Source organism: Nerophis ophidion, linkage group LG10 (genome assembly GCF_033978795.1).
Source record: "Nerophis ophidion isolate RoL-2023_Sa linkage group LG10, RoL_Noph_v1.0, whole genome shotgun sequence".
NCBI lineage: Eukaryota > Metazoa > Chordata > Actinopteri > Syngnathiformes > Syngnathidae > Nerophis > Nerophis ophidion.
The window spans coordinates 38,343,605-38,631,962 of record NC_084620.1 but is presented as its reverse complement, the minus strand read 5'-3'; the positions used below and the strand labels follow the sequence as shown (position 1 = coordinate 38,631,962).

The 288,358-nt window shown below is 40.7% G+C and overlaps 4 protein-coding genes across 14 annotated transcripts in view; 1 reads left to right on the top strand and 3 right to left on the bottom strand.

Moving 5' to 3' along the window:
• Window positions 1-7,582, top strand: part of LOC133560778 (uncharacterized) — a 38,020-nt gene extending 30,438 nt beyond the window's left edge. For 4 of the 6 annotated variants that reach the window (XM_061913699.1, XM_061913694.1, XM_061913695.1 and 1 more), the window contains exons 2-4: window positions 4,103-4,267; window positions 6,578-6,817; window positions 6,884-7,582. In XM_061913699.1, coding sequence (XP_061769683.1) covers window positions 4,104-4,267; window positions 6,578-6,817; window positions 6,884-7,412 — 933 coding nt within the window. In that variant the 5' untranslated portion in view covers window position 4,103 and the 3' untranslated portion in view covers window positions 7,413-7,582. Of the gene's footprint in view, window positions 1-232; window positions 875-3,056; window positions 4,000-4,102; window positions 4,268-6,577; window positions 6,818-6,883 lie in introns of those variants that run through there. The other 2 variants (XM_061913697.1, XM_061913693.1) reach the window with 2 other exon arrangements.
• Window positions 7,583-7,885: 303 nt separating this feature from the next.
• plaa (phospholipase A2-activating protein) lies at window positions 7,886-26,001 on the bottom strand. Its single transcript, XM_061913691.1, has 14 exons — window positions 25,763-26,001; window positions 25,296-25,489; window positions 25,115-25,215; window positions 23,807-23,927; window positions 13,820-13,987; window positions 13,604-13,739; window positions 13,369-13,538; window positions 13,148-13,299; window positions 12,863-13,082; window positions 12,667-12,732; window positions 12,513-12,584; window positions 8,875-8,982; window positions 8,634-8,804; window positions 7,886-8,570 (listed from the first exon to the last, which is right to left on the bottom strand). Exons 1-14 carry the CDS (start codon window positions 25,912-25,914, stop codon window positions 8,002-8,004), a joined length of 2,400 nt encoding a protein of 799 aa, XP_061769675.1. The 5' UTR covers window positions 25,915-26,001; the 3' UTR covers window positions 7,886-8,001.
• Window positions 26,002-26,455: 454 nt separating this feature from the next.
• Window positions 26,456-42,848, bottom strand: rcor2 (REST corepressor 2). The gene is made up of 13 exons (XM_061913690.1): window positions 42,639-42,848; window positions 40,929-41,077; window positions 34,592-34,648; window positions 34,369-34,449; window positions 34,234-34,286; window positions 33,698-33,859; window positions 33,510-33,634; window positions 33,370-33,436; window positions 31,561-31,800; window positions 31,413-31,490; window positions 31,270-31,327; window positions 27,838-28,055; window positions 26,456-27,768 (listed from the first exon to the last, which is right to left on the bottom strand). The coding sequence occupies exons 2-13, from the start codon at window positions 41,050-41,052 to the stop codon at window positions 27,430-27,432; spliced, it is 1,602 nt and encodes a 533-aa protein (XP_061769674.1). The 5' UTR covers window positions 41,053-41,077; window positions 42,639-42,848; the 3' UTR covers window positions 26,456-27,429.
• Window positions 42,849-46,630: 3,782 nt separating this feature from the next.
• On the bottom strand, window positions 46,631-264,343 carry LOC133560773 (protein phosphatase 3 catalytic subunit alpha). Of its 6 annotated transcripts, none has more exons than XM_061913684.1 (15): window positions 263,998-264,342; window positions 153,689-153,889; window positions 120,049-120,173; window positions 117,443-117,554; window positions 115,952-116,097; window positions 112,730-112,869; window positions 103,862-103,939; window positions 95,330-95,424; window positions 75,295-75,420; window positions 75,154-75,225; window positions 67,030-67,056; window positions 65,880-65,964; window positions 62,896-62,993; window positions 59,186-59,215; window positions 46,631-48,337 (listed from the first exon to the last, which is right to left on the bottom strand). In XM_061913684.1, exons 1-15 carry the CDS (start codon window positions 264,056-264,058, stop codon window positions 48,108-48,110), a joined length of 1,626 nt encoding a protein of 541 aa, XP_061769668.1. In that variant the 5' UTR covers window positions 264,059-264,342; the 3' UTR covers window positions 46,631-48,107. The 6 variants fall into 6 exon arrangements, with proteins under 6 accessions (XP_061769668.1, XP_061769670.1, XP_061769669.1 ...); XM_061913688.1 differs by lacking the exon at window positions 59,186-59,215 and adding an exon at window positions 59,492-59,608 and having other exon boundaries at window positions 48,199-48,337; window positions 263,998-264,343; XM_061913686.1 differs by lacking the exon at window positions 59,186-59,215 and having other exon boundaries at window positions 263,998-264,340.
• Between the last annotated feature and the right edge of the window lie 24,015 nt (window positions 264,344-288,358).

The window sequence follows — 288,358 nt, the reverse complement described above, 5'->3', positions numbered from 1 at the left end:
GAAATATTTCTTCAAACTTATTATGATCAAAATTCAAATAAAATATTCTGCCAAATCTAGAAAATCTGTAAAATCAAATTTAAATATTATTTCAAAGTATTTTAAATTTCTTTAAAAATGTTTGTTCTGGAAAATCTAGAAGAAATAAATGATTTGTCTTTGTTAGAAATATGGCTTGGTCCAATGTGTTATATATTCTAAGAAAGTGCAGATTGGATTTTATCATATTTAAAAATGTCATCAAAAATATATATTTGTTGTGAGGAATCATTAAATGATCAGTGTTTCCACAGAGATAAATATAATTAATAATAACATAGAGTTAGATTGGTCAGATCTAGTCTTAGACTTAGATTGGTCAGATCTAGGGCTTCACGGTGGGAGAGGGGTTAGTGCGTCTGCCTCACAATACGAAGTTCCTGCAGTCCTGGGTTCAAATCCAGGCTCGGGATCTTTCTGTGTGGAGTTTGCATGTTCTCCCCGTGAATGCGTGGGTTCCCTCCGGGCACTCCGGCTTCCTCCCACTTCCAAAGACATGCACCTGGGGATAGGTTGATTGGCAACACTAAATTGGCCCTGGTGTGTGAATGTGAGTGTGAATGTTGTCTGTCTATCTGTGTTGGCCCTGCGATGAGGTGGCGACTTGTCCAGGGTGTACCCTGCCTTCCGCCCGATTGTAGCTGAGATAGGCGCCAGCGCCCCCCCGCGACCCCGAAAGGGAATAAGCGGTAGAAAATGGATGGATGGATGGATGGATAGAGTTAAAGTTAAATTGAGCAAATTAGCTATTTCTGGCCAAATATTTAAGTGTGTATCAATCTGGTGGCCCTTCGCATTAATCAGTACCCAAGAAGTACCTCTTGGTTTCAAAAAGGTTGGTGACCCATGTTTATTATTATTATTTATTAATATTTAAAACCCTCTGTATTTGCTTTTGTTTTCTTTCCTTGGTGTTGAAAGTGCCTTGACTGTTGTGTGAATTATAAACGTATGTTTGTTGTTCAGTATATATAAAGAGTTTACTGCGCATATTTAAATCACACGTATGCTGAACGATTCAACACCAATTTTAGTTGGTTGAACTTAACTGAATCGTCGAATGTGCCAGACGTGCTTTGTATTACCGTATTGCTTGTTTTCCGACACGTGACTTCTACACGGAAGTAATATATATGTGTATATATATTTTTTTTATTTATTTATTTTTTTTAATTTATTTCATAAACTTTTATTTATAAACTGCAACATTTACAAACAATTGGGAAATAATAATAATCAAAATAAGTACAAAAACAGAACAAAAATAATTCAAAAACAGTACAAAACAGCGCCAGGGGGTTGTAAATGCAATAAAGTTACTAAAATAGAAGGCAAAATATATATGTATATATAAAAGGACAGGTGCTAGAAAATGGATGGATAGATGGATATAACAAAGTGCAAAGCCAAAGGCTCAGACAAGTTCAGTAAATAATTTAAATTTGAAACACTGTTTGTTGCTATTGCACACGTGTGTTCATCAAAATATAACTAAAGATTATTCATTTCCTCTCAAGGAACTCAGAATAAACGTTTATCCTTTTCAAGATTTGAATGGTTCGTGCAGCCGAAAACAACACAAGCAAAAATTATTATTTTTTTCTTTGAGAAAGGCTAAATGGCGCTTGACAACACCGCGTTTGTTTAATGAGCCGGACGTGACGTCAGTAAAATCCAAATCAATAGGAGTCAGTTACGTATTTTGCCCATATTTGCGTATGTAGTGTCTCCCGTAGCGATTCACAAACGTAGGAACCGCCCTTTTTTCTGGTTCAAACCAGAGAAAATCGGAGTGATTTATTGTCTCGCTCACCTGTTTTTGACAATTGCTCGGCGGCCATTGCTTCCGTTTTTTTTTTTAATCAGACACGATCGAGTTATGTTATTATTACCTTTTATTATTATAATAAACCTGCACTTTTTTACACCAGAAAACACAGGATTTAACGCAGGGGTGTCAAACTAATTTTAGATGTGGGGCGGGGGATGGGCACATGGAGAAAAAAATCTACTACCAAGTGGGCCTAACTAGTAAAATCACGGCATAATAACTTAAAAATGAAGACAACTTCTGATTGTTTTCTTTGTTTAAAAAATAATTAAAAAAAGCACATTCTGACAATGTAAAAATCATAATGTTGTTGTTTTTATTTTTTTACACTTACATGTTGCGGTTAACAGTATTCTATCTTTATTTGTCGTTATTTATATTTTATGAATAAATGATGTGATAATGTTCCTTCAGTCAACACATTGGTGTAAATTTTTAATCCATCAAGATAAATATCAAAATTAAATTACAGGATAAAATTACATCATATATATATGTATATATATATATATATATATTTTTTTTACATATATAGCATCATCTACAACAGGGGTCTCAAACACGCGGCCCGCGGGCCAATTGCGGCCCGCACCTTAATATGAACATTTAATGTTGATGCAGCCCGCAAACCTTATATGAATTATCGCTTTACAGTGCCCCTCCAGGGGTAATAATTCTCCCGAATTTCACCCAAACAACAATATTAAGGGGACACCGTGGAGGCACTGCCTTTAGCGTCCTCTACAACCTAGACTGACAGCGTTCCAGTCCAGCTACATGTTATATTTAGCTTCAATAGACGCAGTAAGCGACTGCAAGACATAGTTGATCAACAGCCATACAACTTTAATACTGTTATAAATACTGTTAATACTGTTACAAATATGTGCCACACTGTGAACCCACACCAAACAAGATTGGCAAACACATTTTGGGAGAACATCTGCGCCGTAACACAACAAACTAAATACCCAGAATCCCATGCAGCCCTAACTCTTCCAGGCTACAATATACACCCCCGGGCCCCCAACCACGCCCCCTATTGTAGCCCGGAAGAGTTAGTGCTGAATTTGATGTTGGGTATTTGTTCTGTTGTGTTTATGTTGCGTTACGGTGCAGATGTTCTCCCAAAATGCGTTTGTCAATCTTGTCTGGTGTGGCTTCACAGTGGGGCATATATTTGTAGCAGTGTTAAAGTTGTTTATACGGCCACTCTTCAGTGTGACCTGTATGGCTGTTGACCAAAAAGGTCTTGCAGTCACTTCCGTGGGTCTGCAGAAGCTTCATACAAAATGTGACTGTTTGTATGGCAGAAAAGCGGACGAGACGACAGGTCGATGAGGACGTTAAAGGCAATACCATCACGGCACGCCCTTGATATTGTTGTCCAGGAGAAAACCGGGAGAATGATTGCCCCGGGAGATCGTATGGGAGGGGCACTGATATTCGGGTGTTTCCCAATAAGGTCGCGAGAGATGACAAGTATGTTGCTAGGGCGGGAAAGCCATTCAAAGAAGATGAATTCATTAAAAATTGCATGTTAGATTTTTGTAAGAAATCTTTTCTAGCGGCCCAGCCTCACCCAGTTTCTAACATCCAGTGGCCCCCAGGTAAATTGAGTTTGAGACTCCTGATCTACAAAGATACAAATAATTGCTGTTGCGACATCTAGTGGACACATCTAGAACGGCGGTTTCTTTCATTCCAAAATTTCGGCTAATTTGTATACTTAGCAAACTCATCCCGCGGGCCGGATAACACCTTTTCGTACGTTCGACACCGCTGGTTTAATAGAACATCCATCCATCCATTTTCTACCGCTTGTCCCTTTTGAGGTCGCGGGGGGTGCTGGAGCCTATCTCAGCTGCATTCGGGCGGCTTAATAGAACAGGCTAACAAATTAGAAGTGAAGCTTTGTAAACAGGCTTTCATGGTTGTCAATGACGGCTGTCTACAGAATACGCCCCACCCCACAGGGCAGACCTTTGCATATCAAACCATTTTTGGCTCATCCATGCAAATATTTCTGCAGTCAACCATCCATGCTTTGGAATGCAATACAAACACATTAAACCGGCCTCAACTTTGGAACTAAAAAAAAAAGCTTTGCCTCTGGACAAACACTTCAGGTCTGTCACTTTGTTGCATGTTTTTGATTATAAGTGATGCATGTTACAGATTATCGATTTTTCAAATAAGTGCATTTACCTGCCATGTACTTTTCCCCAACAGAATGAACGAATCCTTTTCAATCTATGTGTGGAAAGAATGTGATCCCTACAATGGAACCGGAGGACCGTCTGAGGGTCTCGTCATTCTCTTTGCCGCCGACTGCATTGAATTCTTCTTTGGCCTCCCGTCAAACATTTGGCTCTTCTGGATCATTCTCAAGAGGAGGTCATCACACTTTTGAGTTATCGCCTCCACCAGTGTTTTTCAACCTTTTTTTAAGCCAAGGCGCTATGTTTTCCGTTGAAAAAATCCGGAGGTACACCACCAGCAGAAGTCATTAAAAAATGAAACTCAGTAGACTTTAAACCAGGGGTCACCAACCTTTTTGAAACCAAGAGCTACTTCTCGGGTACTGATTAATGCAAAGGGCTACCAGTTTGATACACACTTAAATAAATTGCTAGAAATAGCTAATTTGCTCAATTTACCTTTAATGAATAAATCTATATATATCAAAAAATGGGTATTTCTGTCTGTCATTCCATCATAAATTTTTGTCCTTTTACGGAAGGTTTGTTGTAGAGAATAAATGATGAAAAAAACAACAAAGAATGGTTTGAAAGAGGAGAAAACAGGAAAAAAAAACGATAATTGAATTTTGAAACATAGTTTATCTTCAATTTCGACTCTTTAAAATTCAAAATTCAACCAAAAAAAAGAAGAGAAAAACTAGCTAATTTAAATCTTTTTGAAAAAATTAAAAAAATAATTTATGGAACATCACTAGTAGTTTTTCCTGATTAAGATTAATTTTAGAATTTTGATGACATGTTTTAAATAGGTTAAAATCCAATCTGCACTCTGTTAGAATATACAACAAATTGGACCAAACTATGATTCTAACAAAGACAAATTCAAAAGACTTTGAAATAAGATTTAAATTTGGTTCTAGATTTGTGAAGTGAAGTGAATTATATTTATATAGCGCTTTTCTCTAGTGACTCAGAGCGCTTTACATAGTGAAACCCAATATCTAAGTTACATTTAAACCAGTGTGGGTGGCACTGGGAGCAGGTGGGTAAAGTGTCTTGCCCAAGGACACAATGGCAGTGACTAGGATGGCAGAAGCGGGAATCAAACCTGCAACCCTCAAGTTGCTGGCACGGCCACTCTACCAACCGAGCTATACCGCTGCCAGAATATATTTTTTAAATTTTAATCATAATAAGTTTGAAGAAATATTTCACAAAGATTCTTTGTAGAAAAAACAGAAGCTAAAATGACGAATTAAATTAAAATGTATTCATTATTCTTTACAATAAAAAATAAAAATACTTGAAAATTGATTTAAATTGTCAGAAAAGAAGAAGAAGGAATTTAAAAAGTGAAAAAGGTATATGTGTTTGAAAATTCTAAAATAATTTTTAAGGTTGTATTTTTTGTCTAAAATGGTCTTTCTGAAAGTTACAAGAAGCAAAGTAGAAAAAAAAAAATATTTAAACAAATGAAGACCAAGTCTTTAAAATATTTTCTTGGATTTTTTAAATTCTATTTGAGTTTTGTCTCTCTTAGAATTAAAAATGTCGAGCAAAGCGAGAACAGCTTGCTAGTAAATAAATACAATTGAAAAAAATAGAGGCAGCTCACTGGTAAGTACTGCTATTCGAGCTATTTTTGGAACAGGCGATCGGGCTACTCATCTGGTCCTTACGGGCTTTCTGGTGCCTGCTGGCACCATGTTGGTGACCCCTGCTTTAAACCATAACCAAGCTCGCATCACTATAGCTCTTGTCTCAAAGTAGGTGTACCGTCACCCCCTGTCACATCACGCCGTGACTCATTCTGAGTTTTTTGCCCTGCGTAGTATTTTAATTCTTGTCTTGCACTCGTATTTTGGTGGCTTTTCCTGTTGTGTTGGTATTAATATGTCTTCCTTTGAGCGCTATTCCCCGCACCTGCTTTGTTTTAGCAATTGAAAATATTTCAGTTGTTGCTATCTTTTTTTTTTTTAATGTGTGGACATTGTTGATTGCCGTGTCATGTACGAATATACTTTGTGGATGCCATCTTTGCTCCACAGTAAGTCTTTACCGTCGTCCAGCATTCTGTTTCTGTTTACTTTGTAGCCAGTTCAGTTTTAGTCTGGTTCTACAAAGCCATCCCTAAGCTTCAATGCCTTTTCTTAGGGGCGCTCACTTTTTGTTTATTTTTGGTTTAAGCATTCGACTCCTTTTTAACCTGCATATTGTGCTCTCGACAAACCCTCGTCGTCTCACGCGACGTGTTCCCGACATCTACAAAGCAATTAGCTACCGGCTTCCACCTACTGATATGGTATGGTATACCATGGTTACTCTGCCGAGCTCTAGACAGCACCGACACTCAACAAATGCACATTATTTGCGGATTATAATTGCTGGTTTGCAAAAAATATTTCCAACCCAAACAGGTGAAACTGCATAATCTCCCACGGCACACTGGTTGAAAAACACTGGCCTACAATACAGATTGGTGACATGACTTTTTGTGTTCAAGACGGAAGGTCGGCAGCATCCTCCTGACGGACTTCTTCCCGCTCTCCCTGGTCCTCATCCATTTGAGCTTCTATCTGATGGTGCCCTCGCTCTTGCTCAACCACTTCTTGTGGCACAGTGGCTGGTTGTTTGTCATTACGGCATTGATAACCTCATCAATACTTATTTTAAAGCCACTGCTCTTCTGTTTGATGTGTGTTGAGAGCTACCTCGCTGTGGTGCGACCTGTGCACTTTTTAAGGTAAGACATATTTAGTCCAGTGTCATCATTGATGAAAAGGACCAATGACCTGATGTTGACCCTCAGGTTCAGGGCCCTGAAGTACAGATGGAGAGCGCTGGCTGTCGCAAGTTGTCTTTACGTCATTTTATCCTTGTTCGTGTTCAAGAGAGGCTCCATTCTTTTAGTGTACTTTATCTTCCTTCCTGTTCTGGCTGTGGACACCTTTTGCAGCGTCGCTGTTCTGAGAGTGCTGAAACAAACTCCACCAGGAGACAATCCGAAAGCACACGGAAAGGAGAAGGAGAGTTGGCAGGGAAACGTGGGGGTGAAGACACCAGCAGGTGGGGTGGCGGGAAGAGGGCGCGAACCAAGGAAGAATGGGGAGATGCATTCTATAAAGAAGAAAGCCTTCATCACCATCTTCGCCATCCAGGTGGTCCTCACTATCAACTACCTTCCCTACATCTTTGCCGTCATTCTGCGAAGGCAGTTCCCTGCTGGGGTTGTGAAGTGTCAGTTTAATCCTCTGTCTTTGGCTGCATCAATAAGTGTTAGTTACCTGCAGCCACTAATCTACCTGTACAATTTAGGTCAACGCCACAAGAACAGTTAAGACCAAAACATTTTTTTTGGACAGACATGTGCTTGCTATTAAGGATAGAAGTTCAAATTTGTGACGTTAGAAAATGGCATTTTAGTCGAATGTGTGAAAATGTTGCTTTAGTTTCGCAATGCATCATTTGTCAATGTGTTGTACTATCATTTATTAAAGTCACGATTCAATGTTTGAGTCTTTATTAATAAAATGCCACAATTATATAAAAAAAGTCTGAACAAAGACATACATTAGCTCAGGTCAGGCAAAATAGGTCTTTGCAAATAGAGTACACAGCACAAAGTTGGATCTTTGCACAATGCAAATTGTTGCACTTTTTCCTGCAGGCTATGCAAAGAGCCTTCATGTTGACAAGCTCATGTTGTGCTGCAAGTCTAGCTCGGTCTTCACTGATACAGACTGTGTGTATGCGCGTGTAGTTTGGATCATCTCACATTAATTATGCAAGGATACTTTAAGATAAAGACTGCTTCCTCTTGAAACGTGTCCTTTTTATTGTACAACCTACAAGTTGACTCCACATCATGATGAGCAAACAGTGTGGTTGTAATAAAATGATTTCACCTTAATTTATTGTCATTTGTCATCATTGTAGTTCCTTTAAAATCAGCTGGCAACACTCTGCCACCTTTGAAGGATCGGATACAGATAAGAACTGAGAAATCTGCGTGTTGACCCCCAGCGAGCGAGCGAGGTCCTGGGCCATTTGGTCGAAGACCACTGTGGTCCCCAGAGCGACCAGCAGCCGGAACACAGCTTCCTTGTCTTGCACGGTCTCCAGAGCCCTGCTGGCCACAGACAAGCATTGCGCTTTGGCCTCCAGGTCGGGTCGTTGGTGCAGGCACCCGGCATAGTTGAGCACCAGTGTGGCGAGAGCAATGTGGATGTTCTTATTGCAGACGGTGACCAAGTCGGCGGCCCGTGAGAGGACGGCTTCGCGCTGGGCCATGAGGAGTGCTTGGCCGTGCTTGCCGTTGAAACAGTTGCATAGAATCCGCAGCGCCAGCATCTGATTGGCGGGCCGTCCCTCTGGCCTCATTAGGCTCAGGAGGTGGTTGCACAACTGGACGCCCTCCGCCTCACCGCACAGACTCTCATTTACCTGCGGGTGACGCACAGCCAGCCTCATAATGTCCAGGACAGGAAACACAATATCTACAGATCACGAGAAGAACAAGTCAGTTTCGAAAAGACTGAAAAGTCAAAACATAATTCTACCTTCAGGCCAATGTGAGGCCTTCCAGAGGAGGTTGATTTGCTGAATAGTTGGCGAGCACTCAGTGGCGTTAGACCCACAGACGGACACGAGCAGCCTCTCGAGGCTTTCTAGAATGTCTTCAGAGAGTTTGTGCTCTTGAGGGGCGCCTCCGTTCAGCTCCTTTAGCTTGCCTGGTCAAGACAAGAGTCAGACCTAAAAGGAGCAGCATTTAAAGAAGACTCAACAAGAACTTGGGCTTACCGACGATTTGTGAAACATTAGCCTGCTCGAAGGTGACGCCATCAGTCTTGGGGAAGTAAATGTTGGTTGTTTTCTGTCGTAGGGTTGATGAGGAGTAAGCGCCTCCACCTGACACACAGCATTTATTTGTTAAAGCAACACATGAACAGGTCAAACATTTGGACACAGCTTCTCATTTCAATGCATTTTTCCATATTTTCATGACTATTTACAGTGTAGATTGTCACTGAAGGCATCAAAACTATGACACCTGTGAAGCAAAAACTCTTTCAGGTGACTACCTCTTGAAGCTCATCGAGAAAATGCCAAGGAGCGTGCGAAAAAGTAATCAGAGCTAAGGGTGGCTATTTTGAAAAATATAGAATATAAAACATGTTTTCAGTTATTTCACCTTTTTTTGTTAAGTACATAGTTTGATGCCTTCAGTGACAATCTACAATGTAAACAGTCATGAAAATAAAGAAAACGCACTGAATGAGAAGGTATGTCCAAACTTTTGGCCTGTACTGTATATAAACAGTGAGTACAGTGGAATCTCAATTTACAAACGCCTGTATTATCGACTTTTCGGTCTACTAGTCATATAAATATGACTCTGTGTGGGAACAATGTCTCGGCGTACAAATGTTTCATTCATTCATTTTGTGAGATCTGGAAAACCTAGGAGGGGCTGCCTTTTTGTTGACACCCCTTCCTGTGCACAAGGGCATATCCATCCTGTTTATGTATTTGCAAGGAGTACACAGGAGCGTTTTGCAGGCTATCAATTATTACGGTATATGGCCACTCGATGTCCAAAAGTGACTATGCTGTAACCATCACAGAAAAACAATTTAAGGCGAGCCGAGGGTGGTTGGAATAGTTTCAAAAGAGGAGCTTACATTCACTGTGCGGTGCGGCTGAACCAATTATTCATGCTTACATTGTTTCTTACGGGAAACCCTGCTTCACTATACAAACTTTTCAGTTTTTACACTATGTTCAAAAACTAACTAAGTTGTTAAGTCGAAGTTTACTGTACACACCATACATTTAAACAAGCCATCTCCTGGGACAGTACCATAGATAGAAAGTAAAAGTTGTAAGTAAGTTGTACACTGACTACTCTAGCAGTATACATGTACTACCAACACACAACATTTGTCTAAATCAGGGGTCGGCGCCGGGGCCGCATGCGTCTCTTTGATCACTCCGATGTGGCTCAGCTGCATACTTGTCGAACCCCCGATTTTTCTGGAAGGACTCCGAATTTCGTTGCCTCTCTCAGAAATCTCCTGGGGATAATATTCACATCAACATTGAGGGCGTGCCGTGATGGCAATGCTTCCAACGTCCTCTAGAGCATGTAGTCGCATCAGTTTATACCCCATGCTATCTGCGCGCCGGCCTGTGACTTATAGTGTGCGGCTGCTATCATCACACGTAAGTTACTGCAAGGCATACTTGGACAACAGCCATACAGGTTACACAGAGAGTTATGATATAAACAACTTTAACACTCTTACTAATATGCTTAACACTCTTATTAATATGCGCTACACTGTGAACCCACACCAAACAAGAATGACAAACACCTTTTGGGAGAACATCCGCACAACAGAACAAATACACAGAATCCCGTGCATCTCTAACTCTTCCGGGCTACATTATACACCCCCACTACCACTAACCCCCTCTTCCATGCGTCGGTTGAGGTGGGCAGGGTTGAGGGGGCGGGGGTGTATAATGTAGCCCGGAATAGTTAGGGATGCATGGGATTCTGGGTATTTGTTCTGTTGTGTTTATGTTGTGTTACAGTGCGGATGTTCTCCCGAAATGTGTTTGTAATTTTTGTTTGGTGTGGGTTCACAGTGTGGCGCATATTAGTAAGAGTGTTAAAGTTGTTTATATCACAACTCTCAGTGTAACCTGTTCGGCTGTTGAACAAGTAGGCCTTGCAGTCACTCACATGTGTATGTGGAAGCCACATACAACATGTGACTGGGCTGACAAGTTGTTTGATACGTTTGTAGAAGTCGCTAAACACAGTGCCATCACAGCATGCCCTAATTATTGTTGTTTAGGTGAAAATCAATAGACATTCATGAGAATAGATGCCTTGAAATTTGGGAATTCCCAGAATAATTGGGATGGTTGGCAAATGTGATGTTGTCAAGCGGCATTCATATAAAACTCGCGGGCCCCACTAACATAAAATTTTCATATTAAGGTGCGGGCCGCGTGTCTGAGACCCCTGGTTTATACATAGCACAAAGAAAAAAAACTTTTTACGCAGTGTTACATAATTTTAAATTTCAAAAGAGTTTTGTGGCAACCATTGTTTTCTTTATTTTGTGAAACGGGTCAAAACGGCTCTTTGAGTGGTAAAGATTGCCGACCCCTGTTCTAAATAGATGTCAACACAAGTGAGTAGCCCGATAATTGTGTGGTGGTAGTGTCAAGAGGGAGTTGCAGTTTATTGAGGAGAAATATGAATTCCAATGCATAAAGGGACAGTTTAAGCAGAAAGTGGGCAGGAGGCAGTGCTCCTACAAGATAAGGAGTCCAATCACCCCAAAGACGACAAGCGCCTTGCTGAGGAAGGAGAAGTGGACAAGTATGTTCCTCAAATGTGCTATATTTATAAAGTGGATTGGATTGATGTCTCATCCAGACCTGACCCCAATTACAATACATTACTGACATAATAATGGCAGTGTGGTGAATTATTTTTAGCAGCTAGTTATCTCCACCAGAAGATAAATGTAATCAGCAGGATTAGTCAGTTAGTTAGCAACATAACTCGAAACGTTATGGACGGATTTTAATGACGCTTTCAGGAAATGTCAGAAATGGGAACAAGTGATTAGATTTTGGGTTAATCAGGATTATTTCTACGATGTTGCTTTACGAGGCTGAACTTCTGTGTGTGTATGCCTCCACCCACAAAGACAAAGAGAGTGGCTGACTGGGAACTATAGAACAAATGCCCCCACGTGCTAAAATCGATGTAAAGAGTGAACCCTCCTGCAGCCTGTTTGGAAGCGACAGACTAACAAAACACATACAAGAATATGTAATTTTTATTCATCCTTTGATTTGCTGGGGTTTGTCTTTCTGTGTGTTGTTATTTAGCAACATTGCTCAAAAAGTAAGAGGCAGATTTGATGAAAACCTTTTCAAAATGTCAGTGGGATAAGAAACAAAACACTTTGTGAATGATATAGACAACTGTCTAGAAATAAGTATGTTTACTAATAGGCTATGGGAGGGCTGCTCAGTTAAAGATGCAACAACATTAAACATTTTGACTCACTAACATACATCTTGTTTACGGTTATGTTCCTCATTGTTCCAATTGGGTTGAGTTTTTTCTAGCCCTGATGTGGGATATGAGCTTAGGACTTGTAAAGCCCTTTGAGACGTATGTGATTAAGGGATACATAAGTAAACTTTGATTGATTGATGTTTCAATGAAAGTGTCTTTGCATTGCACGTTTGCTGTTTGTACTCTGGTTAAAGTTATGTTTGGTTCTATCATCGTTGCAGCATTGTATCGTTATTGTAAGCCATGTTTCACACACTGTATTGTATCGAGGGTAACCCTGAGATTCCCAAACCTAGGAGTGTCCCTTGAGAAGATTTAGTCAAATGGTCACCTGTGAAGGGATCTGCCACGCCTACAGGAGCCACTGGGTTTGGTTCTGAGCCTGGGATGTAGCGACCAGAGCCTTGAAGAGGTTCAAAAACACATGGGATTATGTACGTTTAGATACTCTCTAAATCTCGTTTAGAAACCGGCGTACTGCACACCTGTGAATGGATCGCCTCCAAAATTTGGCCTTCCGTCCGTCGAGCCAGGGATGTAACGAGCTCCTCCTGCCAAAGGAAGAAACATTAGAAAACCTAATAATTTGGTGCGCCCTTTGGTCTGAAATATATGGTAGACAGAAAATGTATTTTAATGTGTTGCTCTCTCTGCTGGTTGCTACAATTAAGACTTTCTTACCAGTGAAAGGGTCACCACCTGCTGGCTGTGCGGGTCCGACCTCATGTCCTTTAGTGTTTTCGATGATAAAGTTAGCGACCTGATCGAGGAACATGGGGCTGAGGTCGTTTTTCTGCAAAAAGTTGTGTGCCGTCAGCCAAGGGTCATCTGACACATTGTAGGGCAGCTTCATGGACGGCCCTCCCTCGTTGACGTCGATGGTGAAGACGAAGTCGTACTCCTGAGAGGAGAAATTATATTGTCTACGTTCCTCAGAAGCAAGGTTGACAAAATAAGTCATCTCACCTTGCCTTCATACATGACACTTTTGGAGGTCTGCTGGTTTGAGCCGCCGACCACATCTCCAATTTTCATCCAGCGGCCTTCACTGACACTCCACTGGTATGCCTCCACTTTCTGTCCATCCTTGATCAGCCGTGTCTGCCCATCGCGGTTCCCTGAAAAGGCCAAAAACATTAATGACCCAGATGGAGCAACAGATAACTTCTAAAAAAGAAACTGGATACCAGGCTCGTCAAGGTGTTCCCTTCCAGGTAGCTCCTCCAGTTTGATGTCTCCCAAGTCTCCTGTCTTAGGGTCGATGGTGGCTTTGGAGAGCTCGTCCTCAAATGCCTGAAGTTCCTCAGCGCTGGCCACGCGGTCCTTTGACTCGGTAAAGATTCTGATGATGCCGTCACTGAGGGTTAAAAAGTTAGAAATGTAAAGACAATTACAGTGTGAGCTTAAGTAGCATTGTATTACCTTGCTCCCACAGCAATGTCTCCATTTGGAAGAATGCAGCAACACCACACAGACTGAGCAGGTAGGCGGATGGTCTGAGCACACTCGCCTTTCCTCCATATTCTGAGAGTCCTGTCCTCCCCTGTGCTTACAAAATCTAGCAGAAAGATTCTGCTTGAGTGGGAAAACACTAGGACTCCAGTTTGGTGATTAAAGGCTAATTAAGAGGCAGCAAACCTTCACTGTTGGGGAAGACGGCAATGCTGTAGATGTAGTTGGTGTGGCCGTAGTATACCTGTGCACATTCACCTGTCACCAGCCACCTCCTGATGCTGGTGTCGTTGCTGCAGGAGAAGAACTCAGTGCTGCTGATTACAACCAGTCCTCGGACACAGTCTTCGTGACCTGGAAGGGAAATTAAAAGCTATTTTTTAACCCTTAAGAAATCCAAAGGACATTTTATGACTTTTTTGTTGGTAGGGCGCAATTTCGATACAAAGAGTAGTAACAGTATTGGATTGGTACAAGTGTGATGCTATAGATTATTTTCAGTTCTCTTTTAGATTTATGTTCACAAAAATGTATGTTTTTTTTTGTTGTATTGTCAGTATTGCGACTTTGTTGAAAGTGTTATGTTCATATATTATCAACAAAATCAACTTTGAGGGCAAAAAACCAAAGGGTTTGAATGAGAGCCAATAAAATGTGTGCTTTTGTTTAGTTTTGGACAACTGGCTTTGTTTTGCTTAAACAATTGTTTGTATTAAAAGTGAATGGTTGTATTTTATTGATATTGACACATTGTTGTATTTGTATTAAAGTTAAAATGTTTCCAAATAAGTTTGTTGACTAAATAGTTTGCTTCCCTCAAATCTTTGCCCTGTGTTTGATTCTGATTATAATCATGATCAACATCCAGCCATCCATTCATTTTCTACAGCTTGTCCCTTTCAGGGTTGCGGGGGGTGCTGGAGCCTATCTCAGCTGCATTGGGGAGGAATATTAAGTGCAAACTCCATCCATCCATTTTCTACCGCTTTGTCCCTTTCGGTGTCGCGGGGGATGCTGGAGCCTATCTCAGCTGCATCTGGGCGGAATATTACCGGTAAGTGCAAATTGAATAATAAAAAAAACAAACTTTAGTGGACTGTGTAGACACAAAAGTTTTTGTAACGTCACATAGACATTGAACAGATTATTGGAAACTATTTTGTTGGGACAAAAGTAAGCCATGACAAACTAGGTGACGTTTACAAAATGGGGGTTTGGGGAGATCATCATTATTACAGTTTTGGGAAAGCTTACTGTCTTTGTCAAATGAGACAAATATTTGACTAGATTTGAGTGACCTTTTAAACATTAACTTGGAAGTCCTCATTTATTTCCTGTCATTACAACCCTGGGAGATAGAATTTCCATGCCCCAAGAATTAAATTATAAATGAGAACTTGAGAATATTTATTTATTTCTGTGCAATGCACTATGTGAGATAAATTCTTTATACATTTTGCAGACGACTCCTTTTTTATCATTATTGTTACAAACTTTAACATCTCTTTGCTCTTAACTCTGTATAAGTTTTCTTGTGTACTACTATTACTACTACTACTACTACTACTACTACTACTTAGGAGAACAGGGGGCCTGTTGATTAGGTTCATCACTGCTGCTACCTTGCTGCTGGCTTGTGAAACTTAAAACTAGGGATGTTCCAATCAAAGTTCTATGCTACCGATTCCGACATCCATGAGTGAGATCGGCCGATAACAATCACATGTTTGTATTAACTGTACATTTTTCTAGTTATTTATAGTGAGTGTTATTGACGCGTTAACAATATCAACGCAATATTTAAACTACTTTGTCATTCTTTTTAATTACACACAAATGCATGTTTTATTCAAAGTAAATAACTGAAAAGAAGCAGAAAGTTAAAACTGCTACTTATCTGAACCCTTTGGTTTTTGCCCTCATTGGCCTCCCATGTCCAAGGCATTTTTCTTGTAGTTTGTCAACATCAACAATAACAACAAAAAACGATTTTGAGAAAATTAAAATATCGATTTGATCACCCTGGTATTGATCCTATATTGATACTACCTTATAGACACCACCAGTTTATGGATCGTACCTGTTATGTACTGACCTTGACAATGCTGACATACCAAAGTGTGTCAAGGTGACAAGGGAAGGTGTCTCACCTTCCCTTTATTTCGAAAATCCTCGAAAAAATTGTTCCAGAGCAGCTACATGAACACTTAGCGTTTAACAATCTATGTGAAACCTTTCAATCCAGTTTCAGGGCAAATCCCTCTACTGAGACAGCCCTCGCAAAATTGACTAATGATCTATTCCCAACGATGGATTCTGATGCGTCATCTATGTTGCTGCGCCTCGATCTTAGCGCTGCTTTCGATACAGTCGATCATAATATTTTATTAGAGCGTATCAAAACACGAATTGGTATGTCAGACTCAGCCCTGTCTTGGTTTAACTCTTATCTTACTGAGAGGGTGCAGTGTGTCTCCCATAACAGTATGACCTCGGACTATGTTAAGGTAACGTGTGGAGTTCCCCAGGGTTCGGTTCTTGGCCCTGTACTCTTCAGCATCTACATGCTGCCGCTGGGTGACGTCATACGCAAATACGGTATTAGCTTTCACTGCTATGCTGATGACACCCAACTCTACATGCCCCTAAAGCTGACCAACACGCCGGACTGTAGTCAGTTGGAAGCGTGTCTTAATGAAATTAAACAATGGATGTCCGCTAATTTTTTGCAACTTAACGCCAAAAAAACGGAAATGCTGATTATCGGTCCTGCTAGACACCGACCTCTATTTAATAATACAACTTTAACATTTGACAACCAAATAATAAAACAAGGTGACTCGGTAAAAAATCTGGGTATTATCTTCGACCCGACTCTCTCCTTTGAGTCACACATTAAAAGCGTTAGTAAAACGGCCTTCTTTCATCTCCGTAATATCGCTAAAATTTGCTCCATTTTGTCCACTAAAGACGCCGAGATCATTATCCATGCGTTTGTTACGTCTCGTCTCGATTACTGTAACGTATTATTTTCGGGTCTCCCCATGTCTAGCATTTAAAGATTACAGTTGGTACAAAATGCGGCTGCTAGACTTTTGACAAGAACAAGAAAGTTTGATCATATTACGCCTGTACTGGCTCACCTGCACTGGCTTCCTGTGCACTTAAGATGTGACTTTAAGGTTTTACTACTTACGTATAAAATACTACACGGTCTAGCTCCATCCTATCTTGCCGATTGTATTGTACCATATGTCCCGGCAAAAAATCTGCGTTCAAAAGACTCCGGCTTATTAGTGATTCCTAGAGCCCAAAAAAAGTCTGCGGGCAATAGAACGTTTTCCGTTCGGGCTCCAGTACTCTGGAATGCCCTCCCGGTAACAGTTCGAGATGCTACCTCAGTAGAAGCATTTAAGTCTCACCTTAAAACTCATCTGTATACTCTAGCCTTTAAATAGACCTCCTTTTTAGACCAGTTGATCTGCCGCTTCTTTTCTTTTTTCTCCTATGTCCCCCCCTCCCTTGTGGAGGTGGTCCGGTCCGATGACCATCGATGAAGTACTGGCTGTCCAGAGTCGAGACCGATGATGGACCGCTCGCCTGTATCGGTTGGGGACATCTCTACGCTGCTGATCCGCCTCCGCTTGAGATGGTTTCCTGTGGACGGGACTCTCGTTGCTGTCTTGGATCCGCTTGAACTGAACTCTCGCGGCTGTGTTGGAGCCACTATGGATTGAACTTTCACAGTATCATGTTAGACCCGCTCGACATCCATTGCTTTTGGTCCCCTAGAGGGGGGGGGGGTTGCCCACATTTGAGGTCCTCTCCAAGGTTTCTCATAGTCAGCATTGTCACTGGCGTCCCACTGGATGTGAATTCTCGCTGCCCACTGGGTGTGAGTTTTCCTTGCCCTTTTGTGGGTTCTTCCGAGGATGTTGTAGTCGTAATGATTTGTGCAGTCCTTTGAGACATTTGTGATTTGGGGCTATATAAATAAACATTGATTGATTGATTATCCTTGCTACAGTGCATCAGGAAAGTATTCAGAGCACTTCACGTTTTATACATTACAGCCTTATCCCGAAATTGAATGAATATATTTTTGTCCTCAAAATTTTGTACACAATACAACTTAATTGGTGTCCACCTGTGGTAAATTTTGTGTTTTGGACATGATTTGAAATGGCACACACCTCTCTATATATATGATTCAACACATGACACTGCACGGCAGCACACAAACCAAGCATGAAGTCGAAAGAATTGTCTGTAGAACTCCAAGACAGGATTGTCTTCAGGGACATATCTGGGGAAGCTAACAGAAAAATATCTGCTGCCTGGAAGTACCAATGTCCTTAAGTGGCCAGACCAGAGTTCAGACTTGAAATCAAAAATGGTTGTGCACTGACGCTTCCTATCCAACCTGATGGCGCTAGAGACGTGCTGCAAAGAGGAATTTAGGAAACTGCCCAAAGATAGTTATGCTAAGCTTGTGGTGTCGTATTCAAAAAGACATAAAGATGTAATTGATGCCAAATGTATTGAATCAACAAAGTATTGAGCAAAGGCTGTGAATGCTTATGTACATGTGTTTTATTAGTATTTCTATGTTTAATAAAAATGCAAACATTTTGTAAAAACAAAAAAAATAATCACAATGTTATTATGGGGTGTTGTGTGTGGAATTTCAAAGACAAAAATGCATTTCTTCCGTTATGGAAAAAGGCTTTAACAAAAATGCCAAAATGTGAAGTGAGGACTTTCCGGATGCACTGTAGAGACTTATAAATTTGCTTGTTAATCTCGTATTAATAGCTGCTTACTTTCTGTTGTAAAGCACTTCCATATACACTTGGAATGGAATGGAACTTTATTGTAAATTACCCTTTAATTACAACAATATTTGTTTTCAGTACAACCCGTCGAACATGTACATTTCTTAAGGTTTTTGTTGCTTTTCATTTGTACTGGGAAGTTGGAATTTCTGAGTTCTTAGTCAAAATTTAAACTGGAACGCCCTTCGAGGTCGGATATCCAACTCCGAAAGTCGAAACATTCTAACCATTCCTAAATTTGCTTCATAGATGGCTGTAAAAAATGATGTCCACTTCTACTACATCTGATATTAGCCTTTCTCATTAGTTTTTTGTCGCTGTAAATCAGCCATATACAATGTACTATTGGATGCTTTTATATAGTAGCGTCGCTCAGTACGTGTCTATGCACTAGATTAGTCCCGATTTCTCAAATAGTTTGGCTCTAAATAAGCCTCCGACAGCCCATGGAAACACCTCATTCCGATCTTGTTAGGTTTTTAAAAAGTCGGACTAACACACCTGGATTAGGAGATTGGAAACCAGATCTCTTGAGGTGGTGTGTGCGCTGGAGGGGACCCTTTGTATCGGGCATGCACCAGTCTCAACGCGCCAGATACAACTCGGATGCCGATACCATTGAATAAAAACATAGCAACAATTGGAATAAAGAGGAGAATGTTTATTTGCTTTCCAAATGAATACAATAGAACATTTTGAAGTGCATCGATGATAGAAAAAAAGAAACACATTTATTTAAGAAGGTAGCTAAGAGTATGTAAAATTCCGGTTTAACTCGTAGTCCCAAAGTAAATACGAATGACATTAAATAGAATGAAGCAGGTATATTAAAGGCGAATAGCAAAGCGTACACAAACCTCTTCACGCTGCATTTGTGCACTCCAAACTGATTAACTTTCCGCACAACTGGCAAGATAGTCCAGAAAAATAGCAACCTTCCTTTGGAACAGTATCGGCTGGGGCACTAACGGTCTTTTCCTTTGGATTCAAAACGCCTACAATCAATCCAAAAAGCATTATGAATGAACTCCCGAGACATTCAAAAGTTTTGTTTCCATGATTCTTTGTCAGAAAATTCCTCCGAAAAAACTATTTTGCCGTTCTTTCTTTGCTTCGGAGTTGCATTTGCTAAGACACATTTTTGGTAACTTCATGTTGGTAACACAATCTAAGATTATTTCTTGATGCTCTCTGCTATTTAACATCAGAGCATTTGGAAGCTGTATAGCCATTAGGGACGTAATATTTGTAATCTGTGCCAATATTACATCAGACATCACGTATTACAGAGCGCGGCTGGTAACTTGTAAGGAGCCACAGAGGCTAGTGGGACATCATAGGTCAACCGGAAAAGCAATATATTTATCTGCGCTAAAAGGAAATAAGCTGAGATAGGCTGCAGCGACCCCCCACTACACCAAAAGGAACGAGCGGTAGGAAATGGATGGATGGATAAAAAAGGAAATTAGCACCCCCAGTGTATGGGAGGCACACACGTATGACCAATAGTCGTATTAAAGAGTGAGCATGGACATTGGGACTTCACACAAAGATGTGAAAATACCAAAATCTATTTGAGAAATCAAACTAATTTAGTGCATTGAAATTAGGGCTGGGCATTATATCGATGTACGCGATATATCGTGGGTTTGTATCTGTGCGATATAGAAAATGACTATATCGTGATATTCAAGTATACGTTCTCACGCAGTTGCTTTTAGCTGTGGGCATTACACTACAGGCTCTTCCCACTGCTTGTGTCTCCTTCTCACAGACAGCATGCGCACAAACTTACACACGTCACATACTGTCACGTCATATGTCACATACGTATACGCCCTCATGGAGCAGAGAGGTAACAGACTGGGTAACGTTAGCTGTGATGCTAGCAAAGCCGTGCGAGTGGTAATACGAGAGAAAGAAGGTGCGAATGAAGGAAAAATTAATTCCCAAGAAAAACAGGAGGGGGTCCATTGTCTGCCGGTGGTTTGGCTTCAAGCGGGAAGATGTCGAATAGACAACTTTAATTTGTCAAGTGTGGGGCACAAGCGTTGCTACCAAATGTAGCATTACTGCTAATATGTAGCATCATTTGAAAAGTCAGCTGCTAATAACATTAATAAATGCAGTTTTGGTCAAATGACTTAGTTGTGATTTCTTTCTCTGCATGAAAGTTTAAAATGAGCATATATAAATGCAGTATGAACAAGAATGTTGTAATGTAGACACATAGAATAATCATACTGCTGAGATTATATGTATCAAGTGTTAATTCATGGCTAAGGCAAAATATCGAGATATATATCGTGTATCGCGATATGGCCTAAAAATATCGAGATATTAAAAAAAGGCCATATCGCCCAGCCCTAATTGAAACATAGTGATTGTAGTGTAAACTACATTTACTTCATGTGGTATATAAGTTGTACGTTGCTAGCAATAGCATCTGTTTCCTCTTAATACACAGTTCTTGAAGGTTGTAGAAAGAGTCCTTTACCATGAGTTGTTTATATTCAGACAAGGCAATAGCAAAAATAGCTTTCATGAATGTGGACATCTTGATTTCCGACTTTGTAACTGGACGTCATTCCCAACTCCGACTTTTAACTTTAGAGAAAAATGGAACGCAGCAAAAGCAAGCACTTATTCACTGTTGTTGTCTTAAACTCGGTTAGCTTAGCTATTAGCACATCAGTGTGCAAGATGTTTAGCCTTGTCCTTCAGTGATAATAACTCTTATAATGATATTTATGATATGAAGGAATGCTGTAAGGTGATTATTGTTGGTTTGGGTGAGTGGCGCGACACTGTTTGAAGACACAGTATTAGCTGAAAGCACTTTGCCAGCCAGAGACGATGTTGGTTTGTGATCGGCATTCGGAGGCATTAATCAGCAATGGCCGATCGTGTACTTTTTCACGAAAATCAGCCACTGCCGAATGATGGACACACCCCTAGTTCTAAAATGAATAATAGAGTGCAAACTGTGACAATCCCGGGGGGGTGTGGTGAAAAACACTGCGTTGACTCAAAATGCTCTCGATGTGTATTGGCTGCAATTCATAAAAGTTACTGTTATTCCGATACCAATATTTTGGTACCGGTACCAAAGTGGACCACAAAAAATGGCATTATTTTAACAAAAAATCTTAGGGTACATTAAACATATGTTTCTTATTGGAAGTTTGTCCTTAAATAAAATGGTTAACATACTAGACAACTTGTCTATTAGTAGAAAGTAAAGAAACAAAGATTACTAATTTAGCTGCTGACATATGCAGTAACATTGTGTCATTTTCCATTCTATTAATTTGACAAAATTGTTAAGGACAAGTGGTAAAAAATGAATGACTAATCTACTTGTTCATTTACTGTTAATATCGCCTTATTTTCTGTTTCAACATGTTCTATCAACACTTCTGTTAAAATGTAATAATCACTTATTCTTCTGTTGTTAGATACTTTACATTATTTTTGGATGAGACAACAAATTTGGGCATCAATCTGATACCAAGTAGTTACAGGATCATACATTGGTCATATTCAAAGTCCTCATGTGTCCAGGGACATATTTCCTCAGATTATAAACATAATATAAATTTAAAAAAACAAAGCAAGATTTTATGATGTTAAAAAATATCGATGTAATCATAGTAGTATTGACTAGATACGCTCTTGTACTTGGTATCATCACAGTGGATGTTAGGTGTAGATCCACCAATGGCGTTTGTTTATATTGTAGCGTCCCGGAAGAGTTGGTGCTGCAGAGAATTCTGGGAATTTGTTCTGTAGTGTTTACGTTGTGTTGCGGTGCAAATTTTCTCCCAAAATGTTTGTCATTGTTGTTCTGTATGGTTTCACGATATGGTACATATTTATGACAGGGTTGGCGTTGTTCATACGGCCACCCTAAGTGTGAAATGTATGGGTGTTGAGTAAGTATGCACAATATTCACTTGTGTGTTCAAAGTTAAATTGGTTGTCTTAATGGATGATGATTGGTCATAGAATAATCTTGTCTTGACTTTATCAACTTCAGACTATTATAATATGTGGAAATTCAATCATGATAAGCTATCACTCATCCTACAGGGATGAATCTTGAACTAAATGTACTTGACTAGTCTCCATGGAGACAAGGTTTAATGATTAAGAAGGAGTATAATCATACCCGCTAGTTAGCTAGCCGTGTCTTAGTTAAAGTAAAGTACCAATGATTGTCTCACACACACACTAGGTGTGGTAAAATTTGTCATCTGCAATTGACCCGTGTTCTTGTTCACCCCCTGGGAGGTGAGGGGAGCAGTGAGCAGCAGCGGTGGCCGCGCCCTGGAATCATCTCTGATGATTTTTGGTCATAAAACGTGACGACGCCAATGGGTGGGGGGCCGATACTTTTTAGAGGTGGTATAGTATTATTCATTAGTATCGCGGTACTATACTAATACCGGTATACCGTAAAACTAGGGCTGGGCGATATATTGATATATGATATATATTGCGGGTTTGTCTCTGTGTGATATAGAAAATGACTATATCGTAATATTCAAGCAGACGTTCTCACGCAGCTGCGGGCATTACACTCTCCTCGCTCTTTCCTGTGTCTCCTCACAGACAAGCGGGCGCACATTCATACGTCACTTACTGTAACGTCATACATATACGCCCTCACCCAGCGGAGAGGTAGCGGCGTGGCTAACGTTAGCTGTGATGCTAGCAGGTTGTTGTGGAGAAAGAAGGTGCGAATCTCGCAACAAATGAAGAAATAATTAATTCCTAAGAAAAACAGCACGGGGCCCATCGTCTGGGTAACGTTAGCTGTGATGCTAGCAAAGCCGTGCGAGTGGTAATACGAGAGAAAGAAGGTGCGAATGAAGGAAAAATTAATTCCCAAGAAAAACAGGAGGGGGTCCATTGTCTGCCGGTGGTTCGGCTTCAAGCGGGAATATGTCGAATAGACAACTTCAATTTGTCATGTGTGGGGCACAAGCGTTGCTATCAAAAGTAGCATTACTGCTAATATGTAGCATCATTTGAGAAGTCACCTGCTAATAACTTTAATAAATGCAGTTTGGTCAATTGACTTAGTTGTGATTTCCTTCTCAGCATGAAAGTTTAAAAGTAGCATATATTAGTGCAGTATGAACAAGAATGTTTTAATGTAGACACATAGAATCATCATACTGCTGTGATTATATGCATCAAGTGTTCATTCAAGGCTAAGGCAAAATATCATAATATATATCGTATATCGTAATATGGGTTAAAAATATTGCGGTATTAAAAAAGGCAATATCGCCCAGCCCTACGTACAACCCTAGTACAAGTTGAAACTTACCTGTAAATGTCCTCTCACATCGTCCAGCTTTCCATAGCTTTATGGTTTTGTCTGCCGATCCGGACAGCATGAGTCCTTGTTCAGGCAACATTGCCACGGCCCACACTGCTGCAGAATGGCCCTGGAAGGATTCCCCCGCCGCAAAAAATTGAGTGTAAGAAATCCAACATCAGACAATTCGCACTTATCTTAAAGGCCTACTGAAATGAGATTTTCTTATTTAAACGGGGATAGCAGGTCCATTCTATGTGTCATACTTGATCATTTTGCGATATTGCCATATTTTTGCTGAAAGGATTTAGTAGAGAACATCCACGATAAAGTTTGCAACTGTCGGTGTTAAGAGGAAAGCCCTGCCTCTACCGGAAGTCGCAGACGATGACGTCACAAGTGTGGGGGCTCCTCACATATTCACATTGTTTTTAACGGGAGCCTCCAACAAAAAGTGCTATTCGGATCGAGAAAACGGCAATTTCCCCATTAATTTGAGCGAGGATGGAAGATTTGGGTTTCAGGATATTGACAGCGACGGACTAGAAAAAAATAAATAAAAAAATAAAAACGAGTTAAAAAACAACCACACGATTGCATTGATGTTTTTAAACATATTTACTAGGATAATTCTGGGAAATTCTTTATCTTTCTATTGTGTTGCTAGTGTTTTAGTGAGTTAAATAGTACCTGATAGTCGGAAGGGTGACTCCATGGGTGTCTTGACGCCAGTGTCTCACGGGAGTCGACAGCAGCTATGGACGGTACAAGCTCAGCTTTTGTCCGGTAAGAACTGACTTTTTAACCACAATTTTCTCACTGAAACCTGCTGGTTGACATGTGGTCGGGATCCATGTCTGCTTAACCGCGCTCTGATACATAGTAAAGTTTCAGCTCCGGGAATTTTAAACAAGGAATCACCGTGTGTTTGTGTGGCTAAAGGCTAAAGCTTCCCAACTCCATCTTTCTACTGTGACTTCTCTAATATTAATTGAAAAAATTGCAAAAGATTCAGTAACACAGATGTCCAAAATACTGTGTAATTATACCGTTAAAGCAGACGACTTTTAGCTGTGTGCGTGCATAACGCTCATACTTCCTAAAAACGCGTGACGTCTTGCGTCCATGTCATCATTACGCAACGTTTTCAAGACAAAACTCCCGGGAAATTTAAAATTGTAATTTAGTAAACTAAAAAAGCCGTATTGGCATGTGTTGCAATGTTAATATTTCATCATTGATATATAAACTATCAGACTTCGTGGTGGGTAGTAGTGAGTTTCAGTAGGCCTTTAATGCACTTTTCTATGGCCATACCTGCAACGTCATCATGCACTTTTCACTGAGCCACACTTTGGCTGTTGTGTCCCAGGAGCCACTCAGAAGTGTCCCGAACTTTCCGGAAGATAACGTACAAACTGTGAAGACGAAAAGCAAAACGTTGTTTGTGCCTTTTGACAAAATTGGGGTGGGGGGGGGGGGGGGGGGGTGTACCAACCTGTATTTTTGTGACCTTTAAGTATGTAAAGAGGCAGTGGTCCGTCCAGAGTAAAAACACAAATGTTGTTATCATTGCCTCCAGTGACAATAAGTCCTCGTGGATATGTTTCACTTGGTGCGATGATGCATACACAAGATACAAAATTGGTGTGGCCTGTCACACAATGCATCTCTGCGAAAGAATTGTCTGGGCTGCCAAGAAAAAGAAGCACAACAAATGAAATAGTACATGAGGGAATGACAAGGAGCTGGAGTTCAATGAATGACAAAGCTAAATTGAGCAGCAATGTGTTTAACAGTAAGTCATGTCTCAACGTCTCATGGCTTTTTAAGCAAATAGGACTAAGTTAGTTTGTGTGGTTGATGTTGTTCCTGTTTATAGACATTTAAATAGTCATGTCTTGATGCAGCCACTTTTTTTAACTGATATGGACACCACTAGCATGCTAACGCTAGCTACTGTACCTTGAGTTTGGTACCCAGATCCTTCCGGTCCGGTCTCTGGACACAGAAACAAACGCTCCTTCTGGGAATACGGCGGTCGCAAGACCCCTGACGTCCATTTCGTGTCCAAGAACGGAGCACCTGAGTCTGTAAAAGTTGGACGCCGATGCCATTTTTCCCCGTAATGAGCCAAATACCGTCGCTCGCTGTCAACATAAGAGACACCGGCTGCTAAGCGCTAGCGGAAAAGGAATTACATCACTTCCGCCCAGCAAACTCGACATTTTAAAAACATTAATATTAAAAGTAATGTCATACAAAGAAATAATAAACTAACCATACGTAAAGAGAAATAGCCTGGTCATAAATAAATACAACTAAACTAACTAAAATAGGGTAATTTAAAGATATAATATTTACGTGAGATAAAACCGTGTATTGATCAATTACTACTAAATGAAAATGAATGTAACCACAAAGTATACATCTTACCTCCACATGTCATATATATGTGACCGCAAGTTGGTAGCAGACTACAATCCCTGCATGGGGTGCTGCCAAATAACTTTATTTACAAAGGATTATAGCATAATAGGCGACGTGTGTACGATGACGTCACAACAAAGTTGCCCAATACTTCTGCGTTTTAAAAAAAATAGCCAAAACTGGGCATTATCTCCATTATATCTGGAGAAAAATATGCAAGTATAACAGTATGTGGTAATTTCTTTATTCTAGAAATACAAACAGAAACATCCAAAAAAAAACTCACCTACAGCACATAAGAAAAAATAATCAAAAGACAAAGCATATAAACATAAAAGCCAAAAGGTGAAAAAGAAGTGACTGTTGATTCCAGTAGCATTGGACAGCTAAATCCTAAAACAGGAGCTTCGCCGTAATTTTGGGGAAAAAAACATTTTAAATATATTTTCTGTATCAAAACAATTAGCAGCTGCCATGAGTTCCGTCAAACACTATATTAACCTTATTTGTGATTTTAAAGCAACATTGACTTTGGCTGAACGATTTAATAAAAAAAAAAAAAATGTCCCATGAGATGAAGGAGGTCAGAACACTCACATTTCACACACAAAAGGCTCTTTAGTGCTCAGGTAATAATAATAATAATAATAATAATAATAATAATAATAATAATAACAACAACGACAATCTACTTTATCTATTCTATAGCTTAAAAATCTAGTGGGGGAAAAAATACTCCAGTTCATAAAAGTGTAACGCATGGCTATCCTCATCTTTTATTATTTTCTTGCTTTTGATGTGTAGCAAAGCCTGCTTGTTTATTTCTAAGTTTTAAAGCAAAACACCAGTTACCTTATTGTTCAAACTCAAAATTTGACAGGTTTTAACCCAATGCTTTTCTACTTTGTATTCCCTGAAGGCTGTTAAACAACAAATGGGAATCAGTGCATCGTCCTGAATGCACTGAATGCAGGATGCGGCGGATGTGGTGCACTATTCCTATGAAGCCTGACAATCCAGTGTCTCTTTGATAGGGGTTGCAGGTGTGATGGGGTTGGACCTTTAAGCGATTAGTGTGTGTTGGATGACTGGAGAGAGGTAGGTCTGACAGTGCAGCAGCTACGATACACACACTTGTTAGACGCTGACATTGAGGGTCAGGACGTGGCGTGTATTGAGGGTCAGGACGTGGCGTGTGTGTCTCAGTGAGAGTTGGTCTGCTCCACTTTGATGCCCACCAGCGACGGCGGCATCTGCACTCCGACCGAGGCGCTGGGGGGAGAACTCCTCAGACCCGAGCTCCCAGAAGATGAAGTGGTGACGGCGGGCCGGATTAGCGGCGGCGGGGGGTGGTTGTGAGGCGCCCGGTTTTGGAGCGGGCGAGTCTGTAGTGGTGGCGGCTGGCGGAGGAGGCTGGGCGGAGCCGAGGGAGGCGCAGGGCGGAGCAATGGAGGAGGCTGGGATAAGGAGGAGGGTGTCTGCGTTGAGGAAGGGGGGGACGAGCTTCCGGCAGCATCCGGAGAAGAGTCCTCCATCTTGACCTTGAGAGACACAGAAGCAGGAGAGTGAGCACAGGTTCTATGAATCTTGCAGTAAATGATGCATCTTACCTCTCCCTCCTCCGCTACTCCATCTGTGGGAGCTGCTATCTCCTCACTGCTCCTCCTGAGGTCTCGTGTGGCCACCTGCTCGGCGGCCCACTCCCTCAGCACCTCGTCTAGGTTGAACCTGCGGCGGTAGCTCACAAAGAACGAGCTCACTTGAGCGGACGTCTTGTTTCCAATCACCTCGGCAATAGCTGTGAAGTCTTTGCCATAGCGACGGATTGCTGTGACAGAGACACAAGAATGTGATTGGCTCATTATTTGGCTTAGTGGACATTTTTTGTGTAATAAATATAAAGGGGTTGTTTGCAATCTTTACACAGATACCTAGAGGGCGCAAATTTTCCAAAGTGTTTCACCCTCTTACAACTTTTAGCACGTAATGCCGTAAACTACGCTTGTACGGAACACACATGCATCAGCTGTTTCCCAATGATAGCAATTTGGATCGCTACATTGGCAATCATTGAATGTATAGCATGACAACATCACTGGTACAAGCGTCCGTAATGAGTTTCCTCCGCCGGGTCGCAGGGCTCTCCCTTAGAGATAGGGTGAGAAGCTCTGCCATCCGGGAGGAACTCAAAGTAAAGCCGCTGCTCCTCCACATCGAGATGAGCCAGATGAGGTGGTTCGGGCATCTGGTCAGGATGCCACCCGAATGTTTTGGGCACGTCCGACCGGTAGGAGGCCACAGGGAAGACCCAGGACACGTTGGGAAGACTATGTCTCCCGGCTGGCCTGGGAACGCCTCGTGATCCCCCGAGAAGAGCTTGACGAAAGGGCTGGGGAGAGGAAAGTCTGGACTTCCCTGCTTAGGCTGCTGCCCCTGCGACCCGACCTCGGATAAGCGGAAGAAGATGGATGGATGGATGAATGTATAGCCTATTGTAACAACAACATGACTGCAAATTGCTCTTGGACTGCTTTTATGTATGTGCACGCACTCCCAGCATGTGAATGTGGAAGAAATAACTGAGTGACAGGCCTGAAAATTCCTCGGGCCAACGTGCAATTACTATTCAATATAATTAGTAATTGCTGTTATATTTATAGCTAGAGAGTTTAAATTGAGAGTTTAAGTATATTAAATCTATTGTATACACACGGCAGCAACCGAACCAATGTTGTAGTAAAGGTGGGGAGCAAACTGATAAGCCAGCATTTTAATTGTAAAAGGTGTTTGCTGCTTTGACAGAAGGGGGAAAGTAAAACAGGAAAGGCTGAATATCAGAAATAATGTACAAACCCCGTTTCCATATGAGTTGGGAAATTGTGTTGGATGTAAATATAAACGGGACACAATGATTTGCAAATCATTTTCAAACCATATTAAGTTGAATATGCTACAAAGACAACATATTTGATGTTCAAACTGATAAACTTTTTTTTTTGCAAATAATAATTAACTTTAGAATTTGATGCCAGCAACACGTGACAAAGAAGTTGGGAAAGGTAGAAAAAAATACTGATGAAGTTGACAAATGCTCATCAAACACTTATTTGGAAGATCCTACAGGTGTGCAGGCTAATTGGGAACAGGTGGGTGCCATGATTGGGTATAAAAGCAGCTTCCATGAAATGCTAAGTAATTCACAAACAAGGATGGGGCGAGGGTCACCAATTTGTAAGGAAATTGTCCAACAGTTTTAGAACATTTCTCAACGAGCTATTGCAAAGAATTTAGGTATTTTACCATCTACGGTCCGTAAAATCATCAAAAAGTTCAAAGAATCTGGAGAAATCACTGCACGTAAGCGATGATATTACAGACCTTTGATCCCACAGGCGTACTGCATCAAAAACCGACATCAGTGTGTAAAGGATATCACCACATGGGCTCAGGAACACTTCATAAAACCACTGTCAGTAACTAAAGTTGGTTGCTCCATCTGTAAGTGCAAGTTAAAACTCTGCTATGCAAAGCAAAACCCATTTGTCAACAACACCAAAAAACGCCGCTGGCTTCGCTGGGCCCAAGCTCATCTAAGATGGACTGATGCAAAGTGGAAAAGTGTTCTGTGGTCTGACAAGTCCACATTTCAAATTATATTTGGAAACTGTGGACGTGGTGTCCTCCGGAACAAAGAGGAAAATAACCATCCGGATTGTTCTAGGCGCAAAGTTCAAAAGCCAGCATCTGTGATGGCATGGGGGTGTATTAGTGCTCAAGGCATGAGTAACTTACACATCTGTGAAGGCACCATTAATGCTGAATGGTCCGTAACGGTTTTGGAGCAACATATGTTGTCATCCAAGCAACGTTATCATGGACGCCCCTGCTGATTTCAGCAAGACAATGCCAAGCCACGTGTTACAACAGCGTGGTTTCGTAGTAAAAGAGTGCGGGTACTTTCCTGGCCAGCCTGCAGTCCAGACCTGTCTCCCATCGAAAATGTGTGATAGGCTCCAGCGAAAATGTGAAGCGTAAACTAAGACAGCGGAGACACTGGACTGTTGAACGACTAAAGCTCTACATAAAACAAGAATGAGAAAGAATTCCACTTTCAAAGCTTCAATAATTAGTTTCCTCATTCCCCAAACATTTATTGAGTGTTGTTAAAAGAAAAGGTGATGTAACACAGTGGTGAACATGCCCTTTCCCAACTACTTTGGCACGTGTTGCAGCCATGAAATTCTAAGTTAATTATTATTTGCAAAAAAAATACATTTTAATAGTTTGAACATCAAATATATTGTCTTTGTAGTGCATTCAACTGAATTTGGGTTGAAAAGGATTTGCAAATCATTGTATTCCATTTATATTTACATCTAACACAATTTCCCAACTCATATGGAAACGGGGTTCGTGTACAAAAAAACAAAACAATCAGAGTTCTGCTATTCTTGTTGCCACTAATGGGAGGTTATCATTTTTGGTAGATTCATGTCAAGCTACGCCACTGTCTTTGGAGAGAGAGGAGCTATCCAGTGTCGCTTACATCGGGCTTTAAAGGCATGACTTTCACACCAACAGCCAAAGAGCAATATTTTAAAAAGCGTATGCAGTGGTAGATAAGGCTCCTCGTTGCTGGCCAGACATCCACCCATCCATTTTTTCTACCGCTCTTTCCCTTCGGGGTCGCGGTGGCCGCTGGAGCCTATCTCAGCTACAATCGGGCGGAAGGCGGGGTACACTCTGGACAAGTTGCCACATCATCACAGGGCCAACACAGATAGACAGACAACATTCACACTCACATTCACACACTAGGGCCAATTTAGTGTTGCCAATCAACCTATCCCCAGGTGCATGTTTTTGGCGGTGGGAGAGGATGATATTTTAAATGCAGCAACTGCCATTTTATGGAGTTCAGGAGGTTGCCAACCACTGTTACTGTTTTTGGACCCAGCATTGATTAGAGACTTTTGCAGTTAATTTGAGCATTTACTGTAATATAAAACTGAAAAGGAGACATTGGGGCCCCTTTTCCTCACCCTGCACAGCCAGCAGCTGCTCCTCTGTGGTCCAGCGAGAGTTTATCTTGGGGGTGAGCTTTAAACAAACAGAGAGGTTACTGACCACTCACAGAAGGTGACATAACATCCGAGTCTGGAAATGAGGGATGGGAGACGCGTACCTCAGTAGGTTTTAAAGAGTCCACACCTTCATTCAGACTGTGTTTCAAACTACTGTTGTTCTGTTTAATATTTTGGACCTGAAAGAAGAAGACAAACGCGTGTTTACTTGGCACTAATGATGCTGTTTTAATAGGGACACCTCTGTACCTGTCGTTTGAGGGACACCAGCTGCGTGTCCAGCTGCCTTATTGTCACGACACCAGAGTCTTGTGAGACAGACAGAGATGTGATGTCGGCCTGATCCAAGTGCATGCCCTTAGGGGGCCGACGGCGGGCTCGTAGCGGGTGGTGGCGGTACTGCGCCCCAATATTCTCCTTCTTGATGGGGCCCGAGCGACCGGGAATTACCTTGTCCGAGGTGGCGATGTTGGGGTTTTGTTTGGCGGCCTGAGTAAAGAGAAACAAAAATCAATCAATCAAACTTTGTCTATATAGCACATGTCATGAACAGGCAAGTTGCAACACAAAGTACTTTATACCAGTAAAAAATGAAAAAAAAGACAGGGCGAATAAAACACACACGCACACGCACACGCGCAGGCAGGCAGGCACGTGTTTCATGTGCAAGCACGTGGGTGGATGTGTAACTGTATGCTAACTTTACTGAATTTGTAAAATTAATGCAAGATGTCACTGGTAAATAGTTAGGCAACACCCGCACGCACGCACACACAGCACTATTGACAGGAGCCTGAAAGCCAGGACTACGAGACTGACAAACAGTTTCTACCCTCAGGCCATCAGGATTGTGAATGTTAACTTGTGAATGTTAGCTCCCCCAGCTACATCTTTCCCCACCCATTTTACTTTTATCCTTTGAACAAAAGAAAGCTACCATGACCACCCCCCAACTGTGAACTATCACTGTAGACACTTTTCACCTTTGATCACTAAACACACTTTAACCTGCTGCTGTGACCCAATGTCCCCTCCATATTTATACTCTTGACTGTGAATCAGAATGTGCAATAATGTTATGTTACTCACTGTGCCTTGTATATAGCTTATATTTTTTACATTTATTATTTTAGCTAAGTACAGTGTGACTCGTTGAGGGGTTGACTAGCAAACTAAGATTTTCAATGTACGGCAAACTGTCCGTTTAACTGTGCATATGACAATAAACAATCTTGAACATTGAATCAAAACATGGCCAGGCACTGAGGATTGAGGAAAATGCCACCTTTGAGGCATCCACACAAGAGAATAACAAAAATTTACACTTTCTAAAAAATTATTTAAAAATACATTTTAAAATGTATGTAAAAATAAAATATAAATAATACATTAATAAAAGATAAATAGCGACAACAATAGCAATAACAGAAATAGAAAATACCATAAAAATCTTAAACATGAGCAACGTAGCAGCAACAGTAAAAGGACGATAAACAATCCAACAGTTAAAATGTAATACAATAAAATAGACTGAAGACACCAACATATTTAACGTAAGGCAGCTGATAATACAGAATATATTATTTGTGGATTACCTTTAAATATTGTATTGTTTTTCATACTATATTTATTTTCTAAAAGTTAGTTTTTCTTTTTAATAGACATGTTACATGTTAAACCTGTGCTGTTGTGGGGATCAAACTGATTCAAATTAATTTCAATGGGCGGCGTCGTTATGAGATACGAGTGTTTTGAATTACAAGCTTGATTGTGGAACCAATAGAACTTGTAATCGGATGGGTCGCTGTACAATAGAAAGTAAACTTGGATATACGTTAGAGTAGTGTGCAGCTTTTATAATATGAGGGAAACATGAAGTGTGAAGCAAAGCCCGACCCTCTCCCTTAGCAAACAGCATGTCAGTGGATAGTAAATCAATACTATACAAGCTGTACATTGACTACCCTGAACACCTTTCATTTTATTAGTACTGTCCCTTGAGAACATAAACTTTTCTGAAATCCCTTTTGTATACATACAAATTTTTTTAATGCTCACCTCTTTCTTGGCTTCAACATCAAAGTCACTCTCGCTACCAGGCTCTCCCTCCTCCAGCTCGTCATTGCTACATTTCACAAAATAAAAGCGCTCAAGAACTCAACTAAACACATCCCTCGTCCTTAAGCTGAGATTCTCACCTGTCATCTTTCTCCCTCTTGCTGACCAGCCTCCTGGCTTGGCGGTCCATGACCGAAGTCCTCGTTCTGGTCTTCTTCCAGCCGTAGTAGTACTTGACCAGGCCGGAGATCTGCTTTTCTGGAAGCTAAGGCGTAAAAGCCCATGAAGTCAACATTTTACACAGATGAAACGCGACAAGTTCTCTCACCATCTGCTGAATGCGGTGGAAGCTCTTGCCATGGAAACTGAAGGCCTGTTCGAACAGCACTTTGTCCTCCACTGTCCATTCGTCCGGGAAGGGAGTGAAGTTGGCCAAGTCGGCCAGCGAGCGTTCCACGTCATGCTTATGCCACAGCAGCATGCCCAGAGCCTGCCGGTTGCATTTACACCATGAAGTCAGGGTGCTTAAAAAGTATGTGACTTGTTAAAAAATTTGATAATCTTATCATCTCATGAGAAACATAAAGTACTTAACTATTTATTCATGAGAAACGTGCTTATTATAAATCTATTTTTTACCTACTTATTCATTTATTTATCCACTTTTTTGTGTTACAAATGAGTAGCTACAAATGTGTTAGAAAAATATATGAAACAAATAGAGGTAGGATTAAAAAAAGAATCTGCTTTTTCCTCTATAGTTTCAGACATGCTAAATGAGAAACTGGAAACGTGATGTATCAAATTCTAACTGTATGCATGTTCGAAATAAATTAATATCACAACCATGATCATGATCTCTACCTGCTCCATATTGTAGCCATGTTTCTCTTTAGCCATCAGTATGTACTCGTCCACTGAATGAAATGAGAGCAAATGAGAGGAATTAAAAACAGAGGAAATACGGTTCAAACAAAGTGATGAAGTTTGTGTGCATACACATTGCTTCTGACAGCTGACTGTTGGGACACCAGACCAACATGCTCCTCTGGTCCTTTTCGTTGTAACGGACTTGGTTGTCTACAATCGACATTAAGCATGTGAAACACTGTCAAATTACACAGCTCCAGTGACTAACACTTGTGTAATAACGACGGTATCACATCGTTATTATTGGGAAATTTCACCCTGAGGTTGTCCCTCAATATGCCTTCCTGCTTACCTGGTTTGAACTCCGGGATCTGGGCCTGGTAGTCTCCTCCCACTCGGATCATGCTGTCTGAGGACGAGACAAGAGAGGTAGGAGGGACAACTTCAGAGAAGGATGTGGGTGTGGTGGACCAGGCTCAGAGGACAACAGAACCCATAAAGAAATCCATTCTAAAGTTTAAAAATGTCTAATTATTCAAATTTGACTTCGAAATAATGTTCTAGCCGTAATGTGTATTCCAGGAGCCTATTTACTAGCACCAAATGGTAAAAGGATTATACTTTTATAGCACTGTTTGACCTTCAAAGTACTCAGAGCGCTTTGACACTATTTCCACATTTGCCCATTCACACACTAATGGCGGTAGCTGCCATGCATGGATCTAATCACGACCCATCAGGAGCAAGGGTAAATGGTCTTGCTCAAGGACACAATAGACGTTGGGAATCAAACCAGGAACCCTCAAGTTGCTAGCACGGCTGCTCTACCACACCGTCCCCCAAATGTGATTTAAAAAAAAAAAAAATCTCCCTCACTTGTTTGCTCCACTCTTGAGAGATGAGCCACTCAAACTTGAGGTTGCAGGTTTTCATGGCATCAGGAATTAAAGGCATACTGCCTTTGACCATCACTGAACAAGAAGAGCCCACCTCAAGTATATGTACACCATTTTGTAAGAACAATTTGTTTTTTGTGTAACAATAAATAGATTTTACAAAGCTTAAAATGTAGTCTGTTGCTCTGCAAACTATCCATTAGTGAGAGCTACAGTAGTAGGAGCTGTTGAATTAAACTTGATTTAATTGAAAATACAGGCAAAACTAAGCTGAAGTACATAAGAAATTGACCATACATTGGAACATTTAGTTTTCAGCGAAGTGGTTAATTGAAAATGATGTTGTTGTTAAAATGGGACCGTAATATTAACACTGTAGCTCACATATCTATGCCAATGTTGCTAATGTTTGTGTCCTCCAGTCTATTCCTTAATGTTACACTGTTGTATGTGACATGTTGTATGGCATCTATTACTTTAGACAAGTGAAGAGTTACAGTTCATATGTAAAAAGTGGGTAAACAACAGCACTTCTTAAAGCCACACACTTGTCGGACAAAGCTTCTTAGCATTAAAGCCACATACACAGTAGGGCAGGGGTGCCCATTAGGTCGATCGTAGAGGGTGTGTCAGTAAATCGCAGTGCATTAAAAAAAAAAAAAAAAGACCTCAAAATGACCATTGTCTGGAGTGTTGTCTCGGGTTTTCCCCTATGTGATTATTAAAGTATTTTTTTATTCTGATTTTCAGCATGTCTGCAATGTGGACATAATTTTAATATATTATTGATAAAGACGCGGACATCCATCAACAAAATGTGCTTTTAACCAGAAAAAGTCCAACAGGAGCGACAGCGCGAAGCAAGTGTGACGTCAAGCTCGCTTCAGCCTCTTTCGTCAGGGACATTGTGGGACAGAAGTAGAGTCTCTAAGAACGAGCACCTTCTATACTAACACCAGAAGAAATGCTGGATTTGTTGCTATTTGTTGTTATTTTTAAAAAGTAATTCAAAGTCTACAGTGGGGCAAAAAAGTATTTAGTCAGGCACCGATTGTGCAAGTTCTCCCACTTAAAATGATGACAGAGGTCTGTAATTTTCATCATAGGTACACTTCAACTGTGAGAGACAGAATGTGAAAAAAAATCCAGGAATTCACATTGTAGGAATTTTAAAGAATTTATTTGTAAATTATGGTGGAAAATAAGTATTTGGTCACTTCAAACAAGGAAGATCTCTGGCTCTCACAGACCTGTAACTTCTTCTTTAAGAAGCTCTTCTGTCCTCCACTCGTTACCTTACCTGTATTAATAGAACCTGTTTGAACTCGTCATCTGTATAAAAGACACCTGTCCACAGCCTAAAACAGTCAGACTCCAAACTCCACTATGGCCAACACCAAAGAGCTGTCGAAGGACACCGGGAAAAGAATTGTGGGCCTGCACCAGACTGGGAATTGTGAATCCACAATAGGCAAGCAGCTTGGTGTGAAAAAATCAACTGTGGGAGCAATTATCAGAAAATGGAAGACATACAGGACCACTGATTATCTCCCTCGATCTGGAGCTCCACGCAAGATCTCATCCCGTGGGGTCAAAATGATCATGAGAACGGTGAGCAAAAATCCCATAACCACACAAGGGACCTGGTGAATGACCTGCACAGAGCTAGGACCAAAGTAACAAATGTTACCATCAGTAACACACTACGCCGACAGGGAATCAAATCCTACTGTGCCAGACGTGTCCCCATGCTTAAGCTAGTGCATGTCCAGGCCCTTCTGAAGTTTGTCAGAGAGCACCTGGATGATACAGCAGAGGATTGGGAGAATGTCATGTGGTCAGAAGAAACCAAAATATAACTTTTTGGTATAAACTCAACTTGTCGTGTTTGGAGGAAGAAGAATACTGAGTTGCATCCCAAGAACACCATACCTACTATGAAGCATGGGGGTGGTAACATCATGCTTTGGGGCTGTTTTTCTGCTAAGGGGAGAGGACAATTGATCCGTGTTAAGGAAAGAATGAGTGGGGCAATGTATCGTGAGATTTTGAGCCAAAACCTCTTTCCATCAGTGAGAGTTTTGAAGATGAAACGTGGTTGGGTCTTCCAGCATGACAATGATTCCAAACACACTGCCTGGGCAACGAAGGAGTGGCTCCGTAAGAAGCATTTGAAAGTCCTGGAGTGGCCTACCCAGTCTCCATACCTCAACCCCACAGAAAATCTGTGGAGGGAGTTGAAAGTCTGTGTTGCTTGGCGACAGCCCCAAAACATCACTGCTCTTGAAAAGATCTGCATAGAGGAATGGGCCAAAATACCAGCTACTGTGTGTGCAAACCTGGTAAAGACCTACAGTAATCATTAGACCTCTGTTATTGCAAACAAAGGTTATAATACAAAGTATTGAGTTGAATTTTTATTATTGACCAAATACTTATTTTCCACCATAATTTAGAAATAAATTCTTTAAAATTCTTACAATGTGAATTCCTGGATTTTTTTCCCATTCTGTTTCTCACAGTTGAAGTGTACCTATGATGAAAATTACAGACTTCGGTCATCATTTGAAGTGGGAGAACTTGCACAATCGGTGGCTGACTAAAAATTGTTTTGCCCAACTGTACATACATATATAAGTATACACATACATACATATATATATATATACACATATGTATATATACATATACATAATATATATATACACATATGTACATATGTCTATATATATGTATATATACACATATATATGTATATACAAACATATATATATACAGTACATATATATGTATATATATATATACATATACATCTATATGTATGTATATATAGGGATGATGTTTGATAAGAAATTATCGAGTTCGAGCCTATTATCGAATCCTCTTATCAAACTGATTCCTTATCGAGTCCAGATAGGTTGTTGTACATGGGGAAAAAAACTATATTTGGTTTAACAAAAGCTCACTTTTATTATATAAGAAAAAAATTTAATCTAATAAATATTAACTGTTACCCCGATAAAAAAATAAAATTAAATAAATAAATATTGACTGTTGTTACCCACAGTATATTAAGTGGGATTTTTCAGAAAAAGAAATATATACAGTAACACAAAAACAACCTGTCTCTGTGATCACTATAGGTGTATAAATGATAATATAGTGTTAAATAAAATAAGTCCTTTGGGCACAAAACTGAAAATAATACAGCTCTCCAAAAAGTGCACTTCTCCTACTATTTGACATAACTGTTTGTTTAGCGGTAGAAAATGGATGGATGGATGTTTGTTATGATGCTTTGACATTTTTGCACTTTATTTCTTTATTGAAAGAAAATTCTATGAAGAGAAAAGTTGATTGCAAATGTGGTTACAATGCTAAAATATGAAAAGTTAAAACTGAAAAAAGAAATAAACTTTATTGAGTTAACAGTATTTCTTTATGAGCTAGGGAATATAACAACTACACTACCCAGCATGCAACGGGAGTGACGAGCATGCGAAAAGTGTTGTTGCATGTCGTCACCCGGCAGTAAACGTCAAGAACTCAGCCAACACGCCTCGTCCGCATTATTTATAATTAGACTGACAACACATATACAGTGTGATTTTGTTTTGTTTACAGGGAAAGAAAAACAAAAGTTAAAAAAGGGGGATATGTTGTATACATATGTATGTGCTGCGGTTGCTTTAAGAACATTGCGACAGCTGCCGTAATGGAGGTGCGTTGCTAGCCTGGTTGCTATGTTTCCGGTTGGTCGTAAAAGTGTTGGTCATGTGTTTGTACCCTGCTCAAATCTCTCAGTAAAGTTATTCATTGGATTATGTCTTTTGTTTTGAACTTTATTACACTTTGGAGCGCTTTTTCCCGTCCGTTTTGTTCCTGCTTTCACTATCTGCGCCTAATGACTGAGCTACGTGATGTCGTTTCTTGTTATGTCTCACGGAGCATTTCTGGTCGGGACGGATTCGAATAAAGAACCAACTCTTTTTCTTTACTATAGTGGTCTCGATAACCGGTACCGGTTATCAAAAAGGGGTTCGAGTCCGAAGACTCGGTTCTTTTCTTATCGGACAACCAGGAAAACCGGTTTCGAGTATCATCCCTATGTATATATACATACATATGTATATATATACATATATATATATTAGGGCTGCGAATCCTTGGGTGTCCCACGATTCGATTCAATATCGATTCTTGGGGTCGCGATTCGATTATATATCGATTTTTTTGATTCAACTCGATTCTCGATTCAATAACGATATTTTCCGATTCAAAACGATTCTGTATTCATTCAATACATTGGATTTCAGCAGGATCTACCCCAGTCTGCTGACATGCTAGCAGAGAAGTAGATTTAAAAAAAAAAAAAGCTTTTATAATTGTAAAGGAAAATGATTTATCAACTGATTGCAATAATGTAAATTTGTTTTAACTATTAAACAAACCAAAAATATGACTTATTTTATCTTTGTGAAAACATTGGACACAGTGTGTTGTCAAGCTTATGAGATGCGATGCAAGTGCAAGCCACTGTGAAACTATTGTTCTTTTTATTTTTATACATTTCTAATGATAATGTCAATGAGGGATTTTTAATCACTGCTATGCTGAAATTATAACTAATATTGATACTGTTGTTGATAATATTAATTTTTGTTTCATTACTTTTGGTTTGTTCTGTGTCGTATTTGTGTCTCCTCTCAATTGCTCTGTTTATTGCAGTTCTGAGTGTTGCTGGGTCAGGTTTGGTTTTGTAATTGGATTGCATTGTTATGGTATTGCTGTGTATTGTTTTGTTGGATTGATAAAAAACTAAAAAAATAAAAAAATAAAAAATCGATTAAAAAAAAAAGAGAATCGATTCTGAATCACACAACGTGAGAATCGCGTTTCGTTTTCGAATCGATTTTTTCCCACACCCCCTAATATATATATATATATATATATATATGGAATGGGAGGAGGGAGCAAAAAAAAATCTAAATATGCAATGGAATTGAGCCCTATACAATAGGTGTACAAAATTATCAGTTTATTTATGTATACATGTATATATATATATATATATTTTTTTTACACTGCTATAGTATAGGGCTAGATTCCATTTATATTTAGATTTTTTTGCTCCCATTTGCTTTTTGGGACAAGCGGTAGAAAATGGATGGATGGGTACTTTTAGTAGTAAGAGCTAGACCCCTTGGGTACTGAGATAGTTTGCACACTCTTTGCTGCACAGTAGACATATCAATTTGGTTAAACACCACTTCATTCCCTTCCGTGAACAAGTCACGTGATAAGCAATGCACTATTGTGGCACCTTTAAGACATAATCCAAAATTGCTAAAAAACTTTAAATATGAGACCTGTGAAGACATTCATGGTGCCTTTGATCAACTAACATGCACTGTTTCTGTGAAATCATGCAGTGCATTGGAAAGACGGTAGGCTTGGGGATCATGATGTCCTCTGGGACGGAACAGGAAGGGAGGAGGCGGAATGAAAGAAACTGGAGAAGAAAGCACCGTCTCCAGTTCAAATGACTGAGTTTTTTATGATTGGGTCAATTGTAGAATATATCTAGCTAAGGAAGAGACGACTGAGCAGAGGACGTCAAAGGGAAGAGTGTAGGAAGGTGATGGAAGCGCAAACAAAGAATGCAGACTACAATTATCTTGCAGCTTATATTGCATCATTTTCACTCTTGACAGATATTAACAATCCTAACTGTACTTAAAAAAAAAACAGGAGATGCAGGTCATGAAATGGTGTGTTGTGTGTGTGCGCTACCATGAGCATGTTCCTCATCGCTGCTCTCCTCCTCGGAATGCGGTTGGCTGTTGCCGTTGGTTACAGTCTTGGCTCTGCTTCTGGACAAGACCCCGGCCCCGGAGCGCTCCATCACAGAGGGCATGGTTTTACAACACAATCAAAGACACCTAAACACACACAATAATTGACTTGTTAACCCTATTGAAACGTTACATATCCCAACTATTCAACTAAATTGACCTGAGGGGCCACATTTTCCAGAAAAGATAAGACTGGGGGGTGTGGGGGGCGAATACCTTTACTATTATTGTTTTTTTTTGTATGTAAAAGGCTTTGCCATATCTTATCATCCATACTTTGCCTTATTGCAATGTTAATCATAATGCAAGCAATAGCCAATGTTTACAACAAATATATATACTAAAGCTACAAACAAAGAGCTATTGGTTAGACTTAGACAAACTTTCTTGTTGCATCTAAGAAGCCGTGATAAGTGAGGAGTTCAAGGTGAAGCCGTACAAAACCCCCCACACTGATCAAGAAAGAAAAATAGTGTGCAGTGTTTGCAATACCATCCATCCATCCATTTTCTACCGCTTTATTCTTTATTCTGTGTTGCATGAGGACACACTGGCATGCAAACAAACCAACACGCTAAAAATCATTATCAAGAGCAACATGGCTAACAAATCATTAAATTAATTCGTTGCACCATTTTTCAAATAACAACTAAATCTGGCCAGACAATGCACCCTCTCTTAAGGGTAGCGGGCGGTGCCGTGTGGTCTTTGTCTTTTAAAAGTGGGCCCCCCTCCCTACAAAAAAAAAAAAAATACTGCAACAGCTGTCCGGGCAACAAACTCCTGTCATAACATAAAATAAACTAAATTAAATATATACTATACACACACATATATATATATATATATATATATATATATATATATATATATATATATATATATATATATATATATATATATATATATATATATATATATATATATATATATATATATATATATATATAAAATGACACTGGCAAAACAACTCATCAATGTTTACGTCTGAGAGAAAAATGACGAATCTGTTGTGGCGAAATGACAACTTCTATTCACTTCCGGTAGTAGCCTCGGTTTACCTAAATTATAGCCTCGGATACATTTAAATCCATTCATTATTTTTTTTACCGCTTGTCCCTCGGTAAAATAAATTCAAATAAACAGTGACTATAAAAAGCAAGTGTGGCAAATCGTTCAAGTTTAAAGTCACACCCGTCTACTTACAACTTTTTGCCACTTAAACGGGTCAACAATTGAATTAGACAAACCCAGCACTACTTCGCTGAATGAAATTATCAATACATATATTGTTTGATTATATATTTCAACAGATGAGTAAAATTTAAGGCAAACATACTCCATTATAATGTCAACAAAAGTGCCTTTTGTTTTCACCACGCTTACGTTGCCCCCTGACCGCCGTCTGTGAAGTAATAAAAAAACTCGCTTTTTGCCACAATAACTCCACTTTCTAGGGTGCTTATCTCCACTATATGATGCACATGAAATAGACATTTGCTCCAAATGTTTTCTTCGTATTGATGCTTCTAGGTGCAATTCACACATAGTTGGGGCGCTAGCATTAGCCGCCTAGCTCCCAGTAGTTGTACCCTGCTCGTTACATTAGTAACGAATAGTTGCAAGGCGAGAACAGCCCCGCTGTTACCTGTTCTCCCGGCTCTCCCGAACGTATCGCTCTCGGTGGCTCTTACAGTTCCCCTCCGACGTGCCAAAATGACAAGATTCTTTACAAATTTGAGGGCTAATTCCAGCTTTATTTGCGGCCAGGCGGTACAATGAATGGATAAATGCGAGCGGAGTGTGCCGGCGAGGCGCACGACTCACTCGACAGAAGTGAGGTGCCCATCCGCTCCTATGCCCTACACCAGTGTGGCCGTTTGGATCGACAAAAAGTAGAGCGCGTGAAAAGTCGCCAGCGAGTCGACGACAGTCCAACAAGGCTCACTCTAAGTTATAACCGCATATTCGTGGATACATAAAGAGTCGTGGTTCTTGTGAGAGTGATTTATGTGGAAATATTACTAAATGAGGACTACTTGCCAGTGTGTCAGCGGAGGGATGCGTCATGTGCATCTTTCTGTGCTGAGGCTGGCTGTCCAGACCAGTGATGGGCGATACCATAATAAAGTCATAACCTAAATCAGAAGTGATACGTTTATTTTACTCCAAATGTTAGTTTAAATGTTTTATTTTAAAGACACACAGTTCTAGCCAATTCGATCCGTTGTTTGACAGGACTGCTGTGCTGTTTTGAAGCTGTAGTCAAAGATCGTCTATGTAACAGGAGCCCTCTGCTGTCTCTAAAGACATACTGCAGTCAAAGATCCTCTTTTTTTTTTTTTTTTATGACCGGAGCTCTGCTGTTTTGGAGGATTTAGAAAGGGCCAGTCAGAGAATAGTGGGCTATTTTGAAGGACATACTTCTCAAAGTTAGCATGGGGAAACCTTGATGATGATGACTTGTGCAAAAATGCGTGCATAGTGGGGAGGAGTGTGTGTGTGTATTGTGTAATGTATGTGTAATGTGTGTGTTCCTGCATCAGGTGTGACACACACACGTTCTCAGTCTCCTCTCCATCTTCTTTCTTGCAGTGTCACTTCCATGTTAACTGTGTGTGTGTGTGTGTGTGTGTGCGTGTGTGTGAGTGTGTCCTACCTTCCCCTCCCCCCGCCCTAACCCTGTGGCGACACGAACACGCGTGCGTGGACATGGACACGCACACAAACAAACTCCTCCCCCATTTTGCCCATCTTTATGAGGCCATTCCCCTGCATCTTCCCCCACAACTGCTCTTGTTCATCACTCTTAAATATGACTATACTACTCATTAAAAAAGATACGTGTATTGGAGCACTGCTGAGGACGCATGCAAAATAACAGCCCGGTTTGCAATGGCGCCCTCTTGTGGCTGTTATTATAATAGCTCCGCTCCCCTAAAGACAAATAGATAGATAGTATTGATTCCTTCTAGAGAGTTCCCTCAAAATTAAAATTCCAGCAGCAGTGTACAGAATTGAGATCAAATTTAAAAAGTTAGACGTAGATAATAGAGGTTTAAATGGAAATAAAATAGAACATATTACAATAAGAATAAAAATTAGAAGCAACAATAAGAATACAAATATAACAGTAAAAATAAGAATATAACAAGAGACAACTAGGCATTAGTGACCGTGTTATGAAAATGTATTACACTCTTAATTGCACAGTTTTTTTGTGGCAGTTTATTTCAGTATTGTTATTGTTTTGTATGGTGGGTGGTGGGAATTTGTGAGAAGAAAAGAGCAGCAAAGAAGGCATTCATATTAGACTACATTTTTAGGTATGCATAAAAAACTGTGGTGACTTATACTGCAAAAAGAAACACACATTTCAAGTGTAAAGTCATGCACATTTTTTTGCAAAGTTGCCCAGTGTTTAGAGCAGGGGTCACCAACCTTTTTGAAACCAAGAGCTACTTCTTGGGTACTGATTAATGCAAAGGGCTACCAGTTTGATACACACTTAAATAAATTGCCAGAAATAGCCAATTTGCTCAATTTACCTTTAATACATACATTTATATATATATAAAAAATGGGTATTTCTGACTGTCATTTCGTCGTACATTTTATTTCCTTTTGTAGAGAATAAATGATGAAAAAACACTTAATTGAACTGTTTAAAAGAAGAGAAAACACAAAAAAAATTTAAATACAATTTTGAAACAGTTTATCTTCAATTTTGACGCTTTAAAATTCAAAATTCATCTGAAAAAAAATAATAGAAAAATTAGCTAATTCGAATGTTTTTGAAAAAATAAAAAAATAATTTATGGAACATCACTAGTAATTTTTTCTGATTAAGATTAATTTTAGAATTTTGATGACATGTTTTAAATAGGTTAAAATCCAATCTGCACTTTGTTAGAATATATAACAAATTGGACCAAGCTATATATCTAACAAAGACAAATCATTATTTTTTCTAGATTATCCAGAACAAAAATTTTAAAAGAAATTCAAAAGAATTCGAAATAAGATTTAAATTTGATTCTACAGATTTTCTAGATTTGCCAGATTATTTTTTTTGAATCTTAATCATAATAAGTTTGAAGAAATATTTCACAAATATTCTTCGTCGAAAAAAAACAGAAGCTAAAATGTAGAATTAAATGAAAATGTATCTGTTATTCTTTAAAATAAAAGAAAAAAAACTTGAACATTGATTTAAATTGTCAGGAAAGAAGAGGAAGGAATTTAAAAGATAAAAAGGTATGTGTTTAAAAATCCTAAAATCATTTTTGAGGTTGTATTTTTTCTCTAAAATGTTTTTTCTGAAAGTTATAAGAAGAAAAGTAAAAAAAAAAGAGTTTATTTAAACAAGTGAAGACCAAGTCTTAAAAATATTTTCTTGGATTTTCAAATTCTATTTGAGTTTTGTCTCTCTTAGAATTAAAAATGTCGAGCAATGCCTGACCAGCTTGTTAGTAAATAAATAACATTTTTAAAATTAGAGGCAGCTCACTGGTAAGTGCTGCTATTTGAGCTATTTTTAGAACAGGCCAGCGGGCTACTCATCTGGTCCTTACGGGCTACCTGGTGCCCCCTGGGTTAGAGTGTCCTCCCTGAGATCGGTAGGTTGTAAGTTCAAACCCTGGCCGAGTCACAACAAAATTCTATAAAAATGGGAGCCATTATCTCCCTGCTTGGCACCCAGCATCTAGGGTTGGAATTGGGGGCTAAATCACCAAAAATGATTCCCGGGAATAATTTTTGCTGGTACCCACTGCTCCCCTCACCTCCCAGGGGGTGAACAAGGGGATGGGTCGAATGCAGAGGACAAATTTAATCAAACCTTGTGTGTGTGTGACAATCATTGGTACTTTAGCTTTAAATTAATTTAAAATACTAATCTTTCATAGTTGCAAGTGAATGGCTCATCTGCCAAGTTTTGAAGTAAAACTTCAAAAAGTAAGGCTTTGTGTCTTGTAGTGAATTACTTAGGCACTTAAGCAGTTTCTAAAAAAAACAAAAACATTTTGTGTTTAAGTACTGAGCAGGTTGGCAATGGCGTCCTCTTGTGGCGGTTATTATAATAGCTCTGCTCCCCCAAATACAAACGTGGTGGGTGGTGGGAGTTTCTGAGAAGAAAAGTGCAGCAAAGAAGGCATTCATATCAGACTACATTTGTAAATATGCAAAAAACACTGTGGTGATATATACTGCAAAAAGAAAAACACATTTCAAGTGTAAAACCACGCACATTTTTATTGAACGGTTATATAAAATACTAATATTTCATAGTTGCAAGCGCATGGCTCATCTGCCAACAGTTTTGAAGTAAAACTGCCATAAGCAAGGCTTCATGTCTTGTAATGAATTACTTGGGCACTTAAGCAGTTTCTAAAAAATAACAAAAAACAAAAAAACATTTTTGTGTTTAAGTACTGAGCCGTTTGGCAATGGCGCTCTCTTGTGGCGGTTATTATAATAGCTCCGCTCCCCCAAAGACAAATATGGTGGGTGGTGGGAGTTTGTAAAAAGAAAAGAGCAGCAAAAAAGGCATTGCTATCAGGCACAATTTGTAGATATGCATAAAACACTGTGGTGACATATACCGCAGCCCCCCCCCCCCCCCAAAAAAGAAAGGACACATTTCAAGTGTAAAGTCATGCACATTTTTATTGAACAGTTATATAAAATACTAATCTTTCATAGTTGCAAGTGCATGCCTCATCTGCCAACAGTTTTGAAGTAAAATTACAAAAAGCAAGGCTTCATGTCTTGTAGTGAATTACTTGGGCACTTAAGCAGTTTCTAAAAACAAACCAACAAACAAAAAAAACAAAACATTTTGTGTTTAAGTACTGAGCAGTATCAAACTTGTAACTGATATACAAAGAAGAATTCCCCCCCAAAATCTTTATCATCAATAATAGGAGAACCAAATTACACGTTAAGTGGCACATGTACAAAACTGAGCTTTTTTTTTTTGTTTTGTTCTTTTCTGTCTTCTTGTTGATATGAGACAAACAGTTAATCATGCATTTTGGGAGTTCTACATACCACACACCTCACAAACATGCGTCATTGGACTGTGTGCACTCACAAGCGCCGCCAAAAGACAAGGTCATCATCCATCTCGGGTCCGTTAGAAAAGAAGGCATTGAGCATTTGAGGATGTTCATTGAAAAGATGCAAGGTAAATGTTTTCCAGTATATGTTCACTAAAGCGCAAGATATTCCAAAAACAGGCTCCCAAGGTATTCAGATTTTCTCTTTCCTTTGTTGACTTTTATAAAACATGCATAGGCAAACACTTTTGTTTTTTTTACACAATATAAGGTTTCTCATTTTTTTTACTTTGTTCGCAATACTTAAAAAGAGAAAAAATAACACTCATTTCCAGCAAGCCTTAATAAATCTAACTTTCCTTTGAAAACAAAAAAATAAACAAAGTAGCGAATTATAGGTAAATTCCAGTTATGAAACTCAAGAAAATAGGTCATGAGTTATTTAGCCATTATACAGAAAAGAGAAAAAAATCAGGTCAAAGCACACACCAAAAAGAACCTGAGGTAAGCGTAATATGTACAAAACCATAAAACGTTCCATTATTTGGCATTTTGACAACATTGCAACATTCTTTTTTGTTTCCATTTTTTTAAGACTGCCTAATTATTTCAGAGCTATTTTATATATAAGAGTAGCAAAAAAATATCAATAAATAGTTCTTATTAGTTTGTACACCCTTACATTTTTAAAAACGCCATCTCGGGTTCTGTCCTTTTTTTTCCTTTTCTCCATCTGTTTTTTTTTTTTTTATTATCATTTTTTTTTTTAGTGCTGTCTTTTTGTAAACGTACAACAGTCGGTAAGAGGGTACATTTGTAAATGGGTCGTACCGACGAGAAAAAGAAAAGCGACAGACATCTTGCCTCACGCACGGCTGGAGTGGCTGGCATTCAACGATGAAGCGCGCGGGAGGCGTTCCCGCGGCTGAGCAATAACTTAGCAGATTTTTGACTAGCAGGAACTAAGAATTTGAAGGCATATCCAAAGACTAGAAAGTGACAAGACACCCCATCCTTCCAACCTCTTCCACTGCTGGCATCCAGGGACGAGGGGGCGTCTACTGGATACTTCCGCCGCCGCCTCCTCCTCCGCCTCCCCCTCCTCCGCTGGTGCTTCCTTTGCTGTCCGTGCCATTGCTCTCCGAGGACAGCGCCTTGTTGAGAGAGTTGAGGCTGGCGTCCGAGGGCAGGGCATCCCGTCGCGGTGGCATCCTCTCGTTGATGCGGTCCAGACCCTTCGCCTCTGCGAAACTGGTGATCTTGTGTTGGGGCGAAAAGCCTTTAATGGCTGGTGGACAGGTCAAAGACAAACAACAAGGTGGAGATCAGCTGGGATTATGGCCATCTGGAACAATAAGCATCTTTTTTCCTTACACCTGCATTGGTATGAACACAAAAAGTCAGACGGGACGCCCAAAAAAAATAAAGTCAGAACAAATCAACGAGCGACCAATGGAGGAGCTGATAGGTCCTAGTTTCCAGGGATGGGCATTTGACAACACTAACATGATCCAAAAGTGGGGATTTTGTCAATGAATGTTCAGAACTCCACTTGTCACGTGAAACTAGACTGTACCAAACATAATATGCAGCAGTGGTTCTCAAATGGGGGTACGCGTACCCCTGGGGGTACTTGAAGGTATGACAAGGGGTGCATGAGATTTAAAAAATAAAAATCTAAAAACAGCAACAATTCTAAAATCCTTTATAAATATATTTATTGAATAATACTTCAACAAAATATGAATGTAAGTTCATAAACTGTGAAAAGAAATGCAACAATGCAATAATCAGTGTTGACAGCTAGATTTTTTGTGGACATGTTCCATAAATATTGATGTTAAAGATTTATTTTTTTGTGAAGAAATGTTTAGAATTAAGTTCATGAATCCAGCTGGATCTCTATTACTATCCCCAAAGAGGGCACTTTAAGTTGATGATTACTTCTGTGTAGAAATCTTTATTTATAATTGAATCACTTGTGTATTTTTCAACAAGTTTTTAGTTATTTTTATATCTTTTTTTTCCAAATAGTTCAAGAAAGACCACTAGAAATGAGCAATATTTTGCACTGTTATACAATTTAAAAGCCTACTGAAATGAGATTTTCTTATTCAAACAGGGATAGCAGGTCCATTCTGTGTCATTTGATCATTTCGTGATTTTGCCATATTTTTGCTGAAAGGATTTAGTAGAGAACATCCACGATAAAGCTCGCAACTTTTGGTCGCTAATAGAAAAGCCTTGCCTTTACCAGAAGTTGCAGACGATGACGTCACCCATTGATGGCTCCTCACATATTCACATTGTTTTTAATGGGAGCCTCCGACAAAAGGAGCTATTCGGACCGAGAAAACGAAAATTTCCCAATTATTTGAGCGAGGATGAAAGATTCGTGTTGAGGATATTGATAGCGAGGGACTAGAAAAAAAAACGCGATTGCATTGGGACAGATTCAGATGTTTTTAGAGACATTTACTAGGATAATTCTGGGAAATCCCTTATCTTTCTATTGTGTTGCTAGTGTTTTAGTGAGTTTAACAGTACCTGATAGTCAGAGGGGTGTGTCCACGGGTGTGTTGACGCCAGTGTCTCAGGGATGTCGACGGCAGCTTTATGGACAACGCAAGCTCAGCTGATCTCCGGTAAGAAGCGACTTTTTACCACAATTTTCTCACCGAAACCTGCTGGTTGACATTTGGTCGGGAACCATGTTCGCTTGACCGCTGTGATCCATAATAAAGTTTAACCTCCGGGAATTTTAAACAAGGAATCACCGTGTGTTTGTGTGGCTAAAGGCTAAAGCTTCCCAACTCCATCTTTCTACTTTGACTTCTCCAATATTAATTGAACAAATTGCAAAAGATTCAGCAACACAGATGTCCAAAATACTGTGTAATTATGCGGTTAAAGCAGACGACTTTTAGCTGTGTGTGTGCGCAGCGCTCATATTTCCTAACAGTCCGTGACATCACGTGTACACGTCATCATTACTTGACGATTTTAAGAAGAAACTCCCGGGAAATTTAAAATTGCATTTTAGTAAACTAAAAAGGCCGTATTGGCATGTGTTGCAATGTTAATATTTCATCATCAGGTTTCAGTAGGCCTTTAATAAATCAGAAACTGATGACATAGTGTGTATTTTACTTCTTTATCTCTTTTTTTTCAACCAAAAATGCTTTGCTCTGATTAGGGGGTACTTGAATTAAAACATTTTCACAGGGGGTACATCACTGAAAAAAGGTTGAGAACCACTGATATACAGAATACAGCTTCAGAAATATCTTGGACCATGGGACACTGAAAATTGGATTTTAAATCCTTACTGTATATGCTTTGATGAGCGTCGTCAATTTGAGGATGGGGAACTCATTGCAAGCAGATAATTGGAGAGATGACTTATAAATAAATTTTTTTCCTCAATTATCTGAAGTGGATGAGGAAGTGTATGCAGCCTTTTCATGGGAATGCTCAGTCAGCAGTAACAGCGCTGCAGACTTCATTGTAAACAACAGCGAACAGCTCAAATACGCCTATTGCAGATTTAGGCAAATTAAGGCCCGGGAGCCGCAGTATGATTTTTAATCTGGCCCGCTGGACAATTCCCAAACTATTTTTTCTTAGATCTTTAAGATGGAAACTGTAACTGTCGTTATGATGTGCAGGAATGTTTTCAAATAAGTCTTGAACTATACAGAGTATCTTAATTAGAGATGTCCAATAATGGATTTTTTGCCGATATCCGATATTGTCCAACTCTCATTTACCGATTCCGATATCAACCAATACCGATATATACAGTTGTGGAATTAACGCATTATTATGCCTAATTTTGTTGTGATGCCCCGCTGGATGCATTAAACAATGTTGTGGAGAGGCGGAGCCGGCAGTGCGGCCCAGGATGACGGCGAGGAGGCGTGGACTGCGAGCAAGCAGTGAGGCGGGGCGCGCCGGAATCAACCCCGCAAATATTATCAGGTGCGTGGGTCGCCCAGCTGTCTCCTCTCGCACTGTATAAAAGGGCAGCGGACGTAAACGCCGGGAGAAGAGACGGAGAGAGAAGGAGCCAGAAGGAAGCCGATGCTGAGCGCGAGAGGAACAGAGCACATATTTATTATTGAAGTCACAAAGTGCATTTTTTTTTTTAATGCCTCAAAACAGCAGCTTGGAATTTGGGACATGCTCCCCCTGAGAGAGCATGAGGAGGTTGAGGTGGGCGGGGTTGGGAGTAGCGGGGGGTGTATATTAGTGCTGCAAGAGGTTCTGGGTAGTTGTTCTGTTGTGTTTATGTTGTGTTACGGTGTTCTCCCAAAATGTGTTTGTCATTCTTGTTTGGTGTGGGTTCACGGTGTGGCGCATACTGGTAACGGTGTTAAAGTTGTTTATATGGCCACCCTCAGAGTAACCTGTATGGCTGTTGACCAAGTATGCCTTGCATTCACTTGTGTGTGTGAAAAGCCGTAGGTATGATATGATTGGGCCGGCACGTAAAGGCAGTGCCTTTAAGGTATATTGGCGCTCTGTACTTCTCCCTACGTCCGTGTACCACTCCGTACAGCGGAGTTTTAAAAAGTCATGAATTTTAATTTTTGAAACAGATAAACAGGATAATTTCTGATACTACATTTTAAAGCATTTATTGACTGATAATATCGGACATCTCTAATATTAATGGTTGGAATCTGCGCTTTTGCATGATATACTAGTTACTATGGTAATCTAATTAGGTACTATGGTCATCTAATGAGTTACTATGGTAATCTAAGTCACAGCAGCTCAGATGAGGCACCCAGCAGTGTGGGCGGGGAGCGTTTCCACAGAGTGTTTTCAGAGAAGCCAGCCTGAAATGCGGGTGTCAGGGACAGACGCGAAAGGAGGTTTTGACAACTAAGTTCTAAAGTCTAGTGGTATATCAGATGTATCAGACTGTAGGTGGGGTTTTTCTTTTACCCTTCTTCGCGTTCTGATTTCGGTGTGTTTGTTGCATTTCGTTGGATTGAAAATATGTTGATCGAAAGGGGGTGTGACGTTCATATGTTGTCAATATTCAGTGTTTTATCGTTCATATTAATATTGTAAATCCCACATTCTTTAGTTACATGTACATTCTGGGTGTTTCATTCAGTAAAAAAAGCTTTTTGAAAGGTATTCTGTCATAACGTTTTTAGCATTCAATCAGACATTATTGTGAGGTTATGAATTAGTGTTCTTAAAAATAGAGATATACAGGTCCCCAGACACATTTTTTTCTCTAAATTTGGCCGAGTTAGAGTGTACTAATGACGTTGTTTTGCGCACATAATCACAATTGTATGTCATAAAAGGGAATAAGGAACTAATTAAATTGTGTTGATATTGTTAATCTGTTAGTAGCACTCGCCATGAATACATTTAAAACTATAGAGTTTATACATGTGATCACTATCGGAAGCATAAAATCCTGATCGGGACATCCCTAATAATGGTGTTAAACAATACCAAAGTCAAATCGTAAGCTTCACACATTAGTAAGTGTGCTGGCAGGCAGTTTTAGATGACTCCAAGCGCTGCGTTTTGCAATCTTTTTCAAACAGTGGCTACATTGTGAGGTCATAGTGTGGGGGGCACACTTATTTTGGCAAAAATAGTGCATACTTGCCAACCTTGAGACCTCCGATTTCGGGAGGTGGGGTGCATGGTCCGGAGTGGGGAGGGGGGCGTGGTTAAAAGGTGAGGAGTATATTTACCGTTAGATTCATAGATTCAAGTATTTCATATATATATATATATATATATATATATATATATATATATATATATATATATATATATATATATATATATAAGAAATACTTGACTTTCAGTTAATTCACGCTATATATATATATATATATATATATATATATATATATATATATATATAAATAAATTAAAGAAATACTTGAATTTCAGTGTTCATTTATTTACACATTTACACACACATAACACTCATCTACTCATTGTTGAGTTGAGGGTTGAATATTCCATCCTTGTTTTTCTAACCATATGCATGTACACTAGATGGCAGTTATGTCCTGTTTAAGAGTGTCACAACACATTGCTGTTTGGCAGACGAACTGCTTTAGGTAGACGAATTTGGACTGCTGTTGTGTGTTGTTTTACCACGCTGGGAGGACGATAATGAAACTGCCTAACAATAAACCCACATAAGAAACCAAGCACTCTCCCTCGATCATTCTACAGTTATAACGTCATTGGGCAGACACGCTCTTTGTACACGTCACTCAGGTCCGCATTGAGCTGGAGGAGGCGTGGCCTCCAGCTTGGCCTGAATTTCGGGAGATTTTCGGGAGAACATTTGTCCCGGGAGGTTTTCGGTAGAGGCGCTAAATTTCGGGAGTCTCCCGGAAAATCCGGGAGGGTTGGCAAGTAAGTCGGCCAGCCTCTTGCCCTTCTGCTTCAGGCTGTTTAAAAAAAAAAAGGTTTTCATTTCCTCCCCACAATTTTTCTATTCAATTGTAATGTATTTAAATATACAATAGCATTGAGCCAACACACTTTAGTGGAGTTGAGATCTATTGATGTTTAAAATCAAAACATCAATAGGCGATTACATCGTCATATCCATGTTAGCTTTGAGATAGCTAGCGATTAGCGCCAAAAGCTGCCAACTAGCAATCAACGTGCGAGTTGCCCGCTAGCGATTATTGCGCTAGATGCCAGCAAGCTATTAGCAGCGCTATAGTGAACTTTTTCAATATTTTAGTGTTGCACAATAACAAGGTATCTTTAGGAACACAAGTAATGGTTCCCTGTTCCATCTCTTCAACAGTTTGCAGGTCCTTGGCCTGGAAAACATTGACGACCCCTGATCTAGACCAACATAAAGTCTTTTGAGTTACAAACCCCGTTTCCATATGAGTTGGAAAATTGTATTAGATGTACATATAAACGGAATACAATGATTTGCAAATCATTTTCAACTCATATTCAGTTGAATATGCTACAAAGACAACATATTTGATGTTCAAACTGATAAACATTTTTTGTTGTTGCAAATAATCATTAACTTTAGAATTTGATGCCAGCAACACGTGACAGAGAAGTTGGGAAAGGTGGCAATAAATACTGATAAAGTTGAGGAATGCTCATCAAACACTTATTTGGAAAATCCCACAGGTGTGCAGGCTTATTGGGAACAGGTGGGTGCCATGATTGGGTATAAAAGCAGCTTCCCCAAAAATGCTCAGTCTTTCATAAGAATGGATGGGGCGAGGTACACCCCTTTGTCCACAACTGCGTGAGCAAATAGTCAAACAGTTTAAGAACAACGTTTCTCAAAGTGCAATTGCAAGAAATTTAGGGATTTCAACTTCTACGGTCCATAATGTCATCAAAATGTTCAGAGAATCTGGGGAAATCACTCCACGTAAGCCGCATGGCTGGAAACCAACATTGAATGACCGTGACCTTCGATCCCTCAGACGGCACCGTATCAAAAACCGACATCAATTTCTAAAGGATATCACCACATAGGCTCAGGAACACCTCAAAAAACCACTGTCACTAAATACAGTTGGTCGCTACATCTGTAAGTGCAAGTTAAAGCTCTACTATGCAAAGCGAAAGCCATTTATCAACAACATCCAGAAACGCCGCCGACTTCTCTGGGCCCGAGATCATCTAAGATGGACTGATGCAAAGTGGAAAAGTGTTCTGTGATCTGACGAGTCCACATTTCAAATTGTTTTTGGAAATATTTGACATCGTGTCATCCGGAGCAAAGGGGAAGCGAACCATCCAGACCTTTATCGACGCAAAGTCCAAAAGCCAGCATCTGAGATGGTATAGGGGTGCATTAGTGCCCAAGGCATTGGTAACTTACACATCTGTGACGGCACCATTAACGCTGAAAGGTACATACAGGTTTTGGAACAACATATGCTGCCATCTAAGCACCGTCTTTTTTCATGGACGCCCCTGCTTATTTCAGCAAGACGATGCCAAGCCACATTCAGCACGTGTTACAACAGCGTGGCTTCGTAAAAAAGAGTGCGGGTACTTTCCTGGCCCACCTGCAGTACAGACCTGTCTCCCATCGAAAATGTGTGGCGCATTATGAAGCGTAAAATACGACAGCGGAGACCCCGGACTGTTGAACGACTGAAGCTGTACATAAAACAAGAATGGGAAAGAATTCCACTTTCAAAGCTTCAACAATTATTTTCCTCAGTTCCAAAATGTTTATTGAGTGCTGTTAAAAGAAAAGGTGATGTAACACTTTGGCACGTGTTGCAGCCATGAAATTCTAAGTTAATTATTATTTGCCCCAAAAAAATAAAGTTAATGAGTTTGAACATAAAATATATTGTCTTTGTAGTGCATTCAACTGAATATGGGTTGAAAAGGGTTTGCAAATTATTGTATTCCGTTTATATTTACATCTAACACAATTTCCCAACTCATATGGAAACGGGGTTTGTAGATTAGAATAAATCATATGTCCCTTTTAAGAAATGAAATTTCTCAAGGACTCTCTCTAATTATCACCTACATACAATTAAGGCCCCGTCCTCAGTGAAGTTTATCTAATCACCAGCCTATTTCTTCTACTACGATGCCCATCCCTAGTTGTTTGAGGTCACTTTAGTTGTAATCAACATCAACATCAACAATCTGCCCTAGCACATACAATTCAAAGTATTATCATAATAAGTAGACAGACCAGTGGTTTAAAAAAACCCTTATGGCTATTTGGGGTACTTCTGGTATCCGGGTCTACAGGTCACCTTCTGTCAGCAACAATTGTGCTCTCTACTACGATAAAGAGTATTTTCCAACATGATTTAAACTATCAAAGATCTGACTTAATGCTGCTTGTGATTAAAAAGTACCCGAGGACCCTTCGCTTCCAGATGGTACCAGGGTACACGTCACAGATCGAAATAAATGAAACAAGACGAGAGAACAAGAAGGGAAGGAAGGATAGGGGAACAACGTAAAAGAGTTGTGGTTCCTACTGAGACATCGACAAACTAGAACTACATTGAGACTGGAGAGTACAATAGACATTACAGAGGAACTCCATGGTGCTAAACACGTGTTTGGTCTGCTTGGAGCATGCAGCAAATGAGGGATTTTTGAGTCGAATCTGTCCATTTGTCTTTGAAAAGGCGTTTGCATGACGTGTAGTTGCTGCATAGCACAGGTCAGACACAGGTTATTAGCACAGCACACAGAAGGGCCACAGAGGAACTTACAGAGGTGGACTGCCCTATGGCGGGCCAGCCAGGAAGTACTTGTAAATAGCAGCTTGGCAAAACTACTATTTAGCGCGCAGTTGAGGTTGTTCTTGCGCCAAAGGAGGTATGCAGAGGTTTGCCAATTCGGACAGGTTGCAACAACAAGGCACAACTGCTTGGGTTGTTTGAAAGGGGAAGTTGCACATCGTCGCGACGAGCAGTCTTCATAGCAAGACTTCAATGGACGAGCATTGAGGTGCTCTGGCAGATTGATTTGAGTTTGTTCAATCGCTTTAGGAGTGGGGTGTCCAAAGTTTTTTCGAGAGAGGCCACACACTATTTTGATAGTCTTTCAATTCAATAACGTAAAAATAAAACCAATCCAAGTTACGTTAAATAATTAAATATGTTTAAATGAAAAATGGTAAATGGGTTGTACTTGTATAGCGCTTTTCTACCTTCAAGGTACTCAAAGCGCTTTGACACTATTTCCACATTCACCCATTCACACACACATTCACACACTGATGGCAGGAGCTGCCATGCAAGGCCCTAACCACGACCCATCAGGAGCAAGGGTGAAATGTCTTGCTCAAGGACACAACGGACGTGACGAGGTTGGTAGAAGGTGGGGATTGAACCAGTAACCCTCAGGTTGCTGGCACGGCCACTCTCCCAAATCCGCCACGCCGTCCCCCCCAAAAAAGTCAAAGATCCTTTTTGTGACAGAGTGCTCTGCTGTTTTTAAGGAACCACTGCAAGAACATTTGTCAAAGATCCTCTATTCGACAGGAGTGCTCTGCTGTTTTTAAAGAAGAACTTCAAAAATGCTATACAGTGGAACCTCGATTCACAAATTCATCATCTTTTTGCGAACATTTACATGGCACCAAATACTGTAAGCCTTTGTGAACGTTTTTATTCATTAATTGTGAAGTATTTTTGACGGTTTTTGGATGCATTTTTTAAAGTGATTTAAAGTTAAAGTTACCACTGATTTCACCACGCTGTTGAAATTACTCCATTTACTGCTCCCCTCACGCCCTGGAAGGTGAGGGGAGCAGTGAGCATCAGCGCTCGAGAATCATATTGGTGATTTAGCCACCAATTCCAACCCTTGATGCTGGGTGCCAACAGTAATGGGTCTCATTTTTATAGTCTTTGGTATGACTCGGCCGGAGTTTGAACTCACAACATACCGATCTCAGGGCGGACACTCTAACAGGTTACTCAGCACGTTTTATTTAGATTTAGAGGTACAATAGGTGGCTCCAATTAGCTGTGTATTAGGAGTAGGGGTGTAACGGTACACAAAAAATTTGGTTCTATACGTACTTCGGTTTAGAGGTCACGGTTCGGTTAATTTTCGGTACAGTAAGAAAACAACAAAATATACATTTTTTGGTTATTTATTTACCAAATTTGTAAACAATGGCATAACATACAATACAGACAGGGTCCATTGCCAGGGTTAATGTGGTCAACATAAATAAAATAAAAACTAAATAAGATAAAGCTCAGAATGGTTTCTTAACAAAACCTTTCCACATATAAAGTGCTTTTTTTGATTGATTGATTGAGACTTGTATTAGTAGATTGCACAGTACAGTACATATTCCGTCCAATTGACTACTAAATGCAAACACCCAAATAAGTTTTTCAACTTGTTTAAGTCGGAGTTCATGTTCATCAACATTAAACTGGCTCAAGTTGTTGCTCTTACTGCCACGTTAGCCAGGCTAACGTGGCAGTAAGAGGATATATGGGCTTCTTGTTCTTCCACCATAGAAGTGGGTCAAAATCTAGTTTTTAATGCAATACAGCAACCCCGAACGGGACAAGCTGTAGAAAATGGTCTTATATCTGCTGCTATAAAAACATTTGTTATTGCTTCAGCCCTGCCTGACACGCCGAGGAGAGGCTGCTTGAATGCGGTGGGGACGCTTCAAAGGGGTTAGCATGTTTGACGTGCTGGCAGAAGCATACCCTACTGCTGATGAACAATGTCGGCAAACCTCCGTCCTCCATTGTTGTATCGCACCGCGTAGCCAAAGTGTTCCAAAACAGGAGAACTTAACGAGGCCGAAGGGTCTTTCAGCTCTGGCGTTTACATGTTGTCCTAGCCTGGTCGCTGCTAACATGCTGTGTGTTAGGCCTCCTTCTGAATTGGTTACAGAACGTGCGGTGCGCTACCTAATATGTCCGTGAGTAAACCCGTTCGGTACACCTCCGAACCGAACCGAAACCCCCGTACCGAAACGGTTCAATACAAATACACGTACCGTTGCACCCCTAGTTAGGAGGGTTTTAAAAAATATTTAAATAGCAAAAATAAAATAAAAAACCTACTGTGAGTGTGAACAATAAGCAATATTCACCAAAAATTTAAGTTTCCCTTTAAGATCATACTGCTTGAATGCTATTTGGTGTTTCTAGGAATTTGCTGCTGAAAAACTGGACTGGTGAACTGAAAAGCCCTGACCTACAATGTAAGACATCATTTTAGTTTGCAGATGCTATTTATCAGTGGTTTTGGCTTTTTTAAACCTTTTTTCTGTGCGGCCATAATCCCCCGTTTTATTTGCGGGCCAATAAAAATAACAAAAAACTGCGGGCAGCAAATGACCTTAAGCTTGAACTTTGGACACCCCTGATTTTGGATAAAATCTGCTATGAAGTGTTTCCCCTTCCAAACATGCGCAACCACAGGGCTTCCTACAATAAATCTCTCTCACAGCTAAGAACTACATGTGCTTTTAGCACAGACACCCAACACACGCTACTCAAGCAGATGGATGGAAACCCAGCACAGCCCCCTGTCCGTTGCCGCCATGGAGGGGAGTAGGGGACGAGGGGAGGAGGGGGGCAACAGAAGAGGGCCGCCAGACCTGTTTATTTAGTCATTTATTTACCTTCGTCAGCCTCAATAGCTTCAATAGTAGCTGAAGAGAAGAAGAGGGGGGTTGCAAAATGAATGAGAGAGGTGAGCAAAGAGGAGGTCATTTTTGTGTCCCACCAACAACAACAAGTCAAAGAGACAACACTCATCATGTCCTCATCACGGTATAGCGAAAGGAGGAGGAAGACAGACGGACAATGTGTGGGACAAGACGGGTCGGCGTCCTGTCGAAGTAGTCTCTTGAAGCAGGGATGAAAATGAGTGGACGTGGGAGGTGTGTTTTTTTGGATAGGATACATCAAATGGACTTTCAACTTACCGTTTGTCTCCATTGTTAATCAAACAACAATGTCAATTAATGGACAGTCACAGGAAGACACACACGGACTGATGAGGATGATGACGTTACCAATGACAGCGGAGCAGCACGCCGGGCCTGAAGGAGGGAGGTCATGTGATTCTTCCCATGGTGCCACAGGAATCTGGGAACCTTGCTCGTTTCCAACGTTTTCGTCCAGGTTTTTGTGCTAAAGTAATTCAATACTCCAAATTTCGTGATGGTTTGTATTAAACATGATTGTCATTCATTAAATAATCCAATCATGAGGTAGAGAGCTGTACCTCCAAGCAAAACAATCGTGCAAGTTTCAAAAAAGGTCCATTTTCTTTTGCTGTTGTTTAACCCTTAAATAATCATTGGGGCCTTGGGTTTTCTTTAGCTTTATTTGTTTTACATTTGGGCTGCGTTGGATGGATTTAGGTGAAATTTGACAAAAGTCATTTATAAATAAAGTTAAAAACTAGCTACATAAAAAGTTATTTCTAACTAAAAAGGCATTTTTCATCCCACATTAACCTTCTTGTTGACTAATGCACTCAACTTAGTGTCTTGCTACTGAAGTGATAAGTGGGTGTTACTATCAATAATGAATAATGTGAGAATGTGTTACTATTTTAGCTTTCTCTTGTTCCTTTGTATAAATATTGTTAAATATTATGTTTTAGACTGAAGTACAGTAGTTTTAAATACAAACCCCGTTTCCATATGAGTTGGGAAATTGTGTTAGATGTAAATATAAACGGAATACAATGATTTGCAAATCATTTTCAACCCATATTCAGTTGAATATGCTAAAAAGACAACATATTTGATGTTCAAACTAATAAACATTTTTTTTGTGTGCAAATAATCATTAACTTTAGAATTGGATGCCAGCAACACGTGACAAAGTAGTTGGGAAAGGTGGCAATAAATACTGATAAAGTTGAGGAATGCTCATCAAACACTTATTTGGAACATCCCACAGGTGTACAGGCTAATTGGGAACAGTTGGGTGCCATGATTGGGTATAAAAACAGCTACTTTTCTGGTCAGCCTGCAGTCCAGACCTGTCTCCCATCGAAAATGTGTGGCACATTATGAAGCGTAAAATACGACAGCGGAGACCCCGGACTGTTGAACGACTGAAGCTCTACGTTAAACAAGAATGGGAAAGAATTCCACTTTCAAAGCTTCAACAATTTGTTTTCTCAGTTCCCAAACGTTTATTGAGTGTTGTTAAAAGAAAAGGTGATGTAACACAGTGGTGAACATGCCCTTTCCCAACTACTTTAGAACGTGTTGCAGCCATGAAATTCTAAGTTAATTATTATTTGCAAAAATAAAAATGAAGTTTATGAGTTTGAACATCAAATATATTGTCTTTGTAGTGCATTCAATTGAATATGGGTTGAAAAGAATTTGCAAATCATTCTCCATCCATCCATTCCTTTTCTACCGCTTATTCCCTTTGGGGTCACGGGGGGCGCTGGTGCCTATCTCAGCTACAATCGGGCGGAAGGCGGGGTACACCCTGGACAAGTCGCCACCTTATCGCAGGGCCAACACAGATAGACAGACAACATTCACACTTACATTCACACACTAGGGCCAATTTAGTGTTGCCAATCAACCTATCCCCAGGTGCATGTCTTTGGAAGTGGGAGGAAGCCAGAGTACCCAGAGGGAACCCACGCATTCACGGGGAGGACATGCAAACTCCACACAAATACATCCCGAGCCCGGGAATGAACCCCAGATTACTCAAGACCTTCGTATTTTGAGGCAGACGCACTAACCCCTCTGCCACCGTGAAGCCCTGTATTTGTTTATATTTACTAACACAATTTCCCGACTCACATGGAAACAGGGTTTGTAACTGACTAATTTCAAATAGAAAGAACATGAATATATCATCTTTTTACAGCAGCTATTTGGGAAATGCTTCTTGTATGGGAGTTTTTGTTTTTAATTTGACTGTAGAAAAACAATCAATGTTGCTTGTTGACCTTAGGGCCTAATATTTGTAAGAGGAAGAAAAATACCTTTGAAAAGTTAAATAAAAAAAAAAAACTATTACTGTTTTGCTGCAGATGGATTAAATGTGTTACAATTTTAAATCATATTATTATTGATGATGGTTTAATCTGTATTTATGTGTTAAAGTTAATGACGGGACGCGGGGTGGACCGCTCGCCTGTGCATCAGTTGGGGACATCTCTGCGCTGCTGACCTGTCTCCGCTCGTGATTGTCTCCTGCTGGCCCCACTATGGACTGGACCCTCAATTTTATCTTAGATCCACTATGGACTGGACTGTCACTTTTATCTTAGATCCACTATGGACTGGACTTTCACGATATTTTGTTAGACCCACTCCACGCCTATTGCATCCGGTCTCCCCTAAAGGGGAGGGGGTGACCCACATCTGCGGTCATCTCCAAGGTTTCTCATAGTCATTCACATTGACGTCCCACTGGGTTGTGAGTTTTTCCTTGCCTTTATGTGGGCTCTGAACAGAGGATGTCGCTGTGGCTTGTGCAGCCCTTTGAGACACTAGTGATTTAGCGCTATATAAATAAATATTGATTGATTGATTGATTGATAAGATCTCTTTCAAGTACTATTAATATGTGATATTTTAGGCTAAATGAGCTTTCAAAGATTGACTGGTTTAAAGTGGGAAAACATAAAAAGTGTAGTATTTTATCTTATATTCAAGCAGCTGACATTTTTTGTCAGAAGGAGGGAATTAAGGACCTTACGAAGGTTAAGGGAACCCAATTACAATTGCAAAAATTAAAAGTGATTTCCATCTGAACACATTCACTGTTCATTTATTCATTTTTAAAAAATCTTTACGTTGTGGGAGGCGAGCAAAGTTTCACCGATTCCTGTTTTATTAATGAATAAAAAGGCAGTTACTCCCTCTTTCATTCACTAGTGGCTATCTGTGACAATCTACTCACTTACACCAGACATGTTTACTTACTGCTGAACTCCACACTAGTCAGCGTGTTTACTAAACTTGTCCAACTCAAAATCGGTGCATTTCAAAGCCTTTTGAGTTTGCAATATTGAACATGAGAGGGTGAGCGGGACTAAACTAAACTGATCTCACAAAACGGGTGGGGAAGAAAAGCGGGGATACTTGCACAACTGAATATACCTGCGGTTTCTAGGAAGAGAAGAGAAAGAAAGACATAGAAGTAATAATCATATTTGAAAAGCCAACCAGTGGAACAGACAAGAAAATGGGGACATGTTAAAATAATTCTCTCACTAGTATATGACACATATTATCTACTTTCAGAGGGAGATATTCAAGTGCTTTCCGCAAAGGTGTCTCAGCGGGGGGCAGTTAGTTTGCAAAAACGAGTTGTGGTGTCCAACAAGCGGGCTTACCATTTTGAAGCTTCTCTTTGCCACCGGACAGCACGCCGCTCGGTAGCATGCCAGTCGGGGTGAGACCCTTCAGTGTCAGCACGCTCTCACTCTCCTCCCTAGAGACAAATAGCATATACCGGTACAAACAAACAAATATATACATATTTATATATACATGTGTATGAGTAAATAGCAAAACAATAGGTACTAATGGTGGTGTAACATTACTTAATTGTGCCCTATGATGCAAAAGTGACTGGAAAAGTTTTGGGAGTGACTTAACTCGGCTGCCTTAGTATTTCTTAAGAAAACATGTTATGGCTTTGTTATAGTAACCCCCAAATTAATTTTTTTATGGGGATCCCACATAAGAAAAAATAGGCCTCAATATTATTGAAGCACAAAAATAAGTCACATTTTTGGCCAGGACTATACACAGAAAATGATCTTAATTTGGCATTGAGAGATATATTTTATTGTAAAAAATATTTCGAAATGTATGATATTTTAGAGAGAAAAAATAATATAACAAGTAAATAAATAGATGTAAGAAATTAAATTAGGTTTATTGTACCTTTATATTGCCCATATTATGCAAAATTAAGCTTTTACTGGTTTTCCAACAATAATGTGTCCAGACAGTCACCACTTTTTTGAGAGGAGAGGCACTAAAATGCAAAATTTTGAACTTCTGGATGGGCTTCGCTATACATCTTAAAGGAGAACTGTACTTTTTAGGAAATTTCTCTATCCATCACAATCTTTATTTATGTGAGACAAGCACACTTATGTTTTTTTTTTTTTTACACAATATACATTTTTTAATCCAGTATAGTAACACTGTCTGAGGCTGGGCTAATTAGAGGCCACGCTACTGAACAGCGCGCTCGGATTTGTTTGGTCTCCTCCATATTCAATTGAATAGACTGCAAAGACAAGATACCGTATTTTTCGGACTGTAAGTAGCAGTTTTTTTCATAGTTTGGCCAGGGGTGCGACTTATACTCAGGAGCGACTTATGTGTGAAATTATTAACACATTACCGTAAAATATCAAATATAATTATTTAGCTCATTCACGTAAGACACTAGACGTATAAGATTTCATGGGATTTAGCGATTAGGAGTGACAGATTGTTTGGTAAACGTATAGCATGTTCTATATGTTATAGTTATTTGAATGACTCTTATCATAATATGTTACGTTAACATACCAGGCACCTTCTCAGTAGGTTATTTATGCCTCATATAACGTACACTTATTCAGCCTGTTGTTCACTATTCTTTATTTTAAATTGCCTTTAAAATGTCTATTCTTGGTGTTGGGTTTTATCAAATACATCTACCCAAAATATGCGACTTATACTCCAGTGCGACTTATATGTTTTTTTTTCTTTTTTATTATGCATTTTCAGCAGGTACGACCTTTACTCCGGAGCTACTTATACTCCGAGAAATACGGTACTTAACGTTCGAACTAGAAAACTGTGTTATTTTTTGCAAATATTAGCTCATTTGGAATTTGATGCCTGCAACATGTTTAAAAAAAGCAGGCACAAGTGGCAAAAAAGACTGAGAAAGTTGAGGAAGGCTCATCAAAAACTTATTTGGAACATCCCACAGGTGAACAGGCTAATTGGGAACTGGTGGGTGCCATGATTGGGTATAAAAGCAGCTTCCATGAAATGCTCAGTCATTCTAAAAACAAGGATGGGGTGAGGGTCACCACTTTGTGAACAAATGCTTGAGCAAATTGTCGAACAGTTTAAGAATAACATTCCTCAACGAGCTACTGCAATGAATTAAGGGATTTTCATCAACTTCGGTGAAGGGTTCAGAGAATCTGGAGACGTCAATGCACGAAATATTGAATGCCTGTGACCTTGGATCCCTCAGGCGGTACTGCATCAAAAAGCGACATCAGTGTGTAAAGAATATCACCTCATGGGCTCAGGAACACTTCAGAAAACCACTGTCAGAAACTAAAGTTGGTTGCTACATCTGAAAGTGCAAGTTAAAACTCTACCATGCAAAGCCAGAGCCATTTATGGACAACACCCCGAAACGTTCCGCTGGGCCCGAGCTCATCTAAGACGGACTGATGCAAAGTGTAAGTGTTCTGTGGTCTGACGAGTCCACATTTCAAATAGTTTTTGGAAACTGTGGATGTCGTATCCTCCGTAACAAAGAAGAAAAGAACCACTGGGATTGTTTTAGGTGCAAAGTTCTAAAGCCAGCATCTGTGATGGCATGGGGGTGTATTAGTGCCCAGGGCATGGGTAATTTACACATCTGTGTTGGCACCATTAATGCTGAAAGGTACATACAGGTTTTGGAGCAACGTATGTTGCCACTCAAGCAACTTTACCATGGATGCCCCTGCTTATTTCAGCAAGACAATGCCAAACCATGTGTTACAACAGAGTGGCTTCATTGTAAAAGAGTGCGGGTACTAGACTGGCCTGCCTGTTGTCCAGAATTGTCTCTCATTGAAAATGTGTGGCGTATTATGAAGCATAAAATACGACAACGGGCTGTGTTGAAAAACTTAAGCTGTACATCAAGCAAGAATGGGAAATAATTGCACCTGAAAAGCTTCAAATATTGGTTTCCTCAGTTCCCAAACGTTTACTGAGTGTTGTTAAAAGGAAAGGCCATGAAACACATTGGTAAAAATGGCCCTGTGCCAACTTTTCTGCAATGTGTTGCCGCCATTAAATTCTAAATTAACGATTAGTTGCAAAACAAAATTAAGTTCCTCAATTCCAACAATAAATATCTTGTCTTTGCAGTCTATTCAATTGAATATAAGGTAAAAAGGATTTGCAAATTATTGTATTATTTTTATTTACGAATTACACAACGGGCCAACTTCACAGGTTTTGTAAAAAAAAAAAAAAAAAAGCTAGATTTTGAACCAAACACCTTTAACATACTGTTGTGGCACATCTGATGCATATGCATTTAACTTGTTCATTGTTATGTATTAGAAGTGCAGGTTACCTGAGCACAGAGAATACCCGGGCCATCTTCCCGATTGCGCGGATCTTGTTGCGGATCACTTCCTTGCGAGCAGAAGCCGTGGCACCTGCAGGGTCAGAGGTTGCACATGGTTAGCAGCTGCCTAACGCGCAGGAACGATGCGACTGTTGGAGGGCTTGGAAGGTCAGAGGATGCCGAGGTTTGAAATGAGCCACACGTCACAGCAACGTTGCATACATGCTACTCCTACATGATTAACACCCCCTGCTAAATTATACACAAACATTATTTTAGTGTCAATATGTTTTCCCGGGGTTATGGTTGCATTAGAGCAGGGGTCCCCAAACTTTCTATAGGGCTTCACGGTGGCAGAGGGGTTAGTGCGTCTGCCTCACAATACGAAGTTCCTGCAGTCCTGGGTTCAAATCCAGGCTCGGGATCTTTCTGTGTGGAGTTTGCATGTTCTCCCCGTGAATGCGTGGGTTCCCTCCGGGTACTCCGGCTTCCTCCCACCTCCAAAGACATGCACCTGGGGATAGGTTGATTGGCAACACTAAATTGGCCCTAGTGTGTGAATGTGAGTGTGAATGTTGTCTGTCTATCTGTGTTGGCCCTGCGATGAGGTGGCGACTTGTCCAGGGTGTACCCTGCCTTCCGCCCGATTGCAGCTGAGATAGGCACCAGCGCCCCCCGTGACCCCAAAGGGAATAAGCGGTAGAAAATGGATGGATGGATGTATATATATATATATATATATATATATATATATACACACACGTGTACCTATATATATATATATATATATATTGCGCACTTATTGACTGTTATCGATGGGAAAATGCATTTTTCGACAATATGATTTGCCTGAGCGGCTAGGAGACACAACAGGTAACAACAGTAAAATTGATTAGAAAGGACAGTTTAAAAAAATAAAAATGAAAAATCAAATAAAGTAATTATTTAATTTTTTGTAACTTGGGACTTCCTGCGGGCCGGATTTTGGACCCTGGCGGGCAGTAGTTTAGGGACCCCTGCATTAGAGCAAACATCTGACCATAAGACTGTCAAAGCATGTCACTAAACACACTGAGGAGCCTCAATCACGTCCTAACAGGTTAGTTTGCCTGACCAAACCTTCTGCACAAAGCGAGGACTCGGCTCGTGTTTGTACCTTTTTTGAGGGGATATATAAGCTGTCCTTCTCATGAAACACCCCCCAGAAGAGGAAGACAAAGAAAGGGGACAGAGTTGTCAGTGGATGGCTGCAGCATGAATGAGGCAATGGTGTGGGTGGCGGCGGAGAATGAAGACAAGATAGGAAGCAAAAAGAAGCGCAAAGGCGAAAAGCCTTGAACACAAAAACTCTGAAAAAACAGAAAATAAATTAGATGATGAAGTCAAACACAAACATGACAGAAATTATATGATTATGTGAAAGAAACAGCACATGTTAGGGATGTCAGATTAAAACATCACAAAAAGAGGTTGTGATTTAAACAAAGTGGCAACTAAGGCTGTTTTCGAATCGTCGAAGATTCGATTCAGAGGAGTCTGATTCGATTATCCACCTTGCAATACAATCCTCCGATATTAGACCTGTGGTAATAGCTGTCAGGTGTGTTGGGAGGAGAAATCGTTTGCGTTCATCATGTTTTCTTTAACAATTATAAAAGACTCTTGTGTGTACACTGCAAAAACTGAAATCTAAGTAAGATTAAAAACTCTCAAATAAGGGTGATATTTGCTTATTTTCTGTCTGATAAGATAATTCTTCTCACTTAGCAAATTTTTTGATAGAGTGTTTTACTTGTTTTAAGGGTTTTGGTCCTAAATGATCTCAGTAAGATCTTACAGCTTGTTGCTGAGATTGGATGACCTATATTGAGTAAAACATGCTTAAAAACTAGAATATCAACTGTTGCAGAGCTGTGTCATCAACACTCACAAGTAAAAAACTACCTTTTTTAAGTAATAATTTCTTATTTCAAGCATGAAAAAAAATCATGACTTTGACACAATTGTCTCATATTAAAACAGATGGCAGCCTAATGGACTTTGCTGTTTTATTTTCAATGAAACAATAGGAAAAACGTACTCATAGAGTAGTGTACTTGTTATTAGTGAGAATATACTCTTTTGAAGGTATTTTTGGGTTCATTGAGGTTAGCTAATTTTACTTGTTTTGGAAAGTCTCGACAAGCCAAATTTTCTTGTTTTGTTGGCAGATAATTTTGCTTAGTTCAAATAAAATACCCCTAATTTTTGTAATTTTTGTTTTTGAACACTGACTTTTTGCAGTGTAGACAATTGATCTATTTTTAAATCCACATTTGCTAAGAATTTCGGCTGTCACAAGAGAGTGATCACTGCTTCTGGTCCCTGCATCCTGGTGTGATGCCACTTTAACACATTTCTATTCTATTTTTCTGCACTAGGATTGTCTTGATACCAACCCACTGCTCCCCTCACATCTCAGAGGGTGATCAAGGGTGATGGGTCAAATGCAGAGATTAATTTCACCACACCTAGTGTGTGTGTGACAATTATTGGTACAAAGAACAAAACAAAGAAATATTTTGGTACCGGTATTAGTATCAAAATGTATTTCGATTCCTTTTTGGTACTTTTCTAAATAAAGGGGACCACAAAAAATGGCATTTTTGGCTTTATTTTAACAAAAAAAATTACGGAACATTAAACATATGTTTTTTATTGCAATTTTGTCCTTAAATAAAATAGAGAACATACGAGACAACTTTTCTTTTAGTAGTAAGTAAGCTAACAAAGGCTCTTAATTTAGCTGCTGACATATGCAGTAACATATTGTGTCATTTTCCATTCTATTATTTTGTCAAAATTATTTAAAGTACCAATGATTGTCACACACACACTAGGTGTGGTGAAATTTGTCCTCTGCATTTGACCCATCCCCTTGATCACCATCTGGGAAGTCAGGGGAGCAGTGGGCAGCAGCGGTGCCGCGCCCGGGAATCATTTATGGTGATTTAACCCCCAATTCCAACCCTTGATGCTGAGTGCCAAGCAGGGAGGCAATGGGTCACATTTTTTTATAGTCTTTGGTATAACTCGGCCGGGGTTTGAACTCCCAACCTACCGATCTCAGGGCGGACACTCTAACCACCAGGCCACTGAGTAGGTGAGTCGAGTCGCTTTCTGAGCCTCTCTTCCGCATGTCCCGTTTTGTGGGCGATCTTATTAATGTGGCTCACCTTTGGCAACGTCTTCTCCCTGTCATCTTTGTTGTAGCGGTGTAGCGTGCAAGGATGGGAGTGGGAGAAGTGTCAAAAGATGGAGCTAACTCTTTTAATGACATCCAGACTTTACTTAAATCAATAATGAAGCAGAAACTCCTCATCCGCCGGAAATGTGTCCCGTGAAAAAACGTTTGACCGGAACTTCCTTGGGTGAATAATGTAAACTCACTACAACGGTATGTTTTAGCGCTTTCATGGCGAATTTACTGACAGACATAAGTAAGAACTTTACACTACTTTATATTAAAAATGGCAACAGCGGAGGATGAATATCCCATAAGAAGATATCGACTACGTTGTCGGCATCGACTACAAAGGCGGACTCGCACAATTTTTCAGGACTTATGCAGATCCAAAATACAGATCAGCAGGTACCAGAGGGCAAGAACATAGATTTTGCATATTATTGCGAAACAAAACGCCAAATAATATCTCTTACCTTATACACACACCATAATAATACTTGTATGCACAGTACAATCCATCTAGCAGTGCGGCTTCATAGCTTACCAAAGTCAGACTAAAACATTTTGATACATTTTTGAGCGCCGTGTGTAATGTTCTATATTTTCAATAGAACATAAAAAGTTGAAGTTTACTTGAGTAATATTGTAGTCTACATGTATCTCTTGTTTGTGACTGCCATCTATTGGTCACACTTATCTTTACACCAGGTACCAATAAAGATAGTTTTGAGGTCAGTACATTGAGCGCACCGGGTTATAAGGCACAGTGTTGAGTTTTGAGGGGAAAAAATATTTCAAGTACGCCTTATAGTCCGGAAAATATGGTATACCAATTTGCTTGGGAACCTTTATCTCTCCTCACTAATCTTATCTGTTTATTTTGTTCACTTCTGCTAGACTTGCACAGCAGATAGCGATAGTTCCTCTTTGCTGCTCGCTTGGGTGTGTCAACTGTTGGCTTGAAAGTGCCTCTCCCCATAGCCTGTGCAGACTAACCAACTGCAGTATAGCGGCTGGGTGGCTGGAGAGTAGTTTCACACCTAACAGCCAGCGAGTAGAAGCTCCATCTATACTTTTCTTACCTACTAGTACCGTTTTCTTGCGAATTTCGGACCTCCATGAGTCCCAAAAATGGGAAATCAATCCATGGGGGAGATATTTATAAAACAACTGCACATACTTCCTCCAAACGAGCCATTTAAAATTTTTCTAATTTGTGATTGTTTTCCAATTGGGGACATCAGCAGATTATCCATGTATGGTAGAGATTTACGTGGGTCTGCCATTGTAGTCTGAAGCTGTCTTCAATAAAATCCTTCTTTTTTTCCCTATCCTCTTGTTGAGGGGCAGACTGGCTCATACATGCACATGCACTCCCTGCTATATTATTGAGGTCAAATTATTTGCAAATGTGTGTACTAATTTGTGTCTGTCCCTAATCCAAAAGAACCCTCAATAGGCTGTCTACATACACAATAATTTTGCGACACTTCTGCCGTGTGAAATTTGAGCGAGCGCATCCAGATTTGTGAGCACCTTACTGGATTGATTATTTTGATCAATCAAGTGACTTGAACTACAGAAAGCTATGAAAATATCATTCAATTACCACATTTCCTGGACTATTAGGCGCACTTAAAATCATTTTCCCCCTCTCAAAACTCGACTGCACCTTATAACCCGATGCGCTTTATCTACGGAATAATTCTGGTTTCGCTTACTGACCTCAAAGCAATTCTATTTGGTACATGGTGTAATGATAAGTGTGTCCAGTAAATGGCAGTCACACAAGAGATAGGTGTATACTGCAATATGATGGCAATATGACTCAAGTAAACAACATCAAAATATTGTTGATGTTGTTTACATGTTCCATTGAAAATATAGAACATTACACACAGCGCTCAAAAATCTATCAAAATGTTTTAGTACGACTTTGGTAAGTTATGAAGTCGCACCGCTTGATGACTTATACTGTGCTTTAACATAAGAGTATTATTATGGTGTGTGTATAAGGTAAGACATTATCTGGTGTTTTGTTTAGCAATATTATGCAAAAGCATCTTTTCTAACCCTCTGGTACCTGCTGATCTGTATTTAGGATCTGCATAAATCCTGAAAAATTGCGCTCGTCCGCATTTGTAGTACGTGGAGACACTGTAGTCCATAAACTTCCTAATGGTATTTTTTAATCCTTGTTATGGGAAATTCATCCTCCGCTGTTGCCATTTCTAATTAAAGTAGTGTATCATGTCTTGTGATCATGTTTTGTTTGATATGTGCTGTTACTTCAAGACTCCATTAGTTCCTGTTTTTTCACTCCCTTGTTTTGTCACCATGGCGACCCAATAGTTTCACCTGTCACACGTGTTGGACTTTTATATATGTATATATATATATATAGTTTTTAATCACAGAGACTATTTAAGGCTGTCAGTTTCTGTTGGTTGTTCTGCCGTCATCACTGGATAATGCATATGTTCCTTCTTGACTGCACTTAAATGTAGAATATATGTAGAATATATTTATATTATTCATATATTATATATTGTACGGATAATATATGTCATATATTATTTATTATTATTATTGTGTATTGTGAGCGAACTGTAGTGCTGAATTTCCCCCAGGGATCAATAAAGAACTTTCTATTCTATTCTATTCTATTGTATTCTGTTCTATTCTATTCTATTCTACTCCGTTCATGCTTTATTCATGCTGCTCTTGTCTTGCCACGTAAGTTTTCTTTGTTATTCAAGCCGCAATTTAGTGCGTTGTTTACTTCATGTTTCACGTCCTAAGTTTGCGTCCACCTTGTACGCGCCTTTTGTTTGGTACTTTTTAAGTAATAATATTAAATCATGTATTCACTGTTACGCCATGTACGGTCCAGTCCTTTTGCATCTCGGGAAAACTATCCACGCAGTAAACTTCGTCATAGTCAACGTTCTGACACTAAAACATTTTTGATGGGGAGAAAACGCAGTCGATGTGGAGGCACGATCCGAAATCTGTCTATTCATTTTCTTTATGTTTTTATTTAATTTTTTATAAATGGCTGTGATGATAGTGTAAATGAAGGATTTATAATCAGTTGGAATTCTCATTAATGTTGATACTGTTGATATTATTCATTTTTGTTTGACCTGCTGGAATGTTTTGTGTCATGTTCGTGTGTCCTCTCAATTGCTCTGTTGATTGTTATTCTAACTTATGCTGGGCCGGGTTGGGATTTGGAATTGTATTATTTTGTTGGATTGATTGATTAATAATAAAAAAAGAAAAAAAAGAAAGCAGTTTTAAGATGGTCTATAAACCATAATCGATGCAACATTTTGACCAAAGAACCACTATGTAGACCACAAGGCCTTGTTTTAAATGTCAAAACAAATCATGTGACCCCTTTAATTGAAGGTATTTATTTTATACTGCAAATGTACGGTATTTAATTAACTTTAGGGGATTCACTGCATCCACTTGTCCAGGGTGTAGTGGTAGAAAATGGATGGATGGATGAATGATGAATGAATTGATTTACGTGGACCCCGAATTAAGCAAGTTGAAAAACGTATTCGGGTGTTACCATTTAGTGGTCAATTGTACGGAATATGTACTGTACTGTGCAATCTACTAATAAAAAAGTTTCACTGCGTAAGTGTTGGTGCACATGCAGTAGGTAACTAACACCTCGCGACCAGTCAGTATTTACTACTACATATAATCATTTGTTTATTTCTCTTTAAAAAGAATACCATAGATCCACCAGAAACTAATCTACCGAATCAAATTTGACTATGAAAATCCATAGTCGAAAACAGACCCGGTGGAAACCATGGAAAAAAGGAACAGAAAATGACAGTGTGAGTGAAAGAATTTTAGGAGAGGATGATAAAGTCAAAGTAAAAGAAGGTGAATATGAAAGGGAGAAAGAGAAAAGGGGGCGGAGCTAGCAGAGAAAATCCTTACTTTTAACTTGGGAATACTTTGACGACACACATAAATACAATACTAGGATTAGTCATTTCAGAAATGAATAGTTTTTGCTCTTGTCACATTTTATATAGCAGAAAACAATGAGACCAAGGCCATGTCCTCACAAACACGGATACTTAATAATCGTCCACACGCAAACACATACTCAGCGTATGCGCGGCACAAACAGACACTTGTACTCCATTGATGACGTCACCTTTGTGCGCTGTCATTTCCAAAGCTCAACAACACCCCTTGCTGTCTTTAAACACACTATAAGGGGACTTACTGTATGTTTGAATGTAAACATTAATAAAAACAGACATTAAAATGGGTTCTGCGACACTCCCACCGGCGCTAATGACAGTCAGTTGTTTTTGGATATGATTGCTGATGGGAAAACTTTGACTAGCAATACTTTTTGCTTTGTCTCATAAGAACAACATTATCTCAAGTTTTTAATCCTTGTTTGAAGACAGATCATCATGTGTAGCTTCCATTTGTGTAGATGGAGCCAGGCGTGACCAAGCGACTAAAAACACACAACGTATCCCTCCTCCTTGTGTATGTTTAAGACAATATATGTCACGGCCAGGGCGCTTTGGAATGTGCCCTCATCCTTGTGCTCTGCTTGTCGTGCCTCGGGACGCGCTCATGGCCGCGCACATCCAGGAGCGTGGATTACATGAAGCAGGACGTAGCTTACCGTACTCGAACAGAAGACTGTACTCCGGCCACCGGCAAACAGCACACCTGTCCGTAATGAAGGACCTGCCTTCATAAGCCTGCACAACTTATGAAGGCAGGTATAGTCTTCTGTTCGAGTACAGTAAGCCACGTCCTGCTTCATGTAATCCTGCTCTTGCTGTGTTTGCCCATCTGTGTTTTCAGTGCGTGTTTTCTTGTGTCGTCCCCGCAGTACCCTCCGTCGTCTTTAAAGTGAGCTGTGCGTCTAACTTTTTCCCTGGATCTGCCTCTGAACTCTGACTGCCTCCCTCAATCCTTGACTTCCCCCACTTGGACACGGATCTCTCTCTTCCCTTGGACTTCCTCTTCTCTCGTTCAACACTTGGTAACACACACTTCAGTTAAATTCCACACATAGTCTTACACCATACACACTCTTGCTATTTTGACACACATCATTCTATAGTTTATTTATATTGTTTGATTATTTACATATATATATATATATATATATATATATATAAATATATATATAAATATATATATATATATATATACATATATACATATATATATATATATATATATATATATATATATATATATAATAAATCCATAGAGCTACATAATACTCTAGTGTCTGTTGCCGTCACCTCCCCCCTGCAAACCATTACAATATACACCTCATTGCACATGTATCTCAATATTCAGCATTAAATGCGTTATAACTCTACTAGAGTTTTGCTGCGGCACACGAACGTCCCTGCGCTTTAGGTACTTAAACATGCAAAAGAGTTTCTTAGACTCGTTACTGCGTGCTGATTTTAGATATAATGTACACTTCACTGCACATGTAATATATAACCATGTTGCTAATTAAACATGTTATCATGGTGACTTGTACAGGGTGTACTCAACCTTCCGCCCTAATGCAGCTGAAATAGACTCCAGCGACCCCCTGCAACCCCGAAAGGGACAAGCGGTAGTAAATGGATGGTTGGATAATTTGATAAGTGTAGGGTTGCAGCAGCACAGGTACTTTAAACACGAAAAAAAAAAGGGTTCATAATGTTCCCAGGGCTCTGTGTACGTGCAGGCGGGTTTTAAAGATAATGTACATGTCATTGTACGTTTAGTAGATCAAAATAGGCATTATGATAACAGCGATGTAATGCCACCAAGTCAGCTGTGGCTACTTTTCCATCCTTCTGATTGGACAAAATGTGCGTGACAGCAGGTGTGCGCATTTGTGTGTAGACTGAGATGGTTTTAACTCCAAATATGTATTTTTTAAACTCTCCATGTGTTCGTTTGGACATGGCCCAAGTGAAGAGAAGACTGTAGTTTGTCTCCCTCTTGAGGACAGATGGCGCAACTGCAGCAAGACCTACTTACCGTCCAGCTCCTCGTCGGTTGTCAGCTCGTCGTTGGAACAGATGCTTAAGACATTGACGAGCATTTCAGTCACTGCAAAGAAAAAGAAGAATACGGAAAAATATGACAAAATAGTTAAATCAATTATGAAAGCTTGCTGACCTTTCTCGCCAACGAAGGGCAGCGACCAGGTAAAGACGTCCATGAAGTTGGGTAGCCAATAAGGGTGAGGCGAGCAGTTGAACTGTCGGATGTTCATCACGTTGTTCTCGTATTTCAGTACTGCCGCTGGAGAGGGGAAGACAAAAAGGAACGATGGAGGCTAATTCTTAAATACAAAAACATTGTGACAGTTGACATAAGCGGGCAGAAGTTTATAGTCTTGAATGTCTTTTTAATTTTGGATGCCAACCGCTTCTTTCCCCAGGATTTAATGACTGTGGTCTGTGGTTTAAAACAAAACAAAACAAAACAATAACTCTGCTCACAATCATGTGTTTTTTTAGTGTTTAGTGGATTTTCTCTACCCAAAGTGACAATATACTGTACACATGCAGTCACACACATTTGATATAATAAGTGGTGCTGAAGGCTCCAGAATGTCGTTCAAACTGATATTTCAAAATGACCAAGCCCTGTTACTTTCTTTTGTTAGTGGTCATGATTGACTGCAGTTGGTAGTTACTCATCGGCCACATACACCTCAAATAAACTGGAAGATGGCTGACACCTTTAAATGAAATCTATACCAATCCTGCCAAGAAGACTGGTCCAATATCCGACCAGAACTATGCAAGAAGCACATGTGATGGTCAAGGAAAAACCTTCTCTGGGGCATTTGTGGGGGTGTATGTATGATATATATTTGAACCTGTATGTATAATTATGTATAAATGAGAGCACATTCTTGGTTTTACAAATCATGAAAAAAAGTTGTGTTATCATTACACCCAAACAAAATACTAACCCTGGTTCCATATGAGTTGGGAAATTGTGTTAGATGTAAATATTCTCAGAATACAATAATTTGCGAATCATTTTCAACCCATATTCAGTTGAATATGCAACAAAGAAAACATATTTGATGTTCAAACTGATAAACTTTTTTTTTTTTGCAAATAACCATTAACTTTAGAATTTGATGCCAGCAAGACGTGACAAAGAAGTTGTGAAAGGTGGCAATAAATACTGATAAAGTTGAGGGATGCTCATCAAACAATTATTTGGAACATCCCACAGGTGTGCAGGCTAACTGGGAACTTGTGGGTGCCATGATTGGGTATAAAAGCAGCTTCCCAAAAAATGCTCAGTCTTTCACAAGAAAGGATGGGTGGGGCGAGGTACACCCCTTTGTCCACAACTGCGTGAACAAATAGTCAAACAGTTTGAGAACAACATTCCTCAAAGTGCATCTGTAAGTGCAAGTTACAACTCTATTATGCCAAGCGAAAGCCATTTATCAACAACATCCAGAAACGCCGCTGGCTTCTCTGGGCTCGAGATCATCTAAGATGGACTGATGCAAAGTGGAAAAGTGTTCTGTGGTCTGACAAGTCAATATTTTGAAATTGTTTTTGGAAACTGTGGACATTTGTGTCCTCGGGAACAAAGAAGAAAAGTACCATCTGGATTTTTATAGGCGCAAAGTTCAAAAGCCAGCATCTGTGATGGTATGTGGGTGCATTAGTGCACAAAGTATTGGTAACTTACACATCTGCGAAGGCACCATTAATGCTGAAAGGTACATACAGGTTTTGGAGCAACATATTCTGCCATTCAAGCAACGTTATCATGAACGCCCCTGCTTATTTCAGCAAGACAATGCCACACCACGTGTTACAACAGCGTTGCTTCAAAGTAAAAGAGTGCAGGTACTAGACTGGCCTGCCTGTATTCCAGACTTGTCTCCCATTGAAAATTTCGAAGCCTAAAATACGACAACAGAGACCTCGGACTGTTGAAAAACTTAAGCTGTACATCAAGCAAGAATTGGAAAGAATTCCACCTTAAAAGCTTCAAAAATGTGTCTCCTCAGTTCCCAAACGTTTATTGAGTGCTGTTAAAAAAAAGGTGATGTAACACAGTGGTGAACATGCCCATTACCAACTACTTTGGCACATGTTGCAGCCATGAAATTCCAAGTTAATTATTATTTGCGAAAAAAAAAAAAGTTTATGAGTTTGAACATCAAATATCTTGTGTTTGTAGTGCATTCAATTGAATATGGGTTGAAAATGATTTGCAAATCATTGTATTCCGTTTATATTTACATCTAACACAATTTCCCAACTCATATGGAAAAGGGGTTTGTAAAATATTTCAAATTAAGAAGACATTCATGCCTTTTATGACTGGATGTATATTCCTAAATGCAACAGTAGGTTAAACTTAAATTTCTTTGCATATGGATTCAGGTTTGGGTGAAACATGTCCGCCTTTCACACCACTGGTGCCACATCCTTAATTTTTTAGGCAAGGCAGCAAAGAGCTCTGAGGTAGGCCGGGAGTTAATCAGATTGAACCAAACACCACACTGGTCTCACCACATAATATCTACACTGTACCTGTATACCATGTACCACGGTCGAATTTTGAATTATTCAGGATACTTTATTAATGATGTAGATGCTGCCAGTGGGTGTTATACACAGTCAGGGTCTTGACAGGGTTGCTGGGTTATATCTTGCATATAGAAAAACAAAAAAAGACAGTAAGTGCAACTGACTACATATAGCAACTTTAATTTTCTTCGGTTAATAATTTGCAGTGGATAAAAAAAGTGGAAAAGGAAAAGTAGCTCCTTTTTCCTCAAATCGGTTGTTTATTAACAAGAATATTGCACAACACAGCAGCAACCTAATTAATGATGTAATAACGATGAGAAGAAAAGTGCTCTTTCAGCATTAATAGCGCTAATGAGTTCAATGTAATCAACAAGTGGTTAGAGTGTCCGCCCTGAGATCGGTAGGTTGGGAGTTCAAACACCAGCCGAGTCATACTAAGGACTATAAAAAAATGGGACCCATTGCCTCCCTGCTTGGCACTCAGCATCAAGGGTTGGAATTGGGGGTTAAATCACCATAAATGATTCCCGGGCGCGGCACCGCTGCTGCCCACTGCTCCCCTCACATCCCAAGGGGTGGTCAAGGGGACGGGTCAAATGCAGAGGACACATTTCACCACACCTTGTGTGTGTGTGACAATCATTGGTACTTTAACTTAACTTAACAATACAGCACAGACGAGTTACATAGCAACATTTTAAAGTGCAAGCAGAGATAGATAATACTGCGGGAGGCTGATTACGCATGCTGTGGATCTGGAAAGTGTTCACATGGCTTCACTTTTTCTGCCTTTTGTTATGCTAAAGCCTTATATGTCACGGCGGGGGGTCACAGCTTGTTGCGGGGTCGTTCCTCCCAGATTGCAGACGGAGAACTCCGGACGACAGCGTGAGGTAGGAACATGATTTAATCCATAAATCATACACAGTACACCATGCAAGAAACAAACAAAAAGGATGTGGCAAGCGGAAGCTAAGGCAAAAAAAACATAGCACAGGAATCGTAAGTCAAGAAAAAAATCAATACCCAATGTTAATGTTGCATTCGCAAACAGGGAAGCAAGACTGAGCGTGGCGAGCCAAGTGAATAAAAAGTTCTGATTAGTGGTAGACTGCAGGTGAGTGTGCCGACCACCAACCAGAGGAAGGTGAACCCAATTAATCCCCATAGAAACCAAAACAAACCCAGAGCTGCACAAAACAGAACTTCCAAAAATAACAGAAAATGACAAAACCTGATCCGGGCCACGGATCACGACATTATGCCAAAATGAAAACATGCTGTCCTCAAAATTCTACACACAATACCCCATAATGACAGTGTGAAAACATTATTTTTGAGCTTTCTGCAAATGTATTAAAAATGAAAATCGTATATACATAAGTATTCACAGCCTTTGCTCAATGCTTTTGTTGATGCACCTTTGGTAGCAATTACAGCCTCAAGTCCTTTTGACTACAGTGCCACAAGATTGGCACACCTATCTTTGGCAAGTTTTGCCCATTCCTCTTTGCAGCGCCTCCTAAGCTCCATCAGGTTGGATGGGAAGTGTCGGTGCACAGTCATTTTCAGTTCTCTCCAGAGATGTTCAATCACATTCAAGTCTGGCCTCTGGCTGGACCACTCAAGGACATTTAAAGAGTTGTCCTGCACTGCAAAAAGTCAGTGTTCAAAAACAAGACAAAAAATACAAAAATTTGGCTTGTCAAGACTTTCCAAAACAAGTAAAATTAGCTAACCTCAATGAACCCAAAAATACCTTAAAATAAGTATATTCTCACTAATAACAACTGTACTACTATATGAGTACTTATTTTCTCTTGTTTCATTGCAAATAAAACAGCAAATTCCATTTGGCTGTCATCTGTTTTAATATGAGACACAATTGTGTCAAAGTCATGATTTTTTTACGTGCTTAAAATAAGAAGTTATCACTTTAAAAAAGTAGTTTTTTTACTTGTGAGTGTTGATGACACAGCTTTGCAACAGTTGATATTCTAGTTTGAAGCATGTTTTACTCAGTACAGGTTATAAAATCTCAGCAATAAGCTGTAATATCTTATTGAGATAATTTAGGACCAAAACACTTACAACAAGTAAAACACTAACATAAAGTCTGCTTATTGAGAAAAATTATCTTATCAGACAGAAAATAAGCAAATATCAACCTTAATCTTACTTAGATTTCAGTTTTTGCCGTGTGAAGCTATTCCTTTGATATCTTGGTTGTGTGATTCGGGTCTTTGTCCTGCTGAAAGATGAACCGCCACCCAAGTCTAAGTTCAAGAGTGCTCTGGAGAAAGTTTTCATCCAGGATATCTCTACATTGCTGCATTCGTCTTTCCCTCTATCCTGACTCGTCTCTTATTTCTGAAAAAACACCCCCACAGCATGATGCTGCCACCACCACGCTTCACTGTCGGGCTGGTATTAGCTTGATGATGAGCGGTGCCTGGTTTCCTAAGTTCGAACATAACGCCTAGCATTCAACAGTCCAGAGAATTCTATTTCTCTGAAACACTGTGAATATTTTCTGGATGCACTATAATACATAATCAACTACATCAGCAGTTATTTTTTGATCCGTCATTAATTACAGAACCCAGCAGTTATTTTCTTATGTAGCTCACCTATAGGAGACTACTATTGTATGTCTGTCTGCATGGTTGAATTTAAATTATTCAGGAACTTTTATAAATTATGTAGAAGCTGCTAATGGGAATGGTTAAGAGTCGGTGTCTTGACAAGGTTGATGGGTTATATCTTGCATATTTAAAAAAAAAAAAGGCAGACAATACATCAGTATTACACTCACAACTAAATCTCTTTGTCGGAAATAGCGCCGTTCACTTTCCAGCATGTTGAAGTAGAGACATATGTGACCTCGGCTGTGATTAAGAAGGTGCTGAGGAGCATAGGAGAGATGCCAAGCATAAATATATCCACGCTGCCAGACAAACGGTCCCAGATCGGGGCGTAAACGGACACCACCACTGGGTCACCGTGGGGGACTTTCCTGCCCCGGCACCCGCTCCTCCGCCCTTCCCAGATCGGAAATAGCAACCAACTCCCAAGAACTTCGGCCGTGACACAAAACAAGGGTCAAAACACACATCCAGCTAACTTTGTTTGTGTGTGTAGTCACTGAACTAGGAGTAAGTGGGTCGATCCAGATCGATACCATGGGAAGTATCGGTTTTGGATCGATACGAGTGCAATTGATACGATACTTGGCCTACTTTTTTTTTTTAACAAATATTTGCATGTATTGTGTTATTATTGTTACATTGTTTTTTTTCCCAAGATGGCGCTGCTGTAGTGGCTGCTGTAGGCAGGAGCTCTGTGCTCTTGTATCATCCTTTTGTGTTTCCCTCTTGTTTTCATGTCTTATTATATTTTTTTGCATTTTGGTCCGGGACCCTTTGGGACTGTGTGACAAGGGGTGGCACTTTCGTGACCTCTGTGGTGCTTTTTTTGTGGACTTCTGGATCTGCCTCCCGGGAGCCTTTTGGCCATGGAGACCAGCTGCTGGGTCTCTGCCACACCGGAGTCTGTTTGGAGGGACTGGAGGAGATGCGGATGAGGGGACAGGGCTGCGGAGCTAGCACTGAGCGCTGGGACGGAGAGGCTCCACGGTGTCTTGACTGGGTGAGCAGGTGTCGGACACCTCAGTCACCTTGGACGTATCCTCGCTCATCCATGCGGACTGGACATTGGCCAAGAGTGGAGTCGGCTGTCTTGGTTGCTTTGTTGGATCTGCTTCTGTCTCTGGCCATGCTCCCTCCACCCCAGCGGACAATGGCGTGGAACACCGCAGAGGCCACCACAGTGGATATGTTTCTTTTACTTTTTATTCATAGCTGTATGTAGAAGTGTCTGGTTGTATCTGCTGCTTTAATGTCTTTAATGTCCTCTGTGTTCTTTGATGTTTGATGTTTCCCTCTTCCACACATGTAAGAGGGATGTGTACTATGGCTATGAGTTGTTCTTTTCCCTTGGCCTCAGTCTGCACCCCCACTCCAGGGCCTAGGCTAAGACCGATTTTTTGTTTTATTTTAATCTTCTATTTTTTTCTCCCCCCCCCCCCCCCCACGTCCCCTTGTTTACCTGTATGTCATCTTTTTTTTGTGGTAAGGGGCGCTGGAAGCCGGCAGCCCCGTCAGTGATCCTGTTCTGTCTCCCTGTAATGTTTGTCTGATCTTGAATGGGATTGTGCTGAAAATTGTAATTTTCCTGAAGGAACTCTCCTGACGGAATAAATAAAGTACTATCTAATCTAATCTAATCTAAATGGTCATATTTGTATGTTGCCTACAAACAAAAATAGACACTGGTGGGATTTGGGAAAAACAAACCAAAACAAAAGATTTGAATGACGAAAGCAAATGGCAGTATATACTTTTGTCCATTTATTTAGATTAAACAATTATCGGTAGTTAAAATGGGTAAAGGAACACGGGTAACTCCTTTATTTTGTTCATATTGTTTATAGTCTTATATCAGGGGTCGGGAGAGCAATGAAAGCCAAATATTTTAAAATGTAATTGCTTGAGAGCCATACTATACTTTTTAGCACTAATTACAACTAAATGAATGCATTTTTACCAACATTTTTAGAGTGTAATAAGTCTCTTATTCTTTTTATTTTGAATAATTATTACTATTTATAGATAAACATATAACATAAATATATAAAATATATAAATAACATTAATAATAATAATAACACATATATAAATAGTTATTTATAAGAATATATTTAATATATATAATAAATATATAAAAAACAAATATAAATACTAACACATTATTATTTATTATTATTATTGTTTATTATTATTATATACATTTATTATTTTTATTATTTTATTGTTATTCTGAAGCTAACCCGAGCCCAGGATTGAACTCAGGACTACTCAGGACCTTTGTAATGTGAGGCACATGCACTAACCCCGGTCCCACCGTGCTGCCCGTCATTACTTATCGTGTCAAGCAATGTTAGCTAAGATTTATCTGAGAGCCAGAAGCAGTCATGAAAAGAGCCACATCTGGCTCGAGAGGCATAGGTTCCCTACCCCTGGTCTTATATTGTTGGATTTATATATTGTTAAAATGGTCATAAAGTGCAGAAAAATATTATTAAAACATTTAGAATGGAATATAATAGAATAGAACAGGGGTCGGCAACCCGCGGCTCCGGAGCCGCATGCGGCTCTTTGGCCACTCTGATGTGGCTCAGCTGCACAATCGCCGGCCCCCCCCGATTGTTACGGGGGAATTCCGGTTCTCGGAGCCTCTTCCGGACATTAGCCGGGGTCAACATTCTTCGATTTTCACTCGGACAATAGTATTGAGGGCGTGCCGTGATGGTTTTACATTTAGCGCCCTCTACATTTTGACGCGTTTCACAAAATAAAGAAGACAATTGGAGCCGCAATCACTCTCGAAGATGATGCTGGTGGTCACCCATAAAACAGTAATAAGGGCGTGCCATGGAGCCATTGCCTTTAACGCCTTCTACAACATGTACAGACATCTTGCCAGTCCAGTAACATGTTGTATGTGGCTTCCGCAGATACATGCACACGACTGCAAGGCATACTGGGTGACACAGAGTACTCTGAAGGTTGTGATATAAATAACTTTAACACTCGTATTAGTAAGCACCACACTGTGAACCCACACCAAACAAGAACGACAAACACATTTCGGGAGAACATCCTCACAGTAACACAACATAAACGCAACACAACAAATACCCAGAATCCTTTGCATCCATGACTATACCTGACTATATTATACATCCCCGCCCACCTCAACTGACGCACGAAAGGGGGGGGGAGCGGGTTTTGGTGCTAGCGGGGTGTATAATATAACCTGAAAGAGTCATGGATACATAGCATTCTGGGTAATTGTTATGTTGCGTTTATAATGTGTTACAGTGCGGATGTTCTCCAGAAATGTGTTTGTCATTTTTGTTTGGTGTGGTTTCACAGTGTGGTGCATATTAGTAAGAGTGTTAAAATTGTTTATATCACAACCTTCAGTGTACTCTGTGTCACCCAGTATGCCTTACAGTCGTGTACGTGTATCTGCGGAAGCCACATACAACATGTTACTGTACTGGCAAAGCTGTCTGTACATGTTGTAGACGGCGTCAAAGGCAATGGCTTGATGGCACGGCCTTATTACTGTCATATGGGTGACCACCAGCAGATATTTACGAGAATGATTGCGGCTCCCTTTGTCTTCTGTAATTTGTGAAACAGGTCAAAATGGCTCTTTGAGAGGTAAAGGTTGCCGACCCCTGGAATAGAAAGTACTTTATTGATCCCTGGGGGAAATGTGCCTCTTTTTTCTCATGTTCATAATAATGATGGTCAAATTAAAGGGAAAAAAACACCAAAGTTGCAGTAACGCCCACTCCTCCACTGAAAATGAGCCAAACAATACACTTAAATATCCTGCCTAGGGGGAACTTTCCTAGTTGTGATTGTGACGCAAACACAAGCAAAAGTGCACTGGCTTTTTTCACAAGCATGTTGCACGAGAGCCTGCGAGGGTGCTGTGGGGTATTTACTGCATGTGTGTGCGGCTGCACGCACGGAAGCGATTGCACGCGTGGGCAGCCGTTGCATAAACATTACATACAGCATTAACATCGTCAAGGCACTTGATTGAATGCAGCCAGGAGGGAGGGAGCGTGGGGGAGGTCAGCACTCCTTCGTACCGGATTCGCTTGATAAAAAGGAACAGGAACACCCGACAATCTCCACTGCACTAAACAAATGCTGTTTATCTTGGATGCTGTAAAAACAAATTCTCAGTAGGAGGGCCCGTGGCTGCAAACTAAAGTCAACAGGGCATGACAGCCACGACCACTAAGTGTCTCTGCTGAGCTGACAACAACAGGGACGTAAGGAGCGGGGGTACTGAGGCCAAGACTGCTGCCAAGGCAACACAGAGATGACGCCTACTCATTAATTATTCATAAGGGAGTGCCTTTAGCCTATTTCCCCGGTAACGGCCATAGTCTTTAATACAGCTGCTACGGGGGAGATTCCTGGTATCTTGGCCCAGCTTGCAGGTCGCATGTAGAGAAAAAATCAGATTGTTCTATTTTTTTACACTTAGTAGTATTCTCTCTTCATTTCTCGTTATTTATGCTTTCCAAATAACTGAAGCGATAATGTTCATCGGTCAAATACGTGGAATTGAGTCTGGCAGAATTTTAAATGCTCCCTTTGGTGTTAATTTTTAATCTATCAGACGATGAAATGAATCATAATATAAAAATCAAATCCCTTTCCTCAATTGGTGTACTAGCACAGTGGTTCTACAATGGGGGTACGCGTACCCCTGGGGGTACTTGAAGGTATGCCAAAGGGTACGTGAGATTTTTTATAAATATTCTAAAAAATAGCAACAATTGAAAAACTTTTATAAATATATTTGTTGAATAATAATTCAACAAAATATGAATGTAAGTTCATAAACTGTGAAAAGAAATGCAACAATACAATATTCAGTGTTGACAGCTAGATTTTTTGTGGAGATGTTCCATAAATATTGATGTTAAAGATTTATTTTTATGTGAAGAAATGTTAAGAATTAAGTTAATGAATCCAGATGGATCTCTATTACAATCCCCAAAGAGGGCACTTTAAGTTGATGATTACTTCTATGTGTCGAAATCTTTATTTATAATTGAATCACTTGTTTATTTTTCAACAAGTTTTTAGTTATTTTTATATCTTTTTTTTCCAAATAGTTCAAGAAAGACCCCTACAATGAGCAATATTTTGCACTGTTATGCAACTTAAAAAATCAGAAACTGATGACCAAATGCTGTATTTTACGTATTTTTTTCAACCAAAAAGGCTTTGCTCTGATTAGGGGGTACTTGAATTAAAAAAATATTCACAGGGGATACGTCACTGAAAAAAGGTTGAGAACCACTGTACTAGCACATGGGTCCGCAAACCAAAATGTTGAAAGAGCAATACTGGACCAAAAAAATACAAATAAAAATTTGTCTGGAGCCGCAAAAAATGAAAAGCCTTAAATAAATGGTACACATGATGTAAGTGTCTATATTAGCTATCTTAGCCTACTATTAAAGGCTGACGAAATCTTCGTTGACAGAAATGTATTGGATTTTTTTTTCTACACATTTTTGCAAAATTGGAAATCATCAGTAAAATTGAGGCTTCCCACAGGATGAGATAACTCCTGGAACTTCCTGGCTTATATTGGCCAAAGGTATATAGATGTGTGTGTCTAAGTTAAAGAAAACGGCCGGCTGTCTTCTTCTAATAGATTTATTACAATCTTTGCAATCGGGGTAATGTTTGCTGTGGTCTGGAACAACATGGCACACAAACTATGAGAAATGCAGCCAATATTTCATCCATCCATTCTCTAACCGCTTATTCCCTTTGGGGTCACGGGGGGCGCTGGTGCCTCTCAGCTACAATCGGGCGGAAGGCAGTATACACCCTGGACAAGTCGCCACCTCATCACAGGACCAACACAGATAGACAGACAACATTCACTCACATTCAGACACTAGGGACCATTTAGTGTTGCCAATCAACCTATCCCCAGGTGCTACAGGTAATGTGTCATGAGACATGCAAATATAAATTAAATACACAGAGGACATAAGTAAAGGAAATAAATTACCTCAAATATAGCTACAAACGAGGCATAATGATGCATTATGTACATACAACTAGCCTAAATAGCATTTTAGCATCGATTAGCTTGCTGTCATGCTCTGACCAAATATGCCTGATTAACACTCAAATTGTCAATAACATCAACAAAGCTCACCTTTGTGCATTGACGCACAGTATAACATGTTTGGTGGACAAAATGAGACAGAGAAGGAGTGGTATCAAACACGTCTTTTTGTGGCAGCATCGGAGAAAGTTGTACATGCAAACAAACTACGATGAGTTCAAGGATCGCTGAAATTAGTAGGACAAAACGTTTCTAGCCAAACACTTTTATCAGTGAAGCATGTATAACATAAACAGTAGGATTTCTAACAATTAGGAAAGTTTGTTTCATGTTTGTTCTCTTACAGAAAATACATTAAAACAAAACATATATATTTTTTAAATAACATAACGATCCACATTTTGTACCATTATCTATGCTGACTGGGCTCCTATTTCTGACGCTGAAAACCATCTCTACAGCCTAAAACTGCCACCACCTTGCTTCACTGTCAGGATGGTATCAACATGTTGAGCGGTGCCTGGTCTCCTAAGTTTGAACATAACCCCTGGCATTCATTTGGAACACACAATTAGGGGGCCGACAAACCCTTGTGTAAAATCTGAACATTAGCTAAAACATGGCCACAATCAAGCAAAACATCATAGCAAACGAGAAATTAAATGTCTGATCCTCATTAAACATTTGTTTAATGATTACTGGTGTAAAACTATAAAAATGACATCCATGTTTGCATGTCTTCCAGAGCATTTTGATGACACTCCATAGGGAGGCACCACAAATGCCATTCACGCAACACATTGTTACTCATCCAAACATGGCCGCAGGAAAAGAAAGGGAAGCCCGCTAATGGGCAGAGTGATAACAGATGGGCAGACATCTGTAGCAGGGAACACTCTTTACAGAGGCTGGGATGAATCCCCCTACTGCTCTGGCGTCATCCCCGCACCAGCATCTGTCATTCTCTCCCTTCCAGCTGCCGCCAGCCAATGAAAATGCAGCACTCCCCTTCCTCTGAGCATACCTATCACCCATTGGTAACACGGGGGAAAGTAACCAAACAGGTCTGCTTTCTCGAAAACAAGGGTTAGGTCAGGGGTAGGGAACCTATGGCTCTAGAGCCAGATGTGGCTCTTTTGATGACTGCACCTGGCTCTCAGATAAATCTTAGCTGACATTGCTTAACACGATAAGTAATGAATAATTCAGCTGGTAATCACAGTGCCAAAAATAACGTTAAAAATACAAACCATTTTCATGCATTTTCATCAATCTATCCGGTTTCTACCGCACCTGTTCAAGAAGTCGGATTAATGCTCGGAAAAATTGTATTCATTTTTGGTTAGCCTCAGAATAACAGTGTTATTAAAAATAATAAGAGACGTATTATAGTCTAAAAATTTTGATCTTTCTTAAAATGCACGCATGTAGTTGTATTCAGTGTTAAAAAAAATATATATGGCTCTCACGGAAATACTTTTAGAAATATTTGGCTTGTATGGGTCTCTCAGCCAAAAAGGTTCCCGACCCCTGGGTTAGGTATTACTTGCATGTTGCCCGATACAATATCAAATCCAGGGGTTGGGGAGCGTAGTCAATGACATCATCATGTATATGACTTTGTGATCATTTTGATTGGCAATGATGCATCCACTTTCTTTAAAAAGGCAAAACAAATGTTTTATGTTTATTTAAGAATATTAGTAATACCATATGTTTTTATTATATTGATTTTCTCAATTTTTCCATTGTTGTTGTTTTTTTTTATAAAAGGTATACACTGCCCTCCTTGAATGTTGAAATTTAATTACCGTATTTTTCGGACTATATGTTGCAGTTTTTTTCATAGTTTGGCCGGGAGTGGGACTTATATTCAGCAGCGACTTATGTGTGAAATTATTAACACATTACCGTAAAATATCAAATAATATGATTTAGTTCATTCACATAAGAGACTACACGTATAAGATTTCATCGGATTTAGCAATTTAGAGTGAGAGATTGTTATGTAAACGTATAGCATGTTCTATATGTTATAGTTATTTGAATGACTCTTACCATAATATGTTACGTTAACATACCAGGCACCTTCTCAGTTGGTTATTTATGCGTCATATAACGTACACTTATTCAGCCTGTTGTTCACTATTCTTTATTTATTTTAAGTTGCCTTTCAAATGTCTATTCTTGGTGTTGGGTTTTATCAAATAAATTTCTACAAAAAATGCGACTTATACTCCAGTGCGACTTATATATGTTTTTTTCTTTCTTTATTATGCATTTTCGGCAGGTGCAACTTATACTCCGGAGCGACTTATACTCCGAAAAATACGGTCTTTTGAATTAAGTATGAAGAAAATAACTTATTAATGATATTAGATCTTACAGCTGCCTTTGACACAGTTGACCACACAATTTTTTTAGAGCGCCTGACAGACTGTGTGGGCATTAGGGGACTGCATTAGAGTGGTTCAGATCCACCTGTCAGAAAGGTCCTTCTCCTTCAGGCTGGGGGACGCCACCTCTTCTTCTGCTCCGCTTTACTGTGGTGTCCCCCAGGGATCTATTCTAGGCCCCATCCTGTCCGCTCTATATCTCCTCCCTCTTAGAGAGATATTTAAAAGGCATGGAGTGTCTTATCACTTTTATGCGGACGACTGACAAATCTATATGCCGATTTCAAAAGGCCATGCCCCCGTGACACTCCTTTTCAACTGTCTATGCGACGTCAAGGCTTGGTTAGCCCAGAATTTTTTAATAATGAATGAGGGAAAAACTGAAATTTTTGTTTTTGGTCCGGCCCTCGCCCTGCGATGAGGTGGCGACTTGTCCGGGGTGTACCCCGCCTTCCGCCTGAATGCAGCTGAGATAGGCTCCAGCACACTCCCCCCCAACCCGGAAAGGAACAAGCGGTAGGAAATGGATGGACGGATGGATGGTCCGGCCCTCACTGACTTGGGACCATTGCAAAATTATGTGCATACAAAGGTCACCAGCCTTGACGGCACTGTATATCGCGTTTTTAGACTTGACAAACAAGTCAATGGCGTTTTAAAATCGTGTTTTTATCATCTTTGTCTTTTAGCAAAAGTAAAGTCGTTTTTATGTTTTAACCTTTTTTGAACAAGTCGTGCATGCTTTTATTTCAAGTCGCCTGGACTACTGCAATGCACTTTATGCTGGCATTAGCCAAAAAGCTCTCTCCCGGTTGCAGTTAGTCCAGAACACGGCAGCACGACTTTTAACAGGGGCCAGAAAACACCAGCATAAAACCCATATCCTTGAGAGTTTGCACTGGCTCCCTGTTCGTTTCATAACTGATTCTAAAACCTTGCTCTTTGTGTTTAAAGCTGTACATGGACTGGCACCTCATTATATCTCGGAACTCATCCAAATTTACAATCCTGCGCGCTCTCTGAGGTCCGAGAGCCAGCTCCACCTCGTGGTGCCCAAGACCAGACTTAAAACTAGGGGAGACGGGGCCTTCTCTGTGCTAAGCTCTGGAACACTCTGCCTCTCCATATTCGAACTGCTTCCACAGTGGAGTGTTTTAAGTCTCCTCTTAAGACCCATTTTTATTCTCTGGCCTTTAACAGTACGTGAGTTGTGTGGTCCTCCGTTGCCCTCTATGTTTTAAAATTTTGATTTGTATTTACTGTTTTAATTGGTTTCACCCTTAAAATTATTTTTAATCACATTTATTTTATATTGGTTTTATATGTATTTATTTATTATTACTTATTTTTATTTTTTGTTTTTATTCAGTCATTGGTGGAGCTCAGGATAGTATTTGAATGTTGTTTTTAATATTGTTGTGCAGCACTTTGGAAACATTTTGTTGTTTAAATGTGCTATATAAATAAAGTGGATTGGATTGGATTGGATATTCTCCACAATGAAGTTAATGTAAAACTAAGCAGAGCACACTGGTAAAAGTACATCAATACACACATTGAGTGCACATACATGCAGGAGTCACGTTAAATCAACAACACCGTTTGGAATAAACTGAAAAAAGGAATACAAAACAGGATGAAGGTTGGCTCGACTAATGCCGCTAGCTTGATGCTAACGTACAATGGACTCGCTCATAGACAGGCTAACAAAACTTAGCAGGGCCAATCGCAGGGTACATATAGACAAACATTCACGCTCACATTTATACCCATGGACAATTTAGAGTCTCCATTTAACTTAACGTGCATATTTAACCTAAAATGCAAATTTTTAGAATGTTGGAGGAAGCTGGAGTATCCGAAGAAAACCCCACAGGCACGGGTGACCCTGATTGCAGTACCATCTCTGGCCACATTATTACATATGGCTCCTTTAAATTGGTTTTAATGAAAAAAAAAAAATCATGTTGAAATAATATCGTATTTTTAAGATGTGGCATATATCTTGCTTTGGTTTTGATTGATTGGTTGAAACTATTATTAGTAGATTGCCCAGTTCAGTACATATTCCGTACAATTGACCACTAAATGGTAACACTCGAATACATTTTTCTACTTATTTAAGTCGGGGTCCACGTTAATCAATTCATGGTAAATTCATGGTGGTGCGCCAAAATCCAATAAATAAACCGTAGGGTTAGGGGTATATTTGTCCAGTTCTCTGATTGGTTGCCTTTTTGCCACAAATATAACACTGTATGTTCATGGGGCTTCACGGTGGCAGAGGGGTTAGTGCGTCTGCCTCACAATACGAAGGTCCTGCAGTCCTGGGTTCAAATCCAGGCTCGGGATCTTTCTGTGTGGAGTTTGCATGTTCTCCCCGTGAATGCGTGGGTTCCCTCCGGGCACTCCGGCTTCCTCCCACCTCCAAAGACATGCACCTGGGGATAGGTTGATTGGCAACACTAAATTGGCCCTAGTGTGTGAATATGAGTGTGAATGTTGTCTGTCTATCTGTGTTGGCCCTGCGATGAGGTGGCGACTTGTCCAGGGTGTACCCCGCCTTCTGCCCGATTGTAGCTGAGATAGGCGCCAGCGCCCCCCGTGACCCCGAAAGGGAATAAGCGGTAGAAAATGGATGGATGGATGGATGTTTAAACATAGAGCAGAAATCTGAGCCAGTGTAGAAAAAAAAAAGTTTAATGTGCGGGCAATGCTTACTCCAATCAGCAGATGTCCTGTTATCATGTTACCGATTAAGTAGTTATCTTTAACGTCATCAACCGAAAGGGTTGCCAGGCATGCGGCACTCTGCTTCTACCAAGAGTCCATCGTGTGCCCAACAACAACCATTACGTCAGGACAAGTAAAAACCCCGTTCCCATATGAGTTGGGAAATTGTGTTAAATGTAAATATAAACAGAAACAATGATTTGCAAATAATTTTCAACCCATATTCAGTTGAATATGCTACAAAGACAACACATTTGACGTTCAAACTGATAAAAAAACATTTTTGTGCAAATAATCATTAACTTTAGGATTTGATGCCAGAAACACGTGACAAAGAGGTTGGGAAAGGTGGCAATAAATACTGATAAAATTGAGGAATGCTCATCAAACACTTATTTGGAACATCCCACAGGTGTGCAGGCTAATTGGGAACAGGTGGGTGCCATGATTGGGTATAAAAGCAGCTTCCATGAAATGCTAAGTCATTCACAAACCAGGATGGGGTGAGGGTCACCACTTTGTAAGCAAATTGTCAAACAGTTTTAGAACAACATTTCTCAACCAACTATTGCAAGGAATTTAGGGATTTTACCATCTAAGGTCCTTAAAATCATCAAAAGGTTCAGAGAATCTGGAGAAATCACTGCACGTAAGCGATGATATTACGGACTGTTGATCCCTCAGGCGGTACTGCATCAAAAACCGACATCAGTGTGTAGAGGATATCACCACATGGGCTCAGGAACACTTCATAAAACCACAGTCAGTAACTACAGCTGGTTGCTACATCTGTAAGTGCAAGTTAAAACTCTACTATGCAAAGCCAAACCCATTTATCAAGAATATCCTGAAACGCCGCTGGCTTGGCTGGGCCCGAGCTCACCTAAGATGGACTGATGCAAAGTGGAAAGGTGTTCTGTGGTCTGATGAGTCCACATTTCAAATTATATTTGGAAACAGAGGACGTGGTGTCTTCCAGAACAAAGAGGAAAATAGCCATTCGGATTGTTATAGGCGCAAAGTTCAAAAGCCAGCATCTGTGATGGTATAGGGGTGTATTAGTGCCCAAGGCATGGGTAACTTATACATCTGTGAAGGCACCATTAATGCTGAAAGGTCCACACAGGTTTTGGAGCAACATATGTTGTCATCCATGCAACGTTATCAAGGACGCCCCTTTCTTATTTGAGCAAGACATTGCTAAGCCACTTGTTATAACAGCATGGTTTCGTAGTAAAAGAGTGCGAGTACTTTCCTGGCCCGCCTGCAGTCCAGACCTGTCTCCCATCGAAAATGTGTGGCGCGTTATGAAGCGTAAAATACGACAGCTCGCCCCATCCTTGTTTGTGAAATACTTAGCATTTCATTGAAGCTGCTTTTATACCCAATCATGGCACCCACCTGTTCCCAATTAGCCTGCACACCTGTGGGATGTTCCAAATAAGTGTTTCATGAGAATTTCTCAACTTTATCAGTATTTATTGCCACTTTTCTCAACTTCTTTGTCACGTGTTGCTGGCATCAAATTCTAAAGTTAATGATTATTTGCAAATTATTTTTTTTTCATCATTTTGAACATCAAATATGTTGTCTTTGTAGCATATTCAACTGAATATGGGTTGAAAATGATTTGCAAATTTATTGTATTCCGTTTATTTACATTTAACACAAGTTCCCAACTCATATGGAAACGGGGTTTGTAGGTTCCCCCAAATCCGAGATCTTGTCAGGTTCGTTAAGGAGGCCAGATGATCAATTAAATGATAAATGGGTTGTACTTGTATAGCGCTTTTCTACCTTCAAGGTACTCAAAGCGCTTTGACACTACTTCCACATTTACCCATTCACACACACATTCACACACTGATGGAGGGAGCTGCCATGCAAGGCGCCAACCAGCACCCATCAGGAGCAAGGGTGAAGTGTCTTGCTCAGGACACAACGGACGTGACGAGGTTGGTACTAGGTGGGATTTGAACCAGGGCCTCTCGGGTTGCGCACGGCCACTCTCCCACTGCGCCACGCCGTCCCCTAATTCCATTATTACATTTTGGAGAGTAGTGCAAAAATAGGCCACAAAAAAGTTGAAACAAGACAAAACAAAAGAAGCAAGCAGGAGAGATATGGGAAAGGGAAAGAGGAAGGGAAAGCGTCTGCCTTCAATGAGTGCCATGTAACTTGGTACACCACTGGTTTATTTACATATATTATTCAGCTCCCTCTGAATGTTGAAATTTAGTTTGGCAGATGAACGTATGGCAAGCATTGCATGGAAATGAGGGACAGACTGCTCCTTTTTTTTGGTCTGGGATTTTTGGTACACAGACATACAAAAAACTAGAGAGAAAAAAAACAACTCTTTTTTTTTTTTTTTTCTTATGTAAACTTCCAAGGGTTTAAACCTAAACCCACAGATCACCAGAGGGGAAAAAGAGAGAAATGATCGCCGTCAACACCGGACACTTGCGTGGTTTTCGCTTTTATTATGGCCAAGAAACAAAACCATTAGCTTTCGGGTGCAGTCAATGACCATGCAGCAGAAAAAATTCCGTTAATTTAAAACCTCAAGCAATATTGCCAAGTCCCCCACCCCCACACCGCTCTACTCCACAGCAGTCTTTACTCCAAAGACTAAAAAGTGCAAAATCACTGCTGCTGCTGCTTCCCTGACAGCTCATCTTAGAAGATGTAAGTGAGGGATAGGAGATGCAGGGGTCAGAGCATTGACGGACCGCTAAGTCAGCGCCCAAAATCTCCAGCAAGAATGGGAATTGTGCAAAAAGGCAAAGCAAACGGACTGGGCAGCACCATAAAGCCAAACCACCTTTACTTCAGCGTATAATATTTTTTTCCCCTAAGTTTTCCCCAGTTGCCTCATCCTTATATTAACAGCTGATGTGACCCCATTTAACTCCATGTGGAAAAGTCTCATTGATCTATCAGGCCGACTCCCAGTGCTGGATTGATGGGAGCTAGCGATGCCTTCCCCTCCCCTTGGAGGATTTATGTGCACACCAGATTGCCCATCATTCAGCGGCTGTGCTTACAGGGTTCCGGGCAAGATGCGAAAAGCCGGATGTTTTATTACTGAGGCTTTGATTCAATCAGTGGACTCCACCCACATGACTGATAGGATAGGACTTGATTGGCTAGCTGGTCCCGTCAAAATTAAATAGACGGCGAGCCAATGCAGCTAAGAAAAGCTGAGGAAATCACTTCAAAAAGGTTCAAAATGATTGTATTTTGCAACAGTTTGTGACTCTTTTCACATATACAATGTAACTCTACTAGGGATGCACCGGAAAGCCAAAAATAAGAACACCAAGGCAGAAAACCAAAATACCAAAATAAATTATTGTGCCAATTATTATTATCATTGCATTTATAGCTATGACTGTGCAGTAACCTAACTGAAAATCAATGCATTGCAATAATAATAATAAACAAAATCATGTTTATATTAATATGTATCATTCAAAGAATAAACCACAGCTTGATATGCCTGTACACAGACTTGATATAAGCGGAATATAATGGTGAAAGGTCAAAATGTGTGGACACTGTTAATAGCGAAGTAATCTCTGATCAAATAACCACACCTGCGAAGCCAAAGGACGTGGATCAGGATCAGGATCAGGATCAGGAGGTGGTGTGGGTAGGGAAAGTACTGACTCGGTCGGGTGGCAGTGCCAAATGAGCTTGTTTGCAGAGGCAAAGGATTGATTCAAAACCGTGCGTGTTGGTACTTAAAAAGCTTACCTTTGTTGTTGTAGACGTCAAGGTAGTTGGGTGCGGAGAAAATGGTGATAAGGGACGGGAAGCCAGTGGTCTGACTCTTTCTGTACATGCGATATCTGGCAAGGAAGAAAAAAAAGAGACCAGATGAGTGTCGTTCAATTGGATAGGTTGCGTCATCACTGGGGATATGATTAGCGTGTTTTTTTTGTTAGCACAGTGTTTGTCTAATAAGGTGATGCTTCAGTGTGGGGAGTCATGATGACACCCCCAAGAGAGTAAATCCCCATGTTACCCTCCCAAGTAAATTGGGCAAAGAACTTTTATCAGTGCTGACATTGCGTTTTGCTCTGTATTATTAGCAACTTGCAATTCATGCACTACAAAACATCCGTACAGAAACTTTTTTGGAATCAGTTTTTGTTCAAATGCAACGTTTTTAAAACACAAGATTGCGGCTTTGTGCTGTTCGGGGGCTGCAGTCTCATGTGATCGGGTGTCCCATGTGACCATGCTGTGGGAGTGCAGCGGTAAACAAGCGCATTCACAGAGTGCTGACCCACGCTGAGGAGCAGATGAGCCAGCTGCAGTTTAGAATAAGCCAGAATGTTTATTCCAATGCAAAATGGCCACTTTGCAATTTAAATAGATGCCAAACAATCGGTCAGACTTGCATGAAACGAGACAGAAAACCCAAACTTGGACTTGACAAAGCTATTACATTGCAATTGTATATATTCATATGTATGTGTATATATATGTGTATGTATATATATACATATATATATATATATATATATATATACATACATATATATATGCACACGTATATATATACATATATATACACATATGTATATAAATACACGTATATATATATACACATATATGGTGTAACAGTACACAAAAATTTCGGTTCGGTACATACCTCGGTTTAGAGGTCATGGTTCGGTTCATTTTCGGTACAGTAAGAAAATAACAAAATATAAATTTTTGGTTATTTATTTACCAAATTTGTAAACAATGGCTATATCCTTTTAACATTGGGAACACTATAATAATTCTGCCCACGTTAATCAACATTAAACTGCCTCAACTTGTTACGCTGATTAAATAAAACGACAAAACCTTTCTTCTAAATATAAAAAGTGCAACATTAAACAGTTTATACCTAAATGGATACCTGGATGATACAGCAGAAGATTGGGAGAATGTCATGTGGTCAGATGAAACCAAAATAGAACTTTTTTGTGTAAACTCAACTCGTCGTGTTTGGAGGAAGAAGAATACTGACTTGCATCCCAAGAACACCATACCTACTGTGAAGCATGGGGGTGGAAATATCATGCTTTGAGGCTGTTTTTCTGCTAAGGGGAAAGGACGATTGATCCGTGTTAAGGAAAGAATGAATGATGCCATGTATTGTGAGATTATGAGCCAAAACCTCCTTCCATCAGTGAGAGCTTTGAATGGTTGACCAAATACTTATTTTCCACCATAATTTACAAATAAATTCTTTAAAATTTCAACAATGTGAATTCCTGGATTTTTTTTTTCACATTCTGTCTCTCAGAGTTGAAGTGTACCTATGATGAAAATTACAGACCTCTGTCATCATTTTAAGTGGGAGAACTTGCACAATCGGTGGCTGACTAAATACTTTTTTGCCCCACTGTGTGTGTGTGTATATATATATATATATATATATATATATATATATATATATATATATATATATATATATATATATATATATATACATATATATATATATATATATACATATATATATATATATATATATATATATATATATATATATATATATATATATATATATATATAGACACATATACACATATATATAGACACATGCCTAAACACATACACATATACATACTCATATGGAAACCCCGTTTCCATATGAGTTGGGAAATTGTGTTAAATGTAAATATAAACGAAATACAATGATTTGCAAATCATTTTCAACCCATATTCAGTTGAATATGCTACAAAGACAACATATTTGATGTTCAAACTGATAAACAATTTTTTTTTTTCAAATAATCATTAACTTTAGAATTTAATGCCAGCAACACGTGACAAAGAAGTTGGGAAAGGTGGTAATAAATATTAATTAAGTTGAGGAATGGTCATCAAACACTTATTTGGAACATCCTACAGGTGTGCAGGCTAATTGGGAACAGGTGGGTGCCATGATTGGGTATAAAAGCAGCTTCCATGAAATGCTAAGTCATTCACAAACCAGGATGGGGTGAGGGTCACCAATTTGTAAGCAAATTGTCGAACAGTTTTAGAACAACATTTCTCAACGAGCTATTGCAAGGAATTTAGGGATTTTACCATCTACGGGCCGTAAAATAATCCAAAGTTTCAGAGAATCTGGATAAATCACTGCACGTAAGCGATGATATTACGGACTGTTGATCCCTCAGGCGGTACTACATCAAAAACCGACATCAGTGTGTAAAGGATATCACCACATGGGCTCAGGAACACTTCATAAAACCACTGTCAGTAACTACAGTTGGTCGGTAGATCTGTAAATGCAAGTTAAAACTCTACTATGCAAAGCGAAAGCCATTTATCAACTACACCCAAGAACGCCGCCGGCTTGGCTGGGCCCGATCTCATCTAAGATGGACTGATGCAAAGTGGAAAGGTGTTCTGTGGTCTGACGAGTCCACATTTCACATTATATTTGGAAACTGTGGACGTGGTGTTCTCCGGAACAAAGAGGAAAATAACCATCCGGATTGTTATAGGCGCAAAGTTCAAAAGCCAGCATCTGTGATGGTATGGGGGTGTATCAGTCCCCAAGGCATGGGTAACTTACACATCTGTGAAGGCACCATTAATGCTGAATGGTCCATACAGGTTTTGGAGCAACATATGTTGTCATCCAAACAACGTTATCATGGACGCCCCTGCTTATTTCAGCAAAACAATGCCAAGCCACGTGTTACAACAGCGTGGCTTCGTAGTAATAGAGTGCAGGTACTTTCCTGGCCCGCCTGCAGTCCAGACATGTCTCCCATAGGAAATGTGTGGCGCATTATTAAGCGTAGAATACGACAAAAAGACCCCGGACTGTTGAAAAACTTAAGCTGTACATCAAGCAAGAATGGTAAAGAATTCTACTTTAAAAAGCTTCAACAATTAGTTTCCTCAGTTCCCAAACGTTTATTGAGTGTTTTTAAAAGAAAATGTCATGTAACACAGTGGTGAACATGCCCTTTCCCAACTACTTTGGCACGTGTTGCAGCCATGACATTCTAAGTTAATTATTATTTGCAAAAAAAAAAAATAAAGCTTATGAGTTTGAACATCCAATATTTTGTCTTTGTAATGCATTCAATTGACTATGGGTTGAAACGGATTTGCAAATCATTGTATTCCGTTTATATTTACATCTAACAATTTCCCAACTATATATACATACTGTATATTATCATTAACAAGGTTACTTTGTTTCACAATTTTTTTATTTAAAAAGGTCCCCCATTATAGAAATAATTTTTTACTTTTTTAATGGTGTTATGAAAGTAATTGGCTTGCTTTTTTTTAATCTTAACTGTCCTGGGTTTGGAGCTTACACAAGCTTCACAGGCTGTCTCCGCAATCCTTTTCTACTACTCCATGATGACCCCACGGAGCTGGTAGGTGTTAAAGACTTTGCATTACATTTAAGGATGCCCCACAGATAATCAATAGGTATTACATTCGGAGACATGCTAGGCCAGTTCATCATCTTTACTGCTTGTCTCGGATGTTGTCTCGGAGGCATGTTTGGGATTGCTCATGTTGCAATTCTGCTTTGCAGCCCACCCTGTCCATCAGTATGTCACAGTACAGGATGGCATTCAGTCACTGTAACTCCCAAGCATTCATGCAGCCTCAGACCATCCTTCGTGGAGGACAACCCCTTACTCCTTCAACTTTTGCAGCAAAGCCGGCAGAACTCATACATGTCCAAAAACAACCTCTGGATAAGATGTCCAGCATGAACACTCAACTTCTTTGGTCGATCATGGCAAGGCCTGTTCTGAGTGGACCTGTATGATCTCGGCTGCCGTCCTATTGATCAGTTTTAGGTTGTTGGAAATGGTCTTATAGTCTAAATTCTAGGCTATATTACGAATAGTTGCTCTACGCACTATACAGATTTTATACACACTAAAACAAGGGTCACCAACCTTTTGGAACACAAGTGCTACTTCATAGGTAAACGAGTAACACTGACAAACGACCAATAATTTTGTCACGGCAGTGAGTCGGACCGGTTTCCAGTGAGGGTTGGACTCCGCCAAGGTTGCCCTTTGTCACCCATTCTGTTCATAACTTTTATGGAAATAAATTTGAGGTGCAGTCAAGGCATTGAGGGGATCTGGTTTGGTGGTTGCAGGATTAGGTCCCTGCTTTTTGCAGATGATGTGGTCCTGATGGCTTAATCTGGCCAGGATCTTTAGCTCTCACTGGATCGGTTCGCAGCAGAGTGTGAAACGACTGGGATGAGAATCAGCACCTCCAAGTCGGAGTCCATGGTTCTCGCCCGGTAAAGGGTGGAGTGCCATCTGCGGGTTGGTGAGGAGACCCTGCCCCATGTGGAGGAGTTTAAGTACCTCAGAGTCTTGTTAACGAGTGTGGGAAGAGGGAATTGTGATATCGACAGGCGGATCAATGCGGCGTCTTTAGTAATGCGGACACTGTATCGATCTGTTGTGGTGAAGAAGGAGCTGAGCCAGAGGGAAAAGCACTAAATTTACCGGTCGATCTACGTTTTCATCTTCACCTATGGTCATGAGCTTTGGGCATACTTGCCAACCTTGAGACCTCCGATTTTGGGAGTTGGTGGATGGGTGGTGGGGGGCGTCGTTGGGGGTGGTGCGGAGACGTGGTTGAGGCAGGGGGCGTGGTTAAGAGGGGAGGAGTATATTTACAGCTACAATTCACCAACTCGAGTATTTCATATATATTTCATATACTGTATATATATATATATATATATATATATATATATATATATATATATATATATGAAATATTTGACTTTCAGTGAATTATAGCTATATATATTTATTTTATTATACATATAAATAAAAAAATAAATAGTTGAATTTCCGACGGCACCTATCAAATACAGAGTAATAAAAACACAGTTGTTCTACTAACTGTACTGTGCTGGCTGGTTACTAAAAAAACAACAACAACACTTACCTTTCACTATTTGAGTAACCTTTGTTCTGCCATTTGCGTATTGGCGAGCGATCCCTAAATCCGGGAACATATCCTTCACAGATTTGTTGTAGACATCCGCAAAAGAGAACGGGATGTTGCTTCCAGCTATCAGCATTGCCATCTTTGTCTCAGCATAAGTTACACCATCGGGTCTCCATTTTGCGAGGTGGCCCATAATACTGGGTTGTGAACGATGCTGCGCTGCGGACGCTTTGTGCTTCACTGACCGTTCATGACTGAGTATATCCGTTCGGTCACCGTGTTCAATGGAGAAGTCTGTTCTATAAAATTTACAAGCAACATACCACTTCCCCTTCGAACTCTCCTGGATAAACTGAAATTCTTGTTTCGATTCGTTTTGGAACTTGCTAGCGTATTTCTTAATTTTGCTCGTCGACGGTGTAATATATTAGGTGGGAGTCAATTACCAGGCGAGGTGATGAAGTTACGTTTCTTTACTGTGGGCTTCAGAACAGACTCCCTCACTTGCCGTCAGGTGCGCAACACCACGTAAATCGTTGGCCAATCAAAAATCAACCCCATAACGCTATAGCCAACATTCACCAGGAGATGGCAACAGACAACATAGAATGACTGTATTACAGATGGCGTCGCCATGGCTGTAACTTCTTTGTTCTTCCGCTTCGTCTCCTTGCGTGTGCAGTTTCTTATTAAAATCCGTAGATGTTGTAACGTGATTGGGCAGGCAAGCTGTTTATACAGTGGGAAAGCGGACGTGAAAACAGGCTGTCCCCACTCAGGTCCGCATGGAGCTGGAGGGGTTGAGGCCTCCAGCTCCAGCTGAATTTCGGGATTAAATTTCTTCCGGTAGGTTTTCGGGAAAGGCGCTGAATTTCAGGAGTCTACCGGAAAATCCGGGAGGGTTGGCAAGTATGGCTTTGGGTAATGACCGAAAGGACAAGATCTCGGCTACAAGCGGCCGAAATGAATTTCCTTTCTTCAGGGGGCATGGCTCTACCTTAGAGATAGGGTGAGAAGCTCTGTCATCCGGGAGGAGCTCTGTGGAGAGGCGGAGCCGACGGGCCGACGGTGAGGCAGGACACGATTTGGCCCTGCTCAAGATGGCGGCCAGGAGGCGGAGAATGCAGGGGAACAAAGAGGCGGGGCTTGCTGGGAGCGACGCACCCACAATCTAAATCAGGTGCATGGCACACACACCGGCTCACAATCTGCCTATCTCCTCTCAGTGTACAAAAGGGGAGAAGGAGGAAAGATCAGGAGGAAGAAGTGGACTGTTCGCAGCACAGCAGAAGCATACGAACACGAAAGATCCGAGAATGAGCCCCAGAGGAAGACGACGACACCGGCAGCTGAAAAGCAGCGGAGGAGGAAGAGCTAAAAGGCGACCCGATCGACACTGACGCTTCCTTATTTGAAAAAATAAGAGTCAAACCTGATCGACACGATGTCCTTCCTGGGTGGTCCACGCAATCCACATGACGGCTGGAGTCGTTCACAAGCTCGAAGTAAAGCCGCTGCTCCTAAACATCAAGAGGAGCCAGATGAGGTGGTTTGGGCATCTGCTCAGGATGCCACCCGAACGCCTTCATAGGGAGGTGTTTAGGGCACATCCGACCTGTATGAGGCCACGGGGAAGACCCAGGACACGTTGGGTAGACTATTTTTTCCGGCTGACTTGGGAACGCCTCGGGATCCCCCGGCAGGAGCTGGACGAAATGGCTGGGGAGAGGGAAGTCTGGGTTTCCCTGCTTAGGCTTCTGCCCCCGCAACCCGACCTCGGATAAGCGGAAGAAGTTGGATGGATCGACAATCAGGTTATGCACCCATGAAGCACACAAATTAGCCCTGTCTGGTCAGGAGGAAGCTGGGTGACAGAGAGACCATGGTTTTGACATAAATGGAAGAAAATACAAGATAAAAGTCAATCGCTGTTGCTCTTGAGCTCGATGCAATATTTGCACCTTGTGGGATGAGTATGATTGTGAGAAAGGTGAGGTACCAGTCCAGAATTACAGGGGTAGAGCTGTTTATTAATCTCAAGGAAGTTGGGAGCACAGTCACCAAGAAGTGCATTATTAAAACACTTAGCAGTGTCCATCAGGTCCCTCTGCTCGAGAAGACACATGTTGAAAGTTTGCCAATGACAACATTAATGATTCAGAAAAGGCTTGGGAGAGTCTGATGTGGTCAGATGAGACCAAAATGTAGTTTTTGGCCATTGACTTAAAGTGTTTGGAGTCATGGACAATCTGAACCAAACACCACCCCACTGTGAAACATGAAGGTGGTAACATTCACTTTGTTTCTCTTATGAAGATGTGTGGAACCAAGGTGAACAACTTCAAACCTCTTGCAAACATTTTTTCACCAAGTATAAGTCACATTTTTCCTGGGATAAAAATACATTTTAGTATTTTCTAAATCATATTTAAATTTTCTATCTCTATCAAAATGAATCTCTCATAAAACATCCGCGGGGGCCTCATGTTTTTTCGAGAGTTGCGGGGCTTTCCCACAAAATACAAAGGCAAGATCAAATGCAGAAAATAGCGTACGACCGTAAAAATTCAGTTGTATGAAAGTGTTGGCACGTACAAATACAAAGTTTTCAATCGACTTCGAATCGACTGTAGACGTCTGCGTGGCTTGGCACGCCCAGACCAGGCTCCCTTATAAATATGCAAATCTTTTGGAAAGTGGCCATTCGACTGAGAGCGAGCGGTAAGCGCTGCCCAATGAGGACTCAGGAGTAGGTGCTATTTTCTCCTGCTACAGAAAACAGCACAGAGGCTAAAAAAATGGTTGGGCATCAGGAACAAAGTGCAAAGAAGATAGATTTACATAGCAAAAAAAAAAAAAAGAGAATTTGAAAATATGATCGAGTCTACTGTCCCCTTTCTTTTCCTGCGACTGTGTCCCGGCCAAACATTTCCACATAGTCAGTTTTGACACATCTCACCTTTGCCGTGAAAAAGAGCGTACGGCAGGTTTTTGTGCGTACGCAAGCTTTTGGCATGAGGCCTCTGGACTGTTCATTGCTTTGTATCGGGACAAACTTAAAAGTCAGCATTTTTCCCCACTGTATTTCAAAGTTGTAAAATATACTACAACATGGAAGGAACTTCTGTGTGAAATAACAATAGCAGAAGACATCGTAAGAAAATACATGCATCCATTACTGTAAGCAGGCAAATGAAAAAGCATTTTTTTCAAAAAGAGCTATATAAACCATTCTCACCATATTACACTTCCTTTACACACTCGCTATATTTTGTTTTTGTGCCACACCACGAAGAAAAGACGCTCACAACTCACCCGGCATCCTGCGCTTCATGGGCCCGGATGATAGATAATAAATTATTGTGATGTAGGAAGTCGCAAACGGCAGGGTAGCTGCAGAATGAATAAACAAAACAAAAATACAAAAAAATTAATTCAGTTTATTTCCATATTAAGAAAAAAAGAGACATGACTGGTAAAAATGATCAAGGCTCCACCATGCACCCATTCTGTAAAGTACTGCCAGTGGGTACATTTTCTAACAGTGCAATTTATTTCAAATGCAAGCTTAAATGTCAAGTGTGTCACATGAGTCACCATTTAGTGGAAAGGTAGAGTAAAAAAAAATGCTTGTGAGTTTAGAGTGTTTTATGCTCATGCTAAAAATCAGAGCAAAGGCCTAAAACCCTACTTTAACTCCTTAAAGGGGAACTGCACTTTTTTTTTTGTTGAAATTTTGCCTCTCTTACAATTATTATGAAAGACATGATGACGATGGATTTTTTTTGTGCATTCTGACTAGTAAATAAACATATATAAAAGTCTGCGCACAGCAGAGCCAATGGGAGGTCCTCTATTTAGCCCGTAAATAAACATCAACAATACTCCAATTATATTTTGTGACGTGTATATTAACCAAATATTAGTGATATTGTTAAAATAAGCGTTAATGCAAACAAAGTATTTATAGCGGCACTGTGATCACAAGTCTGTGTACAAATTCGACATGATCGACTGGTGATGTGTTTCGTCTCCTTTCCCACTGGAAGTTTATTCTAGATCCTAAATCATGCGTGTCACCAGGACAAAAGAAGGCTGAGGATGTATTCCAACAAGTTGGTACACTTTGACAGCCATTCAGGACCCAAAAATGGTGAGAAAGACATGAAAAGATGCTTGGGCCACTCATCCCGTTTCTTTGTAATGACTATGAGTCATTCTTCACTTAAATGGAAATATATGAATATCCCACCAGTCGGCATCCTAATCACAGAAGACATTGTACAGTAAGTGATGTTTTATTATGTTTGTTGGCTCTTATTTAGTCTGCAGTGACGGAAAAAAAAAAAAAAATGTTGTAATGCGTTTTTGAAATTAATTAATTTCATTGTATGCCTATAATGAGCAAAAAAAAAAATATATATATATATACATATATATATATATATATATATATATATATATATATAGGCGGCCACGGGGAAGACCCAAGACACATTGGGAAGACTATGTCTCCCTGTTAGCCTGGAAAGGCGACTTGGGATCCCCCAGGAAGAGCTGGACGAAGTGGCTGGGGAGAGGAAGTCTGGGCTTCCCTGCTTAGGCTGCTGTCCCGCTACCCGACCTCGGATAAGCGGAAAAAGATGGATGGATGGATGGATGGATCTAACTACATTACATATATACTTACAAATGTATATAAAACCTCAACGGAGGTGTTGGATGTTTTTTTAAGAGCTGTATAGGCGCCATTGTAAGCGGAGTTTTGAAAAAAAATAACATCCATCATCATGTCTCCCCAAATGATTGTGAACAACAAAGAAAATTCCCAAAAAAGTGTAGTACCCCTTTAAAACTGCTGTATGTCACCAGCTCAAAATTACACTTTTCCTAAAAAAATATAAAAGCACTACCAACAGCTAACATATGTTACCAGTAGTAAATATATTTAACAAATACAAGTCAACATTTGTCCCAATCAAAAGTTAAACTTTGTCAAAATTCCCAACAAGCTGGAGGAAATGTTAGATTTGATTGGTTTTCATGCATGCCCGCAAACCGTGACCACCCACAGAAGAGATATTTGCGAATGAAATTATTTAAAAAACAGATTTAATGGCCGAAGTGCTGCTGTTAAACAAGTAAGTTAGACCACCGGCATGACGGAATCACTCTAAACACCACCTCTTTGTGCATGCATAGGAGGGATGCATCTTAAATGGTTTGAACCAGGAAGAGGGCGAGTCACGATCGCAGCTCTTTGGAACACAAGCCATCTTTAAACATCCACCTAATGATGAGATACAGCAGCTTTAAATGGCAAGTCATTGTGGAATATGCTTAGCACAGCCGTTCAAAAAGTTGATTATTGATTTCAAAACAGGATTTGAAAGGTTATTTGGCGATTTGGAGCATCGAGTGTTATTGTGATTAAAGTCTGTGGTGCTGAGAGGCTCTCTCTTTAAAGTGAGCCCCGACAGTCCCATAAATCCCGACTGCTGATGTGATGCCAATTACCGTCCATCTTCTGAGAGGAAGGGGACACTAATGAAAACAAGATTCCTTAGGAATTCGGCGCACGTGGCAGAAGGTTAAGTTAAATGCTGGTAAAAAGGTTGCAAGGATGTTGAAGTAATGCCAGTACCTACATACTGAAAACTTTGACTGTAACTCCATAGATCGCTACGGTTTACCATCGTTGCCTAAAGTTTATCTGTGTGGCTTAGAGATGTGACGTTGATGAATAAACAGCTCTTTCATCGGCTGTCAAAGCGACTGTCTTATACTATTCTGTAATTTACTACCGTATTTTTCGGACCATAAGTCGCAGTTTTTTTCATAGTTTGGCCAGGGGTGTGACTTATACTCAGGAGCGACTTATGTGTGAAATTATTAACACAAAACCGTAAAATATCAAATAATATTATTTAGCTCATTCACGTAAGAGACTAGACGTATAAAATTTCATGGGATTTAGCGATTAGGAGTGACAGATTGTTTAGTAAATGTATAGCATGTTCTATATGTTATAGTTATTTGAATGACTCTTACCATAATATGTTACGTTAACATACCAGGCACCTTCTCAGTTGGTTATTTATGCCTCATATAACGTACACTTATTCAGCCTGTTGTTCACTATTCTTTATTTATTTTAAATTGCCTTTCAAATGTCAATTCTTGATGTTTTTTTTTTTTTTTTAAATAAATTTCCCCAAAAAATGCGACTTATATATGTTTTTTCCTTCTTAATTATGCATTTTCGGCAGGTGCGACTTGTACTCCGGAGCGACCTATACTCCGAAAAATGCGGTACTCATTGTTCACTTAAAAGGTTGGTTCAAAAGGTTTGTTTTCGCACTTCTAGAATACTCTGGTAGGGCTGCAACGATTCAAAGAAATAAACTAATTTGATGAAAAAAAAACCTTTGATTTGTATTTTGTTGCACTGATGATTAATTTAATAATTTATCAAATACAGACGGCATGGAATACCTGGAACTTAAATTATGCGGACATTGTTTCTGCAAAAGTGCTCCAATAAAAGCGCACGATTAGGTCGTAAGTTCAAACCTCGGCTGAGTCATACCAAAGACTACAAACATGGGACCCATTACCTCCCTGCTTGGCACTCCGCATCAAGGGTTTGAATTTGGGCTTAAATCAACAAAAAGTATTCCGGGTCGAGGTCACCGCTGCTGCTCACTGCTCCCCTCACCTCCCAGGGGGTGATCAAGGGTGATGGGTCGAATGCAGAGAATAATTTCGCAACACCTAGTGTGTGTGTGAAAATCATGGGTACTGTAACTCTAGCTTAAAATATGCGGACATTGTTTCTGCAAAAGTGCGGTGCATCTACGGTGATGTAGGGCACGCTGCGGGTGATGCGGCTTGTGTGTCTGTGTGGCGGAAAAGTGCAGAGAGAGATGGCACTAGAAGAGGGAGAAAGAGAGCAAAGGGCCCAAAGAAGAAGAGAGAAGCGGTCATTTAAAAGTGAAAAAGACAGACTACGTGGTGGCATTTTTGTACGGTGTGACGGAGCTGGCATTTCTTAACAGTGCTACATCAGTGATGCAGCACGTTACGAGAAGCCATCCTTAATGTTTAAAAGCAGAAAAACGCCAAAACCTATTTGGTAGCTTAAACCATCTTAGATGTTTGATTTGCATAACCAATGTTTTATTCAAACACACGTGGGCATGTGAGGATATGTTAGCATCTACAGTTTTTATGTTGATACTAGTGTTGTCCCGGTACCAATATTTTGGTAGCGGTACCAAAATGTATTTCAATACTTTTTGGTACTTTAACACATGCATTAGTGGCTTTATTTTAACAAAAAATCTTACGGTACATTTAACTTATGTGTTTATTGCAAGTTTGTCCTTAAATAAAATACTGAACATACAAGACTACTTGTCTTTTATTAGCAAGTAAGCAAACACAGGCTCCTAATTTGGCTGCTGTAATATGCACTAACATATTGTGTCATTTATCATTCTATTATTTTGTCAAAATTATGAGGGACAAGTGAGAGGAAATGAATTATTAATGTACAACTTAATTTACTGTTAATATCTACTAGGGCTGCGAATCTTTGGGTGTCCCACGATTCTATTCAATATCGATTCTTGGGGTCGCGATTCGATTATATATCGATTTTTTCGATTCAACAAGATTCTAGATTCAAAACGATTCTGTAGTCATTCAATACATAGGATTTCAGCAGGATCTACCCCAGTCTGCTGACATGCTAGCATAGTAGATTTAAAAAAAAAAAAAGCTTTTATAATTGTAAAGGACAATGTTTTATCAACTGATTGCAATAATGTAAATTTGTTTTAACTATTAAATGAACCAAACATATGACTTATTTTATCTTTGTGAAAACATTGGACACAGTGTGTTGTCAAGCTTATGAGATGCGATGCAAGCGTAAGCCACTGTGACACTTTTGTTATTTTAAATTTTTATTTTTATAAATGTCTAATAATAATGTCAATGAGGGATTTTTAATCACTGCTATGCTGAAATTATAAATAATATTCATATTGTTGTTGATAATATTCATTTTTGTTTCACTGCTTTTGGTTTGTTCTGTGTCGTGTTTGTGTCTCCTCTCAATTGCTCTGTTTATTGCAGTTCAGAGTGTTGCTGGGTCAGGTTTGGTTTTGGAATTGGATTGCATTGTTATGGTATTGCTGTGTAGTGCTTTGTTGGATTGATTAAAAAAAAAAATCGATAAAAAAAAAAAAAAAGAGAATCAATTCTGAATCGCACAACGTGAGAATCGCGATTCGTATTCGAATCGATTTTTTCCCCACACCCCTAATATCTACTTATTTTCTCTTTTAACATCTTATATCTACAATTCTGTTAAAATATAATAATAATGCTTTACATTAGTTTTGGATGATACCACAAATTTGGGTACTTATGAGAGGCGGTATAGTACCAAATTTGATTCATTAGTATCGCGGTATGATACCAATACCGGTATACATTACAACCCTAGCAAACCTGAATGGGTTGTTTGTTCAAAAATCAACCACCACTACTCAAATGGCCGTAAATTCCGGACTATAGGCCGTTACTTTTTTCCTACACTCTGAAGACTGTGGTTAATTTATGTTTTTTTCTTAGCTGACGGCAATAATAAAAACAATTATATGTCAAAAACACACTGCAGTGTTACAGGCATCGTTTGGAAACAATTAAGGTATTTAAATTAACATTTACAAAACCTTATTGTGTAAATAATTTATGTCACAACATATATATCAGCGGCTTATAGTCCGGTGCAGCTAATATATGGAAAAATAATTTTTCTCCAAACTATATCCCGGTGAGCTCTATAGTCCGAAAAATACGGTAATACTTTTCAGATATGTATGTGTTAAATTGTCGAGTACATTGTCACTCAATTTATCACACATTATTAATTTTTTTTTTTTAGTTTGGTTCTTTAATTAGTACACTGAACAAAAATATAAACGCAACAATTTAGTTTTTGCCACAATTTTTCATGAGTTGAACTCAAAGATCTACAACTTTTACTATACACACAAAGACCTATTCACAAATCTGTCCAAACCTGTGTTAGTGAGCATTTCTTATTTGCCAAGATAATCCATCCCACCTGACAGGTGTGGCAAAGATGCTGATTGAACAGCATGGTTATTGCACAGGTGTGCCTTAGGCTGCCCAAAATAAAAGGCCACTCTGAAATATGAAGTTTTATCACACAGCACAATGCCACAGATGTTGGAAGTTTTGAAGGAGCGTGCAGTAGGCATGCTGACAGAAGGAATGTCGACGAGAAAGTTGTTTTCCATGAACTGAATGTTTCTTTCTATACCATAAGCTGTCTCCAAAGGCGTTTCAGAGAAACCGGCCTCACAACCGCAGACCACGTCCAACCACACCAGCCCAGGACCTCCACATTTAGCAGGTGTACCTCTATAGTCGTCAGCCACCCGGACAGCTGCTGCAACAATTGGTTTGCACAACCAAAGAATTTCTGCACAAACTGTGAAAAACTCATCTGCATGCCTGTTGTCCTATTCGGGGTCCCGACCTGACTGCAGTTCATCGTCGTAACCGACTCAAGTGGGGAAATGCTCACATTGGATAGCGTCCAAAGAGGTGTTCTCTTTACGAATGAATCCCGGTTTTCACTGTTCAGGGCAGATGGGAGACAGCGTGTGTGGCGTTTGCTGATGTAAACGTTGTGAATCAAGTGACCCCTGGTGGGGATGGGGTTATGGTATGGGCAGGCGTATTTTATGGACAACGAATGCCAGTGCATTTTATTGATGGCATTTTAAATGCACAGAGATACCGTGACTAGATCCTGAGGCCCATTGTTGTTCCGCTCACCCGAGATCATCACCTCATGTTACAGCATGACAATGTTCGCAAGGATCTGTACAAAATTCCTGGAATATACAGCAACTTTGCACAGTCATTGAAGGATGGACCAACATTCCACAGACCACAATCAACAACAGGATCAACTCTATGCGAAGGAAATGTGTTGGGACTGCTTGAGGCAAATGGTCACCCCAGACACTGACAACTTTTCTGACCCACCAGCAAGCAAAACTGCACATTTCAAAGTGGTCTTTTATCTTGGGCAGATTAAGGCCCACCTGTGCAATTATCATGTTGTTTAATCAGCATCTTGATATGCCACACCTGCGAGGTGGGATGGATTATTTTGGCAAAGAAGAAGTGCTCACTAACACAGATTTAGACAGATTTGTGGACAATATTTGACAGGAGATGTATTTTGTGTACCGTATTTTTTGGACTATAAGTCATGTTTTTTTTGTAGTTTGGCCGGGGGTGAGACTTGGCCAAACTATAAAAAAAAAAAAAAAAAAAAAGTCTCACCCCCACCTGGACTGTGGAGAAGACTGCGACCTATAGTCCGAAAAATACGGTATATAGTAAAAGTTGTAAATCCTTGAGTTTAACTCATGAAAAATTGCAACAAAACTAAAAATGTGGCGCTTATATTTTTGGTGAATATATTTGTTACCTGGTTTTAAGATAGACAATTGATTTTTTTAACTCATTTCAAAAACAGTAATATATTGTAACGCTTCCATGGTCAATTTTAATGTTATTTGCATTTATAGGAATAAATAAGTTTATCAGAAAAATCCTAGTTTGTTAAACTAGTTTCCCTAAAAGACACATTGTGGCTATAAAATGTGTTTTATTCGATGACCCGATTAATCGAACAAATTATTCTATAGGTTACTGCAGTGGTTCTCAAATGGGGGTACGCGTACCCCTACTTGAAGGTATGCCAAGGGGTACGTGAGATTTTTTTTAAAATATTCTAAAAATAGCGACAATTCAAAAATCCTTTATACATATATTTATCGAATAATACTTCAACAAAATATGAATGTAAGTTCATAAACTGTGAAAATAAATGCAACAATGCAATATTCAGTGTTGGCAGCTAAATTTTTTGTGGACATTTTCCATAAATATTGATGTCAAAGATTTCCTTTTTTTGTGAAGAAATGTTTAGAATTAAGTTCATGAATCCAGATGGATTTCTATTACAATCCTCAAAGAGGGCACTTTAAGTTGATGATTCCTTCTATGTGTAGAAATCTTTATTTATAATTAATTCACTTGTTTATTTTTTAACAACTTTATAGTTATTTTTATATCATTTTTTCAAAATAGTTCAAGAAAGACCACTACAAATGAGCAATATTTTGCACTGTTATACAATTTAATATCAGAAACTGATGACGTAGTGCTGTATTTTACTTCTGTATCTCTTTTTTTTCAACCAAAAATGCTTTGCTCTGATTAGGGGGTACTTGAATTAAAAAAATGTTCACAGGGGGTACATCAGTGAAAAAAGGTTGAGAACCACTGGGTTACTGGATTTCTAAAATAACTGACAGCTGTAGCCCTACCCTCCTGATGAGTTGTTGGCAAGGCGTGGTGAGGTACTGGTAGCTTGCAAGTCAATTGAGAGGATATAATAAAATGCTTGCTGACATGTGAGATACAGCACTTATCATTGACCATACAAGGGAAGGCTAATTGGATCCTCAAAAGCCATCTGCAGTATCAGGTAGCTGCTGCAGATGAAAACGCATACTTGGAGAGTGGTGGGATTTCTGCCGGCCGGGGAAGCATCACTAAGGAAGCCCCATTCAGGCTGTACTGAACGGAGGGGAGTGCAGAACGCATTAAGAGTGAGGGTTGTGCCTTGTGGCCGTGTGCCAGCTCATTACAATCTATGGCAGCCAGAGTGGCCTGCTTCTTGCAATTCCTCTGTTTGTACAGTTACTCGGCTCAATTTAAGGTAATGTGGGCAACATAAATCCCGTTGACACGCTTGGGAGGGACATTCAGCTCTCTTCTGCCGCAGTGTTTAGAGGATCAAGAGTATGAAGACACTGGAAATGATTATTTGGCAGCACGCAATGATTTATCAGCCACGGGGTGATGGATGATGTTTATTTTTCATTTTGTTTTTATCATATTTGTGTGCGACAACTCTATATTTATGTCAGCTCAAATATGCTGTCTGGGTATGAGGTAATGCTGGAAGTAAACTATTATCATTTTAACTACAAATTCATCACAGACACCAAACACTGTAGCCCAACAGCCATCATGCATCAGTAACCAAAAATGTCTTGCCTATAGAAGTAGGAGCAGCCTCGCACTGTGTTGTGTGTGAAATGCTCCTGGGTCTTCTCATTTCCAAAGTCCTCCAGGGGGTCGGACCACAGCAGATCGCACATAGGCCCATACGCTGGAGGCTCTTTGAATCTGTCTAGCTGTAGAGGGAAGCACTCTCTGTCAGCAGATAGCAGTGATTGTTAGCACTCATGAAAACGGAAAACCAATATTAACATTGAGCTTAAATGTTCACTTCAATTTGGAGAGCTACTAAAGTTTTTTCAGCAGATTCCAAAACATTGCAAAGCGCTCCTTTCTATGTTGGTTTTGTTGTTGGTCCTAAAAAGAGCAGAGCGCCCCCGACTAGTGTTTTTGCACTATAAAAGTCCAGATACATTTAGGCTATGTCTACACTAAACCAGATAACCCCTTAAATAATGGGTGTCAAACTCTGGCCCACGGGCCAAATTTGGCCCGCCGTGTAATTTAATTTGGCCCTTGAGGCAATATCAAATTAACATTAGAGCTGGCCCGCCGCTGTAACACCGCATTCACTGCTAATACTCTTACTTGCCAACCCTCCCGATTTTCCCGGAAGACTCCCAAAGTACAGTGCCCCTCCCAAATTTCATCCCGGACAACAATATTGGGGCTGGGCCTTAAAAGCATTGCCTTTGGCGTTCTCTACAACCTGTCCCACGTCCACTTTTCCTCCATACAAACAGCGTGCTGTCCCTGTCACATAATATATGCGGTTTATAGACTCACTCAAGTGAATGCAAGCCATACAGGTCACACTGAGGGTGGCCGTATAAACAACTTTAACACTGTTACAAATATGCGCCACACTGTGAACCCACACCAAACAAGAATGACAAACACATTTCGGGAGAACATCCGCACCGTTAAACAACATAAACACAACAGAACAAATACCCAGAACTCCTTGCAGCACTGACTCTTCCGGGAAGCTACAATATACAACCCCCGCTATCACCAAACCCCGTCCACCTCAACCCGCTGCCGAAAAGAGGCATTCAATTTTTATAAAAATTTTGATATGCCATTGATATCTTTGATTACTATTATTATTTGAAACTCGATTGTGCATGTCACTATAAAGTTATATAAGCCTTGCTTGTTCAATATTCAATGCAAAACTTGTTTGGGTCCCTATTAAAAGGTTAATTTGTTCAACCTCGGCCCGCGGCTTTGTTCGGTTTTAAATTTTGGCCCACTCTGTATTTGAGTTTGACACCCCTGCCTTAAATGAATAATTATTTAGCCTAAGCCCCGTTTCAGCCACACTAACCCAGCGCTTAAGGTTCCCCTCCTCGGACAAATTTTTACATGGCTAAGTGCGCCGTGTATTTCTTGAATCTCCTTTCTCTTAGCTTTGTATGGACTCATTGATCGTTTGCAAACTGAGTTCGGAGAGGAAGTGACGCCAGAAAGACCGCGCCACAGCCAGCTTCATAATAAAGCGGTTTCGTAACTCGGAGGCAACCACTGATAATATAAAGGCGAATCATTCAGACATGCCCGTGTTTCTCATTCCTCTACATCAGTGGTTCTTAACCTTGTTGGAGGTACTGAACCCCACCAGTTTTATTTATATGCGCCTTCACCGAACCCTATATTGAAAAATGAAATTTTTTTTTTTCAAATTCAAGACAGTTATGTTTTTTTTTACTGGTGCACAAAATGAACATCACCTTGTTCAAAGAACAACACAAAGAGTGCATGAACTCACAACAAATTACACACCTAAAAATCTGATAGAAAATTAGAGGGAAAATTGTTTGGGGGTATCCATAATACGCCGATAGGGAAAAGTTTTTATTTACATGATGAGTTGGGTGTGTCTTGACCTCAGCGGTGGAGGCTCCACCGAACAACCTGAGGCCGACTCACCGAACCCCGAGGGTTTGATCGAACCCAGGTTAAGAACCACTGCTCTACATGTACAGACGCTAGTGGAAATCACACATGAATACCTTACGAGAAAGCAATTGCAGCTATTTGGGATACAACACTTCTCAGACGGCAAAATAACTTTCGAATGATGAGGTCAGCTGTGATTCTACTTACCAAAAAACGTTATCCATTTGTCGAAGGAGAGACAACGAGAATGCGGGCTCCGTGGATGTGATAAAAGAAGGGAGCGTGTGCTTTGTATTACTTGGCCGTCGAGGGCAGACTACAGAAAATGGCGAATGCTTTTGGACTGGCAAAGCAGACTGTATCAGTTATTGTCCGCCTTTTATGTCGCGGACTCAACGTCGAGGTCCAGAATATATAAAGTCACCAAAAACTAATGGACAAAGTGAAGGCAAAAGAGTGAGGAGTGTCCTGACTAGATATCTACATTCCTAGAATGATTGTCAAATGTTCTTTGTCACATTGTTTACTTTCGTGTTCAATAAAGATTTGATTACTTTATGATGGCTTAGGTGTGATTCACTCTATAGGACACCACAGCACACTGGATTCCAGTTAATTGAAATACCACTACACTGGATATTGTTCAGATAAGTTACATTTATGAAACTGCACACAGAGCAACACTGGAGGTGACTATGACCTGTGCATTTTCCGCGCATGCATACTAGGTTGCATTGCGCCATCAGACGGGGGGTGGAGGACGTCTTAAACAACCATTGTGTGTGTGTGGACAAGAATAAGGTTAGGTGGCATTTACCCTGGACAACGTTGGCCGGATAACCTGGGCTTAGTGTAAACGGGGCCTAAGCTTACAACCTCTGTTATCGACTAATAAGGGAGATATGGGGCAACAACTTGTAACCCATTAAAGGTAGAACGGAGGGGTGTATAATGCAGTATGGGCGATGTGCCAAAGTCAGCATTCATCATTCAGAATGAATAAAGCTGACACTCTTAGGAAAGCCCTTATAATAAATGGGTTCTGCTTTGAGCCAAGGTTTGGTCTTTTTCCAGACAAAAGATGGTAGATTAGTGCGTGGCTCACATGATGCACACTTCAATAGAGTCTTTTCTATAATGCAATCTCTCTGTTTAGAGCTCCGGAATCCATTTGGAATAATTGAATTAGAGCTGCATCCAAGTCTTCAAGCTTTTTTAATTAGTGTAGGGATCCATGGTGTGCTGTGCATACCACTACAGAATTTTTTACTAGCACCTCCTGTTCAGTTCAGCCACCTGCTATTAAAACAAACACAGACTATCTTTATGAAATAAACATTGAAATCTTGCACATACTTTCCTGATGTCGTCAAGATTTGTGATTTCTGGAGAAAGTCCTCCGTGTACACACAGGAACTGCTGGTTCATAAGTGCAGCCAGGGGAAGGCAGTCGAAGGCGTCCATACATGCGTCATACACCCTCTCTGAATACTTAATTCTACCTGGAATATGGAGGGAGAAGCCAGAGTTTAAAAGGGTTAAGCATTCCAAGGCAAACAACTCTGTAGAAAACTGACTGAAACATCGCTTGAAGGTAATTCATAAAACCTTTGAATTACCGTATTTTTCGGACTATAAGTCACAGTTTTTTTCATAGTTTGGCCGGGGGTGCGACATATACTCCGGAGCGACTTATGTGTAAAATTATTAACACAGTACCGTAAAATATCAAATAATAATATTTATCTCATTCGCGGAAGAGACAAAGAAAATGTCAGCAATCGTCACATACACGTCAACCAATAAGACTTCGGCGGGGGAGGGTTATGGCAGAAGCGCATTGTGGGTCATGGAATGCTAACTGCTATATGCTACTGTCGTAGCTATTAAAATGGGTCATTTCATCGTTGGCAGTAACATATAAAAACTGAAAAGGGCTAAACAAAAATGGCACCGAAAAGGAAATCATGTACTGCAGATTACACAATATAAAATAATATTATTTATCTCATTTGTGGAAGAGACCAAGAAAATGTCAGCAATCGTCACAAACACACGTCAACCAATAAGAATACGGCGGGGGAAGGTCATGGCAGAAGTCCATTGTGGGTCATGGAATGCTAACTGCTATATGCTACTGCCGTAGCTATTAAAATGGATAATTTCATCGTTGGCGGTAATTTATAAAAACTGAGAAGGGCTGAACAAAAATTGGACCGAAAAGGAAATCATGTACTGCAGATTACAAGCTGGACGTAGTGAAATATGCAGCAGAAAACGACAAGAGGAAGCGGAGCATACCTTTGGAGTTGGCAGAGTTGTTTAGAAGAGACTTCGAGGAAGAAGATTTTATGGGATTTATCGATGAGGAGTGACAGATTGTTTGGTAAATGTATAGCATGTTCTATATGTTATAATTATTTGAATGACTCTTACCATAATATGTTACGTTAACATACCAGGCAACTTCTCAGTTGGTTATTTATGCGTCATATAACATACACTTATTCAGCCCATTGTTTACTATTCTTTGTTTATTTCAAATTGCCTTTCAAATGTCTGTTCTTGGTGTTGGATTGTATCAAATTAATTTCCCCCAAAAATGCGACTTATACTCCAGTGTGACGTATATGTGTTTTTTTCCTTCTTCATTATGCATTTTCGGACGGTGCGACATATACTCCGTAGCTACTTATAATCCGAAAAATACGGTACCCTAATTTAACGGACCTCCCACGTGAAAAAATGGTGATGATGTATGAATATGAACATATTTGATTGAACTGTCTTCAGACTACTTTTACTGCATACACACACTCAGAACAGGATGAAAAGGGGGCTACTTACATTCCTGCTTAAATGTGAAATACTCTGTTAAATGTCTACATTCATGGTTCCCACGCAGCAAGAACAGTGTTTTGGGGTAGAGGATCTTTAAGGCCCACAAGTACAGCACACACTGCCAACCAAGAAGAAAAAGGATGAAACACAATGCATTATGGTTGTCAGCTTCACAGAGTGGCATGAAACATTCATGCAGTACATTTTGCTGCTTGTGGTTGTACGAGCTTAAGAGGACGACAAACTACAGAGGAACCATTAGTGTACTGTGTGTTTTATTAAAGGATAATTTGGCAGATGATTCAATAGCAGAAGACTTATACAGTACTCTCACATTTCAGCAAGCAATTAAATAACATTTCCTCAAAGAACCATAAAATACCTAGGAGTAGTCGGTGTACAGCGCGACTATTAGTACAGATTTACTATTGGTAAGAAATTAGTCAACACATCCATTAATGCAAATAGCTAGTAACACAAGTGAAAATAATTTCTTACAGTCAATAGACTAGGCTGCATGAGTGCTACTGGCACTGGGGAGCTGCGGTTTGCTATGAGCACATTGCTATTTTGTACTGCATTAATCCTCTTGGACATAGAATTCATCCGAGCTACACACGTCACTGGAATATTGAAGCTTTTGGATGTTGTTTTCCTATACCTTCCTTCCTCCTTGGGTTGCGGTCTAGAGGAGACGCTCCAACCCCTTTACCTTCACCTTCCTCAGCAAGGCACTTGGCATCTTGGAAGGTGTTTTGGGGCTCCTTCTGTTGGAAAACTGCCAAGTTTTGGCATCACAATGTCCAAGTACATGTTGGAATTCATGCTTTCCCTCAATGAATCACAATCCTCCATTGCCAGCAGCACTCGTGCAGTGCTAGAACGTGATTCTACCGTGTACCATCCTCGACTGTAGGTTAGATTATTGTGCTACTCCCTTGTGTTTTGGCAGCTATTTAGACAATAATGGCTGCGTGTGTGTCATTTTCAGGAGAAGTAGTAAAACACTTTCTTTAGTGTTGTCAAGGAATGACTGGTATTAATTAAAAACTAAGCTGTGGTAAGACCTCCGATGATTAGTAGTACCAATTCAAATGAAAATGATTGTAAAAGAGTCGTTTATAACCACATGTTAATAAACGTACATACCAGTGACAGTGCTCTTGCCATTTACAAACTTGATACTCCAATCTAAACTTGTACAGACGCATTGATGTTTGGACAACCGAGCTAAACAAATAATAACAATTATTTGTCTTTATTCATAAAATACATTGAAAATACACCAAAATGCTCAACCTATCCAACACTGAATATTGACATCTCTTCCTTGGCTATTCCATGTTAGTATGCATGAAGACAACCTAATGTTTCTCCGGCCAAAGAAAATATATTGTCTATTTTATTTATTTTTTTAAAAGTACAACTTGGGTTAAAAACTTCAGACATTTTGTCCACATTAAACAATTACATGAAATAATGATAATTTTGGTCACAATAACCATAATATGAAATTTTCATATTAATACATACCAAGTGTTGTCCCTTGGGAAGATACAATAGATGTTCTAAAACCATTTCATCTATTCTACTTGCTTTCAATAAGTAAGTAAGTAAGTAAGTAAGTAAATAAATACAAGTTATTTATAAAGCACCTTTCACGGACAAAAACTACCAAGTGCTGCACAGTACAGTTCAAATATTAGAAATTAGTCAGTATAAAAGCCAACGTAAATATATAATACAAAATACAGTATAAAAAATATATAACACACAATATGAAAATAATCTAAAAACACAATATCAAACACAACCGAAAAATCATAGTAGCCTAAGAGTAGCTAGTTAAAAGCCTGAACAAATAAAGGAGTGTCAAGTTTGCTTTTGAAGGTGTCAACACAGTCACTGGAGCACAATGAGGGCGGGAGATCGTTCCAAAGCATAGAAGCAACAGCCTGGAAAGATCGGTCACCTCTGGTCGGAAAACGAGTCCGTGGAACCTTCAGCAGATTTTCCTCCACAGACCCCAAAGCCCGAGGGGTGTAAGGCTGGATCAGATCACTGAGGAAGGAAGAACCCTGACCATGCAAGGCTCTGAAAGCTAGAACCAGAATTTTTTACTTGATTGGTAGCCAATGGGGTTCTTTTAGAATAGGGGATATGTGGTTCGTATTTGTACGGGTCAAAATTCTCACTGAAGACTTTTGCATTTGAGAGAACTTCTTCTTGTTCAGACAAGAAAATAAACTGTTACGATAGTCTCAACGCGAAGACAAAAAAGCATGAATAAGTTCTAAATCATTCTGTGACACCAAGTTTAGAGATGTTCCTTAGTTGAAAGAAGTGGTTCCTCGTCAGCTGCTTACAGTACTGCACTAATTACATGTCCTTGACAAAGATAACTCCCAAGTTTCTAAGGCCTGGCTTAAGGCACTGGCCAGAGTCACCCAAATACTGGAATTAAATCATCAGGTGCAATAACCAGTGTTTATTTTGTTTGCAATACACTGCAGAGAGTTACCGTGTCGCCATTGTTTTATGTCCACTAAACATTGAAGCAAGGAGTTAAGCTTTTGGAACTCAGACAACTCAAAAGAGCGTTTGAAACTTACTTCAATACTGAAATACCCTCTGTCGACATAGTCCCCCAGGAATAGGTAGCGTGTAGATGCGGGTGAGCCTCCCACTTCGAAGAGTTTCATCAGGTCAAAGAACTGTCCATGGATGTCGCCGCACACTGCAGGTAGCACAAAAGAGAAAATATATTAGGGACGGCGTGGCGCGATGAGAGAGTGGCCGTGCGCAACCCGAGGGTCCCTGGTTCAAATCCCACCTAGTACCAACTTCGTCACGTCTGTTGTGTCCTGAGCAAGACACTTCACCCTTGCTCCTGATGGGTGCTGGTTGGCGCCTTGCATGGCAGCTCCCTCCATCAGTGTGTGAATGTGTGTGTGAATGGGTAAATGTGGAAGTAGTGTCAAAGCGCTTTGTGTACCTTGAAGGTAGAAAAGCGCTATACAAGTACAACCCATTTATCATTTATTTATTTATATTGAAATGCATACAAAAGAGAAGAGGAAAAAAAACAAACACATGAGGACGACCGCACAGGAGCTTTCATGAGGCTGCAACAGTATTTCCATATTCCACATCCACAGTGTGACCTAGAAGCATACTGGATGCATTGTTTAGCACTGGTAACTCCCACTAATTTGTGATACATAAACAAAATACAACAAGACAGTGTTGCAAGAATTACCCGGGCCGGCCTAAGTGGACGCTTTTGCAATTTACTTCTCCACCATACAGCATGTCTCTTTCTACCGGGGACCTTGAAGCGATTCACTGTAGTTCATCCGAGCGTGGGCAAAAACACTAAAGGTTCATTGGCTTAAAATGGCTGGAAACATGTCACTACCTTTGCACACAAATACTTGCTAGGAGAAATCCATTCCCATGGCACGGGGAGTCTTTCACCCCTGATTGAACGCCACAAAATACCTCCTCTGTAGCTGGGTTGATCTCGCTTGACGTACGTAGTAATTAAACACGCACATTCAACCCATAAGAGATCCTACAGACATCTTGTGGCATTTTGTTTCTTAATTTCAAGTCCTAAAGTAGCATGTGCCGCACATTATGAAAGGTCCTGGGTTCCATCCCCGGGCTCGGGGTCTTTCTGTGTGGAGTTTGCATGTTCTCCCCGTGACTGCATAGGATCCCTCCGGGTACTCCGGCTTCGTCCAAAGACATGCACCTGAGGATAGGTTGACTGGCAACACTAAATTGGTGAGTGTGAATGTTTTCTATCTGTGTTGCCTCTGTGATGAGGTGGCGACTTGTCCAGGATGGATGGATGGATGAATGAAGTAGCGAGTGCAGCAGCTGGCCTTATTCACACACAGCAGTGTAGGGCACACAAGCGACTCTGTCCTTCCGCAACAGAACTAGTTCTGGAGCAAATATCCAGATACGGCCCATTTATATGTTCACTAGTGTGTTGGATCAATGTTAATGAGTATTTAAAAACATAAACATTTGTGAAACATTTTGGGGGAAGTATTACAAATAAACAAATTACTTAAGAATATTTAATTTTCCCTGTGGAAAACCCTAGTTTAGAGAATTGACCAAATGCCACAAGATGTCAAATCATTCATAGTGAATTAGTTTCCTATGGAATTCAAAACTTTACATATTACTCTTTGGAGGAGGGGTGCGCGTGAAGGGGAGGGTGGTGGGTTGAGAGCCTGTGGTGGTCTGATTAAAGATAGACGGGTCAATTGTGTGCATTCTATAAAGACTAGGCCATAAGGCCACTGACTAACATTTCATCTGAATAAATCAAATGCATAGTGTACATACAACAATTTTTGTCTAAAGATGGGAATTTTCTTGTGTCATTTTTAAAATATGTCCTCCTTTGCTTGCAAACAAAAACATTCATGCGAATCAAGCCGGGTGGGTAAAGTAAAATTTGTTTGCACAACAGACAAGCTTTTATCGGCTTCCTAAAATGTGTATCTAGGATCCGCCAAAGACAAAAAAATAGTATTTTGCAAAGACACCCAATTAAAGTGAGCTGCAAGACAGCGTTGAAGAGCAATTATCTCCAGTTATGAGTCTCAGGAGACAAAGCCCTGAGAATAAGCTCTCCTAGACTTTATCGCAAAGCGTTTGTCTTTTAATAAACCCACACAGTGACACACTTTGAATCGGAGTGAAAAAAAAAAAAATACAATGCAAACAGAAGATATGAGCCTTTGAGGTTATTTGTGTTAAAAATAATTAAATATATATATATATATATATATATATATATATATATATATATATATATATATATATATATATATATATATATATACATGTATATATATATATATATATGTATATATATATATTTCATTTTTTTAAAAATCTAGACTAACTACAAAGGAGTTAAAATGTACTATCTGGATTGGCCAAAAACCTTGATGTTTAATGAGGCTTCAATAACCATGGTGAGCTACTGGAAGCTTGCAAGTCAATTGAGAAGATATAATAAAATGCTTGCTGAAATGTGAGATACAGCACTTACAGTATCATTGACCATAAAAGGAGGCTATTAGGATCCTCAAATGCTATCTGCAGTATCAGGTAGCTGCTGCAGATAAAAATGCATACTTGGAGACTGGGGGCATTTCTGTTGGCCGGGGAAGCATCACCAATAACTACTAGGGTTGCTGTGTGTACGCCATAATAAGTTTGGTATGTGCCTCAATTTTAAGGTCAAGGTTCTATTCATTTTGGTTAAAATAGGGGAACAAAGACTGTGATGTTTTGTGTGCATATAGAATATTGTAGCTTTTTGCCAGGATGTTGAAAGGAAACATGGAGGCGGTCTATCAACAATCACTTAATTAAAAAAACATCGCAAAACATTTACAACCATCCTTTTTAAATTAAACTTAGAAAGCTGGTTAGTGTTTGTGTCAAAAGCTATCATGATTTTTACAATATAACATTAAAAACTCTGAACTCCTAATTGGGGATGCGTACTGAAACTTATACGTGTAATGGCCCCAGTGCCCACATACTAGGGTTGTAACGGTACGTGTATTCGTATTGAACTGTTTCGGGAAGGGGGTTCCGGTCCGGTTTGGAGGTGTATCGAACGAGTTTCCACATGGTCATATCAAAGGGGAACATTATCACCAGACCTATGTAATCGTCAATACATACCTTGATGTTGCAGAAAAAAGACCGTATGTTTTTTTAACCGATTTCCGAACTCTAAAAGGGTGAATTTGGCGATTTAAATGCCTTTCAATTGTTCGCTGTCGGAGCGATGACCTTTCATCCGTGATGTTACAATGGGAAGCAATCCGCCATTTTCTCAAACACATTACACACACCAAGTCAAATCAGCTCTGTTATTTTCCGTTTTTTTGACTGTTTTCCGTACCTTGGAGACATCATGCCTCGTCGGTATGTTGTCGGAGGGTGTAACAACACGATCAGGGACGGATTCAAGTTGACTTACGTGGAGTGTGCATCGATTGGCACGTCATGCTAATCGATGCTAACATGCTACGTAGACTAGCTGTATGTACATATTGCATTGTTATGCCTCATTTGTAGCTATATTTGCATCCAGCTTTTCCCTCCACCCACATTTAATGCCAAACAAACACATACGAATCGACGGATTCAAGTTGCACCAGTGTCAAAAGATGCAAAAGTCCCTCGTTTGTTCTGCACATTTTACCGACGATAGCGATGCTACGACAGAGATGTGTGGATATCCTGCGACACTCAAAGCAGATGCATTTCCAACGATAAAGTCAACGAAATCACAAAGGTGAGTTTTGTTGATGTTATTGACGTATGTGCTAATCAGACATATTTGGTCATGGCATGACTGCCAGCTAATCGATGCTAACATGCTATTTAGGCTAGCTGTATGTACATTTGTAGCTGTATTTGCATCCAGCCTTTACCTCCACCCACATTTAATGCCAAACAAACACTTACCAATCGACGGATTTAAGTTGTTCCAGTGGTCAAAAGATGCAATCGTTGGTTAGAAGGCGATCGCCAAATAGCTTCAATAGCTGTTCGCTCGGTAGCTTCAGTTTCTTCTTCAATTTCGTTTTCGCTATCTGCCTCCACACTCCAACCATCCGTTTCAATACATGCGTAATCTGTTGAATCGCTTAAGCCGCTGAAATCCGAGTCTGAATCCGAGCTGATGTCATTATGTCTTGCTGTTCTATCCGCCATGTTTGTTTGTATTGGCATCACTATGTGACGTCACAGGAAAATGGACGGGTGGATTCACAGATAGCGAAAATCAGGCACTTTAAACCCTTTTTTCGGGATATTCCATGATGGGTAAAATTTTGAAAAAAACTTCGAAAAATAAAATAAGCCACTGGGAACTGATTCTTATTGGTTTTAACCCTATTGAAATTGTGATAATGTTCCCCTTTAAGTAGCGTAACGCACGTTGTGTAAACAATGCACAACGAGACACAACACACGGCATGCTAGCAGCGACCGGGCTACGATAGACTGACCATTCCTCCTCTTTTCAGCGGATATGTCCTCTTTTGCAGGGCTGTCCGGGTGGAGTTTCTTAAATACCTCAAATGTCCGGCATTTTGAGTTAGAGTTGCGTGTATTTTTAATGTACGTTCAGGGTTAAGAAGGGATTGGAAACAAAACAAATTGTGCACGCAGCAGCATTCCTGAGGGAGGGTCAGAGACAGCGAGAGCGAGAGCGTTGTGTTAAACACGCATGCGTCGCCAGGCTCTGCTTTTTACCCATAGATTTATCAGATTTAATTTTTTATTATCTATAGCAGGGGTGCTCACAGCTAATGTTTTAAAGGCCCACGGCACATTCTAAAAATACTATTAAAATAAACAAAAACATAACACAAGTGGAATAAAAAAGCTTAAAGGCTGAATGTAATTTAGAAACATTTGCAATGTTGACTAATAAAACAAAGCTGTTTTTTAAAATCAAAATCAATGTTATTATGAATTATTGACCAATCCAAGGTTCCCATTACTTCACATTAAATATTCCACTAAGAAAAATATTTTTGGTGGAAGATTTTGCAAATTTGGTAAATAAATAACCCAAAAATTTATATTTTGTTGTTTTCTTACTGTACCGAAAATGAACCGAACCGTGACCTAAACCGAAGAAAGTACCGAACCGAAATTTTTGTGTACCGTTACACTCCCACCACATACACAATTGTAACCAGACTGAAAAAACAAATTTATTGGTTTATTATTGTTTATTTAATTTAATAGTTATTAGGCCTCGAGCGGTTTAGATTCATATAGCGGTTTTCTACTAGATACTCAAAGCGCTCACAGAGAAGCGAGAACAGATCATTCATTCACTCCACATTCACACTTGGTGGTGGTAAGCTACATTTATAGCCACAGCTGCCTTGGGGTGGACTGACAGAAGACTGGCAGCATAAGGCAAAGGAGAAGCAAGAGTTGTAAAGGCATTTGCTTTGTAAACATTGAGAGCGTAAAAGATGAGAGATACGTCCGTGGCATTTTATGAGAACACTTCAGCAGATCTGTTAACTCCTCTGGGTTCTCGTGAATACTCCCAGATATTGCCCTTGTCTACTGACATCCCAACTGGAGTTCCGAATCTCCCAGATTGTGATGTTTTTGTGTGCATATAAAATATTGTAGCTTTTTCCTGGATGTTGAAAAGAAACATGGAGGCAATCAATCACTTAATTAAAACAAAAAACACTCCGAAACATAATTTACAACAGTACCGCCAGAACCCACCTCATCATTTACCCCCAAAGAGCCAACTTATAAGGAGTTTAGGAGGTTGTCAAAGCAGTGAGATCCAGCTGAGCACCAGGCCACAGCGGAGGGCCATATGTAGTCTACAAAAGACGCCCCAGACACTTGAAGCAACTGTGGACGATCCTCAAAGTTATCTGGAGAAGGTGGCACAGCAGCGGAGACACGCAGGGGGTGTTTGGATTCCAGAGGAGAGCTCAAGTACCATTGAGCAGTTAGGGATCCTCTCACTCGTCAGTGTCGAGGGCAAGATGTTCTTTACTACTTTTGCCCAGCGCATGACGAAGTTCCCCCTGAGGAACACTAACATCGACACCTCTGTGCAGAAGAGGGCAACACCAAAGATTGTAGAATGTATCTAGCACACAGAACAGCAACATTGGAAAAATATCACCCATTTAAAAAATTATTTTGTTTATCAATACATCTCCTGTACGACGGGCACATATGTGCAAGTGTAATGGAAGCCAGAGAATCCGGGAGACTGCCTGTATTTTAGCTCTATTGTAGTAGTACACTGGTCTCCCATACAGACTATGTGGGTTCAAGCCCAGCTTGGAGCAGTAGACAAGAAAACAACGCAGCCAAGAGAGACACAATTGCTAGACTAAACGGAGTTGCTTATTATTGAGAGCTATGGATACCCATCATTGCATTCTGCCAACAAAATTGAGGGACCTTTATTGGCTGCGGCCCCTGGGCATTAGCCCAGCTAAGCCCATGCATTAATGCTGCCCTGGTCTCAGACTGTAGATGGATCCTGCAATGCCTTGAGCATTTCATCAACTGGGCCCGGATGAACTACAAGCCGGCAAAGTTCAGGTCCCTGGTTGTTCAGAAGGGAAAGGTTACAAACCAGTTTCACTTCGCATTAGGACGCACTCAGATCAAACAACAGAGAAGTCGGGAATCCGTCTGACAGCAGAGGATACGTCAGGTCTACCAGGCAAGTTTAATGCCTGGATCTACCAACATGTCATTTTTCCACGACTCATCTGGCCACTGCTGGTGTACAATATGCCAATGACCACTGTTGAGTGCCTTGAGAGGAAGGTCAGCTGTTTCCCGTGCCTCGACAGCATCGCCTTGTACGGGGCGAAAAGCAAGCTAAAACTGCCCTTTAGTAGTCTGACAGAGTTTATGGTCATCCGAGCAAGAGAGGTGCTGCCGTACAGGGACTACAGTGACACCAAAGTCTCTTTGGCTGGTATAGAAGTGAGAACCGGCAGTAAGTGAAAGACTCACGAGGCAGTTGACCAGTTCTGCTTGCGACGCAGCGAGCTGGTGGGAACAGTAGCACCCGGACGGAAAGGTCTTGGGTTGCCTTGCTACAACAAGGCCCAATGAAAGGAAAGGTGTCAGCTGATCCTAGGGGAGGCCCGCTGCAGTAGTACAGTGGGGATGCGGCAGCAGGGGGCGTGGACCCGATGGTAAGAGGCAGCTGACCGGAAGATATCGTGAACAGAGCTGTTGAGATCTGAGCCACAACCAGATCAAGTTCCTCATGAAGACGGTATACGATGTCCTCCCAAGCCCTTCCAACCTCTTCCACTTGGGCCCGGCCAAAAATCCACTGAGACACCCTCTGCCACAGAGGTGGATTGGTGGAGCACACCCGGAGCTGCTGCCCAAAGCCACTGGGGGATGGGCGCCACCATTGATGTCATGACCAAGTGCTGCAGGATGCAGGCGGACGACAGCAAGGAAGGACTTACAGGTCTGGAACTATACGTTGAACAAGGTTAAACTTCTAAAAAATCTAACTTTCTAATGCTAGATCCTGGTCGTATACATGTGTATATTGACAATAACAGTTTTTTTGAAATTGTATATCATGTAAATAATTCTGGCTGCTTCAAGTTGCAAACAAAGAGACGCTTAAGGCTTTAAGGTACGCTACGTTTTTTTCGATTGATTGAAACTTTTTAGTAGATTGCACAGTACAGTACATATTCTGTACAATTGACCACTAAATGGTAACACCCGAATAAGTTTTACAACTTGTTTAAGTCGGGGTCCAGGTAAATCTATTCATGGTACTACATAAAATGCTACATTGCAGTTGTAATCACGGATTATACAACTTACTCATCCGTTGCCAAACACAGTAGGCACTGGTTCAATTAAAATTAGTTTTTAGGAAAATCATTCTTTATTTTGTGTTAGGACGGTGAGGCTATTGTCATGCTAGTAGGCTAAACTCGCAAAAAAAATAAAAAAAAATAAAAAATCGAGCTAACATCGCTAACGTATCATCCACACATTTCTAACCTACTGTTATTACTTACGGTTTCGGTGTCTCCTCGATCGCCATATTTAGTTGGCACAGAACCGGCCATGTAAAGATAATCCATCTTCTTGTATCGGTTCGGACTCTTATTTGCACACAATTGGAGCAACTTTTTCACAGTTGAAGACACGTTGGCCCTTAACAAAAGTGTTAGCCAGGCACTACTTCTTATATCCTCATTCGTCCAAAAATAGTTGTCCTCGTTGTCTGTTACCAAGTCTGTCATGATTGGAGCACACTCACATTTGTTTTTACGGAAGTAGGAACACGCATTAGTTGCCGGAAGTCGAGAGTGCGCTGAAACAAATGACCAAAATAAGGTAAATATTATACATATGACATATTGTTATGAACGTGTCTGTTAATACATTTATATATATATATTTGCAGTGTGTATATAAAACGGTATAGCTCGGTTTGTAGAGTGGTCGGGCCAGCAACTTGAGGGTTCCAGGTTCGATCTCCACTTCTGCCATCCTAGTCACTGCCGTTGTGTCCTTGGCCAAGACACTTAACCCACCTGCTCCCAGTGCCACCCACACTGGTTTAAAAATGTAACGTAGATATTTATTTTCACAATGTAAAGCACTTTGAGTCACTAGAGAAAAGCGTTATATAAATATATTTCAATTCAAGAATGGTGCATTAGCCGCATCTTCCAAGGGTTTTTAATCATCTTTAAAAAAAAAAAAAGACATGTTCTTGTCTCTCATAATGATTGTGAACGATAGGCAAAAAAGTGCAGTTCCCTTCTAAAACTACTCTGACGAGGGCTGGGCGATATGGCAAAAAAAAAAAAAAAAAAAAATGATCCCGATTAATTTTTTCATATCATCCGATCTCGATTAATATCAACATTTTTTTTCAAACAGACCCCAAAATCAGTGAAGTTGGCGCGTAGTGTAAATCGGGAAAAAAAACAGAATACAATCATTTGCAAATCCTTTTGAACCAATATTCAATTGAACAGACTGCAAAGACAAGATAGTTAACGAACTGGAAAACTTTGTCATTTTTGGAAAATTTTAGCTCATTTGGAATTTGATGCCTGCAACATGTTTAAAAAAAGATTGCAAAAGTGGCAAAAAAAGACATAAATCTTATTTGGAACATCCGGTGAAGAGGCTAATTGGGAACTGGTGGGTATAAAAGCAGCTTCATTTCTCATTTCTCAACTAGCTATTGCAAGGAATTTAGGGATTTCACCATCTACACTCCATCCATCCATCCATCATCTTCCGCTTATCCGAGGACGGGTCGCGGGGGCAGCAGCCTAAGCAGGGAAGCCCAGACTTCCCTATCTCCAGCCACTTCGTCTAGCTCTTCCCGGGGTATCCCGAGGCGTTGCCGGGCCAGCCGGGAGACATAGTCTTCCCAACGTGTCCTGGGTCTTCCCCGTGGCCTCCTACCAGCTGGACGTGCCCTAAACACATCCCTAGGGAGGCGTTCGGGTGGCATCCTGACCAGATGCCCGAACCACCTCATCTGGTTCCCCTCGATGTGGAGGAGCAGCGGCTTTACGTTGAGCTCCTCCCGGATGGCAGAGCTTCTCACCCTATCTCTAAGGGAGAGCCCCGCCACCCGGCGGAGGAAACTCATTTCGGCCGCTTGTACCCGTGATCTTATCCTTTCGGTCATGACCCAAAGCTCATGACCATAGGTGAGGATGGGAACGTAGATCGACCGGTAAATTGAGAGCTTTGCCTTCCGGCTCAGCTCCTTCTTCACCACAACGGATCGATACAACGTCCGCATTACTGAAGACGCCGCACCGATCCGCCTGTCGATCTCACGATCCACTCTTCCCCCACTCGTGAACAAGACTCCTAGGTACTTGAACTCCTCCACTTGGGGCAGGGTCTCCTCCCCAACCCGGAGATGGCACTCCACCCTTTTCCGGGCGAGAACCATGGACTCGGACTTGGAGGTGCTGATTCTCATTCCGGTCGCTTCACACTCGGCTGCGAACCGATCCAGTGAGAGCTGAAGATCCCGGCCAGATGAAGCCATCAGGACTACATCATCTGCAAAAAGCAGAGACCTAATCCCGTGGCCACCAAACCGGAACCCCTCAACGCCTTGGCTGCGCCTAGAAATTGTGTCCATAAAAGTTATGAACAGAATCGGTGACAAAGGACAGCCTTGGCGGAGTCCAACCCTCACTGGAAACGTGTCCGACTTACTGCCAGCAATGCGGACCAAGCTCTGACACTGATCATACAGGGAGCGGACTGCCACAATAAGACAGTCCGGTACCCCATACTCTCTGAGCACTCCCCACAGGACTTCCCGAGGGATACGGTCGAATGCCTTTTCAAAGTCCACAAAGCACATGTAGACTGGTTGGGCAAACTCCCATGCACCCTCAAAAACCCTGCCGAGAGTATAGAGCTGGTCCACAGTTCAACGACCAGGACGAAAACCACACTGTTCCTCCTGAATCCGAGGTTCGACTATCCAGCGAAGCCTCCTCTCCAGTACACCTGAATAAACCTTACCGGGAAGGCTGAGGAGTGTGATCCCACGATAGTTGGAACACACCCTCCGGTCCCCCTTCTTAAAGAGAGGGACCACCACCCCGGTCTGCCAATTCAGAGGTACCGCCCCCGGTGTCCACGCGATGCTGCAGAGTCTTGTCAACCAAGACAGCCCCACAGCATCCAGAGCCTTAAGGAACTCCGGGCGGATCTCATCCACCCCTGGGGCCTTGCCGCCGAGGAGCTTTTTAACTACCTCAGCGACCTCAGCCCCAGAAATAGGAGAGTCCACCACAGATTCCCCAGGCACTGCTTCTTCAAAGGAAGACATGTTGGTGGGATTGAGGAGGTCTTCGAAGTATTCCCTCCACCGATCCACAACATCCGCAATCGAAGTCAGCAGAACACCATCCGCACCATACACGGTGTTGATAGTGCACTGCTTCCCCTTCCTGAGGCGGCGTATGGTGGTCCAGAATCGCTTCGAAGCCGTCCGGAAGTCGTTTTCCATGGCTTCCCCGAACTCTTCCCATGTCCGAGTTTTTGCCTCCGCGACCGCTAAAGCTGCACACCGCTTGGCCCGTCGGTACCCGTCCACTGCCTCCGGAGTCCTATGAGCCAAAAGAACCCGATAGGACTCCTTCTTCAGCTTGACGGCATCCCTCACTGCTGGTGTCCACCAACGGGTTCTGGGATTACCGCCACGACAGGCACCAACAACCTTGCGGCCACAGCTCCAATCACCCGCCTCGACAATAGAGGTTCGGAACATGGTCCAATCGGAGTCAATGTCCCGCACCTCCCTCGTGACATGTTCAAAGTTCTCCCGGAGGTGTGAATTGAAACTCTCTCTGACAGAAGACTCTGCCAGACGTTCCCAGCAGACCCTCACAATGCGTTTGGGCCTGCCAGGTCTGTCCGGCATCCTCCCCCACCATCGCAGCCAACTCACCACTAGGTGGTGATCGGTAGAAAGCTCCGCCCCTCACTTCACCCGAGTGTCCAAAACATCTACACTCTGTAATCTAATTAAAACGTTCAGAGAATCTGGAGAAATCACTGCATATAACATTGAATGCCAGTGACATTGGATCCCTCAGGCGGTACTGCATCAAAAACCGATATCAGTGCGTAAATGATATCAGAACATGGGCTCAGGAACACTTCAGAAAACCACTGTCAGTAACAACAGTTTGTCGCTACATCTGTAAGTGCAAAATAAAACTCTACCATACTGACCATAAGCCATTTATCAACAACACCCAGAAACGCCACTGGCTTCTCTGGGCCCAAGCTCATCCAAGATGGACTGATATAAGGTGTAAGAGTGTTCTGTAGTCCAACGAGTCCACATTTCAAATTGTTTTTGGAAACTGTGGACGTTGTGTTCTCCAGAACAAAGAGGAAAAGAACGATCCGGATTGTTATAGGCGCAAAGTTCAAAAGCCAGAATTTTGATGGTATGGGGGTGTATTAGAGCCCAAGGCATGGTTAACTTACATATTTGTGAGGGCACCATATATGCTGAAAAGGTACTTACAGGTTTTGGAGCAACCTATATTAGCATCCAAGCTATGTTATCATGGACGCCCCTGCTTATTTCAATAGGACAATGCCAAGCCACATGTTGCAACTGAATGGCTTCATAGTAAAACAGTGCGAGTACTAGACTGGCCTGCCTGTAGTCCAGACCTGTCTCCCATTGCAAATGTGTGGCCCAAAAGGCGTTAAATAAAACAACGGAGACCCCGGACATTTGAACAGCTTAAGCTGTACATCAAACAAGAATGGGAAAGAATCAAAAGCAGTAGTGCTGCTAAAGACCCCTTCGGTGCTACATTTTTTACAAGTGAGTGTGCAGACCCCTTTTTTATATGAAGGGGGCTGTGTCACTGTCTGATATCAACGTAAAAGTCCTAGTTACTATTTTATGTGATACAGCAGCCTCAAGGTCCATTATTCTTAGCGGTGTGTTGCCTCTTTCACATGGATTGTAAATAATGTAAATAATTCAATGTATATATTATGATGATTAACTTGTGTGATGACTGTATTATGCTGATAGTATATATTTGTACCATGAATTGATTAACTTAGACCCCGACTTAAACAAGTTGAACAACTTATTCGAGTGTTACCATTTAGTGGTCAATTGTACGGAATATGTACTGTATTGTGCAATCTACTAATAAAAGTTTCAATCAATCAATCAATCAATCCAAACCTCCTTAAATCGTAACGAGCTGGTGCAGAGTTTTGGAATGAAATTGGCTAAATTACCCATGCACTCTCTTCAGCTCCAGACGGACTTGGTGTCCGGTCCTTTTTTGGTTGCTGTGTGCCCCACTTTTCCTATTAAAAAAGGTATTGACGTCGTCTTAGGGAATCATTTAGCTGTATATATATACATGTATATATATACACACATATATTATATATACATATATAATAAACAAAACTGAAACAATACAAAAGGAATTCAAGTTAAAGTCCCAATGATCGTCACACACACTGGGTGTGATTAAATTTGTCCTCTGCATTTGATCCATTCCCATGTTCAGCCCCTGGGAGGTAAGGGGAGCAGTGAGCAGCAGCGTGCGCCAATCTCGGGAATCAATTGTTGGTGATTTAACCCACAAATACAACCCTTGATGCTGAAGGAGGCACTGAGTCCCATTTTTAATATCTTGGGTATGACTCGGCCGGGGTTTGAACTAATGACATTCCAGTCTCAGGGCGGAGACTCTAACCACAAGGCCACTGAACTGGGAATAGTAAGTTAATTATACTAACACAGACACTTGTAAACGTATTAGAAATGCTAACAACGCTACCTTGAATACATTACGATAGAACGTACAACTATGTATGAAAGCACTCCTACAGACATCACACATAGGAACGTTTAGTAAGTATGCATTGTTTTAGTCGACTTGTCCAGGGTGTACCCCGCCTTCCGCCCGATTGTAGCTGAGATAGGCGCCAGCGCCCCCCGCAACCCCTAAAGGGAATAAGCGGTAGAAAATGGATGGATGGCATTGTTTTAGTTATATTGTAAAACGTAAGTGGCTTGGAGTAACGAATAAAGAATCATTTCGAGCAGATACATCATGGACGAATATTTCGGTTCAACGAACGAAACAGGAAGTACAATTTCAACCTGCAGCAACTGCAGTGAGAAAACTTGTCCAAAAGATGGTGTAATACCACAAACAATAACACCTTTTCAGTGTCTCTGTCTGTGTTTTATGAAACTTTTTTTTAATACAAGACATTATGGCCTTTAGCAAAGAAAAAAAAAAAATTAGTCGCACCGTTTAATGTATCGCAGATTCATAGTGTTGGAAAAAAGTAGCAGATTATAATCAGAAAAATATGATTTTTAAAACGACTATGCTGTTGGACTTGCATGTCACTAAATTCCAACTGCTATTGTGTACAGAGTGGGAAACTGATGACTTACTGAAATTCCTGCACCGAAAACCCTACACTCAACCATAATTCTCACTCAAAGCATCCTTACACATTTACAATTTATTTTGATGAAATATTTCAATGAAAACAGAAAGTGGCTCCTTGTTGATGATCCAATATAGCAGGACATTTCATCTGGAAGATAATGCACTACTAGAATGCAGTGAAAAACACAACACAAGCATATCCAGGTCCATCTTGTTTTAATGCAGGATGCTTATTGCTATGGAAACGCTTCAGTAATTGAGAAAAATAACTATTAGAGCGAGGGTAAAATATGTCAATCACTCAGACTCAGTCCTCCTACAGTCCCCTTCCCACGTAAGGAGAACAGGTGGGAGTAAATTATCTCGAGCGAGAACAAATGTGTTCTGACCATCAGACTGCTTGTTGCATTAAAAGAAAGCTCCACAAGTAAGCGGCACATCAGCAGGCTGCAGCGCCAACGCCAGCGAGTGGGTGGTGGGCATTACACAACGTGGCTTCGGAACCTACACAGGCCACTCCAAGGCCAGCCTCTTTGAGATCCACAAGACTGGGCCCGTTTGATGTTTTCATCAGCAACGCCAGGGGGTGGGTGCATTTAAGCGAGGCTTATAGGTAAAGATGGGTACCTTTTATATTTGAACCGATACAATAACGTACCCTGGACCTTAGAATCGATATTGGTATTCAACGTTACCAATTTTCGTTACTTTTGTGGGCGCTTATGTAATATAATTTAACATTTAACATTGAGCTCGAAATGATAACTGTGCCGTCCAATTGTTATTTCTTTATTTCTTAGTCTCATTTGCAAGTGTAATATAGTAGACTTTGCACGCAGTTGGAATTCCGAGACATGAGAAGGCAGTGGTGTGTGATGCATAGTCAGAAAGTCGTCTTTGCCATTATTTTGCCATTGATTGATTGAGTGATATATTTTTATTTCAAATATGCAAAAAAAACAAAAAACAAAGAGCAAGCATGATCCAATACAGTGCTATAGCGTTAACAGCCATTATAACAAAAATGAAACAAATGGAGAATTAAAAAAAACAAACAAAAAAACAAAAACAAATGAGCATTGGACTTTCTCCTTTTTTTTTTTCCTTACATATTTGAAAAGGAGTGAGAAGAAATATACACTTATTTAATCCCACCCCTTTTCTTTCAATCATCAATTATTCTAATCTAGAACTACCTGTTCACTCCATGTACAAACTTAATGAACTTGTATACACATAAATGATAAATATATACATACATATGCACACTACACACATACATAGCCACACCATTACCACACGTGCTCATGGAAATGGTATCATGTCAAAACAGCTGTACCAGTGCCTTAATGGGCAGCCCCAAACTTTTCTGTGACACAAGAAACCCAATATCAAAGCCCCTTCTTCATCTCTGTACCTCTGGAATACCATGTACCTACACTTCTTTTTAAACTGCTTTATGTTTGGACATTCAAACCATTCCATAGTTTCACTCCACAGATTGAAATACTAACACTTTTGATGGTGGTTCTATAACTAAGCATTTTGAAATTAAAGTTCCCCCTTAAATTATAATCCCCCTCTTGTGTGCTGAGCAATTTTTGAATGCTTCCTGGGAGTTTTTTTCTTTTGGCTTTATACATTATTTGTGCACTTTGATACAAAATAATATCATTCAATTTCAATATTCTTGACTGTAAGAATAGTGAATGAGTATGATCCAGATATCCAACCTTATTGATGATGCGTACAGCTCTTTTCTGAAGTATAGTTATTGAGTTTAATGAGCTTTTATAATTATTCCCCCAGACTTCCACACAGTAAAGTATGGTAAAACTAATGAACAGTGCTTATATTTTGACAAACACAGCCATTCTAGTTGATCCCTACAAAGTGTTAATACTGTTAAGATGCTCACAGACACCAGAATACTGTGGCGGCGCGTACTTCACACGAAAAGGTCCAAAGTCATTGGAGCTTTCCACTTTGTAGCTTCCCGTGAAACACTACATTTTCACAATCCCTGCGCAGTGTATACATTTTTCTTTCATGGCGCACTACACTGACGAGGAAGTGGAGCTTTTCTACCCGCTGGTTTTGCGGAGCAGTGAACTAAAGACAGGGTTGGTGGGATGTACGGCCACTAAAGGCATCAGGAGACGAGGAAGATAATTATTCTTAGGGAGTAGCGCTCGCTTCCAGCTGCTCAAAGCAAAATGTGGCAGACAATTTGACCAGGTACATTAACTGTGCTGGAAATGGTCTCAGAAGCGAGTCGTGGAAAACATTTTCACACGGTGCATTCGGAAGGTTTTCACAGCGCATCATTATTTCCACATTTTGTAACGTAACAGCCTTATTCCAAAATGGAATGCATGAATTGTTTTCAATAAAATTCTGCAGACAATACTCCGTAATTCCAAAAAGTTTTGTTTTTAGAAATGTTTGCAAATTTCCCCAAAAAATAACAAAAATTACATGTACGTAAGTATTCACAGCCTTTGCTCAATACCTTGTTGATGCACCTTTAGTAGCAATTACAGCCTCAAGTCATTTTGAATACGTTGGCACACCTATCTTTGGGCAGTTTTGCCCATTCCTCTTTGCAGCACCTCTCAAGCTCAATCAGGTTGGATGGAAAATGTTGGTTTTAATCCAGGATGTCTCTGTACATTGCTGTATTAATTTTCCCTCTATCCTAACTAGTCTCACAGTTCTTGCCACTAAAAAACATCCCCACAGTGTGATGATGCCACAAGCAGGGATGGTGTTGGCCTGGGGATGAGCAGTTCCTGGTTTCCTCCAAACATGACACCTGGCATTCACGTAAAATAGTTCAATCTTAGTTTTGACAGTAGGATTGCTTGTTTGCTTCAAAACAGTTTGTTTCACACAATAGGGTGGAACCATCCTTGACCAGACGCATCCTCCTGGTGTTGGAGTATAAATATTTGGGGTTTTGGCTCGAGCCACAAGACTAGATCAATCTAACTCTATGAGCATGAACTGATCGATTGAATATCCTGAGAATACAATACAATTTCAATAGAGTAAATAAATGAATAATATTTGATAACATTATGACTGTGAAGTTATGACTTACATTTTCTGGTTACCATTTCTAACAGTACTGTTACAATGCAACAGTACTTTACTGCGTGGATGGTTCTCCCAGGATGCAGACGGAAACTCCGGAGGCAAAGTGCAGGTGAGACAATGATTTATTGTCCATAAAACATGCAAAATACAAAAATACAGAAAAGCGTTCTGATAGTATGGGACCTATGGTGAAGCTTAGCACATGAACTATAATCAAGAATCATAGAAATGCTCAACATAATGTGTTTCAGGAGAACGAGTGTGGCAAAAAACATGAATACGTAGCTCTCTGATTAGTGCCCAGGAGCAGGTGAGTGTCCTGAACACTAATCAGAGGCAGGTGAAACTAATCAGCACCCATGGTAACCAAAACACAAACCCATGGGTGCTGAAACAGAACTAAGGTAGTCAAAAACTAATAACAAGTACACTGTAGTAACAGTGAAAAGGACGTATCACTTAAACCTCTGAATAATGTTTTAAACTTTCTATATAATGTTTTAACTTTTAGCAAGAGTTAAACATGAATTTATCCTTTAACTTTGCATTAATCTTTTGTACTTTTAACTTTAAACATTAACGCATAAGCTTTGACTTTAAACCTTTTAGCTTAAATCATTTAACATTTCAACTAAAGCTTAAACCATTTAAAATTTTAACTTCAGCTTTAAACTTTTACGTGTGCTTTAATTTGGTCAAACAGAGTATGAAATCCATGCTCAAATTCTAATGCAGTAATTCAATTTGAACCTGGCAGTTCAAACAAACAATTTAAGATAGTTCAGTAAGCAAATTAACAAGCTTGCAGGTACAAGTTAAGCATATCAAACAAAGCATTTCGAACGTCATCAATGGAAACATATTCACCGACCATTAGTGTGTTTGGAGAAACTTGTCGAGTAGATCTTGCGGTTGTGGCTGCTTGCTGTTCGTCATTTTTTTGGTATTTTTGGTCCTATTCGGCTCTTTTAACTTTTTGGTTTGCCGACCCCTGCACTTACAGCATACGTACTGCTTCCGACGAGATCGTAAGCAAGTAAAGGAAAACGCAAAAAGGCCACTGAAGAAAAAGATTAAAGCTATTGCTAGTTACCAGACTGGTGATTTAACCCCCAATTCCAACCCTTGATGCTGAGTGCCAAGCAGGGAGGTAATGGGTCCCATTTTTATAGTCTTTGGTATGACTCGGCCGGGGTTTGAGCTCACAACCTACCGATCTCGGGGCGGACACTCTTCCAAAAGGATTCCCAGGCACGGCCTGCTGCTCACTGCTCTCCTCACCTCCCAGAGGGTGATCAAGGGTGATGGGTCAAATAAAGAGAATATTTTCGCCACACCTAGTGCGTGTGTGACAATTGGTACTTAGGATTGCAGCTGTGTTTTCAGCTTCCCACTACAAATTATCAGATAGTACAGTGCCTCAACATCAACCCAGTAGAAATGTAGGTCTACAGCTTCCTCTCAGAAAATTTAACTATTTACCTAGCTGTGGCTCATAATCACATAGAATGTCTGCACTTTTCACATGACAATTTCATGCACTGCAACTTTTGCACTACTCACAACAAAACTGACACATTGATAGCAGTTAATAATGTTTTGTTTGAGTTAAAATCAGCACCTCTATTGATATTTTTGGGTAATAATTTTCATCTGAATTCTACTAATTTAATTAGGCGTTACGTATGTTGTTACAAAATGCTATTTCACTAGAATTGTGTATGTCATGCCCTTGTGACAGTTTCGTTTCAGTTCAGATACATTTTCAAAATAAATCAATACAATAAAATCCCCCGAAGAGCAGAGAAACCTGCGAAACAGGCATGTATGGATGAAACAGGCTTGTCAGGATGAAATAGCCTGTGTGTTTTTTCCTGACCCAACATATATCAATACATCTGTCATTATAACCATAACATACCATACCACCAGCAAATTAATTAATTAACATTTTTGGAAAAACAAGAATATATGAACAAGAAATAAATACATATTTTTAAAAGGGCGTAGCTGTTTGCAACTTGCTCTCAGTTACATTTTTCACACAAAAACTATAACAACATTACAAATAGCTAGCTAATATTACCAACATTAGTTACATCATTCCGTGCTAAAACTCATAAGTGGTCAGAATATAGTGCTTAGAATCATTTGGAAAGTTAGCGCCCCTCGGCATCAGCGTAAATGTTGCAAACAGACCCTTTTAGTGGAACCCGTTGAATTTCCCCCGGACTGACTAAAATCCCGACATGTCAGTTATTACAAAGAAAACCTTTCAACATCACTGGTCATTCTAAAAGGTATATAATTAGCACTATAATATGTAATGTGATTTCATGTTAAGTGTTGTCTTACATGTTTTGTGACTGTGTGTGTAGCTTAGTACATGTGTGTACGGCATGACGTAGTACATATATATATATATATATATATATATATATATACAAACCTTGTTTCCACATGAGTTGGGAATTTGTGTTAGATGTAAATATAAACGGAATACAATGATTTGCAAATCATTTTCAACCCATATTCAGTTGAATATGCTACAAAGACAACATATTTGATGTTCAAACTGATAAACATTTTTTTTTTTTGCAAATAACCATTAACTTTAGAATATGATGCCAGCAACGCGTGACAAAGAACTTGGGAAAGGTAGCAATAAATAGTGATAAGGTTGAAGAATGTTCATCAAACAGTTATTTGGAACGTCCCACAGGTGTGCAGGCTAATTGGGAACAGGTGGGTGCCATGATTGGGTATAAAAACAGCTTCCCAAAAAATGCTCAGTCTTTCACAAGAAAGGATGGGGCGAGGTACACCCCTTTGTCCAAAACTACGTGAGCAAATAATCAAACAGTTTAAGAACAACGTTTCTCAAAGTGCAATTGCAAAAAATTTGGGAATTTCAACATCTACAATCCATAATATCATCAAAAGTTTCAGAGAATCTGAAGAAATCACTCTACGTAAGCGGCATGGCCGGAAACCAACGTTGAATGACCATGACCACTGTATCAAAACCAACATCAATCTCTAAAGGATATAACCACATGGGCTCAGCAAAACTTCAGAAAACCACTGTCAGTAAATACAGTTTGTCACTACATCTGTAAGTGCAAGTTAAAGCTCTACTATGCAAAGCCAAAACCATTTATCAACAACATCCAGAAAAGCCGCCGGCTTCTCTGGGTCCGAGATCATCTACGATGGACTGATGCAAAGTGGAAAATTGTTCTGTGATCTGACGGATCCACATTTCGAATTATTTGTTGGAAATATTCGATATCGTGTCATCCGAACCAAAGGGGCAGCGAACCATCCAGACTGTTATTGACGCAAAGTTCAAAAGCCAGCATCTGTGATGGTATGGGGGTGTATTAGTGCCCAAGGCATGGGTAACTTACACATCTGTGAAGGCACCATTAATGCTGAAAGGTATATACAGGTTTTGTAACAACAAATGCTGCCATCTAAGCGCCGTCTTTTTCATGGACGCCCCTGCTTATTTCAGCAAGACAATGCCAAGCCACATTCAGCACGTGTTACAACAGCGTGGCTTCGTAAAAAAAGAGTGCGGGTACTTTCCTGGCCCGCCTGCAGTCCAGACCTGTCTCCCATCGAAAATGTGTGCCGCATTATGAAGCGTAAAATACGACAGCAGAGACCCCGGACTGTTGAACGACTGAAGCTCTACATAAAACAAGAATGGGAAATAATTCCACTTTCAAAGCTTCAACAATTAGTTTCCTCATCCATCCATCCATTTTCTACCGCTTAATCCCTTTTGGGGTCGCGGGGGCGCTGGCGCTCAGTTCACGTTTATTGAGTGTTGTTAAAAGAAAAGGTGATGTAACACAGTGGTGAACATGCCATTTCCCAACTACTTTGGCACGTGTTGCAGCCATGAAATTCTAAGTTAATTATTATTTGCAAAAAAAAATAAAAAATTATGAGTTTGAACATTAAATATCTTGTCTTTGTAGTGCATTCAATTGAATATGGGTTGAAAATGATTTGCAAATAATTGGATTCTGTTTATATTTACATCTAACACAATTTCCCAACTAATATGGAAACAGGCTTTGTATGTATATATATATATATATATATATATATATATATATATATATATATATATGAATGCACATTGTGTTACTGTGTACATTGAATTTTATTAATACAATTGTGACACTTCATGTAGCTCCTTATTTTTTTTCTGTGCTACTACAATTTATTCTGTATCAGCAAAATGTTTCAGTGCTTCAGTGAAAAAGCCAAGCGTACAGCCCTGGAAAGAGAAGTGAAGCAAGTGACCCTGAAGAACAAGTGATATCCAAGGAAATAGGAAAGGAAATGAGAAAATGTTCTACATCTGGATTTTAGTTGAAGACCCCTGCTCTAGGCTATCTCTTATAATCGTGCCAAAAGAGGGAAAATGGGATTGATTTCACTCATACATACCAGTAAACAGGGGTGGACTGGGACAACATTTTCCCCATTACTCTTTGGTCCAGACTGGCTCTCTGCATGCCAAGCAAAAGACCATTTTTTAAATATAATTTTACTCAAACATTAATTTATTTCGACATATGCTTTTGAGTGTACAAATATATGGAGAAACAACATGTTAAATATATTATTTTTAATACAACAAAAATACACACACATATATATATATATATATATATATATATATATATATATATATATATGTATATATATATATATACACACACACGTATATATAAATATGTATACATATAATAAATAAATACATATATATATATATAAAGTACTATCTATATACTGTATACACACACACATATATATATGTATATATATATATATATATATATATATGTGTGTGTATACAGTATATATATTTATATACTAACACATATATATATAAGTAGATATGTGTATAAGTATATACTGTATATGTATATATGTATATATACATATATATGTGTATATGTATATATGTGTATATATATATGTGTGTATGTATATATATGTATATATATGTGTATATATATATATTTATATTTATATATATATATCTTAATTGGATTATCCAGTGAATAGTGCTCGATACCGTGGTAGAGCGCAATATGTATGTGTGGGAAAAATCACAAGACTACTTCATCTCTACAGAACTGTTTCATGAGGGGTTCCCTCAATCGTCAAAATCTCCTGACGATTGAGGGAACCTCTCATGAAACAGTTCTGTAGAGATGAAGTAGTCTTGTGATTTTTCCCACATATATATATATATATATATATATATATATATATATATATATATATATATATATATATATATATATAACATATATATATATATATAGAACATATATATATATATATATATATATATATATATATATATATATATATATATATATATATATATATATACATACATAACATATATGTATATAGATTTTTTTCTTTTTCTTTTTTTTTATTCTTTGACAAAAATACAACATTTACAAATAAAACAACTTGCTATGAGTCCGTGGTTTGTGGCTAGGACACAATACCACATCCTCTTTTTCAAACAGTAGATACACACCAGCATGCCAGTAGATGCTGAAAAAAAAACAAGTGACATTTCATTTTATATTTTGTCATTACTGATAGGAATATATTTGCAGTAAAATTCAATGTAAAGTGCTCTTTCAGTTATTGTCTGACATAGGGCTGCATAAATCTGAGAAAAAACTTCATTGCCTTTTTTTTCTGCAAAATTGCGATTTGATTTGCGATTTTTATGTTTTACAGTACACATATAAATGCATACAACTCCGAAAATAAGTGTAGGAAGACATGTTACTTTTAGACGGTCAATCAACATATTCTTGTCTCAAGTCGCCACACATCAGAACAATATGCAATGATTTACTTAAAAAATGTTTGGCCTTAAGCAGACAGATTCAGAACTTTTGTCTACATCTACATTATAAATTGAACAAATAACCGATAAAATGTATACAGTATTTGTTTGCTTTGATGACATGTTTTTAAACATGATGCTTTTTTACACAGCAAAACAAAAAAGGACATAAACATGCTTGTAATGACAAAAAAACAAACAACACTTAATGTTGCTTTGGACAAAGTTCTGGACCGAAAAGGGAATTTTTCAATGGATTATCATCCTCAATCTTTACAAAAGATTCAAAATGTTATGAATGCATTTGATTTAATTGATATCTGGATATTCAAAAATCTTAGTTTAGTACGGTATACGTGGAGAAGACAAAACCAGGCGAGTCGTATTGACTATTTTTTGATATAATTTCCATTGCTAAACAAAGTGACTGCAATATCAATCGATGATAAATTAGGTTCGGATAATAATTGTATAGGATTAACTATTGCAATTGAAAATAATGCACGTGGGCCCGGATATTGAAAGTTTGATCAAATGCTTCTACAGGATGATAAATTTATTGAAAAAACAAAGCAATTTATTAATGACTTTTTAAAAAATAATGTAGGATCATCAAATCCCCAAATAGTTTGGGAAGCTTTCAAATGTTGTTTTAGGGGATATGCAATTTTGTACTCTTCATGGAAAAAAAACCCAACATAAAATGGCAGAACAGGAATTAAAGAAAGAAATTGAGGATTTACAATAAAAAAAATATAGATTGTAATGATAATCCAACTAGTGAGGAACTAAATTCCTTTACAGCCGAACAAGAAGAGTTAGCAGACTTAGTTGAAAAATAATTATTGAAAAGTTATGACTGCAACAGAGCAATCTGGATGAAAAAAGGTGAAAAGTGTTCAAAATTCTTCTTAAATATCCAAACAAAAAATCGTTCTAAAAAGAACATTTCCAAGCTTATTAACACAAATGGAAAGGTATTGGATACACACACCACATTGTTGAAAGAAATGGAAAATTACTTAATCAATTACGCAATCATGTGTGCTTCAAGGACTGTGTCCCTTGCAGACTGTGGTATCCATGTTGTGGGAACCAGAATTTTGGTAGCAGAAAGAAACAACCCTTTTGTGTGAGTGGGTGCGGATGAGTGTGAATGGGGGAGGGAGGGGTTTTTTTCTGGGGGGGGGATGATGCACTAATTGAAAGTGTATCTTGTGTTTTTTTATGTTGATTTAATAAAAAAAAAAAAAACACTTGCATTTGCCTGTGTGAAGTTGGGTCCCCCACCTTGTCCAAATCAATGTAATTATAATATATAATAATAACTAGGGCTGTCAAACAATTAAAATATTTGATCATGATCAATCGCATTGTTTATAGTAACTCAAAATTAATCGTAATAGTCGCAGGCAAATATCATTTTTCATCAATAAGTGTAACTTAAACAGATACTTTTGAAGTTTTCTATGTAATGAATGAATGTGTCTGATTTGATGTAATTTTTTTAAACATTAAGCTTTTTTTAAACAGCGCATCATAAAAAGGGCATAAACACGCTTTTAATTACAAAAAAATTACATTTGTATTTGCCTGAGTGAAGTTGGCGACCCCAACTTGTCCGAATCTCCCCAAACTAGTCCCTTTTTTTTGGAATTTTGCCAATTGTTCACAGTTATTATGAAAGAAATGTTGAAGGATGTTATTAATATATTTTTTTGCATTCTAAATATTAAATAAATGCGAACAATGAAGCCAATTGCCAGGCAAGTCTGCCTATTAAGCCCTTTAAAAACACTCATACACCTTCATTGATGTTTAATATACATGATGTAAGTATATAGGTAATTTAGTAACGGGTACATTTATCATAACATTTAATATTGCGATTTTGTTATTCTTGAAGCCAGACCTGTGTGTATTTCCGTACTTCCACGTGACAACCTCTGAGGAAGGGCAACAGTTGTGGCCGAAACCGTCAGGTTTGTAAATAAACAAAGGTCTGGCTATAAGAATAGCAAAATCGCATACTTTTTTAAAGACCGAATGAACCTCTTTGGATAACTTTTAATATTTACGTTTTTTGATCATTTTAAGCACGGCTCATTAATTTCAAAAACTCATCACAATGTTTGGTTTATTTCTTCATCACTGATTATTACTCACTGCAGACTTTATGAGCGGCAACGAACATAATAAAACATTGCTTACAGTACAGTGCTGTCATTAGAATGCCGACTCATAGGATGTTCATATATTCCCATTTAGATGAAGAATGTCCAGGTGAGATGCATGATTTATGATCTAGAATAAACTTACCGGCAGCAAGGAAGCGAGGAAGCAGCACAACGCTCGATGTAAACAAAAGCACACACGCTTGTGATCACGGCACCGCTATAATTAGTTTGTCTGCATTTGCGCTTATAATAAAAACATAGAGAAAACAAAACGGAACTGGTAAGATGCCGGGAGAAAAGGACAGCAACTGGATTTCCCAGCAAAAAATGGTAAGTTTTAAAATGTAAGCAGAAGAGACATACTGTGTAAAAGCGACAGTGACTAAAAGGAAACTCTTCTTATGCAGAACAAACATCCACTTCACTAATTGTGTTTTTATATACCAAACACTGATATCATATCTTTATATATTGTATCTGTTGATGTAGTTCAGTTAAAGTTGGGGAAAAAAAGTCTCATACCGGTATAAGTCAAAATGCCAAATATTGGCGCCAATAATCGGCCGATATTCGGTCGATGTCTGATATTTACATAGGTCATGTTAGAATTGCTTTGTGAAAAAGACAACACAGAGGTTAACAACCTTTACTATCAAAAGTGCCATTTTGCCCCCTCTAGCACTAATAAAAAACAGTTATGAGACATGAAACATAACAGCTTATAAACGTTTAAAAGTTCTAAAGGCAAATATATCAATTCATGCAGCATTCATTCAACTCGTATTTTTTTTCTGGATGTGTAGTCATGGTTAGCTTTCATGTGCACTCAAGAAACCGATGTCTCTACGACCTTGTTGTGATCCAAACACTTGAACATAAACTACCTGTTGGCTGAGAATGGGCTCTCTGTCAATCACAGAGAACTTGAGAGAGCCTTGTGAGTGGCATAGCAGTCCCTTGGAGGGACAGGTGAATAAACCGGGACCTCGGGTACTAAATGCTATGCCTTCTCATGTATGCTGGTATGACAACATTCTCTATAGTTCCTTGAAAAAGCTCATCTGCTGACTGAACCACATATTCTGCCTTTATTTATCTGTTCACTACAATGTGTTGGATCAATGTTAATGAGTATTTACATTTCCTCATTAAATTGACATGTTTTTGTCATTTTTGTCATTGTTTACAAATTGAGAGAACAAGTTCCTGGACATGGAAGAGTTCAAGAGTGTAGTTTTTGCTTTTGTTAACTTCTTGTGTACTATTTACTTTGTTTTGCTCAAACATATATATGTAATAAAAAATAATAAGGAAATGGTTTAAATATTGTTTAAATATTGCTACATTAACGCCCTTTGTTTTGTTTTTCCTGATTCTAACTGTGATTAATAATTGAAAAGCTAAATTATTCATTAGTATTAGTAGTATAGGTATCAGTATTTGTATGGTTAAAACTGCTCCTGCAACTATTGCTGTTGGACCAATACCTAAATGTGTAGAATGGCCCACAGTCACTTTTCATAACACAAATTATGCACTATAATAATAATAATAATAATAATAATAATAATAATAATAATAATAATAATAACAATAACAATTAGCTTTATTTTCTCTTAGAGAAATTTGTCCTGGACATTAAGACACAGCGTTTTACATACATACATACTTACATACAGTGGGGCAAAAAAGTATTTAGTCAGCCACCGATTGTGCAAGTTCTCCCACTTAAAATGATGACAGAGGTCTGCAATTTTCTTTATAGGTACACTTTAATTGTGAGAGACAGAATGTGAAAAAAAAAATCCAGGAATTAACATTGTAGGAATTTTAAAGAATTTATTTGTAAATTATGGTGGAAAATAAGTATTTGGCCAACCATTCAAAGCTCTCACTGATGGAAGGAGGTTTTGGCTCAAAATCTCACGATACATGGCCCCATTCATTCTTTCCTTAACACGGATCAATCGTTCTGTCCCCTTAACAGAAAAACAGCCCCAAAGCATGATGTTTCCACCCCCATGCTTCACAGTAGGTATGGTGTTCTTGGGATGCAACTCAGTATTCTGCTTCCTCCAAACACGACGAGTTGAGTTTATACCAAAAAGTTCTATTTCGGTTTTATCTGACCACATGACATTCTTCCAATCCTCTGCTGTATCATCCATGTATCCATTTTGGTATAAACTCAACTTGTCGTGTTTGGAGGAAGAAGAATACTGAGTTGCATCCCAAGAACACCATACCTACTGTTAAGCATAGGGGTGGAAACATCATGCTTTGGGGCTGTTTTTCTGCTAAGGGGACAGGATGATTGATCCGTGTTAAGGAAAGAATGAAAGGGGCCATGTATCGTGAGATTTTGAGCCAAAACCTCCTTCCATCAGTGAGAGGTTTGAATGGTTGACCAAATACTTATTTCCACCATAATTTACAAATAAATTCTTTAAAATTCCTACAATGTGAATTCCTGGATTTTTTTTCACATTCTGTCTCTCCCAGTTGAAGTGTACCTATGATGAAAATTACGGACCTCTGTCATCATTTTAAGTGGGAGAACTTGCACAATCGGTGGCTCAAAAAATACTTTTTTGCCCCACTGTATGTGATTGGTAATGCACTTTTCCACCACAGGAACTTTCTAATTTACCTGGGTAAATAGAGTTGCCCCTGTGTTTCCAACAAAAACCACCCAGGTAGATTTCGTTCTTCAAGAACCTTTCCGAGATCCTGCCTGCCAGGTGGGACTTCTGGAAGGTACCCGCAATCGTTTTAGCGGTGGGCTGTGCTGTCCAACGCTGACTGGATGAACACAGTTGGGAGTGTTCTTAGAACTTATTTTTCAAATGCACGACCGCCATTATAATATGCGCAGCGACTTGTTTATTTCTTACTACTCGTGTATTTATATAACAGCAAACTTGACAACGGAGAGAGAGAAGACAGAAAGTAGAACTAAAGGAGCTTTCAAAATGCAGGGAATTTTGTGGGGCATCTTTGTGTTCAAAAACGCTCATCAGAAATTATTAATTATTAATTATTAAATTATTAATCCAGCCATAGCCTTTAAACCAGACCTGGGCAAATTAAGGCCCGGGGGACACATGCGGCCCGTTGAGTTTTTCAATCTGGCCCGTCAGACATCCCTAAATAATTTTTTTAGATCTTTGAGATAAAAGTGTAGCTGCCATTATGATGTGCAATCATGTTTTCTAATGACCGTAAGTCTTCAACTATACAAAGTATTTCAATGGTTGAAAATCTGTGCTTATGGATGATATACCAGTTACTATGGTAATCTAATTAGTTACTATGGTAATCTAATTAGTTACTATGGTCATCTAAATCACAGCAGCTCAGACGAGGCACCAAGCAGTGTGGGCGGGAAGCGTTTCCACAGACGAGGAAGGAGGTTTTCACAAAAAAGTTCTAAAGCTTAGTGATATATAGACTAGTATAGAATAGAAAGTACTTTATTGATCCCTGGGGGAAATTCAGCAAATATTAGATTGTAGGTGGGTTTATTTGATAGCCTTTGCATTCATTTTTCACTGTTTGTTGCGTTTCATTTGATTGGAAAATATGTCGATCGAAAAGGGGTGTAACGTTCATATTTTGTCAAAATTCAGTGTTTATCGTTCATAGACAAATCTAAAATTCCATTACGTCTTTTCAAGGCAGTATAACTGCTATAACTGCTAATAACATAACATTTTTAGCATTTAGTCAGACATTATTGTGAGGTTTTGTATTAGTGTTCCTAAAAATAGATATACCGGCCCCCAGACACATTTTTTTTTCTAAATGTGGCCCCTGAGTCAAAATAATTGCCTAGGCCTGCTTTAAACTATATGCAGTTTAATGTTTATTATTTTTTATAAACTTCATTTCCTTACACGAAGCTACGAGAATTTAACAGACTCTTTTTAAAAGTAATTACGGAGGAGTATGAAGCCGCTCCTGCTTACTACTCTGACTTCGTTGGACAATGGTGAACTAAAAGGAGGCAGCACACAAGTGGAACGAAGGTAAATAACATCAAATATTAACTACACTCCATTTGTGTAGTTATTAGCCTCAACCCAAGGGAACACAATGCTAATGCTAATAAACTAACGCTAAAAACAAAGTGTTTTTGTTGTCGGCATGAGATAAACGCTGACATTTATATTTATATATTGTTATTTACAGCTGAAACAGACCATAAAGAAACCTGATGTATTCATCATTTACTGAGAGGACGACTGTCTGACTTTTGGACTTTGCGGACAAAAGCCTGACTTTATAGGAACAATTTGGTACACTTTGTTTCATAAATCATATCCTTCTTTACATTATAATTTTGTATTTCATATACTTATAAATGAGCAAAATAATTCTGACGTAATATTGTCTATTTACAAGGTATCAGTGTAGAAATGTAGTAAACTACTCCTCTATTCGTCATCAACTTGATTTGTATGAACTACCCTGAACTGTGAAATACGGTGGAAAAACAAACCACACACTTCTACAGGAACCTTACAGTTACAGGGACTAGAGGTTCCAGGAACTTTTGGTAGAAAAGGGCCTATAGATGATTTGTATCGGAATCGGTAGCTTAAAACCGTGATCGGAAATTCCTAAAACACGACTAAAGTGTTATTATATATCACTATCGGGTTACAAAATGACCTATATTGGGATATATATTTGTTGTCCATATCACATAATTTTGCCATTAGATGTTAAAACATTTTTTTTAATCAGAAGCGAGCCACACTTTCAAAGACATGCACCTGGGGATAGGTTGATTGGCAACACTAAATTGGACCTAGTGTGTGAATGTGAGTGTGAATGTTGTCTATCTGTGTTGGCCCTGCGATGAGGTGGTGTCTTGTGGAGGGTGTACCCCACCTTCCGCCAAATTGTAGCTGAGATAGGTACCAGCGCCCCCCACGACTCCAAAGGGAATATGCGGTAGAAAATGGATGGATGGATGGAGCCACACCAAGTAGACTGAAAAGGTTGGATAGTTCAGTACAATTGATGCAGCTTACATTGGAAAAAAGCAAATTGAGATCAGGGAATTCAAACAGGAAGTCAGGGAATCGTATTTTTTAAATAGTCATTTGTTACTTATCACATTTAGTCCGATCTCTCTGGTCAGCCCTTACATAAGAGGCACTGTCACTTCATTTTTAGCTCTTTCTGCTCCCTGAAAAAAGCCTCAGGGGAACAGTGTGGTTGTTGAGCAGCAGGAAACGGGCTTGTTTTATGGAATATGCATGCAGGGTCTTTATTTTTTTGGAGTGATGAATTGTTGTCATAGAGGCGGTCTCACATTTGCAACACATCAAAGAAGCTTCATCACAAAGTCTAATGTAGGACGGACGGCACTTGACCAGGAAGAAAGGCATGTACATCAGTAGTAATTGTTTGGGCTCCCAGGCTCACCTTGTTGGTGTGAATTAGCATTTATGTATTGGCACTTGAGAGCAGCAACATTAGCAACATGTGCTGACTGGTCCACCTATACTGAAGGTTCTACACAGTTGCTATGGCAAAGACAAAAAATATGCCCGGTTATAGTTTATTATCTAATGTCCTTCATTATTTCTTTCTAAAAAATTCACATGATCAACATTGAAATTGCTTTTTTAACATGTGTATATAAATGTTTGTTGCCACACTAAAGATGTAACGGTATCAAATCTCACGTAACAATATCACCACAGTATTAACTTATATTTGCATATCTCATGACAGATTATGTGTGTAATATTGGCTGCATTTAAAATAGTTGTTTGTGTGGCATATTGTTCCAGACCACAGCAAATGATACCCAGCTTGCAAAGATTGTAATAAATCCATCAGAAGAAGACAGCCTGCCGTTTCCTTAAAGGGGAACATTATCGCCAGACCTATGTAAGCGTCAATGTATACCTTGATGTTGCAGAAAAAATACCATATGTTTTTTTAACCCATTTCCGAACTCTAAATGAGTGTATTTTGGCGAATTAAACGCCTTTCTATTTATCGCTCTCGGACCGATGACGTCAGAACGTGACGTCACCTCGGTAATAAAGCCATTTTCTCAAACACATTACAAACACCGCATCTCAGCTCTGTGGTATTTTCCGTTTTTTCGACTATTTTCTGGAACCTTGGAGACATCATGCCTCGTTGGTGTGTTGTCGGAGGGTGTAACAACACTAACAGGGAGGGATTCAAGTTGCTCCACCGGCCCAAAGATGCGAAAATGGCAAGAAATTGGACGAAATTTGTTCAAAATACGAGGGTGTGGGGAAAGTCGACGAAATGGTCAGTCGTTTGTGCCACACACTTTACCGACGAAAGCTATGCTACTACAGAGATGGCAAGATTGTGTGGATATCCTACGACACTCAAAGCAGATGCATTTCCAACGATAAAGTCAAAGAAATCTGCAGCCAGACCCCCAGTGAATGTGCCGGAGTGTCTGCACATTTTACCGGCGGTACTAAGGCAGACATGGCACAGAGATGTATGGATAACCTGCAGATGCATTTCCAACGATAAAGTCAACCAAATCACAAATGTGAGTTTTGTTGATGTTACTGACTTATGTGCTAATCAGACATATTTGGTCGCGGCATGACTGCCAGCTAATCGATGCTAACATGCTATTTAGGCTAGCTGTACGTACATTTGAAACTATATGTACATCCAGCGTTTCCCTCCACCCACATTTAATGCCAAACAAACACTTACCAATCGATGGATTTAAGTTGATCCAGTGTCACAAGATGCGAAACTTCCGATCGTTGAGCTGCACATTTTACCGGCGATACTAGGGCAGACATGGCCGAATAGCATCAATAGCTATTCGCTCAATAGCTTCAGTTTCTTCTTCAATTTCGATTTCGCTATCTGCCTCCATACTCCAACCATCCGTTTCAATACATGCGTAATCTGTTGAATCGCTTAAGCTGCTGAAATCCGAGTCTGAATCCGAACTAATGTCGCTACATCTTGCTGGATGGCGTCACAGGAAAATGGACGATGGCTTCACAGATAGCGAAAATCAGGCACTTTAAAGGATTTTTTAGGGATATTCCGGGATGGGTAAAATTTTGAAAAAAACTTCAAAAAATAAAATAAGCCACTGGGAACTGATTTTTATAGGTTTTAACCCTTCTGAAATTGTAATAATGTTCCCCTTTAAACTTGTACACACGCATCTATCATACCTTTGGCCATTATCCATCCCTCCATTTCTACCGCTTGTCCCTATTGGGGTCCTTTGGCCATGGGTTCGAGGTGTGGTGGGGGAGAGTATATATTTTCAAGTATTTCTTATATATATATATATATATATATATATATATATATATATATATATATATACATATATATATATACATATATATATATATTAATATATAATTATATATATATATATATATACATATATATATATATATATATATATATATACATATATATATATATATATATATATATATATATACATATATATATATATACATATATATATATATATACATATATATACATATATATATATATACATATATATATATATACATATATATTTATATGTACATATATATATATATATATATATATATATATATATATATACATATATATATATACATATATATATATATATATATATATATATATATATATATATATATATATATATATTACGTTCATGAATGAGTATATCCGTTTATTCAATGGAAAAGTCTGATCTACAAAATTTGCAGGCAGCATACCCCTCCCCCTTTGTGCTGTCCTGGATGAACTGAAATTATTTTTTCCAATCATTTTGGAACTTGCAAGGGTACTTCGTCTTACTCGTCGTCACCATGTCTCTTCTTTGTTCTTCTGCTTCGTCTCTGTTATGTTTTTGGACATTACTACTTGCCGTAGTATTGAAGCAATGCATGATGGGGATCCGGATGTTGTGTGTCAGTGTATTATTTTGCCGGCTGGAATAAACACATGCTGAGAAATTGCTCCGTGCCTGCCTACTTAATGGGTTATAGATAAACATACGGAAACGTATATTATAGTCCCCTTTTCAGGTGAGAGAGGACGCTAAATGCAGCGCCTTTAAGGCAGGCCCCCAATATTGTTGCCCGGGTGGAAATTTGGAGAAATTCAGGAGAATTGATGCCCTGGGAGATTTTTAGGAGGGGCATTGAAATTCGGGAGTCTGCCGGGAAAATCGGGAGGGTTGGCAAGTATGACCACCGCTCTCATATGCGCTCTATTGTAGTGGCCATGCGGAAACTATGTCTGCATAGTTAAAGTTCCGGGTACTTAATGCAGTCTGAATTTTATAATTTTATATTAGTTACACCCATTAAACAAAGAAGCACAATATAAATCAAAGCCTTTTCCAAATCAAATGAATACATTTAATCGATTAATCGTTGCAACTTGTCGTTGTTTGTTAATAAACATTTTTTTATCCAGTTGGTTATTGTCCTCAAAGATCATAGAAGAACAAACTGACCTGTCACTGGAGCCTCAATGTCCAGCAGGTTCTTCTCTGCACGAAGAATGGCTGCTCCCTCCCCAATTAGCCTGAGCGCCACCGTCTCATCCATGCGCCCCTCCTTGGTCAGGTGGGCCTTGAGCACATCCACCTTGGGCTTGCCCTCGCTGTCGAACACCTCCTTAGCTGTCAGGCGGTGACTAGGCGGGAAGGGGACGGCTGGGGTGGGGAAAAAAGACAATGTTTGAAGAAAGTCATTAATATCCGCTGCAACATATTACAAAGAAAGGACAGTGACAACTACCAGGAACAGTACATCAAACATGAAACAAAATTATAAAGATTATTAGAGCACTACTCAGTTTTCAATATAAACTACCGTAAATGCTACAATCATTGTTTAAAATCAACTAAACCCAGAATCTTTGATAGTTGCACTATCGAGTCTGCAAAAGCAAATGACTGCTGATTTGCATGAGGTCAGAATGCATTGACTATAATTGGCTGTAAGCAACCTTTCAAGAAAAACGCTTTTTAGTTTCTTCGAGTCAGACAAGATTTTGGTATAATAAAAGGTATATCTCACCTTGAAAGCCCAGCACAACATACAACACACCCAGGCTACCACATGTTTACACCTCTGGCATCGGGGAAGAGATACCTGTCCAATGAATCTGCTTCCAAGGACCCTTTTAGCCATGGCTCAATTGTTTACACCATAGAAAAGTTGCTAGCTCTCTCCTACACCGGAGTCCACGGGGTGAAACCAGAGACTCCAGCGGCGATACGAAGGAAAAGGCGAGGCTGTAGGGCTGGCGTTAAGCGTCGGGAGACGAATCAAAGGTTTGAACCATGTTTACCATCCGTTGTCATGGGAAATGTTTTTATATTCCTAAAAAGGCGTAACATAACATTTTTTAAAAGTACTGCTCTACAGTGAGGTTTTGGTGACTTTACCGAGGAATTTCTGAAACTGAAACAATACAAAAAGAATGCCATTGTAAATTAATAATACTAACACAGACTTTTGTAAATGTGTTTGCATATTAGCTAATGCTAACAACGCTAGCTTGATTACATCACGATGGCACGTACAAATATGCAGGAAATCACTCCTACAAACATCACAATAAATAGTTGTAGTTATATTGTAAAACTTAAAAACATTGCTTGGAGTGAAGAATCAAGAATCAATTCGTGTAGAAGACGGAATGGCACTAGTACTTCCGGTTCAAAGCCCTAAACGGAAGGACATACTAGAGATGTTCACCCTATTCACCTGCTGTGATTGAACTCATCCATAAGATGGTGCCGTAGCACAAACAATAACACACCTTTTCAGTGTCTCTGCTTGTTTAAGTTAAAGTTAAAGTACCAATGATTGTCACACCCACACTAGGTGTGGGGAAATTTGTCCGCTGCATTTGACCTATCACCCTTAATCACCCCTGGGGGAGCAGTGGGCAGCAGCGGTGCTGCGCCCGGGAATCATTTTTGGTGATTTAACCCCCAATTCCAAGCTTTGATGCTGAGTGCCAAGCAGGGAAAAATGTATCCCATTTTTATAATCTTTGGTATGACTCGGCCGGGGTTTGAACTTACAACCGACTGATCTCAGGGTGGACACTCTCACCACTAGGCCACTGAGTAGGTTTAATGAAAACAACTTGTTCAAAGAACAAGTTAAAAATCCAAAAATAATAAACCCAAGGGTATAAAGCATAAGAAAAGGGTAGTGGCTTACAGTCTGAAATTTACAATACGTACAAGTTTCGGAAATTCCAATTACTGCCTGCTTCCAATTAACACCAAACCTCTTTCTATTTAAGGTAAATAAAGCCCCTGCTCCAAGTATGTATTTATTGCACTTTTATCTCCTTTACATTGACTTGTATATGAACTTATGCAACAGCAGTCTATCCTATTAGTAGTATTCAATCACTGCTGCAGAATATACCGCAAAGACAAAAATGCTTTTTACTTCCAAATGCTCTTTCAAACGTAACATTAACGAAGAGGCCTCACTCTCAGTTTTTGAAGGATAAACGAGTGGGTCGCTTTAAACCGAGACTCGCCAGCTGGTGGTTATGAGTGTGTAACATCTATCCCTTCCCGAAGGTGACATCAGCGGTAATCAGACTCTGGCGACCCTTTGCTCAGCGAAATGATATGCGGCGTTCCCGACTGACCATTTTTTTTTTTTTTTTTTAAACTATGTAACAGGTGTGTGTCAATCCCTGCAAATTTAGCGTTTCAAAGTGCTGAAATGCACCGCTCCGCCTTAGCCTAAGCACTGTTGGGAGCATGTTGATTCCACTCAGGTATCTGGGGCAATGGCAAACCAGCGTCTGATATAGAATTACACCAATCCCTCGGTTGGCCTCCCCACCGCACCTGCTGTGCAACTCAAGCCTCTTCTGACTGCAGCCTACTGGCACACTTCACTTTGACGCAATAATAGCGGTTCAGCTTATTCGTTTTATTTTCGGGCTTCAGGCCTGAAATTATTCAAATGCTTTTCCTGTGGTAGGCACACCCCAGCGCCACAATGCAACCCTTTCAGGGCAGCCGTATGACATAACACTTTGTAAAATTCCAAGCAGCGAAGAATAACACTACAACCTGAGAGAAAGCAGTGCTTGTTGCACCCTCAACACATCCTGCTTTCATTGCCTCCAGTCATGACAATGGAAACACTGAACTTTCCCCTTGTGGAATTTTCAACAGCCCTCCTGATTAACGGGAAGGCTGGCCCTGCCAAACATTGCAAGGCGCATTGTCACGGCGCCTGTCAAAAACACGCTTCTTAGCATAGCGATGAATGACAACGACGGTGTTTATCTGACCGAGCGTTTATCCGTCATTTTCACAGCTGCGAGAGGCAGTCTTCATGCACGACTCTCTAACGCTCCATTAGCAGCTCGCCTTCGTTAATTCAAGCGTCACTCCCTCCTGTTATGTAACTGGCGAGCTGCACTGCAGACTTGAATCTGGCATGACGGAGCACCGGAGGAGAGAGACCGGGGCGCCTGAACTTTCCTTGGAAAATTGCCTCAGATTAGCATTGTAAATTCCATGCATGAAATAAAAAATTTCTAATTACTCAGAGGGCTTTGGAGAATAAATAATATGCTTGTAGAAAAGCAGCTGTGTTTCTGTAAGAGAATAGCTTTTAACCTCCGACGTTTCACACACGCATCAGAAACGTCACAAAAACAGGAGCTCATCACCTGTAACATGTTCAGGCGTGCAACTTGCAAATGAAATAATCGCAGAAGACTCAAGTCAGCTTGAGATGTTTAATTCCTTTGTAGACAGCAGCTAGAGGCGGCCATTGATCCGTTATGTTCTGGTTCTTTGAGAACGTAAACGTCAGGTTGTAAAATATCAACCATGTTTTGTGTTGATTAGGGCTGGGCGATATGGATAAAAAAGTATGTATCAATATTTTTTTACTTAAACTCGATATTCGATATATATCTCGGTGAAAGTATAAATTAAAAGATATTATTTTTTGAGCGATATTCAGTGAAATTTAAGTGAATGACAACTCTACTGTAAACAGTCAGTGGCACTTTTATTAACCCAGTTAGTCAAGATGGGTATTAACAGAACAGAAAATAAACTTTAAGTAGTACAGAATTACATAAATACAATAGAAAAATATTATTTCTACGTAAAATAAATAACATAGCTGTGCAAATAACACAAAATGTAACCAACTCCGATAAAAATATACATTCGCAGGCAGGCACTTTGCCTCTGATTGGCCTGTCCCTAACCAATTGTGACTCATCAAAGTAAACAACCAACCAATCATGGATGTTCTTATATGTGCAAGCACGTCTTGGAAGAAGGAAGGGGAGCGGTTTAGAAGCCCATGGAGGGAGAGCGGGAGAAAACAACGAACACAACAAATAAGCGGCGTTTGGTCATTTTAACGTGAAATAAATTATTATCGATATTACAATATTTTCTTAGATCATATCTTCTTTAAAAATATATCGATATATCTTACAAACTCAATATATCGCCCAGCCCCAGTGTTGATACAGTTTATTTTATTATTTTTTAGCTATTCAAGACAGGCAAGACAAGAGCACCTATGTCCAAACAAGGCTGGATAATTAAACAACCAAAATGTCTTTATTTCATATGTAAATGCTCCAACTAACGACGTCAGTTACAGTCAAGTCACAATTAGGAAGTGCATTGTTGCACAATTTGAGGGGCAACAGTATTCTCCAATAGTGGTCAGTATGCAGCCTTTATGTACCACTGCATGCGCTTTAAAATGTTGCTACTTCGGCCCCTTGTACACTAAGGCTATATCTACATTAAGTCGTTTAACCCATTAGACAAATAATAATTTAGCTAAGTCCACACTAAACCATCGTTTACGGTTCCCCTCCTCAGACAATTTTTTACACGAGTAAGTGCTCCGTGTATTTCTTGAATCTCTGGCTCTAAGCTTTGTATGGACTCATTGATCGTTTACAAACTGACTTCGGAGAGGAAGTGACGCCAGAAAGACTGCGCCCCACACAGGAAGTGACATCAGAAAGAATGCGCCACAGCCAGCTTTATAATAAAGCGGTTTTGTAACTCGGAACTAACCACTGTAAATATGGAGACGAGTCATCCAGACATGCCCGTGTTTCTCCTTCCGTCTGTACAGACGCTTGTGGAAATCACACATAAATACCTTAAAGGGGAACATTATCACAATTTCAGAAGGGCTACAACCAATAAAAATCAGTTCCCAGTGGCTTATTTTATTTTACAAAGTTTTTTTCAAAATTTTACCCATCATGGAATATCCCGAAAAAAGGCTTTAAAGTGCCTGATTTTCGCTATGTGTAAATCCACCCGTCCATTTTCCTGTGACGTCACATAGTGATGCCAATACAAACAAACATGGCGGATAGCACAGCAAGATATAGCGACATTAGCTTGGATTCAGACTCGGATTTCAGCGGCTTAAGCGATTCAACAGATTACGCATGTATTGAAACGGATGGTTGGAGTGTGGAGGCAGATAGCGAAAACGAAATTGAAGAAGAAACTGAAGCTATTGAGCGAATAGCTATTGAAGCTATTCGGCGATCGCCTTCTAACCAACGATTTCATCTTTTGACCACTGGAGCAACTTAAATCTGTCGATTGGTAAGTGTTAGTTTGGCATTAAATGTGGGTGGAGGGAAAGGCTGGATGCAAATACAGCTACAAATGTACATACAGCTAGCCTAAATAGCATGTTAGCATCGATTAACTGGCAGTCATGCCGTGACCAAATATGTCTGATTAGCACATAAGTCAATAACATCAACAAAACTCACCTTTGTGATTTCGTTGACTTTATCGTTGGAAATGCATTTGCTTTGAGTGTCGCAGGATATCCACACGTTCTTGCCATTTCTGCCATGTTAGCATCGATTAGCAACGCAAGGTACGGAAAACAGTCGAAAAAATGGAAATTAACAGAGCTGATTTGACTTGGTGTGTGTAATGTGTTTGAGAAAATGGCGGATTGCTTCCCATTGTAACGTCACGGGTGAAAGGTCATCGCTCCGACGGCGAACAATTGAAAGGCGTTTAAATCACCAAATTGACCCTTTTAGAGTTTGGAAATCGGTTAAAAAAACATATGGTCTTTTTTTCTGAGACATCAAGGTATATATTGATGCTTACATAGGTCTCGTGATAATGTTCCCCATTAAGAGAAAGCGATTGCAGCTATTTTGGATACAACACTTCTTAGACGGCAAGACAACTTTCCAATGTCCAGGTCAGCTGTGATTCTACTTACCGGAAAACTTTGTCCATTTGTCGAAGGAGAGACAAAAAGAATGCGGGCTCTCGTGGATGTGATAAAAAAGGTAGTGTGTGCTTTGTATTACCTGGCCGACGAGGGAAGACTATGGAAAACGGCAAATGCTTTATGGACTGGCAAAGCAGACTGTATCAGTTATTGTCCGCCATGTATGTTGCAGACTCAGGTCCAGAGTATATAAAGTCAACAAAGACGAATGGACAGTGAAGGGGAAGACAAAGGAGTGAGGAGTGTCCTGACAAGATATCTAGATCCCTAGATTAATTGATGTAAAATGTTCTTTATCACATTGTTTATTTTCACATGTCCATTAAAGATTTGATTAATTTATGATGGCTTAGGTGTGATTCAGTAAAGTAGGGGTCTACAGCACACTGGATTCCAGATTTTATTGAAATACCACAACACTGGATATTGTTCAAATAAGTTAAAATTAAGAACCTTCACACAAAGCAACACCGGAGGAGATGATGACGCGCGCATTTTCCGTGCATACGTACTAGGTCGCGTTGCGCCAGGGGACGGAGTGAGTAAGGGTGTCTTAAACGACCAATGTGTGTGTGTGTGTGTGTGTGGACAAGGATAAGGTAAGGTGAAATTTACCCTGGATAACCTTAGTGTAGAAGGGGCCTTAAATAACCAAAATGTCTTAATTTCACATGTAAATGCTCCATCTAACGACGTCAATTACAGTCAATTCTTGTTTGTGCACAATTAGGAAGTGCATTGTTGCAGAATTTGAGGGGCAACAGTATCATCCAATAGTGAGCAGTATCCAGCTTTTATGTACCACAGCATGCCTTTTAAAATGCTGCTTCTTAGCTGTTGGTGTGAAATTCACTTGCTGCACTGTTGTTTACGGTGAAGTCATCAGTGGTATTAATGCTGGCTCAACAGTTTTATCCTCACTTCTTTTTCAACAATAGTTTTGTTGTGTTGTGTAACATACTTCTCAATGAATGACCATGTCGTCAAAGAAAGCTATGTTTTAATTTCCACTTGACCTCAAAAATCAAGTTGTTACATGTTTTAAATCTGTGAAATAACATATGATCTCCATTTCACACCTTGTCCTCTCTGCAGTTTCGGAAAATAACATTCCCTTTTGGATTGCGGCGGTAAAAATCAATACAAAAAGTGCCTTGGATGAAATAACATTGAGCTAAGTGTCATTGTACTGTCGTCAACCATATCAACAACCTCGAAAAAAAGATCACAGAAACACACCAAATTGTTGAGGAAAGATTGCATCTTTAGAAATACAGTTGACGGTGCACAATACACCCCGACATAAGAATTACAAAGGTCTGTTTGGAATATACCTGAAACATTGATAAGTATCGATGTTCTAATGCAGAAAAGCCATTTGACTTGAGGTCTTGCCGTGCACTGTAAAGGAATTGCGGTATATGCTTATGATGGACTAAGCCCCTTACGTTCACTATCAATAAAGGGAAAATTAAAACTTGGTGGTTTTTTAACAATGAAAGCCTCTGTGCATGCAAAAGAGGATGAGCGAAAAGCCTTAAGTAGGCCACCGGGTGCAACTCACTTTCTGGAGATAGCCAACTTTGTTAATTGAATTAAAAAGCAACAGAAAAGGAACATGGAGTATACTGTTCAGCATAAATAAACACTTTGTTTTAACAGAGAATGCTGCTCACTGGTGGTGGAATAATGCTGGCCCACCAGCGTATTTTCCAGACTATAAAACGCACCGGGATATAAACCGTACCCACTAAATTTTAGATTTTTTTTTTCTATTATATAAGCCGCAAATAAATTACATATACATGCATAGGTATGTACACATATATGTATATATATATGTAGGTGTGGGGGAAAAATCACAAGACTACTTCATCTCTACAGAACTGTTTCATGAGGGGTTCCCTCAATCATCAGGAGATTTTAATGGAAGCATTCACATACAATGGTTTATATAGGGCACAGAGTGGGTGGGTACAAGCAGGCGTAGGGTGTGGTGATTGGCTCATGTGTTACCTAGGAGGTGTTTCCGTCTGTGGCGGCAGGTTGAAATGATTTCACTGCGCTTGTTGAGGGATGATAGATCTGGATGATATATAATAAACAGTTTCTCTTTTAAGCATAGGTTGCATCTTTTATTACCACTGTTGTAAGGTGTGCTGGATGCAAGAATTTGCCATGTTATTGAATGTTCAACATTATTGTCTTTGAGGTTCCAAATGTGTTTGCTGAGTTCTGTAGAATTCCGCAAAGTCTTGTTTCTAAAGGAGGCGTTGTGATTATTCCATCTTGTTTTGAACGCTCCTTCGGTTAATCCTACGTACGTGTCGGATGTGTTAATGTCCTTGCGTGTCACCTTTGCTTGGTAAACGACTGATGTCTGTAAGCACCTTCCGTTGAGAGGGCAATCAGGTTTCTTGTGACAGTTACATTCATTATTGGTTTCAGAGTCGTTTAGTCTGGGGGTAGGCAGTCCTTTTGCAATTGCTTTGTTGTGGTTTGAAATGATTTGTTGCATGTTGTTCATACAGCTGTAGCTCAATTTAATGTTGTTCTTGTTGAATATTTTTCTTAGGGTGTTGCCTTTGGGGAAGTGTTTGTCGATCAGAGTGAGGAACTTGCGGCCAATGTTGGTTGAGACGTCTTTGCTGAATGGCGGATTGTACCAGATTATGTTGTTTCGTTTTCTGCTCTTTTTTGGTTGGTTTCCTGGAGTGGGTTCATAGGTGAGGGTGAAGTTGTATCCGCTTTCATCAAGTGCTTTCTGGTACGGGGGGGTTGCTTGGTCGAATTCACGATTGAAGCCAACAAGCAAACCGTCAACTTCCTCGACGTCACTTTCAACCTGAGAAATAACAGCTACCAACCATTCACGAAACCCAACACAACACTCCAATACGTGCACCATGACAGCAACCACCCACCCACCAACCACGAAAAGAATACCTACCGGAATTAATAAAAGGCTATCGATGCTGTCATCTAGCAAAGCTGAATTCGACCAAGCAACCCCCCCGTACCAGAAAGCACTTGATGAAAGCGGATATAACTTCACCCTCACCTATGAACCCACTCCAGGAAACCAACCAAAAAAGAGCAGAAAACGAAACAACATAATCTGGTCCAATCCCCCATTCAGCAAAAACGTCTCAACCAACATCGGCCGCAAGTTCCTCACTCTGATCGACAAACACTTCCCCAAAGGCAACACCCTAAGAAAAATATTCAACAAGAACAACATTAAATTGAGCTACAGCTGTATGAACAACATGCAACAAATCATTTCAAACCACAACAAAGCAATTGCAAAAGGACTGCCTACCCCCAGACTAAACGACTCTGAAACCAATAATGAATGTAACTGTCGCAAGAAACCTGATTGCCCTCTCAACAGAAGGTGCTTACAGACATCAGTCGTTTACCAAGCAAAGGTGACACGCAAGGACATTAACACATCCGACACGTACGTAGGATTAACCGAAGGAGCGTTCAAAACAAGATGGAATCATCACAACGCCTCCTTTAGAAACCAGACTTTGCGGAATTCTACAGAACTCAGCAAACACATTTGGAACCTCAAAGACAATAACATGGCAAATTCTTGCATCCAGCACACCTTACAACAGTGGTAATAAAAGATGCAACCTATGCTTGAAAGAGAAACTGTTTATTATATATCATCCAGATCTATCATCCCTCAACAAGCGCAGTGAAATCATTTCAACATGCCGCCACAGACGGAAACACCTCCTAGGTAACACATGAGCCAATCACCACACCCTACGCCTGCTTGTACCCACCCACTCTGTGCCCTATATAAACCATTGTATGTGAATGCTTCCATTAAAATCTCCTGATGATTGAGGGAACCCCTCATGAAACAGTTCTGTAGAGATGAAGTAGTCTTGTGATTTTTTCCCACACCTACATATTGCGCTCTACCACGGTATCGAGCACTATTCTCTGGATAATCCAATCAAGACATATGTATATATATATATATATATATATATATATATATATATACACTTATATATATACACACACACACACACACACATATATGTATATATATATATATATATATGTATATATATATATATATACATACATATATATATATATACATACATATATACAGATTTACATATATATATACACACATATATATATATATAAATACATACATACTGTATATATATACAGATATACATATATATATATATATATACATATACACACATATACATATACAGATATACATATATATATACACACACATATACATATATATATATATATATATATATATATACTGCAATGAGGTGGCGACTTGTCCAGTGTGTACGCCACCTTCCGCCCGATTGTAGCTGAGATAGGCACCAGCGCCCCCCGCGACCCAAAGGGAATAAGCGGTAGAAAATGGATGGATGGATATACACACACACACACACACACACACACACACACATTTATTGAAACGGAAAAATAACCAGATATTAACAGTAAATGAACAAGTACATTAATAATCAATTTTTACAGCTTGTCCTTTATTTTGACAAAACAATAGAATGAAAAGTGACACAATATGTTACTGCATATGTCAGCAGACAAATTAAGAGCCTTTGTTTGTTTTCTTACTAATAAAAGACACATTTTCTAGTACGTTCACTACTTTATTTAAGGACAAAATTGTTCTTGGACTGCAATAAGAAATATCTATTTAATGAACCGTAAGATTTTTTGTTAAAATAAAGGCTTTAATGCAATTTTTTGCGGTGCCCTTTATTTAGAAAAGTATCGAAGATTATCGAAATACATTTTGGTACCGGTACCAAAATATTGGCAAATGTTTCTGGTTGTGTCCGGCAGAAATACGGATAAAGCGACCGAATTGTCACGAATCGGGGACGTTGTCATTCCGACCCCAACGCGGAGTTTAGCAGACCCATTGTCGGGTAAAGGGAAAGGTGTTACCCATAACAAAAAAATCAGCCCTGCAGAGAACGTCTCCCCTGTGCTCCTCGACTACGGTCGAATATTTTATTGAACGCATTTTATATTGATATCAATTATCACTGTCACAAAACCAATTAAAATCATATGTTAAGGCAACATTGTACTTGCTGTCCCCCACTTAATGCGTAACGTGCGGGAAAAATCTGAATACAAATACATACTTTTACCTAATGTTACACACTATTCCTGATGCAAGCTTTAACCCAGTGGTTCTCAACCTTTTTTCAGTGATGTACCCCCTGTGAAATGTTTTTTAATTCAAGTACCCCCTAATCAGAGCAAAGCATTTTTGGTTGGGAAAAAAAAAGTGATACAGAAGTAAAATACAGCACTATGTCATCAGTTTCTGATTTATTAAATTGTATGACAGTGCAAAATATTGCTGATTTGTAGTGGTCTTTCTTGAACTATTTGGAAAAAAAAGATATAAAAATAACTAAAAACTAATTGAAAAATAAAAAGTGATTCAATTATAAATAAAGATTTCTACACATAGAAGTAATCATCAACTTAAAGTGCCCTCTTTGGGGATTGTAATAGAGATCCATCTGGATTCATGAACTTCATTCTAAACATTTCTTCACAAAAAAATAAATCTTTATGGAACGTGTCCACAAAAGATCTAGCTGTCAACACTGAATATTACATTATTGCATTTCTTTTCACAGTTTATGAACTTACATTCATATTTTGTTGAAGTATTATTCAATAAATACATTCATAAAGGATTTTTGAACTGTTGCCATTTTTAGAATATTTTTGAAAAAATCTCACGTAACCCTTGGCATACCTTCAAGTACCCCCATTTGAGAACCATTGCTTTAACCTAATGAAAGGCTGAGGTTATATAAAGTATGCAGCCAAACTTTAAAGTATTTTAATAATGAATATATTAATAATTGAAATGCTGGTTACATAAACATGATTTGCATAGGTCACCATTTTGTAATTGCTGCTGAATTACTACAGAGCTTACACAATATCTTTAACATACTGCAACAGGGTGTAATAAATAGACCAGGGATTTGCTCTTTTATATTATATATATTATATTTATATATATATATATATATATATATATATATATATATATATAAATGAATAGATATGAATATATAATATAAATATATAGTTTATAAATTTATATTATATATATGAATATCCATCCATCCATCCATCCATCCATCATCTTCCGCTTATCCGAGGTCGGGTCGCGGGGGCAGCAGCCTAAGCAGGGAAGCCCAGACTTCCCTATCTCCAGCCACTTCGTCTAGCTCTTCCCGGGGGATCCCGAGGCGTTCCCAGGCCAGCCGGGAGACATAGTCTTCCCAACGTGTCCTGGGTCTTCCCTGTGGCCTCCTACCAGCTGGACGTGCCCTAAACACATCCCTAGGGAGGCGTTCGGGTGGCATCCTGACCAGATGCCCGAACCACTTCATCTGGCTCCTCTCGATGTGGAGGAGCAGCGGCTTTACGTTGAGCTCCTCCCGGATGGCAGAGCTTCTCACCCTATCTCTGAGGGAGAGCCCCGCCACCCGGCGGAGGAAACTCATTTCGGCCGCTTGTACCCGTGATCTTATCCTTTCGGTCATGACCCAAAGCTCATGACCATAGGTGAGGATGGGAACGTAGATCGACCGGTAAATTGAGAGCTTTGCCTTCCGGCTCAGCTCCTTCTTCACCACAACGGATCGATACAACGTCCGCATTACTGAAGACGCCGCACCGATCCGCCTGTCGATCTCACGATCCACTCTTCCCCCACTCGTGAACAAGACTCCTAGGTACTTGAACTCCTCCACTTGGGGCAGGGTCTCCTCCTCAACCCGGAGATGGCACTCCACCCTTTTCCGGGCGAGAACCATGGACTCGGACTTGGAGGTGCTGATTCTCATTCCGGTCGCTTCACACTCGGCTGCGAACCGATCCAGTGAGAGCTGAAGATCCTGTGGGGAGTGCTCAGAGAGTATGGGGTATCGGACTGTCTTATTGTGGCAGTCCGCTCCCTGTATGATCAGTGTCAGAGCTTGGTCCGCATTGCTGGCAGCAAGTCGGACACGTTTCCAGTGAGGGTTGGACTCCGCCAAGGCTGTCCTTTGTCACCGATTCTGTTCATAACTTTTATGGACAGAATTTCTAGGCGCAGCCAAGGCGTTGAGGGGTTCCGGTTTGGTGGCCACGGGATTAGGTCTCTGCTTTTTGCAGATGATGTAGTCCTGATGGCTTCATCTGGCCGGGATCTATATAACATAAATATATAGTTTAAAATAGCATATATTAATGCAGTATGAAGAAGAATGTTTTAATGTAGACACATAGAATCATCATACTGCTGTGATTATATGTATCAAGTGTTCATTCAAGGTGAAGGCAAATTACCGAGATATATATCTTATATATCGATATGGTCTAAAAATATCGCGATATTAAAAAAAGGCCATATCGCCCAGCCCTAACACACACATATATATATATATATATATATATATATATATATATATATATATATATTAGGCAACGATTAAAAAATTTAATCGAAGTTAATCGCACCATTTCTCCAATTAATCGCGATTAACTGCATTGTATACGCAAAGCCCAATAATGAATTCAAAAGTAGTGTGTAGTGCACCATTATTAGAATATTCTCCCACATGAACAAAAGCGCCAATACATTTGTTGTGCAAACGCAATTTAAATCAGTCCTTGTTAAACAGTAGCAGTTAAATAGCATATTTTATGAAAATCAACTCAAAAAATTTAAATACAAACATTTAAGCTTATTGCCACTGCCAGGGTATTTAAGTTATCCTGTTTGTTATGGAAAATAAATATAATATACATACAAATCTCTGAGCCACAATCATAACACCTGAACAGGCAATTTCTGAGGTAACAGCAGAAACATTTTTTTTTATCAGGGATCTTATGTTTAAAAAACCTATATTATAGGTAGTGGGCTGTTTTAGGGAATTTTTGATCAAATTATCCGTAGTAGCAATATTAATAATGTTGTGTTTATTCTGCGTAGTGCACTTAAAATAATTATGACCATATCTAGGAATTGATATGATGGGATTTTTCCGATTGTTTGCTTGGTGCTTTGATAAAACTGAACGCATATACATGGTACTATATTGTGATGTTATGAGCCAGGGAAAAAAAGAACTACCCTAACCAGCATGCAACAGGAGTGACGAGCATGCGCGGTAGCCCGGTATAGGTTGTGTCGCCATGACGGCATCTTGTATGTTGTGATATGCACGTTCTGAAAGCAAACGTTAAGAACTCAGCCAACACTCCTCATCTGCATTATTGATAAATAGACAGACAACACATATACTCCGCTGCTTCACAGGCCGCTAGATGTAGCCGGCAAAGTATTCCCATGCTAGCTAGCAGGTCTAGCAAGCACGCGTCATTCAGTCCAAAACGGCCCGATCTATCCACATTCAGAATTGTCTGGCGGTCGTTAGTGATCCGGGAGTGACCACGCTGTAAGCCATCCATGAAATTTGCAGAATTGTCCGGTATTTTTGCCAAATGTTCCATCTTTACCAAGAGCCCCTCGACGCCGAAGCCCATCCGGGCGACGCCATCTTGTTAAGAAAAGGCGTTAACAAAATAAAAGCATGTAAACAACATACGCAAATGTGCAATAAAATAATTGTCAGCGTTAATAGATTGATGAGTTAACTCGTAATTAACGCATTAATTTGCCCACCCATAATATATATATATATATACACACACATTAACACACACACACACACACACACACACACACACACACACACACACACACACACACACACACACACACACACACACACACACACACACACACACACACACACACACACACACACTTTCGCTGCTAAGTTATTTTAAGTGACGTAAAAATGCTACCGCAAAGCAGCGTTTACATTAGCCGCAGCCCAGATGTTAAAACTACGATAGAAACAATAGAGTTACATCGTACAATAGACATGTTTATGTCGTACTATGATATACAGTATATTAGTTATATTGCACAGCATTACCTAAAATATAGATACATTAACTCTTAAGTAATTTATAGTGTACACAGAACACCTGAAGGTGGGAAATATATTTTAGAATAATTAAAGGGGAACATTATCACCAGACCTATGTAAGCGTCAATATATACCTTGATGTTGCAGAAAAAAGACCATATGTTTTTTTAACCGATTTCCGAACTCTAAAAAGGTGAATTTGGCGATTTAAACGCCTTTCAATAGTTCGCTGTCGGAGCACTGACCTTTCACCCGTGACGTTACAATGGGAAGCAATCCGCCATTTTCTCAAACACATTACACACACAAAGTCAAATCAGCTCTTGTTATTTTCCGTTTTTTCGACCGTTTTCCGTACCTTGGAGACATCATGCCTCGTCGGTGTGTTGTCGGAGGGTGTAACAACGCGATCAGGGACGGATTCAAGTTGACTCACTTGGTATGTGCATCAATTAGCACAGCTAATAATCGATGCTAACATGCTATTTAAGCTAGCTGTATGTACATATTGCATCGATATGCCTCATTTGTAGCTATATTTGCATCCAGCCTTTCCCTCCACCCACATTTAATGCCAAACAAACACATACCAATCGACGGATTTAAGTTGCACGTTTGTCCCTCGTTTGTTCTGCACATTTTACCGACGATAGCGATGCTACGACAGAGATGTGTGGATATCCTGCGACACTCAAAGCAGATGCATTTCCAACGATAAAGTCAACGAAATCACAAAGGTGAGTTTTGTTGATGTTATTGACTTATGTGCTAATCAGACATATTTGGTCAAGGCATGACTGCCAGCCAATCGATGCTAACATGCTATTTAGGCTAGCTGTATGTACATTTGTAGCTATATTTGCATCCAGCCTTTCCCTCCACCCACATTTAATGCCAAACAAACACATACCAATCGACGGATTTAAGTTGCACGTTTGTCCCTCGTTTGTTCTGCACATTTTACCGACGATAGCGATGCTACGACAGAGATGTGTGGATATCCTGCGACACTCAAAGCAGATGCATTTCCAACGATAAAGTCAACGAAATCACAAAGGTGAGTTTTGTTGATGTTATTGACTTATGTGCTAATCAGACATATTTGGTCAAGGCATGACTGCCAGCCAATCGATGCTAACATGCTATTTAGGCTAGCTGTATGTACATTTGTAGCTATATTTGCATCCAGCCTTTCCCTCCACCCACATTTAATGCCAAACAAACACTTACCAATCGACGGATTTACTTTGCTCCAGTGGTCAAAAGATGCAATCGTTGGTTAGAAGGCGATCGCCGAATTGCTTCAATAGCTATTCGCTCAATAGCTTCAGTTTCTTCTTCAATTTCGTTTTCGCTATCTGCCCCCACACTCCAACCATCCGTTTCAATACATGCGTAACCTGTTAAATCGCTTAAGCTGCTGAAATCCGAGTCTGAATCTGAGCTAATGTCGCTATATCTTGCTGTTCTATCCGCCATGTGTGTTTGTATTGGCGTCACAATGTGACGTCACAGGAAAATGGACGGGTGGATTTACACATAGCGAAAATCAGGCACTTTAAAGCCTTTTTTCGGGATATTCCAAGATGGGTAAAATTTTGAAAAAAACTTTGAAAAATAAAATAAGCCACTTGGAACTGATTTTTATTGGTTTTAACCCTTTTGAAATTGTGATAATGTTCCCCTTTAAAGGAAACAATAATAAAAACGAAACAACTCCTCAAGTGAACCACTTTTCTGAGAAAATTATTTAGATCCAATTTTGTTTCTCTTACCGTCGCGTCACACATTGTATTTATCTCGTAATCCAAAGCCAACCACACTCTTGGGCTTCACAATAAAACTTAACAGATAGAGGTGTACTAAATAATATCATCAATACTCATCAAGACATACTGATACAATAATACAATGCAGTTGTGGCTACCTTTTTTAAATGCTTTATTCGTCTTTCAGGTATTTCTTCCTTTTTAAAATATTGTCGCAGGCTAGTCCTGGAGCATAACCTCCTCTGTTTCTGCCAGATCGTCTAAAGCATGGGTGTCAAACTCTGGCCTGCGGGCCAAATTTGGCCCGCCATGTAATTTCATTTGGCCCTTGAGGCAATATCAAATTAACATTAGAGCTGGCCCGCCGGTATTCTACAGTGACTGTGCCGCTGTAAAACCGCATTCACCGCTAATATTCATACTTGCCAACCCTCCCGATTTTCCCGGGAGACTTCCGAAGTTCAGTGCCCCTCCCGAAAATCTCCCTGGGCAACCATTCTCCCGAATTACTCCCGATTTCCACCCGGACAACAATATTGGGGGCCGTGCCTTAAAGGCACTGCCTTTAACGTTCTCTAAAACCTTTCGTCACGTTCGCTTATCCTCCATACAAACAGCTTCATAATGTAAGCGGCTTATACACACTCATAAGTGAATGCAATGCATTCTTGGTCAAAAGTGGTCAACTTGGTGACACTTGAGGGTGGCCGTATAAACAACTTTAACACTGTTACAAATATGTGCCACACTGTGAACCCACACAAAACAATAATGACAAACACATTTTGGGAGAACATTCGTACCATAACACAACAGAACAAATACCCAGAACCCCTTGCAGCACTAACTTTTTCGGGACATTACAATACACGCTACCACCTAAAAGGTTAATTTGTTCAACCTTGGCCCGCGGCTTTGTTCAGTTTTAAATTTTGGCCCACACTGTATTTGAGTTTGACACCCCTGGTCTAAAGGAACGGGATCAATGACCACTCGAGCATTCACTAACATTAATATTCTTCAATGAGGATCCAAAATAATCGTCAAAACACTGGGAAAAAATGCATGGTTAATATTAATAAAAATCTTTGAGAGGTTTTTATTAATTTTCACTTCCATGGCACACTGCTGCATGGTAAATATAATGGAGTCTGTAAAACTAACTAAAATGTGTTACCGTAATACTCCTCAATGTAGATGTAAAACTGTGTGAGCTGCCACAGAGCAGCGAGCACATTACATACGGACAGCAATGTGGCACACTTAGGCTGTGTCCTGCTGTGCCCACTGCAACTGGATCTGGAAAATAATTATTAGAAATTTCATTTATATATTCACTACATTATATTTGATTAGTATTAAAGTATATTTGAAGTAGTGCTGTTTTTTAATCAGATTAATCACACTTTTGAATATGGATTTAGCGTTATTAATTAAAGGTTATTGCTCGTTTGCATAATTCAAATTAACTTAAAAAAAGAGTCAAATATCTGGACCCAAATACAATTTTAATGTCAGGATGTGAAACAAAAAAATTATAAAAAAAAGATTTTACTTGAATGCATGTAATTTATTTGCTCAAAAAATGGTGACAGGTGTATATTAAGTCTCGCTGAGGTCTATTTTAAAGTGAAATTTGCCACCAGTCGGGTGTCTCCTTACTCATCTCATCTTTGCACTGACGTATGCATTGACCTGATCACTTATCAAATAACATCCCAGGAAATCCACGGTTAGGGTAAAAGAGCCCAAAGTAAATTGCCTGATTAATCTGCGTAAATACATGATTAATGTGATTTGTTTCGTGATTAATCGCATTTATTGGGTAATCCATTATTTTTGACAACCCTAATTTAAAATTATATAAAAATAAGTATTTTTAAAAGTCTAACACATTTTCAGCACCTCCCGTTGAAGAGGTCTGGCATAGAACAGGGCTGCAACAAAGAATCGATTGAATTATAAAGCTGACATTTTTTATTTTTGCTGCGTTAATTATAATAATAACAATAATAATAATGATGTGTTAGATTTATATACCGCTTTTCTAGACACTCAAAGCGCTTCACAGAGAAGTGAAAACCCATCATTCATTCACACCCGGTGGTGGTAAGCTACATTTGTAGCCACAGCTTTGATTAATCCTTTAATATCTGCAAATAATAAAGTAATAAAATCTGTACCACATGGAGTGCCCCAGAAGTTTAAGTATGTGAACATAGTTTTCGCACAGCTGCTGCAATGGAGCGTACACTAAAGTGGTGGTGCCGTAATATGTCTGGTGGCTAACAGCAGACCGTTTTGTTTTGTTTTTATTAATACACACACTAGTTTTGTCCTGTTACCAATATTTTGGTACCGGTACCAAAATTATTTCAATTCTTTTCGGTACTTTTCTAAATAAAGGGGAGCAGAAAAATTGCATTATTGGCTTTATTTACAAAAGAAAAAATGTTTTGGTACGTTAAACATATGTTTTGTTATTGCAAGTTCGTCCTTAAATAAAATAGTGAACATACTAGGAAGCTTGTCTTTTTTAGTAAGTAAGCAAACAAAAGCTCCTAATGAGTTTGCTAACAAATGCAGTAACATATTGTGTCATTTGCAATTCTATAATTTTGTCAAAACTATTAAGGACAAGTGGTAGAAAATGCATTTTTAATCTACTTGTTCATTTACTGTTAATATCTGGTTATTTTCTATTTCAACATGTTCTATCTACACTTCTGTTAAAATGTAATAATCACTTATTCTTCTGTTGTTTAATACCTTACATTAGTTTTGGATGATACCACATATTTAGGTATCAATCCGATACCAAGTCGTTACAGGATCATACCTTGGTCATAATCAAAGTCCACATGTGCCCAAAGACATATTTCCTGAGTTTATAAAAATAAAATAAATTTAAAAACAAACTAAAGATGTTGTGATGCCAAACAATATCGACGTAACCATAGTAGTATCGACTAGATACGCTACTGCACTTGGTATCATTACAATGGATGTTAGGTGTAGATCCACCAATGGCGGACCGGTACTTTTCAGAGGCGGTTTAGTACTGAAAATGAATCATTAGTATTGCAGTACTATACTAATACCAGTATACGGTACAACCCTAACACACATGTTAAAATGTCATGTCAATGTTGATGATGTGCATTTATTTGACAGTAAACTTAAGTTATATGGAAGCTGAAAATGTTTTGCTTATTTGAACTATTTTTCCTAAAATATGCATTGAGGCTATAATGTGTTTTTTTTTTCTTCGATCAAACAAACTAATCGATACTTGATTATTAAAATAATCGATAGCTGCAGCAGCTCCAGTGTAGAACAAACAGCCTTCCCAACCGGCCGTGCATGTATCACAACAGGCCTTTCAGGCTTTAGTGCTGGCAGAAGAGAGGTCAATGAGAAATTGGCACACCACTTTGTGATGCATTAGTCGGGAAGGAGGGCGGCTTAGAAGAAAAAAAAATACTTAGCAGAGTGTAGCTTGTGGAGCTAAGTGTGTTTGAGTGTGCTAACCTATGACAATGTTACTGAACATTGCTATGCTTGATGCAAGGAATACTAATAAAAATACAAACGATAAGTGAGGGAACATGGAAGCAATAGACAAATTCATGCCAAGACTTCTCTCATATTACAATTTATTTGCGATCATTAATTCATGCCCTTGAAATTGTCCACTGGAGGCTTTTATTATAATGTCATGATAATTTCTATTCAACAGCCATGAATATGCTAACTGCAATAATAACATATCGACCTGAGACTTACAACCAGCGCCTTACTTCTCCCTGATGGATCTCTTAATTGAAAGAGGCAACCTATTGAAAGATGAAGAAGCCTCTGTGTATTGTGGAAGATGTCAAGCCAGGGATTAGCATGTTGCGCTTGTCCGATAACCTACAAATTATTGCCGATAAACAACACTATTGCCATTATTTTTATGAGGCCAAATTAACCATTGATGTAATTTTAATACTTAAGAATAATGCATGTACCTGTGTATCCTTTCAAATGCAATAAACCTGTATTCATCGGGTATTTTACCATTGTAATTGGAATGAAAATGTTTTAATATCAAAGTTAAATAAAACAAAGAAATAATAACGATTAAATATACTTTGTCGGTTTTGCACTTGAACAAAAATTACAACCAAAAGCAATAAAAAATCTTAAGCAGGGTTTTTGGTGGGCCTAAAATATACACAATAAACAATAAATAAATATAATACAGTATTGACAAACAAAGTGGCTCTTCAATATTCAACATGTAGGCATAGTTGTGCATTACTTAACTGACAATGAAGTTAGGACCTTCTAAAACAAAAGTGCAAAGGAACAATACAAACACTATAGATTAAACAGATGTATCAACAGGTCATATGCAAAACTTTGTTTTGCATATGACCGCGAAAGGGACAACCGGTAGAAAAATGAGATAGATGGACAGATTCCGAGTGAGGAACACCGACATGACCCACGCAGTCACGGGGAGAACTTGCAAACTCCACACAGAAATATCCCGAGCCCGGGATTGAACCCAGGACTATTCAGGACCTTCGTATTGTGAGGCAGACGCATTAACCCCTGATCCACTGTGCTACCCGAGACGGTTTATGTGCTTTACAAATTTAAAGAACAGAACATTTTGAAGTGCATTGACAGTAGAAAAAAAGAAAGAGATTTATTCAAAAAGTAGCGAAGGAAATATAGAATGCCGGCTTAATTTGTACTCTTCAACGAAATACCAATGAGATGAAAGATAATGAAGCAAGTATATCACAAAGCAAATAGTAAAGCGTACACAAACCTCTTCACGCTTCATTTGTGCACTCCAAACTGATTAACTGATTTATCATGAATTGATTAACGTGGACCCCGACTTAAACAAGTTGAAAAACTTATTGGGGTGTTACCATTTAGTGGTCAATTGTACGGAATATGTACTGTACTGTGCAATCTACTAATAAAAGTTTTAATCAATCAATCGATCAACTTTCCGACTGGCAAGATCGTCCAGAAAAAGAACAACTTCCATCCGGAACAGTATTGGCCAGAGCAAGAACGGTCTTTTCCTTTGGATTTATATCTCCTTCCATCAATCCACAGAACATTATGAATGAACTCTCGAGACATTCGAAAGTTATTTTTTCTGTAATCTCCGTCCGAAAATTCTTTCGAAAAAACGGTCTCTCTTTGCTTCGGACCTGCATCTGCTCCTATGTATTCTTGGCAGTAACATTACGTAATGTCCGTCGGGCAATCAAATATCATTTCTTGATGGTGTCTGCTATTTCAAATCAGCACAGCCATTACAGACATAGTATTTCTAATCTGTGTCAATATTACAGCGGACATCACAACAGAGCTAGGCTGCTAACTCTGTATTCCACACAACTGGCAAAATAGTCCAGAACAATAGCAGACATCCTCTGGAACAGTATCGGCCGGGACACAAACGGTCTTTTTCTTCGGATTTAAAACTCCTTCCATCAATCCACAGAGCCTTTTGAATGAACTCTGAAACACTCAAAAGTCTTTCTTTGCTTCGGACCTGCATCCGCCCAGGTTAATTCTTGGTAGTAGCGTCATGTTCGTAGCGCAATTCAAGATCTTTTCCTGATGCTGTCTGCTATTTAACATCAGCATAGCAATTAGAGACTCAGTATTTGTAATCTGTGCCAAAATGACAGAGGACATCACTTAAAACAAGTTGTAAGGATCCACAGAGGGCCAATGTGACGTCATCGGTCAACCGGAAAAGGATTTCATTTACCCGTGCTAAAATGAAATAAGGGAGTTTGCATGTTCTCCCCGTGACTGCGTGGGTTCCCTCCGGGTACTCTGGCTTCCTCCCACCTCCAGAAAAACATGCAATTGCGGATAAGTTTATTGGCAACACCAAATGGTCCCTAGAGTGTGAATGTTGAGTTGAGTTGAGTTTAAGTTTCTTTCCAACATGCAAGCATACAACATGATACATCACAATTTCCAATTTCTCTTTTCAACATGTTCGAAAAGGAGTAGGAAGAAGCAGAGCTTATTTAATCCTATCCATTTTCTTCTACATAAAAGTTGCAAAATTTTTTGTTCACTTTCTGTTCTCAATGTAATCACAATATACTCCATAATTAATCACAATAAAAATAAATAAATAATTGGTGAAGTAAGTTTTATTCCCTACGATGAGATAAGTAAGATTATTTTGAGAATGAAAGAATGAATGGGTGAGTAAATTCAGAATGTTTATCTTGGTTCTTCTTTTTTGTACTTTGTAAACACTTCCAGTTTGAAGAGTTTCTTGAAGCGGATGGTATTAGTAAATTGTTTGATTGCTTTGCTTAATCCATTCCATAATTTAATTCCACAAACAGATGTACTGAAGGTCTTAAGTGTTATACGTGTGTACAAATGTTTTAAATTGCATTTTTCTCCAAGATTATATTTCTCCTCTTTTGTTGAGAGGAATTACTGTATATTCTTGGGTAGCAGGCTTTAATTTGCTTTGTGTATAATTTTAGCTGTTTGCAATTTCACTATGTTGTGGAATTTCAGTATCTTTGATTCAATAAATAAAGGGTTTGTATGTTCTCTATGTTATGTGTGAATATATACAATGTGAGTGTGAATGTTGTCTGTCTATCTGTGTTGGCCCTGTGATGAGGTAGTGACTTGTCCAGGGTGTACACCGCCTTCCGCCCGAATGCAGCTGAGATAGGTTCCAGCACCCCCAGCGACCCCAAAAGGGACAAGCGGTAGAAAATGAACATATGGATGGGAAAATGAAATAAGCGCACTCCAGTGTACGGGAGGCACACGGTGAATGACCAATAGTCGCATTAAAAGAAGTGCATGGACACTTGGACTTCACACATAAGTGTGAAAAAAAATAATAAAAAAAATAAAAATAAAAACTATTTAAGAAATCAGACTTATTTAGTGCATGGAAACGTAGTGATTGTTGACAGACTCATCTTGTTCCAAAGGTTTAAAGTGAAATATTTGCAGCACATTGAGTGGATCACTCATCTGTGCATCAGTTGGGGACGTCTCTGCGCTGCTGACCTGTCTCCACTGAAGATGATCTCCTGCTGGCCCCACTGTGGACTGGACTCTATAACACTATGGATCAACTATGGACTGGACTCTCACGCTGTAATGTTAGATCCACTATGGACTGGACTCTATAACACTATGGATCAACTATGGACTGGACTCTCACGCTGTAATGTTAGATCCACTATGGACTGGACTCTCACGCTCACGCTATAAAGTTAGATCCACTATGGACTGGACTCTCACGCTATAATGTTAGATCCACTATGGACTGGACTCTCACACTATTATGTGAGATCCACTATGGACTGGACTCTCACGCTATTATGTCAGATCCACTCGATGTCCATTGCACCGGTCGCCCAAGGACCAGGGGGGTACCCACATCTGTCGTCCCCTCCAAGGTTTCTCATTGTCATCCCATTGGGTTGAGTTTTTTCTTGCCCTGATATGGGATCTGAGCCGAGGATGTCGTTGTGGCTTGTGCAGCCCTTTGAGACACTCGTGATTTAGGGCTATATAAATAAACTTTGATTGATGACATTACTGCGGTGGCATTTGGTGTTGTCCATGTTAGCTGCTACACGCTAACTAGTTGCACTGTAAGATGCTAGCGGGCCAGCGGCCTCATGTCGCTGCATAAAGAAACAAAGACACTTAAAGAGGACAAGATAATTCACCCTCTTCTTTTATGGTACAAACGAGCATAGCCGCTAAAAGCGACAAAAAGCGTAAATGCTCTTTAAGCATGCACATGGAGATTTGTCTAAGCTGGAAAATTTTCCGACTTAGTTTTCATTCATCGTCGGTTAAATGACTTATTGAATATCGTCACAAGCCTACTAATTTGTGCTGACAGAGATGCGTGAAAACCAGATGGACGTGATACAGAAGCGAAAAGACAAAATCCTGACGAATAAAATTTACAAATATAGCGCCGGATCAGACATCAAAACATACTGTATGACCTTGCCATATGATATTATAATATATTTATGCATTTTTCAGTGATTTTATGTAATGTTTCATGTTGCACCTTCATAAAATGTACACCAATACTGAGTATTGGCAAGGATCTCACATTATGATACATATCACGATGTGATAACTTATTACGATATTCTACATAGTTCACTGAAAAATGGAAAATGCAGCATAAAATGCAATTTTTATATATGCACACTAAATGACAGTAATAATTAACAGTGAAGTAGCAGTACAACGACACTAACAATAATAATAGGACACACAAAATATATTACCTCGTTAAAAAAAAACTAATCGCCTTATACAGCTTTTTACATTTTTCCTACCCCTAACGCAGACATTAGCAGACTATGTTCTGTCAATACACTTATCTTCCCCCTTATATATATATATATATATATATATATATATAAGTATATATATATATATATACATATGTCTTGATTGGATTATCCAGAGAATAGTGCTCGATACCGTGGTAGAGCGCAATATGTAGGTGTGGGAAAAAATCACAAGACTACTTCATCTCTACAGATCTGTTTCATGAGGGGTTCCCTCAATCCTGATGATTGAGGGAACCCCTCATGAAACAGATCTGTAGAGATGAAGTAGTCTTGTGATTTTTTCCCACACCTACATATATATAATATATACGTACATATATATGTACATATATGCATACAAATATATACATATGCATACATATACAGTATATACATATGTATATATATACATATATATATATATATATATATGCATACATATATATACATACCTATACATATGCATAGACATACATATATATGCATACACATATGTATGCATAAACATACTGTATATATATGCATATTTATGCATATACTGTATATGCATATGCATATATATTTATATATATATCTATATATGTGTGTGTAGATATATGTGTATATATGTATAGGTATATTTATGTATATGAATGCCCCCTGCAACCCTGAGAGGGACAAGTTGTAGAAAATGGATGGATGGATATTTTATCATATAATCTTTATGCTTATGATACACAAATCTATAGCCCACTGAAAAGGAAAAGTGACACGTTTAAAACCACTTGTAAATTTTCTTGAGGACATAAAAGCATCTTTGTTGCAGCGGTGTCAGAAGATGGATCTAACTGTTTTAACGACATTCCGACTATACTTAAGTCAATAACGGAGCAGCATCTTCTCATCCGTAGCTCACGAGTGCAACAACACCGAAAATGTGTCCTGTGAAAAACCGTCTGACCGGAACTGTCTAACAACTAAAGTTCTGTGGGTGAAGTATGTAAACCCACTACACCGGTATGTATTTGCGCTTTCATAGCGAGATATAAGTTACAACTTTACACTACTTTGTATAAGAAATGGCAACAGCAGAGAATGAATGCTCCATAACAAGATAGTGAAAAAGTAAAAGCTTATTGACGAAGGTATTGACACAGACTACAGTGGCGGAAGTGCACAAATTTTCAGGACTTATGCAGATCCCAAATACACATCAGCAGGTACCAGAAGGTAAGAAATGTTGGTGTTGCATAATATTGTCAAACAAAATGCCAGATAATATGTCTGCTAATGGTTGCCATTTTGCGGTCCTTAGATAGATGTAATTGGCCGACAATCCATCAAGCGGTGCGGCTTCAAAGTCATACTAAAACGTTTTAACTGATTTTTGAGTGCCGTGTGTAATGTTCTTTATTTTCAAAGGAACATTTAAAGTTTTAGTGTTGTTTACTGGCGTCATATTGCAGTCTACATGTATCTCTTATGTGTGAGTGCCATCTACTGGTCACCACTTTTAATTACACCATGTACCAAATAAAATTGCTTCGAGGTGGGTAGGCACAACCAAACGTATTCTTTGCATTAGGCGCACAGGGTTATATGGCACACTGTCGAGTTTTGAGAAAAAAAAAATGTTAAGTGCACCTTACAGTCCGGAATATACAGTACTAAGTTCTCTATTTCTCTGTATTCTCTCGTTGTGGGGCAGACCGACTTGTACATGCACATGGATCTTTCGCTGTTGCCCTTTTTAATACAAAGTAGCATGTAGTTATTACTTATATATATGTCAAAAGGCACGATTTAAAAGCTAAAATGTACTACATAGCTCACGGGAGAAGACACAGTTCAAGTGGAGGCACGTTAATAAAATGGAACTACCTGAAGAGATGGTCAAAAAGACATTTGAAGATGGTCTTTAGAACATAAGCTATGCAAAACTTTGACCAAAGAACTACCATTACATGTTATGTAGACAAAAAGGTGAAAAAAAGTCATAGTATGACCCCCTTCAAGCTAAAATTAATCTGTAGTGTAAACGTAACAAGAGCCTCTTCCAGAGGTGACTGTTTAATTCGGTTAATAATTAAGCATAAGTCAAGGCTACAGAAATTTTGAAAAACATTGCAGCTCTACTACTTTCAACACATTTAAAATAAATATTAGGTTTACGTCATTACAAAAAACTGCAATCAATAATCATCAACATCATTAAAATATTTGAAAACTCAAATGATTAGCGACAGTTAGCCTGCTTTTAAAACTTCTTGACTATGCTTCATTGTTTCTTCCGTATCATTAAAAAGCAGGTGAAGAGATATTTAATGAAAGCTAGCAAAAGAGGTTGCCAGGGAAACAGCCCTGTGGAGTCGTAGTCTTAATCTTTCCTCCATCAAAGCTTTAGAAAACTCAGTCACTCCCCATGTTATGTCACAATGTGATCCAAGGCTGGAAAATTGGCACAGTGACATTATGCTGCGTATTTTTTCATGCCAAACAAGCTGGCTGGTCCCATCATTATTAAGACAGCTTTCAGTAAAACAACAACGGGAGTGGACATGGCGGCGTCGCTGAGAGGCCATCCAGCTCTGACAGAAGCCATCAGTGCGTTTGAGACCTGACATGTGAGGGTGACCGGCACGAGCCGGCGCTAATACTTCTGTTTGCTCCACTGGTTTCAGACATTGAGAGCGCGTTGGCGGAATGATGGAAAAATGCACCCGCCGCCTGATGACTAACCCCATCTCCAACTCCACCAATCAATTAGAGAGGAGAGGGCGGGAGCGTGGGAGGCGGGATGAATGTACGTATGCAAAGTAAGCACTGATGGCAAGGAGTAGGCGGTATATACGGTGGCGGGGGAGGTGCGTTGGCCATTGGGTGAGGGATGTCCATGCAATGGATTCCACCGCTGGAGGTTGGGTGCGGTGAGCCATTATCGTGGCAGCAGATCAATGACACAGTTAGAGGCCGTCGGGGACTCGATGGTGTCTGTAGTATGATTTGGAGCTGGAGCACTGAGGGTCAATGAAATGGAATGCAAATACGGGAGCTGATGATTGAACAGCATTATGTGTCCCTTGAGCGGGATTATCAGCACAAAATGCAAAAAAACCAACAACTATAAAAAGCTTACTTTTGAAGTCCACCCATCCATCCATTTCTACCGCTTGTCCCTTTGGGGTCGCTGGAGCCTATTTCAGCTGCATCCGGGCGGTAGGCGGGGTACACCCTGGACAAGTCGCCACCTCATCGCAGGGCCAACACAGATAGACGGACGACATTCACACTCACACTCACACACTAGGGCCAATTTAGTGTTGCCAATCAACCTATCCCCAGGTGCATGTCTTTGGAGGTGGGAGGAAGCCGGAGTACCCGGAGGGAACCCACGCAGTCACGGGGAGAACATGCAAACTCCAGACAGAAAGATCCCGAGCCCAGGATTGAACTCAGGACGACTCAGGACCTTCGTATTGTGAGGCAGATGCACTAACCCCTCTACCACCGTGCTGCCGCTTTTGAAGTCAATGTACTATAAGGTTTGCTACATATTTAAAAATAAATGCGAGAGCTCCGCCAACTATTTGTCAGTCAGCTACAGACATGGGAGCTGTAGTTTTGATCGTTTTGTTTTCCTTCAGCAAATAGGCTAACCAAGCATAATGTTAAAAGGTTAATGTAATTTTAGCACTGTAGCTCACATCTAGTGTTGTTAACGCTTGTTTTCTCAGGTCCCACCGCTTAAAGCTAGTACCGTATTTTCCGGACCATAGGACGCACTGCCGATTAATGGTCAATTTTTTAAATTTTTTCATATATAAAGCGCACCGGATTATAAGGCGCATTAAAGGAGTCATATTTTTTTTTTTTTTCTAAATGTAAAACACTTCTTTGTGGTCTACATAGCATGTAATGGTGGTTCTTTGGTCAAAATGTTGCATGGATTATGTTTTACAGATCATCTTCAAACCGCTTTCTGACAGTCGCTTCTGCATGCGCCGTTTTATGGGCGCATGCAGAAGCATGTGGCAGCGTCTTCTCCCCGTCGTATTTTTTGAAGCGGTGCAGCGTGCAAGGTGGGGAGTGGAAGAAGTGTCAAAAGATGGAGCTAACTGTTTTAATGACATTCAGACTTTTACTTAAATCAGTAACAGAGCAGCATCTCCTCATCCGGAAACAACAATAAGGCCGGAAATGTGTCCCGTGAAAAATCGTCCGACCGGAACTCTCTAATAAATAAAGTTCATTGGGTGAATAATGTAAACTCACTACACCTGTAGGTTTTAGCTCTTTCATGGCAGATATAAGTAAGAACTTTACACTACTTTATATTAGAAATGGCAACAGGGGAGGATGAATGTCCCATAACAAGAAGAAGATTATCGACTACGTTGTCGGCACGGACTACAAAGGCAGACTTGCGCAATTTTTCAGGATTTATGCAGATCCCAAATACAGATCAGCAGGTATCAGAAAGTAAGAAAAGGTTGCTTTTGCATAATATTGTGAGACAAAACGCCAGATAATCTGTCTTACCTTATACACACACACCATCATAATACCCGCATGTTTAATGCGCCGACAATCCATCCAGCAGTGCGGCTTCATAGCTTACCAAAGTTGCACTAAAATATTTTGATAGATTTTTGAGCGCCATGTGTAATCTTCTATATTTTCAATGGAACATATGAAATGTTGGTGTTGTTTACTTGAGTCATATTGCCATCATAGTTCAGTCTACACGTATCTCTTCTGTTTGACTGCCATCTACTGGTCACACTTTTCATAAGACCATGTACCAAATAAAATTAATTCGAGGTCGGTAAGTAAAACCAAAATTATTCCGTACAATCACATTCTTTGTAAACCAAAAAAGAAAAGGAGAAGACCAGCAGCTATCAAATACCCATTTATAAGAACATACTGAAATAATGAAAATGGCTGGGAATTTCAGGGAAGCTTACGATGCGATACAATATCAGGGTAGTTGATCATGGTGCACCGCCAATAAAAAAACGCCACGCCAAAAAAATAAGGGTGTTTTATGTGAAAAATTAAAGTAATATATTATATGAATGAATATGTATAGCCTAGGGCAGCACGGTGGCAGAGGGGTTAGTGCGTCTGCCTCACAATATGAAGGTCCTGAGTAGTGCTGGGTTCAATCCCGGGCTAGGGGTCTTTCTCTGTGGAGTTTGCATGTCCTTCCCGTGACTGCGTGGGTTCCCTCCGGGTACTCCGGCTTCCTCCCACCTCCAAAGACATGCACCTGGGGATAGGTTGATTGGCAACACTAAAAATTGGCCCTAGTGTGTGAATGTGAGTGTGAATGTTGTCTGTCTATCTAAGTTGGCCGTGCGATGAGGTGGCGACTTGTGAAGGGCGTACCCCGCCTTCCGCCCGATTGTAACTGAGATAGGCACCAGCGCCCCCCGCGATCCCAAAGGGAATAAGCGGTAGAAAATGGAAGGATAGATGGATGGATGGATGAATGGAAGTATGGCCTGTTATTTACGCACCCCAGCCCAACCGACTCAGCCCTCACTTGTCCGCCGAAGTTACAGATCTTACTTGCAGACTTTCCGTTCCCTGCTCTGATCTAACATGCCAGAGGCTGTTCACCTTGGAGAACTCCTACAATTTTTTTTTTTTTTTCATAAAGAAATACAATCATGTGTGCTTACGGACTGTATCCCTGCAGACTGTATTGATCTATATTGATATATAATGTATATATTGTGTTTGTATTGATTTAATAATTTAAAAAATTTTTTTTTTTTTTTTGTTGAAAGTTCTTGTGCGGCCCGCTATTGATCGGCCTGGCGGTTGGGGACCACTGATTTGGACCACAATAAGTGTGTTGCATGTAGATCAAAATCATCATATGTTCCCATTAAAATTGGTTGAAAAATACGATAATATTGGACAATTAAATAAAAATATGATCACACTGAGGAACATTACTGCATTATGCAGCATTGATTGATTACAGGATGTGAAAGCACCTCTTTATATTTCACAAACTAAAACGGACACAGTCAATATAATATGACAACAAACAAATGGATGGCAGTATGATTTTAGTGTTTGGGCGTGTCATCCTGGCTTTGCTGCAGCTTCAGTGCTGAATGCAAACAAAGTAGGCTCAAAAGCTTTGGAAGCAGATGTTGGCTCCGCCTCCTCCGCCGTCATCCCACAATCCTGCTCCCAGCTTCGGCTAGGCCAGCACAGGCCGGAGTGATGCTTAAATCTTCACATTACAGCCTCTCAATAGTGATCTTCGGACTAACTGATCCCTCAACAAATGTCTTTGATCGGTAAGGAAAATCAAAAAGGTTCCAATTGGGTTACTGCAAGTTGGAAAACATCCAATAAGAAGGTTAGTGTCAAATGTAAAACACCTCACAAATGTGCAGGTTTGCAGCAAGGATAACACTGGCATTTTCTGCAAAAATCTGCTTTGACAGGTCCTGATGAAGACGTTTCCCCCGCTGGCTTCACCTCGCTAAGGTCTGCGATCGTCCTCCCTCCCACCACAATGGCGTGACACAGGATTAGCTTTCATTAGAGACGTAGCTGTAATCAGCTTTGGAGCATAGCGGCGGTTGAACAATGGAGGAGGGTTGAAAGGATCTGGAAGCTGAATGCAGGCAAGAGTCTTCCTGCACCTATGGTAACCTATGATGTTTTCAAGTCAAGCACAGCAGAAACGCCACACTAACGGCAACATATCCTTTTTGAAAACCTGGAACTGGAAATGACAGTTGATTAGAGAGCATTTGGCCCAGTTTGTTTCATTTAATTGCGTGAAAGCTCCAAAGCATTCACGCACCAAAATTCATCTATGTATTATTCAACAACTTCTTCTTCTACTCCAGATTTTGGCACGCTCTACCTTGTATTTTTCATCCGATTCAAACCGTTCCAACTTCAAACTGTTCAGCCTATTCGGGAATCGTGGGCTTTCCCTGAACACATTCCAAAAATTCCCAGATATCCGAGAATTCCAGGTTTTACGGGACATATTTCTCATTCAAAATGAATTGGCCATTTTTCAAACTTCCACTATTTTCACATTTTTCAACCAATTCAAACCATTCCACCTTCAACACATTCCGTCATTCTGGAAATTCAAACTACTCTTTGTCCAAGTTCAAAACAATTTCAGGATTTCCCAGAATTCCTGGTTTTCCAAAGCCCTATTTCCAACCTTTTTTATGGCGAATACTCCTTCAACCCACTTCAACCATTCCATCGTCAAAACATTTCTCTAAATCAGGACAAAAACAAAGTTTTTTTTTAACTGGAAAAATTCCCTGTTTTCTCGAAATTCCGTGATACCATTTCTCAATTGAACATGTTACTACTTTATTCAAGTTTTTTTTTTACAATATTCCCAAAGATTCCTGCTTTTCCCAAAATTCCCAAATTTTTGGAAAATTTTCATTTAAATCAATGGGACATTCCACAATTCCCACATTTTTCATCTGACTCCAACTATTCCAACATATTCAGTCTGTTCAGGAATTGTGTGCTCTACTTCCATAAATCTTAAAACATTTCCAGGATTTCAGTTCAACTTCAGCATTCACACCCAATTCCTTCAGAAATTGTCTCATCTAGTTTATTTTACTTTTATAACTTTTTATACTCCAACTGTGGAAATACATGGTTGTATGCAAGTACTAAATTGGTATACAGAAGAAACAGTATATTAAATTGAGCATTTTTCATCAAACCCCTTTCAGAGGTGCCAAAATAGTGTATTGGAAGTGTGTAGTCAAAATTGTAGACTGGGATTTAGACAGTTTAAAAGTGCTTTTAGTAAGCCCTACTCGAGAACATGCCATTTTGTATGTCTGTAACTTTACCGCTACTTTGCTGGGTTCATCTAACTACAGGTGGTATCATGTCTATAGGGAGGGAGGGTTTTCATTCATGGCGTCATAAAAAGCTACAGTTCAAGCATGTTTCCCAAGAGGGGAGCAAACATGGTAGGGAGATTATAGATTTTTTCCACGTTCGGTGCTCATAAAAACGCTTGATGGACGCATATTACAGTTAGATCATCAAAAAGTCATTTTTGCATACTAATGGTCAAGTGCAAGGCTGCTCTCGTGGCTTAAAATAGGCAGCAAACAGGTCAGGCAGCCATTTGCAGCCTTGTTTGGATTCCCGTCAGGAGGAGAAAAAAACTGTTTTGCAAATACACAGACCACCTTTGTGAGTGGGCCACCGCTCTCCATCAAGCTGTCAACTGGTGCTTGGAACGGGAGGGACTGACAGCACTGTTCTATGGAGAACATATGTCCGCACTAACCCTGAAGAGGCAGACCAGAGCCCCCCTGTTCAGAGGCTCCTTGTTGGTACATGCTGATGGGGAGCCAACCCAGTTTGTCTATAATTTAACCTTTTGAAAAGAACATACACATCTGTAGGCTTGACTTTTATATAGTTTGCTATGGACATTAGTGAAAAGAAGGTTTTGCTCTTCTCTGACTCTCTGACACCTCCCAATGAGGGCTCATTGGCCATGGAGATGTGGACATTTCTAGGATGATGGGAAAAGAGATGTGGCAGGTCAAAATTCGCACCTGCACTTAGTAAACAGAGCATACCAGACTCGAGGATGACCCAAACAAAACTGCTTGAACTCCGCAAAGCACCAACCACTCCTCGGACCAGAGAGGTCGTCCTGAAATGAAATACCATGCCGCAAATATCACGTTGGTCTGCTGATTGGGGCAAGCCCTTCTACGGAAGCAGGAATAGAAACATCAGCTATGTGGGAAAGCATTCCATGGCCTGTATTTCATTACTTACTCATTTAGAATGTTTTTTTCAGTTTGATTTATTACACTCATTTCTCACTGTACAAGGTTTTCAGGTTTTACTTCTGTATTTATTTTTTACTTCTGTATATTATGTGTTTGTGGTTAGGTCTGGGCTGAAAACACATTTTGCTGGGCGATATATTGATCCAAAAATTATTGCCGATAAATAATATTATTGCCATTATTTTTATGAAACCAAATTAACCACTGATGTAATAATACATAATAACAATGCATGTACATCCTTATATTTACAATAAATGTGTATTTCTCATATAGCTTAACTTTGTAATTGGAAAGGTTTAAATCTCCAATTTGAAGAAAAAAAATAATAGAAATAAAATATACATGGTCTGTAGGCAAAATTTTGCACCAGAATTAAAATCTCAACATAAAGCAATACAATATCTTAAGAAAGGGGTGGGGGCTGTCAAAGCAAAACAATAAATAAAATGGCTAACTAAAGTATTGAAAAACAACAAAATTGCAATTCAATATTGAACATGTAGGCAGAGGTAGAGTTGTACATTACTTAACTGACAATCTAGTTAGGACCACACCCCCAGGGCCAAAATACCTGTGGATCTGGGGGCGTGGTCACAATGACGTCATCGAGGAATTACCGTAATATGTTATGATATATTTGTTTTTTTAAAAGCTCAAAGAATTTATGCATACGTTTAAAACAAATTTGTTATTATGAATTAGTGTAAACATATATACATTTTTTTGGTTGTTTTGTCATATTTTTGATTGTTACAGCTTTTTTTACAATTCATTTTGTTGAGATTGTTTTTAAGTGTTTTCAGAATTTTAATGACTTTTTAAAAAAAATAAAAACAACAAGCAACAACTAGCATCTTCTTCTAGTGTTATTATAAAATGTGCTCGTGTGTAGAGACTTTGAACTTCTGTCACTCTATGTTGCAGACTATAAAAGCTCTCTGCAGCGAGCATGACGTCACACTTGCTTGGCACTGTTGCTCCTGTTGGACTTTCTCTTCTTAAAAGCCGCCACTGTCTTAATATTTGCACATTTTGTAGATGCCTTTCCACGGGTATATCTGCACAATATATACAAATTGCGTCCACATCACATACATGCTGACAATGTTCCAGACAATGGCATGTGTTTTGTTTGCATTCAGTTTTGGTAGCGTCGGTGGAAAATGGATGGATGGATGGGTTTTCGGTTATTAAAGGCTTTTTTCGGTGGTCAACATTTTGTTACATTACTTGTCAATCGTGCGGAAACAATAGGCTATATGTATGTATATATATATATACACACACATATATATAGATACATATATATACATATATATACACATACATATATGTATATATATACATATATATATACACATACATACATACATATATATACATATATACATAAATACACACATATATATATTTTTATATATGTAGAGATGAAGTAGTCTTGTGATTTTTCCCACACCTACATATACATATATATATATATATATATATATATATATATATATATATATATATATATATATATATATATATATATATACATACATACATACATACATACATATAGCCTACAAATTCATACTATAACGACCAGTTTATGTTAATGGTTTATGTTCGTGTGGTGTGGATCTGATGTTAGTTCATCCCATGTTTGATATCACAGCGTCCTGAAAGGTGATTGGCAGAAAATGAGGAAGCGTTGTTGTGTGTCCAGAGAAGCGCAGTATTTACACGGGAGGTAAAACATGTTGGAATTGTGCCGTTTGTTATAATAACATTGGTAATAAAATAGCATCAGACTTTGTGCTTTCGTCTGGGGCTACAATTTACTCTATTCATTTAATTTGTTTTCAAGTAAAAAAACAACAACTTATTTTTAAGGTACCGATAATAAAAATGCTGTGGCGGCGCGCCACTTTCAATTACATTAAGGGGAAACCCTAGACCTTCTTAAACTAAAGTGCAGAGGAACAATATAATAACATAAACACTAAATTATCATCAGATGTATTAACAGGTCAAATGCAAAAAAACCTTCAGTCTGGCAGATTCCGAGTGACGAACCCCGACATGACATGACAACATGACAAATGTCTGTTAAACATTTGCAGTACTTTGAGAATTGCGAGTTTTTTAACAGTATTAAATGGCAGCATGTCTTTGGCCATGTATTTAACCACACTTTTTATGAGCACACACTATTTTCTACTGTTATGTTTGCATGGACCTGGCTTGTTCAACAAACACAAAGTGAGTGTGGACTGTCGGGTGATTGTGTTTCAAGTGGGCGTGAAGATTGGTTGTATTCGCTCACATTTGGCAAACTGATTCCTCTGTATAATATTCCACCATTGGTGCGGTGGATTTGGTTTTGTGGTCTTTTGTCCATTTTAGCTGCTACATGCTCACTACTTGCACTGTGTGATGCTAGCTAGCCAGCCTCACCACACATAGTGTGGAGCCCATCAACATTCAGGTCAGTGAGGTGGAAGTACAAGTACCCGGGAGTCCACTTGGATAGCAGACTGGACTGGAAGGACAACAGCAACGCTGCATACAAGGAGGGCACGAGCAGACTCTTTTTTACCTGAGGAAGCTTAGGTCCTTTAATGTGTGCAGCAAGCTGTTGGAGATCTTTTTTCAGTCTTTAGTGGCTAGTGCCCTGTACTTTGCAGATGTTTGTTGGGGGAGCAGCACCAGCAAAAGGGACTTAAACCGGATTTGACAAACGGATCCGTAAAGCCGGCCAAACAATTGGCTCGCAGTAGGAGTTGTTTGTGTCAGTGAGGGACAGGAGGACACTGGACAAACTGCTCGCCATCATGAACAATCCTGCCCACCCACTCCACCAGAAAATTGAGGGAGAGTGGAGCTCATACTCCAACAGGCTCCTCCAGTCCTTCATTCCGCACTCCTTCCAGCTGCATAATAATTCGCCATACAACAATAGATGATATCCGTGTATTACCTGACCGCTTCTACGTTAACTACCTCTCTTTGTTTATAATGTATATTTTCTTCTGGATCAACTCTACTTTTTTTTGCTGCAGCTGTTACATATACTGTAATATTGTACATGGTAATTGGGATGTGTTATATATTGCATATATTATATAGAAATATAATATATCAATATATTATATACTGTACATATAATATGTAAATATTACATTTTATATTGGTACTATGGTACATTTTTGTCTACTTTATACCTGCATTTCCATCTTTACCCTTTCCATCCTTTGTAACAGAGCTACTGTGTGAAACAATTTCCCTTGTGGATCAATAAAGTTTGTCTTAGTCTAAGTCGAATAAGTGTAAGAGACTTAATGAGGACACTATAATTTACCACCTTCTTTACATTTTGCTATGGTACAAACATGCGTAGCCGCTAAAAGCGGTGCAAAGCATGAATGCTATTGAATTAAGCATGCACATGTCGATTTATCGACGCTGGAAAATTACCGACTTAATTTTAATTTTGTCGTCGGTTAATTGACTTATCGGGTATCAGCCCATGCCTGTTTGTGGTCCGAACAAAAATATGTCCACGGTAAGACCAATAAGCTAAAATGCTTTGTTATTGGTTGTATTAACTCGCACAGGTCACCACACAAACCTCCAGCCTCATGTACAGAAATAAAAAGTGCCTAGTGCCTACTTAACTTTTTGTTTCATGACATAGTACCTACTCCAACGCAGGGCCCTGTGACACAGACATGAAACACAAAGCCTGGCTAAGGCCCCTTCTACATTAAACCGGCTAAGGTTATCCAGGGCAATTCCCACCTGCCCTTATCCTTGTCCACACACACACACAATGATGTTTTTTTTTTTAAATCACATCCACGGGAGCCCGCATTCTCGTTGTCTCTCCTTCGACAAATGGATGAAACTTATCGGTAAGTACAATCATAGCTGACCTGGACATTCAAAAGTTCGTTGCCATCTGAGATGTATTGTATCCAAAATAGCTGCAATCTTGCGTTTTCTTCTCTTAGAGGTAGTCATGTGTGATTTCCACAAGTGTTTCTACAGACAGAAGCAGAAACAAGGACATGTCTGGATGACTCGCCTCCATATTTCCAATGGTTAGCTCTGAGTTACAAAACCGCTTTATTATGAAGCTGGCAGTGGCGCGTGCTTTCTGACGTCACTTCCTTTGTGGGGCGCGGTCTTTCTGGCGTCACTTCCTCTCTAAACTTAGTTTTTAAACGATCAACGAGTCTATACAAAGCTAAGAGCTGGCAATTCAAGAAAAAGATGGTGCACTTACCAGTGTACAAAATTATCTAAGTCGGGGAACCTTAAACAATGAATTAGTGTGGCCGAAACGGGGCTAAGGCTAAATAATTATCCGTTTAAGGGGTTATCCGGCTTAGTGTAGACATAGCCTAAGAGCCCCGTCTTGGTCTGAGCACAATGTACAGAACAATTTATCCAAACGACCAGTTCGGACAATTAAATTAGTAAATTAGTAAAATTAGTAATTAGACAATTAGTGGTAAATCCAGTAACCGTAGCTTGACAAATATAATGATGCGTTGTTTTTAAAAGCGTGAGAAAGACATTATAATAACACATATCGCATTCACGGGGAGAACATGCAAACTCCACACAGAAAGATCCTGAGCCTGGATTTGAACCCAGGACTGCAGGAACTTCGTATTGTGAGGCAGACGCACTAACCCCTCTGCCACCGTGAAGCCCTTCTAAGGTAATGATTTGCAAAAAAAAAGAAAAAAAGTTGTTTTTAATTGTAAAAAAAATTGTAAAAAATAGCTCGGTTGGTAGAGTGGCCCTGCCAGCAACTTGAGGGTTGCAGGTTCGATTCCCGCTTGTGCCATCCTAGTCACTGCCGTTGTGTCCTTGGGCAAGACACTTTACCCACCTGCCCCCAGTGCCACCCACACTGGTTTAAATGTAACTTAGATAGTGGGTGTCACTATGTAAAGCGCTTTGAGTCACTTGAGAAAAGCGCTATATAAATATAATTCAATTCAATTCAATATACCTGTACACTAATAGCTTTATGCCACTGAAAGACATCAAAGGAGAAAGCTAAAACTAAACTTCGAAATGCTTTTATCTTCTGTGTTCTGAAGTTTCGGTTCGATGCTAAAATATGCTGCTGTTGCCTTTTCAAATAAAAAGTAGCGAATAATTCTAACATATGACACATGTCAATACGGAGGCGTACTGCTTAAACTACAAACATGGCTGACGGCGTGGGGAAGCCATTGCAGCCAGCTGGAGGGTGTGAGGCATGGAAAATGTATTTTGCATGTAAAATAACACCCTCCCCAAGCGGCTTGTTTTCAAGAGTCAGTCAGAGAAGGGCTTTGAGACGGGTCTGCAAAGCAAAACGTCTGCGAGTCTCTGTAAAGCTAAACATATGCAAAAGTTTGACCAAAGCACCAAAAATACAGGTTATGAAGACCACAAGGAAGGATGTTAAATGTAGATTAGAATCATGATACGACCTATTTAGCAAGCTTAAAATAAACTACACTATTACCATTAACTATTGTATTTGATTAGAATATCATGTTGCAACATGCTTAAATGTAGCCTGCAGTGCGTCCATGTTATGTTTTATTTCTGGCATAGTGGCAGTGGTTTTTCAGAGGACAGGTGGCAAGGCAACGGGATGGCGCTGCCAACCACCTCCTCCTACCTCTTGCCAAGACAACAAGAGTCCTTAAAGTCCCCTTCCAATGCCATAGCTTCCCGTTTCCCATTTGCGCACCTCTCAAGTCCACGACTGAATCTGGGTGTGACAGGTTCTCCCTCTCCTGCCAGGAGTACCCAACAGCCAAGTAATGAAAAGGAGCCGCAAGAATGAAGTGGATGTGCAATAAAAAGACTTGTATCACTAACATGCAAGGGATTCTGAGTCAGCTTAGGATACAATTCAACACCTTGTCTCGCCAATCTCAGCACACCCTGCCTCCAGCGGTGCTCTGTAAACCAGGAGAAGCAGTGACAGAGCCCCACAAGTAGTTGCTATTATGCAAACCCAGTGGGCTAAAAGAGACTGTAGAGTAAATCATCCTGACCTCCATACTGCAGAGAAAGCACTTTCGAAAATTCACTGGCAGTGTATTATGCAGAAGGCACCATCTGTGCAGGCTGTAGCAGCAGCCATGAGATTAAAGGTAGTTAAAGTCACATTCGCCAGCCTCCATAGTCAGCGCTCAGGCAGAAGGCGGCGGCATCCAAATATCTTAGTACTTGCGTCATATGTCCTTGACCATCGTGTCGGCCAGTAAGTTCAAGGAGGACAATTAACAGCTTGAACGCCTGGAGATAGTCTTGACTTGAAGACACAGCCCAACGTGTTATTTGCTGTCTGCAGACCATTTTACACCGCTAGAATCTATGGACCACTCTGTTTAATAGGTCAACATATTGTGTTAATATGTCATCCATGTACAAACCCAGTTTCCATATGAGTGGGGAAATTGTGTTAGATGCAAATATAAACTGAATACAATGATTTGCAAATCCTTTTCAACCCATATTCAATTGAATGCACTACAAAGACAAGATATTTGATGTTCAAAATCATAAACTTAATTTTTTGCAAATAATAATTAACTTAGAATTTCATGGCTGAAACACGTGCCAAAGTAGTTGGGAAAGGGCATGTTCACCACTGTGTTACATCACCTTTTATTTTAACAACACTCAATAAACGTTTGGGACCTGAGGAAACTTATTGTTGAAGCTTTGAAGGTGGAATTATTTCCCATTCTTGTTTAATGTAGAGCTTCAGTCGATCAACAGTCTGGGGTCTCCGCTGTCGTATTTTACGCTTCATAATGCGCCACACATTTTCGATGGGAGACAGGTCTGGACTGCAGGCGGGCCAGGAAAGTACCCGCACTCTTTTTTTAAGAGGCCACGCTGTTGTAACACGTGCTGAATGTGGCTTGGCATTGTCTTGCTGAAATAAGCAGGGGCGTCCATGAAAAAGACTGCGCTTAGATGGCAGTATATGTTGTTCCAAAACCTGTACGTACCTTTCAGCATTAATGATGCCTTCACAGATGTGTAAATTACCCATGCCTTGGGCACTAATGCACCCCCATACCATCACAGATGCTGGCTTTTGAAATTTGCATCACTAACAGTCTGGATGGTTCGCTGCCCCTTTGGTTCGCATGACACCATGTCGAATATTTCCAAAAACAATTCGAAATGTGGACTCGTCAGACCACAGAACACTTTTCCACTTTGCATCAGTCCATCTTAAATGATCTCAGGCCCAGATAAGCCGGCGGCGTTTCTGGATGTTGTTGATAAATGGCTTTCGCTTTGCACAGTAGAGCTTTAACTTGCACTTACAGATGTAGCGACAAACTGTATTTAGTGACAGTGGTTTTCTGAAGTGTTCCTGAGCCCATGTGGTGATATCCTTCAGAGATTGATGTCGGTTTTTGATACAGTGCCGACTGAGGGATCGAAAGTCATGGTCATTCAATGTTGGTTTCTGGCCATGCCGCTTACATGGAGTGATTTCTCCAGATTCTCTGAAGCTTTTGATAATATTATGGACCGTCAATGTTGAAATCCCTAAATTTCTTGCAATTGCACTTTGAGAAACGTTGTTCTTAAACTGTTTGACTATTTGCTCACGCAGTTGTGGACAAAGGGGTGTACCTCGCCCCATCCTTTCTTGTGAAGGACTGAGCATTTTTTGGGAAGCTGTTTTTATACCCAATCATGGCACCCACCTGTTCCCAATTGGCCTGCACACCGGTGGGATGTTCCAAATAAGTGTTTGATGAGCATTCCTCAACTTTATCGGTATTTATTGCCACCTTTCCCAACATCTTTGTCAAGTGTTGCTGGCATCAAATTCTAAAAAAAAAATAAAAAAATGTTTATCAGTTTGAACATCAAATATGTCGAGTTTGTAGCATATTCAACTGAATATGGGTTGAAAATGATTTGCAAATCATTGTATTCAGTTTATATTTATATCTAACACAATTTCCCAACTCATATGGAAACGGGGTTTGAACTTTAAATGTCCAATATTACAGTATGTTCCAACAACTTGAAATACATCTCAGATGTCCAACAAATAAGTGTGTTTCTCAAAATCAAGTCTTGATGCTGCAATTGAGACAGCTTACCGTATTTCCTTGAATAACCGCCGGGGGCGCTAATTAACTGATAAAAAAAATAAATAATAATAACTTATTCTGCGTCCGTGGCCTGGTGGTAAGGGACCACTGCTCTACAGCATATCATCGCGCCCACTTTTACACCATGCTGTCTGCGTGCCGTTTGGACGCATGCATTTCGCTGCTTCTTATACGAGATTGCAATGCATACTTGGTCAACAGCCAGACCTTTTACACTGATGTTTGTGATGTGGACGGCTCTTACTAGTGTGCGCCGCACTCAGTGAACCCTCACCAAGCACATTTCTGGAGAGCATTGGCTCTGTGGCACATTCTAAACGCAGCATAGGGATTACCCATAGTGCCGTGTATCCGTGACTCTTGGCTATTATACACGCGCCCCCAACCCCGCCCACCTCAACCAACGGTGTATGGACGGTGTAGCCAGGAGTCGTGGATGAATTGCATTGTTGGTGGGTGTTGTGTTGCGTTTGTGGTGTGTTGCAGGGCGCATGTTCTCCAGAAGTGCATTTGTCATCGTTTAATGTGGGTTTGCGGAGTGTGGCGCGTGTTGGTGGGAGTGTTGAAGTTGTTTTGTATCGCAACCATTATTGTGATCTGTGTGGCTGGGGAACAAGACCCCTGGTTTACACACAGTAAGAGCAAAAATAACTTCTCTGCCATTTTGAAATGATGACAGGGGAAGAGACACTCGTGACATCACAAATTTGGCCCGACGGTAAAAGTAAGCATGCGCTTATTAATTTGGGGAGCGAGTTTTACCCGGCCGTAATTCAAGGCAGGCGCATATCACATGCCCGGCGGCTATTCAAGGAAACACGGTAAAGGTTTTTGTTAGTAAGCCCTACTGGGAACACACAATTTTGCTATTGTGCTGTATTTGTCTAAGGACGGCAGTTTCGAAGAAGTGAAGTGAAGTGAATTATATTTATATAGCGCTTTTCTCTTGTGACTCAAAGCGCTTTACATAGTGAAACCCAATATCGAAGTTACATTTAAACCAGTGTGGGTGGCACTGGGAGCAGGTGGGTAAAGTGCCTTGCCCAAGGACACAACGGCAGTGACTAGGATGGCGGAAGCGGGAATCGAACCTGTAACCCTCAAGTTGCTGGCACGGCCACTCTACCAACCGAGCTGTGCCCCCCAAGAAGCGAATTTGTGCTCTTTTGCCATTTTTACATATACACTACAACTCTGCACTTGTCCAACATAATAAATGCCATACACAACAATGTAACAGACGTCGATATTGAAAATTATTGATATGTTTATGACCTATTGAAAAGAAGGACCAAAAAAATATATATTAAATGACAACCTTCCTTTGATTATAATCCCCTTAATTATTAAGGCAAAAAGGAAAAGATATGTCAACACAAGCATGGAAAACACTCCAACAATCAATCAGTAGGTGATCAAGCACTGAATTAGTCCGATTTATCAAATTGGGGGGCGATATAGATCAGTTGGTAGAGCGGCCGTGCCAGCAACTTGAGGGTTGCAGGTTCAATCCCCGCTTCCACCATCCTAGTCACTGCTGTTGTGTCCTTTGGCAAGATTCTTTACCCACCTGCTCCCAGTGCCACCTACACTGGTTAAAATGTAAAAATTAGATAATGGGTTTCACTATGTAAAGCACTTTGAGTCACTAGAGAAAAAGCGCTATATAAATATAATTCACTTCACTTCACAAATCATTTGGCTCTAAATAAGCCTCCCATGGAAACACCTTAATCCGATCATGTTCGTTTTTTTGTAAAATCGGATTCACACACCTTAATTATGCGAATGAAAACCAGATCTTTCGACCGCCGGCGGGGACCCTTCGTATCACGCATGCGCCAGTCTCAACACGTGGGATACAACCCAGAAGCAGATACCATTCAATAAAAACATTGCAACAACTGTAATGAAGATAAGCCTACTACAACCCATGGAAACATCTTAATCCGATCGCATTCGTCGTTCATAGCTGAGGGCTACACTTCCTTGCAGTGGTGAAAACTTGTGGCAGACGTGAACTGAAGCCATTACAAGCCAATTCAATTTAGACAAAACATTATAGCTAGTGTTGATGTTATTGGAACACTAACAAAGTTAGCAATTATTTAAATAACGAGTAACCATCCCAGAAAACAAAAAAAAAAGACTTTATAAACAAGTTGTGGTTGCATGTTTCCTCATGTCATTAACTCTCAATCATAGCAGGCGAGAGGACGCTGTGTTGAGAAAATGAAAGCAACATCGAACATTTTTCTCCTCCGTTGTACACTATGTGTGGGACAAATACGTCCGTCTCAAATATTGTCCACATTTGTCGCTATCTAAAAGCAGTGCACTCTTAAACGCACGCCGGGACTCGACACTACGTAAGTGAAGTGAGGGAAATAAAGTGAAACGAAGCGTTAGGGTTTGTTTACTCCGAGGGAAAATCTCCTGGAGCAAGATTCATGTAGTTGCTTTGTGACAGGTTTATTCGAGCAGTGGTGCATTCGGCGACATTGTTTCCAGGAAGTAAGCAGTGTTGCCTAAAATGCAATAATAAATGACATATTTTCGATAATTAAATATTTAAACAATATTACTAGCCGTCTGGAATTTTACCGCGGTTTATCATTATACCGTTCACTGTTACCAGGGGGTGTAAAACTTATTTAAGCTCAGGGGCCACATAGAGGGAAATCTATTCCCATGTGGGGCGGACTGGTAAAATCATGGCATAATAACTTAAAAATACAGATGACCTCAGATTGTTTTCATTGTTTTACTTTAGATAAAATAGAACAAGCGTATTCTGAAAATGTACATATTACAAATAATCCTCTTGCCAAAACACTTCAAGTTAGTTGAAAATTCTGAAGAAACAAATAGGGCAGTTTCAAAAACACCATGAAGAACACAATGTCCTTAGACTTTGTCTCAGTATATTTACAAAGCAGTTAAAGTATAAGCACTTCCTGTTTCGCATTCTCATTGTGGCAGTTTACAATTAAAGACAATATTTGGAAAAGCAATCAAGTGTTTCCTCAAACCGCTGCATTACTGCATCCACAACTGCCACAACACATTTAATTTAGCATAATTCAAATACTACACTTAAGACATAAACAAAACAATTATCCTAATGACACCATAGCCGAAATCAAGGTAACATAACTGCAAACTTAACCAATGCAAACATGGTATATTTAAGCATAAAATAAAATGGAACAAACAACTCATGTGGAAACTCACATTTTTACAATGGGGTTCAGGATGCGCATCACGCTGTCAACAAATTTTGAGCATAGCACGGAACTCTAACTATAAAGATAATGGTCATGTTGACCAAAGTCTTTGCAATTTGCTATTTTGTCATTTTATACGTTGAGTGGATAATTTACTGTCTTATCGTGCGTCGATACTGCATCAGTCTGCCGCCATCTGCTGCCAGCCACAACAGGAGCAGCTGAATGCAAGTCATTTTTAAACAGTGTCATGTATGACATGGGTTACACTTGAATTCATATTGGGACATCCAGTGGACACAACTAGACTAGCAGTTTCTTTCAATAAAAATTGCAGCCCATTTATTATAATTACCAAACTGATTTTGTGGGCCAGATAAAATCTGTTCACTGGCCGTACGTTGGACAATCCTGCTGCAGACACTGACATAGTACTATAAAGCATTTTCTTTCTTATATCGGACTGATATAACTAGATCCCTCGTTAGAACATCATTAAAGGGTTGGTTGTCATAATTCCCAAGCAACTTAGTTGACCAAACATCTGAAAGTCAGTAGCTAAATTTTCTTTAAAGTAAGGACATGGTTTCAAGGACCATACATAAAAAAAAAAAAACGCAAACAGACACAAAACCATATGGTTGCCTGGTAGCTGTTAGGCGACATATTATATTTCTTTTCATGGAAAGCAAATAGAGGTAATCTAAAAACGTGCCTGTATGTATGCGCCATCTGTTGGGTTGGCTGCAAAACAAACAGAAATGAAAGAATGTTTAATGCATCTCCAAGCTACTGTTATATACTTTTATCAATGATGGAAAACAAGCATGAATGTGGTTTTGGGGGAAGGGGATGGAGGCTAACTGGATTTCTCTCGACCCAACGGCGACGCAAGCGCTGGGCTCAAAATCACTTAGTTACACTATCAGCGGGTCGGCCGGCTGATTTGTACCTCGCTTTGGCTGCGCCCGATGCTAGCCGCATTCCTCCAGGGGAATCGGATTACGTTCTATACAGGGAGACGGTCCTGAAGCATTATGAGTGTTTTGGTATTGCAACATAGGTCTGACTCAAAAAAGGGAACTTCAGTCCTGGCAGAAGGAGCAGTGGAAGTCACCGATGAAAGTTTGGGATGTCAGACCGACCACAAAAAGTGAACAGGAGGGAAAATAAATAGGCTGTTGAGGCATGACAGACTACACAAAAATAGACTCAAATCGCAGTAACCTACTAGAAATGCTGTCAAATGTACTATTTAGTTTGCCAGCCATTTATTCTAGGTCCGTGTCACATTTTGTAGGGCCAAAATCATTAAGAGGCTTGTGAGATATTTTAAACTACACATACAGCTCGAAATAAAACACATGAGCTGTAACTTAGTACAGCAATGCATGTGCACAACACCTTGGCATGTGTAAACTCCAGTATAGTTTATTTACATCTATGGAATATTTGTATTTTCTGACTGTAAATTACATTTTTAGCTCCCCCTTATGGGCTGAACCCAAAAATGCTTAGTATGGCCATGCTAGAATACATTTTCTACTGCTTGTCCCTCCTAGGATCACAGGCAGGGGGTTGTCCCAGCTGCACTTGGGCTGGAAGGCAGGGTATACCCTGGACAAGTCGCCACATCATCGCAGGGCACACATGTATTATGGATTAGGGATGTCCCGATCCAGATTTTTGCACTTCCGATCCGATAACGATATTGTATTTGCACTTCTGATCCGATACTGGCCTATCCGAGCATGTATTAAAGTTTAAAGTTATTTAGCCTACTTAGTTGTCAGATTCATGTTGAAAATGATTTTAGTACTCTTGATAACCACTAGCCAAGGGAATTAGGTGAGTTTGAATAATACACAATGGTTGGTATTCAAGGATAAACACAAAATAGAAAAAATTATACATGACAAACAGAAATGGCTTCATTAAAAAGTAAAAAAAAGGAAATTAAAAAAAAAAAAAATTATTTTATCTACACACTACTTTCAATTGTTTGCCCCAGTCAGAGGGGGCAAACAATTGAAGTCCAAACATAATGGGGAGATTCCTTCTAATAAAGACGAGCACTTCAAGATGCTCAGGTGTCAGCCTGCTCCTGTGTTCATCAATGATGAGTGCTAAAAAGCCTCTCACTCTCAAGAGTCATTAAAATGTCTTACAACTTTACCACCACGCTTGACTTTATTGTGGCATGTTTTGCAATCCACCTCTTCATCTTTTTCGTTTCGTAGGGAAAAATAATCCCACACAGCTGACATTTTTACCGTAACTTTTAATTCACACCGCCGTCTTAACTGTTAGAACACAGACCCGTGGATGTGTTGAAGGTGTGCTGGAAAATACGGAACAGAGCGTAGGGAGCAGCAGAAGAGTGGAATGTATTATTTAAATTGGTGCGTTGGAAAACACGGAATACTATTTTTTTACAAACTGGATCTGAATCGGCATTTTCCCATGCCTTGCCGATTCGCATTTTTTTGGCAAATATCGGCGGCCGATCCAATCCAAATATCGGATCCGGACAACCCTATTATGGATATGTTCAAAATTTTTAAAATCATAAGACAAACAGCCAATTTCTTAAGGAAAATTGCCATATTTTTCAAACCATGAAGCGCACTAAAAATCCTTTAATTTTCTTTAAAATCGACCAATGTACGGAATATGTACGGTGCGCCTAATGTACGGAATAATTCTCTTTGTGCTAACCAACCCTGAACCTGTTTTATTTGGTACATGGTGTAATGATAAGTGTGACCAGTAGGTGGCAGTTACACATAAGAAATGCGCATGGATTGCAAAATGACTCCAGTAAACAAAACTAAAACTTAAAATTGAGAATATAGAGCATTACGCATGGTGCTCAAAAATCGGTCAAAATGTTTTAGTACTCCACTTGATGGATTGTCGGAGCATTACGGCTGCCGTAGTCAGACGTACTGTGATTCAACATACGAGTGTGTTTGTGTGTGTGTGTGTGTGTGTGTGTGTATATAAGGACCGAAATGTGGCACCTATTAGCAGATATACCGTATTTTACAGACCATAGGGCACCCCGTATTATAAGGCACACTGCTGATGAATAGTCTATTTTCTATCTTTTTTCATATATAAAGAGCACCGGATTATAGGGGGCATTAAAAGAGTCATCCATCCATCCATATTCTACCGCTTATCCCCTATGGGCTCGCAGGGGGCGCTGGTGCCTATCTCAGCTACAATTGGGCGGAAGGCGCTCTACACCCTGGACAAGTCGCCCCTCATCATTCAGGCCAATTTAGTGTTGCCAATCAACCTATCCCCAGGTGCATATCTTTGGAGGTGGGAAGAACCCGGAGTACCCGGAGGGAACCCACGCAGTCACGGGCAGAACATGCAAACTCCACACAGAAAGATCCCGAGCCCGGGATTGAACCCAGGACTACTTAGGACCTTCGTATTGTGAGGCAGACGAACTAACCCCTCTTTTACCGTGCTGCCCTAAGAGTCATCCATCCATCCATTTTCTACCGCTTATTCCCTTTTGGGGAGGCGGGGGGCGCTGGCGCCTATCTCAGCTACAATCGGGCGGAAGGCGGTGTACACACTGGACAAGTCGCCACCACATCACAGGGCCAACACAGATAGATAGACAACATTCACACTCACATTCACACACTAGGGCCAATTTAGTGTTGCCAATCAACCTATCCCCAGGTGCATGTTTCTGGAAGTGGGAGGAAGCCGGAGTACCCGGAGGGAACCCACGCATTCACGGGGAGAATATGCAAACTCTAACAGAAAGATCCCGAGCCCGGGATTGAACCCAGGACTGCAGGACCTTCGTATTGTGAGGCAGATGCACTAACCCCTCTTACACCGTGCTGCCCTAAAAGAGTCATATTATTTTAATTTTTTTTCTAAATGGAAAACTCTTCCTTGTGGTCTACATAACACATGATGGTGTTTTTTTGGTCAAAATGGTGCATGGATAATGTTTTACAGATTATCATCAAGCCGCTTTCTCACAGTCGCTTCAGGATGCGCCGTTTTATTTATTTACGTGTCTCACCTTCGACAGTCGTTTCCCCATCATCATTGTTGTAGCGGTGTAGCGTGCCAAGACGCGAGAAGAAGTGTCAAAAGATGGAGCTAACTGTTTTAATGACATTCAGACATTACTTAAATCAATAACAGAGCAGCATTTCCTCATCCGGAAACAATAACAAAAGTGTCCCCTGAAAAACAGTCCGACTGGAAATCTCTAATAACGAAAGTTTCTTGGTTGAATGATGTAAACTCGCTACACCAGTATGTTTTAGCGCTTTCATGGCGAGTTTACTGACGGACATAAGTAAGAACTTTACACTACTTTATGTTAGAAATGGCAACAGTGGAGGACGAATGTCACATAACAAGATAGAGAAAAAGAAGAAGCTTGTCGCCTACAGACTACAAAGGCGGAAACGCACAATTTTTCAGGATTTATGCAGATCCCAAATACAGATCAGCAGGTACCAGAAGGTAAGAATAGTTTGTTTTGCATAATATTGCGGAAAAAAACCGCCAGATAGTATGTCTTACCTTATACACACACCATAAGAATACTCCTATGTTGAAGCACAGTACAATCCATCAAGTGATGCGGCTTCATAGCTTATCATAGAAAAATATTTTGATAGATTTTTGAGCGCCGTGTGTAATATTCTATATTTTAAATGGAAAATACATGTATTTCTTATGTTTGACTGCCATCTACTGGTCACACTTATTATTACACCATGCACCAAATAAAATTGCTTCAAGGTCGGTGGGCAAAACCGGAATTATTCCGTACACTAGGCGCACCGGGTTTTAAGGCGCACTGTCCAGTTTTGAGGGGGAAAATAAAGGATTTTAGTGCGCCTTATAGTCCGGAAAATAGGGTGTACATGCAGTGTGTATATAAAACGTTGATGGAGGGTTTTGAAGTTGTTTTAGAGGGCTTTGTCACAACAGTGACAAAAAAGATATGTGTTTTTGTCTCTCATAATGATTGAACATTTTAAAATAAAGTGCACTTCTCCTTGAACAATGAAAACGCAAACAATACGTAATAGTTTGTTTTTGTCATATCCAAAAAGAAGTGGGAAGAAGTGAAACTTATTTACTCCAACCCCATCTTTATAAATCAAATCAATAGCTTTCTTATTGTTATCATTATATACAATGATTCATTTTTCTGTCTTTTTGCAATGTATTGTCAATAATCTTTTACTAAATTTTCTTCGACGCATACATACATTATGTACAATATACACATATTTAGGCACATGCGTATAAGTATTAAGTGACAGTAACACCAACCAATAAGTAAATAACTACTCAAAAAGTATTATTGATAATAATAATATTAACATTTTGTGAAAACTCATTTTTGTACATATTGAAAATCATGTCTTTGCATCACTTTTTGTTCAGCCCTTTGAAACACTTGTGATTTAGGGCAATATTGTCATAACTTGGCTTGGACATGGATTGAGTGTGCTCCTTCGACGCAGCGGGATTACAGGACGAGCCAGGCGTGAATTCAGGTACATGTTTTTATTTAAACACTATAATCAAAAATAATCAAACTAAGGGCGCTCACAAAGAGGAAGAAACTTGGCAAAACAGTACAAACGTGAAACAAAAACATCTGCTCGTTGGCATGAAAGACAATTTAACAATAAACTTAAACAGCACGATTGCAAGACTAAAGACATGAAAAAAAAGAGTGCACTGTGGCATAAATACATAAACAATTTACACGGCATGGAACTGTGGACTGGGACGTGAAGGTTTGAACAGCATGGGTAGGGTGCATGCGAGTGTGATCGTGGGCATGGAGAATGAGCAGCAAAGGTCGTAGATTACATGAAAGTTAGAACGGCATGGGTAATGAAAGTTAATGTTCCCAGCCTGATGGACAGAAAGAAATTGACTTAAATAGTGGCTGTGATAATTAGGAACAGGTGCGGGACTGAGGGCATGGGCGTGACGAGGAGGGCAAAGTGAAAAGCAATGAGTTGTCATGGTAACAAAACAAACCAGGAAGTGAAAAAACGGAACAAGAGTCCAGAAAACAAAACAAAACATGATCAAACATAAAACCAGATTTGCAGACGTGACAGAGCCCCCCCGTTAAGGACAGCTTCCAGATGTCCCACAATGATCTAGAGTCATGGGAGGGGGGGAGGGGGACATGGCGGTGGATCGCCAAACCACGTGTCCCCGTATCCATCGGGGCAGAGTCAGGTGGCGGCGACGCGTGGAGGACCGAGGTGGGCGACCCGGGAACGGCCACATCCGTGGCCGACCCCCTTGGCGTGGCGGACGACCACGTAGTGGCCACCATTGTGGCCGACGAGGAGGTCGACATCCTTGGCGTGGCGGACGCCCACGTAGCAGCCACATCCGTGGCCAACAAGGAGGCGGGCGCGCCGTCATCGTGGCAGGCGTTGGCGGTCGGCGTGGACATGGGCTTGGCGGTCGACTTGGACTTGGGCTTGGCGGTCGGCGTGGACTTGGGCTTGGCGGTCGGCGTGGATTTGGGCTTGGCGGTCGGCGTGGACTTGGACTTGGCGGTCGACTTGGGCTTGGCGGTCGACTTGGACTTGGGCTTGGCGGTCGACGTGGAGCTGCTACTGGCGGCGCTTGGCGACGTGGAGCTGCCACTGGCGGCGCTTGGCGACGTGGAGCTGCCACTGGCGGCGCTTGGCTACGTGGAGCTGCCACTGGCGGCGCTTGGCTACGTGGAGCTGACACTGGCGGCGCTTGGCTACGTGGAGCTGACACTGGCGGCGCTTGGCTACATGGAGCTGACACTGGCGGCCCTTGGCTACATGGAGGTGACACTGGCGGCCCTTGGCTACATGGAGGTGACACTGGCGGCGCTTGGCTACGTGGAGCTGACACTGGCGGCGCTTGGCTACGTGGAGCTGACACTGGCGGCGCTTGGCTTCGACGTGGAGCTGACACTGGCGGCACTTGGCTTCGACGTGGAGCTGACACTGGCGGCACTTGGCTTCGACGTGGAGCTGACACTGGCGGCACTTGGTTTCGACGTGGAGCTGACACTGGCGGCACTTGGCTTCGTGGAGCTGACACTGGCGGCACTTGCCTTCGTGGAGCTGTCACTGGCGGCACTTGGCTTCGACGTGGATTGAGTGTGCTCCTTCTACGCAGCGGGATTACAGGATGAGCCAGGCGTGAATTCAGGTACATGTTTTTATTTAAACACTATAATCAAAAATAAGCAAACTAAGGGCGCTCACAAAGAGGAAGAAACTTGGCTAAACAGTACAAACGTGAAACAAAAACACCTGCTCGTTGGCATGAAAGACAATTTAACTATAAACTTAAACAGCACGATTGCAAGACTAAAGACATGAAAAAAAAGAGTGCACTGTGGCATAAATACATAAGCAACTTACTCGGCATGGAACTGTAGACTAAGACGTGAAGGTTTGAACAGCATGGGTAGGGTGCGTGCGAGTGTGATCGTGGGCTTGGAGAATGAGCAGCAAAGGTCGTAGATTACATGAAAGTTAGAACGGCATGGGTAATGAAAGTTAATGTTCCCAGCCTGATGGACAGAAAGAAATTGACTTAAATAGTGGCTGTGATAATTAGGAACAGGTGCGGGACTGAGGGCATGGGCGTGACTAGGAGGGCAAGGTGAAAAGCAATGAGTTGTCAGGGTAACAAAATAAACCAGGAAGTGAAGAAACGGTACAAGAGTCCAGAAAACAGAACAAAACATGATCAAACATAAAACCAGATTTACAGACGTGACATATATAAGTAAACATTGATTGATTGATTGAATTTGGACATACTTTTAATCCACATTCCAACTCTTTCGTAGTTGAACATCACATATTGAAAAACAAAAGCTTCTTTGTGACGTGCGTACACTCTGAATTTTAAAATTGAAATTATATCTTCTTTTATAACCCCGTTCCCTTTCAGTGAATAACTTTGGAACATTTTGATCATGATATTGTATTATTTAATGAAAACATGTTCCTCCTCTTTTCCAGTAGGAGTACACGTTTTGCTGAAATGTTTACACTTCTGCGTACATTGGGTCATGAGTAGAAGATTTAGCTTACTCACACAAGTAAACCCCATAATTTACTGCTTCAGATTTCCATCCATTTCCTACCGCTTATTCCCTTCGGGGTCGCGGGGGGCGCTGGAGCCTATCTCAACTACAATCGGGCGGAAGTTGGGGTACAACCTGGTCAAGTCGCCACCTCATCGCAGGGCCAACACAGATAGACAGACACAATTATATTGAAAAGGAAATCAGTGTAAAAAAATGTATTGTTAAAAAAAAATCATTGTATAAAAATGCAGTTTAAAAAAATTGTTGTATAAAAAAATCTGAGCCAAAAATGAATTGTATAAAAAATTTATAAAAATTCAGTGTATATCTGTCAAACTAGGGCTGTGGGTGTTTGTGCTTCCTCGATGCAAGGATGATGTGGGACGAATCAGGCATGAATGTAAGTACATTTTTATTTGTTATTTAAATACAAAAGGCAAAACAAAAAGCACGCTCGATGGCGGATAATAATATATGCTAAAACGTTAACAAAAAACAGCACTTAGGCGAAAGAATACATAGATCTTACGTGGCGTGGTCCAAATGTTTAGCAGCGTGGCAAGGCGTGGAGGTTTGTGATAGAAATGTGGCATGAAGCAGAATGCAAAAATCCCAGACCGATGGACAGAAAGAAAATGATTTAAGTAGTGGCTGTGATAATTAGGAACAGGTGCGGGACTGAGGGCAGGGGCGTGACTAGGATAAAACTAATGAGGTTGGCATGGAAACAAACAAAACCAGGAAGTGCAAAACGTGACTGATTGTCCAAAATCAAAAACATAACAAGACAAAACAAGATCCATAGGTGTGACAATAACAATGTGTGTAAAAAAACGAATTGTTTAAAAATTCAGTGTAAAATAATCATTGTATAAAAATTTAGTTCAGAAAAAATTCAGTGTAAAAAAAAATCATTGTATATAAATTCAGTGTAATATAAATAATTCTACACAAATTCAGTGTCGAAAAATAAATTGTATAAAAATTCAGTGTAAAAACAGTCAGTCCATAAAAAATGTGAGCAAAAAAAATTGATAGTATGAAAATTCAGTATCAATCAATCAATCAATGTTTATTTATATAACCCTAAATCACAAATGTCTCAAAGGGCTGCACAAACCACAACGACATCTGGTTGGTGTAGAAATAAATGTTAACTTGAAATACTTGGACAGAATAAAATAGACTATTTATCCCATTAGGAAATTCTGTGGTTGCGGTGCAGATTTTACATATGGTAAAAAAGATCATGAAAAAGTAAAAATGAGTAATAACAGAACTATTACCAACTATGCACACTAAACTATTGCACTATGTACTATAAAAATTTAGTGTAAAAAAAGTCACTCCATGAAAAATGTGTGCAAAAAAATTGTTTGAAAATTCAGTATAAAAATTTAGTGCAAAAAAATGTATTGTATGACAATTCAGCGTAAAAAATGAATTGTATAAAAATTAAGTGGAAAAAAAGTCAATCTATATAAATTGTGTGTAAAAAAAAATTTATTTTATGAAAATTCAGTATCTTATTAATTACATTTTAGGCGATGAATGGTATGGCCAAACTAAGAGAATAGCGTGACAGCAACAATCTCATGACCCTGTTGTTTTGTTGTACAGTATTTGCTTTTCACAACGTTGTGTTAGTCAGTGTAACGGTAAGACACCCTTGATTCGTCATGTGGTGCGTGCTGAAATACTGACACCATTTCATATAAATTTGCACCATCGAAAAGCTCTGCATTTACTTTATGCACTGGGAGAAGGGGATCCCACCCGCAAGCTTCGCTAATTCCACTCTGGTATGGAGTGAGACATCATCAGGGATCAAACAATTGGTTAGCGCGACGTGGGACTCCCCAGTGGTGCTGAGACAGGGAAAAAAGGAATAATCAATCGGAGCTCTGGGACATACTAACCTCCACACAATCTGGCTAACAGAGGCTGGCTGTAACGCGGACTGATGAGATATCAGTTGGCGCAGTGATTGCCTGGCAACTGTGGAGGCCAACTCGGAGTGAGTGACTGACTGAGGGGAGGGGCTAGGTTCAAAAGTGAAAAAAACCCTTCACAGACAGTCCGTGAAAATTTAATTTCACTGCAAAGCAAAGAAATAGGAGTAAATGAACATGAGCCACTGATTAAAATTCACTTTTGTTTGAAATTGGGGTCTAACATCAATTGCGTAACGAACAGTGTTATGAATACAGAGTCCTACCTCTAAAACAACACCTCCATCACGAATCCGGCTCAGCTCAGCCTCTGCAAAGTTTGTTTTAAAGCGAGTGGGCCAGGTCCTCTTTCCTCCTCACGCCACGTGGGCAGAAGAGGTTGAGTGGCCTGCCACCAGCAGCTTTGACCGTTTTGTCTTACGGTACACTCACGCCAAGCGCCATCGTGTCCAAGTACTTTCGTTTAGCACCGTGCAGCAGCACCACTGAAGTCGAATGTGGTTTTAAGTCGTACATTGCGGAATTACAACCAAATATAAAAAGGTAAAAACATGCCTCAAAGACTGCATCCATACTTCAATCAACCTTATCTATGGAGCACCTTTAAGGGGACTTATGACAATTATAATCTACATTTAACATGCTTCCTAGCTCAGTGGTTCTCAACCTTTTTTCAGTGATGTACCTCCTGTGAACATTTTTTTAATTCAAGTACCCCCTAATCAGACCAAAATATTTTTGGTTGAACAAAAGGATAAAGAAGTAAAATACAGCACTATGTCATCAGTTTCTGATTTATTAAATTGTATAACAGTGCAAAATATTGCTCATTTGTAGTGGTCTTTCTTGAACTATTTGGAAAAAAAGATATAAAAATAACTAAAAACTTGTTGAAAAATACACAAGTGATTCAATTATAAATAAAGATTTCTACAAATGGGTTGTACTTGGGCTTCACGGTGGCAGAGGGGTTAGTGCGTCTGCCTCACAATACGAAGGTCCTGCAGTCCTGGGTTCAAATCCAGGCTCGGGATCTTTCTGTGTTGAGTTTGCATGTTCTCCCCGTGAATGCGTGGGTTCCCTCCGGGTACTCCGGCTCCTCCCACTTCCAAAGACATGCACCTGGGGATAGGTTGATTGGCAACACTAAATTGGCCCTAGTATGTGAATGTGAGTGTGAATGTTGTCTGTCTATCTTTGTTGGCCCTGCGATGAGGTGGCGACTTGTCCAGGGTGTAGACCGCCTTCCACCCGATTGTAGCTGAGATAGGCGCCAGCGCCCCCCGCGACCCCAAAAGGGAATAAGCGGTAGAAAATGGATGGATGGATGGGTTGTACTTGACACTAGTTCCACATTCACACACGCATTCCCACACTGATGGAGGGAGCTGCCATGCAAGGCGCTAACCAGCACCCATCAGGAGCAAGGGTGAAGTGTCTTGCTCAGGACACAATGGACGTGACGAGGCTGGTACTAGGTGGGGATTTCAACCAGGGACGATCGGGTTACGCACGGCTACTCTTCCACTGCACCACCCCGTCCCCTAAAAAGAAGTAATCATCAACTTAAAGTGCCCTCTTTGGGGATTGTAATAGAGATCCATCTGGATTCATGAACTTAATTGTAAACATTTCTTAACAAAAAAGAATATTTCAAATATAAACCATATTTATGGAACATGTCCACAAAAAATCTAGCTGTCAACACTGAATATTGCATTGTTGCATTTCTTTTCACAGTTTATGAACTTACATTCATCTTTTGTTGAAGTATTATTCAATAAATATAGTTATAAAGGATTTTTGAATTGTTGCTATTTTTAGAATATTTTTTTTTTAAATCTCACGTACCCCTTGGCATACCTTAAAGCAGTGGTTCTCAACCTTATTTCAGTGATGTACCTCCTGTGAACATTTTCTTAATTCAAGTACCCCCTAATCAGACCAAAACATTCTTGGTTGAAAAAAAGAGATAAAGAAGTAAAATACAGCACTATGTCTTCAGTTTCTGATTTATTAAATTGTATAACAGTGCAAAATATTGCTCATTTGTAGCGGTCTTTCTTGAACTATTTGGAATAAAAAGATATCAAAATAACTAAAACTTGTTGAAAAATAAACAAGTGATTCACTTATAAATAAAGATTTCCACACAGAGAAGTAATCATCAACTTAGAGACACTCTTCGGGGATTGTAATAGAGATCCATCTGGATTCATTAACTTCATTCTAAACATTTCTTCACAAAAACATAAATCTTTAACATCAATATTTATGGAACATGTCCACAAAAAATTTTAGCTGTCAACACATAATATTGCATTGTTGCATTTCTTTTCACAGTTTATGAACTTACATTCATATTTTGTTGAAGTACTATTTAATAAATATATTCAGAAAGGATTTTGGAATTGTTGCTATTTTTAGAATATTTCTAAAAAATCGCACGTTCCCCTTGGCCTACCTTAAAGTACCCCCAGGGGTACGCGTACCCCCATTTGAGAACCAGTGCCTTAAAGTACCCCCAGGTGTACGCATACCCCCATTTGAGAACCACTGGTCTAGATAATATGCATTAGACATGCTTTGTTGTAAATTTTGCATAAATCATGCTGCACAGTCACATTCATAATCCACTTTCTGCTTACAGTATGTCTGCAAACTGTGCATGTGGAGGCATTCTATTTGATTGTAAATTAAACCTTCCAAACCCCTCCATTGCCAAAAGTATCAGAAACAAAAATAGTAATGCTGTTTGTTATCAGGATTTATATTAAATTGTACATTGTTCAAGGATAGATATCAAATTGTACACTGTTTAATATATATCTTGAAAACTAACAGCATCACTATCTTTGTTTCAGACCCAGTCGAAATAAACTTCATAAACAGTATAGATTAAACGGTGACATCTCTCGGATTGAATCTGAGTGCATGTCGCATGTTGGATATAAGGTGTGCATTCCATGATTAGATGTAGAGCTGCAGCTATCGAATATTTTAGTAATTGAGTATTCTATCAAATATCCTGATTGATTAATCGAGTAATCGAAAAAATCATATTTTTGCTTGATTTTTTTTGTCCTGTCCAGCTTCTCAGGCAAATCATAATGTTGGTGTACATGCACATTGCGGCTGTACAAATTTACTTTACAAAAGATAAGTGTGGGATAATTCTCTTGTTGCCTTATTTGTATTTTGACTTTATTAAATTCATTAATATTATTATTTGGTGCAGCCGGGCTGCAGCAATATGTTTGCTTAATTAAGGTTTAATTATAGATGTTACAATTATTGAATTTGGCCTAATTGTCTTTTATTTCCTAAACACCTGTTTTCATTATTGAAAGCTGACACGCACAGCTGAAATGCGTCCGTGGTTGATTGTGCCAATTTGTGTGTGCTAATAAAAACAGGTGCGCTCAGAGGCCAATGTGCTGTGTGGTGCGACTGCATAAACAAAGTTATTGCTCTTGTGCGTTTTTGATAATTATCATATGGTGCCGTTTAAATGGTGGTTTCTCCACGCAAATCCGCTGAGCCGTTTTCAACCTGCCAACAATACATAAACAATATAAAAAGACAAACCATGTAACAACGACGCCAACAGTTTAAAATTTTAAGAATGCAATACAGTTCATTGCATTCTTTGCATGCAAAATAGTAATCAATGTTCATTTTTGACTCCTCTCTGAGCTGCTACCTTACCGTGGTAGAGGAGTTTGCGTGTCCCAATGATCCTAGGAGCTATGTTGTCTGGGGGCTTTCATGCCCCCTGGTAGGGTCTCCCAAGACAAACAGGTCCTAGGTGAGTGATCAGACAAAGAGCAGCTCAAAGACTTCTATGGAATTACAACAAAATGAACCCAGATTTCCCTCGCCCGGACACGGGTCACCGGGGCCCCGCTCTGGAGCCAGGCCCGGAGTTGGGGCACGATGGCGAGCGCCTGGTGGCCGGGCCTGTCCCCATGGGGCCCGGCCGGGCACAGCCCGAAGAGGCAACGTGGGTCATCCCTCCAATGGGCTCACCACTCATAGGAGGGGCCATAGAGGTCAGGTGCATTGTGAGCTGGGCGGAAGCCAAAGGCAGGGCACTTGGCGGTCAGATCCTCGGCTACAGAAGCTAGCTCTTGGGACGTGGAACGTCACCTCACTGGGGGGGAAGGAGCCTGAGCTAGTCCGCGAGGTAGAAAAGTTCCGGCTGGATATAGTCGGACTCACCTCGACGCACAGCATGGGCTCTGGAACCAGTTCTCTCGAAAGGGACTGGACCCTCTTCCACTCTGGCGTTGCCGGCAGTGAGAGGCGACGGGCTGGGGTGGCAATTCTCGTTGCCCCCCGGCTCAAAGCCTGCACGTTTGAGTTCAACCCAGTGGATGAGAGGGTAGCTTCCCTTCGCCTTCGGGTGGGGGGACGGGTCCTGACTGTTGTTTGTGCTTACGCACCAAACAGCAGTTCAGAATACCCACCCTTTTTGGGTACACTCGAGGGAGTACTGGAAAGTGCTCCCCCGGGTGATTCCCTTATCCTACTGGGGGACTTCAACGCTCATGTTGGCAACGACAGTGAAACCTGAAGAGGCGTGATTGGGAAGAATGGTCGCCCGGATCTAAACCCGAGTGGTGTTTTGTTATTGGACTTTTGTGCTCGTCACGGATTGTCCATAACAAACACCATGTTCAAACATAAGGGTGTCCATATGTGCACTTGGCACCAGGACACCCTAGGCCGCAGTTCCATGATCGACTTTGTAGTTGTGTCATCGGATTTGCGGCCTCATGTTCTGGACACTCGGGTGAAGAGAGGGGCGAAGCTTTCTACCGAGCACCACCTGGTGGTGAGTTGGCTGCGATGGTGGGGGAGGATGCCGGACAGACCTGGCAGGCCCAAGCGCATTGTGAGGGTCTGCTGGGAACGTCTGGCAGTCTCCTGTCAGAGAGAGTTTCAATTCACACCTCCGGGAGAACTTTGAACATGTCACGAGGGAGGTGCGGGACATTGAGTCCGAGTGGACCATGTTCCGAACCTCTATTGTCGAGGCGGCTGATTGGAGCTGTGGCCGCAAGGTTGTTGGTGCCTGTCGTGGCGGTAATCCCAGAACCCGTTGGTGGACACCAGCAGTGAGGGATGCCGTCAAGCTGAAGAAGGAGTCCTATCGGGTTCTTTTGGCTCATAGGACTCCGGAAGCAGTGGACGGATACCAACGGGCCAAGCGGTGAGCAGCTTTAGCGGTCGCGGAGGCAAAAACTCGGACATGGGAAGAGTTCGGGGAAGCCATGGAAAACGACTTCCGGACGGCTTCGAAGCGATTCTGGACCACCGTACGCCGCCTCAGGAAGGGGAAGCAGTGCACTATCAACACCGTGTTTGGTGCGGATGGTGTTCTGCTGACTTCGACTGCGGATGTTGTGGATCGGTGGAGAGAATACTTCGAAGACCTCCTCAATCCCACCAACACGTCTTCCTTTGAGGAAGCGGTGCCTGGGGAATCTGTGGTGGACTCTCCTATTTCTAGGGCTGAGGTCACTGAGGTAGTTAAAAAGCTCCTCGGCGGAAAGGCCCCGGGGCTGGACGAGATCCGCCCAGAGTTCCTTAAGGCTCTGGATGCTGTGGGGCTGTCTTGGTTGACAAGACTCTGCAGCATAGCGTGGACATCGGGGGCGGTACCTCTGGATTGGCAGACCGGGGTGGTGATCCCTCTCTTTAAGAAGGGGGACCGGAGGGTGTGTTCCAACTATCGTGGGATCACACTCCTCAGCCTTCCCGGTAAGGTTTATTCAGGTGTACTGGAGAGGAGGCTTCGCCGGATAGTCGAACCTCGGATTCAGGAGGAACAGTGTGGTTTTCGTCCTGGTCGTGGAACTGTGGACCAGCTCTATACTCTCGGCAGGGTTCTTGAGGGTGCATGGGAGTTTGCCCAACCAGTCTACATGTGCTTTGTGGACTCGGAGAAGGCATTCGACCGTGTCCCTCGGGAAGTCCTGTGGGGAGTGCTCAGAGAGTATGGGGTACCGGACTGTCTTATTGTGGCAGTCCGCTCCCTGTATGATCAGTGTCAGAGCTTGGTCCGCATTGCTGGCAGTAAGTCGGACACGTTTCCAGTGAGGGTTGGACTCCGCCAAGGCTGTCCTTTGTCACTGATTCTGTTCATAACTTTTATGGACAGAATTTCTAGGCGCAGCCAAGGCGTTGAGGGGATCCGGTTTGGTGGCCACGGGATTAGGTCTCTGCTTTTTGCAGATAATGTAGTCCTGATGGCTTCATCTGGCCGGGATCTTCAGCTCTCACTGGATCGGTTCGCAGCTGAGTGCGAAGCGACCGGAATGAGAATCAGCACCTCCAAGTCCGAGTCCATGGTTCTCGCCCGGAAAAGGGTGGAGTGCCATCTCCGGGTTGGGGAGGAGACCCTGCCCCAAGTGGAGGAGTTCAAGTACCTAGGAGTCTTGTTCACGAGTGGGGGAAGAGTGGATCGTGAGATTGACAGGCGGATCGGTGCGGCGTCTTCAGTAATGCGGACGTTGTATCGATCCGTTGTGGTGAAGAAGGAGCTGAGCCGGAAGGCAAAGCTCTCAATTTACCGGTCGATCTACGTTCCCATCCTCACCGATGGTCATGAGCTTTGGGTCATGACCGAAAGGATAAGATGACGGGTACAAGCGGCCGAAATGAGTTTCCTCTGCCGGGTGGCGGGGCTCTCCCTTAGAGATAGGGTGAGAAGCTCTGCCATCCGGGAGGAGCTCAACGTAAAGCCGCTGCTCCTCCACATCGAGAGGAGCCAGATGAGGTGGTTCGGGCATCTGGTCAGGATGCCACCCGAACGCCTCCCTAGGGAGGTGTTTAGGGCACGTCCAGCTGGTAGGAGGCCTCGGGGAAGACCCAGGACACGTTGGGAAGACTATGTCTCCCGGCTGGCCTGGGAACGCCTCGGGATCCCGCGGGAAGAGCTAGACGAAGTGGCTGGAGAGAGGGAAGTCTGGGCTTCCCTGCTTAGGCTGCTGCCCCCGCGACCCGACCTCGGATAAGCGGAAGATGATGGATGGATGGATGGATGGATGTTCATTTTGAGCCAGTTTACCCCGCGATAAGATGATAGAGAAAAATAAAAAAAACTACAATTGCGGACTTGCACAAATCTCTTCGGGTAAACCTCGGTCGTAGATGGAAATATCCGCTGACGTCACATGTGCAAATTCTAAACGACTCTTAGGGAGGAAGCATGAGGAAAGGCAAGATTGATTTATAAATATCTCCGCAATGCCTCCATGATTTCATTTAAAATTTTTCAGACGAAAACAGGTACCAATAGGTAGGACAAGTTCCACTTTAAAGGGGAACATTATCCCCAAACCTATGCAAGCGTCAATATATACCTTGATGTTGCAGAAAAAGGACCATGTGTTTTTTTAACCGATTTCCGAACTCTAAATGGGTGAATTTTGGCGAATTAAACGCCTTTTTGTTTATCGGTCTTTTAGCGATGACGTCAGAACGTGACGTCACCGAGGTAACACACCCGCCATTTTCATTTTCACATTACAAACAACGGGGTCTCTGCTCTGTTATTTTCCGTTTTTTCGACTATTTTTTGGAACCTTGGAGACATCATGCCTCGTCGGTGTGTTGTCGGAGGGTGTAACAACACTAACAGGGAGGGATTCAAGTTGCACCACTGGCAATAAATCTGCCGCCTGACCCCCATTGAATTTGCCAGAGTGTCTGCACATTTTACCGGCAATTTTACCTACACAGACATGGCACAGAGATGTATGGATAACCTGCAGATGCATTTGCAACGATTAAGTCAACGAAATCACAAAGGTGAGTTTTGTTGATGTTGTTGACTTATGTGCTAATCAGACATATTTGGTCAAGGCATGACTGCCAGCTAATCGATGCTAACATGCTACGCTAATCGATGCTAACATTTTATTTACAAAGCTGTATGTACATTTGAAACTAGATACCCACATTTAATGCGAAACAAACACTTACCAATCGACGTATTTACTTTGCTCCTGTGTCACAAGACGCGAAAGTCCTGATCGTTTGGTCCACACATTTTACCGGCGATGCTAACAAGGCAGCCATGCTATAGGCCACTTCATTAGGTACACCCATGCTATGGCCGAATAGCGTCAATAGCTATTCGCTCAATAGCTTCAATTTCTTCTTCAATTTCGTTTTCGCTATCTGCCTCCATACTCCAACCATCTGTTTCAATACATGCATAATCTGTTGAATCGCTTAAGCCGCTGAAATCCGAGTCTGAATCCGAGCTAATGTCGCTATATCTTGCTGTGGTAACCGCCATGTATTGGCAGCCCTGTATGACGTCACAGGGAAATGGACAGTCGCATCGCAAACAACGAAAATCAAGAACTTTAAAGCTTTTTTTAGGTATATTCCGGGAGGTGTAAAATTTTGAAAAAAACTTCGAAAAATAAAACAAGCCACTGGGAACTGATTTTTATTGTTTTTAACCCTTTTGAAATTGTGATAATGTTCCCCTTTAACATGGACGTTAATGCCATCCATCCATCCATCCATCCATTTTCTACCGCTTATTCCCTTTGAGGTCGCGGGGGGCGGTGGTGCCTATCTCAGCTACAATCGGGCAGAAGGCGGGGTACACGCTGGACAAGTCACCACCTCATCACAGGGCCCTAAAGTAAATGATTATTTGCAAAAAAAATAAGTTTATCAGTTTGAACATCAAATATGTTGTCTTTGTAGCATATCAATCAATCAATCAATGTTTACTTATATAGCCCTAAATCACTAGTGTCTCAAAGGGCTGCACAAACCACCACGACATCCTCGGTAGGCCCACATAAGGGCAAGGAAAACTCACACCCAGTGGGACGTCGGTGACAATGATGACTATGAGAACCTTAGAGAGGAGGAAAGCAATGGATGTCGAGCGGGTCTAGCATGATACTGTGAAAGTTCAATCCACAATGGATCCAACACAGTCGCGAGAGTCCAGTCCAAAGCGGATCCAACACAGCAGCGAGAGTCCCGTTCACAGCGGAGCCAGCAGGAAACCATCCCAAGCGGAGGCGGATCAGCATCGCAGAGATGTCCCCAGCCGATACACAGGCAAGCAGTACATTGCCACCGGATCGGACCGGACCCCCTCCACAAGGGAGAGTGGGACATAGAAGAAAAAGAAAAGAAACGGCAGATCAACTGGTCTAAAAAGGGAGTCTATTTAAAGGCTAGAGTATACGAATGAGTTTTAAGGTGAGACTTAAATGCTTCTACTGAGGTGGCATCTCGAACTGTTACCGGGAGGGCATTCCAGAGTACTGGAGCCCGAATGGAAAACGCTCTATAGCCCGCAGACTTTTTTTGGGCTTGGGGAATCACTAACAAGCCGGAGTCCTTTGAACGCAGATTTCTTGCCGGGACATATGGTACAATACAATCGGCAAGATAGGATGGAGCTAGACCGTGTAGTATTTTATACGTAAGTAGTAAAACCTTAAAGTCACATCTTAAGTGCACAGGAAGCCAGTGCAGGTGAGCCAGTACAGGCGTAATGTGATCAAACTTTCTTGTTCTTGTCAAAAGTCTAGCAGCCGCATTTTGTACCAACTGTAATCTTTTAATGCTAGACATGGGGAGACCCGAAAATAATACGTTACAGTAGTCGAGGCGAGACGTAACAAACGCATGGATAATGATCTCAGCGTCTTTAGTGGACAGAATGGAGCGAATTTTAGCGATATTACGGAGATGAAAGAAGGCCGTTTTAGTAACGCTTTTAATGTGTGCCTCAAAGGAGAGAGTTGGGTTGAAGATAATACCCAGATTCTTTACCGTGTCGCCTTGTTTAATTGTTTGGTTGTCAAATGTTAGAGTTGTATTATTAAATAGAGTTCGGTGTCTAGCAGGACCGATAATCAGCATTTCCGTTTTTTTGGCGTTGAGTTGCAAAAAGTTAGCGGACATCCATTGTTTAATTTCATTAAGACACGCCTCCAACTGACTACAATCCGGCGTGTTGGTCAGCTTTAGGGGCATGTGGAGTTGGGTGTCATCAGCATAACAGTGAAAGCTAATACCGTATTTGCGTATGATGTCACCTAGCGGCAGCATGTAGATGCTGAAGAGTGCAGGGCCAAGGACCGAACCCTGGGGAACTCCACACGTTACCTTAACGTAGTCCGAGGTCACATTGTTATGGGAGACACACTGCATCCTATCAGTAAGATAAGAGTTAAACCAAGACAGGGCTAAGTCTGACATACCAATTCGTGTTTTGATACGTTCTAATAAAATATTATGATCGACGGTATCGAAAGCAGCGCTAAGATCGAGGAGCAGCAACATAGATGACGCATCAGAATCCATCGTTAGCAATAGATCATTAGTCATTTTTGCGAGGGCTGTCTCCGTGGAGTGATTTGCCCTGAAACCGGATTGAAAGGTTTCACATAGATTGTTAGACGCTAAGTGTTCATTTAACTGCTCCGCAACAATTTTTTCGAGGATTTTTGAAATAAAGGGAAGGTGAGACACCGGTCGGTAGTTTACCATGAGGTCAGGATCGAGGTTAGGTCTTTTAAGAAGAGGATGAATAACCGCTTTTTTGAATGCTGGGGGAACAGTGCCCGAGGAGAGTGATAAGTTTATAATATTTAGCACTGATGGACCTAATAATACAAAGAGCTCCTTGATCAGTTTCCCAGGAAGAGGGTCAAGTAAACATGTTGTCTGTTTTATTCCATTTACACGTTGTAACAATTCCTCTAATGTTATTTCCTCAAAACGAGGGAAACTATTTTGGAGGGCAGTATCCGCCGTGTATACCATCGTATCAGTGTTAATAGAACCCCGTTGTAGCTGGGACGCATTGTCTTTAATCTCCTTTCTAATGACTTCAATTTTCTTACTAAAGAATTGCATAAAGTCATCAGCTGAGTGGGTTGAGCTACTGGAAGGGGTCCCTTGTTGGGTTAGCGATGCTACCGTACTAAACAAAAATTTTGGATCGTTTTTATTACGGTGGATGAGATTTGAGTAATATTTAGCTTTAGCTAAGGTAAGCATGCGTTTATAAGTTATTAAACCATCACTCCATGCTTGATGGTGCACCTCAAGTTTAGTCGTGCGCCATTTGCGTTCCAGCTTTCTACATAATAATTTCTGAGCTCTAGTTTCTTCTGTAAACCACGGGGTGCGCTTTTTTGGAGCCTTTTTTAACTTTAGCGGTGCTATGTTATCAATGGTTTCGCGCAGGGCGTGGTTAAAGTTGTTAGTGAGGTTATCAATAGAGCCCACATACTTTGGGAATGGTGCCATTACCGAGGGCAGTAGGTCAGCAAGAGTTGTCGTTGCAGCAACATTAATGTTGCGGCTGCTATAGCAGTTATTATTATTATTAGTTTGACGAACATGCGTCTGAACCTCGAATTTTATAAGGTAATGATCGGACAATACTTTAGTATACGGGAGTATCGTAACTTTGAAAACGGTGATGCCCCTGACAAGCACTAGGTCTATCGTATTACCGTTGCGATGCGTGGGTTCACTTATTATTTGTGTGAGACCACAGCTATCAATTACAGTCTGGAGCGCTACGCACGGTGGGTCCGATGGGGTATTCATATGGATATTAAAGTCCCCCATTATGATTATATTATCGGCGTGTGTCACTAGATCAGCAACGAACTCTGAGAATTCATTGATAAAGTCCGAATAGGGCCCTGGGGGGCGGTAGATAACAGCCAGGTGTAGAGGCAGCGGTGTGACAGACCTCATAGTAAGCACCTCAAACAATTTATATTTATTATTTATGTTAGGACTAAGGTTAAAGTTTTCGTTGTATATTAGTGCGACCCCCCCACCCCTTTTAAGCGGACGGGCAATATGCGCATGTGTAAAGTTAGGAGGACATGCCTCATTTAGCGCAAAAAAGTCGTTTGGTTTAAGCCAGGTTTCGCTGAGACCGATGACGTTAAGATTGTTGTCTCTGATAATATCATTAACTAACAACGTTTTGGGAGACAATGATCTTATGTTTAAAAAGCCTATATTATAGGTATTGGGCTGTTTCAGGGAATTTTTGATCAAATTATCCGTAGTAGCAATATTAATAATGTTGTGTTTATTATGCCCAGTGCATTCAGTATAATTACGACCATATCTAGGAATAGATACGACAGGAATTTTCCGATTGTTTGATTGTCTCTTTGATAAACTGCACGCATCATGGTTAGCCACCTCAGTAACGGGGATTTTCTGATTGTTTGATTGTTGCTTTGATAAACTGCACGCATCATGGTTAGCCACCTCAGTAACGGGGATTTTCCGATTGTTTGTTTGTTGCTTTGATAAACTGCACGCATCATAGTTAGCCACCTCAGTAAAACACATGTCCAACTCTGAAACACTCAAAGCAGAAAAAACTCGTTCTAATTTAACTGACTCCTTACCCAGACCAGTAGTCTCGCATTTTCCATCTAAATCCGTCTTCGGTATGGAGGGAAGTGGTGTTCTGTGGGGATTAGCCTTCTGCTTTGTTTTTAGCCCCGCTCGACATCCGCGTTTCCGATCACACCGCTGGCGTCTGCTCCGTAGACGGCCCCCGCTGCTACTAGACTCCCCTGCTTCACAGGCCGCTGGATGTAGCCGCCGACGTATTCCCATGCTAGTTAGCATGTTTAGCACGCCCGCGTCTATCAGTCCAAAACGGCCCGATGTGTCCACATCCAGAAGTGTCTGGCGGTCGTACGTGATCACGGAGTGACCACGATGTGAGCCAGCCATAAAGTTTGTAGAATTGTCCGGTATTTCTGCCAAATGTTCCATCTTTAGCAGGAGCTCCGCAATGTTGCAGCCCGTCCGGGCGCCGCCATCTTGGAATCCAATCCATATTCAACTGAATATGGGTTGAAAAGGATTTGCAAATCATTGTCTTCCGTTTATGTTTACATCTAACACAAATTCCCAACTCGGGGTTTGTAGAACGTACTGATATATTATATTTGTATATAATATAAACAATATATAACAAAACCCAATTACCATGTACAATATTACAGTATATGTAACAGCTGCAGCATAAAATAGAGAGTAGATCCAGCAGAAAATATACATTATAAACAAAGAGAGGTAGTGGTCAGTTAATAGACAAATATCATTTATCGCTGTATGTCAAGTGATTATACAGCTGGATGGAGTGTGGAATGGAGTTCTGGCACTCAACAAGGGTGGACGCTCTCCTTTCCTCCCCCCTTATCTCTCCTGCTTGCCTCTTTGTTTTGTCTTGTCTTAACTTTCTTGTTGCCTCTTTTTTGCACTGCTCTCCAAATCTAAACATTGGAACTATTTAACTGGCCTCAACAAAATTGACAAGATCTTGGGTTTGGGGGAACCTGCTGTCGTGACAAAGCGGTTGTTGCTGGACACACGACGGACTCTTGGGAGATGAAGGGGTGCTGCGTGCCTGGCGACCCTTTTCTGTCGAGGACGTGAAGATATCCACCTATTCAGAATTATGACAACAGGACATCTGCTGATTGGAGTAAGCGTTGCTCTGGTTTGTCGACAAATTGGAAGTTGCTGGCAGTCTTCAAACTACCCCAAAGCTGCCACAAATGATTGGAAGATGCGGGAAGAACTGAGGATTACATCGGACTGTGTACCCCGCCGGTTTTGAAGACCAGTTATAGACAATTTAGAGTGAAAAGCAAATTTTATTTTCACTCGCATACAAAATAATTCTAACTTGGATTGTTTCCCTGGCTTCGAGACTCTCCCTAAGAACAGCACAGTGAAGACACAACAAACTCCCTTTTTGTCTCTCAAGGACAAACACCTGTTGTTGTTGACTTTGGACGAAACGGCACAATACATCAAGGCCGCGGAACAGAGACACACTATGGGCTTATACACACACACACACATCCCCAAAAAAATATATACGCCACACATACACCCCCCAACCCAACGCCCTCGACGCAAATCCCGTAGAGGTGATGAATGGATGGTCAGCGCCTGAGAGCTGCGGCCTACCACCATGACCTTGAACTACCTTCCCTCTGTTGCTAGATATCTCGAGATGTATGTTGTAATAAGTATATGTGCTTTGCTATGGAGGTTTTTTCCCACTCCGAACTGGGCCCCCTTAGGAGCCCAGTCTGGATTGTATTTTTTTACTCATCCTTCCCCAGCATTTACCTTTTTACCATTTTTTATGGGGCGCCTTATGGTGACCCATCAGCGTCCTTGTTCTGTAACCCTGTACACTGTTTGTCTAATCTTGAACAGGTTTGTGCTAAAAACAAAGTTTTGTTTTACTTGTGCAATGACAATAAAGACCTATCCTATCCTAAACTGCATTAAAGCTAATATCCAAATGCATTAACCGTATGATTTGACAGTTTGGCATTGTTTAACACGAGTATCCAACATTGTACCAACATCCATAAATCAGAAAAGAGGACAATCACCACAGCAACAATAGTTATACAAGGCGCTGTACACCATGGCAGCTGGACAATGAAAGGGGTTTGGAACTCTGGTTCAGACCAAAAATTCCTGGCGCGCACTTTGGCGCAATTTGCTTAGCATTTACACTGTTTGTTTTTTTTTCATGGAACCCAATGCTGCTCAGTCAAGAACAAAAGCATGAAGTGCAAAATTACATTTTAATACGTGAGATATTTTCAGTATTGGTTCCAGCTTTGACGGTGCTATGTTTGCGCCTCATCAATGCCACCCTAGAAACTGCCACTGGTAACAATGTTTTGTAACTAAGAAAAGTTTGCTTATTTTTATCATATCCAGTTCGTCAGTGAGTACATAAAGTGACAAGTAGATGAAAGAACACACCCCAAATCGGTTTATTTGGCTTTTCATAACTGAAATACAAAACTCAGCACCAGCAGCACGTAGAAAACAAGAGGCATCAGTCATCTTAAGCCAGGCGACCTGCGACCAACGTGTGCCAACAAACGTAAATAAACCTTGAGGCCTCCACTCACCTCCAGCTGTATTTGTATAGCTGGAGTTTCTCTCGTGTCAGCGCGATGAGGTTAGTTAGCGCTCGACACCTGAAAGCAACTTCTCCCTTGGGTCATTTCAAAGGAAGAAAGTGGAGTGAAAAAACAAACAAACAACACAGCCTATAATAATTGCTTAATGGCTGCAAGACATAAAATATACAAAATCCTTGCAGCATCATTAAAACGCCATTAAAGCCCCAGATGCCATTAGCAGATTCGAAATGAAACCAGTCAAACTTCTCCTACATATTAAGTGATGCATAGTAAGCAAAGCAGTGACATAGGTTTCTGAGAGATGTCATAGGTGTATTTACGCTCCAAAGCAGTTCCAGGAAGTTGATTTAACACTGCAATCCTTCAAATCTGAGAGGGTCTTTAAAATGCAAAAAGCCACATTAAAATATGTCAATGTACATTGGACGCACTGCACGACATGTCTGCTGGCCGGCAAGCAACCGCCACTGTGACACGCCTCAAATTGCAACGTCACGTCTTCCAGCTTGATGCTTCTCCAAAGCAAAACTGCAGAAGGATGCAGCACTACATGGGATCGCCAACAGATTCAAGCACTGCGTAAACCGCCTATATGCTTTATTTAAAAGTCTGAAAGAAGTGAAATGCAAGAAGCTTGTGGATCAATAAAGTTTGTCTAAATCCAAGTCCAAGCTTGTTGGCAGCAAAAAGAGGTTGCCATCTTGCAAAGACTGTTATTTGTTTGCGACAAAGTACATTTTGAGGCACAGTGCTAAGGAAATTTAGGAGGAACATAACTATTTGACAAGGGATGTAACAATATGAACATCCCAGTTATTGAACACTGTACGTATGAAGTGGTCATATATCGTATAACTCAGTTAACCCACAAAGTCACGGGGAGAACATTCAAACTTCACACAGAAAGTCCCAGAGCCCGGTAATCGAACCCAGGACCATCTCGCTGTGCGGCACAAGTTGCTAGACCAGGCCTGGGCAATTATAATGACTCAGGGGCCACATTTGGAGAAAAAAATGTTTCTGGGGCCCGGTACATCTATTTTTAAGAACACTTATACAAAATCTCACAATAATGTCTGATTGAATGCTAAAAACGTTATGACAGACCGCCTTAAAAAACGTAATGGAATTTCACATTTTTCTATGAACGATAACACACTGAATATTGACAAAATTATGAACGTCACACCCCCTTTTGATCGACATATTTTACAATCAAGTGGAACGCAACAAAAAGGCAAAAACAGTAAAATATGAACGCGAAGGGTACAAAATAAACCCACCTACAATCTGTTACATCTGATATATCACTAAGCTTTAGAACATTGTTGTGAAAATCTCCTTCCGCGTCTGTGGAAACGCTTCCCGCCCACTCTGCTTGGTGCCTCGTCTGAGCTGCTGTGACGTAGATGACCATAATAACTAATTAGATGATCATCGAAACTAATTACATTATGGTATCATCCATAAGCGCAGATTCCAACCATTGAAATACTTTGTATAGTTACGGTCATTAGAAAACATGACTGCACATCATAATGGCAGCTACACTTTTCATTTTAAAGATCCAAAAAATATATTTGGGAGAGGTCCGGCGGGCCAAATTGAAAAACTTAACGGGCTGCATGTGGCCCAGGTCTGTGCTAGAATATGCAATTACTGTAGAAATTGTGCCTGAATGCTGATGCTGAACTGAAATGCAGAAGAAATGTACACAGAATTTATTAAAAAAATTGTAAGAATGGTTTGAATATGGAAGAGCTAAAGCTCAACTGAAATGCTAATGTCATGTAAAATGTATGGTAGAAACTATGTGACTGTGAAATGGTTGTAATAGCTGGAATAGATTTTAAAAAAAGTAAGCATGCAAAGGCCCACCCTGGTTTAATCCATATTTTCGATCCGACCGGGGATTGAACCTGCCACCCTCGGCATGAGAGACGAGCTTGAGATGACTGGACCCATAATTCATTGCTGCAACAGTAGTACATCTTCAGTTAATTTTGGGGGAAAAATGTATGCTTTTTTTTTTTTTTTACAATAAAATATGTTACCTGTTTTATTGTTTGTTTGTTTTATCCAATTACTCTCCTGCCCCAAGTGTCCACCTTTTCTCACCTCATATGGTGCGTTGCCCTTGTGGCTACCCATCAGTGTTCCTGAGACAATGTACCGTATGTCTGCTCTTGAATGTGTTTGTGCTGAAAATGTAATTGTGTTGTACCTTTTTAGTACAATGACAATAAAGAAAGTGCTATCCTATCCTACCTGATTATATGAAACATTTACTTGCAAAATAGGGATGTAACAATAAATCGCGGTAAAATTCCAGGGGGTGAGTAATGCTGTTTGAATTGACAATTACAGAAAAAAAAAACGGTATTTATTAAGGAATGTTAGGTAACACAAATCACTTCCATAATCTTAGAGAAAAATTTTATTTAAAACATTTGAATGCACGTACAACACTTAAGACCTTCAGTATATTTGTATGTGGAATTAAATTATGGAATGGATTAAGCAAAGAAATCAAACAATGTACTAATATGATCCACTTGTGCCGTTTGGCTTTAGATAACATGGCTGCAACTACGTGACTTTGCTCCGGAGATTTTTCCTTCGAGTAAACAGAGCCGATCGCTTCGTTTTACTTCATTTTACTCGCTTACACTTCTGTGCTCACACACAAAAAATATATACAGCGGGAGGAGAAAAATATTTGATTTTGGCGATTTCATTTTGAAAGTGCAACAAAGAAATTCAAAATAAGGAATATCAATCCTCAACAAATCTTCTGCAATTTATGTTTTCATGCAGCATGCTGTTAACTATCTGACTAGCTGCACACTATAGAATCGAGTAGCCAGGACAGAAGAATTGATTTTTGGAAAGTGCAGTGTGAAAGCCAATGTGTTTACTTTGCAATTAAGTAAAGACAGTCTCAAAGGAATATAAACTGCGGAGGAACTTTCTGACCAAACATCCAAATTTCGAGGTCTTGCCCTTGGGCCAGGCCTGGGCAATTATTTTGCCTCGGGGGCCAAAGTTACAGAAAAAAATGTGTTTGGGGGCTGGAATATTTTTTTTTAGGAACACTAATACAAAACCTCACAATAATGACTGATTGAATGCTAAAAACGTTTTGACAGACAGCCTTAAGAAACGGAATGGAATTTTTTTTTTTTTTACTGAATGAGACAACCAGAATGTACAGTAAAATACAGAATGTGGGATTTACAATATTAACTATGAACAATGAAACACTGAATATGGACAACATATGAACGTCACACCCCCTCTCAATTTTTACAATCAAACAAAACGCAACAAAAATGCAACAAGCACAGCGAAGTATGAACGCGAAGGGTTAAAAAAAAACTACGATCTGATACATCCCTAAGCTTTAGAACTTGGTTGTAAAAATCTCCTTCCGCGTCTGTCCCTGACACCCGCATTTCAGGCTGGCCGCTCTGGAAACGCTCTATGGAAATGCTCCCCAACCATAATGCTTGGTGCCTTGTCTGAGCTGCTGTGACTTTAATTAGTATCTCGTTACCATAGTAACTAATTAAATGACCATAGTAACTAATTAGATGACCATAGCAACTCGCATATCATGCAAAAGCGCAGATTCCCACCATTGAAATACTTTGTATAATTCAAGACTTATGGTCATTTGAACACATCACTGCACATCATAATGGCGGATACAGTTTCTATCTTAAAGATCTAAAAGAAATAACTTCTGTATGTCCGGCAGGCCAGATTGAAACGCTTAACGGGCCTTAATTTGCCCAGGTCTTCCTTGGGCTACGGAAACTGTGGCCCTCTTCATTATGTAGTTGAATAGCTCTGTTCTACCTTTTAACCGTTGCACACAAAACATGCACCCCTAGTATACTCCAGGGCTGCAATGATTAATTTATTAAATTGATTAATTTGATTACAAAAAAAGCTTAAATTGTTATTCTGTTGCTTCGATTAATCGTTGAATGAAAATTTGTAAAATCTGGACCGCATGGAGCGCCTGCAACTTGAAATATGCAGACAAAGATTCCCGCACATGGCCACAGCTATAGAACGCGCATTAGAGCAGTAGTGTTTGAGTGTTGTGATCTGAGTGGCAGCAAACCGTGGAGAGTTTTTATAATTTTTTTATTGTATTAATGCACACATGTTAAAAGTGCAATTGCAATATTAATGATGGCCATTTATAGGAAAAAAGAATGAGGACAATGGCAAGCAGAATATTTGCTATTTCAACTATTTTCCATAAAATACCTATTGAGGCTATGTCGTTGATTTAATCTGATTACTCGATTAATCGAACAAACTAATCGATACATTACTTGGTTACCAAAATAAGAGATAGCTGCAGCCTGAGTATGCTACCTGTGCTATTATTATTCTAAAAATACAAAACAGAGTCATGTCTTTATTAAACCCCTTTAATTTGATTAACTTAAAGGCCTACTGAAATGAGATTTTCTTATTCAAACAGGGATAGCAGGTCCATTCTATGTGTCATACTTGATCATTTCGCGATATTGCCATATTTTTGCTGAAAGGATTTAGTAGAGAACATCAACGATAAAGTTCACAACTTCTGGTCGCTAACAGAAAAGCCCTGCCTTTACCGGAAGTCGCAGACGATGACGTCACTCGTTGAGGGCTCCTCACATCCTCACATTGTTTTTGATGGGAGTATCCAACAAAAAGAGCTATTCGGATTGAGAAAACGAAAATTTACCCGTTAATTTGAGCGAGGATGAAAGATTCGTGTTTGAGGATATTATGAAAGATTCGTGTTTGAGGATATAGATAGCGACAGACTAGAAAAAAAAAAATTAAAAAATCAAGTTGAAAAAAAACGCGATTGCATTGGGACGGATTCAGATGTTTTTAGACACATTTACTGGGATAATTCTGGTAAATCCCTTATCTTTCTATTGTGTTGCTAGTGTTTTAGTGAGTTTAATAGTACCTGATAGTCGGAAGGGTGTGTCCGCGGGTGTCTTGAGGCCAGTGTCTGATGGAAGTCGACGGCAGCTGTATGTACGGCTCAAGCTCAGCTGATCTCCGGTAAGTGGCGACTTTTTACCACAATTTTCTCACCGAAAACTGCTGGTTGACATTTGGTCGGGATCCATGTTCGCTTGACCGCTCTGATCCATAGTAAGGCTTCACCTCTGGGAATTTTAAAAAAGGAATCACTGTGTGTTTGTGTGGCTAAAGGCTAAAGCTTCCCAACTCCATCTTTCTACTTTGACTTCTCCATTATTAATTGAACAAATTGCAAAAGATTCAGCAACACAGATGTCTAAAATACTGTGTAATTATGCTGTTAAAGCAGACGACTTTAAGCTGTGTGTGTGCGCAGCGCTAATATTTCCTAACAGTCCGTGACGTCACACGTACACGTCATCATTCCGCGACGTTTTCAACAAGAAACTACCGGGAAATTTAAAATTGCAATTTAGTAAACTAAAAAGGCCGTATTGGCATGTGTTGCAATGTTAATATTTCATCATAGATATATAAACTATCAGACTGCGTGGTCGGTAGTAGTGGGTTTCAGTAGGCCTTTAAAATTCCACACTATATAACACCCACTGTAACTTAAGGGCATTTAACAGAATGACTGGAATACTTAATGATAATATTCAACAATAACGTACAGTAATACCGATAACCGTGATAACTTTGGTCACAATCCACATGATACGAAATTTTCACAATGTTACATCGCAAATTTTAAACAAGCTTTGCTTCTTCCTTTTTCTTTTGGAAAATGATAAATTGTGAATTGTAAACAAAATATGCATTCTGATTTAACGGTGTCAATATGTTTGAAACAAACTACTACATTGTCAGTATATTGATGTGTTGTGTTTATATCTCATTAGTGCTCATTTACCAACAAAAATCGCCACTATAGATCGCTCTCAACAGTTATTTAATTCTCTCCAAAAAGTGCGGGTAAATTACGTGCAATGCGTTCAAAAAAACAAACAAAAGTTCTTGATCAACTCTCCACCTCATGCACAAATGTGCATGAGGATGTCTGCAACAAGGGACAATATTTGATTTCCACACTATACCCATGTTTGTGTGAATTACTCGCATGTGTAAACATGCCAGCTGATGGAACACACTGTTGGTTAGGAGATGAAGGTAAACAAACTACACCTAAATATACACTTCACTGTACAGAGTATCTCACAAAAGTGAGTCTCGCCCTCAACCATTTTTATTACAGTACATCTGTTCAAGGGAGAATACTGGAAATGAAGCTGGGATATAAAATACTCAGTAGATGGGACAACTGGATGGACCAAATGCAGATTGGCTTTCAGCCTTCATTAGCTGATGGTGTACAACTGAAAGAAACAGGTTAATTTCCCGTGGTGCTTGCTACTCACGGATGGACGTCTCTCCAAACTTCTTTGCACCAACTGTTTTTTGCATTTACGACTATGACTACTTACCATCCATTCTATCTGGTAATAGTAAATGATTCTTCAAATTTGTTATCATGAGTGCTCCAAAGCAACATGCATGCAGGGGCTAGTCCCTGTTCTTCTCACAACTAAATTAGACTACAGGTATTTTTTTCAACCACATGCAGCCTTCACACGATAATAAGGGCAAGGAAGGAGGACAAACTTGTGTGTGGTTGTGCATGTGTGTGTGTGCATAGTGGTGGTTTACTCTCATTAGGCACACAATTGCCTTTGTGTGTGTGCGTGTGTGTGTGTGTGTGTGTGTGTGTGTGTGTGTGTGTGTTTGTTCTGTTGGCGTGGGTTATATAAACAGACAACTTAAAAAGTGTGGCAACTGGCAATTAATATTTAGGTTGAGATTCCCCATGCTTAAGGATGACATATATCCTTTTGGCACCAGCTTTAAAAATGCATCTGGAACAAGGCTTGATGACATACTGACCTAATTCCATTATAGGAAATCAGTCCACTGTGTTGCGCTTGATTTAAATGATTATCATTCTTTTAGAGTTGTACTAAATTCCATCCATCCATCCATCCATCATCTTCCGCTTATCCGAGGTCGGGTCGCGGGGGCAGCAGCCTATGCAGGGAAGCCCAGACTTCCCTATCTCCAGCCACTTCGTCTAGCTCTTCCCGGGGGATCCCGAGGCGTTCCCAGGCCAGCCGGGAGACATAGTCTTTCCAACGTGTCCTGGGTCTTCCCCGTGGCCTCCTACCAGCTGGACGTGCCCTAAACACATCCCTAGAGAGGCGTTCGGGTGGCATCCTGACCAGATGCCCGAACCACCTCATCTGGCTCCTCTCGATGTGGAGGAGCAGCGGCTTTACGTTGAGCTCCTCCCGGATGGCAGAGCTTCTCACCCTATCTCTAAGGGAGAGCCCCGCCACCCGGCGGAGGAAACTCATTTCGGCCGCTTGTACCCGTGATCTTATCCTTTCGGTCATGACCCAAAGCTCATGACCATAGGTGAGGATGGGAACGTAGATCGACCGGTAAATTGAGAGCTTTGCCTTCCGGCTCAGCTCCTTCTTCACCACAACGGATCGATACAACGTCCGCATTACTGAAGACGCCGCACCGATCCGCCTGTCGATCTCACGATCCACTCTTCCCCCACTCGTGAACAAGACTCCTAGGTACTTGAACTCCTCCACTTGGGGCAGGGTCTCCTCCCCAACCCGGAGATGGCACTCCACCCTTTTCCGGGCGAGAACCATGGACTCGGACTTGGAGGTGCTGATTCTCATTCCGGTCGCTTCACACTCGGCTGCGAACCGATCCAGTGAGAGCTGAAGATCCCGGCCAGATGAAGCCATCAGGACTACATCATCTGCAAAAAGCAGAGACCTAATCCCGTGGCCACCAAACCGGAACCCCTCAACGCCTTGACTGCGCCTAGAAATTCTGTCCATAAAAGTTATGAACAGAATCGGTGACAAAGGACAGCCTTGGCGGAGTCCAACCTTCACTGGAAACGTGTCCGACTTACTGCCAGCAATGCGGACCAAGCTCTGACACTGATCATACAGGGAGCGGACTGCCACAATAAGACATTCCGATACCCCATACTCTCTGAGCACTCCCCACAGGACTTCCCGAGGGACACGGTCGAATGCCTTCTCCAAGTCCACAAAGCACATATAGACTGGTTGGGCAAACTCCCATGCACCCTCAAGAACCCTGCCGAGAGTATAGAGCTGGTCCACAGTTCCACGACCAGGACGAAAACCACACTGTTCCTCCTGAATCCGAGGTTCGACTATCCGGCGTAGCCTCCTCTCCAGTACACCTGAATAAACCTTACCGGGAAGGCTGAGGAGTGTGATCCCACGATAGTTGGAACACACCCTCCGGTCCCCCTTCTTAAAGAGAGGGACCACCACCCCGGTCTGCCAATCCAGAGGTACCGCCCCCGATGTCCACGCGATGCTGCAGAGTCTTGTCAACCAAGACAGCCCCACAGCATCCAGAGCCTTAAGGAACTCCGGGCGGATCTCATCCAACCCCGGGGCCTTGCCGCCGAGGAGCTTTTTAACTACCTCAGCGACCTCAGCCCCAGAAATAGGAGAGTCCACTACAGATTCCCCAGGCACCGCTTCCTCAAAGAAAGACGTGTTGGTGGGATTGAGGAGGTCTTCGAAGTATTCCCTCCACCGATCCACAACATCCGCAGTCGAAGTCAGCAGAACACCATCCGCACCATACACGGTGTTGATAGTGCACTGCTTCCCCTTCCTGAGGCGCCGTATGGTGGTCCAGAATCGCTTCGAAGCCGTCCGGAAGTCGTTTTCCATGGCTTCCCCGAACTCTTCCCATGTCCGAGTTTTTGCCTCCGCGACCGCTAAAGCTGCACACCGCTTGGCCCGTCTGTACCCGTCCACTGCCTCCGGAGTCCTATGAGCCAAAAGAACCCGATAGGACTCCTTCTTCAGCTTGACGGCATCCCTCACTGCTGGTGTCCACCAACGGGTTCTGGGATTACCGCCACGACAGGCACCAACAACCTTGCGGCCACAGCTCCAATCAGCCGCCTCGACAATAGAGGTTCGGAACATGGTCCACTCGGACTCAATGTCCCGCACCTCCCTCGTGACATGTTCAAAGTTCTCCCGGAGGTGTGAATTGAAACTCTCTCTGACAGGAGACTCTGCCAGACGTTCCCAGCAGACCCTCACAATGCGCTTGGGCCTGCCAGGTCTGTCCGGCATCCTCCCCCACCATCGCAGCCAACTCACCACCAGGTGGTGATCGGTAGAAAGCTCCGCCCCTCTCTTCACCCGAGTGTCCAAAACATAAGGCCGCAAATCCGATGACACAACTACAAAGTCGATCATGGAACTGCGGCCTAGGGTGTCCTGGTGCCAAGTGCACATATGGACACCCTTATGTTTGAACATGGTGTTTGTTATCGACAAACTGTGACGAGCACAAAAGTCCAATAACAAAACACCACTCGGGTTTAGATCCGGGCGACCATTCTTCCCAATCACGCCTCTCCAGGTTTCACTGTCGTTGCCAACATGAGCGTTGAAGTCTCCCAGTAGGACAAGGGAATCACCCGGAGGAGAACTTTCCAGTACTCCCTCGAGTGTACCCAAAAAGGGTGGGTATTCTGAACTGCTGTTTGGTGCGTAAGCACAAACAACAGTCAGGACCCGTCCCCCCACCCGAAGGCGAAGGGAAGCTACCCTCTCGTCCACTGGGTTGAACTCAAACGTACAGGCTTTGAGCCGGGGGCAACCAGAATTGCCACCCCAGCCCGTCGCCTCTCACTGCCGGCAACGCCAGAGTGGAAGAGGGTCCAGTCCCTCTCGAGAGAACTGGTTCCAGAGCCCTTGCTGTGCGTCGAGGTGAGTCCGACTATATCCAGCCGGAACTTCTCTACCTCGCGCACTAGCTCAGGCTCCTTCCCCCCCAGTGAGGTGACGTTCCACGTCCCAAGAGCTAGCTTCTGTAGCCGAGGATCGGACCGCCAAGTGCCCTGCCTTCGGCTGCCGCCCAGCTCACAATGCACCCGACCTCTATGGCCCCTCCTATGAGTGGTGAGCCCATTGGAGGGATGACCCACGTTGCCTCTTCGGGCTGTGCCCGGCCGGGCCCCATGGGAACAGGCCCGACCACCAGGCGCTCGCCATCGTGCCCCAACTCCGGGCCTGGCTCCAGAGCGGGGCCCCGGTGACCCACGTCCGGGCGAGGGAAATCTGGGTTCATTTCGTTGTAATTCCATAGAAGTCTTTGAGCTGCTCTTTGTCTGATCACTCACCTAGGACCTGTTTGTCTTGGGAGACCCTACCAGGGGGCATGAAAACCCCCAGACAACATAGCTCCTAGGATCATTGGGACACGCAAACTCCTCTACCACGGTAAGGTAGCAGCTCAGAGAGGAGTGTACTAAATTTTTTTTTTTGTACTAAATTCTGTTACAATTTTAAAGGTTGTGTAGGATGCGAAAGTGGCTGATGAATGATGTTTCAACAGTAATGTGTCTTTATAACCTGTTTACGAGCACCAAACGTGGGAGGTGTACAAGTCGTTTTGATCATATGCGTGTGCATCGTGAGGCGAAAAAAGAAGGAGGGTCCTATGATTTCTATGTTAACAGCACGGCTCGAATCATAAAATGTCCAGTCGAATTGTGAATATTACAAAAAATTACCTGAATGTGACTGAAATGCTGTCATTGTGAGTTGAACATTTTTTTTTCTGGGAAAAAAAATGTGTCCGAGTCCACTAGGGGTGTAACGGTACACAAACATTTCGGTTCGGTACGTGCCTCGGTTCAAAGGTGACAGTTCGGTTCATTTTCGGTACAGTAAGAAAACATCCATCCATCCATCCATTTTCTACCGCTTATTCCCTTTGGGGTCGCGGGGGAGCGCGTGCGCCTGTCCAAGCAACAATCGGGCGGAAGGCGGGGTACACCCTGGACAAGTCACAACCTCATCGCAGAGCCAACACAGATAGACGGACAACATTCACACTCACATTCACACACTAGGGCCAATTTAATGTTGCCAATTAACGTATCCCCAGGTGCATCTCTTTGGAGGTGGGAGGAAGCCGGAGTACCTGGAGGGAACCCACGCATTCACGGGGAGAACATGCAAACTCCACACAGAGAGATCCCGAGCCCGGGATTGAACCCTGACTACTCAGGACCTTCGTATTGTGAGGCAGACACACTAACCCCTCTGCCACCGTGAAGCCAGTAAGAAAACAACAAAATATATATATTTTTTGTTATTTATTTACCAAATTTGCAAAATCTTCCACCAAAAATATTTTTCTTAGTGGAATATTTGATGTGAAGTAATCAGAACCTTGGATAGGTCAATCATTCATAATAACATTGATTTTGATTCAATATTTTGTTTTGAGCAATGACAGTTTGGAAGAAAAAAAGAGAAATGTGTTTTATTAGTCAACGTTGCAACTTTTTCTAAATTACATTTAGCCTTTAAGCTTTTTTATTTCACTTTTGTTTAAATTTTTGTTTATTTTAATAGTATTTTTAGAATGTGCCGTGGGCCTTTAAAACATTTGCTGTGGGCTGCAAATGGCTTCCGGAGCATACTTTTGACACCCCTGCTTTAGATAATAAAAAATTAAATCTGATAAATCTATGGGTAAAAAGCAGAGCCTGGCGACGCATGCGCGTTTATCATAACTCTCTCGCTCTCTCTGTCTCCCTCACGAATGCTGCTGCGTGCAAAATTTGTTTTGTTTTTAACCCCTTCTCAACCCTGACATACATCGAAAATACATGCAAACCTAACTTAAAATGCCGGACATTTGAGGCATTTAAAAAACTCCAACCGGACAGCTCCAAACACGACATGTTGAGTTTATACAAAAAAGTTCTATTTTGGTTTCATCTGACCACATGACATTCTCCCAATCCTCTGCTGTATCATCCATGTATCCATTTTGGTATAAACTCAACTCGTCGTGTTTGGAGGAAGAAGAACACTGAGTTGCATCCCAAGAACACCATAACTACTGTGAAGCATGGGGGTGGAAACATCATACTTTGGGGCTGTTTTTCTGCTAAGGGGACAAGACGATTGATCCGTGTTAAGGAAAGAATGAATTGGGCTATGTATCGTGAGATTTTGAGCCAAAACCTCCTTCCATCAGTGAGAGCTTTGAATGGTTGACCAAAAACTTATTTTCCACCATAATTTCCAAATAAATTCTTTAAAATTCCTACAATGTGAATTCCTGGATTTTTTTTTCTCATTCTGTCTCTCACCGTTGAAATGTACCTATGATGAAAATTACAGACCTCTGTCATCATTTTAAGTGGGAGAACTTGCACAATCGGTGGCGGACTAAATACTTTTTTCCCCACTGTATATTCAGTCAAAACAATTGCCCAGGTCGGATGTAGTTAATGGGAGTCTTCTGTACCACCTATAAAGCAGTCTAAGAAAACCTGCATATTAACCAAGTATTAGCAACATTGTTATTATAAGAGCTAACGCAGAGGAACTACTTTTAGTAATGCAGCGCCTTGATCATGGAGGTAACAAAGCTATGTGCTGCTGCTTCGCCAATGAGTTGGTAGAAGTTTGTGCTAGATTATAAATGATGACTAGCACCTGTGTTGTAGAAGGTTTTGGCCATAAACCAGCAAGTAGGTCAATTTTAAAACTCATCTTAGACCTGAACACATTGCAACAAACACATGACACATGAGGAGTGAGGATTATACTGAATCCATAATCTAAACGAGGAAAACAAGTCCTGTGCTGAATTATATGACAGTGGGCATTGTACAGTAAGTGATAGTTTTATTATGCTGGTAGTAGGGGTGTGGGAAAAAATCGATTCGAATACGAATCGAATTGTTTACGTTGTGCGATACAGAATCGATTCTCATTTTGTAAAAATCTATTATTATTTTTTTAATTTAAATTTTATTTTATTTATTCATTTTTTTATCAATCCAACAAACCACTACACAGCAATACCATAACAATGCAATCCAATTCCAAAACCAAACCTGACCCAGCAACACTCAGAACTGCAATAAACACAGCAATTGAGAGGAGACAAACACGACACAGAACAAACCAAAAGTAATGAAACAAAAATAAATATTATCAATAACAGTATTAATATTAATTATAATTTCAGCATAGCAGTGATTAAAAATCCCTCACTGACATTATCATTAGACGTTCATAAAAATAATAAAAAAGAACAATAGTGTCACAGTGGCTTACACTTGCATCGCATCTCATAAGCTTGACAACACACTGTGTCCAATGTTTTCACAAAGATAAAATAAGTCATATTTTTGGTTCGTTTAATAGTTAAAACAAATTAACATTATTGCAATAGGTAGATAAAACATTGTCCTTTACAATTATAAAACCTTTTTTTTTTTTTTTTAAATCTACTATTCTGCCAGCATGTCAGCAGACTGGGGTAGATCCTGCTGAAATCCTATGTATTGAATGAATACAGAATCGTTTTGAATCTGAAAAATATCGTTTTTGAATCGAGAATCGAATCGAATCGAAAAAAATCGATATATTATCGAATCGTGACCCCAAGAATCCATATTGAAACGAATCCTTACTGCGCCATGATTCTTAGTATTTCACTATCGCATGATAAAGCCGGAGATTCAAGATATACAAGCCGCACTTACTCGTGAAAGCTTAGCATTCAGCTTCTAAAACTTCTAGCTCATGCTTTGAACAGTCGGGCTCAAAAACATAAGGTTCTGGATCATCATTTCAATAAATCAATGTTTACTTATATAGCCCTAAATCAAGAGTGTCTCAAAGGGCTGAACAAGCCACATTTGTCCCAAAGTGGCTGTTATTGATGTTCACAAAGTCTGTCATGATTAGTAATAGTTGCTGTTGAAGAAAATAGTGATTTTTGCGATGCGCACAGGGAAATCAATTTGTTAAAAAAAAATTAAGTTCGAGCAATGCGTAAAATGATCAAAATACAGTAAATATCACAGGTTGTCATAAATGTGCCTGTTTCTACATTACCCATTAATACTAACAGCATGTATATAAAACGCTGTTGGAGGTTTTTGGAGGGCTTTATAGGCAGAATAAATCGAATCCGACTACCTGTCTTGTTAGCCACCTCTCGCAAGCGTTTATTTACGACTTTGACTGCATAAAAAATAGAAAGACATACTGTATGTGCGCTTGTCTCACATGAGGATTGTGAATTAAAAATTCACTAAATTCCAAAGGAAGTGCAGTTGCACTTTATTCATCCATCCATTTTCTACCGCTTGTCCCTCTCGAGGTCGCTTGGGGATTGGAGCTTTAACCAAACCAAATTGTGTATTATTTGATAACTGAATTAATCAAAGGATTTTTCAGTCGAATATCTCATTACTAAAATATTTGATAACTGCAGCCCAGTAAAAATGATTACATGTGGTTGGTTTAGGACCTTGCAAAAATGGTGCTGATCTTTCATCCAGCTTTCCTCGTGACCTATGACTTGTATAGGCAGACAATGCATTAAAATCACTTTATCCTACTGCCTTGGCGTACTATGCAAGGTAAAGATGAAGCAGGTTTTAATACGCAGAGAACTCATAAGCTTCTAAAGGGTAAGCGTAGCCTCTTCTCCCCCACTCTGACAAAGACTATGTTTACACTGCAGGTCAAAGTGGCCCAAATCTGATTTTTTCAAAATCTGATTATTTCCAGCTGACTGTTTACACTGAAAGTAAAATGTGATCTTTATCAGACCAGTGTAAACGCGTACGGGCCACATTGTGGGCCCAATCATTTGCATGCGCAGTTTGATAAAGTGAAATCAAACCAAATCAACTTTATTTATAAAGCACATTTAAAATTTACCACAGGGGTAGCCAAAGAGCTGTAACATAGGCAGGTTAAAAGATAACACAAGGAAAACGAGCAAACACAACACAACACAAACAACGCACAATCAAAAACAAAAGGAAAGGAAAGGAAAAGAAAGGAAAACAAACAAAGGAAGTTGAGTGGATTCTGTAAATGAACAAGGAAGTCGCTAGTACTACTACAAAATAAAATAAGTCGCCAGACCTTAAAAATGAAAACAAATTAAAGTAATATAATGTACGAATGGGTATATATATATATATATATATATATACCCATTCGTACATTATATTACTTTAATTTATTTTAATTTGTATATATATACTTACACAAGTATATATATATATATATATATATATATATATATATATATATATATATATATACATATATATACAGTGGGGCAAAAAAGTATTTAGTCAGCCACCGATTGTGCAAGTTTTCCCACTTAAAATGATGACAGAGGTGTGTAATTTTAAACATAGGTACACTTCAACTGTGAGAGACAGAATGTGAAAAAAAAAATCCAGGAATTCACATTGTAGGAATTTTAAAGAATTTATTTGTAAATTATGGTGAAAAATAAGTATTTGGTCAACAATTCAAAACTCTCATTGATGGAAGGAGGTTTTGGCTCAAAATCTCACGATACATGGCCCAATTCATTCTTTCCTTAACACGGATCAATCGTCCTGTCCCCTTAGCAGAAAAACAGCCCCAAAGCATGATGTTTCCACCCCCAAGCTTCACAGTAGGTATGGTGTTCTTGGAATACAACTCAGTATTCTTCTTCCTCCAAACACGATGAGTTGAGTTCATACAAAAATGGATACATGGATGATACAGCAGAGGATTGGGAGAATGTCATGTGGTCAGATGAAACCAAAATATAACTTTTTGGTATAAACTCTACTTGTCGTGTTTGGAAAAACTTTATTTCACTTCACTTTTTTCCATGTTGATTGAGCTGTGTTGAAACAGCAAAAACAATATTATGTTTAATAAAGAGTTTCTGTCTCTGATAGTTGATATAATAATGTAACTGCATCATAAAGCCTACATGAACTCCATGGTGTTCAGGGATGAATAGTCTCTCCTATTGCTATTGTACTATTTTTTCAGTTATAGTTAATCATTAGTTATGTAGCAGACTAGTTTTGAATGGCAGTGTCCCTGCTATCACGTGTTAAAAAAAATATAACATGTACATAATAAAAATCAACTACAGGCTTCCCAAATGCTGTAATAAATTAAGCAGCGACCCCAAAAGGGACAAGCGGTAGAAAATGGATGGATGGAGTTGAGCATACCTAAGCATGTGGGCCCTTTTTTAACTCTTTTTTTTCAAACGCTTATTGCAAACACTTACTTACAGTAAGTCATTATTTCACTTTGTAAGTCATTACTTTAGTATCTCAGATAATTAGGACTGTTTTGTTTTTACTTTACGGAAAAAATATTGAGATATACATCGTATATCGCCATTCAGCAAATGGAGCGGAAAACACAACCAAAAGTTGAAGGCTTCATCACGCGACAAAGCTGGCCTACATCACCACAGTCTGTAGTCTATTGCCTCCCAGGCTGTGGTGGCAGCGACAAGGTGGAGACGTGAAGGCGACAGGCCGAGATACACCAATCCTTACACCAACCCATCCCCTTCCCCGGTCTCCTCCCCCTGGATATTCACCACCTTAACAAACAAATTTTCTGGGGGAAACACTGGACTAGCAAAAAAAATTTAATCCGTCACACCAGGGCAAAAAAAAAAAAATCAGATGTGCAGTGTAAATGGGGCCCAAGAGAGTATAGTGGTTGCTTAGTGACTGGTGTGTGGCAGTTCCAAAGGAGCATCTAATGACAATGACATAACAACTGTCTCTGTTCCAAATGTTTTTTGTTGCTTACAAAAAAATGACGCATTGATGTCGTCCGGCCGCAGGATGAAACATGTTGAAGGCTTGGTTGCAGCTTTTAGCATCAGCTTAAAGCGATCTTATTATGATTTTTTTCTACTTTAAAACACTTCCTTGTGGTCTATATAACATGTAATGGCGGTTTATTGGTCCAAATTTTGCATCGATTATGTTTTACAAAACATCTTCAAGTCGCTTTCTGACTGTTGCTTCATGATGCGCCATTTTGTTGTTTTGATACACGTGGCTCAGGGTTAGTGCATGTGCCTCACAATACGAAGGTCCTGAGTACCGGTAGTGCCGAGTTCAACCCCGGGCTACGGATCTTTCTAAGTGGAGTTTGCATGTCCTTCCCGTGACTGCATAGGTTCCCTTCGGGTACTCCGGCTTCCTCCCACTTCCAAAGACATGCACCTGGGAATAGGTTGATTGGCAACACTAAAAAAAAATAGTCCCTAGTGTGTGAATGTGAGTGTGAATGTTTTGTCTGTCTGTCTGTGTTGGCACTGTGATGAGGTGGCAACTTGTCCAGGGTGTACCCCACCTTCTGCCCGAATGCAGCTGAGATAGGCTCCAGCGCCCCTCCGTGACCCCCGAAAGGGACAAGCGGTAGAAAATGGATGGATGGATGGGCTCACCTCATCTTCTCCCCGTTAATCGATATTATGCCCTGTAAATCTGTATTGCAAAAATTGTAAAGCTGTTTGATTTAATTTGACTGAAGTTTATTTCGAACATGAATGCACTTTTAACATAATACATCACATATTTTCCGTTTCTCTTTTCAAAGTGCTCGAAAAGGAGTAGGAAGAATTAAAGCTTATTTAATCCTACCCCTTTTTCCACTTCATAGCATCTTCAAGCATCTTTTTGTGACATTCTCACGAGAGATGTCCGATAATATCGAACTGCCGATAGTATCGGCCGATAAATGCTTTAAAATGTAATATCGGAAACCATCGGTATAGGTTTCAAAAAGTAAAAATTATGACTCTTTAAAACACCGCTGTGTACACGGACGTAGGGAGAAGTACAGAGCGGCAATAAACCTTAAAGGCACTCACTTTGCGTGCCAGCACAGTCACGTAATATCTACGGCTGTTAACACACACAAGTGAGTGCAAGCATACTTGGTCAACGGCCATACAGGTCACACTGAGGGTGGCTGTATAAAAAACTTTAACACTGTTACAAATATGTGCCACACTGTGAACCCACACCAAGAATGACAAACATTTCGGAGAACATTTCTCCTGTCCAAAGGCAAAACCTAAAAACTTACATCTAGCTGATTTTGAGAAAACAAAGGAAAACCAATCTATCTTGATGCTGTCTTACAAAGATCTACAAAGTCATCAAACGTATAGATGTTTTCTTGAGCTTTCATTTTCTTGCCGATTGAGCCATGGATTGAATCTGCTCTCATGAACGTGTGCCCTTTCTCCAGATATTTTATCACAATCTCGGGTGGGCCCTAATCTGCGTTTGCACATTGGGCAAGAGACGTGTACAGCGTCCAGTTTTTATTTTGACCTCCACAGTTATCTGCCCAAAAGAGTATGCAAGGGGAAGAATCAAGAACAATACATTTAATGAAGGTGCTTGCAACGTCCTGGGCCAATCTTCCAAATATCCCCTTGTGCCATAATATCACATAATCAGGTTGACTGTCGGCCCCCATTCATGCAAATGTCTCATTAAAGACAATAAGGCGACTGACAAAGAAGCTCCGATTGGTCCCTTGAGATACTAGGTTTTTCTGTTGTATCTACGCGGTTATGTGGTAGTTGCTAGGTCCTGCCATGCCCGTAACAGCTTACTTACGGAACAAATTACAATATCGCATACACTAATGTAAAGCATATCACCTAGGAACTCCAAATTTATTATCAGCTCAGTTTTGACCAAAATTGAGTCACTGGGTTTTGCCTTTGAACGGGAGATTTGCTGTGCAACACAACATAAACACAAGAGAACAAATACCCCGAACCCCTTGCAGCACTAACTCTTCCGGGACGCTTCAATATACACCCCCCGCTATCCCTTAATCCCCCACCTCAAGGAGAGCATGTACCATTCCAAGCTGCTGTTTTGAGGCATGTTAAAAAAAATAATGCACTTTGTGACTCCAATAATAAATACGGCAGTGCCATGTTGGCATTTTTTTCCTTAACTTGAGTTGATTTATTTTGGAAAACCTTGTTACATTGTTTAATGCATCCAGCGGGGCATCACAACAAAATTAGGCATTATAATGTGTTAATTCCACGACTGTATGTATCGGTTGATATGGGTATCGGTAATTAAGAGTTGGACTATATCGGATATCGGCAAAAAAGCTACTAACGGGCATCCCTAATTCTCACCATTTCCTGGTCATACATGGCTGTGAAAGTATACCAACATGGCAGAATACCTACTCAGACTTCTTCTGTCCAGGGGAGATGCATGATTTATGATCTACAGTAAACTTCTAAGGAGCAAGGAAGCGAGGAAACACCTTGCCAGTCGATCATGTTGAAATTGTACACAGGTTTGTGATCACAGCGCCGTTAAAAATAGTTTATCTGCTTTAGCGCCTATAAAAACAATATCACTAATACTTGGTTAATATTCAAATCATGAAATGTAAATAAAATACTGTTGGTGCTTTAATTTATTGGATTTTATGGGCGAAATAGAGGACCTCCCATTGGCTCGTTTGGAGGCAGACTTTTATTTACGTTTATTTCCAAGTTAGAATGCATGAAAAATAAAAATCCATCCGTCGTAATGTCTTTCATAATGATTGGGAGCGATAGGCAAAATGTTTTAAAAAAGTGTAGTTCCCCTTTAGTGGAGTAATACATTAAAGTCTGTTTTCATGTTAGCCCTTAAGCTAGCTACTACTAGCTTGCTTCTCCAGTAATTGAGCAAGTGTCTGTGTGGACAATGTTCTTTGCCTCTACTGTCGAGGCAGTCAATCGGAGCTGTGGCCGCCATGGCGGTAATCCCAGAACCCACTGATGGACACCAATGGTGAGGCATGCCTTCAAGAAATACTTCAAAGACCTCCAAAATCCCACCTTCACGTCTTCCAATGAGGAAGCAGTTCCTGGGGACTCCGCAGTGGGCTCTCCTTTTTCTGGGGCTAAGGTAGACGAGGTAGTTAAAGAAGCTCCTCGATTACAGGGCCCCAGGGTTGGATGAGATCCGCCCAGAGTTCATTAGGGCTCTGGATGCTCTTCAGCTGTCACTGGATCGGTTTGCAGCGGAGTGTGAAGCGACTGGAACGAAAATCAGTACTTCCAAGTCTGCGTCCATGGTTCTTGCCCAGAAAAAGGTGGAGTGCCATCTCCGTGTTAGGGAGGAGATTCTGCCCCAATTGGAAGAGTTCAAGTACTTCAGGGTCTTGCTCACAAGTGAGGGAAGAGTGGATCCTGAAATTATTAGGTGGATTGGTACAGCCTCTGCAGTGATGCGGACCCTGTATTAGTCCGTCATGGTGAAGAAGGAGCGTTTTTGCAAGCTAATGTCAAATAGACTGAAGTTAAAGTACCACTGATAGTCACGCACACAATAGGTGCAGTGAAATTACTCTCTGCATTTGACCCATCCCCTTGTCTTACCCCCTGGGAGGTGAGGGGAGCAGTGAGCAGTAGCTATGGCTGCATTTGGGAATCATTTGGTCATTTAACGCCCAATTTCAACCCTTTACGCTGAGTGCCAAGCAGGGAGGTAATGTCTCCCATTTGTATAGTCTTTGGTATGACTTGGCCTGGGGTTTGAACTCACGACCTACAGATCTCCGGTGTTATCATACATGTATATGAAAACACTGATATAAAATTTAAGAGGACGGTGAAGTGGCAAGGCAATACTGTACACTAGGCGGACTCAGCTAACTCGAGCAAGGGTCTGCAACCCACGTCTTTGGATCCACATGTGGCTCTTCTGCCTCGTTGCTGGGGCTCCCTCAGATTTGTTTCAACCCGAAGTGAGAAAAGTTAGCATTTTTTAAAAAGAGCTCTGTAATTTCCAATTTTTAGGCCGTGAACGCGCACAGGCCGAGTCCTGAGGCACAAGGAAGACAAGTAAAAGAGACTGAAACCCTGTGTGTTCAGTTCAGCTTCTTGAGTGTGCAACCCCTTGGGTAAGCTAACCTTGAATACTTTCCAAGGCAGTGTTACGTTTTCCTTCTCGGTACTATATTTCTTTGGTGGAAGAGGCGGCATAATGTCTCTTTTGATAGTAAAAGTTGCAGACCCCTGAGCTAGAGGCAGGGTATTATGTCCATCAACAGGCTCTAAGCACACATATTAGGGTTATTGTAATGCAATCGAAAAGTGAATTATATATATATAGCGCTTTTCTCTAGTGAGTGCAAAAGTTACTTTTGCATAAGAGGGGGCCCTATAGCGTCAACCTGCAACACACAAACTTCGTCAATCCTAAATTTCCCCTCCAGTTTATGCCCTTAACACCCAACAACATTAATTCGTTCACATGAATTAACAGTAGTAGCAGCTAATGCACCGAGTCACATTACAACCTTACGAGCTGAGCCGCCTTCATCCTCCTATGTGGAGCTTAATCTGTCCAAATCCGTCGCTTTACTGTGCCCTAAATCCACAAGTCTAATCCTGCTTAAATCTAATGAGTGGCAAATGTTGACTTTTCGTCAGGTTCAAAACAACGCGTTCAAGCATCACAACACAGGAGGACAGCTGCATTACGATGCAAAATACATATCGAAATGATTGGTATGTCTGTCTGTATGTCCGTAAGGCTAGTCACAGAAAAAACATCTAATTTTTTTCCCAGATAAAACACCCGTGGAAGTCCAGGTAATCTTTATTGTGGTGCCTCAATTTACAAGTACCCCAACTTATTTAGTTTTTTGAGAAACTGGTTGTCCCCCGGCTTTTTGTTATGCTTTAAGTTGCGAGCATAAATTTTGCTTACAAGCCTTACCACCGCTAGATGAAGTAGTGATTGTTCACAGAAGCAACATCCAGAGATAGACACAATCCTGCCCTCCAACTACCGAAACTGAGAAAGAAACGTAAAGGAAAGCGTCGAGAAAAAGAAGCAGACATCCATCCATTTTCTACCGCTCATTCCCTTCAGGGTCACGGGGGGCGATGGAGACTATCTCAGCTACAATCGGGCGGAAGGCGGCTTACACCCTGGACAAGTCGCCACCTCATCGCAGGGCCAACACAGATAGACCGACGACATTCACACTCACATGCACACACTAGGGCCAATTTTAGTGTTGCCAATTAACCAAACCCCTGGTGCACGTCTTTGGAAGTGAAAGAAAGCCGGAATACCTGGAGGGAACTCACGCAGTCACCCACACAGAAAGATCCCGAACCCGAGATTGAACTCAGGACTTCTCAGGACTTTCGTATTGTGAGGCCAACGCACTAACCCCTCCTCCACCGTGCTGCCCAAGAAGCAGACAACTTCCACTAAATCAGAAAAACAAACAACCGAAAACATAACCAATACAGTATAGTATCCGACCTGGCGAGGCAACTCGAGCGCAGCACAATCAGTCTGTACAACATCGAAGCAAGAGCCAGCCTCTGTGCCAAAACAACATTGCAGCATTACTTTTGATCACTCCGGTCCGTCACTCAAAGGCATGTAACATAAACAACAATAGCAATTTCTTCTGTTGCATGATGGATTAAGGAGCTTGACTTAAAAACCACCGCAGAAATTTGCTGCTCAAGGTAAATATTCTACATAATTTCATGAAACTACTGTAGCTGTATATTAAAGTTAACAGAAAAAAATACTAATGATTGTCACACACACACTAGGTGTGGGGAAATTTGTCCTCTGCATTTGTCCCATCCCCATGTTCACCCCCTGGGAGGTAAAGGGGAACAGTGAGCAGCAGCCCTCGTCGCGCCCGGGAATCATTTTTGGGTGATTTAACCCCCAATTCCAACCCTTGATGCTGAGTGCCAAGCAGGGAGGTAAGGTCCCATTTTTATAGTCTTTGGCATGACTCGGCCAGGGTTTGAACTCACAACCCACCGATCTCAGGGCGGACACTCTAACCACTAAGCCACTGAGCCGGCATGCATGTATGCATGTAGTGCATTATATCATATTTGTTATCCAAGAGGTTGTTTGATGTTTTTTTGTGATTAAATCCTTGTCATTCGTAAGCATTTTCACTATCAGTTCATTTAGGTCTGCTGTAAAATATCAAGTAAATAAAAAACAGGAAAGACTTTATTGATATCTAGTTTCATCTGCAGCAAATATACTCACATTGATTAAAATGTACCGGGAGTGCGAAAACCAAAAAAAGGAAGGGATCAATGTCTTTCCAAAACAAATTCAAATCCACTGCTGTCCTTGTTACAATGGCATTTAAAAGGACTATTAATAAAACCTCTTGAAGCTATTTCAGGCTGCAGCAATGATATTAAACAGTGACTGCTGAAGGGATTGTAAATAAGTGGCTGAACATTGTTATAGTCATCTCTCCAACTCACACACAACTGTGAGTTACATGTCACATGAGATCCGTCTCCTGTCGTCATGATGCCATCCTTTCGCACCTCTGGGAGCTAGGAGGGTCCCCTTATCTTCACTCTACTGACAGGGTAACACCATTACTGTGACCGGGAGCAAGTCTACATTTGACGGGTATACTTATCCTCTATTTAAAAGTAATGGCCGTTTTATCGAAACTTGGCATTTATTGAATTTGATCTGCTAAAAATTGTGTATGTAGCCCACCTGCTAATGTTGCACGTCTGCTTCATCTTCAATGGTGCGACAGACGGATTGCTTTCCCAATCGCATTCCAGTTCGAGTGTCCGCCTATCTACAAGCATTTTCTGTTCTCACTGATATGATATGTTCAGTCACTTTAGGCCAGGGGACTCAGACACACGGCCCGCGAGACGTTATTTTGCGGCCCCCACCTTAATATGAAAGTTTATGTTAGTGCGGCCCGAGAGTTTTATATGAATGGCGCTTGATAGCGTTGTGTTAGTTGGGTCCAAAATGGCTCTTTCAACGTTCTGGGTTGCCTACCTCTGCGTTGGTGGAAAAGCGGCAAATCAGTGAAAGCGACGTTGCCATGGAGACGAGGGTTTTCTTACGTGCCTGGCTGCAGTCACACCGCGACACCTGTCCGTCAGTAATAACACTCCCCGATAACCTGGAGCAATTCAAACCGTTATTTCCTTTTTTTTTATTGTTTAACTTGCATTGCCTCACACGATGAACAATACATATACTTCTATAATTTGCCGGATGTGTGTCAATTTTTTGCGCTCACAATCCCGGTACTTTCCCGGCTATTATCCGCCGACCGCGGTGTTGCTGTAGGGAGGAAAAGCGGAACGACACACATTGCGGAAATAACGTTATTTTCGGTGCATCGGCTAAATACAAGTATATTCCACAACCCCAAACATGTTTTTTTCAAAGCCTGCAGTGAAAAGAAAGGTTAGTGATGAGCAAAGACAATTCCAGGAAAAGTGGGAGATGCAATATTTCTTTGTTGAGCACAGGGGTACCCCGACGTGTCTTATTTGCACAGAGAAAGTTGCGGTAAACAAGTGATACAATTTGAAACGTCATAAACATTCTGATTCTGATTATGCAACTAGACATGCTGAGGAGTCTGCACAAATTTTTTTAAGAAATATTTTCCTGCGACCCAGCTTCACCCAGACTCTGCATCCAGTGGCCCCCAGGTAAATTGACTTTGAGACCCCTGATTTAGGCACAACAACAGTGCAGGCTTAAGTGTTTATTTTGGTCATTTTTACATTCGTATCCTTCAAATGTTATAATGTGACAGTGCTGAGCAACAACTTCACCAAAGAGTAATCAGCAGTTTGGCACTGTATGGCACCTGATTTTGCCAATGTTGTACAGTTGAAACTAGGTGTTTTACATTGGAAGCTGCACAGACAAGTGAATGCAAAGAAAAATGTGTCAACAGCCATACAGGTCACACTGAGGGTGGCCGTATAAACAACTTTAACACTGCTACAAACATGCACCACGCTGTGAACCCACACCAAACAGGAATGACAAACACATTTCTGGAGAACATCTGCACCGTAACACAACATAAACACAACAGAACAAATACCCAGACCCCCTTGCAGCACTAACTCTACCGGGACGCTACAATACACACCCCTCTCTACCCCAGCCCCCCCACCCCGCTCGCCTCGACCACCTCATGCTCTCTCAAGGACAGCATGTCCCAAATTCCAAGCTGCTGTTTTGAGGCATGTTAAAAAAAATAATGCACTTTGTGACTTCAATAATAAATATGGCAGTGCCATGTTGGCATTTTTTTCCATAACTTGAGTTGATTTATTTTGGAAAACCTTGTTACATTGTTTAATGCATCACAACAAAATTAAGCAAAATAATGTAAAAATTGCACAACTGTGTATATCTGTATCGGTTGATATCGGAATCTGTAATTAAGAGTAGGACAATATCGGTATATCGGATATCAGCAAAAAAGCCATTATTGGACAGCTCTAATTTAAATCCTTTAAAGTCCTCCTGTGTGCAGGGGCTTATTTGCTAAGCGTGTTAACAATAACAAAAACAACAAAACATTTTGTCATGTTTAAATTGTCGAACTAATCATTGTAGTATTTATCCACCATATGCGGCCATTACTCTTGGTACCAATACTGTCAATATTTGTATCTTTCCACACACCTTGGTTTACATTCGAGAGCTCTATCTTAGCGTTAGTTGCTAGCATGGCTTATCGTATCTGCCTACTGTGTATAGTGAAGCATGTTTAGCTATTCCTCTTCCTCCAGTGATACTTGTAAGAAACATAGTAGATTTGCCACCACGGAAGTAAAGAGTCTAGATATAGGGCAGCACGGTGGAACAGGGGTTAGTGCATGTGCCTCACAATACGAAGGTCCTGAGTAGTCCAGAGTTCAATCCCGGGCTCTTGATCTTTCTGCGTGGAGTTTGCATGCTCTCCCCGTGACTGCGTGGGTTCCTTCCGCCACCGTGCCACCCTATATATATATATATATATATATATATATATATATATATATATATATATATATATATATATATATATATATATATATATATACATATATATATATATGTATATATATACATATACATATATACATATATATACATATATATATATACATATATATATATATATATATATATATATATATACATTTACATATATATATATATACATATACATATACATATATATATACATATGCATATATATACATACATATACATATATATATACATATACATATATACATATACATATACATATATACATATATATATATATATATATATATATATATATATATATATATATATAGTTTGGAGAGTGGCCGTGCGCAACCCGAGGGTCCCTGGTTTAATCCCCAACTAGAACCAAACTCATCAAGTTCGTTGTGTCCTGAGCAAGACACTTCACCCTTGCTCCTGATGGGTGCTGGTTAGCGCCTTGCATAGCAGCTCCCTCCATCAATGTGTGAATGTGTGTGTGAATGGGCGAATGTGGAAGTAGTGTCAAAGCGGTTTGAGGACCTTGAAGTACAACCCATTTACCATTTATTTTATATATATATATATATATATATATATATATATATATATATATATATATATATATATATATATATATATATATAGATATAGATATTAGGGGTGTAACGGTACACAAAAATTTCGGTTCAGTGCGTACCTCGGTTCAGAGGTCACGGTTCGGTTCATTTTCGGTACAGTAAGAAAACAACAAAATATAAATGTTTTGATTATTTATTTAACAAATTTGTTAAATCTTCCACCAAAAATATTTTTCTTAGTGGAACATTTTATGGGAAGTAATTGGAAACTTGGATAGGTCAAGAATTCATAATAACATTGATTTTGATTCAGTATTATGTTTTGAGCAATGACAGTTTGAAAGAAAAAAAACAGCTTTGTTTAATTAGTCAACGTTGCAACTTTTTCTAAATTACATTTAGCCTTTAAGCTTTTTTATTTCACTTTTGTTTATGTTTTTGTTTATTTTAATAGTATTTTTAGAATGTGCCGTGGACCTTTAAAACATTAGCTGTGGGCCGCAAATGGCCTCCTGGACACACTATTGACACCCCTGCTAGAGATAATAAAAAATAAAATCTGATAAATCTATGGGTAAAAAGCAGACCCTGGCGACGCATGCGCGTTTATCATAACTCTCTCGCTCTCTCCGTCTCTGCCCCTCCCTCACGAATGTTGCTGCGCGTGCCAATTTTTTTTTTTTTTAACCCCTTCTTAACCCTGAACGTACATTGAAAATACACGCAACCCTGACTTTAAATGCCGGACATTCGAGGCATTTAAGAAACTCCACCTGGACAGCTCCGCAAAGAGGACATATCCGGTGAAAAGAGGAGGTGTGGTCAGTCTATCATAGCCCAGTCGTTGATAGCATGCCGTGTGTTGTTTTTTTTTTGATTGATTGAAAATTGTATTAGTAGATTGCACAGTACAGTACATTTTCTGTACAATTGACCACTAAATGGTAACACCCCAATAAGTTTTTCAACCTTTTTAAGTCGGGGTCAATTCATGGTGCATTGTTTACACAACGTGCGGTGCGCTACTTAATATTTCCGTGTTGTTCGGTACACTTTCGAACCGAACCAAAACCCCCGTACCGAAGTGGTTCAATACAAATACACGTACCATTACACTCCTAATATATACAGTATATATACAGGGCAGCGCGGTGACATAGGGGTTAGTGCATGTGCCTCACAATACGAAGGTCCTGAGTAGTCTTGAGTTCAAACCCGGGCTTGGTATCGTTCTGTGTGAAGTTTGCATGTTCTCCCCGTGAATGCGTGGGGCCCCCCGGGTAATCCGGCTTCCTCCCACCACCAAAAACATGCACCTGGGGATAGGTTGATTGGCAACACTAAAATTGGCCCTAGTGTGTAAATGGGAGTGTGAATGTTGTCTGTCAATCTGTGTTGGCCCTGTGATGAGAGGGCAACTTGTCCAGGGTGTACGCAGCCTTCCGCCCGAATGCAGCTGAGATAGGCTCCAGCACCCCCCGCAACCCCAAAAGGGACAAGCAGTAGAAAATGAATGGATATATATATATATATATATATATATATATATATATATATATATATATATATTTATTTTTTTTGACAATATGATTTGCTTGAGTGGCTAGGAGACACCGAGAGTAACAAGCAGTAGAACATGGATTCGAAAGGACAGATTTAAAAAATAAATAATAAAAAAAATTACAATTAAAAAAAAAAAAAATCTAACTTGGAACTTCCCGCGGGACAGATTTTGGACGCGGACAGGCAGGATTCCGCCCGCGAGCCGTAGTTTGGAGACCCCTGGTGTACAGTCAGAAGTAGCTTTGCGCTTTGGAGGGATCTTAGCCGGAATCTATGTTGTGTTTAGGACGCGTTCGTTTGATTGTTGCTGCCAAAATTGCAGGATACAGATAAAATGTGACATCAACATGCATTATCACGGTATGACGGAAGATCTTAAAACGCTCCATCATCGGCCAAATACATATTCACAATGCTGTTTTCTTTTTGAGGAAGCTCTATAGCTTTAGTGTTGTTCTTTTTTTATTGCTGCTATTTTGACTGTCTCTTGTTTGCACAAAACATTGGGTGTTTGTATCTGCAATCTGTCTGCCCCTGATTTAAATGGACAAACGTTTAATAGAGTATTATTATTTCTGTAATGTGTTGTACAGTAACAGTATCAATAAATATTTCCTAATGAAGTAATGATCTTTATTGTTTTAATTGTTGGTTAGCACATGCCCAAACACATCTCAAACGGAATTCATAAGCTAACAGGTAAATTAGAACCACTAATTAAAGTTAAAGTACTAGGTGTGGTGAAAATACCCTCTGCATTTGACCCATTCCCTTGTTCCACCCCCTGGGAGGTGAGGGGAGCAGTGAGCAGCAGCGGTCATTTTGGTTATTTAACCCCCAATTCCAACTGGTAAGATAGTCAATTAATAGGTTATTATCAATATAGTCAGGTGTCACTGCCCTGCTTGACACAACTGTTTGTTGCAAACAATGTAGTAATTTCGCTGTGAATAAAAACCTGTATTTTTTGGGCGGGGAATTACCACCCGCTACGCCACTATAAATGGAAAAGTCAAGTTGTGGCGTTTCCTGCGCTCCACCTCGCTGTGATTAATTGAGCAAGTCCACTAAGAGGAAATAACATAACCAATTCAAATACCACTAACAGCTGCTATTTTGATGCAAGTGAGCAGTGCCAATGCAATAGTGGCTTTTTGGATCGGAATGACGGTTGGAAAGGTGAACAGATTGGAGTGACACCCTGCAGCAGAGACAAGTAGGCAGCGCAAAACAAATGACTTCACATGGTGAGCCTGGAGTTATTTTGGAGAGCTGCTTTGTATACAATAAGAAAAGTGCCTGTGTTGTCATAATATGGAGACATGACACCAAACCTGACTGAAAAACTCCCTGACAGCCATTGTTTTATACATATTGTGGGGCGGTATAGCTCGGTTAGTAGAGTGGCCGTGCCAGCAACTTAAGGGTTCCAGGTTTGATCCCCGCTTGCCGTTGTGTCCTGGGGCAAGACACTTTATCCACCTGCTCCCAGTGCCACCCACACTGCTTTAAATGTAACTTAGATATTGGGTTTCACTATGTAAAAGCGCTTTGAGTCACTAGATAAAAGGGCTATATAAATTCACTTCACTCACTTGCTCATATTAGGGATGGGTGAGTAAAGCAGCCAACATTTGCACGAAAGTAAGATTATTGTTACTTTAGAGCAGGGGTCTCAAACTCAATTTACCTGGGGGCCACTGGATGCAGAGTCTGGGTGAGAAAAAAAAGAAAACCCTTGTCTCAAAGGCAACGTCTATGTCGATTTCATTCATTTGCCGCTTTTCCACTAACGCAGGGGTAGGCAACCCAGAACATTGAAAGACGGGACACAAATAACACAACGCTGTCAAGCGCCATTCATATAAAACTTGCAGGCCACACTAACATTAAACTTTCATATTAAGGTGGGGGCCGCAAAATAACGTCTCGCGGGCCGCAATTGGCCCGCGTGTCTGAGACCCCTGCTTTAGAGCATGGGTCCATTAAAGAGTTGTGCTGCCTTGGCTGTTGTCATGTCTCTTTTTACAGTGTGGCATTTGGGAGTGTGGTCATGTGACAGCCAGGATCCGTTTGATTGGGTAAAAATTAAATCAAACGGCACTGGTGTTGGAGTGGTGAAACAGAGTCATGCGGCAGTGCCAGCTGAAATACGTCTTTGCAAGCAGTATTAAACAGATTAAAAATAAATATAATGATGACATGAATAAATGTAAAAAAATTACTCTTTTGATCGTGGACTAGTCAGCGATTTTCAGATTATGAAGCATAAACCTATGCAGGGACTCTAATTTAGCCATCTGCTTCTAAAATCAGCTTATTCTATTTTTAGGCTGTGCTTACTAACAAAGATGACACATTAAATCAGATACATGTATTTATTCTGTAACTGCGCAGCTCACTAGGCTGTTACAAAAAATCATACCAAGATTAAGCGTCTCTTTGCGTCGTTCTCGCCATCCCCTGGCCCGAAATGGCTGTCAAAGTGTACCAACATGTCAGAATACGGCCTCAGACTTCTTTGTCCAAGCGAGATGCATAATTTATGACCTACAATAAAAAAAGATTAATCGATTAACAATCATTACAACAATCATTACAGGTAAGGGTTGTACGGTATACTGGTATTAGTATAGTACCGCGATAATAATGAATCATATTCGGTACTATACCGCATCTAAAAAATACAGGTGCAACACCACCTGCCCTTCCGTCGTCATCCCGCCGTGTCATTGCTGGTTTACGAGCAGACGAGCATGGTCGGCAGCGCACGATCACGGAGTACTTACAAGCAGACAATGTGTGTGGACAGAAAAAGGGAGAATGGACGTATTTTGGCTTAAAAACTAAAGATAAAGGTAAAGTTTTAACACTGAAATACCCTCAGGAAGAGGTGCTTTAAGACATGGCTAGCTAGCTAGCTAGCGGCTAATGTCCATCCGCAGTCTGCAGTGTTTTTAGCTACTTCTAAATCACTAATCGTCGCCTCCATGGCGACAAATAAAGTAAGTTTCTAACAAGTATCATCCTGGCAGGACGAGGAATAGCTAAACATGCTTGACTACACACCGCAGCTCACTGGCGTCACAATGTAAACAAACAGTATCTGGTCGATACTTCTATGACTACATCTATATTTTTTAGCATCACAAAATCTTATTTTTGTTGAAAAAAAATGTATATTGTGTTTATAAACTCAGGAAATATGTCCCTGGACACATGAGGACTTTGAATATGACCAATATACGATTCTGTAGCGACTTGGTTTCGGATTGATACCCAAATTTGTGGTATCATCCAAAACTAATGTAAAGCATCCAAACAACAGACAAATAAGAGATTATTACATTTTAACAGAAGTGTAAATAGAACATGTTAAAAGAGAAAGTAAGCGGATATTATTAGTAAATGAAAAAATAGATTAATAATTCATTTTCTGCCGCTTGTCCTTAATAATTTTGACACAATATGTTACTGCATATGTCAGCAGCTAAATTAGGACCCTTTGTTAGCTTACTTACTACTAAAAGACAAGTTGTCTTGTATGTTCACTATTTTATTTAAGGACAAAATTGCAATAAGAAACATATGTTTAATGTACCCTGAATTTTTTTGTTGAATTAAAGCCAATAACGCCATTTTTTGTGGTACCCTTTATTGAGAAAAGTATTGAAAACTATCGAAAAGCATCGAAATACATTTTAGTACTGTACCAAAATATTGGTATCGGGACAACACTAATTACAAGTAAGAATCGTGATTAATTCGAAAATAAACATTTTGTACACCCCTAGTATACACACACTGCTGTCTAAACTCACTATTTGATTGTGCATATTAAGCCACAATAATATCTATAAGAGGGGTTAATCATCTGTGGGCAACCCCCGTTTTGCCTTCATCATTAGGAAATACGATAAATCTTTACAAATTAAAACAGAAAACATACTGTACATACTTAACACTCAAATAACAGTAATATGGCTCTTGAGAAGCCAAAACAATAGTTAGGGTTTCTTCTGCCAATAATTCCAAGATATTAATAATCCATCCATCCATCCATCCATTTTCTGCCGCTTGTCCCTTTCAGGGTGCTGGAGCCTATCCCAGCTGCATTCGGGCAGGTCCAACACAGGTCCAACACAGATAGACAGACAACATTCACACTCACATTCACACACTAGGGCCAATTTACTGTTGCCAATCAAACTATCCCCAAGTGCATGTCTTTGGAGGCGGGAAGAAGCCGGAGTACTCGGAGGGAACCCACGCAGTCACGGGGAAAACATGCAAACTCCACACAGAAAGATCCCGAACGCAGGATCGAACCCAGGACCTTCGTCACGCAGATGCACCAACCCCTTTTTTCCACTGTGCTGCCCGACATTAATAATAATAACAATAATACCGTATTTTTCGGACTATAAGTCACAGTTTTTTTCATAGTTTGCCCGGATGTACGACTTATACTCAGAAGCGACTTATGTGTGAACTTATTAACACATTACCGTAAAATATCAAATAATATTTAGCTCATTCACGTAAGAGACTAGACGTATAAGATTTCATGGGATTTAGCGATTAGGAGTGACGGATTGTTTGGTAAACGTATAACATCTTCTATATGTTATAGTTATTTGAATGACTCTTACCATAATATGTTACGTTAACATACCAGGCACCTTCTCAGTTGGTTATTTATGCGTCATAAAACGTACACTTATTCAGCCTTTTGTTCAGTATTCGTTATTTGTTTTAAATTGCCTTTCAAATGTCTATTCTTGGTGTTGGGTTTTATCAAATAAATTTCCCCCAAAAATGCAACTTATACTCCAGTGCGACTTATGTATGTTTTTTTCCTTCTTGATTATGCATTTTCGGCATGTGCGACTTATACTCTGGAGCGACTTATACTCCGAAAAATACGGTAATAATAATAATAATAATAATAATAATAATGATAATAACTGTGATTGTTATCTCCTAGGCAATAAATCTATTTTATGGATGAATACGACTTTTTTGTTTCTTTGGCATACTTCTTGCCCTCAGAAGCTTCTGTCCTCTCCATGATTTCCTCAGCATCGGTTCACACACATAGAAGAACATGGCTAATGCATACAAGACATTTGTTCCACATAAAAAAATAGTGTCATCAGTGACTGCACGTTGTAAAATGTGTTTTAAAAATGTATCAGCACAACAAACTTATTCCAGCATGTAAAAAAAGAGGCATTCTGTTATGATCCGCTGCCCGGATCATATTATGATTCAGATTTTTCAGTCTTTTTGTGTTTTCTGCTGGTTTTGGACTCCTTCGGTTCCAGTTTGTGCACCTCTCAGTTGGTTTCCATAGTTACTCACTATTTTCACCTGCCGCTTGTTCCGGATGCACACCTGTCTTGTAATCTCTGTCATTATTTAAGCCTGCCTTCTCCTGTCAGTCTGTCTGGCTTTGTAGTTTGTTTTCATAAAACAAGTAAGGACTTCTGTTTTCCTGCTCGCTACCTGCTAGCTTCCACGTTAGGCTATTTGTTTTCTAGCTCCCATGCTAGCTCTTTTATTTGTCTGCCTTAAGTGCTATGAGCACGTTTTTCTTTGTTCTACCTGATTATTTTCTTAATAAATCATTTTTCCTAACTCCACGCTGTGTCCGAAGCCTGTCTGCATCCCTGGGAGAACGAAATCCGCACCACGACGCGACCAGATCTTTACACATTCAGCCGAGTGGGGTAAATGCAACACTTTACAATAAGAAGAGCGTAACAACAAACAGACTCCCCCTAAAAAGCAGTTTACTAGGGTGAAATCAGTTACTCAATGTACCATGTTTGATAAGAAAGAAGCACAATGGAGAACAATCACTAAAACAGCCGCTTCTGCACAAAGCTGGAGCTGTGGTGTCCATACAGTGGAAAGCATGTGTATATCTGCAAAACCCAAAACCAGTGAAGTTGGCACTTTGTGTAATTCATAAATAAAAAAAGAATACAATGATTTGCAAATCATTTTTAACTTATATTCAATCTAATAGACTGCAAAAAAAGATATTTAATGTTCGAACTGAGAAATTAATGTTTTTTTTTGCAAATAATCATTAACTTAGAATTTAATGGCAGCAACACATTGCAAAAAAGTAGGCACAGGGGCATGTCTACCATTGTGTTACATGGCCTTTCCTTTTAACAACACTCAGTAAAAATTTGGGAACTGAGGAGACGAATTTTTGAAACTTTTTAGTTGGAATTATTTACCATTTTTGCTTGATGTACAGCTTAAGTTGTTAAACAGTACAGTCTCAGTTTTTTTTTGCTTTTTTGCTTTTTTGTAACATGTTGCAGGCATCAATTTCCAAATGAGCTAATATTTGCAAAAAATAACAAAAGTTTTCCAGTTCGAACGTCAAGTATATTGTCTTTGCAGTGTATTCAAATGAAGATAGGTTGAAAAGGATTTGCAAATAATTGCATTTTGTTTTTATTTGCTATTTATACAACGTGCCAACTTCACTGGTTTTGGGGTTTGTACTTACTAAAACTTTAGCGCACACTCAATGTTGGACAAAAGCCATGGGACAATAGGAATAGTGGCATCAAAGCCATAAAACTCAAGCAGTCCAGCATCCCAACGATACCGTAAAGTCTCTTCAAAAGGCATCCATCCATCCATCCATCCATCCATTTTCTACCTCTTGTCCCTTTCGAGGTCATGGGGGGTGCTAAAGACTATCTCAGTTGCACATGGGCGGAAGGCGGTGTACACCCTGGACAAGTCGCCACCTCATCACAGGGCCAACACAGATAGACATCATTCACACTCACATTCACATAGTATCCATCCAACCATCCATTTTCTTGGGCTTGTCCCTTTCGGGGTCGCGGGGTGTGCAGGAGCCTAACTCAGCTTTATCCGGGCGGAAGGCGGGGAACACCGCGGGGCCAACACAGATAGACAGACAACAATCACACTCGCATTCACACACTATGTTACATCTATTTTTAAATAACTTTCAAGTTTCTGTCAACTGTAAGAGGTTGATCGTTTCAAATATTCACTCGGAAAAAGCCAAGAGATGATATGATATATTTTTTCAAGCTCAAGCCCAAGTTCAGCTCCAAAACACCAGTTTCTCTATTGGTAAGTACACAACAATGACAAATAGTGGAAGCTCACATGAAAAGTATTCTCTGCCTGTCATTCATTCGAAACACCCCCAAGCAACATCGTTAATCATACTTTATTAATGCTGTAAGAATAAATATTCATACACAAAACACTTTAAACTAGCAATTACAAATAATTTACTGCACAGCTTGTATTTAAATTGTAAAAGCCATCTACCACAATGGTGATTTTTTTTTTTTTTCTCTGTCTGTTGGTCACCATAACTACAACAACCAAAGCAGATGTCATTTAAACACATGAACACATTACCAACACCAAATAGCTGTGAAAAGTTACAGTTCTCCGTTAGGTAAAAGCAGTGTGTTGCTCATAAGGAGAGATTGACAGGGCTACAAGCTAAAACTATTAATGCCGCACTTCGAGCAGTAAGGAATTTTCATTAACTAAAAATAAAAGAGCTCACACTGTTAAAATTGTTATAGCAAACGTACCTAAAAATACATGTTGTTTAATTGTACAAAGTTGTACACATCATATTTTAACTATAATGTTCAATAATATTGTAACTATTTTCTGTTTCATCCTTAAAATGTTAAGTGAATATTTCGTCATGTAGGTCTACTATTTATTTAGACCGGTGAGTTGTCCCCAAACTACAGACCGCCAGCTTCCAAAAATTTTAATTATTTATTAAAAAGTCTATCCTTTCGAGCCCATTTATCAATCCATTTTCCCCGCTTGTTACTCTCGGGGTCTCTTAGCCGAGCAGACTAATCATGTTGTCAAAAAATGCATTTTCCTATGCATACAGTTGATAAAGGTCTTACAGATGGTGAAATCTTGACCCTGGAAAAGAGTAATTCTTTTTCCGCGGTTTCCTGTTGAAAAAATGTAGTGTGAATATGAAAGAACGTACAAAATATTCAACCTCAGAGGTTCTGCTGTACATGTACTGCACATCCACAGGAGTAGAGCTATTTCAGTCAAGTAGTGCACGAGGGGAAAAAAATGGCAAAATCGTTGGGTAAATGTAAAATAGATTCCAAATGTAGTTTTTAAACATCAGAGGACATTTGACTTTTTTCATGTTCAGTGTAAGGAGAAGGCTGTCTAATCTACAAAGAGACAGATTACACACACGTATATTATATATATATATATATATATATATATATATATATATATATATATACACACACACACACACACACACAATATTTAACACATTTTAAATGATTGATAATCTTGATTATTATTATTATGATTATTCTCACCTCTATGTAGATCATATATAGGTGAGAATAATCAATTAAATACTAAATTTGTCGAATGCATAACCGAAGCAAAATAAAATTCCCTTTCATACTGAAATAAATACACCTACAACTTATTAAATGTAAATATAGAAAAAAAAATACAGGTAGTGGTAAAGTTTAGATACATGAAGGAAAGAAGACATTGAATGAATGTTTATAACTTAATAAATGTACATATGCATAAAAATGTGTTTTCTTTTGCATTTATTTTTTTTTTATGAATTAGAGCAGGGGTAGGGAACCTATGGCTCTAGAGCCATATGTGGCTCTTTTGATGACTGCACCTGGCTCTCAGATAAATCTTAGCTGACATTGCTTAACACGATAAGTAATGAATAATTCCGCATGGCACAGAGATGAATGGATATCCTGCAGATGCATTTCCAACGATAAAGTCAACCAAATCACAAAGGTGAGTTTTGTTGATGTCTTTTACTTATGTGCTAACCAGACATATTTGGTCGCGGCATGACTGCCAGCTAATCGATGCTAACATGCTATTTAGACTAGCTTCATGTACATTTGTAGCTATATTTTCATCCAGCATTTCCCTCCACCCACATTTAATGCCAAACAAACACTTACCAATCAACGGATTTAAGTTGATCCAGTGTCACAAGATGCAAAACTTCTGATCGTTTGGTCTGCACATTTTACCGGCGATGCTAAGGCAGACATGGCCGCATAGCGTAAATAGTGATTCGTTCAATAGTTTCAGTTTCTTCTCCAATTTCATTTTCGCTATCTGCCTCCATACTCCAACCATCATTTCAATACATGCGTAATCTGTTGAATCGCTTCAGCCGCTGAAATCAGAGTCTGAATCCAAGCTAATGTCGCTATATATTGCTGTGCTATCCACCATTTGTTTGTATTGGCATCACTAGATGACGTCACAGGAAAATGGACGGTGGTGTCACGCCAAATTTCTTCTCCCTACAAAAACCTTCACCCCCCGTTTACTTCCGGGGTCATGATTAATACAGACGTTTTGTTAACGCTATATTATAAAAATATAATGCTCCATCCATCCATCCATCTTCTTCCGCTTATCCGAGGTCGGGTCGCGGGGGCAGCAGCCCAAGCAGGGAAGCCCAGACTTCCCTCTCCCCAGCCACTTCATCTAGCTCTTCCTAGGGGATCCCGAGGCGTTCCTAGGCCAGCCGGGAGACATAGTCTTCCCAACGTGTCCTGGGTCTTCCCCGTGGCCTCCTACCGGTTGGACATGCCCTAAACACCTCCCTCGGGAGGCGTTCGGGTGGCATCCTGACCAGATGCCCGAACCACCTCATCTGGCTCCTCTCGATGTGGAGGAGCAGCGGCTTTACTTTGAGTTCCTCCCGGATGACAGAGCTTCTCACCCTATCTCTAAGGGAGAGCCCCGCCACACGGCGGAGGAAACTCATTTCGGCCGCTTGTACCCGTGATCTTATCCTTTCGGTCCTGACCCAAAGCTCATGATCATAGGTGAGGGTGGGAACGTAGATCGACCGGTAAATTGAGAGCTTTGCCTTCCGGCTCAGCTCCTTCTTCACCACAACGCATCGGTACAACGTCCACATTACTGAAGACGCCGCACCGATCCGCCTGTCGATCTCACGATCCACTCTTCCCCCACTCGTGAACAAGACTCCTAGGTACTTGAACTCCTCCACTTGGGGCAGGGTCTCCTCCCCAACCCGGAAATGGCACTCCACCCTTTTCCGGGAGAGAACCATGGACTCGGATTTGAAGGTGCTGATTCTCATTCCGGCCGCTTCACACTCGGCTGCAAACCGATCCAGTGAGAGCTGAAGATCGCGGCCAGATGAAGCCAACAGGACCACATCGTCTGCAAAAAGCAGAGACCTAATCCCGCGGCCACCAAACCGGAACCCCTCAATGCCTTGACTGCGCCTAGAAATTCTGTCCATAAAATATATGAACAGAATCGGTGACAAAGGGCAGCCTTGGCGGAGTCCAACCTTCACTAGAAACGTGTCCGACTTACTGCCAGCAATGCGGACCAAGCTCTGACACTGATCGTACAGGGAGCGGACTGCCACAATAAGACAGTCCGATACCCCATACTCTCTGAGCACTCCCCACAGGACTTCCCGAGGGACACGGTCAAATGCCTTCTCCAAGTCCACAAAGCACATGTAGACTGGTTGGGCAAACTCCCATGCACCCTCAAGAACCCTGCCGAGAGTATAGAGCTGGTCCACAGTTCCACGACCAGGACGAAAACCACACTGTTCCTCCTGAATCCGAGGTTCGACTATCCCTCGTAGCCTCCTCTCCAGTACACCTGAATAAACCTTACCGGGAAGGCTGAGGAGTGTGCTATATTATAAAAATACAGACGTTTTGTTAACGCTACATTATAAAAAAATTAAAAAAACAATTTACAAACACAAGCTACGGGATGACATAAGAGGAAACGTGACCCCGGAAGTAAATGCGTCATCCCATAGCTTGTATTTGTAAATTGTTTTTAAAATTTTTTTATAATATAGCGTTAACAAAACGTCTGTATTTTTATAATATAGCGTTATATTTTTATAATATAGCGTTAACAAAACGTTTGTATTAATCATGACCCCGGAAGTAAATGGGGGGGAAGGTTTTTGTAGGGGGGAAGAAATTTGCCGTGACAGCGGCTTCACAGATTGCGAAAATCAGGCACTTTAAGGCTTTTTTTAAGGGATATTCCGGGATGGATAAAATTTTGAAAAAAATTTCGATAAATAAAATAAGCCACTGGGAACTAATTTTTTATTGGTTTTAACCCTTCAGAAATTGCGATAATGTTCCCCTTTAACCCCAAATAGGTGGGTCTCCCCCGGCCCACCAGACCGTATCTCACGGCACACGAGTGTGCCGCGGCACAGTGGCTGAAAAACACTGCCCTAATGTGTGATGTTGCTTACATCAACAAAATGCATTGAGATTTGGCTTCATTTTTTTATACGTCACCAGTTGCATCATTGCACAATGTGGGAGAGCAGAGGTTAAATGCAACTAGTCAAGTCACTTCAACAAACTCCTGGCACTCTGTCCCAAAAGAAGGCTAAAAATTGGAAGGGGCGGGAGGGAGAATAATCCTTGCCATCATCACAGGTCGATTGTGATCTTTATTGCATTCTTATACTGGGTTGCAAACGTGGAATGTGTGAAGGCAGGAAGGGCCAGCCCATATGGCAATAGTTGCGTACAATCACACCAAAAAGCGTCATCGCGTAGTATTATGCAATAGTGGAAGAGGATAAGGAGGGGTGGGGGGAAGGAGCCCCTTAGTAAAAAAAACAAAAAAAACTACACAGTATTTGGAGGTGTCTGCAAACAAATGACGGGATATGGCTTGTAAGGTGTGTGCACTGCAAATCGCCGTGCATCTTCCACGCAATGCACGAAAAGAAGGGAGACTATAGGAGCAGCTGCAGACTCATGTGGTGGCCAATCCTTGCTCGGCTCTACAAAGTGGAGTAACCCTCACTTCCTTGTCTGGAGCCCATGTCACCGCTCCGGCTAACACCCTTCTTCCCACATAGATGGCCAACCATCTCGCACTAGGGAGTCTTGGTTTGGAAAAAAAACAAAAAAAACAAACAAAACCAAAGGTTAAATTGTACTCACATTTCACCACCCTGTCTGTCGTGGATAACTTTGGCTCGTCATTCGGCTTGTTTTCGGACATTTCCAGTGTGATATAATATTGAGATATTAGCAGGAAAAAAGTAGGCGGAAAACGGTCCTCCCCCAGCTGCAGCTCTCGGTGTCGCTCCCTTCGCCGAACAACACTTGAGTCTCGCCGAGAAAAGACGACCGCAGTGGATCTGAGTTGCTGTCCTGTCAGCGGCCAAAAATACAAGCGATAAGGTTTACAGTTTCACTGCTGGGGTTTCTAGGGCTGCTCGGTCTGATTTACTGTTACTCCAGTGCAAGTTGCCTCAACGCGCACTGCACTCTAACCTGCTGGTCCGTTACCCCGCCCCCCCTCACACAACAATGACTCCCATTGGTTGAGAGCGTAAATATGCCGCGCCCACAGAAGGCTTCTTTCTCTCCCTCTCTCTCTCTCTCTCTCTCTCTCTCTCTCTCTCTCTCTTTCTCTCTCTCTCTCTCTCTCTCTCTCTCTCTGTCTCTCTCTCATTAAGCAATATAGAGCAGTGGTCCCCAACCACCGATTGGTACCGGGCCAAGGACTTTTTCTACAGCTTATTCCCTTTTGGGGTTGAGGTGGTTTGCTGGAGCCTATCTCAGCTGCATTCGGGCGGAAGGCGGGTAACACCCTGAACAAGTCGCCCCCTCATCGCAGGGCCAACACAGATAGACAGAGAACATTCACACCCTAGGGACCATTTACTGTTGACAATCAACCTATCCCCAGGTGCATGTCTTTGGAGGTGGGAGGAAGCCGGAGTACCTGGAGGGAACCCAAGCAGTCATGGGGAGAACCTGCAAACTTACACAGAAAGATCTCTCTCTTTCTGTCTGTCGCTTTCTCTCTCTCTCTCTCTCGCTCTCAGTGACATGCAGTCAGAGGAGGCATGGGGGCCTCACGTGCCAACATGGAAAGAAAAAAAATGTAAAAAGAAAAAAAAATAATTCAATTGTTATATGTATCCAGTGAGTATACTATAAAGGTATTTTCCATTTAACTTCACCAGTTTTAGATTATTTTTATTCAAAATCGCTGAATTTTCACTGTTACACCCGTCATAGTGACAACACTGTGTTATACCTGTCATAGTGACCACACTGTTACACCCGTCATAGTGACAACACTGTGCTACACCTGTCATAGTGACAACACTGTGCTACACCTGTCATAATGACAACACTGTGTTACACCCGTCATAGTGACAACACTGTGTTACACCTGTCATAGTGACCACACTGTTACACCCGTCATAGTGACAACACTGTGTTATACCTGTCATAGTGACCACACTGTTACACCTGTCATAGTGACAACACTGTGTTACACCCGTCATAGTGACAACACTGTGTTACACCTGTCATAGTGACAACACTGTGTTACACACGTCATAGTGACAACACTGTGTTATACCTGTCATAGTGACCACACTGTTACACCCGTCATAGTGACAACACTGTGTTACACACGTCATAGTGACAACACTGTGTTATACCTGTCATAGTGACCACACTGTTACACCCGTCATAGTGACAACACTGTTATACCTGTCATAGTGACCACACTGTTACACCCGTCATAGTGACAACACTGTTACACCTGTCATAGTGACAACACTGTGTTATACCTGTCATAGTGACAACACTGTGCTACACCTGTCACAGTGACAACACTGTGTTACACTTGTCATAGTGACAACACTGTTACACCTGTCATAGTGACAACACTGTGTTATACCTGTCATAGTGACAACACTGTGTTACACCCGTCATAGTGACAACACTGTGTTACACCCGTCATAGTGACAACACTGTGTTACACCTGTCATAGTGACAACACTGTGTTACACACGTCATAGTGACAACACTGTGTTATACCTGTCATAGTGACCACACTGTTACACCCGTCATAGTGACAACACTGTTATACCTGTCATAGTGACCACACTGTTACACCCGTCATAGTGACAACACAGTGCTACACCTGTCATAGTGACAACACTGTGTTATACCTGTCATAGTGACCACACTGTTATACCCGTCATAGTGACAACACTGTGTTATACCTGTCATAGTGACCACACTGTTACACCCGTCATAGTGACAACACTGTGTTACACCCGTCATAGTGACAACACTGTGTTACACCTGTCATAGTGACAACACTGTGTTACACACGTCATAGTGACAACACTGTGTTATACCTGTCATTGTGACCACACTGTTACACCCGTCATAGTGACAACACTGTGCTACACCTGTCATAGTGACAACACTGTGCTACACCTGTCATAGTGACAACACTGTGTTACACCTGTCATAGTGACAACACTGTGTTACACCTGTAATAGTGACAACACTGTGTTATACCTGTCATAGTGACCACACTGTTACACCCGTCATAGTGACAACACTGTGTTACACCCGTCATAGTGACAACACTGTGTTACACCTGTCATAGTGACAACACTGTGTTACACACGTCATAGTGACAACACTGTGTTATACCTGTCATAGTGACCACACTGTTACACCCGTCATAGTGACAACACTGTTATACCTGTCATAGTGACCACACTGTTACACCCGTCATAGTGACAACACTGTGCTACACCTGTCATAGTGACAACACTGTGCTACACCTGTCATAGTGACCTCACTGTGTTACACCCGTCATAGTGACAACACTGTGTTATACCTGTCATAGTGACAACACTGTTACACCCGTCATAGTGACAACACTGTGTTATACCTGTCATAGTGACCACACTGTTACACCCGTCATAGTGACAACACTGTGTTACACACATCATAGTGACAACACTGTGTTATACCTGTCATAGTGGCAACACTGTGTTACACACATCATAGTGACAACACTGTGTTATACCTGTCATAGTGACCACACTGTTACACCCGTCATAGTGACAACACTGTGTTATACCTGTCATAGTGACCACACTGTTACACCCGTCATAGTGACAACACTGTGCTACACCTGTCATAGTGACAACACTGTGCTACACCTGTCATAGTGACAACACTGTGTTACACCTGTCATAGTGACCACACTGTTACACCCGTCATAGTGACAACACTGTGTTACACACATCATAGTGACAACACTGTGTTATACCTGTCATACCTGTTTATTCAAAATCGCTGAATTTTCACATTTGCCGTTCAAATACTGAGAGAGACTTGCGGTGAATCAGAGCCAGTTGAGCCTCCCCTTTGATTGCGCAATGACTCGGCTAACGCCTGGCTGCTGTGCAGTGACACCGTGTTGCTATATCAATCAATGTTTACTTATATAGCCCTAAATCACTAGTGTCTCAAAGGGCTGTACAAACCACAACACAAACCACTACGACATCCTTGGTAGGCCCACATAAGGGCAAGGAAAACTCACACCCAGTGGGACGTCAGTGACAATGATGACTCTGAGAACCTTGGAGAGGACCACATATGTGGGCAACTTCCCTCTCTTTAGGGGACCGAAAGCAATGGATGTCGAGCGGGTCTAATATGATACTGTGAAAGTTCAATCCATAGTGGATCCAACACAGCCGTGAGAGTCCAGTCCAAAGCGGATCCAACACAGCAGCGAGAGTCCCGTCCACAGCGGAGCCAGCAGGAAACCATCCCAAGCGGAGGCGGATCAGCAGCGCAGAGATGTCCCCAGCCGATACACAGGCGAGTGGTCCATCCTGGGTCCCGACTCTGGACGAGCGGTCCATCCTGGGTCCCGACTTTGGACAGCCAGTACTTAATCCATGGCCATCGGACCGGACCCCCTCCACAAGGGAGAGTGGGACATAGGAGAAAAAGAAAAAAAACGTGTATGAATTATAAAGAATATGAATTATATTATACATTTCCATCATTTAGTTAGCTGAAGTATATAATGTACAGTGTATTTTGTCAACAACTGTTTGTGTGTAACGTATTTCTTGTGCTGGGCAATCATAAAACGGCTGCGAAGACGCACTGGGTGAGGCTCGCCTCCTGGTGGTAGAGGGCGCTAATGATCCCAGAGTCATTCTTGCCTACTCGGCTAGGCCTGGGGACATCTGAAGCCGGTATGTTTTAAAGTTGTCGTTTGCCTGCATATCGTAAAAACAACTGTCCAACATTTTACAACTAATTGTAAACTTATAGGTGCCGACCATCAGGGCCGAGTTGCGACGAAAGAGTGTGTCGATGTTGAGATATTAAACCGAGTTGGTAAGTGAATTTGTTTGCTAATAGTAGCTACTAGCAATACCCATGTGGTTGTAATCCTGTTTCCTCCAATGTTTCTGATCCGATTGAATTTATATTTATGTCGAGTCTTTTTTTTGGGTACTTAAATATGGTGACTGAGTATTGTGGCGTTTTAAGGCCATCTACATTTTTTATGCTACAGTAAAGACAATAAATGAACACCACCGCTGGTGTGCGGTTACACCTGTCATAGTGACAGGACTGTGTTACTACACTTGTCATAGTGACAACACTGTGTTACACCCGTCATAGTGACAACACTGTGTTACACCCGTCATAGTGACAAAACTGTGTTACACCTGTCATAGTGACAACACTGTGTTATACCTGTCATAGTGACCACACTGTTACACACGTCATATTGACAACACTGTGTTACACCCGTCATAGTGACAACACTGTGTTATACCTGTCATAGTGACCACACTGTTACACCCGTCATAGTGACAACACTGTGTTATACCTATCATAGTGACCACACTGTTACACCCGTCATAGTGACAACACTGTGCTACACCTGTCATAGTGACAACACTGTGCTACACCTGTCATAATGACAACACTGTGTTACACCCGTCATAGTGACAACACTGTGTTACACCTGTCATAGTGACCACACTGTTACACCCATCATAGTGACAACACTGTGTTATACCTGTCATAGTGACCACACTGTTACACCTGTCATAGTGACAACACTGTGTTACACCCGTCATAGTGACAACACTGTGTTACACACGTCATAGTGACAACACTGTGTTATACCTGTCATAGTGACCACACTGTTACACCCGTCATAGTGACAACACTGTGTTACACACGTCATAGTGACAACACTGTGTTATACCTGTCATAGTGACCACACTGTTACACCCGTCATAGTGACAACACTGTTATACCTGTCATAGTGACCACACTGTTACACCCGTCATAGTGACAACACTGTTTCACCTGTCATAGTGACAACACTGTGTTATACCTGTCATAGTGACAGGACTGTGTTACTACACTTGTCATAGTGACAACACTGTGTTACACCCGTCATAGTGACAACACTGTGTTACACCCGTCATAGTGACAAAACTGTGTTACACCTGTCATAGTGACAACACTGTGTTATACCTGTCATATTGACCACACTGTTACACCCGTCATATTGACAACACTGTGTTACACCCGTCATAGTGACAACACTGTGTTATACCTGTCATAGTGACCACACTGTTACACCCGTCATAGTGACAACACTGTGTTATACCTGTCATAGTGACCACACTGTTACACCCGTCATAGTGACAACACTGTGCTACACCTGTCATAGTGACAACACTGTGCTACACCTGTCATAATGACAACACTGTGTTACACCCGTCATAGTGACAACACTGTGTTACACCTGTCATAGTGACCACACTGTTACACCCGTCATAGTGACAACACTGTGTTATACCTGTCATAGTGACCACACTGTTACACCTGTCATAGTGACAACACTGTGTTACACCCGTCATAGTGACAACACTGTGTTACACCTGTCATAGTGACAACACTGTGTTACACACGTCATAGTGACAACACTGTGTTATACCTGTCATAGTGACCACACTGTTACACCCGTCATAGTGACAACACTGGGTTACACACGTCATAGTGACAACACTGTGTTATACCTGTCATAGTGACCACACTGTTACACCCGTCATAGTGACAACACTGTTATACCTGTCATAGTGACCACACTGTTACACCCGTCATAGTGACAACACTGTTACACCTGTCATAGTGACAACACTGTGTTATACCTGTCATAGTGACAACACTGTGCTACACCTGTCACAGTGACAACACTGTGTTACACTTGTCATAGTGACAACACTGTTACACCTGTCATAGTAACAACACTGTGTTATACCTGTCATAGTGACAACACTGTGTTACACCCGTCATAGTGACAACACTGTGTTACACCCGTCATAGTGACAACACTGTGTTACACCTGTCATAGTGACAACACTGTGTTACACACGTCATAGTGACAACACTGTGTTATACCTGTCATAGTGACCACACTGTTACACCCGTCATAGTGACAACACTGTTATACCTGTCATAGTGACCACACTGTTACACCCGTCATAGTGACAACACTGTGTTATACCTGTCATAGTGACCACACTGTTACACCCGTCATAGTGACAACACTGTGTTACACCCGTCATAGTGACAACACTGTGTTACACCTGTCATAGTGACAACACTGTGTTACACACGTCATAGTGACAACACTGTGTTATACCTGTCATTGTGACCACACTGTTACACCCGTCATAGTGACAACACTGTGCTACACCTGTCATAGTGACAACACTGTGCTACACCTGTCATAGTGACAACACTGTGTTACACCTGTCATAGTGACAACACTGTGTTACACCTGTAATAGTGACAACACTGTGTTATACCTGTCATAGTGACCACACTGTTACACCCGTCATAGTGACAACACTGTGTTACACCCGTCATAGTGACAACACTGTGTTACACCTGTCATAGTGACAACACTGTGTTACACACGTCATAGTGACAACACTGTGTTATACCTGTCATAGTGACAACACTGTGTTACACCCGTCATAGTGACAAAACTGTGTTACACCTGTCATAGTGACAACACTGTGTTATACCTGTCATAGTGACCACACTGTTACACACGTCATATTGACAACACTGTGTTACACCCGTCATAGTGACAACACTGTGTTATACCTGTCATAGTGACCACACTGTTACACCCGTCATAGTGACAACACTGTGTTATACCTATCATAGTGACCACACTGTTACACCCGTCATAGTGACAACACTGTGCTACACCTGTCATAGTGACAACACTGTGCTACACCTGTCATAATGACAACACTGTGTTACACCCGTCATAGTGACAACACTGTGTTACACCTGTCATAGTGACCACACTGTTACACCCATCATAGTGACAACACTGTGTTATACCTGTCATAGTGACCACACTGTTACACCTGTCATAGTGACAACACTGTGTTACACCCGTCATAGTGACAACACTGTGTTACACACGTCATAGTGACAACACTGTGTTATACCTGTCATAGTGACCACACTGTTACACCCGTCATAGTGACAACACTGTGTTACACACGTCATAGTGACAACACTGTGTTATACCTGTCATAGTGACCACACTGTTACACCCGTCATAGTGACAACACTGTTATACCTGTCATAGTGACCACACTGTTACACCCGTCATAGTGACAACACTGTTTCACCTGTCATAGTGACAACACTGTGTTATACCTGTCATAGTGACAGGACTGTGTTACTACACTTGTCATAGTGACAACACTGTGTTACACCCGTCATAGTGACAACACTGTGTTACACCCGTCATAGTGACAAAACTGTGTTACACCTGTCATAGTGACAACACTGTGTTATACCTGTCATATTGACCACACTGTTACACCCGTCATATTGACAACACTGTGTTACACCCGTCATAGTGACAACACTGTGTTATACCTGTCATAGTGACCACACTGTTACACCCGTCATAGTGACAACACTGTGTTATACCTGTCATAGTGACCACACTGTTACACCCGTCATAGTGACAACACTGTGCTACACCTGTCATAGTGACAACACTGTGCTACACCTGTCATAATGACAACACTGTGTTACACCCGTCATAGTGACAACACTGTGTTACACCTGTCATAGTGACCACACTGTTACACCCGTCATAGTGACAACACTGTGTTATACCTGTCATAGTGACCACACTGTTACACCTGTCATAGTGACAACACTGTGTTACACCCGTCATAGTGACAACACTGTGTTACACCTGTCATAGTGACAACACTGTGTTACACACGTCATAGTGACAACACTGTGTTATACCTGTCATAGTGACCACACTGTTACACCCGTCATAGTGACAACACTGGGTTACACACGTCATAGTGACAACACTGTGTTATACCTGTCATAGTGACCACACTGTTACACCCGTCATAGTGACAACACTGTTATACCTGTCATAGTGACCACACTGTTACACCCGTCATAGTGACAACACTGTTACACCTGTCATAGTGACAACACTGTGTTATACCTGTCATAGTGACAACACTGTGCTACACCTGTCACAGTGACAACACTGTGTTACACTTGTCATAGTGACAACACTGTTACACCTGTCATAGTAACAACACTGTGTTATACCTGTCATAGTGACAACACTGTGTTACACCCGTCATAGTGACAACACTGTGTTACACCCGTCATAGTGACAACACTGTGTTACACCTGTCATAGTGACAACACTGTGTTACACACGTCATAGTGACAACACTGTGTTATACCTGTCATAGTGACCACACTGTTACACCCGTCATAGTGACAACACTGTTATACCTGTCATAGTGACCACACTGTTACACCCGTCATAGTGACAACACTGTGTTATACCTGTCATAGTGACCACACTGTTACACCCGTCATAGTGACAACACTGTGTTACACCCGTCATAGTGACAACACTGTGTTACACCTGTCATAGTGACAACACTGTGTTACACACGTCATAGTGACAACACTGTGTTATACCTGTCATTGTGACCACACTGTTACACCCGTCATAGTGACAACACTGTGCTACACCTGTCATAGTGACAACACTGTGCTACACCTGTCATAGTGACAACACTGTGTTACACCTGTCATAGTGACAACACTGTGTTACACCTGTAATAGTGACAACACTGTGTTATACCTGTCATAGTGACCACACTGTTACACCCGTCATAGTGACAACACTGTGTTACACCCGTCATAGTGACAACACTGTGTTACACCTGTCATAGTGACAACACTGTGTTACACACGTCATAGTGACAACACTGTGTTATACCTGTCATAGTGACCACACTGTTACACCCGTCATAGTGACAACACTGTTATACCTGTCATAGTGACCACACTGTTACACCCGTCATAGTGACAACACTGTGCTACACCTGTCATAGTGACAACACTGTGCTACACCTGTCATAGTGACCTCACTGTGTTACACCCGTCATAGTGACAACACTGTGTTATACCTGTCATAGTGACAACACTGTTACACCCGTCATAGTGACAACACTGTGTTATACCTGTCATAGTGACCACACTGTTACACCCGTCATAGTGACAACACTGTGTTACACACATCATAGTGACAACACTGTGTTATACCTGTCATAGTGGCAACACTGTGTTACACACATCATAGTGACAACACTGTGTTATACCTGTCATAGTGACCACACTGTTACACCCGTCATAGTGACAACACTGTGTTATACCTGTCATAGTGACCACACTGTTACACCCGTCATAGTGACAACACTGTGCTACACCTGTCATAGTGACAACACTGTGCTACACCTGTCATAGTGACAACACTGTGTTACACCTGTCATAGTGACCACACTGTTACACCCGTCATAGTGACAACACTGTGTTACACACATCATAGTGACAACACTGTGTTATACCTGTCATAGTGACCACACTGTTACACCCGTCATAGTGACAACACTGTGTTACACCCGTCATAGTGACAACACTGTGTTATACCTGTCATAGTGACAACACTGTTACACCCGTCATAGTGACAACACTGTGTTATACCCGTCATAGTGACCACACTGTTACACCCGTCATAGTGACAACACTGTGTTTCACCCGTCATAGTGACAACACTGTGTTACACCTGTCATAGTGGCAACACTGTGTTACACACATCATAGTGACAACACTGTGTTATACCTGTCATAGTGACCACACTGTTACACCCGTCATAGTGACAACACTGTGTTACACCCGTCATAGTGACAACACTGTGCTACACCTGTCATAGTGACAACACTGTGCTACACCTGTCATAATGACAACACTGTGTTACACCCGTCATAGTGACAACACTGTGTTACACCTGTCATAGTGACCACACTGTTACACCCATCATAGTGACAACACTGTGTTATACCTGTCATAGTGACCACACTGTTACACCTGTCATAGTGACAACACTGTGTTACACCCGGCATAGTGACAACACTGTGTTACACACGTCATAGTGACAACACTGTGTTATACCTGTCATAGTGACCACACTGTTACACCCGTCATAGTGACAACACTGTGTTACACACGTCATAGTGACAACACTGTGTTATACCTGTCATAGTGACCACACTGTTACACCCGTCATAGTGACAACACTGTTATACCTGTCATAGTGACCACACTGTTACACCCGTCATAGTGACAACACTGTTTCACCTGTCATAGTGACAACACTGTGTTATACCTGTCATAGTGACAGGACTGTGTTACTACACTTGTCATAGTGACAACACTGTGTTACACCCGTCATAGTGACAACACTGTGTTACACCCGTCATAGTGACAAAACTGTGTTACACCTGTCATAGTGACAACACTGTGTTATACCTGTCATATTGACCACACTGTTACACCCGTCATATTGACAACACTGTGTTACACCCGTCATAGTGACAACACTGTGTTATACCTGTCATAGTGACCACACTGTTACACCCGTCATAGTGACAACACTGTGTTATACCTGTCATAGTGACCACACTGTTACACCCGTCATAGTGACAACACTGTGCTACACCTGTCATAGTGACAACACTGTGCTACACCTGTCATAATGACAACACTGTGTTACACCCGTCATAGTGACAACACTGTGTTACACCTGTCATAGTGACCACACTGTTACACCCGTCATAGTGACAACACTGTGTTATACCTGTCATAGTGACCACACTGTTACACCTGTCATAGTGACAACACTGTGTTACACCCGTCATAGTGACAACACTGTGTTACACCTGTCATAGTGACAACACTGTGTTACACACGCCATAGTGACAACACTGTGTTATACCTGTCATAGTGACCACACTGTTACACCCGTCATAGTGACAACACTGTTATACCTGTCATAGTGACCACACTGTTACACCCGTCATAGTGACAACACTGTTACACCTGTCATAGTGACAACACTGTGTTATACCTGTCATAGTGACAACACTGTGCTACACCTGTCACAGTGACAACACTGTGTTACACTTGTCATAGTGACAACACTGTTACACCTGTCATAGTAACAACACTGTGTTATACCTGTCATAGTGACAACACTGTGTTACACCCGTCATAGTGACAACACTGTGTTACACCCGTCATAGTGACAACACTGTGTTACACCTGTCATAGTGACAACACTGTGTTACACACGTCATAGTGACAACACTGTGTTATACCTGTCATAGTGACCACACTGTTACACCCGTCATAGTGACAACACTGTTATACCTGTCATAGTGACCACACTGTTACACCCGTCATAGTGACAACACTGTGTTATACCTGTCATAGTGACCACACTGTTACACCCGTCATAGTGACAACACTGTGTTACACCCGTCATAGTGACAACACTGTGTTACACCTGTCATAGTGACAACACTGTGTTACACACGTCATAGTGACAACACTGTGTTATACCTGTCATTGTGACCACACTGTTACACCCGTCATAGTGACAACACTGTGCTACACCTGTCATAGTGACAACACTGTGCTACACCTGTCATAGTGACAACACTGTGTTACACCTGTCATAGTGACAACACTGTGTTACACCTGTAATAGTGACAACACTGTGTTATACCTGTCATAGTGACCACACTGTTACACCCGTCATAGTGACAACACTGTGTTACACCCGTCATAGTGACAACACTGTGTTACACCTGTCATAGTGACAACACTGTGTTACACACGTCATAGTGACAACACTGTGTTATACCTGTCATAGTGACCACACTGTTACACCCGTCATAGTGACAACACTGTTATACCTGTCATAGTGACCACACTGTTACACCCGTCATAGTGACAACACTGTGCTACACCTGTCATAGTGACAACACTGTGCTACACCTGTCATAGTGACCTCACTGTGTTACACCCGTCATAGTGACAACACTGTGTTATACCTGTCATAGTGACAACACTGTTACACCCGTCATAGTGACAACACTGTGTTATACCTGTCATAGTGACCACACTGTTACACCCGTCATAGTGACAACACTGTGTTACACACATCATAGTGACAACACTGTGTTATACCTGTCATAGTGGCAACACTGTGTTACACACATCATAGTGACAACACTGTGTTATACCTGTCATAGTGACCACACTGTTACACCCGTCATAGTGACAACACTGTGTTATACCTGTCATAGTGACCACACTGTTACACCCGTCATAGTGACAACACTGTGCTACACCTGTCATAGTGACAACACTGTGCTACACCTGTCATAGTGACAACACTGTGTTACACCTGTCATAGTGACCACACTGTTACACCCGTCATAGTGACAACACTGTGTTACACACATCATAGTGACAACACTGTGTTATACCTGTCATAGTGACCACACTGTTACACCCGTCATAGTGACAACACTGTGTTACACCCGTCATAGTGACAACACTGTGTTATACCTGTCAATGTGACAACACTGTTACACCCGTCATAGTGACAACACTGTGTTATACCCGTCATAGTGACCACACTGTTACACCCGTCATAGTGACAACACTGTGTTTCACCCGTCATAGTGACAACACTGTGTTACACCTGTCATAGTGGCAACACTGTGTTACACACATCATAGTGACAACACTGTGTTATACCTGTCATAGTGACCACACTGTGTTATACCTGTCATAGTGACCACACTGTTACACCCGTCATAGTGACAACACTGTGCTACACCTGTCATAGTGACAACACTGTGCTACACCTGTCATAATGACAACACTGTGTTACACCCGTCATAGTGACAACACTGTGTTACACCTGTCATAGTGACCACACTGTTACACCCGTCATAGTGACAACACTGTGTTATACCTGTCATAGTGACCACACTGTTACACCTGTCATAGTGACAACACTGTGTTACACCCGTCATAGTGACAACACTGTGTTACACCTGTCATAGTGACAACACTGTGTTACACACGTCATAGTGACAACACTGTGTTATACCTGTCATAGTGACCACACTGTTACACCCGTCATAGTGACAACACTGTTATACCTGTCATAGTGACCACACTGTTACACCCGTCATAGTGACAACACTGTTACACCTGTCATAGTGACAACACTGTGTTATACCTGTCATAGTGACAACACTGTGCTACACCTGTCACAGTGACAACACTGTGTTACACTTGTCATAGTGACAACACTGTTACACCTGTCATAGTAACAACACTGTGTTATACCTGTCATAGTGACAACACTGTGTTACACCCGTCATAGTGACAACACTGTGTTACACCCGTCATAGTGACAACACTGTGTTACACCTGTCATAGTGACAACACTGTGTTACACACGTCATAGTGACAACACTGTGTTATACCTGTCATAGTGACCACACTGTTACACCCGTCATAGTGACAACACTGTTATACCTGTCATAGTGACCACACTGTTACACCCGTCATAGTGACAACACTGTGTTATACCTGTCATAGTGACCACACTGTTACACCCGTCATAGTGACAACACTGTGTTACACCCGTCATAGTGACAACACTGTGTTACACCTGTCATAGTGACAACACTGTGTTACACACGTCATAGTGACAACACTGTGTTATACCTGTCATTGTGACCACACTGTTACACCCGTCATAGTGACAACACTGTGCTACACCTGTCATAGTGACAACACTGTGCTACACCTGTCATAGTGACAACACTGTGTTACACCTGTCATAGTGACAACACTGTGTTACACCTGTAATAGTGACAACACTGTGTTATACCTGTCATAGTGACCACACTGTTACACCCGTCATAGTGACAACACTGTGTTACACCCGTCATAGTGACAACACTGTGTTACACCTCTCATAGTGACAACACTGTGTTACACACGTCATAGTGACAACACTGTGTTATACCTGTCATAGTGACCACACTGTTACACCCGTCATAGTGACAACACTGTTATACCTGTCATAGTGACCACACTGTTACACCCGTCATAGTGACAACACTGTGCTACACCTGTCATAGTGACAACACTGTGCTACACCTGTCATAGTGACCTCACTGTGTTACACCCGTCATAGTGACAACACTGTGTTATACCTGTCATAGTGACAACACTGTTACACCCGTCATAGTGACAACACTGTGTTATACCTGTCATAGTGACCACACTGTTACACCCGTCATAGTGACAACACTGTGTTACACACATCATAGTGACAACACTGTGTTATACCTGTCATAGTGGCAACACTGTGTTACACACATCATAGTGACAACACTGTGTTATACCTGTCATAGTGACCACACTGTTACACCCGTCATAGTGACAACACTGTGTTATACCTGTCATAGTGACCACACTGTTACACCCGTCATAGTGACAACACTGTGCTACACCTGTCATAGTGACAACACTGTGCTACACCTGTCATAGTGACAACACTGTGTTACACCTGTCATAGTGACCACACTGTTACACCCGTCATAGTGACAACACTGTGTTACACACATCATAGTGACAACACTGTGTTATACCTGTCATAGTGACCACACTGTTACACCCGTCATAGTGACAACACTGTGTTACACCCGTCATAGTGACAACACTGTGTTATACCTGTCAATGTGACAACACTGTTACACCCGTCATAGTGACAACACTGTGTTATACCCGTCATAGTGACCACACTGTTACACCCGTCATAGTGACAACACTGTGTTTCACCCGTCATAGTGACAACACTGTGTTACACCTGTCATAGTGGCAACACTGTGTTACACACATCATAGTGACAACACTGTGTTATACCTGTCATAGTGACCACACTGTTACACCCGTCATAGTGACAACACTGTGTTATACCTGTCATAGTGACCACACTGTTACACCCGTCATAGTGACAACACTGTGCTACACCTGTCATAGTGACAACACTGTGCTACACCTTTCATAGTGACAACACTGTGTCACACCTGTCATAGTGACAACACTGTTACACCCGTCATAGTGACAACACTGTGTTATACCTGTCATAGTGACCACACTGTTACACCGGTCATAGTGACAACACTTTGTAATACCTGTCATAGTGACCACACTGTTACAACCGTCATAGTGACAACACTGTGTGACACCCGTCATAGTGACAACACTGTGTTATACCTGTCATAGTGACAACACTGTGTGACACCCGTCATAGTGACAACACTGTGTTACACCTGTCATAGTGACAACACTGTGTTATACCGGTCATAGTGACAACACTGTGTTATACCGGTCATAGTGTCCACTCTGTTACACCCGTCATAGTGACAACACTGTGTTACACCAGTCATAGTGACAACACTGTGTTATACCTGTCATAGTGACAACACTGTGTTACACCTGTCATAGAGTACTGTCGTGTTTGTTATTTTCTACATACATGTGATTACTTAATAACGTTAATGTTAGCAGTAATATCGCTAATAATGATAATATAAGTGTAATTTATTAATTGAAGTTTGAACGATAGCTGACTTAATGTTGATATTTATGTGACAACACTGTGTTACACCCGTCATAGTGACAACACTGTGTTACACCCGTCATAGTGACAACACTGTCTTACACCTGTGATTGTGACAACACTGTGTTACACCTGTCATAGTGACAACACTGTGTTACACCTGTCTTAGTGTACTGTCGTGTTTGTTATTTTCTACATACATGTGATTATTTAATAACGTTAATGTTAGCAGTAATATCGCTAATAATGATAATAATAAGTGTAACTTATTTATTGAAGTTGGAACGATAGATGACTTAATGTTGATATTTATGTGCGCACATTGATTGAACTCCGGGTCCTGTGTTTACGTAGGCCAGGTTCCTAAGTCTTGGATGGCGAGCTGTAGATAGGCTTCGAGCTGGAGCCCAAGGATCTCCACCTCCTCAACCCCTGAACTCCACCTGCTTTGGTCGGGTTGGTAGGCGGCTTATAGCCGAACCTCTTGCCTCGCACTTCATTGTTCTGCAGCCATTTGCACTACCTCATACACAACCTGCCCATAAACTGAACTTTCATTACAAACTACCATATCCACAACCCCGACCCGTATGGCTGTATGAACTGCGAATGCACATATAGACTGTGATCAGTCTCATTTGGCTCCTATAAACTTGAAGAACTTTTGATATGACTTTTTATGAATTACCTGAACTAAACCAACATTGTTTGTTGAGATTCCTTTCTGTTTTTTTTTCTTTTGTTTTGACTGGCCATTCCTATTAACGTCTGTACATGTTTAAATAACACCAGTATCATTTAAAGTATTTAATTGTGTCTGTCCTACTCTCTCCGAGTCGTAATCTAGACTTCTGATTAGCCCAAATATTGAGAACTTCTACTATACTAGCTAAAGTTCCTGCTACATTAAATTAAAGTACCAATGATTGTCACACACAAACTAGGTGTGGTGAAATTTGTCCTCTGCATTTGACCCATCCCCTGGTTCACTCCATGTGAGGTGAGGGGAGCAGTGAGCAGCAGCGGCCGGTAATAATTTTTGGTGATTCAAACACCCAATTCCAACCCTTTAAATGTAAACATTTAAATGCAATTATTAATTATGTTTTTAGGGTTAGCATTAGAGGGTTAGAGGTTAGTGTTATAGAGTTAGGGTTAGGGATAGGGTTCGGGTTCGAGTTAGAGGTTAGAGTTTGGATTAGAGAGGGTTAGTGTTAGGGTTTAGGGTTAGGTTTAGGGTTGGGGTTGGTGTTACAGGTTAGGTGAGAGGGGGTTAGGGTTAAAGAGGGTTAGGGTTAGGGGGTTAGGGTTAGGAGGGTTAGAGGTTATGGTTGAGGTTGCGGTTAGGTTAGGGTTAGGAGGGGGCGGGGGGTGGGGGGGTTAGGGTTAGGGTTAGGATTCGGGTTAGGGTTCGGGTTAGGGTTAGGTTTGTGGTTGGGGTTAGGGTTCGGGTTAGGGTTAGGGTTAGGGCTAAATACACTGTCCATCTATGGCAAGCCAGGATGGCTCCTAACCCGCACGTAAGGTCCCCGGGGGACTCCATTAAGAAACAATAGGCACACAACGACTGGAGCATTGATCAGCACCCTAACCCTAACCCATGTCAGGTCGGATGGACATTGAACACGGCTGTCTTTGGGGTTAGGGGGTTAAGGTTATGGGGGGAATTAAAATTTAAGCACAATCCTATTCAAGAGCAGACAAACATTACAGGGAGACGGAAAAGGATCTCTGACGGGTCTGCCAACTTCCGGCGCCCCTTACAAAAAAGTTGAGAAAACAGGTAAACGCTGGAGGGAGGAGAAAATAAAAATTCAGTCTAAGCCTGGGACCCTTGAGAGGGGATCCAGACTGAGGCCAAGGGAAAAAAAACTCATAGCCATAGCACACATGAATATGTGTGTAAGAGGGAAACATCATAGAACACAAAGGACATTAAAGAGATTAAATGAGCAGAGCTGATCCAACCAGCCACTTCTACACACATCCACAAAATTAAAACAACAACAAAAGTAAAACATCACGACTACTGCAGCCATGGGAGTTTTTGATAAAAACAAGCCTTTTGACATGTTCAGATGACAGGGCTGATCTCATTTTTTGTAGATTATGGCTTGTGAACAAACTGCATGACTGATCCGCTTTCATAATGTATTCGTTTTTAGTGGTTAACGTGTAAACATTGACAGCCTTGAATAGAGCGCAAAACTTAAAATTAAAAAAAGTCAATGCCTCAACTGTGTTGTATAAAATACTAGAAAGCAATATTTGAGAAAAAGTACATGTTTCTGACAAGAACATGTCTCCTGTAGCATTTCTTGTGCTTCAGTGTCAAAAGTAAAACTATTTAAACAAAGTGAGCAGTTTAAATTAGCCTGAATTAGCAGATAAGCACTTAGTTTTAAATAAAATCAATTTATAACCAAGCTCAACGTGTGGCAGACAACCTGCATGCCAAGCTGGTAGTGAGGATGGTGGCGTCGTTGGGAGACCCACTTGAGACACGGAGGGTAGCGGCGTTGGAAGACCCAGTGGAGACGAGGAAGGAGGCATCGTTGGAAGACCTACTGGAGACAAGGATGGAGGTCTCGTCGGAAGATGCACTTGAGACGTCCAATTGTTCTGTAACAGTTCTGTCACGGTCGTGGATGTGGTGGCTCGTTGAGGAAGACCCATTTGCAGGGAAGTGAGGCAAAGGAACACTTTATTGCTGTTTAAGAGGTGTATTCCAACGACATACGACGCTGTGACAAAGACAAGACAGCTAACAGAGGACTAAATACACTGACTAATTAGACAACTGAATACACCTGGACTAGAGAAATGAGGGAGGAGAGAACCGATTGGAGAAAACCAGGGCCAGGGCACGTTGCAGGTGCAACCAACAAGACTAACAAGCACGTGGGGAACAAAACTAGACTCAAACATACGTAGGAACAATATCACTCAACAAACTAAGCCACATGACAAAAATTCCCCCACAGTGAAAATATTGCTTAAAGTTTCTGCAATATCTCAATTGCAAGTTGAATAATGCTTGTTTTCAGAATAGAATACTTATTTCTATCTTAAATGTCCTGCTAATTTTTAGATATACATCTCTTAATTTATGTTTTATATAATAAAATTATCCATCCATGCAGATAGTTAATTTCATTAGTTTTTCCTATGTTTTGTTGAAATGTATTATTTTTATCTTGACAGCTTGGTCATATACGTTTCCATTGTAGTCATCATATCAGTTTCCAACGTCGGTGTATGCCCTACGCATGGTACCAGCACAGCCCCGCCAGTCCGAATTTCTCCCAATTTCTACGCCTTGGTCATATACATTTCCATTCTCGTCATCATATCAGTTTCCAATGTCGGTGTATGCCCTGAACATGGTACCTGAACAGCCCCGTCCGACTGAATTTCTCCGCCAAATATACGCAAAGCTTCTATTTTTGTTAGACGCAGGAGCGCGACAGATCAATTCAGCAAAAATCCAACACGATAAATAACCCAGTTTATTTCTTAAATACTGTAGATCATAGGTGTCAAACTCTGGCCCGCGGGCCAGATTTGGCCCGCCGTGTAATTTCATTTGGCCCTTGAGGCAATATCAAATTAACATTACAGCTGGCCCGCCGGTGTTATACAGCGGTGCCGCTGTAACACCGCATTCACCGATTTCCCGAGAGACTCTGGAATTTCAGTGCCCCTCCCGAAAATCTCCCGGTGCAACCATTCTCCCGAATTCCACCCGGACAACAATATTGGGGGTGTGCCTTAAAGGCACTGCCTTTAGCGTCCCCTACAACCTGTCAAGTCTGTTTTACCTCCTTACAAACAGCGTGCCGGCCCAGTCACGTAATATATGTGGCTTCTACACACATGTAAGTAAATGCAAGGCATACTTGATCAACAGCATACAGGTCACACTGAGGGTGGCCATATAAACAACTTTACCACTGTTCCAAATATGCGCCACACTGTGAACCCACACCAAACAAGAATGACCAACACATTCCGGGAGAATATCCGCACCGTAACACAAAAACACAACAGAACAAATACTCAGAACCCCTTGCAGCAATAACTCTTCTGGACCGCTACAATATACACCCCTTCCCCGCTACCAACAAACCCCGCCCACCTGAGCCCCGACATTAACTGAGCAGTAAAAAGGCCTGAATGGTTGATTTATTCACTGTTATTTTATTTTCAAATGTATTAGCCTCTGGAATAAGTTAATATTAATATTTACCTCAGAAGGCTGCAAATACAAAAGAGGCATTCAATTTTTATTTAAATATGATTTGATATGCGATTGATATTTTTTATTTATTATTATTATTATTATTTGAAACTCAATTTTGCATGTCATTATAAAGTTATATAAGCCTTGCTTGTTCAATATTCAATGAAAAACTTGTTTGGGTCCCTATTAAAAGGTTAATTTGTTCAACCTCGGCCCGCGGCTTTGTTCAGTTTTAAATTTTGGCCCACTCTGTATTTGAGTTTGACACCCCTACTGTAGATTGTATTTTACACCTTGAAACATTGAGCATGTTTATGGGCGGGATTGCTCATAAGGCAACTTGTCAAAGTTTTTCACACATTATTTCACCCCATTGATTCTACAGATGCTGATTTTGGAGGCCTAAAAGCATAGAATTATGTTACAGGCATAACCTGGACAACTATTTTGGAAGTGTGGAGGTTTCCTGCGTCTCGCCCGGATTCTTCTGACCACAGTATCACACAGCTCAGGATACAGGTTTGACACCGTATTTATTTTATCTTTTAATCAATACAATTGTCCGACTTTCCAGCTTTTCAGCTGTCCATTGTTTGTCTCTCGTGTGTCTGTTCTGCGTCTCTCCTGCGTCTCTCATGCGCCCTCATGCGTTTCCCCCTTCATGGTCTCCAGCGCTGCTAATAAAGGGAACAGGTGATTAGATCACTCGTTCCAGCTGACGTATCCACTCACCTGTTGGCTGCTTCATGGCCGGCCCCTGCACACACTCCGCCCGCAGGGTACGCGTGGAACACGCCCCTCTCCACATGCCTCCACCGCCAGACACAGGCCGGGCACGCGTCCGGCCACGCCCACAGCCATCTGTGCTCCCGGCCTGTGGACAACCAGAAGTTGTAGGGTTGTAATGGGAGATACCACCGGGTGATCCGCGCATTGGCGTCTTTCATACGGTGGAGCCACTGGAGAGGTTTGTGATCTGAGCAGAGACTGAAGGCCCGCCCCAGCAGGTAGTAGCGGAGGGCCCCGACCGCCCATCGGATGGCGAGGCACTCCCTCTCCACCGTACTGTACCTTGCCTCCCGGTCCGACAATTTCCGGCTGATGAAAAGTATGGGGCGATCGACGCCCTCCACCCGCTGGGTCAAAACCGCCCCCAGTCCCCAGCCCGACGCGTCCGCCTGCAGACAGAAAGGGATGTTAAAATTTGGCCTGTGCAGTACCGGCTCCTCACAGAGTGCTTTTTTTACCTCCTCAAACACCTGCTGGCACCGCTCCGTCCACTGAACCAGGTCTGGAGCACCCTTTCGGGTGAGGTCCGTCAGTCCGCAAACCCGGGAATAAATTGACGGTAGTAGCCCGCCAGTCCCAAAAACTGTCTCACCTCTTTTTTAGTCTTGGGGGGTGGACAGGCCGCAATAGCCGCCGTCTTGTCAACCTGTGGCAAACTATTTTGCGTTTATGCTCGGGAAGCCTGTATGGCCGAGACCGCACCGTAATCCCCGGACTGGTCTCAATATGATGTTGGATCAATCAATCAATCAATCAATGTTTACTTATATAGCCCTAAATCACTAGTGTCTCAAAGGGCTGCACAAACCACTACGACATCCTCGGTAGGCCCACATAAGGGCAAGGAAAACTCACACCCAGTGGGACGTCGGTGACAATGACCCAGTGGGACGTCGGTGACAATGATGACTATGAGAACCTTGGAGAGGAGGAAAGCAATGGATGTCGAGCGGGTCTAACATGATACTGTGAGAGTTCAATCCATAATGGATCCAACACAGTCGCGAGAGTCCAGTCCAAAGCGGATCCACCACAGCAGCGAGAGTCCCGTTCACAGCGGAGCCAGCAGGAAACCATCCCAAGCGGAGGCGGATCAACAGCGCAGAGATGTCCCCAGCCGATACACAGGCAAGCAGTACATGGCCACCGGATCGGACCGGACCTCTTCCACAAGGGAGAGTGGGACACAGGAGAAAAAGAAAAGAAACGGCAGATCAACTGGTCTAAAAAGGGAGTCTATTTAAAGGCTAGAGTATACAAATGAGGTTTAAGGTGAGACTTAAATGCTTCTACTGTGGTGGCATCTCAAACTTTTACCGGGAGGGCATTCCAGAGTACTGGAGCCCGAAATGAAAAAGCTCTATAGCCCGCAGACATTTTTTGGGCTTTGGGAATCACTAATAAGCCGGAGTCCTTTGAACGCAGATTTCTTGCCGGGACATATGGTACAATACAATCGGCAAGATAGGATGGAGCTAGACCGTGTAGTATTTTATACGTAAGTAGTAAAACCTTAAAGTCACATCTTAAGTGCACAGGAAGCCAGTGCAGGTGAGCCAGTACAGGAGTAATGTGATCAAACTTTCTTGTTCTTGTCAAAAGTCTAGCAGCCGCATTTTGTACCAACTGTAATCTTTTAATGCTAGACATGAGGAGACCCGCAAAAAATAAATTACAGTAGTCGAGGCGAGACGTAACAAACGCATGGATAATGATCTCAGCGTCTTTAGTGGACAGAATGGAGCGAATTTTAGCAATATTACGGAGATGAAAGAAGGCCGTTTTAGTAACGCTTTTAATGTGTGCCTCATAGGAGAGAGTTGGGTCGAAGATAATACCCAGATTCTTTACCGTGTCGCCTTGTTTAATTGTTTGGTTGTCAAATGTTAGAGTTGTATTATTAAATAGAGGTCGGTGTCTAGCAGGACCGATAATCAGCATTTCCGTTTTTTGGGCGTTGAGTTGCAAAAAGTTAGCGGACATCCATTGTTTAATTTCATTAAGACACGCCTCCAGCTGACTACAATCCGGCGTGTTGGTCAGCTTTAGGGGCATGTAGAGTTGGGTGTAATCAGCATAACAGTGAAAGCTAACACCGTATTTGCGTATGATGTCACCTAGCGGCAGCATGTAGATGCTGAAGAGTGCAGGGCCAAGGACCGAATCCTGGGGAACTCCACACGTTACCTTAACGTAGTCCGAGGTCACATTGTTATGGGAGACACACTGCATCCTATCAGAAAGATAAGAGTTAAACCAAGACAGGGCTAAGTCTGACATACCAATTCGTGTTTTGATACGTTCTAATAAAATATTATGATCGACGGTATCGAAAGCAGCGCTAAGATTGAGGAGCAGCAACATAGATGACGCATCAGAATCCATCGTTAGCAATAGATCATTAGTCATTTTTGCGAGGGCTGTCTCCGTGGAGTGATTTGCCCTGAAACCGGATTGAAAGGTTTCACATAGATTCTTAGACGCTAAGTGTTCATTTAACTGCTACGCAACATTTTTTTCGAGGATTTTTGAAATAAAGGGAAGGTGAGACACCGGTCGGTAGTTTACCATGAGGTCAGGATCAAGGTTAGGTCTTTTAAGAAGAGGATGAATAAGCGCTTTTTTGAATGCTAGGGGAACAGTGCCCGAGGAAAGTGATAAGTTTATAATATTTAGCACTGATGGACCTAATAATACAAAGAGCTCCTTGATCAGTTTCCCAGGAAGAGGGTCAAGTAAACATGTTGTTTGTTTTATTCCATTTACACGTTGTAACAATTCCTCTAATGTTATTTCCTCAAAACGAGAGAAACTATTTTGGAGGGCAGTATCCGCCGTATATACAGTCGTATCAGTGTTAAGAGAACCCAGTTGTAGCTGGGACGCATTGTCTTTAATCTCCTTTCTAATGACTTCAATTTTCTTACTAAAGAATTGCATGAAGTCATCAGCTGAGTGGGTGGAGCTACTGGAAGGAGTCCCTTGTTGGGTTAGCGATGCTACCGTACTAAACAAGAATTTAGGATCGGTTTTATTATGGTGGATGAGATTTGAGTAATATTTAGCTTTAGCTAAGGTAAGCATGCGTTTATAAGTTATTAAACCATCACTCCATGCTTGATGGTGCACCTCAAGTTTAGTCGTGCGCCATTTGGGTTCCAGCTTTCTACATAATAATTTCTGAGCTCTAGTTTCTTCTGTAAACCACGGGGTACGCTTTTTTGGAGCCTTTTTTAACTTTAGCGGTGCTATGTTATCAATGGTTTTGCGCAGGGCGTCGTTAAAGTTGTTACTGAGGTTATCAA

Coding starts and splice junctions, on each gene's coding strand:
- rcor2 (XM_061913690.1), bottom strand. CDS start 41,052: ATGCCCTCTGTGATGGAGCGCTCCGGGGCCGGGGTCTTGTCCAGAAGC. Junction 34,450..34,591: donor GATCCCGGAGTTCAAACCAG/GTAAGCAGGAAG, acceptor TGTCGATTGTAG/ACAACCAAGTCCGTTACAAC. Junction 31,491..31,560: donor TGGTGTCCCTCAAACGACAG/GTACAGAGGTGT, acceptor TTCTTCTTTCAG/GTCCAAAATATTAAACAGAA.
- LOC133560773 (XM_061913684.1), bottom strand. CDS start 264,058: ATGTCCGAAAACAAGCCGAATGACGAGCCAAAGTTATCCACGACAGAC. Junction 67,057..75,153: donor AACCGACGAGGAGCTGGACG/GTAAGTAGGTCT, acceptor TTTCATGAGAAG/GACAGCTTATATATCCCCTC. Junction 48,338..59,185: donor AGCTATTGAGGCTGACGAAG/GTAAATAAATGA, acceptor CCTGTCCACCAG/CCATTAAAGGCTTTTCGCCC.
- plaa (XM_061913691.1), bottom strand. CDS start 25,914: ATGGCATCGGCGTCCAACTTTTACAGACTCAGGTGCTCCGTTCTTGGA. Junction 23,928..25,114: donor AGTGCATGATGACGTTGCAG/GTATGGCCATAG, acceptor GAATCCTTCCAG/GGCCATTCTGCAGCAGTGTG. Junction 12,733..12,862: donor AGGTGGTGACCCTTTCACTG/GTAAGAAAGTCT, acceptor TTCCTTTGGCAG/GAGGAGCTCGTTACATCCCT.